Source organism: Bos indicus, chromosome 26 (assembly GCF_029378745.1).
Source record: "Bos indicus isolate NIAB-ARS_2022 breed Sahiwal x Tharparkar chromosome 26, NIAB-ARS_B.indTharparkar_mat_pri_1.0, whole genome shotgun sequence".
Lineage (NCBI taxonomy): Eukaryota > Metazoa > Chordata > Mammalia > Artiodactyla > Bovidae > Bos > Bos indicus.
The window spans coordinates 12,384,594-12,672,951 of record NC_091785.1 but is presented as its reverse complement, the minus strand read 5'-3'; the positions used below and the strand labels follow the sequence as shown (position 1 = coordinate 12,672,951).

Below are 288,358 nucleotides of genomic sequence, written 5' to 3'. Positions count from 1 at the left end.
AGCCAGGAGCACAGTGCACAAATAACTCTCCCCTTCACCTCTGCCCTGCCCCCCAGCTTGTGCAGCTCCAGATCTTTGAGGCAATAACCGAATGTTTTAAAGACGAACAGCAGAGCTCCTTTAATGTCCAATATATATTTAGGAAAACAGGACATCTAACAAGTAGCAGCAGCTTCCTTTCTGTGTCTCTGTGGGTCACTAGGAAGCCAGGATCGTCTAGCTAGACAACAACTCTGGTCCCAACAGTTTCTACTCCCAAGCGGATCCCTGGGGTCACACATTGAGGGAGAGCAGAGGAGAAACCTGCCAGGTCAATTACCTATCTGGTCCCTACATAGAACTAAAGGTTCCTAAAGACAAATCTTACTCCTTGATGGTCCTCCTTCCTCTCCCCTCATTAAAGTGACCAGATTTTGCCCAGAGGAAAATTTTCATAAATGATTACTAATATTTTTGGCAAAATCAAGTAAATTATAAACATTTCTTGAACAGAGGGTCCCAGCTTGGCACTGTGCCAACAGTGGTAGCCAAGCCAAGACAAAGTGTTGCAGGTGAGAAACACTGCCTCAAAAGAGTTAAAGAATGTAACACAAATGATACATCACAAGAAAGTGAACTGCTCAAGGCTTTATGAGAAAAACTTTGGTTAAGTATATTCCCAAGGGCATATAACTGGTCAGTGATGGAACCAGCATTGTAGCCTTCTCAAGACATCAAAGCATTTAGCACCAAAGGCATTCGGGAAGGAACTCTGTGCTATTCATCAAACTCCAGGCTCCAGGAAAAAGGTTTCTGAAAAATTAGTGTCAAAGCCTGGACTAGGATCTGGGCCTGTAACTTTTGGCTCAAATTATTGTAAGGTCTGGAAATTGTTTCCGAAAAGAAAGAAAGAAAAAAGGCCAAAGATGTCTGAGTAATAGGCACAGTTTCACTTTTTCTTACTGAAGGTCCTTTCTCAAATCTTAACATGGTTAACAGGTTCTGACCCTGTCATTATTTCTAGCCAACCCTTTTAAATGTCATCTTTAAGTCAACAGGTCAACTGTTGCCAGAATCATGGTCTAGGAACATGGGAGTCTTCATGCCTTATTTCTGTCTTTCAGGGACTTGACAGCTTTCCATCAATGCTCCCTGTCTTGTTATCCAGTGCTTTATCTTTTTTTTATTTTTATTATTGCTGGTGATCCTAAGGCACCTACAATTTAAGATTCTTAGGCTCCCCATGACAGCAAAGGCCATTAAAATCAGAAGCACAAGTAACTAAAACTCGACTAGTTTTATTAAGAAAAAGGCTCACTGAGCTCTGCAGTTTGCCACACACTTTTCCATTAGTTTGTCAACCCTGCCTACACCTTCTCCTCCTCAGTAACAGTACTGGCATATCACTATGTGCTCCACTTACTGCGTTCTTTACAAATTGAAGGTTTGTGACAGCACTGCATTGTCAGATGATGGCTAGCATTTTTATCAATAAAGTATTTTTAAATTACAGCACGTGCATTGTTTTTCTAGACAAAATCCTACTGCATACTTAATAGGCCACAGTGTGGTGTAAACATAATCTTTATATGCGCTGGAAAACCAAAAATTCATGTGACTCACTCTATTGCAATATTTGCTTTATTGCAGTGGTTTGGAACTGAACCCACACTCTCTCTGAAGTGTGCCTGTAGATATGCAGAAAGAAGCCAAGATAAAAGACCATGTAGCTGGATAGCTGGTGAGAAGTATTGCCCCAGCCCCTGGGACCCGCCCCCATGGGGTCTGCTACCCCATCTGCTCTTAGGTTCCAGGAGATCCCCATGTGCCCTTCCAACAAACCCACCTTGTAGTTTTAAGATCATTTTAATAGTCCTGGACAGACACCCGTGCTTACTGCTTATCCATTTGTCACTGGACTCCTTTAAGAGATTCTGTGTGTTTCAGTTGACATCTTTGCCATGCCACTCTAGTTTTATGAATTTGCTGATAAGTTTGAAGTCCAAGTTACTTGATTTTTGCTTTTATTTAATCAGGACAACATCTATTTGGCTTAAATTACAAATGGATATAACAATAAGCCAGAGAGTAAATTGGGGACATTTGAGATAGGAGAATATTATCTTGGGTTATAAATCTGAATTCTATCTCTAGTCACAAATTCTGAAGGGGATTTCCAGATAGCTAAAAATAAAGTGACTTGTTTCTTTTATTTATACAACATCAGCACATTCCGTCATCTTAACTCTTAAAAACAGGAGCTGGGAAAACCAGGCAGATGAATTCAAGGCTAATTTTAGAGATCAGGAAACTGAGTCTTAGAAAAGTTAAATGTCCCATTGGGCTGATTGGCCCATAAAAAGTGATTTTAGACCAGAATCTCCACCCCTTGCCTTGGGAAATGGGTGTTTCCACATCTCTCCTGTTGGAAGGCATTTCCCTCATTGCCTTGGGCAGGGGCCACTCTTTCTGATGTGTGTTCTTAGGGACAGACAGGGCTCTCTGTTGCTTCATGGCAACAACTCATCCTGTACATTATGGGATGTTTTGAAGTATTAAGGTTTTTTTTTTTCCCTCTGCTCCTGACTTTGCTTTATGGAGCAAAGATAACTCTAGTGAGATGTTAACAAGTTCTCAGAACTCCAGTTCAAACAAAGTCCCACTCTGGCTCTAGGACTACCCCTGCTGCCACCCTCCACCATCACCTGTGCAATTCAGGGGGCCCTGGGGAGAAGAGATCTAAGAGGGCACTGCAGTCTGGAAGGAGCCGCCTTTAAGAAAACATATCATTTTCAGAAAGATGCTGCCCTCTCTCAGGGAGAAGGCCACCAACTGTCCCTCCCTCGAACTAGGGAAGCGAGGCCCATGAGAACTGCCTATAAACTCTGGTGGGGAGACTGCCATTTCAATCCCTAGATGAAAGTCTGTACTGCCTCTTGAGCTGCAGACTTGCTCCCACTGGTCTAAGCCCTGGGGAGAGAGCAGGGGCAGGTAGGGAGGCAAAGCATGATAAGGACACCACCCTTAAGTTCTCATTCCTCTAAAGGCACATAAAATGGCCTCTTCTTGTGCCCAAAGCCTCCAAAGGATAGATGAACGTGGGCACCGGAGGGAGGGCAGGGCTGCCAGGCATCAGCACAGTGAAGGGTACAGAGATGCTGGCCCCAGAGAAATGTGGGGAGTGGGGGCGGTGGCTGGTTGGAGCTGAATAACTGCCCATTGAAGGTCATTGCATCTGCCATGTGTCCAACTCACAGAGAAGGAGCCTGGATCCAGGGGAGGACCTTACCCAAGCAGCCACATTTGAAGACATCTTGTAGTGTCTTCCATCTCCCTGCTCCACTTGGCAGCAAAGCCCTCCCAATTACTCAGGGAAAACCCTTGGGGCCATCTCTAACTCCTCTTTTTCTCATACACCACCACTTTGCATCAGAAAAATTTGGTTGATTCCACCTTTAAAATGGGGTTCAATGCACAATACTGGATGCTTGGGGCTAGTGCACTGGGATGACCCAGAGGGATGGTATGGGGAGGGAGGAGGGCGGAGGGTTCAGGATGGGGAACACATGTATACCTGTGGCGGATTCATTTTGATATTTGGCAAAACTAATACAATTATGTAAAGTTTAAAAATAAAATTAAAAAAAAAGAAAAAAAAAAAAAATGGGCTTCCCAGGTGGCGCTAGTGGTAAAGAACTCACCTGCCAACGCTGGAGACGTAAGAGACGTGAGTTCCATCCCAGGTTTGGGAAGATCCCCTGGAGAAGGGCATGGCAACCTACTCCAGTATTCTTGCCTGGAGAATCCCATGCACAAGGGAGCCTGGCTGCTACAGTCCATGGGGTCGCAAAGAGTCAAACACGACTGAAGGGACTTAGCAACCTTAAAACACATCTGTGCTCTGATCACCCTTAATCACTTCTACCCTCATAAGCCAGAGTCAAATCTCACCTATCTTATTGCAATAGCCTTCTAACTGGTCTTGCTGCTTTGAACTTTGCAGTCTATTCTCTCCAGAGTGGCCAGAAGATCTCTTAAAACTTAACATCAACAGTTGTCACTCCCACTGTAAAGTTTTATCTCTATGAGGGCAGGGACTTAGTTTGGTTTACAGTTCCACCCCCAGAACATCACCTGTGTGCTAAATCCCTTCGGTCATGACTGACTCTTTGTGACCCCATGGATTGTATAGCCTCTAGGCTCCTCTGTCCATGGGATTCTCCATGCAAGAATATTGGAGTGAGTTGCCATTTCCTTCTCCTGGGGATCTTCCCGACCCTGGGATTGAACTCATATCTCTTTCTTATGTCTCCTGCACTGGCAGATGAGTTCTTTACCACTAGCATTACCTGGGTACGCTGTTAATATTCAACATGTGAAGGTTAGATAACTTCAGATGTTATTACATATTATGACCTTTAGGTAACAAGGCATCACTATCCTTCTCATGTGTAGAGGACAATTTGCCTGAAGCAGCCCAGGATGAGAACTCGGGTCTTTACCTCTTAATTCTGTGATTTCTCTAATACGTTCTGGGAACTCGGCTGCTGTGGTTGAGGCAGGAGCTCCAAGTGGGGAAATTCAGACTCAGCTTTTCCCAGATCTCACAGGTTCCAGCTTTCATTGTTAAAGGCCGGAAGAAATACTTCTGTTTCTGTGGTTACCTACAACTGCATCTCCTGCACAGGAAGTCAGTTAACCATGGCAGTACTCAGAAAACAAGCTGATGCAAGATATTTCTTCCCAGGTTTGTCTCAGAGCAATTCAGTTACCACTGATGAGGACGCCAAAGGAAAGAATAAACTGTTTTCAGGCATTTTCGTCCAAATCATAGGCTACCAGTCTGTTGGCATGAAATCCTGAAAATCAGAGATAAGGATGAAATCCAGTGTGAACAGAGGGCATTTAACACAGATTGGTGGAGAGTTTCGGTTCTGTTAATTGTTTGCTGTCTACACTGTTAGTTAAATGTAATTACCTGAAAAATCTCAACTGTGCATATGGGGAAAAAAAAAGAGAGAGAGAAGTTTGGTTCAGATCGTCAGTGAGAGGGATATGGATTCTCATTCTGTGGCCTGAAAGATGAACTTGTGTGGAGTGTATCCAGTGCTGGGTGGGGTTTTCAGACACTGTTAACCATTGTCGTCATATCGCCGCATTCCCTAGATTACGAGATGTCACCAGTATGCTCACTCCTCAGTTGACCAGAATACCCCAGTTCTCAAGCACTCAGGCCAAGAGGGCGCTGTCAGTATTCTCTCGTTTCCCATAATAGCATTACAGAGTTGGGTTTAGTAAAGAATGTGGGCTTAGGAACCAGGAGATCTGATTTCAGACTCTGGCTCTGCAGCTTGCTAGCTGGGGCAATGTAGTCTAGTTACCTAATCTCTGTTGGCGTCAGAGTCCCCATCTATAAAATGAGGACAACTAGAAGTGCTCACACTGCACTCAGCATGTGGTTCCCCATTTTAGTCTTTAATATTATTCATCTAAAGCATATTATTGGGCTTCCCTGGTGGTTCAGATGGTCAAAAATCTGCTTGCAAGGCAGGAGACCTGGTTCGATCCCTGGGTTGGTAAGATCCTCTGGAGAAGGGGATGGCAACCCACTCCGGTATTCTTGCCTGGAGAATCCAATGGGTAGAGCAGCCTGGCAAGCTACAGTCCATGGGGTTGCAAAGAGTCGGATGTGACTGAGTGACTAACACACACACACACACACACACACACAAACAAAGCATATTATTAATTGGAGGGTGTCAGTTCAGTTCAGCTCAGTCGCTCAGTTGTGTCCTACTCTTTGCAACCCCATGAATCGCAGCACGCCAGGCCTCCCTGTCCATCACCAGCTCCCGGAGTTCACTCAAACTCATGTCCATCGAGTCGGTGATGCCATCCATCCATCTCATCCTCTGTCATCCCCTTCTCCTCCTGCCCCCAGTCCCTCCCAGCATCAGAGTCTTTTCCATTGAGTCAACTCTTCGCATGAGGTGGCCAAAGTACTGGAGTTTCAGCTTTAGCATCATTCCTTCCAAAGAAATCCCAGGGCTGATCTCCTTCAGAATGGACTGGTTGGATCTCCTTGAGGGTGTAGTTAAGTGTTAAAGCAATGAAGCCGTGGAGGACAGGGCATTGTATAGTGACAGTCACTGGTGTTGAACACTTGATCACACAGTTTACCATCCAGAACATTTTTATTCTGAAAATTGTTAGCATACTTTGTTCCTATAATCAGTCAATGAATCCAGTTCCCCTTTCTGCTTTGGCTGCCAAGAAGATCAGAACCAAGTCAGTGGCTTAACCCTGCTATCAGTGCAGGACTGGGAGGCCTGTGGACCTTTGCTGGGACTTTCCTTTCTCATTGATTATCATTCTATTCTGTTTACATTTTTTCCTATCATAGATTTTATTTTCCATTGTATTAAATGGCATTTAATAAATGACTTAAGCCTTTTGTGGGATAAGGTCAGGCATGTAACTAGGTTACTGAAGAGTTTAAACTTCTTGGAGTATAAACATGAAATATTTTGATTTATTTCAATGGCTATTCCCAAGTCCCTATTATACTCCATCAAATCATTCTTTAGGCTGTAACAGAATTTAGATATATTCCATAACTTTCCCTTCACTTTCAGCTGTTAAAATTTTGCCTGACACGGTATAAAACTTCAATGTTTTATGTGGTTCAAAGCTCTATACCTTTCCTCTCCAGTTGTCAGGGCTCTAAATATATACAGAGGGAGCTATACTCAATATTTTGCAATAACCTATAAGGGAAAAGCCATGAAATTAATAGACGCTTACTCCTTGGAAGAAAAGTTATGACCAACCTAGACAGCATATTAAAAAGCAGAGACATTACTTTGCCAACAAAGGTCCATCTAGTTAAGGCTATGGTTTTTCCAGTGGTCATGTATGGATGTGAGAGTTGGACTATAAAGAAAGCTGAGTGCCGAAGAATTGATGCTTTTGAACTGCGGTGTTGGAGAAGACTCTTGAGAGTCCTTTGGACTGCAGTCAGTCCTAAAGGAAATCAGTCCTGAATATTCACTGGAAGGACTGATGCTGAAGCTGAAACTCCAATACTTTGGCCACCTGATGTGAAGAACTGACTCATTTGCCAAGACCCTGATGCTGGGAAAGATTGAGGGCAGGAGGAGAAGGGGACGACAGAGGATGAGATGGTTGGATGGCATCACCAACTCGATTGACGTGAATTTGGGTGAACTCCGGGAGTTGGTGATGGACAGGGAAGCCTGGTGTGCTGCGGTTCATGGGGTTGCAAAGAGTTGGACACGACTAAGTGACTGAACTGAACTGATAAGGGAAAATAATCTGAAAAAATAGGTATATATGTACGCATACCTGAATCACTTTGCTACCTGAAGCTAACACAGCATTGTAAATCAACTTTACTTCAATAAGTTAAAAAAAGAAAAAGAAATAAATGCATACAGAAAGAGATTTATTGTAAGAATTGGCTCAGATGATTTTGGAGGCTGGCAAGTCCCAAGATCCACAGTTGGCAAGCTAAAGACACAGGGGAATGATGGTGTAATTCTAGTCCAAGTCTGAGGGCAGGTGAAGATGAACTGATATCCCAGCTCAGAAACAGACAAAGATCCACTTCTCTCTTGCTCAGTCTTTTACTCTATTCAGACCTTCAACAGGTTAGATGAGGTTCATCTACCTTGGGAGGGCCGTCTGCTTTACTGAGTCCTTGGATTCAAATGTTAATCTCATCTAGAAGAACCTTCATAGACACACACAGAATAATGTTTAACTAAATATCTGGGCACCCTGGGGCCCATCAAGTTGACACATAAAATTAACCGTTGCAAGTGGGAAAGAGGGAAGAAGAAAGGGAAAACTTGTTTTCACTCAGCTAGTGAAGCGCCTCCCTTGCGTTGCTAACTATCCAGGTCATAGTGCTCAGTGTCCATGCCGCCCATGTGACAGACATACATGCAGCAGTTCTTCGGACACTCCTGAGGAATCCCTCCTCCTCCCTAACAAAAGCAGTTAGCTCCAGCTCCATGCCCTCTACTCCACACTGGACGGACAACCCTCTTAGGTGGGATGACAGCAAGATGGCTCAACCTCAGCTCCCTGCAATGTCGTGTTTCCAGCTGTCCCATGGGAAGTTCAAGCTCATGGCCAGGCCCAGTGGTGGGCATGCAGCTCTGAGTGGTGGAGAAGCTTTCTGTACCTCCCACATCGCTCCAATCCTCTTCGATGCAGAGATGGAAGAGCTGGTCTGCTGTGAATATCCAACCAGGGGAAGGAGGTGCCCATCTCCTTTACATGCTTCTTTAACCTCTATACTCAATTCTCTTGGCAGTCCCCCTTACCATGGAACATCTTATTATAGGTATAAATTAATTAATAATACTTAATATTATTCATTTATTGGTGATTTCTGGCTATTGGGCATGTTGGATAGTGAGCTGCTCTGTATTTTCCTTCTCACAAATTCTAGCTCTCTTCCTGTTTTATTTCTTACTACAATAGTTCAATAGTTCTTACTACAAAGGTCTCCATAATCTTTCCATATCCACTGAGGCTTGGAGCCAATTTTCTCCCTGTAGCTGAACTCTCAGGTGTCGAGTCTAGCCATGGGACAGGTATTTAAAAATACAGACTGTAAGGTCAGCAGACCTGGGTTTGAATCCCATATTTCTTCCTTCTTAGCTGTATGAACAAATTGCTTTAACCCATGAGGCTCAGTTTCTTCCTTGTAAAATAGAGAATAGTAATCTTATCTGTGTGCTTCCCTGGTGGCTCAGATGGTAAAAATTCTGAGGTGGTAAAGAATCTGAAAAAGTAAAGAATCCTGCAGTGCAGGAGATCTGTGTTTGATAGCTGTTGGGAAGATCTCCTGGAGGGGAGCATGGCAACCCACTCCAGTATTCTTGCCTGGAGAATCCCCATGGACAGAGAAGCCTCATGGGCTACAGTCCATGGGGTCACAAAGAGTCGGACACGACTGAGTGACTACGCACAGCACAAGCACAATCTTATCTGTATTGATACAAAACTAATTAAACATTTATCCCAGAATGTGGCATATAGTGAGTATTCAATAAATGGTAATAGATAGGCTGGGTTGAGGGGAAGGTCCCATTACAGTTTAGAATTTGTCCTGCATGTGTGCCAAGTTGCTTCAGTCATGTCCAGCTCTTTGTGACCCTATGGACTGTAGCCCTCCAGGCTCCTCTGTCCATGGGACTCTGTAGGCAAGAATACCAGAGTGGGTTGCCATTTCATCCTCCAGGGGATCTTCCTGACCCAGGGATCGAACCCAAGTCTCTTATGCCTCCTGCGTTGGCAGGTGGGTTGTTTACAGCTAGAGCCACCTGGGGGAAAGTTTCCTAGGTGGAAAGTTCCACACCCTACATAGCCTTTCCATAAGACTTAAAAAAAAATCCAACAAAACTTTCTAACAAATTTCATCAGTCATGAATTTAAGCGATAGGCTCCCCTGCCTTTCTGATTTGGATTCCTCTTTTAAAAAAAAAAAAAAATCACAAAAGGGAAATACAGAAAAATGAAGCTGCACCCTTGACACACTGCACTGTAGCCTGTCTCCTTTAACCCTCACTGCAACTGTTTTCTGTAGCTGAAGTTGGTGCTGTCCATTTTGAAGTTTTTTTGCAGGTTCTGGAGGATTCAGTAAAAATGAAATCCCTAAAATGTCATAGATGTATGCTTGATTAAGCAAAGCCCTTTAATAAAAAAAGTTATTTCCCCATAGGTTGGTTGAACATTTTTCAGTCTTTTGCTCAAGGAGGACCTCGAAAAAATACTTCTCAGGTAGGTTAAAGCACAGGGAAACAAAATTATCCTTTATCCTTCACTCTAAAGAACAAGCAATTGCAGTGTTCTAGAATGTTCCTGGCATTAGCTACCACAAGAAATGAGAGGAATTCTTGACATTTCAGAACTCTGATGTGGCAATTTCTTTGAATGTTCTTTTAAAAGAAGAGTGAATTAAAAAAAAAAAACAAACATTTTTCAATAGTTTCATTGTTGTACCTGAGCTTTCCTTTATCCAGTGGATTTACTCTAATTATCTAAATGATTCTAAGGAAGACAGTTTCCCCTCCAGTAAGGGCAGAGCAAAGTAATCCTCACAAAGACATGAATGTAAATTGCTTTGGGATGGAAAATTGACTGAATTATGACAAAGAGCCTCTGATGCCTTTTATAAACCAGGGACTGGCTATATCTCTCTCTCTCCTCCTGATCTCAGGAGCCTGGATATGAGGTGTGAGGTGTCTGTGAGCGTCCTGAGTTTCCTGAGCACTGTGCAGGGTTTAAGCATTGCCTGGCTACCATGACCTCAACTCTGATTGAAACCTGTTACCATATTTGTTCATCCTGAATGCTCACACCATTCGTAGAGAGTGCATCCCAGCAGCAGGGCAAAAGGCAAAAGTAAGAAAGAGGAGGGAGGCAGAGAGAGCAAGAGAGAAGGGCAAACAGCCTGTGACTGAGAGCGGTACACTGAGCTCCATGGAGACACGTGCAGAGAAAAGACATACGTACTGACCGCCACACAGGGAGTGCACACCGAGGCAGAGAGTTAGATCAGACAGGGGAGGAGACAGAGAAAAGACCACGCGAGGAATGGAGAGGGAGAGACAGAAATTAAAATCTACCCACCTGCAGTTACACACACGTATAGACATACACACATGCAATTACACGTGTGTGTGTGTGTGTGTGTGTGTTCAACCCATTCAGACCAAAAAGTCATGTTGGTCAATGACCTAGTAGGGTCTCCATTCTACATCCGCACAGAGTTTGGAAGGATTTATGGGGTTTGAACATAGAACACAAAAGACTCGTGATCTCAACTACATTAATTTTCCTTCAAGTGCTTCCAACTTATTCACTGTCTAATTTAGGCTTACCAGACTAAATAGTATAGATTTGTACTTACTAGCTTTCAGTTTCCTTTAGTATCGATTCAAATCATGTGCCCCTCAGAAGACATCATTGGAACCTAGGTGCTTACTCCACAATCTTCCCCCTTACAAGGGGTCAGTGGGCTCCTTTCCTCCACTGACCCAAGCCCTGCTGACAAGATGAGGTTTGTTCAAGAACTGAACACTTTAGTTCCTGTCTTTTCCTTACTTTCTTCTCACCTTTGAGAAGCTCTCAGCTGCACCCTCACTCTCCTGACTAAAGCGCGGTAGATGTGAGTTGAAGTAACTGGGTTTCTGTCTTTATTTCCATTTCTGGCAGGAAGGGGTTCAATTTTCTGGCATAAATTCCTTCCCTGGATTCATGCCTACGGTCCTGGAAGAGTTTATTTAGCCATCAATCCTTTAAAGTTTGATTGATTTGTCATTTTCTGATGCTGGAATGAGTTTGTTAGGGGAAATTTATGAACACATTACCCTAACTGGCAAGGGCTTTGAGTGCTTGAGGATTTCCTGAAGAGACACTCCAAGAACCTTCTGTGGCTTTTTGTTTTTCCTTAGGATGTGGTGCGATTTTCACGGTCTATTTGTTATAATGCTTCCCTGACGTAAAATACTCATACAGGGTAAATAAACTCTCCCTGAAATACTTCGAGTCTTTCCAATCTAGAAATCTGAGCTTAAGCTCCTTGCTTTAAATACACTGCATACAAATTACATACTGGAAGAGATAGCAAGTTCCTATCGGATCCAGACAATACTTTTTACTGAGTGTACCCATTCTTAGCAGGCCTGAGTACACAGATTCGGTCTTTAGAAATTTTGCTGCTATATTGTTGACTGTATAAAAATTAATTATTGGTAGAAATTCTCGCTGGATGGTGTTTTTCATCCTTTTTAGTCTCATTTAGTGCTTTTTTGCTTTGAATTTATTCTGTCTTATACTAACATTGCCCCTTCTGCATATTTTGGTTGCATTTACATGGTATCCCCTTGTCCACCTCTTTATTTTCATCCTCTCAGTGTCATCCTGGTATAAATGTGTCTCTTAGAAAACAGCTGATGTGTACATCCATGCTCAGTCGCGTCCAACTCTGTGCGATCCTGTGGACTGTATCCCGCCACACTCCTCTGTCCATGGGAACTTCCTGGCAAGAATACTGGAGTGGGTGACAATTTCCTCCTCCAGAGGATCTTCCCAACCCAGGGATCGAACCTATATCTCCTGTGTCTCCTGCATTGCAGGTAGATGCTTTACCACTGAGCCATCAGGGAAGCCCTCGCAAAACAGCTTGGTTCATATTGTTTTACCCCATATAAGAGCAACTGTCTTTTAAAAGAGGCATTTAACTCCTTCATATTTATTGATTTGGGCATATTTCTGCCACTTCATTTCATGTTTACACCTATTCATTTACTAATGTGGTTAGCAAATATTTTCTCTGCTTCTTGTTTCTCAGATATGGGGCCTTTGTAAATTGCATTTAAGTTGTGGCTGGAACCATGGTGATGTTGATGAATAATGAAAGTGCCACTTTTGCTAGCATGCCTTGAAGAAAGAAAACTTGTCTTAAAGTTAATGATGTCCGAACTTGGTAAATCTCCTTGAAAGTGATTGCCATTGGGGTCATGCTTAGTTGTGATAGGATTTAACTACAATAAAAGTGGTTTGGACTTAGAGTCAGGCTTGGGTTTGAATTTGCCCCTCACTCCCAACACACACACACACACACACACACACACATACATGTCTGTTATGTGACTGTGGATATTTAATTAACCTCTGTATCCGCTAATTTCTTCATCTGTAAAAATCCTGGGATGTGGAGATTAACCGAAGCAACACAAGAGAGTGTTTTCCACAATTCTAGGCTTACTGCAGAGTCTTAACAATGTCTATATAAAAATAAAACTGCCATCTCTCTTGGTTTGTGGTGTGTTTCCTTTTCGGAGCTGGGGTCTGGTTGGTATGCAAGAAAAGGAGAAGGCATGTGAGCTATGTTATCTGCTTGTCATCACAAGAGGAGCCAAGTGGCAGACCATGGATTGAAGCGCATCCGGAGCACTGGGGTGGGCCTGGGAATTCCACAGCGAAGACTCTGAGATAAGCAAGCGCCAAGGGTGGGGCCTGCTGAATGGTTTGGGCTTCTACAGGGCCAGGGTCTTATAGGAAGAGAGATGACGAGGGAATCTGACTTCCAGAGCTGCCAAATAAGGAAGAATGTCATCTCTCTCTCCATTTCATCCAAGTAGAAATGTCAGCAACCAGAGCAACTCACCCTATGCCATCTTGGGACCCCCAAACGTGGTTTTGAAAGGACCTAGGATAGCTTTGAGCTAAATGGTACATTAGGAAACATTTCTTTTATTTTTCAATATGCTTTCACACCACTCAAGCTTTTTTTTTTTTTTCTCTTCCTTCTTTTGCAAAACATAATTTATCAAGAGGACAGCTGTCCTTTGAAGGCAGGAGTTGCTTTAAACATCACAAAGCTCCTGTGATCCCAGCCCCCTCCTCGCCCAGCCTGATGAGCTTTGTCCAGCTTGGGGGTTCTGCTCTCTTACTCACCCAGACTGCCTCCCCAGGGAGCCACTGGGTTGAGCCTCCAGAGGTCATTTCCTTGCCAAACATTCCTTTTCAGTGAGAGGACGTTTTCATCCCCTGGTAAACAATTCCAGCCCACACAAAGCAGACAGGGGTGCCTGTCCCTCTTCTTGCTCTCCACTTGGTTCTGAGCCCATTCCAACCCCAGAGGCGTCAGTCTGCTCTATAAATTCCTTTGTGAAACCTGAGCTCCTGGGCTCCAAAGGAGAGCAAAGATCTTGGAGGGGTTGCAGTTTCCCTTCTCTCTAAAGATCTGCTTGTGTTGGCAGCAGAAGGGTACGTTCTTCCAAAACATGCGCTTCCCTTTCTTACATGAATTCAGTTCAGAAAGCACTGCCAGGCTCCTCCTAAGCAAGAGAGGTAAGGTCGCCTCCCTTGCAGGTCTACACAGGAAAGAGATGACAGGCCTGGGGAGGGGGTGGGGGATTTTCTGAGGTAAAGGGTCTGAAACTCTGTCTCCAACTGTCACTATTGGGAGGGAAATGGCTCTGTTCATGGGAGGTGGGGTGAGGGGGTGGCGGCTGGGTCAGCCTTGAGCTTCAGGTGATTTCTTTTTGAGAGAAAAAGAAAGGAAGGGAAGAAAGAAAGGAGACAGCGAAAGAGGATAGAAGAAAGAAGGAAAAAAAGAAAGAGGAGGATAGAGACATGTTTACTGGCGGGCGTTTCACTGAGCAATTGTGTCACACACCCGAGTCCCTCATCACCAACTCCTCCAATTACTTCCAGGGCACTTTTAAAATTCATATTGTATCATTTCTTAATATACGTGTTTCCTTAATCCTAGAATTTGGAAATGAAGTAGTAAGTCATTAACTGATAGAATCTTAGGGAACTCATCTTTGAAAAGCGATGCATTGTTTTGGTGGCATTACGGGAGATAAAAAGAAGAGAAGAAGCCAGTTGTGGCCTTACTGTAAGACTTTCGATTTTCCCATTGTATGGGTCTGTTGGAGTTTGCGGTCCAGCTGGTTTTCTCCTGAGTCCATGGGGAGACTCTGAACCCCTATGTGTCAACGGGTGCCTACATCTTAATACTCTCATCAGAAACGTCCCCTTCCTTGCTGTTTCCAGTTGGATCGGCACAAATGGTGAGAAAGCAGGTCATGGGAAAGCCATTCTGGCTGAGTGACTTTTCTTTCCCCCAACCTTCTGCCCAGCTGGCAGCACCAGGCTGGTGCTGGAGCCTCCCCAGGGAGCTCAGAAGCGTGCTGACAGGCAGGGCACTGCTGGGCAGCCACGCCTGCCCCCTGGCCTCCATCCAGCCCTCTGAGCCCAAGCTGGGGCCACCTTTCCTGTTTGTTTTTCATTAAATAATGTTTACTGAATGCCTACTATGTGCCAGGGGCTGCTCTAAGGGCTTTTGGTACCCCAGTGAGAGAAACAGACAAACATACATCCCTTGCTTCATGGAGTTTATGTCCTAAGGTTCCTATTTTATTAAGAGGATTGGTTTATTTATTTTTAATTTTTTAAAGGGACATAAACATGGAAATAGTACAATGAGTACTTGTATACTCTTCACGTAGATTCAACTGCTAAGCTTTTAAAGCTATGCTCTTTCTTTTTCTTTCCACTTTTCTCTCTCAACACACAAACACACACACTGTTTTTTAGCTGAACCATTTGAGAGCAGGTATAATGACACCTCACTCCTAAATAATTCAGAATGTATCTCCTAAGAATAAAGACATTCTCCTACATTATTTCAAAGTCATTATTACACACAAGAAAACTATCATTAAATCAAATATCATGTCTAAAATACAGCCCAAATTTAGATTTCTTTAATTGGCTCTAAAATGTATTTTATGGCTTTTGTTCTTTAAATTACAGGATCCAGCCACAGTTTATGCATTTTGTCTGACTGTTCTCTTTTATGTCTTTTCATCTAGAACAACCTCTCACTTTTTGTTTGGTTTTTCAAGTCATTGACCTTTGAAGAGCCCAAGGTAGTTAGTCTTTTTGACCGCCCAACACTCTAGATTTGTCAGACTGTTGCCTCAGAATCGGATTCAGGTCAAACATTCTTAGTAAGAATATTACATAAGTGATACTACTCATTGCACTTCAGGAAATGCATAACATCTGGTTGTCCCATGGGATAGACCAGATAAACAAACATTTCTTGAATGAAGGACTTATATATATGATGTATGTATTTTCCCCCATAGTCTTAGTAAAGGCAGAGTCTTTAACAATCAAACTTCTGATACCATGATAAGGTATCACACACACACAGTTTAGTCACCAAGTTGTATCTGACTCTTTTGCGACCCCATGAACTGTAGCCAGCCAGGCTCCTCTGTCCATGGGATTTCTCAGACAGGAATGCTGAAGTGGGTTGCCATTTCCTTCTCCAGGAGGTCTTCCCAACTCAGGAATGGAATCTGTATCTCTGGTGTTGGCAGGTGAATTCTTTACTGCTGAGCCACTAGGGAAGCTCTCTCTCTCTCTCTCTCCCTCCCTCTCTCTCTCTCTCTCTCTCTCTCTCTCTCTATATATATATATACACACATACATATTTGTGTAAATCTAAATAAACCCTGGGCTGGTATTCCCGATTCTAGATAGAAATTAGAATCAGCTGGAAAGTTTTAAAAAATGCAATATCTGGTCCTGAGCAATTCTCTTGATAAACCAGGTCACTGATGAAGGGGTGCCTGCCAGATTTCTCCACTGTAAAGATGCTTTTTGCTCCTTCGTATTGAATATGTAATCCCTGTGTGATTTTTATTTTTTAAATTAATTAATTTATTTTAATTGGAGGCTAATTACTTTATAATATTGTAGTGGTTTTTGCCATACATTGACATAAATCAGCCATGGGTGTACATATGTTCCCCATCCTGAAACCCTCCTCCCACCTCCCTCCCCATCCCATCCCTCAGGGTCATCCCAGTGCACCAGCCCTGAGCACCCTGTCTCATGCATCGAACCTGGACTGGCGATCTATTTCACATATGATAACATACATGTTTCAATGCTATTTTCTCAAATCATCCCACCCTTGCCTTTTCCCACAGAGTCCAAAAATGTGTTCTTTATATCTGTGTCTCTTTTGCTGTCTCGTATATAGGGTCATCATTACCATCTTTTAAAATTCCATATATATGCATTAATATACTATATTGATGCTTTTCTTTCTGACTTACTTCACTCTGTTTAATAGGCTCCAGTTTCATCCACCTCCTTAGAATTGATTCAAATGCATTCTTTTTAATAGCTGAGTAATATTCCATCGTGTATATGTACCACAGCTTTCTTATCCATTCATCTGCTGATGGACATCTAGGTTGCTTCCATGTCCTGGCTATTATAAACAGTGCTGCGATGAACATTGGGGTACACATGTCTCTTTCAATTCTGGTTTCCTCAGTGTGTATGCCCAGCAGTGGGATTGCTGGGTTGTATGGCAGTTCTATTTCCAGTTTTTTAAGGAATCTCCACTCTGTGTGATCTTTTAGTGCTATGAGAATATCCTGATGCCCAACAATCTTTTATGGTCTTCGTGTTCATAGATGATCTTTCCTTGAATCAATTATTTCATTGGGGGTTATAAAGCCATTAACTTTCTAATTGTACCCTTCTCTCCATATCGATTAGCTGGCATTCTTCTGTTAAGAAGAGACTTTCCCTTTCCTTTCCTTTCTATATTTATTTACTTGTTTATATATTCATATTAGCTTTTTGAGTACCGTTATGGACAGACACGACTGAGCGACTTCACTTTCACTTTTCACTTTCATGCATTGGAGAAGGAAATGGCAACCCAATCCAGTGTTCTTGCCTGGAGAATCCCAGGGATGGGGGATCCTGGGTGGCTGCCGTCTATGGGGTCACACAGAGTTGGACATGACTGAAGTGACTTAGCAGTAGCAGCAGCATGGACTCAAAAGATTGTCTTATTCAGAAGTTAACATCGTGATTCTTTCTGACATTTGACATGTCCCAAATCTGGAGAGCAGGAGCCCTTACAGTTGCATCTTTGGGCAAGTTCCCCATGGTCTGTGAGTATCATGGTCTGTGCTTCCTGGCACAGGGTAGTCTAAGCTCATATTGAACCTCCCCTGTTCCATATATATATGAACTATAAGCACGGTATAGGAGGAGACAAAATATGAAATGATACATGTGTGGGCATTTACTCTGAAGGGAATACAGCACTAAATGTCAGCCAGGGTATCTTTGTGAAGAAAAATAACCAAGACACTTTTAAGCTAGAGATGGAGTACTGGTCTGGAAGCAGGGAGACCTGGATTGGAATCCCAACTCTGTGTGACTTGGGTTGAACCACTTAATCTCTTCTGGTGTCACTTGCTCCATTGTATTTAATTAGGGAACTGGGCTAGAGGTACTGAAACCCTTTGTATGTTCCAAAATTCAATGTTCTGAAGAGATTAACAAAACCTATTTATGAGAAGGGTTTTGAGCTGAAAGTGGGGATTGTTCCTGTAAGATTTTAGGGGCAAAAACCTTACCTTTTACTTTTTCTCCTCTTCATCTAATAAAACTCATTGTAAAGAGTGCTCAGTCAATGTTTTTGGTGGTGATGATCTTTTCTGAAGCTAGAACGAAACAGACTGAACTGCCAAGATTTAGGTAAACCATAAAAAAAAAAAAAAAAAAAAAAAAAAAAAACTATGGTAAAAGGAGAGTTTAAGCACTGGGATGTTTACAAAGGGAGGCCTCAGTCTTTAAAGTAGGAGGATCCTACCTGCTTGAACCTGGCCCTTCCTGATGGTCAGAGAATGAACTCAATGACTGCTTGGTGTTTTTTCCTGGTCCTCAAGTTGTCTTTTCCTAAAGAATCCAAACTTAAGATGTCTTGTAGCATTTTCTCCTTTATTAGGAAACTCCAAACTACACCAAGAAAAATTTTCTTCCAACACTCCTTACTTGAAGTCAGAAATTGCATTTTAAAAGTAATTCTCTTCTGCTTTAATAAATTGGCTAAAAAGGTTAAATGGATTTTCTTTCTATGTTTGCAGTGAGAGAAGCACTTATCTCTCACCCCAAGTGAATGTCCTATGTAATTGGATGTGAATTAATTCCAAAGTTGCATCAAAATCTTTTCAGAGTGTTACTATGACAATCAGACTTCTTTTTCAAAAACCACTTCAGTGCAAACTCTTCATCATCCCACTGTCCATTCAGTACAATTTAATCTCATGAAGTCAGTTTAGCTTTTCAAGAAGTTTAGGGGTAGAAGGGGAAAACATTATGCATTCACAATAGCTGATTCTCCCACACACCCATTCTCCTCTGAGTGGTAACAGGCAATCCACTCATCCTTATCACCATCTCACAATGCTGATTATTACAGGCTCTGCCTTACATATCAGAAGAGGTAGATATAGTGGCTCAGACGGTAAAGAATCTACCTGCAATGCAGGAGACCCAGGCTCGATCTCTGGGTCAGGAAGATCCCCTGGAGAAGGGAAAGGCTACCTACTCCAGTATTCTGGCCTTGAGAATTTCTATAGTTCATCGGGTCACAATTTGTATAGTCCATCGGACACGACTGAGCAACTTTCACTTTATGGGCTTCCCTTGTTGCTCAGTTGGTAAAGAATCTGCCTGCAACTGAACCAGGAAGAAAGAGAAATTATGAACAACCCAATTACAAGCACTGAAATTTAAGCTGTGATCAAAAATCTCCCAAAAATCAAAAGCCCAGGACCAGATGGCTTCACAGGAGAATTCTATCAAACATTTAGAGAAGAGCTAATGCCTATCCTTCTAAAACTCTTTCAAAAAATTGCAGAGGAAAGAATACTTCCAAACTCATTCTATGAGGCCACCATCACCCTGATACCAAAACCAGACAAAGACAACACACAAAAAAAGAAAACTACAGGCCAATATCACTATGATGTTCATCACTATGATGAACATAGATGAAAAAATCCTCAATAAAATTTTAGCTAACAGAATTCAGCAACACATTACAAAGCTCATACACCATGATCAAGTTGAATTTAATCCAGGAATGCAAGCATTCTTCAATATATGAAAATCAATCATGTGTTACACCATATTAGCAATTTGAAAGATAAAAACCATATGATAATCTCAATAGATGCATAAAAAGCCTTTGACAAAATTCAGTACCCATTTATGATTAAAACTCTTCAGAAAATGGGTATAGAAAGAACCAACCTCAACATAGTAGAGGCCATATATGATAAGCCTACAGCAAACATTATTCTCAATGGTGAAAAACTGAAAGCATTCCCCCTAAGATCAGGAATAAGACAAGGGTGTCCACTTTCACCACTATTATTCAACATAGTTCTGGAAGTCCTACCTACAGCAATCAGAGAAGAAAAAGAAATAAAAGGAATCTGGGTTGGAAAAGAAGAAGTAAAGCTCTCACTATTGGCAAATGACATGATACTGTACAGAGTAAACCCTAAAGATAGTATCAGAAAATTACTAGAGCTAATCAGTGAATTTAGCAAAGTTGCAGTTTACAAAATCAATACACAGAAATCACTTGCATTTCTATATACTAACAATGAAAAATCAGAAAGAGAAATTAAGGAATAAATCCCATTCATCATTGAAATAAAAAGAATTAACTATATAGGAATAAATTTACCCAAGGAGAAAAAAGAACTATACACAGAAAATTATAAGACACTGATGAAAGAAATGAAAGATGGCATAAACAGATGGAGAGCTATTTCATGTTCCTGGGTAGGAAGAATCAATATTGTGAAAATGACTATACTAGCAAATGCAGTCTACAGATTCAATGTGATCCCTATCAAATTACCAATGACATTTTTCACAGAATTAGAACAAAAAATTTCACAATTGAAATTGAATGAAATTCAAGCAAAATGAATTTCACAATTCATATGGAAATACCCCAAAATAGCCAAAACACTCTTGAGAAAGAAGAATGGAGCTGAAGGAATCAACCTTCCTGACTTCAGATTATACTACAAAGCTACAGTCATTAAGACAGTATGGCACTGGCACAAAAAAACAGAAATATAGACCAATGGAACAAGATAGAAAGCCCAGAAATAAACCCATGCACCTACAGGCACCTTATTTTTGACAAAGGAGGCAAGAATATACAATGGGGTAAGGACAGCCTCTTCAATAAATGGTGCTTGGAACACTGGACAGCTATATGTAAAAGAATGAAATTAAAACACTTCCTAGGAGCTATCCCACGTTGAAGGTCAGGAAGGGTAGCGGTGAGGAGATACCCCTCATCCAAGGTAAGGAGCAATGGCTGTGCTTTGCTGGAGCAGCTGTGAAGAGATACCCCACGCCCAAGGTAAGAGAAACACAAGTAAGATGGTAGGTGTTGCAAGAGGGCATCAGAGGGCAAACACACTGAAACCATACTCACAGAAAACCAGTCAATCTAATCACACTAGGACCACAGCCTTGTTTAACTCAATGAAACTAAGCAATGTCCGTGGGGCAACCCAAGATGGGCGGGTCATGGTGGAGAGATCTGACAGAATGTGGTCCACTGGAGAAGGGAATGGAAAACCACTTCAGTATTCTTGCCTTGAGAACCCCATGAACAGTATGAAAAGGCAAAATGATAGGATACTGAAAGAGGAACTCCCCAGGTCAGTAGGTGCCCAATATGCTACTGGAGATCAGTGGAGAAATAACTCCAGAAAGAATGAAGGGATGGAGCCAAAGCAAAAAGAATACCCAGCTGTGGATGTGACTGGTGATAGAAGCAAGGTCCGATGCTGTAAAGAGCAATATTGCATAGGAACCTGGAATGTTAGGTCCATGAATCAAGGCAAATTGGAAGTGGTCAAACAGGAGATGGCAAGAGTGAATGTCGACATTCTAGGAATCAGCGAACTGAAATGGACTGGAATGGGTGAATTTAACTCAGATGACCATTATATCTACTACTGTGGGCAGGAATCCCTCAGAAGAAATGGAGTAGCCATCATGGTCAACAAAAGAGTCCGAAATGCAGTACTTGGATACAATCTCAAAAACGACAGAATGATCTCTGTTCATTTCCAAGGCAAACCATTCAATATCACAGTAATCCAAGTCTATGCCCCAACCAGTAACACTGAAGAAGCTGAAGTTGAACAGTTCTATGAAGACCTACAAGACCTTTTATAACTAACACCCGAAAAAGATGTCCTTTTCATTATAGGGGACTGGAATGGAAAAGTAGGAAGTCAAGAAACACCTGGAGTAACAGGCAAATTTGGCCTTGGAATACGGAATGAAGCAGGGCACAGACTAATAGAGTTTTGCCAAGAAAATGCACTGGTCATAACAAACACCCTCTTCCAACAACACAAGAGAAGACTCTACACATGGACATCACCAGATGGTCAACACCGAAGTCAGACTGATTATATTCTTTGCAGCCAAAGATGGAGAAGCTCTATACAGTCAGCAAAAACAAGACCAGGAGCTGACTGTGGCTCAGACCATGAACTCCTTATTGCCAAATTCAGACTTAAATTGAAGAAAGTAGGGAAAACCACTAGACCATTTAGGTATGACCTAAATCAAATCCCTTATGACTATACAGTGGAAGTGAGAAATAGACTTAAGGGCCTAGATCTGATAGATAGAGTGCCTGATGAACTATGGAATGAGGTTCATGACATTGTACAGGAGACAGGGATCAAGACCATCCCCATGGAAAAGAAATGCAAAAAAGCAAAATGGCTGTCTGGGGAGGCCTTACAAATAGCTGTGAGAAGAAGAGAGGTGAAAAGCAAAGGAGAAAAGGAAAGATATAAGCATCTGAATGCAGAGTTCCAAAGAATAGCAAGAAGAGATAAGAAAGCCTTCTTCAGCAATCAATGCAAAGAAATAGAGGAAAACAACAGAATGGGAAAGACTAGAGATCTCTTCAAGAAAATCAGAGATACCAAAGGAACATTTCATGCAAAGATGGGCTCAATAAAGGACAGAAATGGTATGGACCTAACAGAAGCAGAAGATATTAAGAAGAGATGGTAAGAATACACAGAAGAACTGTACAAAAAAGATCTTCACGACCCAGATAATCACGATGATGTGATCACTGACCTAGAGCCAGACATCCTGGAATGTGAAGTCAAGTGGGCCTTAGAAAGCATCACTATGAACAAAGCTAGTGGAGGTGATGGAATTCCAGTTGAGCTATTCCAAATCCTGAAAAATGATGCTGTGAAAGTGCTGCACTCAACATGCCAGCAAATTTGGAAAACTCAGCAGTGGCCACAGGACTGGAAGAGGTCAGTTTTCATTCCAATCCCAAAGAAAGGCAATGCCAAAGAATGCTCGAACTACCGCACAACCGCACTCATCTCACACACTAGTAAAGTAATGCTCAAAATTCTCCAAGTCAGGCTTCAGCAATACGTGAACCGTGAACTTCCAGATGTTCAAGCTGGTTTTAGAAAAGGCAAAGGAACCAGAGATCAAATTGCAACATCTGCTGGATCATGGAAAAAGCAAGAGAGTTCCAGAAAAAGATCTATTTCTGCTTTATTGACTATGCCAAAGCCTTTGACTGTGTGGATCACAATACACTGTGGAAAATTCTGAAAGAGATGTGAATACCAGACCACCTGATCTTCCTCTTGAGAAACCTGATTGCAGGTCAGGAAGCAACAGTTAGAACTGGACATGGAACAACAGACTGGTTCCAAATAGGAAAAGGAGTACGTCAAAGCTGTATATTGTCACCCTGCTTATTTAACTTCTATGCAGAGTACATCACGAGAAACACTGGGCTGGAAGAAGCACAAGCTGGAATCAAGATTGCTGGGAGAAATATCAATAACATCAGATATGCAGATGACACCACCCTTATGGCAGAAAGTGAAGAGGAACTAAAAAGCCTCTTGATGAAAGTGAAAGAAGAGAGTAAAAAAGTTGGCTTAAAGCTCAACATTCAGAAAACAAAGATCATGGCATCCGGTCCCACCACTTCATTGGAAATAGATGGGGAAACAGTGGAAACAGTATCAGACTTTATTTTTTGGGGCTCCAAAATCACTGCAGATGGTGACTGCAGCCATGAAATTAAAAGACGCTTACTCCTTGGAAGGAAAGTTATGACCAACCTAGATAGCATATTCAAAAGCAGAGACATTACTTTGCCAACAAAGGTTCGTCTAGTCAAGGCTATGGTTTTTCCTGTGGTCATGTATGGATGTGAGAGTTGGACTGTGAAGGCTGAGTGCTGAAGAATTGATGCTTTTGAACTGTGGTGTTGGAGAAGACTCTTGAAGGTCCCTTGGACTGCAAGGAGATCCAACCAGTCCATTCTGAAGGAGATCAGCCCTGGGATTTCTTTGGAAGGAATGATGCTAAAGCTGAAACTCCAGTACTTTGGCCACCTCATGCAAAGAGTTGACTCACTGGAAAAGACTCTGATGCTGGGAGGGATTGGGGGCAAGAGGAGAAGGGGACGACAGAGGATGAGATGGCTGGATGGCATCACTGACTCGATGGACGTGAGTCTCAGTGAAATCTGGGAGTTGGTGATGGACAGGGAGGCCTGTCGTGCTGCGATTCATGGGGTCGCAAAGAGTCGGACACGACTGAGCAACTGATCTAATCTGATCTGATCTGAACACCATACACAAAGATAAACTGAAAATGGATAAAGATTTAAGTGTAAGACCAAAAACTATAAAACTCTTAGAGGAAAACAGAGGCAGAACACTCAATGACATAAATCAAAGCAAGATCCTCTATGACCCACCTCCTAGAGTAAAGGAAATATAAACAAAAGTAAGCAAGTGGGAACTGATTAAACTTAAAAGCTTCTGCACAGCAAAGGAAACTATAAGCAAGGTGAAAAGAACCCTCAGAATGGGAGAAAATAATGGCAAATGAAACAACTGACAAAGGATTAATTTCCAAAATATGCAAGCAGCTCATACAACTCAATGCCAAAAAAACAAACAACCCAATCAAAAAGTGGGAAAAAGACCTAAACAGACATTTCTCCAAAGAAGACATACAGATGGCTAACAAACATATGAAAAGATACTCAACATCACTCATTATTAGAGAAATACAAATCAAAACCACAATGAGATATCACCTCACACTGGTCAGAATCACCATCATCAAAAAAATCTACAAACAATAAATGCTGGAGAAGGTGTGGGAAAAGGGAACGCTCTTGCACTGTTGGTGGGAATGTAAATTGATACAGCCACTATGGAAGACGGTATGGAGGTTCCTTGAAAAACAAGGAATAAAACCACCATATGACCCAGCATTCTCACTCCTAGACACATACCCTGAGGAAACCAAAATTGAAAAAGACACATGTATCCCATTGTTCGTTGCAGCACTATTTACAATAGCTAGAACATGGAAGCAACCTAGATGCCCATTGACAGATGAATGGATAAAGAAATCGTGGTACATATATACAATGGAAAATTACTCAGCCATAAAAAGGAACACATTTGAGTCAGTTCTGATGAGGTGGCTGAATCTAGAACCTATTATACAGAGGGAAGTGAGTCAGAAAGAAAAAGATAAATATCGTATTCTAACACATATATACAGAATCTAGAAGAATGGTACTGAAGAATTTATTTACAGGGCAGCAATGGAGAAACAGACATAGAGAATAGATTTATGGACATGGGGAGAGGGGAGGAGAGGGTGAGATGTATGGAAAGAGTAACATAGAAACTTACATTACCATATGTAAAATAGAAAGTCAATAGGAATTTGCTGTGGGGCTCAAGAAACTCAAAGAGGGGCTCTGTATCAACCTAGATGAGTGGGCTGGGGAAGGAGATGGGAGGAAGTTCAAAAGGGAGGTGATATATGTATACCTATGGCTGATTCATGTTGAGGTTTGACAGAAAACAACAAAATTCTGTAAAGCAGTTATTCTTCAATGGAAACAAAACAACAAAACAAAACAAAAAAGAAGAATCTGCCTGCAATGCAGGAGACCTGGGTTCAATTCTCAGGTCGGGAAAATCCCCTGGAGAAGGAAATGTCAACCCACTCCAGTATCCTTGCCTGGAGAATCCCATGGAGAGAGGAGCCTGGTGGGTTACAGTCTAAGGGGTCACAAGAGTTGGACATGACTGAATGACTAAGCTCAGCACAGCACCTGTGTTAGAGGCTTTGGAGAATCCACTCTGTGGTCCGCGTGTGGTGCTGCAGTCACGAGGGCTGTTTATTTCTATCTATTAATTCAGTGATTTTGAGATCTCAATAAAACTTTAGGGGCTCAGAAATCATTTTGTTCAAAGCTCTCCTTTGGTAATTTGAGGAGTTGAGGGGATTTGCTCAACTAGTCCCAGGGCAGAGCCCGGATTAAAAGCCAGGTTCCCTAATTCCTCACCCCACATCCTTCATCTTTCACAACTTTATACATTTATATATACAAAGGCTGCCCTCCTTGGTTTTGTGGCAGAAGCAGCATGCTATGTTGCCTGCGGTTTTCCTTAAAAAAAAACTCAGTAAAACTGAAAACTCCCTGAGGGCAGGAGAGTTTGACTCTTGAAAGCATTGGTATATCTCTAGCTCTAAAAAATGCCTGACACATAGTAGGGCCAAATAAATATTGATGGTAAGTTTGATGTGTGTTTCCCACAGTCTTAGTAAAGGTGATTTCACAATCAGAATTCTGACACTGGGATAAAGATGACTTTACTGCCTCTATCTTCAAGGATATACACGTATATATTTATGTATGTATTCATTTAAATCTGTACCCTGGAGTGGTAATCTCAATGCTGGGGGGAAATTAGAATCAACTGGAAAGGTTTTGTTTGTTGGTTTTTTTCCTTTTTCAAGACAATACCTGGATATTAAAGTTTATATTCAGATTTCATTCACCTGGGTTGAGATGATTCTAAGATGCACCCAGCCTTGGAACCACCACCCAAGGAAAGGGCACTTGTGATATGCCCTAACTGGGAAATTATACTTGTCATGGTTGGTCAGCATTTGAAAAATGCTAATAAGATGCTCACACTCCAGAGGATATTACCTAAGCACTTTATCTTTATCCCTAATTAGTATTAGAAGATTATTTGTTATTTAGCATTAAAATGTTCCTAATTATTTGTCATTGAAAGGAGATTTGAGATATGTGATTTGGCTAGGAAAGACTATAAAACTCCTACCAGATGTTAGCTAAATACTTAGCCTCACTATGTGTCAGGCACTTTGCTATGTATGCTCTGTGGAGTCCTAGACCTATATATTCAGTACTAGCAATTGGTCAGATCTTGTCTTGGGTCATACATGGAAGGTTCTGTCATCTGATTGGGCTAGCAAATTAGCTAAAGTCTACTGCTAGAATGACTTCATTTTCCAGGCACTGTCTTAGAGTGTAATGGGTAGGGGCCACTTTCAGAAAGTTTACAGAACAGTCGTGTGGCTGTGTATACCTGTTAGCTGACACAATCCATAAGCGGGGCAGAATTTGGCTACAGACATAATTTATAGCAAGGCACCTGCTGCTGTAAGGTATGGGGAAGAGACCTACTGCTGCTGCTAAGTTGCTTCAGTCGTGTCCGACTCTGTGTGACCCCACAGACCACAGCCCACCAGGCTCCCCCATCCCTGGAATTCTCCAGGCAAGAATACTGGAGTGGGTTGCCATTTCCTTCTCCAATGCATGAAAGTGAAAAGTGAAAGTGAAGTCACTCAGTCGTGTCTGACTCTTCGTGACCCCATGGGCTGCAGCCCACCAGGCTCCCCCACCCAAGGGATTTTCCAGGCAAGAGTATTGGAGTGGGGTGCCATTGCCTTCTCCTACAGCCTTCACCCATCTCTACCAAAGGAAACTGCTGATATTTGCAAAAAGGCAGCTTGAAACTGGGTTGCTTACAACCCAGTGTGTATGCAATTTTTATTCAGAGCTCTGGATACAGGAGGACCTTGGTCTTGAGTCTATCCTTTGAGAGGAGAGGAAGGCAGATGCCTTCTGCTCAAAATGTTCCCAGTACTGCTCAAAATGTTCCCAGCATGTGTAGCTTTTCAAATACAGGTGATTTCATCCTTGGTTGGCAGGGAAGGGAAGGAACCTTGAACCTTGTTTGCTTCAATTCTATGACCTCCCTCTGGTATTTTTGAGTGTGTAACTGAACCTAGGCTTGGCTGGAGGGATACTTGGATTCCTAGTAGGGCCAAGTCAGCCATTTCTCAGAGCCAAGAGAGGTGAGGAGCAGCTGGGACTGGGAAGGCAATTAGGAGGGATGGGAAAATGAGCAGTTACAAGTGCAACAGCAGAACAAGGTGGCTTCCAGTCAGAGTCTGGCGACAGTCCTCAGAGTCCTTCCTGTTTGTATCAAGGTGGGTGTTCCGAGGGCAAGAAGTGTTAATAACCATACCATTTTGTGTGCTATAAAATACCTTGGATTGTAGCAAATAAGAGACCATTTTGGAAAACAGCCTAAATGTCTATAAATAGGAGACTGGTTAAATAAGCAAGGGTATGTCCACACACAGAAATCCACGTGGTGGTTGAAGATAATGAGACAGACTCATCCGTGCTGGTAGAAGATAATCTTTAAGACACATGATCAAGAGAAACACATCAAGTACCAAATCAGCACTCAGCAAGATTACAATTAAGCAACCTTCTTCTCTCTGCATTGTTTTAATTTTAACAACATATTTGTATGTTACTTACATAGTCAAGAAAACAGTAAAAATAAAAAGTCTGAGTAAAATGTAAAAATAAGTGTAAAATGTCCTAAAATTTGGCAAGACAAAATTGTCCTTGGAGCTGAGCTATACGGCACATGAACCCTGGTGGTGCTGGGGCACGTCTCTCAAACCCTGGGTGACAATAATAAACGCTTTAGACTCCACTTCTCTGCCCCTCAGTTTCCTTACCTGTAAATAGGATTATAATCCTGGTCGCATTGAAATGCACAAATCCTGAGAGGAAGGAGAAAAAGCTCTTAAGATGACTCTGGCCAGTCTCAGGGACCATTTCCTTGCTCATTCTATTTGACACTGGGTTGCTAAATCATTCTAGAACCAATTTGTCTTAATTCGTCTTGATAAGGAAAGGTTATGCTTAGTTTGAGGTTGTGATCAAGTCAAATGTACAAATTTCAGAACTTACTCCACTATGGGAACTTTCATGGAAAGGAAGCTCCTTAAAAGCAAGTCACAGAAAACTCTCCTCCAGTTGCGAAGTTTGGTTCTCAATTTTGATGAATAGGAATGATTTGAAAATACAGTTTCATCTGATCTGTTGTTAGGGAGCTATGTGTATCTAGAAGCTCTTTTGAAAAGCAAAATCTTCTCATGTTTTACAATGACCAATGGGATCAATACTGGAAGCGGCGAGTGGAGAGGCAGGTAGAATTTACTCACCTGATGATACCCAGGGATCTGGCCAGCAGGCTCCTTTCTCTAAGTTCTGCCCATCCCATCAAGCCTTCCTCAAGCGTCATCCTCTGCAGTTTTCTGTAGACCTATTGGACTCTCCTGCGTAAAACCAGCCAGGTTTGAGGGGATAATTAAATGACCAGAGGAAGAAATAGGCTTGGTGTACCATCCCACCCACTTTGACTTGCTTTTTTTTTTTTTTTTTTGAGGTGTCCTGAACATGGAAGGACCTTTTAATAGGTCTTGGTTGGGCCCTGAGTGGGTCTAGGTTTGAACTACTCTGAAAATGTGCTCTGACCTCAATGATTCTCTGCTTCTGATGGACGGAATCCAAACTCTTCAACCTAGCATCCAGCAACCAGCTGTGCGTCTGCAGCCAGTGACTTGTCACGTTTCTGCGCCTCCGTGCCCTCTCTGTAGAATGAAAGCACTGGCCTTGCTTGAACTTTGAGGGCATTACCAGCTCTGGGATTCAATATCCAAGACGCTTCAACAACCGGTGACCCTTCCCTCAAGGAGATCTGCTAAGGCTCCCCGCAGTTTGGGTCAGGCCTGGAACAAAGAGACTAAGATAAGAAACGGTAGGAAAAGTTTAATGGCTACTTCTTATTTAAAGAAACCAGTGAAAATGGTCATCGCTGTCTCCACCTCAAAGAAAACACCAGGAAATTTCATTTTCGTAAAACCCCTTTTAGGATAGAACATTAGGAGACTAGAACAGATACCCGGGTAATTGGGAGGATCCCTCTTTGTCAGCACTTTGGTCGGGGGGCAGGTGGGGGGTGTCAGTGTGTCATTCTGAAAATTTCAGCAAAACCACCCCCAGGCTGATCAGGGGAAAGAAGAGATTGGCAGCCATGTGTGCTGAGTGGGGTGCATTTGAGGGAGTGATGGACACAGAAGGTCAACAGAACATCTAATGAACACACTTCTCCATTCACACTCTCTTTCTCTCACTCTCCCCTCCTTTCTTTTACTGAAAAAAAAAAAAAAAAACATTTTAAAATGGCTTTGGAGATAGTAATTCTAGTTTCTCCTTGGACTGTAAAGAGACAGTAAACATTTTTACATAATTTAACACTTCAGAGATGAGAAACCAGGATCAGAGGTCTTTTTTCACTCCAACCCAAACAAAGCTCTTTGTTCCTCTGGCAACCTGTCTCAAACCTTCATCAGAATTACTCGAGTGCTTTGAAAAACACAGACTCCTAGGACTCAGCCATAAATTGACACAGAACGCCCCAGAGTGGGGCCCAGGGACCTGCAGTTTTCACCAGCTCCGGCAGGTGTCTTTTCTCCACAGCAACTGAGAACTGTGGCTCAATGACCTGATCAAGGTCATACTGTTAACTAACAATCGGCCTCATATAATCTATCTCAGGACATTTTGAAACTTTTTTGAATAAAAAGTGTTCCAGTAAGTATGCTGTTTTAGAAGACAGTAAGCATGTCATGTGCTAATTATGGCCTGTGACACCGTGAAATAAAACTGTATTACTGAATGCTTTCAATTTCTTATAATGATGGTAAGGTGGCCTGTCATGGGGCCTTTTTAGCCCTCGACATCACTCCAGAGGATTCCAAACAGATATAGACAAGGGCCATTAGGACCTGAGTCCTTTCCTCTCGGGCTGTTTACCCACGGGAATAGGATGTCCTAAAGCAACACTTCCCCCAAGTGACGTGTTGATAAGTCTGGTTATCAGAAAGATATTACTGGCGGTGTGATACGCAGGGCATTTACATTTTCTTGATAGGGTTAGTCATATGAAAGCTGACAAAGAAGGAAAAGGAGCAGCGGTGTGGCGCAATGTCAACAGACAGCTGTCCTCTGGCTCCCCGATAAATAGGATGACTTGCATTGCTGAGCGGTGTGGTCACTGCCAAAGGAATGGCCCTCTCACATTTCTTCCTGATTCACATATTCAGTGGGGTTACTTATCATCCCCTCCCTCCCCTGCTTCCCAGACACTGAGTCTGAAATGAAAAATTCACCTGCCTCTGAGTTGGCCCCAAGAGGGAGGGGGGGCAGGGGTGTTACTTGGGTTCCCAGGTTGGAAGATTATCTCACCCAGCTCTAGCTATATAAGCTCACTGGAGCAGATGGGCTCCCCAGGGCAACTCAAGGGTTCATTCCTCAGGAGGAAAACAGACTGACGAACTTCGGGTCAACATGATGGTTCTGAAGGTAGAAGAGCTGGTATGTAAAGCACATTATTTTTATGCAGTGAAAAATGGTGCAGCCTTGACTTTTATTTGAAAATTGAAATGCTCTTTTCTTTCAGGCATAATGCACAGGTATTCTGAAAAATGTCATATGTGGAAAATGGTTGATTTATGTGATGGAATAAGTAAAATTAGAAAAAAAGGAGCTGGCAGTAACGAATTCTCTACATATTCCCTATTTATTATCTTCTCCTTTGGTTTTATCACTAAAGTGTGGAATCATGTACAGTAATCAAAATGCCTTAGGGGAGAAGTTCTATTGCAACAATATATATCTGGAAACCACAGGAAGGCAAGGGATCATCAAAAGTACTGAAAAATGAAAGAATTTTAAAATCATCAGTGGGGATGGGGGGAAGAGGTTGGGATTTTCTTAGGAGAAATGTGATTAAGTGGATTAAAAGCAGATTTAAACACATCAACCTAACCTAAACCTTGATTTAACCAATAGAAGAGAACAAGTATCTAAAGGTATTCCTGGAACACTGGGGCAGCGCATCACAGCCTGAGCTCTGAGAGTGCATTGCTCTGAAGCCACTGTCAGCAGGGAGGAAGGGCCCAGGGACCTCCTGCAGCATCCTTTATGGAGAAGGACCCCAGGACGGACTCTGTTATTCTGACCCGGCCACCTTCTTCCCTTGTAGGTTACAGGGAAGAAGAAAGGCAATGGGGATGCTGGGGAGTTCCTTCCTGAGGACTTCAGAGATGGAGAATATGAAGCTGCTGTCACTTTAGAGAAGCAAGAAGACCTGAAAACACTTCCGGTCCACTTTGTCAGCCTGGGGGAGCAACAGTGGAAAACTGAGAAACAGCGAGAGGCAGAGGTAAGGGCCTTCTGGGAGGTTCACTAGTGGGAGGTTGGGGAGGGCGTAGAGGACACAGGTGCCAGATAGCAAGGAGAAAAGAGAGAAACCAAATAAATGCAACCATCCCAAAGGTATTTCTTTATCAATTTCTAACTTACAAAGAAGCAACTTCTATGGAACAGGTTGTAGAAAATAATTCTTTGGCAAGACTATGACCTCTGGATTCCAAATCAATCACCGAATGGTTTTTGACTGTTTTGACTGAAAGACTTGGAAAGAGAAAAGTGTCCAGTGAATTTCTGATGTCTTATATAGTCTAATTAATCCCAAGGAAGGGAGCCTTTTTTTCCCTCAGTAATGTGGTTTGTGGTTCATGGATCATTGTTTGACTGTGGCAACTTTTCGTGTTGAGAAAATGTGTTGCTGGGTGAATTTTCATTACTTACTAACCACAGATGTAGTCCCCAGACAGTCTGTTTCATGAGCGCTGCTCAGTGAGCTACCTAAAAGACACTGGCATAGAAATTTTAAGAGTTTGAAACTTATTAGTAAAGTCTTTTCAATTAAAAAAATTCATGAGCATGATAAAAAAATTCTACAGAAATCTGGGGTCTGTTTATGGAAATAATTACAAAATCATCACTTAGAAACTAGATTCTATCTTCAGGAAGAAGCTGGTAATACAAGCAAGGGAAGTGAAGATAAAGGCAATTAGCTGAAAAATTTGACCCCTAAATACTTGAATAAGAAATCACTAAATCCAAGTCAAAGATTTATTATAAATATTTTTTTTTATCTTTTTGCTCAAACTGTTCACATACTGAGCTCAGACCTTGCAGATTTTGTTTTGACACAACCAGAATGCTTGTCAGTAGAACTCACCATATTTTGAAACATGCATTTCTTTTTTAGCTCAAGAAGAAAAAACTAGAACAAAGATCAAAACTGGAAAATTTAGAAGATCTTGAAATAATCATTCAACTGAAGAAAAGGAAAAAATACAAGAAAACAAAAGTTCCAGTTGTGAAGGAACCTGAACCTGAAATTGTGGTAAGCACTGCTGGGTTTCCTTATGTTGTGGGGGTGGGAGTTGGTTGCTCAGTCATGTCTGACTCTGCAACCCCGTGGACTGTAGCCTGTCAGGCTCCTTTGCCCATGGAATTCTCTGGGCAAGAATACTGGAGTGGGTTGCCATTTCCTTCTTCAGGGGAATCTTCCCAACCCAGATATTGAACCTGGGTCTCTTGTATAGCATGCAGATTCTTTATTGTTTGAGCCACCAGGGAAAACCTCGGCATTAGGCTACAAGCAAATAACTATCTGTGGCGGGTTTGACTGAATGTCGGAAAGCCCATGGTAACTCTCACATTGTTTTCTTTTAAACTTTAGACAGAACCTGTGGATGTGCCTATGTTTCTGAAAGCTGCCCTGGAGAATAAACTGCCAGTAATAGAAAAATTCTTGTCAGACAAGAACAATCCAGATGTCTGTGATGAGGTAAGGTTTATACAAAGCACTGCAAAATCCAGCTTGTTAATTTTGTGTTTCTTATGCTTTACTGCAGCCTTGCTAGTTTGGTGCCAGAAATCAATCCACCTGAAACCGTCGCCCCAGCTGTTGCCACATATGCCAGTAGCATAACAGGGGAGTGCAGTGGGCCAGAAAAAGAAAATGCTGGATCAGTGCTATGGATTGCATTATTTTTTTGCACTCTCATTTTCTTCCCACTGCTTTTTCAGTTTGCCTTTAATTTTGAGATCTTTGGGATAGACTTTTAGTATGGCAGGACCAACCACTCATGACTGGAGAAATATATTGTTAGCATTAGCTTTGACTGGACCCAAATATATCAGCTCTACACAGGGAATCTCTAGCCCGGAGTTCAAGTGTCAGTTCTATCAGTACTCACTTATTTGATTCTTGGCAGCCAATCTGCATTTTCTGGACCTCAGTTTCCTTATCTAAAAAGAGAGGGCATTGGAGTGAAATAATGCCTAATAGTGTTCCAGCACAAATAGCCTATTAATCCATTTGCGTGTGAGCTCAGGAGTCTCCAACTCTGCGACTGCACAGACTGCAGTCTGCCAGGCTCCTCTGTTCATGGGATTTTTCAGGCAAGAATACTGGAGTGGGTTGCCATTTTCTTCTCCAGGGGACCTTCCTGACGCAGAGATGGTATCTGCTGCCTCATGTGTTTCCTACTTTGGCAGGCAGATTCTTTATCACTGAGCCACCTGAAGTGAAAGTGTTAGTTGCTCAGTTGTGTCTGACTCTTTGTGACCCCATGGACTGTAGCCCGCCAGTTCCTCTGTCCATGGCATTCTCCAGACAAGAATACTGGAGTGGGTTTCCATTCCCTTCTCCAGCGGATCTTCTCAGCCCAGAGATCAAGCCTGGGGTCTCTTGCATTGCAGGCGGATTCTTTACCCTCTGAGCCACCAGGGAAGCCACCTGGGAAGCCCATTAATCCATTACTTGAAGCCAATTTATCAGACATCACTAATCCTTTTTTGACTCCTTTCCCCTATGAACTGGAATGGGGAATCATTTCTGAAGCTGAAAGAAAAATGTCTTCCGTTATCTTAAAAATGAATACTTTTTGATATTCAACCTAACAGCAGTCCCAAAGGAAGGAAATGGCCTGAACTACATGGCAGATACTACAGAAATCATGAGGGCACAAAACACAAGAAAGGGAAGTGTCAGCACTTGGGTAGTTTTGAATCTTTAAGTCCATGCACCTCGATGAAGACCTCTAATCACTTAGAAACGTGTATTGTAGGAGACGCAAATCTCAGTTGCAGAATAATGGTTCCAGTCGATAATTTTAGTAAATTTGACATTTCTAACTCATAAAAAAGAACTCAAGTTTATATCAGCTAGGTCATCAGAATCCCTAGCTTCCTATTTCTTAGAAAGGATTTATACTCATTTTTATATGCATTGTTCTCTCTCACTCTTTTAAAAATCTCTGACAGTATAAACGGACAGCTCTTCACAGAGCATGCTTGGAAGGACATTTGGCAATCGTGGAGAAGTTAATAGAAGCTGGAGCCCAGATTGAATTCCGTGATATGGTAAATATATCTCTTTGTTTGGAAATGAGCCAAAGTAAGTAGACTATGTGAAGCTTGAGAAAACCTACCATGAAAAATGGGGCCAATTGTATTGAAGATTGATCTGAGAGAACTAGGCAGAAGCTTATTTCTCCATACAAAGGGAAGTTGGGAGATGGGACTAGGTCACGTGAAAAGTATTTTCCATATATACTGAAAAGGAGAGGAGTATTTCAGGGAAAAGAAGGAAGTGAGAGCTGTTGGACAGAATTCAATATCCTCATCAAAGACTCGGGTCGTTATCAAGTCAGTAGCCTTACTGAGAAGTAATACAGTCAACACTTGCCTTTCAGCATCCCCATCCTTCCATCATATGTGGCCACCTGCTCCTGACCTTTGGCTGCCAGCAACATCTCAGAATTCTCTGGCTGCACACCTTATTTGATAGATGCTGATTGCCGTCAGTGAGATTTGGGGCTAGACTGCACACAAAATGAATTGCATCTATGGGAAGTAGCTGCTATTCAGATTTCAGTAATTCAACCACTGTGATTTATATGCAGACCAGTATATAGCATATCCTATGAAATGAAGATTGAGCTGGGGGAAAAAAATGCTTTATTTATTTAAATACAGCTCAATTTGACTTTTTAAGCAGAGTGGAAAAGGGACTGGAAAAGTCCAAAGGATTTGGCTAAACCTGAACCCAGAAGATACACACGCAGAAAAACAAGTAAAGAAACAAAATATAAAGTTTGCGTGGAAAGACACAAAAATTCATGAGCATGATATTTGGAGGGCCAAGGATATACCAAATTTTCTAGTATGATTAAGTGCAGTAACTACAAATGAGGACGGTGGAGGCAGATGACTGTGCTAGCAGAGAACCAGGAAGAGACGAGGAAAAGACAACAGGGACACAGGAAGAGGCGTCAGATCCAGATGAATATCTTTTGGAAGGGACTACTTCTTTTCTGCCAGAATTTTAAAATCCGTACATTTGTCTAGAACTTTTGAGTTTACCTGGCAAAAGTGGTTTAACGTTCCAGGCACACTGTGGGTTGGAATAACTCTTCTGCCACTTACTAGCTGTGTTTCCTTGGGCAAAAAGTTTGAATAGTTTGGCACCTCCTTTTTCTCATTTGCAAAATGAGCACAGGAACGCCCACTTCACAATGTTGCTGGGAGCGTCCATGCGTCTGAAGTATGTGGCACCATGTGGGCACCACGAAATTCTCAGTACATTTTAGTTCTTATCCTCTCTTAAAAAGATTAGGTTTCTTGAGAACCTCCTAATGATGCAAACATGCACACAGATACATACACAGGAGAGCATACACGTTCCCACATTTTTGCCGAAACATTTGGCAAGAGATTTGAACTACAATAGTTAGAACTGGCAACCTAGACCAGGACAGCCCAGTGCCATCACAGATGCCCTAGCAAACCTGGTATTCCTAGGTCTTAGAAACCAAGAACTAATTCCTCTGACCAGGTTCTTCTTCCACTGAGTCATGTCCTTTCACCTCCCTCGTACAGCTTGAATCCACAGCAATCCACTGGGCAAGCCGCGGAGGAAGCCTGGATGTCTTAAAACTGTTGCTGAACAAAGGCGCCAAAATCAGTGCGCGGGATAAGGTATTTCTCCTACTCCCGTTCCCCTCCTCCCCTTCACACACGCGCTGGGGTCTGGGACAGCCTTTGTCCTCACGCCCAGGGACCCAACGGGCTCTTCCATTTCGTAGTTGCTCAGCACCCCGCTGCATGTCGCGGTGAGGACCGGCCACTACGAGTGCGCAGAGCATCTCATCGCCTGCGAGGCAGACCTCAATGCCAAAGACCGGGTGAGTAGGCCGGCAGAGTTTGGCCTCCTAAAACCTTCACTCATTTATTTGGGATCACTACCCCTGCTGGGCACCTTTTCGGGACCCACTTCCTGGCCTCAGGCCCACCTTTAGCCTATTCACTCTGTTCTCTAGGAAGGAGATACTCCCTTGCATGATGCCGTGAGGCTGAATCGGTACAAGATGATCCGACTCCTGATCACGTATGGTGCCGACCTCAACGTTAAGAACTGTGTAAGTACTCAGGCAAGGGGCCTTGTTTGCCGGCTTTCTAATGAACAGAAGTATGGCTCACATACTTGAAAATAGCCTTACAAAGGTAGCATTTCGGGGGTCTTTTGATGATTTAAATGCCCTGTTCCTTCCCATAAGGATATTGCTGACCTTGGCAAGGACTCAGGTCATCTAGTCAGAGATGGGGAAGCCATAGTGCCTCCTTTGCCCTCAATGCCTAACACAGCATTTAGGAATTCTTTTAGAATTTGGTATTGAAAATAAAAGATGGTCAAACCACCCACCTTCACAGACACAAGCAGTGTCTGCCTTGGCCTGGCTGAGTTAGGCCGGAATAGTCAGGAATAAAGACACCCACCATTCCTGAAGCTCTTGAAAATTCCACAGTGGTCAGTGCAGCCAAGGGTCAAGGAATTCAAATGATTCAACACTGAATCCGAGTAATTGTGAATAGTCCTTCCCCTCTTAAAATGGCATGAATGCCACCACTTTCTTACAGAGGTAGCCATGCATTTATTTGCCTTTATTTTTGAGCTAATTTCTATTCATTCTCCTCTTTGGTTTAGCTGCACATCCCTCAAAATAGTTTCTTATATTTAGGCCCAGAAAATGCTTGTATAAATCCCTTTTACAAGTACATGTTAATTTAGCTTCATCTGTAAGCCAGGGAATGGAACCAGATTTTCCTCATGGTCCCAATTCCTAGTCAAGCATCATCTAATACAAGCTTTAAAAATACCACTGGGAGGAATGAGTGTAAAGTACTGAAGAAGTAATTTGAAAGAGGCTTTTGGAGAATCACTTTACAAAGAAAGGGGAAAAAAAAAAAAAAACCCAGTCATCTTTTACTGTGAATCATTTCCTCCTCTTACTGTGTTACTATAAGACTGAGAGGAATACTTCATCATTCCAAAAAGGAAAATAAAACTGTCTTGGTGACAGGAACAAACTAAATGCAGATAGAGACTGCTTGGGTTGGGAAAGTGTTAACAGTAGGGTCCCCTCATCCTTGATATGGGATTGATCTTATCAAATAATTTAAACCATCAGAAAGAGTAGATTCAACAAAACCCCTAAAGCTGCAGAAAATATAATTTTTTTTCAGGCAGAGATCAAAAGCATATAGATTTGGAGAGACTGTGTAAGTCGCCAGGGAATCACGAGATAAATTTCAATACAAAGGAGTTTAAGGAATTCATGGAAAAATAGCCCTAAATATACAAATAGGCCTTAGAGCTCTGTATTTTCAGTAAGACCCCAGCATAAAGGTTCTAGAACTATAAATGTCATTGACCCAATGGATGGATATTTCCAAAAAAGGATGTTACTGGACCCCATCTTGAAGGGAGTTGTAAACAATACATTACTGTATCATTATTGTATCATTGTCCCAAACTGTCTTCACATCTGCTGCTAAGTGTTCCCCAGGGCACATGCTACAGGGTGAGAAGGTCCAAAATTAAGGTTGCAGGGACGTTAACTCAAATCCGCCTAGGGCCCAGGCAGATCACATAAATGACTTTATGGTGGCTGCAGGCTCTGTGCACATAAGGTAGTGGTCCTTCCCTAATCCAGTCCCTTCTTGCTTCATGAAACCATGGATATCGTGCTGCCAAGCCTTCCAGTTTTTTTCAGAGAGATCACAGATTCAATTGGGAAATCTCTTAATTTCCAACTGTTGCCAATTAATTCCAGTTTTTTAAAACTCTAAGCTGTTTGGGCCAACACAGGTCTCTAGACTTCTTTGCATCTCAAAGCTGCCAGTTTGCAATCTCTGGGATAAAGAGAGACTTCTGAATAGAGATGGAAAATTTTAGGACTTCTCAAATTGAGAGGCAAGAATTGAGAGGTGACATAATTTTAATTTGTGTAAATATCTTGAGACATAAAGTAAAAAAAAAACTTGGTCTCAAAAATCATTGATATTATCTCCAAGAAAAATAAATTTCCTGGGAGAGCCCAGCGTAACTTCTGAGCAGCTGTGAAAAATCTACTCCCTGGAGTGGTACCTGTGTAATTAAGCCAAGGTGTTGCAGCAGCTCATATCCCACCAGTTTTTATCAGTCAGGAATCATTTTCCAAACTGATAGGAACTGGTTTTTGACCAGGTGGATACTGCTGCCTCTCCATGCCCATTCTGCAGTATACTGTATAAGTACAGAGGCATCTTTTGAATTTCAGTGAGTTGGCTTAGGCTTGCTATTTAGTGTCAAGGGACTCGGGATTTTTACCAACACCTGGGATAGTCCCACAGCGGGGCAAATAAACCAAACACTGCTGATCTGCTAATTTGAAATGCCAGAAGCATTCCTGTGAGAAACAGTAAAGGCCTGGTTTGAAAATAAACTGCAGATCATAGTGGGAAACATAAAACACCTCAGTAACATACACCTATCCATTACCTCATCAAATACACACACAGAGGAGAAGAACTTATAGATGCCTTCAACCTGGAAGTCAAATTCCCTCCTCTGTTTCGATTAGGCTGGGAAGACTCCGATGGATCTGGTGCTACACTGGCAGAACGGAACCAAAGCAATATTTGACAGCCTCAAAGAGAACTCCTACAAAGCGTCTCGCATAGCAGCATTCTGAGAAAAGCGATGACAAACGATTCCATTGGCTGCTCTGTACCAGCACATGGAAGGCGTTGCCCCAAAGAGCGACTCGTAGAGAAATCCAGCTTCTGTTTATCAGCCTGTTGTAAAGTGGCACCTAATGAGGTTTGGAGCACAGGGACGTAGGCATTGACGTTTTCCTTAGTGAAACTCACTCTATTTATTTGTATTTATTCCAGTTAACTTATTTATTTATTTACTGCGATACCACCGATACTCAGATCCTTTGTGATCATTCATTTGGTGAACAAGCTTAGTTTGTATGTGACACATCAGAGCCTCCCTGTAGGTAGTTCTTAGACTATGTTAACCAGCAATGCCTATGATGTATCACCTCGCTCAGGTGAGATGTTTCAAGGTGATTTTGAAAGACGAAGGGGATTACTGCAGCCCTCTTTTCTCCTGCATTTTTAATGCTGAAGTTTGAGGCCATGGAAAGCCTGTAGCAGCAGAAGGGGAAACAGAATGAACGTGATTCTGGGAAGACAGTGAAGCTGGCCATTTGACGCCTGGGCCTGGTATTTCTTCCCAAGTATGTACCAAGGTGAAGAGAATGTCTTGAGTGTAAGTGGAAGGAACATGGGCCACTGTGCCGTGCAGAACCAAACGTGCTCAAAAAAGTGAAACTAACTGCAAATTGTAAATGTGTAAATGTGTATTATGTTGTATGTATATTTTATATTCATAATAAAAGCAGATTCTAAACCTCTTTCCTTCTTTAAGTCTGGTGGAAAGGCCATTTAGATGGGGTTATGTCTTCCAAGCTTTTCAGATTATGAATGTTCTGTAGAACTGTACGTACTTCTCAGTATTTCATGTCTACAAAGATCACCTGAGAATCTTGTTAAAATGCAGATTCTGACTCCTCCAGTGGCCGTGGGTGGGGCGTGAGATTCTGCATTACCGACAAGCCCCTGGGCGATGCAGAGGTGATGGTATATCACAGTCTTCAATGAGCAGCATGGCTGTGAAAACTGGATACACAGGAGTTCAAGCTCTTTGGCCCCAGTGATGGGGAGAAAGGGACCTCTGGTGGGCAAAATGATTACTACAATTTAATGAGTCCTTAAAACGTTCCAACTGGGGTTTAACTAATCTGAGGTTTAACAATTATTGTGGACACCAGCTACTAGTGTCAAAGCTGCCCAAGAAAAAATGCACCTGGCCAATGATTGTTGACCTCCAAGGACAGTGATTTTGTCACATGCTTGGCCAGGTGCTATGACCTGTGATGAGCAAACCAGATTGTCCCTGTCCTGCCTTCCTGGGATTATTGTTGGTCGCTAAGTCGTGTGCGACTCTTTGTGACCCCATGGACTGTAACCTGCCAGGATCCTCTGTCATGGGATTTCCCAGGCAAGAATACTGGAGTGGGTTACATTTCCTTCTCTAGGGGATCTTCCTGACCCAGGGATCGAACCTTCATCTCCTGGGTTAGCAAGTGGATTTTTACCACCGAGCCACCTGGGAAGCCCCCTATTCTTAGGACTTCCTAGGAATATTAAAGAAGTGATCACAGAAATAAATACATGGTAACAATCTGCAATAAGTACAAAGAAGTAACAAGCACAGCATGCTGAGAGTCTAAGCTGAGGAGGCTCATCATTCCATGGGGAGGCGCGGGAGGGAGTTTCTACAAAGACTTCTTTGAGGTACGGACCTTCCTGGAGGAGTCTGAGGATAAACTGGAGTTATAGGCAGCAGAGAGAATGTAGAAAAGGGCAAGGTTATGGGGGAAGTTTGTCACTTGCAGAAATGTTTGAAGGCCAGGGTGAAACATCTGTGCTGGTAGCCCTACCAAAAGCCACTTTGCTGCTGCTGCTGCTAAGTCGCTTCAGTCGTGTCCAACTCTGTGGGACCCCAGAGACGACAGCCCACCAGGCTCCCCCGTCCCTGGGATTCTCCAGGCAAGAACACTGGAGTGGGTTGCCATTTCCTTCTCCAATGCGTGAAAGTGAAGTCGCTCAGTCGTATCCGACTCTCAGCGACCCCATGGACTGCAGCCCACCAGGCTCCTCTGTCCATGGGATTTTCCAGGCAAGAGTACTGGAGTGGGGTGCCATTGCCTTCTCCGAAAAACCACTTTAGATAGTGTAATACTCATGACCTCTCAGCTATGTCGCCAACACTTTGAGGGTGTGCAGGCACAATCCATAACCAGAAGATCCTTCAGTTAGCCGATCATGGAGTTGTAAGGATGGTGTGAAATATTTCTGTGCCTTTTCTATCCGGTCTCTGAACAATTTGTAGCATCCACCTCTTGGGGCCTCAGGAGCTTCATTCTGTTATATCCCTCCCTCTCAATACCCTTCTGCCATCCCCTAACCTCCCTAGAGGATCCTGCTGGCTCTAACCCATCAGATCCTTATGGTTCAGGACCCTTTTTTTTTCCTAAGCAAAGCAGCTACTACACAGGCAGCATCTCCCTTGCTACACTGACGTCTCCCACAGCACAACTTGGGTGTGTTATTATGTGGCCAAGTTTTCTATGTCTTCCTCAAGTTCCCTTCCCCACAAGAATTGGAAGGTAAAGGAGAGAAGGAAGTAAGGGCTTAAAACACTTTTGTGTTCCTGCATATAAAGATCTGCACTAGTACAGAAGTAGGGGGCATAAGAATCAACAGAGTAAGTTTCATTATAGCAAGGGCAACTCAGTGACCTTTGCTACTTGAGAAGATAAACACTTGAGGCAACAGCCTTCGTTTCCATCACACAGGCGGTCAACATTTATAAGCTGTCTTCCAACCCGAGCCAGCTCCTGGCCCGCAGTCTGTCACTTGTCACTTGTGTTCTTTTATCCGTGAAGGGAATGTCCCACTGGCCAGTGGGGAGTCTTGGAAGTTGTTGTAGTCTTGCTCTTGGCCTCATCCCTCTTTCAAATGACCACAGGACTGCTTACCAAGAATACTACCCAAGGGGCTCTGTTATCTGTCCACTTCCTCTCGTCCTAGGGGCCACTCCTAGTTCAGACTACCTGTCATCTCCCTGGTTACGCAATGCCTCAGCTTAACTTTCCTCCAGTGTGTTCTTCAAGTTGCAGCCAGGGTGATTTTTCTAAAATGCAAATCTGGTCATTCTTCTCTACAGAAATTTTCAGTGACTGCCCATTGCCCTCAGGATGAAATAAAAATGCCTTAATGTTTTCGAAAACTCTTTTGAAATCTGGCTGCTGTTAACTCTTCATTCTCATCCATTTCTCGTTACTTTCCTAGCTAAACAGTAAATTTCAACTCAACTGAATTTCCAGTTTCTAAAAAAAACTCTAGGTACCAGCTTTTGTTCTCATATACTGTGCCAACTCCCTGGAAGGCTCTTCTTCCCACCCCACTGCATAATTTCTCCTCATTTCCCCCTTTTGGGGTAGCTGTTCATCCCCCAGGAAGCCATCCTTGATCCTTACTTTGACTTTTTAGTCTCGTGTGTTCTTGCTGTACTTCTTTTTCTTCGTGTCCTAACGTCTATCATGCTACCTTTACCGCCTAAATGAAAAATGTCTTCTCCCCTTGAACAAGCAATGCATGCTCATTAATAAGCTGATTATGGAAATGACTAATGAAAACAAACATTCCCTATAACCCTAATTTCATGGCACTGATTATTTCTGTGCACATTACGTATGGGCACCATACACTTAGCTTTATAACTTTATTGCCAATTGAACAACTTATTCTAGACATTTTAATAAATGATAGTCTTGTTTCAATGAACAATGGATCATTTAACTAGTCCTGTCATTATTGGGCATTGAGGTTGTTTCCATTTCCCCATGTTAGACATTGTTGCAATGGCTATCCTTATCCATCCTTTACACCTAACCATTTCTGAAGAAATGTGTTTATAGAAGTATCTATAAGGTTGGTATCAAATTATCCCTTAGCCTTTGCCCACAATCAAGAAAATACTCATTTTATAATCTTTTATTTTTTCAAACCAATCAGCAATGGAAAGATGTATTTTTGATGATTTTCCCAATTACTAACAAAACATTCAGCATCTTCAGGTTTGTTAAGCATTTTTCTGGGTCAGTCTTCTTTGCTCAATTTTCTATTAAGTCAGGTTCCCTGGAAGTGGCACTTGAAATGAGGATTCTTGTGTGATTTCTTGAGAGTGCTCTATAAGGGACTGAGGGAAACAGGATAGGGCAGGAGAAGAGGCATGGAGGTGGTTTCAGAAGTCTCCCCTAAACCTCATTCCATGGGGAGCTCAGAAGCATAAACTGCACCACAGAGACCAGAAGGCCAGGCTGCAATGCCCTGCATCAGGCATCCAGCAGGCGCCAACATCCAGGGGTGGGGATAAACCTTCCCAAGCATTTCTGGGACAACCAGCCCTGGACCCTCTCTGGGGGAGGGTGAGGATAAACAATTAATACCTAACATCTGCAGCAGCTGTGGGGGAGGGGTACCATCTGGTAAAAAGAACCTGGATGGACACTAGCAGTATTTGTCACGATGCATATTTGTTTTTTAAAAGCAATCTCTTTAAAAAAGCCAAGAATGCTAAACCTCGCTGGAACATGCATTGCAAATGTACCTTCCTAGTTGTTTGTACTTTTCTAACACTACATTTTCATGGAGACAAACTGATTAAGCTTTTCTATTTTCTGGCTTTGGTGACTGTGTTTAGGTCTTTTGCAATCTAATCTTATTTTTTAAAAATAACTCTTTAATCCACTTGAATTTATGATGTGTCCTGGGTATGAGATAGGGAGTGGACTTTTTCCCCTAAATGACAGAAATATAGCTCATACTTAGTAGGAATATTCTATGACAGGTTCTGCTCTGCGGCTGCTAAGTCACTTCAGTCGTGTCCAACTCCGTGCGACCCCATAGATGGCAGCCCACCAGGCTCCCCCATCCCTGGGATTCTCCAGGCAAGAACACTGGAGTGGGTTGCCATTTCCTTCTCCAAGGCATGAAAGTGAAAAGTGAAAGTGAAGTTGCTCAGTAGTGTCCGACTCCTAGCGACCCCATGGACTGCAGCCTACCAGGCTCCTCTGTCCATGGGATTTTCCAGGCAAGAGTACTGGAGTGGGGTGCCATTGCCTTCTCCAATTCTGCTCTGAGCCTTCTACAAATTTCAATCTACTTAACCCTTGCAATACCACCTCTGGGAGAAGAGAAGTGATGCAGAATGGTTACATCATTTGCCCAGGGTCACAGGCAGTAAGTACTAGCAGTTTGGGTAGCATGTCTTCAGTCTTTGCACTTTACTGTACTATGCTGTCCTGCCTCTCCTGCTAAGTGACCAGTTGTTCCAACACCACTAACTGAACAATCTGGTCACTTCTCATAACTGGACTGTTCTGGACTCCCAGCTCTTTTATTCATCTACATGGATTTCTGTACCAATTATACTGTTTTAGTTACTAGATTTCTGTTGTACTCTGTAATAATCACCATCCCAAGTCCCTCCCAGTGTTTCTCTACAAAATTCCCTAGCTGGTCTCAATTTTTTTCTTTCAAAATATGAAGCCTAAAAGCAAAAAGTAAACACAAACAATAATATATACATTGTTTTGGATTTTGTTAAATTCATAAACTGGGGAAGAATTTGACCACATCTCCCTTGACGTATTCCAGGCTTTAATTTCCCACATCCTCTAAGAGTTTCCTTCATGAGTTCCATCGTTTCTGGGAAACATGTCTGTGATTAGGACCATCTTTTAAAATAGTATTTTATAAAAAGTTACTATTATATTAATTAAAATTATTGGCTTTCATATTTATAACTGACCACCTTGCTGAAATAAAGGTACTGTCATCCTGTTACAATTAAACCAGTTCACGTTCTAACAAAGGCAAACTTTAAAAAGCCCTGCCTGCTGCTCTTCACTGGTGACCAGCCATCATGCCCTACTTTGAACAGGATACGTGCATATTCATAAACAAAAAGCAGGTACAACTGCAAATAGATAACAGATGTATGTAAACTAAGAAGCACCTGCATTTCTCATCTTTATCCAGTTGCTTTTCTTGAAATGTTTCAAACAAGACTCACATTTTGCTGTAACTTTACTTCCTTTCCAATATAACAATGAAAGTCCTCGATATTATATCTGGCAGAGATGGGGCTAATATATAGTCGGTTGAAAACATAGATTATGGAGGTGCACCAAAAATAAGTTGAACACACATCCCCTTAAAAATTCCAAGTTAAAATACATAAATGTACACTCATGTGCAGTCTTGTGTACACTCACAGGCTTCCCTGGTGGCTCAGCTGGTAAAGAATCCGCCTGCAATGTGGGAGACCAGGATTCAGTCCCTGGGTTGGGAAGATCCCCTGGAGAAGGGAAAGGCTACCCACTCCAGTATTCTGGCCTAGAGAATTCCATGGACTGTATAGTGCATGGGTTCGAAAAGAGTCGGACACAACTGAGCGACTTTCACATCACATCACATCAAAGCCTATTCTTTGAAGTATGGTTCCACTGACAGGATTTGATTTAGGTCATACCTGAATGGTCTAGTGGTTTTCCCTACTTTCTTCAATTTAAGTCTGAATTTGGCAATAAGGAGTTCATGGTCTGAGCCACAGTCAGCTCCTGGTCTTGTTTTTGCTGACTGTATAGAGCTTCTCCATCTTTGGCTGCAAAGAATATAATCAATCTGATTTCAGTGTTGACCATCTGGTGATGTCCATGTATAGAGTCTTCTCTTGTGTTGTTGGAAGAGGGTGTTTGCTATGACCAGTGCATTTTCTTGGCAAAACTCTATTAGTCTTTGCCCTGCTTCATTCCGTATTCCAAGGCCAAATTTGCCTGTCACTCAAGGTGTTTCTTGACTTCCTACTTTTGCATTCCAGTCACCTATAATGAAAACGACATCTTTTTTGGGTGTTAGTTCTAAAAGGTCTTGTAGGTCTTCATAGAACCATTCACCTTCAGCTCCTTCAGCATTACTGGTTGGGGCATAGACTTGAATTACTGTGATATTGAATGGTTTGCCTTGGAAACGAACAGAGATCATTCTGTCACTTTTGAGATTGCATCCAAGTACTGCATTTCAGACTCTTTTGTTGACCATGATGGCTACTCCATTTCTTTTGAGGGATTCCTGCCTGATGAGCTACGGAATGAGGTTCATGACATTGTACAGGAGATAGGGATCAAGACCATCCCCATGGAAAAGAAATGCAAAAAAAGCAAAATGGCTGTCTGGGGAGGTCTTACAAATAGCTGCGAAAAGAAGAGACACGAAAAGCAAAGGAGAAAAGGAAAGATATAAACATCTGAATGCAGAGTTCCAAAGAATAGCAAGAAGAGATAAGAAAGCCTCCTTCAGCGATCAATGCAAAGAAATAGAGGAAAACAACAGAATGGGAAAGACTAGAGACCTCTTCAAGAAAATCAGAGATACCAAAGGAGCATTTCATGCAAAGATGGGCTCAATAAAGGACAAAAATGGTATGGACTTAACAGAAGCAGAAGATATTAAGAAGAGATGGCAAGAATACACAGAAGAACTGTACAAAAAAGATCTTCACGACCCAGATAATCACGATGATGTGATCACTGACCTAGACCCAGACATCCTGGAATGTGAAGTCAAGTGGGCCTTAGAAAGCATCACTACGAACAAAGATAGTGGAGGTGATGGAATTCCAGTTGAGCTATTCCAAATCCTGAAAGATGATGCTGTGAAAGTGCTGCACTCAACACGCCAGCAAATTTGGAAAACTCAGCAGTGGCCACAGGACTGGAAAAGGTCAGTTTCCATTCCAATCCCAAAGAAAGGCAATGCCAAAGAATGCTCAAACTACCACACAATCGCACTCATCTCACACGCTAGTAAAGTAATGCTCAAAATTCTCCAAGCCAGGCTTCAGCAATATGTGAACCATGAACTTCCTGATGTTCAAGCTGATTTTAGAAAAGGCAGAGGAACCAGAGATCAAATTGCCAACATCCGCTGGATCATGGAAAAAGCAAGAGAGTTCCAGAAAAACATCTATTTCTGCTTTATTGACTATGCCAAAGCCTTTGACTGTGTGGATCACAATATACTGTGGAAAATTCTGAAAGAGATGGGAATACCAGACCACCTGACCTGCCTCTTGAGGAATCTGTATGCAGGTCAGGAAGCAACAGTTAGAACTGGACATGGAACAACAGACTGGTTCCAAATGGGAAAAGGAGTACATCAAGCCTGTATATTGCCACCCTGCTTATTTAACTTATAAGCAGAGTACATCATGAGAAATGCTGGACTGGAAGAAACACAAGCTGGAATCAAGATTGCCGGGAGAAATATCAATAACCTCAGATATGCAGATGACACCACCCTTATGGCAGAAAGTGAAGAGGAACTCAAAAGCCTCTTGATGAAAGTGAAAGAGGGGAGTGAAAAAGTTGGCTTAAAGCTCAACATTCAGAAAACGAAGATTATGGCATCTGGTCCCAGCACTTCATGGGAAATAGGTGGGAAAACCGTGGAAACAGTGTCAGACTTTATTTTGGGGGGCTCCAAAATCACTGCAGATGGTGACTGCAGCCGTGAAATTAAAAGACTCTTCTTGGAAGGAAAGTTATGACCAACCTAGACAGCATATTCAAACGCAGAGACATTACTTTGCCAACAAAGGTCCGTCTAGGCAAGGCTATGGTTTTTCCTGTGGTCATGTATGGATGTGAGAGTTGGACTGTGAAGAAGGCTGAGCGCCGAAGAATTGATGCCTTTGAACTGTGGTGTTGGAGAAGACTCTTGAGAGCCCCTTGGACTGCAAGGAGATCCAACCAGTCCATTCTGAAGGAGATCAGCCCTGGGATTTCTTTGGAAGGAATGCTGGCTGAAGCTGAAACTCCAGTACTTTGTCCACCTCATGCGAAGAGTTGACTCATTGGAAAAGACTCTGATGATGGGAGGGATTGGGGGCAGGAGGAGAAGGGGACGACAGAGGATGAGATGGCTGGATGGCATCTCTGACTCGATGGACATGAGTCTGAGTGAACTCTGGGAGTTGGTGATGGACAGGGAGGCCTGGCGTGCTGTGATTCATGGGGTTGCAGAGTCGGACACGACTGAGCCACTGATCTGATCTGATCCATTGATGAGAGATCTTCGTTTTTGAGTTCCGTTCTCTTTAAAGAAGAAAAGTGGTATCTCATTTAGCTTTGAATAGAATAAGTGATATTGAACATCTCTCCATGTGTCAATTATTGGCCATCTGTACATCTCTGGAAAAATGTCTATATTCAGATCCTCTGCCCATTTTTCAATTGGGTTATTTAGTGTTTTGTTGATGAGTGATATGAATTTTTAAAAATATTTTGGCTATTAACCCCTCATCTGATACATTATTTTAGTATCTTCCCACTCAAAAGTTGTTTCTTTTTACAAACTTTCTTTTACACACACACACACACACAATACTTTTTCAGATTCTTCTCCTTTATAGTTTATTACAAAATATTTATTATTGTTCCCTGTACTATGCAGTAGGTCCTTGTTGGCTGTCTTTGTTCATTTTGCTGGTGGGTAACTTTTGCTGTGCAGCCTTTTACTTTTTCGTGTTTCCCTTGCCTGAGGAGACAACATGCAGAAAGATAATGCTAATACCTATGTCATGCCTGACTGCCATTTGGAAATTTGGCTATTATCAAAAAGGCAAGAAATACCAAAATGTTATAGAGAGGATGTGGAGAAAAGGGACCCCTCATACACTATTGGTGGAAATGCAAATAAGGAAAACACTATGGAGATTCCTCAAGAAATTAAGAAGAGAACTACCATGACTCAGCTATTACACTTCTGGGAATTTATCCAAAGAATATGAAAGCACATATTTGTAAAGATATATGCACTACTATGTTCATTACAGCACTATTTACACAGCCAAGGTATGGAAACAACTTAAACGTCCATCAACAAATGAACGAATAAAGATGTGGGGTGTGTGTATATAAAATAGACTACTAAGCCATAAAAGAAGAAGAAATCTTGCCATTTGTGACAACACAGATGAGGATATGATGCTAAAGGAATTAAGTCAGACTGAGAAAGACAAATACTAAGTGATTTCCTTCTTATGTGGAATTATTGGTAAGGGGTCAACTGTATGGTGATGGGTAGAAACTTTCGGTAGCACATATAGTATACATCGGAGAAGGCAATGGCACCCCACTCCCGTACTCTTGCTTGGAAAATCCCATGGATGAAGGAGCCTGGTGGGCTGCAGTCCATGGGGTCGCTAAGAGTCGGACACGACTGAGCAACTTCACTTTCACTTTTCACTTTCATGCCTTGGAGAAGGAAATGGCAACCCACTCCAGTGTTCTAGCCCGGGGAATCCCAGGGACGGCGGAGCCTGGTGGGCTGTCGTCTATGGGGTTGCACAGAGTTGGAAACGACTGAAGCGACTTAGCAGCAGCAGCAACATAGTATACATAAATTGAATTATAATGTTATACACATAAAACTTGACAATGTTACATCAATTTAAAAAAGAAGAAGAAAAAAAATAAAAGACTCTGGTAAATGTCCACTGGATCCCTTCCAAATCTAGTTGTCTTGCTCACACCTATTTTGACAGTTCTTTTAAATGATTTATCTTTTAAAAATTTTTCAAAAGCATCATTTTTCCTGGGAATCCTTTTTTCTTTGCTCCTCCTAGTTCATCAGTTTGCATTTTAAATTAACTTACATAATTTTATAATGCTAAATAAATGCAATGACATAAACAGACTTGTGAATAAACATACACCTAACCCTTGGTGCGGAGAAGGCAATGGCACCCCACTCCAGTACTCTTGCCTGGAAAATCCCATGGATGAAGGAGACTGGTAGGCTGCAGTCCATGGGGTCGCTAAGAGTCGGACACGACTGAGTGACTTCACTTTCACTTTTCCCTTTCATGTATTGGAGAAGGCAATGGCAACCCACTCCAGTGTTCTTGCCTGGAGAATCCCAGGGACGGGGGAGCCTGGGTGGGCTGCCGTCTATGGGGTCGCACAGAGTCGGCCACAACTGAAGCGATTTAGTAGCAGCAGCAGCAGCAGCAGCCCTTGGTGAATGCAGGAGGGTGAAGGCAGAAGCAAGCTGGCACTCAGGGAAGTGGCAGCTCTGGGGCTCAGCAGCAGTGGCCATCTGTTCTAGGGGGTGCAGCAGGCCAAACCATCATATTGCGTTCAGATGGGAGTAAAAAATGCTTTATTTTAGAATCACGATGCTTAATACAATATATAAATAGAAACAAAGGTGTATATGTGTGAAGTATTCCTATACTTGTATTTTATTAAGGGCTTTTATTATTTTTTAAATTAGGAGTACATTTTATATTTTATTTAATGTCTTACTTGCATCTATTAAGATGATTCTCATTTATCTAATTTGACCTATTAATATGATAAAGTATAGTACACTGAAAAGAACTTAAACATACTTACATTTCTAGAATAAATCTCACCTGGTTATGGGATACATGGTTTTGCCAATATTTTATGTAAGCATCTAAATTCACAGGTGAATACACAAAAATAAACTCAAAATGGATTAAAGATCGAAACGTAAGACCAGAAACTATAAAACTTCTAGAGGAGAACATAAGCAAAACACTCTCTGACATAAATCACAGCAGGAACCTCTATGACCCACCTCCCAGAATATTGGAAATAAAAGCAAAAATAAACAAATGGGACCTAATTAAAATTAAAAGCTTCTGCACAACAAAGGAAACTCTAAGCAAGGTGAAAAGATAGCCTTCAGAATGGGAGAAAATAATAGCAAATGAAGCAACTGACAAAGAATTAATCTCAAAAATATACAAGCAACTCCTGCAGTTCAATTCCAGAAAAATAAACGACCCAATCAAAAAACTGGGCCAAAAAACTAAACAGACATTTCTCCAAAGAAGACATACAGATGGCTAACGAACACATGAAAAGATGCTCAACATCACTTGTTATCAGAGAAATGCAAATCAAAACCACAATGAGGTACCATTTCACGCCAGTCAGAATGACTGCTATCCAAAAGTCTACAAGCAATAAATGCTGGAGAGGGTGTGGAGAAAAGGGAACCCTCTTACACTGTTGGTGGGAATGCAAACTAGTACAGCCACTATGGAGAAGAGTGTGGAGATTCCTTAAAAAACTGGAAATAGAACTGCCATATGACCCAGCAATCCCATTGCTGGACATACACAGTGAGGAAACCAGAACTGAGACACGTGTACCCCAATGTTCATCACAGCAGTGTTTATAATAGCCAGGATGTGGAAGCAACCTAGATGTCCATCAGCAGATGAATGGATAAGAAACTGTGGTACCTATACACAATGGAGTATTACTCAGCCATTAAAAAGAATACATTTCAATCAGTTCTGAGGTGGATGAAACTGGAGCCTATTATACAGAGTGAAGTAAGCCAGAAAGAAAAATACCAATACAGTATAATGCATATATATGGAATTTAGAAAGATGGTAATGATAACCCTGTACGCGAGACAGCAAAAGAGACACAGATGTATAGAACAGTCTTTTGGACTCTGTGGGAGAGGGAGAGGGTGGGATGATTTGGGAGAATGGCATTGAAACACGTATAATATCATATGTGAAACGAATCACCAGTCCAGGTTTGATGCATGACACAGGATGCTTGGGGCTGGTGTCCTGGGATGACCCAGAGGGATGGTACGGGGAGGGAGGTGGGAGGGGGGTTCAGGATGGGGAACACATGTACACCCGTGGTGGATGCATGTCGATGTATGGCAAAACCAATACCAATACTGTAAAGTAATTAGCCTCCAATTAAAATAAATAAATTTATAATAAAAAATTTAAAAAAAGAAAATAATACAATAGATATTTCAGCATGAATATCTGAATATCAGTGGGATTGCTGGGTCATATGGCAGTTCTATTTCCAGTTAAATTCCACAAATTAAAAGTATTATTGCCCTGTGTACCCCAGAGTTAAAGAATATGAGTCCTTAACAAACTAGAGAATATAACATAAAAGAAGTAGACTCACAGATAAAGAAAAGAAACTGAGGGTTACCAGTGCAGGGGGCAAGGGAGAGGGGGCAACACCGGAGGGGGGCAGCAGGAGGCACAAACTAGAGGTGGTGGCAGACGGGCTCAGGGTGCACTGTAACCACAGGGGCATGGCCAGTATTCTTTTAACAACTGTAAATGCAAAGTAACCTTTAAAACCTGTACAAAATTTAAAAATGTTTACGAATAAATAAAACATTTTTAAAAGCAAAAAAAAAACCCCAAAATAAATTCACAGGTTGAGTTTGGTGTAAAGCTTTCTCCAATTTTCTTAGTATCAATATAGCATAAATGCACATACTTGTAAAAAAAAAAGGCTACTTCTATTTAACATAATGATCCCACTATTAAAAAAAATTATTTACAAATTTGGTTGAGTCTAGTACTTTGAGATTTTCACTATAGTTTTATAAAAATCAGTATTAGGTTTTCAGGGGCTTCCAACTCAGAGGAATCCTATTTTAAGGACATCATGGAGGTAAGAAGCAGCAAAGGAAGAGGCCAAGTGTGATTTTATGTGCACTTTCCCTCTCCTCCACAAATTTTATAGCAATTGCCCTTAGAAAGGACTTGGACTTCATGAACATAATGAGAGAGGCTTAAAAGAAAAGATCAACTAAAAAGTCAATCCTTTAGCAAAGTTTTAATAGTCCTCAAAATAATCACTTTTTGAGCAGTAAAACTAAAAAATAGTAAGTCATATATACCAAGTGAAGCTGAAAAGCATGAACTTCAAAATGAACAAGAAAGATTTTTAAAGAGTCTCTTGTATTGAAAGATCTTACATATACCTGCCATTTATCACTTAATGCAAAGGATAAACAAACTTGTCTTTGTTTTTCTCCTAAAATATATTTAAATTAATGTACGGGGACAGTCTTTTTTTTCTAATGTTTTACTAGGTTTTGTTATTTTAATGGCTTGAATATAAGATTGCTTTTATAGACTAGTGACATCTGGCTCCAAGTGAAAACAGTGAATCATACGGGGGTTCCGTTTCTGTTCAGAGTGGCTGATGGACTCTGAAAGGGGAGTGTTGACTGAGATGGACGGTTCTTTTCAGCTCTCACACTTGGCTTTTTTGCAGGCTGGAAGAGAATCATCATCTGCTTCTGATGTCCGAGGTTTCTTCACCGTGGAAATAATTCCAAAAGCAGTTTTTCTAGTTTCTATAAATCAAACAGGGAAACCAAAGTGCTTAAAGTTAAGATATGATTTAAAGAGGTGGTATAACAAGCATCCCCATGTTCAGTTCAGTTCAGTCACTCAGTCGTGTCCGACTCTTTGCGACCCCATGAACTGCAGCACGCCAGGCCTCCCTGCCCATCACCAACTCCTGGAATTTACCCAAATTCATGTCCGTCAAGTCGGTGATGTCATCCAGCCATCTCATCCTCTGTCGTCCCCTTCTCCTCCTGCCCCATCCCTCCCAGCATCAGAGTCTTTTCCAATGAGTCAACTCTTCCTATGAGGTGGCCAAAGTACTGGAGTTTCAGCTTTAGCATCTTTCCTTCCAAAGAAATCCCCATGTCACTTACAGCATGAGTAAATGATAAACCTGTATGAACTGCTGTGAGTGCTGATGCCATTTACTGCGATCACCTTTACCTGCCCCTAGCTTATACAAATATCAGTATATTATTAACATCTAGTTCATTCCAAAGGGACTACCCTCAAGGGTAAAATTACAGGGCAAGTTATCTCCAACGGTCTGTCTCTAATGGCATCTCATGTAGCCAGAAACCAAGTTTCAGAGGTTGGGGCAGCACATGCGTAAAGTGTGGTAGAGATGGATGAGCCAGGACAGCAAGTGCAACAGTCAGCCGTCCTGATCCATGGTGGTGTGTGTGCTCACTTCATTTTATGGTACAGACCATTCACTATCTGTGTCCCTCACTAGATCATGAGTGTCTGTCTGAAGAATCCATCATATTATATGGCCAACATACAGCAATGCCTGGTTATTTAACAAATGTTTAAGAAATACTTGTTGAGTGAATAAAGAATAATACACATGGTTATTGATCTCTTTTGTGTTGTTGACAATGGACAAAGAAGAATGGAAATTATTAGATGTTTAGGTCAGGCTGGCAGCAGAGTTCAACTTCAGTCTAGCTAACTTCTGCTAAAAATGTACTAAGGGGCCAGGCACTGTGTTATCTACAGAGGATTCTGAGAAGGCTAAACAGTGCTTCTTTCTACCCATACTGACAGCACATCAGGGGCAAATATAATAGTATAGTAGGAATGGAGACCCCACAAGAAGTAACCCTGCCTGGAGGAATCAGGACGGTATCACAAAAGAAATAACACTATCATAAAAGAAGGAAAAGAAAAAGGAAAGTTTTCCTTTGCAAAGATATGGAGAGAGAGATAAGAAAATAATACGTAGGAGACAAGATGACTGGTGTAAAGGAGGAGTGTGAAAAAATCAGGGGAAACAAGGCTGGAGGGGTCGTTTGTGAAAGGTCACAGTGCCACGAAGAGATTTAAACTTAGTCCTTAGGAAATGGGGAAGGATGAGGGAGGAAGCAAGACCTTTTGGTGACAAGAGATAAAATCAAAGGGACTTGATAAACACAAATTTAATTAAGACATTTCATGTAATAGAAAGTAAAGTCATTTCTAAAAAGTTAAATATTACCTTCTCACTTATCAAGATTAATTTATGAAGTCTACTAAATTTCTGTCAGTTATTTAAAAGCATTTTAATTTATAACAGGGACAAAACTTCTCTCAAGGTCATTACAACACCAACATAATGAGAGAACCTCAAAACAAACAGAAATTGCCTTAAATTTGCATTTCACCAAGAAAAATGTTACAGATGTCTATTTTATCACTATGATTATGAGTAATAGTCTAAAAATCAGCAGAATAAATATAAAAATTAAATTGTGAAAAGCAATTAGCAAATATGTTTGTAACAAAAAGGATTAGTTTCAAAATTATTTTAGTTCTATGTCAGAAATATTTTTTTTAATCACATGAACATTTACTTCTTAATCTAAGCCAACAAGATTATAAATCACTGAAAAACAAGATTTTTATATAGTTACTAAAGTAACTCTTTTAGACCCTAAACCTCTTTTCTCTGTCTTGACCTTAAAATTGCTATTCACTGGCTGCTAGAAGCCCACAGGACTCATCTAACTTTGATTCTTTATAGCAAGCCTTCCAATGTGGAGAAGGCTTTCAACTCTTCTGTTTTCTAGGTATCTACTCCTGCACTGTTTTCAACAATTGCTCTCATGATAGGGTTTTCACACCCTCCAAGAATTAACCATCTTTTGGTAGTGCTTCTGTGCAGTGGCGCCCTTAAATGTGGCACTCAGGATGACACAGGTGCCAGTTGGGTCTTACCAGTACAGAGGATGACAGTGAGGCTTTGAATCCTCGTGCCTTAGAATAGAGTAATTCTTTTCATGTAAACTTAGGCTCTCACTGTTTCCACTGTTTCCCACATCTATTTGCCATGAAGTGATGGGACCAGGTTCCATGATCTTAGTTTTTTGAATGTTAAGTTTAAACCAGCTTTTTCACTCTCTTCTTTCACTTTCATCAGGAAACAATGGAAGCAGTCAGAGACTATTTTCTTGGGCTCCAAAATCACTGCAGATGGTGACTGCAGCCATGAAATTAAAAAGACGCTTGGAAGAAAAGCTATGACAAACCTAGACAGCATATTAAAAAGCAGAGACATTACTCTGCCAACAAAGGTCTGTCTAGTCAAAGCTATGGTTTTCCAGTAGTCATGTATGGATGTCAGAGTTGGACCATAAGGAGTGCTGAATACTGGAGAATTGATGCTTTTGAACTGTGGTGTTGGAGAGGACTCTTGAGAGTCCCTTGGACAGCAAGGATATCAAACCAGTCAATCCTAAAGGAAATTAGTCCTCAATACTCATTGGAAGGACTGATGCTGAAGCTGAAGCTCTAATACTCTGGCCACCTGATGCGAAGAACTGACTCATTTGAAAAGATCCTGATGCCGGGAAAGATTGAAGGCAGGAGGAGAAGGGGATGACAGAGGATGAGATGGCTGGATGGCATCACTGACTCAATGACATGAGTTTGAGTAAACTCCGGGAGTTGGTGACGGACAGGGAAGCCTGGCATGCTGCCGTCCGTGGGGTCACAGAGAGTTGGACACAACTGAGTGACTGAACTGAACTGAACCTTAGGTTGAATTAATAATCCTAGTATCCCACCACACGACTGTCTCATTGATCCCAATGTCAACTAAAACCACGGGAACTACAATTTATCCTATAGATGTGCTATTAATTCTACAGGGACAGACAGCATAAACTAGGACTGTCAGGGGCACAACTAGAATGACTGGGCATGCTGTTAGAGTCCACGAGACTTCTTTTAGTTTAGCTTCCATAAAAACCTAGCTTTAGATATAGCTTATGTTGAATAGCTGAGGTTCTTGAAGTCAAGAGTAGATCTTCATATTTTTCCCTATTAAATTTTTAAAATTAGTTTCCCTTCTTTGTCTTAGTCTGTTTTAGACCACTAATTGTTACCCAAAATCTTGATGATACTTAAACGTTCCCTTAAGATAGACAAAAATAATGGCAGAACCACCAGTTTGAACTATTTCCTAATTTCAGAAAATCTTGATAAAAGTTCTAATGTGGTCATTCCCAGAGCTTATATGATGGGACTAGGTTATATATATAATAAAAGAATCTCAAACTAAAAATGTTGAAAACAAAAGCAAAATCCTCTAATTCGTGGTAAGTCAATACAGCAACCAGTTCTGCCAAGCAGAAATCAGATCATTAAAATCCAGACATAGTATACAAGCCCTCAATAACTTAACTACTCTTTTAACCTAGTCTTAACTACTCTTAAATAACCTAGTCTTTATGTATCAACCAATTCTGAAGCTTAACACGCATGTGGATAGTATCAAGTAGACTGCTTCCTGACCATTACCACTACTACTAAAATTTACAAAGAGAATGCAGATAAAAACAGCAGATCAAAAGTACACATTTTTTTCCTTTTAAAAAGCCTCTTTTTCATTCTCCAAAGTCCTGGCATATCAAACACTTCTAGTTCAACTTTTATCATCTGATGAATAAGAAATTCAGTGCCTTCAAGTAGCAGAATTAGGGTAAGGAGGTAGATATATGTAAATGAAATGTGAGTTAAAAAAAAAACAAACGTGAAGTCTATGCATACTTGAACATGGAAACAAAAAATGAGAAAAGAACCACAAGATGTAATAAATGTGCAACGTTGTGATCTGAGTTTGCTGGCTAGATCTTTAAAAATGTATTCGGTGCTTTTGTGTTCCTCATCAATGGCTTAACATGTATTTTTCACTTTTCACTTCTCTCAATCAGTGATTTTCAGCAGGGAAAGCATGTCCCTCTGGAGAAGAAAGGGCAATTAGAGGCCTATCAAAATGTAGGCAGGCATACATACGTAGAGCTTGAAAGAACGCATTCAACACTCAAGGCAAAGTGTATTCATTCCACACACTACAGAACATAAAGCCTGAAGTGAAGGGCAAGAAAAGCAATGATGCACATGGCTAGTGGGTTCAGAAAAGATGATTTTAAAGGAACTCTGAGGGGCAGGATAATAAAAGTTGATATGGCTCAACTGTTTGACAGAAATGACTGGCTCTTAACATGACCACTCTGATTCTGTTGGAAAAACGTGCTCACCTCCATGCAGAAGCACTGCCCGGCAGTTGGTGGACACTGCGGCCTTCGCATCACTTTCAGACAGCCCAAACAGCAACCCTCTGGGGGTCGTTAAAGATTTCAGCCCAGAGTCAGCCGAGGACACCAGACCAACAGAAACATAACCAACAATGCCAGCTGCCCTGGCACTGAGAGAGACACTTTAATTTTACAGTTCTTAGCCTAAATGGAAAAAGCATTTGAGAAAAGACTCATTTAACTCTAAACTTTTACTCTTCCCCCCTTTTCTATTTCACCCTTCATCCAGAAAACAAAAGGATAAAGCACTTTAAGCCTGATGTAATTTGTTTTTGAAATTCTTAGTTGATAGACTTATAGTTTTAAAACTCTTGTTAAAGTTTAATATACTAAATTCAAATTTCCTAAAAGAAAATTGCAATGACTTCTTATTCAGAAAAGGATACAAGTTTGCCACATCGTATGGGCCTCTTATTTCTAAAGGCTAAAATAAAATGAACAAAAAATAGATATGAGAAAAGTTATTCATAACATTTCAATGACTTCATCTGCAGTAAATAGGATGCTTAAGTATCTAAAAATAAGGAAGTCAACTGCATAAATTTAAGTCGTTATAATTTTGATGGGTTTCTTACATTTTTGAAAATATAAAAGATCCTTGAAAAGCATTTTACAACAATATGAAGGAAAGACTATTTATATAAACAAAATTTGAAGCCCCAAAAGAATGGGGATAAATAGGGATAAAATTGCTCTTCAGCAATTACAATGAGCAAATGAAGTTAAAAATGAAAACACAACCTTTTATTACATTACTATTTTAATTTCTACCCTAGAAACCTTTTAGTTTTAAACCTTGAAAAGTGAAAACAAAGTACTTAATGCCAGACTTACCCTTTCTGCAGCACTAGATATAATTACATTCTACAAAACAGAAAGTAATCAACATTAATCTTAGATAAATGTGGGAAAAAACTGAAGAGTCTTACAATACAAATAACCAGCAATCAAATTTTTAACATAAACACCAACTTCTTCTTAAGATAAGGTACATAATTAAAGTGACGGATGAAAGACCTCATGTCAAACTAAAAGCAGCCTAAAATAAGAAACAGAACAGGCCTTCCCAACAGATCTTAGGAAAGATGAATCAGTTTAAAAAACTAGTTGAAAAGGGCATGTAACCTTAATTCAACTCAATGATGACAAATAATTGCTCTCCAGACTATTCTTTCACAGGAGGTAAATGGCCAATTCTTTACTGAAAGATAAAGACTTTCAACACATCTTCCCCACTTCGTGTTATTTTTCCCTAGAGCATTTTTCTTTCTCTTAAGACCTGCAGAGCCTGTTGAAATGGTAGAATTTGTTCTTGGGCCTTGAGAACTTTTTGCTCTAAGGATCAGCTGGATAACCCCAGTATATTAATAATAAACAATCAGATTTGAAAACCATCCTAAAATTATGGAACCATACCTTTCCTTTGCAGACCTGCATCAAATTGAGGGCGTTGGAAATTGTGTACCTTCTCATCGTAGAGTCTTTGATAGCAGGGCTATAGAGAAGTTCAAAGCCCACTCCTCGGTCAATTGCCTTCATGGGAAACGAAGAAGAGAAAACTGTTAAGGCTAACACACACTGTCTTACTTTATTTTCACTGAACTTCCCTCTCACCTCCTTCCTCACCCTGTCCCTCCTCGCCTAACTCCTGCATGTCCAGGTATAGCTTTGAAAAAAGGCATATTTGTGCCCGGATGGCACCATCCATGGGAGAAAAAAAGACCTTTGGCTCTATTTGGTCAACAGAGTTTATCTGAGCTGTGGGGAAGCTGACTTGATATAAAGAGCCGAGGAGAGCAACGTCCCAGTGGTGTGGCAGAAGGGCTACTACTCCATGAACGATCAAAAGGAAATCGGAGACGTGTTCCCTACATGCAGGGTAGACTGTCTGCAAATGCAGTAAACCAACCAAGTTGATCCAAGAATGAAGAACTCAAAAACATCCTAAGAACAGGAGTAGAAGGCCTCTAGGGTAAGTGATTTAGTGTGAATATGCTGAAGGAAGAAACACAAACAGCCAAGAAGTGCTATGTGCCAGGCACTGTGCTGAGAGAGTCTTATGTATTTATTCAACACCCACAATGCCTAGAAAGCACTATGGCAGAGACAGCTAACTGTCCCGCTCTGATCTCCCCATTTTCTTTATTAATGGAGTCAGTATCTTAAGCGGGGCTCATGAATGCCCAGCAAAAACAAGGAAAGCAGCCTGCATCCCTGACAATATTGCCCAGCTTGCAAGCTTGGCCTTCTACATGAGAAAAAGAAACTTTCTTGTTTAAGGTGTTCTTAATAGGGTGGAATCCACAGGTATCCACAGGTAACACCTTATTTAAAAATTTTAGATAGATGAAATACAGACTCATTACCTGAGCTCCTGCTTATAAGACGATTTTAATGCGAACTGCCTTAAGCTCATCAACTGATTGTTCAGCCTGGAAGAGGTGGCAATGGGACTAAATCCACCACTACACTATTCTGCTTCCCTGAAGAGTGATTTGCATCTTCATCCATTTACAAGAGAGGGGTTTCAAGCCAGCTGTGCAAGGGAATGGTGAGCAAAAGCTTACATGGTTCTTCTCTTCTAAAAACTTCCAGGTTAGTGGGGGAGACCATCAAATAATTACACAAAAATTAAAAACTTCCACTGTGCTAAGTGGAGAAGCAATGGCACCCCACTCCAGTACTCTTGCCTGGAAAATCCCATGGATGGAGGAGCCTGGTAGGCTGCGGTCCATGGGGTCGCTAAGAGTTGGACACGACTGAGCGACTTCACTTTCACTTTTCACTTTCATGCCTTGGAGAAGGAAATGGCAACCCACTTTAGTGTTCTTGCCTGGAGCACCCCAGGGATGGGGAGCCTGGTGGGCTGCCGTCTCTGGGGTCGCACAGAGTTGGACACGACTGAAGTGACTTAGCAGCAGCAGCACTGTGCTAAGTAAAGTCAAGGAGAAGTCTAGGTGTAGGTGAGGAAGGACTTAAGTCAGTTAAACAGCAGAAGAGTGAAGCACTTGCGCAAGGCAGGCTGCGGGGAGGGGTATATGAAGAGGCTCTAGGGTTGGAGGGAGTGGTGGAGCATGTGGAGAAGGTCAAAGGCTGGGGAGGAGAGAATGAGGAGAGACCTGTGGTGGGAGTGGAGGCTAGAAGAGGATGGGAAGGGCCAGCAATGCCGCTCTTTAGAACAGAGACAGAATTAATCTTAGTAGCCACACAGAGCATCTACGGATTTTCTCATGGAGGTGATGACTGGAGTCACAATGGCTGCAGTGGTCTTTTGAAGGAACAAAGTAAGTAAAGCAGGCAAAGACCAGGAGGTAGATGGGCTGAGACCTGTCCAGCTAGGACGGCTGGAGGTCTATTCCTGAGTGTAAAAAGTAATGCAAAAAATCTGTCTTCTGAATACAGACTTCTTTTCTTCCATCCCCTAATCTTCCCTTTCCTCTTCTTGCTGCCTTGAGGTGCCCAGATTTTATTTTAGCTTCCCTATATACCTGATCCTAGTTTAATTAGCATTTACACCCTGTCTTCCACACTGCAACCTCCCCCTCTCTCTTTTTCAGACAGCTTCTTCCTGCCCCCAATTCTTTGTCTTGTGTTGATTATATCTGGGAATGATGTCTGTTATGATATTCTTTGTGGCACAAAGATATACCACATTCTCCCTATCTAGCTTGGACATTTGGAAGCTGGCATCATGATACTTCTCAGTAACACAGAGCTGTTCTTTTATATAAAAAGCATTTAATACATTAATATTCTGAGGGAATAAATAGTAGCTTATGGAAAAGAGGTCATATGATAATGCTGTTCACTATGGATTATCCACCATAAAAGAAACCAGGGTTAACTTGGCAAATTGAAATTCACAGACAAACCAAATCATGTCTTTCAACCATATTCTCAACTATCCCCCTGGCTGTTTCTCTAACCAAAACTACTAATTAGCCAAAGAGGCTTACTTACATGTACTTCTTTTCCTCATCCCTCTAGCTGCTGAACTACAGTACAGGTCAGTAAGAGGAGAAATAGAAGATGCAGGTGACACACAGAACTAGGTGACCAGGTCCCAAAGTATTCTTGCTTCTCCCCCACCTCCCGCCCCCCTGGGGACCAGAGCAAAATAAAAACAACTTTTTTGGGCGTGGAGAGGGTTAATGGACATAATTATCCACTTAATTATTTTTTAAGGAAAAAGTTCTGATTCTGATCTTAGTACATTAATCAAATTCACTTTTAAAATGGAAAGAAAACTCAGAAACTGAAGATAATGTGCTACTGAAGGCTGTGAACACTTCTTTCACAACACTTTATTTAAAAATTTTAGATAGATGAAATACAGACTCATTACCTGTGCTCCAGCTTCCAAGCCCATTTTAATGTAAATTGCCTTAAGCTCATCAACTGATTGTTCATAACAGCCTTGTCATAAGAAATGCCAGCGCGTGCTTGATTAGCTTTTGTTTGCATCTCTGACCAAAGGTTCTGGAATAAGCAGATATTTCTCTACTAATGAGAAGTAAGTCATAACGATGCTACAAACCAAGAGCAGGTGTGTGACATGTGAAGAGAGGTAGTGGTGGCACAATCCCAAGAACTAAAGCAAAGCTTAAGAGAAAGAAGAGAGAAAGAAAATAGGGGGCTGATTACTGGGACAATATACAGATTCCCTGTTTATTTCCTAAAAATTAGTTCCTTACTGAATTGCAAAGGAGGACACTCTTGGTGTATCATTCTTGAGACAGGTAACTCGTTCATACGATTCACTATCAAGTAACACAAGAAAGCAACAAAGAGTCTTAATTGTCTCTCTGCCCCTGTTTGCCCCACCCCCGTCTCCCATAATCACACTTATTCATTTCTTACGTCTTTTCCCAGAGTTTCTTCATACAAATATAAGCAAGTATGAACAACATCTGTTTTCCTTTTTTACCCCAAAGATAGCATACTACATTGCGGTTCTGACGTGAAGGGCTCTCCATGTCAGCTCCTACCTTCAGCACTGCTTTAGAGCTGCAGTACTCCACGGCAGAGGTAAGGCATGCTTAACCAAGCCTCTCATAGCTTTGAGTTGTTCCAGTATATCTGTAGAATAAATGCTAAGGTGGGATTGCTGGGTATTACAGGTTGAACTGTGTCTCTTATGAAGGTTATGTAGAGGTCCTAATACTCAGTATTTAGGATGTAACCTTATTTGGAAACAGGGTCACTACAAATGTAAATTAAAATGAAGTTTTACTGGAATAGGGCGGACTCCTATTCCAGTATGACTGGTGTCCTTACAAGATGATGACCACAGGAAGACATAGAGACACGCGGTAAAGACAGGCAGAAATCAGAGCTATGCAGCTGCAGGCCAACGACCACCAAAGACTGCCAGCAAATCACAGAAAGCTAGGAAGAGACAAAGTAGGATCCCCCTACTGGTCTCAGAGGGAGCATAACCCCATGTCTTGATTTCAGACTTCCAGTCTCCAGAACTGTGAGTTGACGCATTTCTGTTAGTTTAAGCCACCCCATTTGTGGTACTTTGTTATGATAACCCCAAGCAACTAATACACTAGGTCAGAGGGTAAAGCATGCATAATTTTCATAGCTGTTGCCAAATTATCCCCTCCCTCATATGGACTGCTCCACTTACACAGTTAAAATCAAAGTATGAGAACCCTTGCTTTCCCACAGCCTTACAACCATGTATCATCAAACTTCTGGGTTTGTGCCAATCAGATAGGTGATTTTTGATGTGAATTTCTCTTAGCATGATGAATTTAAGCATCTTTTCATATGTTAACAACCTATTTGTACTTCCTTTCCTGAGAAATGTCCTTTTCATATTCTTAATCCATTTTTTTGGATTGAACATCTCTCTTTTTTAAGCTTATCAACTTCTGCATGCATGCTTAGTGGCTCAGTCATGTCTGACTCTTTGTGACCCCATGGACTGTTGTCTGTCAGGCTCCTCTGTTCATGGGGATTTTCCAGGCAAGAATACTGGAGTGGGTTGCCATGCCCTTCTCCAGGGGATCTTTCCAACCCAGGGATCAAACCCAGGTCTCCCGCATTGAAGGTGGATTTTTTTACCATCTGAGCCACCAGGGAAGCCCTATCAACTTCTAGGAGCTCTTTATATATTAAAGAGACTAGCCATTTGTCTATGACATAAGTGAAACTATTTCCACCAGTCTGTCATTAGTCTTTCCACTCTGTTTCTGATGGGTGGTGGTGTTTTTTTTTTTTGCCACACAGACATTTTTTGATACTGCCAAGTTTGCTGGCACTGCTCCAAGCATTAGATCCATAAAGTACTTAACACATTTAGGTTCACAGTATGTGTGATGAAAAATAAAGTTTATAGAGCAGTTACACCCAACTCAAGGATATATGGAAAGATTCCTGGAACAACCTCATTGCTTCAGATACTATTTACTGGATTTCTTTCAGTGGGGACTAATTGGACCAAGAAGACAAATGGATTAGAGTTAGAGAAAATGCTGAAGGGAAAACTTCACAAAGAGAGCATGAAAATAGCTCAAAAAACTTTTAGTTGTTGTTCAATGGCAAAACACTGTTTAAAAAAAAATCAAAATGAAGGTGAAGATAGGTGTTGCTTAAAGAAAATTCTTCTCAAAACCTGAATTCATAAAGATATTGTAAAATATGAAATTACTCTGTGCTTAACAAAGAGCTCTGCTGTAATTTTAAATAACATTTCTCAAGAGGAAAATGACAGCAGATTTAGAATCAAAGCTTGAGTACAAATCCCAAGTTAACCTTTGAGAGAGATGTGTACCTGTTGTGAGATGCAAGCTACCTGAGTCTCAATTACATCACCTGCATAATGGAGAGAATTCACATCTACCCCACCTTAAAGCTGTGGGCTGAGAGCAAGTGTGAGAGAGCTTAAACCTTAAAATGCTATTAGAGGTCATTTGGTTATCCAAGAAAAGGAGCTGAATTCAACTTTCTTGAAACCCAACTATAATACGATAAAATGATTCTATTACAAGTTACTTAGACTTTAGAGGAGGTTTGTAGGAGATTCTAGAGGGAATTAACATAACTGAAATTATGGTGCCGTAAGCATGTGGTGAAGATACCAAGAGGGATGAAAGCTGCTAAAAATTATATATAAGGAATGCTTTGGTATGTCTTAGCTCCTGGGCCCTGCTTCATAATTGCAACCTTCTTTTACTTCTTAAAGCTGTATTGAGGGATGATTGAAAAATATGATGTATATATTTAAAGTATATAATGTGGTCATTTGATATACAAATACTCTACATCAGGGGTGCCCAGGCCACGGACCAGCAGCAGTACATGGCCTCTTAGGACCCAGGTCACACAGCAGGAGATGAGCGGCAGGCCAAAGTGAAAACATCTATCCCCTCCCCAAGCCCCGAGTCCACGGAAAAATTGTCTTCCAAGAAAACAGTTCTTGGTGCCAAAAAGGCTGGGGACCATTGCTCTACAATGTAGAATGATTACCAAGATCAAGATAATTAACACAACCATCACCTGATATAGTTAACATTTTTTTCTCCTGTGGTGAGACTGCTTAGGATCTTCTCTCAACTACTTTTAAGTTACAATACTGACTATTACCTACGGTCGCCCATGCTGTATATTAGAGCCTCGGAACTAGTTCTTTTTCTAAGTGAAAATCTGTACCCTTTGACCTAAAATCCCAACTTTCTGAGCTGATAATTCTCACATGCCTTACAGCCAGGAGGTCAAGACTAATGAATTAAGTATCTTACTGCTTTTTTTTTCACCACTCCATCCAAACTAAGATCTGTACCCAATACTGTGATCCTTATAAACCAAGCCAACAACTTATCATGGTCAAAGACAAATTCATTCTAAGGGCCAAAAGAGCATGCAAGGACCAAGACTTCAGACTAAATTGTTCCCCACGTTCACTACATCTTCTATATTTTCATGGGGAATGTATTTCCATACTTTAAGGATACAGTTCCAAATCCATAATAGGTATAATTATCAGGTATAAATAATATACACACATCTATACAACTACTCTTTACCCTGTACAACAAACTCAGTAACTTTTATTGTATCAATATGCTTCTAGCTTTTAAATTTAGTTAATTTAACTTTTAATTCCAGTTTCTCTTAAATGAAAAAGAGGTGAATGAAATTAACAGGGACTCTTCTGCTTCCTGACCAATTCACACCGCAGCCTACTTATACACTAGACAAAGACTAAAAATAAGGCTGCACAGCCTTCCCTCCACTCCATCATCTAGTTTTTATTAAACAACATATGTAAAATGTTCACACCAGATTTTAAAAAAAGCAGACAGTGTGTTAAATACTGCATATCCGTCTCACTTGTCAAATTTTTACTTTTCAGAATTCTTACATTGAAAAATGTGGGAATGTGGCCAAAAATACCCATCAAAAAATAGTACCTTCCTGACCTTACAGATGGAACTGGAAGGTGGGCTGTCCTGGGGCGTCTCCTCCTCATGCCCCAGTGCCCGACTCCTCTCACTGTGGAGGCTGCCTGCTGAGCCCTGACAACAGCTAAGGGTTAATGGCTTGCAGGATTTGCTTGTGTTCCCTAAGTTGCACCTTGACAATATGAAATTAGATGTATACTCATTCAACTGAAAATTTTAGGGAGGACTCATTAAAGAGAAGGTATTGGGGTAATTAAGAAAAGACCATGACACGGTTGGTGCTTCCTAGAAGCTTACAATCTGGGTTGAACAGTAGGGCAGGTTCATAAGAAACCAATAGACATCCCCCAAACTGCCACTGGGTAGCTTAGCATTGTTGTGGGATGAGAGGAATTAAGTGCTGTGAACTGCTGTCCATTCCACGGACTTGGCCTTAGCATCACATGTCACTGTCTCCTCCCAACCAAGAACACAGTATTGTATGTGGGTTTACTCAGGCAAAGTCATCTAAAAAATGGCCTTCCTTGTTCATCAGGGTAAAGAGAACAGTAAAGAAGTTGAAAGTTTAAGAGCAACTTATGGGAAATGCCATTTACATGTAAACTGGAATGGCAAACTGGAGCTGGTAAGAAGCCTTGGCAAACTTCTGGAGACAAAGCCTGCTCCGCAGGGGAGGACCAACACGTGAGGCCAGTAAGACTGTCACCACCTCAGGTACTCTGTTAGTCTGAGCTTTCAACATGGTAGCTAGGGCACATCGGAGGTCTCACCCAATGGAAATCAACCTGGTCTGTCCCAACCCTGGGTCTGAAGAGCTGTACAGCTTCTCCTTGCCTTCATTTGACCATGTTTGACAAGTGAGCTGTTAAAACAACATAGATTTCCAATTCTAAAATGTGATGATTTAGGGCCTTTTTTTAAAAGTGTTTACTCATTTATCTATAAGTACTGGCAAGAACGTGGGGAAACAATGATTTGAGCGTGTTGTTATACGTATGTTCAGTATATTCTCATTATTAATCAGCAAAGAGCTGTTTAATAGCTTTTCCTTTAAATATATAACTCTAAAATTTTGAATACTTTTCAAAATATTACTCTTGAATGCTTTACAGTAGCATACATTCAGGGGTAGAACATAAGCCATCTTCAACTTTTTCCACACAGGATTCAATTTTTCCATACCATACAGATCAATTTTCTCCTCTTTACCGTCTCTGCCTATTCTCAGCATCAAGCCAGCTCCTTAGCAGCAGAGAGGGAAACAAAAGATTCTCCAGAGACAAATGAATAGGGGAGTTACCTATCCTGAAAAAAACCCATAAATTTTTAATTTTCCAATTCTGACAGGGTTGGGTATGTAATCTAGACTGTTAAACCTTTTTTTTCTCCTTCAACAGCACTTTTTGAGAATGGGAAACAGCTTCAGAAGACTCTGTTCTAAAATAGCATCCTGACTCTTCCCAGGATCCGGTTGCCAATGCAAATAGTTGACAGCTGTGCCAACCTTATAGCTCCCAATGTGAAGCAATCTCACTTTCATGATAGAATAAGACTTATAAAAAGGTGTGACAGATGGAAGATAACGAGTAGAAGAAAATGAGAAAGTATGTAGAAAGGTAACGAGAAAGATTCTATAGAAGGAGACAACGCGGGGTCACCTTCTTTGGTCATTACAAAGCAACGCTGGCTCTTTGTGTGAGCCGGCACACCTCGGTGCAGATTTTAACTGGGCACAGACTACGCCTGTTGTGCTTTCCATTCCCTGCCACCCCACTCCCCTTTCCAGTTTGCTGCTGCCATGAGAACCCTATTTTTTCCCTCCTCCTTTCTTGGCTTCTCTGTCTCCTTAATATGCAACATGCAGACTGTAAGTGTCCATTATTATTAGCTATCCGCTTAGGAAATTTCCTGAGGCCTTTCAAACACACCTTGGTAATTTACTAGTTATTTTTTATATTAAGCTTTCTTTCAGCCTTTAGTCAGCTTGCACAATAAAATCCTTTAAATTGTCTATTTATTACCAGCCTTTGATTTTTCCCCTCTAAAAACACGGTTTCCTCTGCCCCTTTCCCAGCATGGTAACGCACATCTAGAGATTCACATAGAGAACAAAGTGTGACACTTACCACATTAATAGGGGGTCTTTTGAAGTAAAATGGTAGCTTCTCTGTCACAGTTATGCAGACTAAATCCACATCTAAATGTGTACAAGCAACCTGTCAAGGAGAAAACACACGTAAAACCAAAAGCAAAACTGGCACATGTTAAGAGTGTGGTAGGGTCAAACATGCCATAAAGAAATGCCAATAGATACGGCTCACTCAATGGACACCGTAGGGTTCTGTGGTCAATGCATCCGTCCGCTTGCAAAACCAATGGTTAGCCATTCACATTTGGTTTGAATGGTTTAGCTGCAATCCAGCTGAAGTAGGGTGGTATGTCTACAGAACATCTCAACAGACATGGTCCAGAGACCCTCTAATCCACGGTCAGCTACACAAGGAGAGGTTGCTAAGAGAGGCTCAATTTCTGGAAGGTTACTTCAGATTGTTCCAGAAAAAGGAAACGGTTCTGATATCCAAAAAAAAAGCAAAGCTAAAAGGAACGTATGCATGGTCCACTTTCTCCAGAAATTCTTTATTTTTGTGCCAGCAATTGTCCCACATCTATGGGTCCGATCAGTCTACTGAGTGGTCAAAGAAACACGTGGCACTACCAACAGCATTTTGTTCAAATGTTGATAGAAACGAAGCATCTCCACAAATGGTCAAAGGAGAACTGTTGTAAATCAAATGATTCTGAATGCATTTTTTTAAACTGTTAATTTCTCTTTCTTCTCATTTTTGCTATTACTTGTTGACACTCTGCATTTACTTCCAAAAGAGATCTGAAACTGCTTATAAAAAAATACATGCAAGACAAAAATAAACGGATAAGGAAACGAGGATAAAAGGAAGAACAGGGAAGGAAAATAAAGCTGAGGAGTGGTTACTAGCTTAAAAGTGCAGGCTAGAAGCTGCACATCCGGCTCTCATTTTGCTATTATTTGATTTAGAGAGAGAAAAGAATTGGCTCTTCCCCACCATGACAAAAAATAAGCCTCACTATCAATGCCGGTATAGTCAGGCTTGATGAACAAATTCCAGCTGCCAGGGTGGCTGTGCTGGCAATCTAACATCAGTGGCAATGACCAAGAGAAACGGGTCGAGAGGGTGACAATGCCCTGCATGGTAGGCTTGACCTTTAGCGATGACAGGACAGGCACATCTTATACTTTTTCTTCAGAATCCCTGCTCCTCTCATTGCTACCCCCACCTCAGGGTTCCAGGAAGCAGGAAGTGATCCGAGGCTGCCTGGCTTTAAGATAGTCTCAGTAACTTAGTAAGCCTGGGAAGTAATGCTGCTCTGGCAGACACTCGGCTCATAAAGGACCTGTCCCATCCCAACTGCTACAGCTGTCTAACTTTTTTTTTCAATGACTTTTATAGTCATTGAAAATTTGCTAAGAATGGATGAGAAAAGCTCTGAATAGCAGGTAAAACTAAAACAAATTCAGCTTCTGTTTGCCATTTTTACACTATCAGACTGGCAAAGATCATAAAGTTTAGTAATATACTGGTGACACAAGAACAAACAAACGGACTCACAGGGTTTTCAGAATCAGTCTCGAAAAGCATTTCGGCAACAGGTATCAAGATTTTACATGCACACATCAGCGTATTTCACCTATAGGAAGGTATCCTACAGAGACCAGAAGTACCTATAGGAATGTATCCTATAGAGACCGGAAGTCTGTTCTATAGCTTTATACCCTATAAATGCTTCAGGATATTAGTGAAAGAACATTTGCTGCAGTACCAATCACAAAAGGTTAGACACGAGTAAACATTCCTCAATTTTACTTAAACAAACAGGGTTGCTTTACACAATAGAACACGCTGACTCCTTCTATGCAGCGAGGCACCTCTCAAATGGATATTATGGAACTACTGGCAGGTGAACAAAGCAAGGCGTCAGGAAGGCAGGCAGGAAAGGGAGAGGGGAATGAAGAAGGACTGGGTGAAAATACTCCTGAAAAGGAACCCAAGACCTTCTGACTGTGGTTGCCTCTGAAGAAAAGGGACAAGGCGTTTTAAGTAGGAGGATGGTGTACTTTTCAGCGTACACCTCTTTGCACTCTTTGAATTTATTATTACAAGCACAAATTATTTTTCATTTCAAAAAGCTGATTCATTTCTTAAAAGCCTGTAAAACATTCTTCTCCAGCGTAAAGCTAAATTAGGTTACTTGATTATGTATTGCTCTTTTTCCCCAGGGTTAATTTAAAGAAAATCCCCTGTGTTGGTTTAAATACATGCATTATAATAAATCTTCAGTTACAAAGGACAGCTCTACTTGGCACCTTAGACTTAAAATGTCTCAAACCGAGTTCTTTTGTTATTTAGCTATTAATCCAAATGTTCAACTGATACACTTAGGTAACTATAAAATAAGAGCTAATGTTTAATGTTCACATTATAATGAAATACTTTCTAAATCATTAAAAATGATTACATTATGTCCAAATACTTGTGATTAAGAATTTGATTATAGTGGTTTTGGCAGGTTGTATATGAATTCGTATCAACTGTTCTTAATCTTCCTCTGGGCAAAGACTCTTATGAGGATTTAAGGAAGGTATTCCCCAAATGGTACATACACACATACACTTATCTTTGATTTTATGGAACAAGGAGAGTAAGAGGGAGAAGGTTCAGTCTCCCCCAAATCCTTCATGGATGTCAGATTGGTACATCCTGGTGTTTTATGCAAGAAAGAGCCAGGCTTGCCAGTGAAAAGAGATGTCCATAAATGGATCCTCCCAACCTTTAAACCCATGTTTAAAAAAAAAAAAAAAATCCTCCCCTGAAGAATTTGCTTAAAATGGAGATTACCAGGCCCTACTCCCAGCAATCAATTCAATAAGGAGGGTCTAATCACCTGCATTTCAACAAATTTTCATGGCAAATCTGAGCCAGTGCAGCCAGACCACACCTTAAAAGGAGCCTGGAAAGATCCGCCCTTTCGGTAGCCCCAGGTGTTAGTACAAAAATGCTCTGCAAAGGGTAAGGGATGGATTTTGGGAGCAGGAAGAAAAGAGAACTTCAATTTTCACTTATTTTTAATTCCTTCTCTTAAAATATTTTGTTCAGTGTGTGTATATTATTTCATAAAGCACACTGATATAATGGAGCATGCAAATAATTTAAAAGAAAATAAATATACCCATCAAATAATTTAAAAGAAAATAAACACATATATTGGGGATGTAGAACCAGTATTTTTTCAAACTGATATAGTACACACTCAAAGTAGATCGGAGGCCGCTGGACTAAACAGGTTGAATTCTCCTCACCCTGTCCAGTCCTAAATGGGAAAAATAATGGGAAAGAATATGAAGAAAAATATGTGTAATTGAATCATTATGCCTCACAGCAGAAATTAACAATCAACTATACTTCAATAAAATTTTTTAAAAATTCCTAAATGGCAATAACTACCTCAGAAGCTCCTGAAACTTCTATATAACTCTGCCACATTCCACAGCCACCCCCATCCCAAGAAGCCCTGGCCAATGGACTCAGCTTACAACCTTTCATCTTTGCCTTATCCCCTGGGGTAACTATAGAGAAAAAGGGTTTATCTATGAGATATCTTTCAGATACTCTGAGTGGAAACTAGTATGTTAATTCCCATGGAAACAACGCTATTTAAGGTGGTTAGATTTCATACTACTAATTGCTAACATGTGTTTAGGAATACTTTTACGATTCATTTTTGAGACCTTAGTTTTAGAATATCCTATCTACAGAGACACTTGCCTACATTCTAAATAATCAACTTATCAAACAAAATCACTTAATAGAACATAACCTGTTAAGCAACAAATTGCTTGCATTTGATCCAATTTCAAGCTTTACAATTATAAGAAAAATCTTTTTAAATGGATTTTCTATAGAAAACAAGGAGTGCCAACTTCAACTGAATCCTAAAGAATGGGTAAGATATGGAAAAATGTTCTGATTTTAAAAACTTTTTTCTACAGTCAATCCCAAACAAATACTCTGCCAATTATTTATAGCTTTTATCCATCTTCCAGAATATTTCTGACTCTTCCACCCACTATCATGAATTATGTGTTCATATTTCTGACCTAAAATTTGAGAATAATCTGAGGAAAACAGTAAGATAAATTCACTGTATCAAATTATAATGCATTCTAACACCATAGTCCTAGTTCTATGACACGTTACCTGAGGTTTAGAGCAAATCATTTAGCCTGAGCTTCAATTTTCTCTTCTACAAAATGGCAATAATAATAAGCATTCATCCCAATTACCCCTGGGCTGTTTTCTCTAATCAAATAAATGGCTATGGAAATGTAGGATGTATGCTCTTCAAAATCAATTCAAAACACAAGAGTACAATAAAAAATTAGGTATACTATCAACTTTTAATCTACATTATAACTGAGTTGTTAATATTTAATAAAAAACTAAGTTGCTGCTTAACAAATCTGGACATATTCATGTTTCTCTTAAGGGTTTCCATACTGAATCAGAATCCCATGTGGAACTTAAAAAAAACAGATACCCAAGCTCAACCCCAAAACCTGCCTAATCAGAATCTCCCATGGTGGAGATCTGAGCCTGCCTGATTTTAAAAGGTTCCACAGGGGTCTCTGATGTCTAAGATGCACTCGATCCTACTTTCCTTTTCTCTGAAATGAAATTCTAGAGAATTACTATAACTGAGCATTTCAGAAAAGAAGTCAGCAAAAAAGGGGAATTCATTGCTAACTTGTGCTGTTTCCCTGCATTAATATAAACAATGAAAATTGTGAGTGTACCTCAAAAACTAAATTTATCACACAGAAGTCTCCTTAGTCAACAGCTCCATCTACTGGAATAAACTTAGGGAAAATCTTCTTATAATTTTAGAACAGACTACTTAAAAATCGATTATGTTGTAAAATTAAAACATTAAAGACCAGCTCCGTAACACCCCTTTGGTGGATACACTTTTTGGTAGATGGCTATTTTCTTGAACTGAGACAAAGTCAACATTCCTTAATTTCTAAAAGCAGCTATATCTCACTTTACACGGTAAAACATATTCCTGAAAAACTATTATTACAGTTGATTTCTTTTCTCCTGTGATCACTAACAACTCCCAATGTGTTCTGTCTCAAGCTGACAAAATGTATTGAACATATACATTAAACTCTGCCTCCTAAAAAGTCACAGAAATGGCCATTTGAAAAGGACAAAAGAAATTCATAAAGGTTCTCTTAAACAAAAAGGAACACCAGCAGACAGTTGATTCTGAAGGATATCTAGAAGACCATGATCATGCTAGCATACGGACCACGCCTCTGAGCACACAAAGGAGAAGCGAAGCAGAGAAGGACCTTTTATGCCACAGTAGAATCTCGTGCCTTTCTTCTGTAATACGCAGCAGCAAATAGCAAGGACAGAAACTGAAGTGGTAAAGAATCCACTTGCTAATGCAGGAGACACAGGTTTGATCCCTGACGTGGGAAGATCCCACGTGCCACGGGGCAACTAAACCTGAGAGCCACAACTTCCGAAGCTGACTTGCCCTAGAGCTCCACAACAGGAGGAGCCACCTACAAGAGAAGCCCATGCAATACTAGGAAAAGCAGCCCCGCGCCCACAGGTAGAGAAAAGTCTGCACAGCAAAGACCCAGCACAGCCAGAAGTAGAAAAATAAACAAAATTATTTTTTTTTAAAAAGAGGAAAACTTGATGGACTCTCTTAGTATCAGCCCATCAAATATCTAGCAGAACAAACAAAACAAAATATGCCACCCAAATACACTCTCAGGCAGTTCCAGGACTCCACATATAAACGAAAAATCCTCAATGTTTCCAGATGAGATCAAACAGGTCATCTACAAAGGTACAACATCAGACTTCTTATGTAAAATAATGAGTACTATTTTCTTTTACTGTTACTTACATGAAAAAGTTTTTCTGTCTTTGGAAAAACTGCAACAATATCATACAGCCGGACTCTTGAAGAAGTTGCTCTCTAGTAAAATGAAAAGAATGTTACCGTACAGGAACAACACAACAACAAATGCTTATGGGATTCTGACTAGTGTCCTGGCTGCACTCACATTTCAATCTTGTAATACCTATAATCTGCCACTGACATTTTTGCCTTGCTTTGTATGTTGACAGAAAAGACTTTCTCAGCACATAAGACTCCAGTTATCAACACCCATCTCATCAATCATCTCTCCTTCCTTCCCACATTATCATGCTTTACCTGTATATCAAACATTTTGTTTGAGACACAAAAATCAAATTAGACAGCTCCTGCTCTTATAAGCTAGCAGAGGAGCTTGACAGAAATTGACTGAGCACCTGCTATATGTAGGGCACTAGGGATACAAAATCATTTAAGGCATGTGTCTGCTTTCAGTGGAGCTTATCATTTTTTGGTGAGACGAGAATTATACATGACTAAGTATGACGTGATTAGGTTCACGATGAGAATACTGTTAAATACAAATTAAACTGCTAGATGTGTAAGAAAATAACCAAGAGCCCTCCGACAGAAGGAGAGAGATTTATCAGTTAAAGATTATTTATAAAAGAAAGTCTCAAACTGATACTGTATGTGTATGCATGTGAAAAAGCTGAAAAAATACATATTCAAGTTTACAATCACTGAATGATGAGATAATATGTGCTATTTCTTCTTTCCCTTTGGCACCTTTTAAATATTTTACCTCTTATTCTGTAAAAAGAAAAAGCAAGATAAAAATTAAAGGAGGAAACAGAACGGGTGAAGAGATGCAGCAGGTACTGGGCTTGAGCAGCTAAGCAAACCCACTGGGCAGATGCATGCCAAGACAGGGCAGGTTCTAGGTCTCAGAAAAAGTCAGGATCCAGTACTCTTTTCCTCGGCTTGACACTCCCACTTGGGATAGGGACTGAAAGGGGCCACCAGGATGTTCATGGTAACGAGAAAAATCAAAGTCTGTGACCATAAAAAGTCACTTCTATGTCTCCCCAGGCTTAGAGAACTGGAATGTAACCTGCAGCTATAAAAAAACCCCAAATTTGATTTTTCATAATTTCTTTAGCAATGCTAATTGTTAGAAAGGAGACCAGCCCTTCCTTGATTACTCCTTTTCTATGAGAGAGGAGGCCATTCCAGCTAATGATGAAACAGCTTATGTTCTCAGAGATCTCACTCTCTCCCTCCCTCACTGATTCATCACATCAGCACCAGCTATTTGCAAGTCTCCATTTAACAAACAAAATCTAGACAGCAGGTTCTCACCAGCATCCCAAGCCTCCTGTTCCTCCATGGAGTGAAGTTGGTTAAGCAAAGTTAGCAGCAGACACTGGCTGTATTTTCTCATAGCCCAATCATTCCCATGGAAATGGCTTTTCGTAAGGCAACCAATGACCACCATGTCATTAGGGAACTTGCCTGTCCAAGACACATTTTAGCCCTTCTCCTCAGGTACGCTGACGTTGCTCACCCTTCTCATGTTCCTCATTGTCCACCTACTCCTCAGATGGCCCGTCTCAGTCTCCCATCCTAGCTCACCCTCTACTCCACCACTGAATACAGATGTTCCTTAGGATTCTGTCCCAGACCTTCTCCTCCCATATTATACTTTGACCAGGGAGTCTCATCCATTCTCATGAGTACAATTACTCTCTACAAGGTGACCACTTCCAAATGAGTATCTTGAATTGCGGTTCCTCTTCTGAGGGCCACGTCCTTTTTTTCCAACTACTCATTTGACAAGCTCCACTTGAACTCTTGCGGCTTCTCTGGTGGCTCAGTTGGTAAAGAGTCTACCTGCAATGCAGGAGACCGGGGTTTGATCCCTGGGTTGGAAAGATCCCCTGGAAAAGGAAATAGCAATCCACTCCAGTATTCTTGAGTGGAGAATTCCAAGGACAGAGGAACCTGGTGGGCTACAGTCCATGGGGTTACAAAGAGTTGGACATGATTGTGACTGTCTTTTCACTGGAACTCTTACAAGAACTTACTGTGTCTCAAACATGATGATCTGACACTTATTTCTCTTTGTATGTTTCATCTCAGGAAATGGTACCATCTACCTATCTGGCTGCTCAGGCCAAAGCAGGGAATCACCACCTTGGATCCAATCAACATCAAATCCTGTCAATCCTCCCCTCCCCCACCTTCCCTTATCCTATCCTTTATCAAATCCCTTCCTTTATCCCCTTTGATCCATTCTCTATAATGCAAATCTCATAACTGTACTCCCTTAGTTAAAACCTTCAAAGGCTTCTTCTAATTGCTCACCCAGACCTACGTTTCTAACATCATCCTAGGTTAGACAGCTCATCAGGCTCAACTCAACTGGCATTTCATTTCCCACCATGCACCATGTTTTTCTGGGATTTAGAATCTTGCATAATTTATCCTGTCTGGGGGAATATCCTCTCCCTATCTGGCACCAATAACATTCACTGATTTGTATGGCCACAGTTTGAACATCAGCTTGGCCTCCTGTTACACACTCCCAGAACATTCCTTATTTACTATCTCCCACTTTTTAAACATTTTTCCCATTTTCCAAAGGATTATGTCTGTATTACTCATAGCAACATCACCAGTACTCTATGTCTGGGTTGTGTAAATTCAATGAATACCAGTCACTGGAAGACTCTTTAAATCTTTAAAAGCTTTAATCCTTATACATGTGTCATGAATAGAAGAGACTCTATTATACCATGTGAATTCTGAGCTAAGGAGAGCAGTCAAGTGTCATACACTGGGGGTTAGGGAAGATGTAAGAATGAGGTGAGTTGAAAAGCAAGTGTTAAGACCAAGAGAGAAGAAAAATAACTTACCAACACATTACAGTGAGACGGATCCGAAACGATAATTGTTAGTCTAGTTAAAATTTTAATTGGTTTTGATTTTCCCTGTAATAAAAAAAGCACAAAATACAGATGACTGATTTTCCTCCTTACCAGTGGAAAGTACTCATTAAAAGGTACTAACAATACAGAATAGTGAAGATCAGTAAAACCTAGCCCTAACTCTCAAGGAATTTATAATAGAGGTATACTTTGTTTTATTGTGTTTTGCTTTGTTCTGCTTCACTGATATTGCTTTTGTTTTTTTTTTTACAAACTGAAGATCGGTGGCAATCTTGTATTGAGCAAGTCTATTATGATGCGTCATTTTCCAACAGCATTTGCTCACTCGCGTCTCTGTGTCACATTTTCATTTTTCTCCCAATATTTCACATTTTTTCATTATTATCATATTTGTTACAGGGATCTGTGATTACTGATTTTGCCTAAGTCCTAATCACTAGACTGCCAGGGAATTCCCTGATCTCTGATGATACTATTGTAATTGTTTGCAGTGTCAAAGACCACACACATGTCAGACATTGAACTTAATCTATTGTTGAAATAACAACAAAGGATTGAGAATATTACATAAACTTTTAGTTAATAAAGCAGTGGCAGGGTATGAGAGGACTCACTCCAATTTTGAAAGAAGATTCACTGTGGGTAAAATACTATCAAACAGCGTTGCATGCTACAGAGAAACTGTACTGAGAGGTTTCATGCAGCAAATTCATTGTTGTCTTATTTTAAGAAATGGCCACAGCCACCCCAGCCTTAGCAACCACCACCCTGATCAGTCAGCAGGCTTCAGCATCAATGTAAGACCCTCCCCTGGCAAAAAGATTATAACTTACTGAAGACTTAGACAATGGTGAGCACATTTTTAAGCAGTAAAATACTTTTTAAAATTAAGATAAACATTGTGTTTTTTTAAGATATAATGCTGCTGCACACTTAACAATGTAAGCATAAACTTAACATGAATCAGGAAACCAAAACATTCGTGACTTGCTTTAATGTGGTAGTCTGGAACCAGACCCACAGCATCTCTGAGGTATACCTGTATAGCTAGAGAAAAAGAGATGTACATAATGTTTCATGGAAAAACTAAGTCTTCATGGAAAGGTAAGACTGGTAGACAAAGGAAGGGGCAGTGCAGGTTAGAGAACCAAACGTATGACTGGGAATGTCTGAACTGGATGAGTACATATTATGTTTCTTAAACAAAGCACTTACCTGTACAATTGGCAAAGTTGTAAAAAGTTCAGAAACAGCTACCGGTTTTTCAATTTCCTATGACAAATAAAGAATAAGTTTTCAGAAAGCTAATTTCTAGCATGCAGAAACCCTAAATAAGCTGTGTGTATGTGCATGCATGTGTTTTTTAATGAAGAAATTTGAAGCCGAGTAGGACAGGAGAACATCAATGGAAAGGGAGGATGAACAACAATTTTTTAGAATGAAACAATCTGTAAGGAACAGTTGTTGGTCTAAGGAGAGATACACATATTTACTAGTATGTTCGGAAGGGCAATCATTCAGTAATGAGTCCATGACAGTAAAATAAAAAAGATTAAATATTGTGATTACAGTTTAAACAACAACAATGCACTTTTAAAGTTACTTAACACCAAACCAACTTTAAGAATCTTTACACCATACCCCAGCACTTCACAAAAAAGTTATCATTTGCACAGATATGTATCAGCTCAACTGTTAACATATAAAATAATGCACAAAGAGTGCTCATTTGTAGCTTCCACATTACCAATACACACAAAATAATTATAAATGCTGGTTATTATTGTCAGAAATCTATTTTACCTGTTTCTTTTCCTTAAATTCAACAACATGATTGATGGCAACAACTGAATAGCCCACTGAAAAGAAAAATTGAACATTCTTGTCAAATACAACAACCTCTTTTACACATAAGCTCATACCAATTCATGTCAAGACTACAAGGTAGAAGAATGGTTATGAGTATGGACTCTGGAGTCAGATTTGCCTGTTCTCAAACCTGAACATTTCCACTTAAAAGTTACTTAACCTTAAGTTTCAGGTTCTTCATCTGCCAAATGGTGATAATATCAGGATTCATCTCATACAACTGTCATGAGAATTAAGATAACACACGCTGGATGTTTTAGAACAGTGCCTGGCACAGACACAGGGCTTTGTTTGACTTTGGTGATGTATTATCAGCATGACAACAAAGACCCTTATCTTTGCCTATCTTCTTTCAACCATTATTCTTTTTCGTGTCCCTATGTTCATTTTCATCTCATCAAATTTATACTTTTTTCACTATCAACTTCATTCTTACGTTGTTGTCATTTTTTTCTGTTGTTTACCCTTTCTACTTCTTCAGAGACCCTTTTGCTAAGGAGAAACAGGATGACCACTAATTCACACCAATGTCCACGTTCTCCTTTGAGCTACCCACCAAGAGACTGAAAACTCTCTAAAGCCAGGGCCTGGCTTTATCAGCCTCAACACAGCACTGCTCCGGACATGTGGACTTCAAAAATATGTTTAAATCATGACTCCAATCTTTAAGCTATTTAAACACCAACGGTGACTACAGGATATTAATATTAAAAGATAACGCATATTAAGGCCAAAATAGTGGTCTCCTCCCTCATCAGTTTGTCCAAGGTCCTTTTCTTCCTCTCTCAAATATTTACTGAGCATCCATTACTTAACAGACCCTGAAGAAACCTTTTCTTTTGAAACCCTTCTATCCCCACTTAGCAGTTGCGATTCACTTCAATAATTTAGATGAGGTCTTACCTCTCACGGCTTTTGTTTCCCCTGGATTCAAACAGGAGTAACATTCTAGCCATTCTGCTCTCCTCCCACCTTCCTAGTAAGTCCTCCGCCTCCACTTACTCTCCGTGTAAATAACATTCCAACACTCTGAACCACATTCCCCCCTCCCCATTCTCAGGGCCCCCACAGTACTTCTGCATCAGTTTCCAGCATTTGACAGCATCAGGACAATGTCAAGAGACGCAGGAAGGGGCGATATAAAAAGCACTCGTGTAGGTGTACACTTGGGAGCCCTGTTTTCTTCTATCCATCAGCTGTGAGGCCCATGCAGATCCCCCGCCATGTCAGGGCCTCAGTTTCCTCAATTCCCAAGACAGAAGGAGCTGGACTGGGTAACGTCTCCCCAGTGCTTTCGAGTTTCCCGCGGGTCAGAGCAACACCGCAGGGGCATCAGTTTCCAAGGACACGCCGGAGGCCCCAGGACACCAGAACTAGGCCCGCCGGGTCTCTCCAGAGCATGGCTCGACAGCCTAGGGACAGCGAGACAGCGCAGGCACGGGGGCCCGCGAAGCCCGGGAGACTCACGGTGAGCAGCGTTCTCCACGAGCCCACGCAGCGCCTTCAGGTCGGAACCCGCCCGCAGGTCCAAATCGGCAAACACCGCCATGCTGAAGTCACGTGAACCCTGGCGCCGGCGCAGCCTCTGGGCCCCGCCTCCTCGGGCATGCCGGGAACTGCAGTTCACCGGCTCGGTCAGCCCCGCCCTCCAGTAGTCTGCGGCTCTCAGGCTCCAGCAGAAGTTAGCATGTGGAGATTAGCAGCCTCGCTTCAGTCCTTCTTCGTCTTCTTCCAAATGAGAATGTCTGGTTTCTCCTAGGGTTGCGGGGTGGGAGTTCACATCTCCCACCCTTCATCCTTGGAAATAATGTAGAAAGTAATTCTTTTAAAATGGACATGAAAGTGAAAGTGAAGTCCAACTCTTTGCGGCCCTGTGGGCTGTAGCCCACCAGACTTCTCAGTCCATGGGATTCTCCAGGTAAGAGTATCCAGGGGATCTTCCTGACCCAGGGATCGAACCCAGGTCTCCTGCATTGCGGGCAGACGGTTTAACCTCTGAGCCACCAGAGAAGCTGGACAAATACACCATTAACTGAGCGCTTACTTGAACCAAATCCTTTTGCTAAGGGCTGGAAATGCTTTAAAAGTAGTAGGGAACTTGTTCTTTTTTTCCCCGTTAAAGGCCATTCCGTTGTTTAAAATGGACTTAACGGAAAATGGGGAAACTGACCTAAAAGCGGATTGCCAGGGGGAAAGGTCTTTTTCCTCTGTCTGAACTGGGGGTTCACAGCGCGCTACTTCCTTACACTCAACATCCTCAGCCACCAGATGGCAGGGTTCTCTCTAGGATGAGAGGTTAGCTCCATCAGGGGTTTAGCCAAGAACTGGGTAGAAAAGAGAGGGGCGTAATTGAAATAAAAAGAAATGTACAATCAAATTCAACACAATTGATATTTCCACATTTTTGAACTTCGTGTAAGTGAACTCTTCTTAAATATTGATCAATGATCCAAGAACATAAAACTGTGAAACTACAGTTGACATCAGATGACATCATGTGGTTGGATGGCATCAGCGACTCAATGGGCATGAATTTGAGCAAACGCTGGAGGACAGAGAAGCCTGGCGTGCTGTAGTCCATGGGGTCACAAAGAGTTGGACATGGCTTAACAACTCAACAACAACATTAACATCAGTGCTTTTTCAAACGATCTGTGATGAAGGGCCTGGTTACTGCCCTCCCCACCCACCCACCCAATTGTTCTAGGACCCATTCCTGTTTCCTCCTGCATGACCAGTAGACAAATCTGGCCTCAAAAGTTTGATCAAACATCTGAATTCCTGTGTACTCGACTGAATAAGAAGAGTCCAATAACTAGGGACTTGGGTATCCAGATAAGGCCTAATGGGTGTGAAAGTTTCTAAACAGTTCCAATTTCTGTGCTAACTTATCACAGAGAGTACACAGACAATCTCTAGCCTGAGGCCACATCTTGACTTGTATTCCTCTCATGATTTTCCCCTTGGTCTCAGAAGGGAATTTTAAGAGGGATCTGCCCCACGTTATTATTGTTCAGTCACTAAGTCATGTCCGATTCTTTGCCGCACCACGGACTGCAGCACACCAGGATCCCCTGTCCTTCACTGTCTCTTGAAAGTGAAAGTGTATATTGCTCAATCCTGTCTGACTCTTTGTGACCCCATGGACTGTAGCCCACCAGGCTCCTCTGTCCATGGCATTCTCCAGGCAAGAATACTGGAGTGGGTTGCCATTTCCTCCTCCAGGGGATCTTCCTGACTCAAGGATGGAACCCAAGTCTCCTGCACTGCAGGCAGACTCAAATTCATGTTCATTGAGTGACTGATGCCATCTAACCATCTCATCCTCTGCTGCCCTCTTCTCCTTTTGCCTTTAATCCTGTCCCTAGAATTGCATGTAGTAGCAAGCAATTCTCCTTTCGGCTAAGTTTAGTGAAGAAGAAATCTTTTGCTTTCCCAACACTTGATATATCCTAAGTAAGAATAAAAATTTACTTCTGCAAAGAGAATGAAGTCATATAAAGCAAACCCTTTGCTTTTCATCAGAATATCTGGTGTTAATTTCACAGGATCTTCACCAGTTGTTATGGAAACTCCAGTCCCTGTGCCTGATACACAGTGAGGCTAAACAATACCAAAATGTTGGAGTTTAGAACAGAGAAGGGTTTATCAAGGGCCATCCGAGGAGATGGGTGGCTCATGCTTAAAAACCACCAGCAACCCAAAAGTTTTCAGCAAAGCCCTTTTCTAGGAAAGGTGAGGGAGGGGTGTAGTTAGCTGTTGCAAACTTCTTGGGGTCAGATCCTTTGTTCTTGAGGTCAGGTCATGGTGAGGTAATGGTGTTCCTGTAAACTTCCATGAGATGAATATTATTCTCTGTCCTGACAAGAAAGGACAAGATCCCAACCCACAACGTTCACCCTCTGAGGTTCAGGTCCTGGCTAAGAGGAAGCAGAGCTCAGCTGGAGGCGTCTTCAGAGCCAGGTTCCCAGACGCTGTCCAGCTGTCGTCATTGAGGGAGCCAGGTGCCCAGGGCCCACCTGACCCTCAGGCTCCTCAGGCCACCCACACGGCAGGGGCCAGGTCCCCCAGACTGCATCTTATGCAGACTGCTGCTATTAGGTCACAGAGATGGGGGTGGGGAGAGGTTCACTGCCACCTTAAGGCCTGGGTCTGGCCTGTGGGTGGCCTTGGGACAGGCTCTGGATCCCTCCAGGACACTGCCCCATGCCTGTTTCCTGGGCCTCTCCAGTTCACCGGGCCTCAGGCCAGGAAGCGAGTTTGAGGGCCCTGGGAAAAAGGCTGGGATCCACCTCTTACTTTTCTCTCTGCCTGACAGCCACCACTCTGCCTGACTGGAGTTGGCTGAAGGGGCTCACTAAGGGTCACTCTGACAGTTGGTTGCTTGTGGGCGGGGCCCACTGCAGTGCTGACCAATGGCTGAGCAGGACCCCTAATAGTTCTGTGGTAACCTTTACCTGGTAACAGGGTAGGAGGTTAATGGCACACAGCAAGGGCCGGGTGCTAAGGGCTGCACTCAGTCATACTCTATCACACTATTGTAATAGAGTGCAGCCGAGTGCAGCCCTTGGCACACCGCCATTGCTGTGTGGCATTATCCCTGCACCCTGTTACCAGGGAAAGGTTACCACAGGACCATGAGGGGTCCTGCTCAGCCATTGGTCAGCACTGCAGTGGGCCCCGCCCACAAGCAAACAACTGTCAAGGAGTGGCCGTTAGTGGGCTCATTCAGCCAACTCCAGTCAGGCAGAGTGGTGGTTGTCAGGTGGAAAATCAGGTAAAAGGTGGATTCCCTGCCTTCTCCTCAGGCTCCTCCAGCTCACCTGGTCCCGGGCCACGGGGTAAGCTGGGGAGCCCAGCAAACAGACTGGGGGTTCTGTCCTGTAGGACTCCAGAACCCTTATCATGGCCACCTACTGGCCTTGGCCCAGGCTGTAAGGCAGCAGTGAACCTCTCACCCAAGCGCATCTCAGCGACCTGATAGCAATTACTGACCATCTGCCTGGACTGCAGTCTGTGTGACCTTATCTTCCCTCCCATTTAGGGAACCTGAGGGCCAGCTGGGTCCTGGGCATCTTGCTCCCTCAGCAGTGACAGCTGGGCAGGGAGCTGGCTCTGAGGGAGCTGCCAGCTGAGCTCTACCTCCTCTTAGCCAGGTCCTTGACCTCAGAGGGAAAAAGCTGTGCCTTGAGACCTTGCCCTTTCTTGTCAGAACAGAGAATAACATTCCTTTGGTAGAGAGTTACAGAAACATCGTTACCTGGCCATGACCTGACCTCAAAAACAAAGGATCTGACCCAAGAAGTTTGCAATGACTAACTACACCTCGCCTTCACCTTTCCTAGAAAAGGGCTTTGCTGAAAGATTTCAGGGAATTTGGGGTTTTTAAGGCTTGAGCTGCCCATCTGCTTGCATGGCCCTGTAATAAAATTTCTGTTTCAAACTGTGACATTTTGATATTGTTTGGCCTCACTGTGTGCCAGGCACATGAACTTGCCTTTTGGTAATACTATGACCACAAAATCTAGATTGGTCAGAAATATGACCAATGTGTGGTGAAGGTGAATAAGATGACTCATTATTTAATGCCAGCATTAGACAACAGAGAGCTTCTCTCTTTGAAAGTCATGGCGCTGTTGCTGTGAACCGTACCCTTTAGAATTCATTCTTCATCTTCATCCTGGGCTTAGATAACAAGGGCAAAAAAAAGGGCAAGAAGGAAAATGAGCAGATGACAGTCATTGATCACTTTACTGAGGGCAAGCCTATTTGTTAAGTAATTACCTATATATCTTATTTAATTTTAAAAACAGCTATGAGTTAAGTCCTGCTTTTTAGTAACATCTGCATTTTGTGTCTGAGTCATCTAAAACTTGATCATGGTAGACCTGCATGTGGATCCAAGCATCTTCATCCTGGGCTTTGGTGTACTATCTCCCGGGCAAAGCTTGGTGTACTGTCTCCTGGGCAAAGCAAGCAGAGGGAGAGTTGGAGGAAGGGAAGGGAGGGGGAGAGAAGAAGAGGGAAAGGGAGAGTGGAGGGCTGGAGAGAGAGGAAAGAAGTATGGAAGGAGAGGGTAGGGGAGGAAGGAGGTGGAAGAGGGGAGGAGGAATGGGAAGAAGAAAAAGAGAAGATGGCACTGGGAGGGGAGCAGAGAAGAGGGGTCAGAATTTGGCCTAGGGGTGAGATGGGTTGGTGTAGCTACAGCAAAAAGGATAGAAGACCTTGGAAACTTCTGACTGGAAAATCATAGTACTATATAATTACTCTACATATTTCCTATCTACAGTCTGATTTAATCCATGCAACCAGCCAATGAGATATTGTTATTCCTATTATATCAAGGAGGAATCCTGAACTCAAAAAGGATGACTTTTCAGTTATTTCCTCTTCCTTAGACAGCTATGAAAGAGAAAATGGGCTTTAGCATCCAAAGCAGAGAAGGTGATGGCACCCCACTCCAGTACTCCTGCCTGGAAAATCCCATGGATGGAGGAGCCTGGTGGGCTGCAGTCCATGGGGTCGCACAGAGTCGGACACGACTGAGCGACTTCACTTTCACTTTTTACTTTCATGAATTGGAGAAGGAAATGGCAACCCACTCCAGTGTTCTTGCCTGGAGAATCCCAGGGACGGGGGAGCCTGGTGGGCTGCCGTCTATGGGGTCGCACAGAGTCGGACACGACTGAAGTGATTTAGCAGCAGCAGCAGCAGCAGCAGCATCCAAAGCAACCTTCCAGCCCATCTGGCTCTCCCTGCAGACCTCTCTTTCTTGGGCTGGCCCCTCAGTGTCAGTACATGCTCTGTTGGTCTCTGCCCTTCTACTCTTCTCAGTTGGCTCACCCTTCCTGAGTGAGCTCAGAAACACTCCGCCCACCCCGCCCACTCACCCCCCACCCCCTGGTCCTCTGTCAGCTTAAGGCGAGGTTGGGCAAGGCGAGAAAGCAGTACTATAACATGACTTGCACAGGTGTGTCCAGAACATCTGGCAGAGTCTTCTCTTCCAGACTGAGGGGGAGGTTTGAGAGATTTGGGGAGGACATACAGTTTACTAGAGGAGGTGATGCTTGAATTAAATTTTGGCCCATGAAATTGAGGAACAAGACACAGAGGTCTGAGGTGTATCCAGAACTGGCATAAAGTAGGTGGTACTGAGTCAAAAGTTGCCAATTTAATAAAGCAACCCATGGCTTTGTGTTTATCTTCATACCCACATCAACCCAATTGTAGCACTGATGAAGATGAAAGTCACTCAGTCGTGTCCAACTCTTCGAGACCCCATGGACTGTATAGTCCATGGAATTCTCCAGGCCAGAATACTGGAGTGGGTAGCCTTTCCCTTCTCCAGGGGATCTTCCCAACCCAGGGATTGAACCCAGGTCTCCTGCACTGCAGGCAGATTCTTTACCAGTTGAGCCACAAGGGAAGCCCAAGAATACTGGAGTGGGTAGCCTATCCCTTCACCAGTGGATCTTTCTGACCCAGGAATCGAACCAGGGTCTCCTGCATTCCAGGTGGATTCTACACCAACTGAGCTATCAGGGAAGCCCTGTAGCACTACTGGGTCTATTCAATTACTTAAACAGCACTTTGGGTAACTGAAGCACTGCTGTATATATTCAGTTACATAAATACAGAAATTAACTGAACTATGCAATGGCACCCCACTCCAGCACTCTTGCCTGGAAAATCCCATGGCCGGAGGAGCATGGGATCACTAAAAGTTGGACACGACTGAGCGACTTCACTTTCACTTTTCACTTTGATGCATTGGAGAAGGAAATGGCAACCCACTCCAGTGTTCTTGCCTGGAGAACCCCAGGGACAGGGAGCCTGGTAGGCTGCCATCTATGGGGTCACACAGAGTCGGACACAACTGAAGCGACTTAGCAGCAGCATGCATGTGGTAGACTGGTAGGGTACACTAGTAACTCAAATAGAACCCCCTCTCTTGTTCCCAATGATGGAGTACTTGCTGGTGCTCCTGTGCAGATCAGAAAAAGATGCCCTTCCTCCAGGCAGATTCACATTTGCCCCTATTCACCACATGGGTGGTAAGTTTGTTCAGTGAACCACCTGCCCAACTTTTCCTAGGGACCCTGGTAGAGCATACTGTGTGTGTGTTCATTCTCTCCAGTCGTGTCCAACTCTTTGTGACTCCTTAGACTATACCCCACCATCCTCTTCTGCCCATGACTATACCCCACCAGCCTCTTCTGCCCATGAGGTATTCCCAGCAAGAATACTGGAGTGGGTTGCCATTCCCTTTGCCTGAAGATCTTACCAATCCAGGGATTGAACCTGTGTCTCCTGTGTCTCCTGCATTGCAGGTGGATTCTTTACCACTGATCTACCAGGGAAGCCCTTAGAAGTGTCAGTCCTATTGTTCAATTCAGGTCTTCAACAAACTGGAATGAATCCCACCTACATTAGGGAGGTTAATCTGTTGTACTCAATCTACTGATTCAAGTGCTAATCTCATTCAGAAAAAACTCAAACACACAGCCAGAATGTTTGACACTGATCTGGGCACCCAGGGGCCCAGTCAAGTTGATAGAATCATTGTAGGAATGATGCCTTGAAATCATCCCATAAGTGAAGAAAAACTGCTCAGGCAACTAAATTTTTTTTTTGAACTGAAGACTAGTTTGTGAAGAATATTTATTGAAGGCACAAGAAAGAGCAGGTCCTAAACAGAAACTAGTATTCACAGACAAATACAACTAAAAGTCTATTTTCAGTATGTTGGAAATATAGCTTAGAACTTTCAGGGTAAATTGCACAAAAAAGCTAGGTTATTTCTGGCATATTCTATTACAGCTGATAAGTAAGTAGATATATAAAAGCTATTGGTGTGGTTGAGAATTTTGATATGACCAAATGTCTTTTGAAAATGCTGCCCAAACGAGGCACATCATTAGGAAGTGGCTTATTTTTGTGTATGGAGAGAAATTTTGACCATTTTAAAGTAGATGTGTCAGAATTGGTAACCATGACTACAGATGGGACTCCTGCAGGGGTCAGTGTTAACATCAGACTCATGAAACCTAAGCACAATATGACAAGATTTTGTCAAGGCAGAATTTTAGCCAATTTATTGTCCTGTAGATCAGAACCACTTTGAGCTCTAAACTTAAAAACTATACAAGTAACAGCCATGGTAATTAACCATAACCCACACAGTCTGTGTTCCACAAAGCTGCAGTGCGTATAGTGGATGCTGAGGGGATTGTGAACTGCTGAAAGAAATTTACTTCACTGATGCTGTCAAGGAAAAAAGTCTCCATCTTGGCTGACCAGTGGAGGCTGGGCCAGATGTGGTTCTTTTGGTCCATGCTATCACCCCTTTAAATACTCTTTCTCCCCACCTTTTGAAAAATCATATAATCTGATTTGTTTATGAATAGCAAAATTTTGTTTTGGGGAAACTCATCTGACTAGGAATAATTAAGCTCATTTTTGGCCTAGAAATTGGTTTCCAAATATGAAAATTATGGTCTAATCTCATAGTGCAGCAGTAAATTGTGGAGCTGAAGACTGATCCAAAAAGTGTGCTCTGATTTAAACCTTGAAACTTTGTGCTAATACTTCTTAATTTTCCCTCTTCAACTAATGTCACTAATGTAATTTTAAACTACAAAAGGAAGTTTTGCTATTTAAACAGCCTCAATTCTGCATCTTGGCCCAGAAAACCCCAAATATTTACTATCTGATATAAATTATGGAAAATGTTTGCTGAGCCCTTTGTTATTTTTTCACATCACTTTATTCAAGTATGGTTGATTTACAACATTGTGTTAATTTCTGCTGTGTAGCAAAGTGATTCAGTTTTACACACATACATTCCTCTTCATATTCTTTTCACACGATATTGAATGTAGTTTCCTGCTCTGTACAGGAGGACCTTGTTTTCATCTGATGAACACTTTTTAAATCAATGATCCACAACAGTGTTCATACGTTCTATTCTACCTCTCAGTTAACGTTGCCAGGGTGGGGAGGGATTTGAAAATTTGTGTAATTTTTTTGCTCGTCATAGTAATTTGTTGTTGTAAGCTTATCATTGTCACTATACTCGAGAAGTGAGGTGGTTGACACTAGCTTAGAGTAGGAAGAGGCCAGAGATGTTAACTATCCTGCAGTGAATGAGAGTATCATATAATGAACACTTGTTCCTCATCTTGCATGATTTTTGAATATCCTGCCAGACATTCACATGGGGTAAAGCTTGCTTATCACTACCTAAGCCTAGACCCTAAATAGGTTTTACATATAAAAGCACAGCAATTTTTATATGCACAGAATTTTCCAGGAATATAATTATTGTGTAAATAAAGGGAAGACTGTATTTTGCTTTGCTTGGACCTATAAGAGTTGGTTGGAACTATATATGAGAGAACCAGAAGAGTTGTTCCCCGTTTCAAAAACTTATGTCATTGCAGCTATGCTACTTTTATTATTTGAGTTGACAAACTGTATCAGTCTTCATTTATAGTTACATTCATGGTGATTCTTTTATGTAAATATTACCAGACATACCCACATGTACATCCATCCATCGTCTTATATACTATCTAATATACGTATTTAACCCTTACTTCAAAATGTTGGGCTTCCCTGGTGGCTCAGACGGTAAAGCGTCTGCCTGCAATGTGGGAGACCTGGGTTCGATTCCTGGGTCAGGAATATCCCCTGGAGAAGGAAATGGCAACCCACTCCAGCACTCTTGCCTGGAAAATCCCATGGACGGAGGAGCCTGATAGGCTACAGTCCATGGGGTCGCAAAGAGTCGGACACGACTAAGCGACTTCACTTTCAAAATGTTACATGTAAGTTGGGACTACTGACAATATTCAGTTGATCTCAAATCTACATTTAAACATATTAAAATGAAAACATATTTGTTAGAAGTAGATAAAGGCATCTACTATATTTTTGATCCAGTGGTGACTAAGCATGCATACACTTATGTATCTATTTATTCTCTCCTCTATCATTGCAAAATATTTGTTTAAAAGGCAGGTACTACGAACTGAATGTTTGCATACGTGCAAATTCATAGGCTGAAATTCTAACCCCAAATATGATGTATTTACATCACATTTAGAGATGGAACCTTTGGGAGATGGTTAGGTCATGAGAGTGGAGCCCTCATGATGGGATTAGGGCCCTTACAAGAAGAAACATGACTCTCTCTGATCTCTGCCATATGAGCACACAGCAACGTTCATACCTTCTTTGCATGACACACAATTCTATTTTGGGGGGAGGTGGTAGCACCATATCTTTTTTCTTCAAATGTTTTACTTTGTGTTGGGGTATAGGTGATGAACAGACAATGTTGTGACAGTTTCAGGTGAACAGCAAAGGGACTCAGCCATGCTTATACATGTATCCATTCTGCCCCAAACTCCCTTCCCATCCAGGCTGCCACCTAACATTGACCAAAGTTCCATGTGCTATACAGCAGGTCCTCATTATTTATTCATTTAAAATATAGTAGTGTGTACAGATCAGAGAAGGCAATGGCACCCCACTCCAGTACTCTTGCCTGGAAAATCCATGGACGGAGGAGCCTGGTGGGCTGCAGTCCATGGGGTCGCTGAGAGTCGGGAATGACAGAGCGACTTCACTTTCACTTTTCACTTTCATGCATTGGAGAAGGAAATGGCAACCCACTCCAGTGTTCTTGCCTGGAGAATCCCAGGGACGGGGAAGCCTGGTGGGCTGCTGTCTTTGGGGTTGCACAGAGTCGGACACGACTGAAGCGACTTAGCAGCAGCAGCAGCAGCAGCAGTGCATACAGGTCCACCCCAAACTCCCTAACTATCCCATCCCCACTATCCTTTCTCTTGGCAACCATAAGTTTGTTCTCTAAGCCTGTGAGTCTCTTTCTGTTTTGTAAGTAAGTTCAATTGTATCCTTTCTTTTTAGATTTCACATATAAGGGACATCATATGATATTTCTCCTTCTCTGACTTACTTCACTCAGTATGACACTGCCTAGGTCCATCCATGTTGATGCAAAGGGCATTACTTCATCCTGTCTAATGGCTAAGTAATAGTCCATTGTGTATGTGTACTGCATCTTCTTTATCCATTACTCTGCTGATGGACATTTAGGTTGCTTCCACATCTTGGTTATTGTGAACAGTGCTGCAATGAAGCCTGGGGTGCATATATCCTTTCAGATCATGTTTGTCTCTGGATATATGCCCAGGAGTGGGACTGTAGGGTCATGTGGTATCTCTTTTTTTAGCTTTTTAAGGAACCTCCATACTGTTCTCCATAGTGGCTGTACCAATTTACCTTTGCACCAACAGCGTAGGAAGGTTCCATTCTTCCACACCTTCTCCAGCGTCGAGTGTTTGGACACACGTGATTCTTTATGATTGCCTCCCAACAAGTCTACCCTGGCTGTTTACAACGCATTTGACATGACATATTATGGCAAGTCTTCCATAGAGTTATGAACACCTGTCAGCACTGCACCCCCCTGTCCTTCAGTCTATTGATGAGACTTCTGCTGGCACTGAAATGTTAGCTCTGTGAATTCTTTGGTCCCCCCAAGAACAGCCAATGCCCTTTTCCTCTGGGCTCCATCTTTGTTTCTTCCCTATGAGGCTTTTCATTCTGCACCGTATCTAGTCGGTCTCTTTCCCCAGGTAGTGAACATCTGCAGAATGGAGAATTTGTCTTAATTATTCATCCTCAGCACTGAACACAATGTATAGTTGGTACATGTTTATTGAATGACTGAAAGAATGGATCAAGGATAATTTTGCCTGGAAATGGGGACATGAACATGATGGGAATTTTCATTTCACATATTATTTTGAAGACTATAGAAGGATTGCTAAAATTATACAGAAGATTAGAAAATGTGGAATAAGGTGCATCCTATCAATTTTTAAAAGAAGGACTTTCCTATTTTTCTTTTCTGATTATCTTTAAATATCACATGTCCCTCTAGCTTCTGCCCAATTCCCGGTTACTCTTTTGAATGAAACTGCTACAAAAGTTGTCTGCCCTCCCAGTTGCCATTTTCTCTCTTCTCCTGATCTCTAGAACCCATTCTGCTGCTGCTGCTGCTAAGTCACTTCAGTTGTGTCCGACTCTGTGCGACCCCATAGATGGCAGCCCACCAGGCCCCCCGTCCCTGGGACTCTCCAGGCAAGAACACTGGAGTGGGTTGCCATTTCCTTCTCCAATGCATGAAAGTGAAAAGTGAAAATGAAGTCTCTCAGCCGTCCCTGACTCTTAGCGACACCAAGGACTGCAGCCTACCAGGCTCCTCCGTCCATGGGACTTTCCAGGCAAGAGTACTAGAGTGGGGTGCCGTTGCCTTCTCCCGAGCCCATTCTAGTCTACTTTTATTCCAGCTATTCCACTGGAATAGCTCTTTCCTTACTTGGCCTTCTATCCAGTTCATCAATTTATTTTCCTTGACACATCTTCTTCCCCTGACTTGGAGCATCCAATCTCTTGTGGTTCACCTCCTAACTCAAGGGTCTCTCCTCGGTTTTTGTTGGTCTTTCATCTTCTCCCTGACCTCAGGATGTTGGAGCATCCATCCTAGGGTAAATTCCTCAGGCTTCTTCTCTATCTACTCTTCTTCTTGAGAAATTGTCTCCTGAACTTATATCTTACTATCTGATATCTCCACTTGGATGTCCAACAGGATCTCCAGCTTGCTGTGTCCTTTTTAAAAAAGAACTCCTAAAACAGTATCTGGGATGTATTAGTCAATAAATGTTGACTCAATTAATGAGGGAATATTCATATTATCTGTTTTTCTTTAAGTTAAGGAACTTAATTTTTCTTTTAATTAATCCTTCCGGTTTGGACCATGGAAGCTGACGCTTTCCGCTGAAGCTCTGTGTGGAATTTGTATGAGGAATGAATTCACCACTAGAGGGTGTGCATGTACCACTTATATTTCAAGATGGTCCTGGTAAGAAAAAGTTGAGTAATTAGGAAAATAAATGAGCGTTTTTGGATTTATCTGTTCTCTGATTTTCTCTTCATATTTTTTGTTGTTGTTTTTGAGGAAAAATTTTAAAGGTTACATTTGCTTTGTAAAGAGAATGAAAATTTTCTAAACAAAATGAACCAATGGAAAAAAATTACATTTTTTTCTAGTCAGAATTAAGTGAAAGTGCAAATGAAAGTATCACAATTAAAAGACATACATCTGAATCAAAACAAAACTCACCATTCACTTTTAAGCTGAGGAGTGATTTTAAATCATGAACGACTCTTGGTTATAAGGCATTTTTCTACACTCAATTTATTTGACAGCCATTTATTGACTGAGCGACTTCACTTTCACTTTTCACTTTCATGCCTTGGAGAAGGAAATGGCAACCCACTCCAGTGTTCTTGCCTGGAGAGTCCCAGGGATGGGGGAGCCTGGTGGGCTGCCGTCTATGGGGTCGCACAGTCGGGGACACGACTGAAGCGACTTAGCAGCAGCAGCAGTATGTGGAGGGAATAAGGAAATATCTTTATCTTTGGGGTGTTCTCACTTGGACAGAAAATCCAGCCACCTAAACATAAAAGCATAATGCAGCAGTAAGTACTATAATAAAGATGTGGAAAAAAGTGCCATGAGAGTCTTCAGCACCGGTAAAGGATGAGGCTAGTCACGGTGCGGGGGCCTGTCTCAGAGAAGGGGACGTTCTTATGTTCCAGACTAACTGCTTTTATTCCAACTGGGCCTCCCAATTGCTAGCAAATTCCAACTGGGCCTAGCAAATTGACAGTTGCTAGGATGTATGTTCTTTCTCTGTGCTACTGCTCTACAGCCTGACAGGGTAGGATTTGATTATTTATATATACTAATCTTAGCACAATACCTATCTAAGCATTGTTCTCCTAGCCTTTTCCGGTCTAATTCTGGGGACAACACCCAGACAATTAGTTCAGTTGAATGAGCCAATTGGATGTTCAAGTAAGCAGTTGAGAAGCTTTGGGGATGTGCAAGAGTAACCCTGCAGGAAGACAGCTGCACGGGGCATTGGAAATTACTGGAGCCTCAGTCACGATGACGTCAGTATGCTTAACAACTAGTGTGTTGCCAATGAATCCTATGGCATAGAAAGCCTTATTTTTACTTGTGTTTCTTAAAGTAAATCTAGACTATCAGAGTATGCTGGTTTATGGGAAAATAAACTCTCCTAAGCTTATGTTCTCCAGATGGATATGTGTGGGTCTGCAGAGATGTGATTAAGCACATGCATTTAGATGAGCCAGATGAGTACCTACAGGAAGAAGAGCTTATAAAAAGATGATAATTCCTATTGTAGGATGCGGCTGCTCTTCTGTCCTCCCCCAGAGCAGTTTTGAGAGCAGGAGATTGCCAGTTGGAAGCCTCAGAAAGCTGTCGTTTCAGGTGCCCTCATTGACAATTTTAGGAAAATGCTGTTATAGGAGATGAGAGTCTAGACAAGGACTGGTACTTTTTAGAGTTAGCAGAGTCAAATTTTTTTAATGAAAGAAATACAAGGGATAAAAACTAAAGACATGATTTGATTTAAATGCCAACACTTCTCTTATTGTCTCTAAAATAACAGCCAGAGTAGGTTGGCAGGAGAAAAGGAAAGACAACAACACCCTGATATGGATTTTAAAACCCCAGGAAACCAAGGGCAAAACAACCCATTTAGGTGAATGTTAGGTATTTTAATGAACATTTTGTGAAGCTGTATCTTTAGCATTTTTTTGTGAGAAAATTATGGAAAAGAATAAATGAGATTTTAGCATTTTTATTAAGATATGATTATTTGTTAGTCAAGGTTAGAGGCAAACTGCAAGAATTCCAGGTTGCTCTGTCTGGATTTTGGAATGATACAATGATAGATGAAATTTGAACTCAACATAAGCAATGCTGCAGAGGCTGAGATTTTCGATAACTGTGTTTATGCATTGTGACAGCTTACAAATTAAAACCTAGCAACTCTTAGGAAATACAGTCAGCCATCACCAGGGATAATATAATAGAGGTGACTTCTCTATAAAAAGGGGAGTTTGGAACTAATGCTATATTGAAAGTGGAAGAGGAAGTAAATTTGAAAGTACTATTTTACCGATTATTTGGTGCATTTATATGTTTACAATGAAAAAAACAAAAGCAAAAAACGTCAGAAGCTGCTATGAAACCTAAGTGGGCTGGGTAAGGGCTGGCCAGAGTATAAGTGGCAAATTATACTGACTGTAGATTCAAATATAGAATATTGCTTTTCAGATTCTTTGTATAATTAATTAATGTAGAATATTACTTAAAAGAGCCAAGACAGAAAGTAAGGTGGCCCTGCTTAGAGTTCTCAAGAAGGAAAAAGTAAGAAAAGCCAAAATGAGTTAAAAAGTCAAAATGAGAAAAGCTGAGAACATCCTGTGAAATTTACTACATTAAGGAATTTTTATGAGGCCTTGAGACAATTCTAAACCACAAAACCAAAAACCTGATCCGTTTCATTGTAGTCATGAATGATCTTGGACAAGTCACTTGTGGCAGCCTTTACTTCCCTCTCTGCATTGAAGAGAACGGTTTTGCAGGTGCCTTCCAACTGCAAACTACTTTTCTTCTGTCTGAAATTACGTTTAATACTAATTTACGTAAGGTTGAAGACACTTCTTCACCCATCCTCTTAACTATGAAACAGTACCTTTCACTCTTCCTCTGAATGTACTGATCCACCTACCCCAAACAGAGGAGAGCTCCTGACAGGTTCACAGTAGCGAAAGAGCTGTCAATATTGGCCCAAGATTTAGGGATTTATTTTTTTCCACTTAAAAAAAAATTGGGGGAGTGTTTAGAGGGAAGAATATGAACATAGTAATCAGAATAACCTGGGTTGGAAACCTATTACCAGCTGACTGAAATAGCAACTATGTTTCCTTATCTGGAAAAACAGGATAAATGAAAAACCTTGAAGAATGGAAGAGTGTTACCCAACCCAGCACTCACATCAGTACATTTTGAGGTTTCTGTTCCCTTTCTTCTTATTTATGATACACTAGGGCCTAACTCGGAGAAGGCAATTGCACCCCACTCCAGTACTCTTGCCTGGAAAATCCCATGAACAGAGGAGCCTGGTAGACTGCAGTCCATGGGGTCGCTAAGAGTCGGACACGACTGAGCGACTTCACTTTCACCTTTCACTTTCATGCATTGGAGAAGGAAATGGCAACCCATTCCAGTGTTCTTGCCTGGAGAATCCCAGGGATGGGGGAGCCTGGTGGGCTGCCGTCTATGGGGTCGCACAGTCGGGGACACGACTGAAGCGACTTAGCAGCGGCAGCAGCAGGGCCTAACTAGAAAACAGATTTGCTTATTTTTAAGGGTCTTTAAAGAAATCACTGCTAGCTTCCGGTAAAATATTTGAACAAAATGGAATGAAATAAGTCTCAAATAAAAAAACCAGCTCCACCCTGACTGGGTTTCAATACCAAGGGGATTTTAAGCAATAGGGATTAAATCAACATACGTCTCCAGGATTCTTCTGGAGAACGTTAAAAGCGGTCGTTTCTTATGTGCAAGATTTCCAGAACGCCATGGAGAATTAGCCCTCATTTCAATATATTAGGCTGTGAATACTTCAATATATTAGGCTCTAAAGTCTGAACATAGGCTCTGAAGTCTGAATATAGCCAAGGTCTACATTCAGAGGGGAAAGGCCGGTTTCTATACGCCTGGGGGATTTGTCACAATGGGTTTTTTAAGCTCTCTGAAGGCCCTTCTCCAGAGCCAGTAGTTCCTCCTAGGTGCCAGGACCCTAAGACGTCCCTCGCTGTCCCTTATCTCCATCTGAGCTCACCCCCGCCCCCCACATTCAGCTGCTTCTCTTTTTTCATCTTCGCTTTCTCCCATCAGTGATCAAAATAACTGGAAATTATCTGTTGCTTGGTAGAGTGCTCAGAAAGTTTTTTTTTTTTTTTTTGTCTTTTTCAAAATTAAGATTAAAAACATTTTTTTCCTCCCCAGGTTCTTCATTTTGCAGTGAGTCCGGACATCCACTGGCTCCCTAGTCCTCCCCCACCAAACTATCTTTACTACTGTAAGGGGGTTCGGGTCTGTCCGAGGGTGTGTGAGCCTCCCGCGGAAAGAAAGATCCCCCGAGCGAGGCGGCTCGGGATCCCGGGAGGCGCGAGGAGCGCCTCCCCCCGCTCAGTGGGTTGGGGGAAGCGCGGTAGAGGCGGCGGCCCCTGCCCAGCCGGGGAAGCCCGTCCGGGATCCCGGGGCGCGCGGTCAGCGGCCGGACGCGGCGGCGGCGACGGGAACGCGGCGTGGCTGCCGCAGGGGAGCGGCGGCGGCGGCGGGCGCGAGGGGCGGGGCGCACTCCGCAACTTCTGCCGCTGCCTCCCGGGCGCTCTCGGCCGAGCGGCGCGGCGGCTGCGGGCTGCGGACTGCGGTGCGGCCAGCCGAGCCCGGCCCGCCGGCTAGCGAACCCGCGCGTCCCGGGCATCCGTCGGGTGCTGGAGACGCCTCCTGCAAGTAGTCCCCGGGGCGGCCGCGCTCCCGTGTTGTCCGCTGCGGCTGCGGGACCCGGACGTGCGGAGCCGTGAGGCCGAGCCGGGGCGCCCCCCTGCGGTCAGCGTGGGCCTCATGGCTGGGCCGAGCGGAGCGGAACCGGCGAGGTGAAGCCCCCGGGCCGGCAGCCGCAGCGCGTGGCGGGGGCGCCGGCTCCATGGGCAGCGGCGCACAGCGGCACGATGATGGACGTTAATAGCAGCGGCCGCCCGGACCTCTACGGGCACCTCCGCTCTTTCTTCCTGCCGGAGGCGGGGCGCGGGCTGCCCGACCTGAGCCCCGACGGCGCCGGCCTGGTCGCGGGCTCCTGGGCGCCTCACCTGCTGCACGGGGTCGTGGAGGTGACGGCTAGCCCCGGGCCCACCCGGGACACGCCGCGGGACAATACCTCCGGCTGCTGGGAGCAGATCAACTACGGCAGAGCCGAGAAAGTTGTGATCGGCTCCATCCTGACGCTCATCACGCTGCTGACGATCGCCGGCAACTGCCTGGTGGTGATTTCGGTGTGCTTCGTCAAAAAGCTCCGGCAGCCCTCCAACTACCTGATCGTGTCCCTGGCGCTGGCCGACCTTTCGGTGGCCGTGGCGGTCATGCCCTTCGTCAGCGTCACCGACCTCATTGGGGGCAAGTGGATCTTTGGCCATTTCTTCTGTAACGTCTTTATCGCCATGGACGTCATGTGCTGCACGGCCTCGATCATGACCCTGTGCGTGATCAGCATCGACAGGTAAGGGCCGGGCAGCCCTGTGACGGGGTCCGGCAGTGGGTGTGCTGGCAGCTTAGCCCCGCGCGCTCGCCTTTCCTTGTCAGATAAACCAGACTTCACGGCGGGATGAAGGGCTGCGCTTAAACCATCAACCCCCACACGTCAACCCTACACCAACCAAGCTACTTCAGTTACAGCTTAGCCTGTATATACCTTTAAAAGAAGAGCTTGAAATGCCCTGGTTTATTGTAGTGAGAATTTTAAGACCAAAGTTAGGAGTATTTTAAGCATTAGCAATTCCACCAGGGGGGTCCCCTGGCTTGGTTTTCAGAAGGAAGAAATTTGATCCTCTCTGAGGCTAGCTAACAAACCCTTGCTGTGAGCCTGAAAGAATCAGTTCTTTAAGAAACCAGCAGGAGAAAAGCCACCTTGCTTCCCAGATTGTAGAGGCTTCTTCCCAGGCCAATAAAAAGACCTAGGGTGGTCCCAGGATTGGGGGGTCTCCATGTCTTAACGTTGCTGATTCTGAATCACTTTCTTTTGGAAGTCTGGTTTTAGTGTCTGGCAACGCTGTCTGTATCTACAGGCTTACTGGAGCTGTACTCCCTGTCTGAATGGTTGATTCTAGCGTTTCATCATATCCCTTGGGAATCTTCTTTTGAGAACTCCCCCACTGGAGTAATTGAAACAGAGATTGACCATCTGTCAGGGATGCTGAGGAAAAAATTCCTGTCTTGGGTGTCAGATTGGAATAGGAGACCTGCAAGGTTTCTTCAGACTCGAGCATTACAAGATTCTGCAATGGAGCTGGCCTTCAGTGCTAAAGATACTGTGCAATTGACAATTTGGAGTACGGTTCTAATGCTCTTTGTAGACAAAACAACTCTTTACTTCTCTCGAAACTGAAATGTTAAATCTTAATATTCACAGTTAGAATTTTGTTAGTGTTTTAAAATCGGCACAGGACTGGTATCCTGTTGTGTTTAATGATACAGAGAAACAGTTGCTTATTTTCTTAGTGGACCTACGGAACCTTTAAATGTGTAGACCTTCCAGCAAAGGAGAAATAATTGGTGCCTCCACACTTAAAAAAATGTCTCAAAGGATAGTTAGCACAAAACTGAGATTTTCCTTCTTTTCCTCCCTGTAAACACGGCTGTTTTCTCTGTGTGTGTTTTGTATATATTTAATATGTTCTGCTGTTTTACTGCTTCACCAGGGTTTACAGTTACTGAAGGAAGGGGATATTTTCAGGGAAAAAAGTACATTTAGTTAAAGATATAGATTATTTTAAAAAATTGATCCTGATATTTTGTGTATTATATTAGGAGCTTCCGATAGCAAACAAGGAATTATTTTTAAGAGTAGAACATGAACTGCCTACGTGAGAATATTAGCTCCAAACTTGACAGTTGAAGTTCTGAATTACTGTAGTTAAGCATGACCGCAAATACGCATTTATAGTCTGACTGTGGCAACAGGAACTAGGACAGTGCACTCAATATACGTAGTAAGTAGATGCTTGAATTATAAGTGTAAAAATCTGACTGTTCATCCAGCCCAAACTGTGCTTCTTGTATGAATGGAGCCCTTTTCAATGGAGCTTAGTGTAATAAAAATAATTTTGACTGCAAGTAATGCATTTATAATCTTTGTTTTCAATTTCACAATTGATAAATGATAAACAAACGGCACAGTGTGCTTATTGTTTGCTGGGGTCACCCTGAGATTACTGTACACAAGCTAAAGGCTTTCTTTACTCATGATGCATGTGCGACTTAGCAGCAGCAGGAACATCTCCAATACAGAGACAGGTTAATCCTTCTTGGCAAGAGCGTCTAATTTCTTCTTCAACTATATATATCCTTATGATTGGCACAAGTTGTGTTAATATAGGGATGCAGAGTTTATCTCTTAGGTTTTTTTTTTTTTTTTAATGAAAATTGCCCCATTGGTGAATTCTGCTGAACAGTTGTTTTAGAGGATGAACACGTCATTTTTTGATAAAATGAAGAATTTGTAACATTGGAAGACACAGATTGTTTTTCTTCCAAGAACAAACAGAACTAAAACTGAGGAACAGGAAAATGTGTTTGATAGCGATTGATTGCTAAGGTACATTATTTCTGTTTTTTCTTCACTTACATCATAGAATATGGCCAACAATATAAAAAGGTGCTAAGAAAATATGAAAAGATTGAATTTTCATTAATTCATTCTTTCATGTACCTAATATTTGTTATCCTGTGCTTCATGAAGCATAGGCAAAGATGAATAATACTGTTCCTGTTTTTGATCTGGATACCTGTTGGACACTTAGCCTTGCAAAATAGAACCTTAGGTTTTTTCTTAATCTTTCCCCACCATGTTGGGATGCTTTCCCAGCCTTTTCCAATGGAATTTCATGCCCCTTTTCATAAGCTTCAACACTCCAGTCTCCACCCTATATCAGTAATGACCCATGATCATTGAAGACGTAGCAGCCATTGAATGGAAACTCCTTTGTCTTTCAATCACCAAACAATTTTTCCTGCATCTGTACCTTTACTTCCTTCTAGTTAAAAGCAAGAAGGCATTGTGTCCCAGCAGAGACCAGACCATCCCATCCCCTCTCACCTTCTGGAGGACCCAACCCTTAACCCCTCATCTCTCCTTTGTCTTCTGTGTTGCCTCTCAATAGGGTCAGGCTTAATCTTCTGTTTTTGAGAACTTCTCTTTGGACTCATCCCTCCCTCCAGTCACTGCTTCACTTCACAGTGGGAAGTGGAGGGATTATTGCTCAATTGTCTCTGACTCATTGTGACCCGATGGACTGTAGCCCACCAGACTCCTCCTCCTCCAGGGGATTCTTCAGACAAGAATATTGGAGTGGGCTGCCATTCGCTCGCCAGGGGACCTGCCCTATCCAAGGATTGAATCCGGATCTCCTGCCTTGCAGACAGGGTCTTTACTGTCTGAACCGCCTGGGAAGCCCTCCACTTCACGGTTAAGCTGTTCAAAGAACTATGACCACAACCTGACTTTAGTTCCTTACTTCTCAGACAGATGAGTTTGGCCCTCACCAGGTCTACTGTAATATTTTAACTGGCCTTCCTGATTTCACTTCTCATCCATTGCCTATGAAAATGCTAGAATGATTTGTTTTTTAAAAAGTGGTTTTAAGTGAGGTAACATTTACCTGTAGTGAAATGCACAGATACTAAATGTACATTTTGATGTGCTTTGACAAATGTTTTTACACATTTAACCAACACTCCAAATAATATATAGATTATTTTGTCATACTAGGAAGTTTCCTTGTGCTATTTTTAGAATGATCTTTTAAAAACAGAAATCAAATGATCTTTTATATAAAGTTTAAAAACATGCAAAACAATTCTATATATTTAGGTGAACTTATATATAAGCAGTCAAAATATAAGATAGTGCAGAAGAATGGTGAGCACCAAATTTATGAGAGTAGTTATCTCTAGTAGGGTGGGGGTGGGGATAATTAGGGAGTAACGTGTATTGATGATACTGGTCAAGCTATATTTTAGTGGTTGATACAGTCTTGTTATCCTGTGTGTAACTTTCTGTTTTTTTTGGAAATACATATAGAGAAATGAACAATCCTAAATGTGAAGCTTGATCCCTTTCCATGAAGTGAACCCATGAATGTAACTGGATCAAGAAGTGGAACATTACTAACCAGCCAGAGGTCCCTTCTTAATCGTTCCCAGTTTATATTCTTCCCAAAGATAACAGTTATCCCGATTGTTAGCATCATAAACTAGTTTCTCTTGGTCAAAACCTCACAAAATGGAATAGTATACTGTGTACTTGTAAACCTGGCATCTTTTGCTCACTCTAAACCTGTAAATGTGATTCGTCAGGAGTTTTCAGTCTGTCCCTATTTTGTTCCTTTTTTTCCTTTAATCCATTTAATTTGATTATCAGTTCGCCTGCAGATGCACATTTGAATTGTTTTCAGTTTGTACCTGTCACTAACCATGGATATAGGAATTGGGTAAGTGTGTGTGTGCTCAGCTGTGTCTGAATTTTTATGGCCCCATGGACTGTAATCTTTAAGGCCCCTGTAGCCTTTCAGGCTCCTCTGTCCATGGAATTTTCCAGGCAAGATTACCAGAGTGGGTTGCCATTTCCTACTCCAGGGATCATTCCCAACCCACAGATTGAACCCATGTCTCTTGCATCTCCTGCATTGGCAAGTGGATTATTTAGCTCTAGCGCCACCTGGGAAGCCTTTTACTAACAGTTCTTCTATAAATATATAATGTATAAATCATTTTGTGTACATATTTTCGTTTCTTTCAGGTAAATGTAATGCTGGATAATAAGATACCTTATTGCATTTTAATTTTATATACCCTCTCACATCTTTCATTTTATAGATGCATTTTAATCTACAATACACATTTTAAAAATGTATTAGAGTTTTTATTGTTACTTTAAACAATCAATATTCATTCTTACATGTTTACCTTTTCCATTGTTCTTTATTTTTTTCCTACATTACCATGCCTTCATCTGGGATCATTTTCTTATGCCCATTATACTTTTATTAGCATTTTTTCAAAGTGAGGGTTTACTGCTGACAGATCCTCTCAGTTTCTACTTATCTGAAAATATCTTAATTTTACTGTCATTTTGAATGATATTTTCTCTAAGTATGTCATTCTATTAATATATTGAAGGTTTTTTCCCAGCACTTTAAAAATCTTATTCCATTGTCTTCAGGCTTCCATCCTTTCTGTTGAAAAGTCAGTCATTAACCAACATTATTAATACTTTTATGAAGATACTGTGTTTTTTTTTAACCTCTGGTCACTTTTAGGATTTTCTTGCCTTTAGTTTTTATCCATATTTTTATGATGTCCCTAGGTTTGGCATTATTGATTATTTTCTGTTGTAGATTTGCTGTCAACCCTGATGAAGTTCTTAGTAACTTTTGTGTTTGTGCATTGCTATCTCTAACTTGGTTGTATCTCTTTAAATACTTTTGTTGCCCCTTCTTTCTCTCTTTTTCTATGTCTTCATTTACATAATTTAGGTCTTTTTCCTTTATCACACGTGTATCTTACATTCTTCTTTCTTTTCCATTTTAGCTTTTCTTTGTGCTTCAGCTTTGAAGAATTTTGACCTACCTTCTTATTTATTAATCATCTCTTCTGCTATGTCTAATATGTTGCTCAGTAGTTTTAATTTTACAGTACTAGAAATTATTTTTGATCCTAGTTTTTGCATTTGATTCTTTTTATTGATTCTAACTCTATGATGAAATTCTTTGCCTTTTATGAATTTTTCCACTTTCTTCTTATATTTCTAAATATATTAATCGTCAGATCAGATCAGTCGCTCAGTTGTGTCCCACTCTTTGCGACCCCATGAATCGCAGCACACCAGGCCTCCCTGTCCATCACCAACTCCTGGATTTCACTCAGACTCACATCCATCGAGTCAGTGATGCCATCCAGCCATCTCATCCACTGTCGTCCCCTTCTCCTCCTGCCCCCAATCCCTCCCAGCATCAGAGTCTTTTCCAATGAGTCAACACTTCGCATGAGGTGGCCAAAAGACTGGAGTTTCAGCTTTAGCATCATTCCTTCCAAAGAAATCCCAGGGCTGATCTCCTTCAGAATGGACTGGTTGGATCTCCTTGCAGTCCAAGGGACTCTCAAGAGTCTTCTCCAACACCACAGTTCAAAAGCATCAATTCTACAGTGCTCAGCCTTCTTCACAGTCCAACTCTCACATCCATACATGACCACAGGAAAAACCATAGCCTTGACTAGATGAACCTTTGTTGGCAAAGTAATGTCTCTGCTTTTGAATATGCTATCTAGGTTGGTCATAACTTTCCTTCCAAGGAGTAAGCGTCTTTTAATTTCATGGCTGCAGTCACCATCTGTAGTAATATATTAATCATAGTTATATATTAATCATAGTTAGACTCTTTTCCTACTAACTCTAATACCTGAATCACTTGTGGTTTCTTTGTCTGTGATCTGTTTTTTTTTCCCCTCTGGGTTTGTGCTTTGTGTCTTGACATGTTTAATTAACTTTGATTGTATACTCAACATTTTGTATGAAAAATTGTGAATGTTGTCTGTGATTTTATCTCCAGAGAAAAAACTTCCAGGCATGCACATTGGGGGACTGATTATTATAATCCAGCTAGTGACTTAGCTGACCATAGGCATTGTTTTAGTTTTGATAAAGCTGTGTGTGCCACTTGCCGATGCCTCTTTCTAGGTTGTAGCCTTCTTGGAACTGCAGCTAAGAGCGTAGGGTGTTCTCAGTGACTTCTCCCCTGGCTAGTCCACACGTCTTTTCTCTCCTCAGCAGCGTGAGACTATCAAAATTCTCGCTGAAAGTGTTTTTGGGAGCCTTCTCCTTGGCTTCTTAGCCTCCTGCCCTGCACAGCTTTAGAACTGAGCAGATGTCTAGAGGGGAATACCAGCCAAGTGCTGGGCTTAGTTTTCTGCTTCTTTTTTATTTGGATCTTGGCATCTCAGAGCTCTTAAGTTTTGTCTTTCTTTCCTCAAGAGACTGCTGAAATATCTTCTGGTATTTTTGCCTCTTAATAGCAACTGTGTTGAGGCTGTTTGCCTGGATCCTCAGCCCCTTACCCCTCCCCTACTTTAGGCAAATGTCCCAAGGGAAAGAATGACTGCAGAATTTTGGCTCATCTCTTTGTGGTTCTCTTATCCTAGGGTTTGTCCCCTCAATTACTGGTTGTCTCAAAAACTCTGTTATGCCTTTAAGCAGGTGTATGTATGTATTTGTGCTTTATCCAACTATTCTAGTTGTTTTTAGCAGAAGCATAGTCTGAAGCATTAAGCAACTCCATTATAGGGAGAATTGGGTGTGTGCCTGAAAGATTTTAAATATACAGATGTAGAAATATAGCCATGTAAATTTCCTGCTTAAAAACCTTCATTGGCTTTTGGTTTCACTAGGAATATAATTCAAAGTCTTCAGCATGCTTACAGGGTCCCTGATTTGTTCCTCTCTTACCTCCAACAGCATTTTGTACTGTATTTCACCTTCCTTTTCGTAGTATAATCATATTGGCCTTTTTCAGTTTCTCTATCATGCCAGATTCTTTCTATGTCAGGCTTATTCCATGCAGATCCACCAACTAATATAGTTGCAATACTATGATTCCATGTCTGGAGTTCTATTCCCTAATACATGTTTTTTGATCCCAACTTGGAAAGCTTAAACTTGCTTAACCCTATAAAATGGCAGCAGTGAAAATATCTGAAAAATACCAAATATTGGCAAGTATGTAGAGCAGAGGGAACCTTTGTACATTACTAGTGGGACCGTGAATTGGTGAACCACTTTGAAAATAGTTGGCATTATTAGGTAATATTAATATGTATACCCTACGATTCTGTTATTGTAGCAGTAGGTATATGTCAGGGAGACTCTTGTCACCAAAAGTCTTGTACAAACTATTTATAATATTCACAAATTTGAAACCCCCAAATTTGAAATATATTAATATATAAATATATCAATAGTAGAATGGATAAGCTGTGGAGCATTTACATAATAGAATACTATTCAGTAGTGATTATCAAACTTGAGTGTCATCAGAACTATCTGGAGGGTTTATTAACACACAGATTACTGGGCCTCATTCCAAGAGCTTCTGATTCAGTAAGTCTAGGGTGGAACCCAGTGATTTGCATTTCAAACAAATTCCCAAATGATTCTGATGCTCTTGATTTTGAGACCTTACTTAGAAAACTGTTGCTATACAGCACTGAAAATTGCTGTAGTAAAAGGAATCTCACAAAGTAATTTAAGCAAATTTTTATTATAAAAATTTTGAAACTTAAAATGTAAGAGCTAAGAGTCTAGTATAAAGAGCCTAATCTATCCATCACAAAGTATTTAATGTTTACTTTGCAACTCCTTCCTCACAGTATTTTAACTCAAATTTTAGACATTGTGGCCTTTCACCCATGAATATAATGCTTTGAAGCCACAAACATGATGCTGAGCAGAAGAAACAGAGTAAAAAGAACACATATAATGTAATTCTATTCATGTGAAAATAGAAACAAGCAACATTATTTGGAGATACATAGAAATGGAAATATAAAGAAAAGGAAGGAATTATACACCATGAGAACAAGGGTAGTGATTAATTACTTCTAGGTGGGAAGAAACATGATGATCAGAGAGGCATGCTTTTGAGGTGGCGTAATGTTTTCTCTCTTGCCTGTAGAGGTGGATGCAGGCAAGGTGTCTTGAGGGTTCTCTAAAAGTTACTATGAAAATATCCATGTATATTTTAGGCTACTTCCTACATCTATATTTTAAAGGGACAGAAGTATTTATTTGATGACACCTTGTGAGGTGTTCAGGATTTACATCGAATGTATGGTTAATCAGGGCAGATGCAGTTACTGTTTTAATGCAGTCAGCATCTGGTGGTTTTCAGCCTCATGTGTGAGGGCAGGGCTCGTCTTTGGATTGTCCACAGTTACAGGAACTCCTCTGGCTAATTTGCAAGAGCCACAATCTTTAATTCTGACTGGTGTCTGGCTGAAGCCCTGCTTCCTCGCCAGGCGCCATGACTCATTCGCCTCAGTGATCTGAGTTCTGCTCTTGGCTTTAATTCTGCTGCAGTCAGCAGTGCAGGGTGCCGTCTGGCTTCTCTGGATCCCCTTTCTCTTTGAAGGAAGTCATCCTTGATCATCTCTAAAATTAATTTTCAGCATGTGTATATTCTTTAAGAGTTGATAGAATCCTTTTTTGTTTTTTTTTTCCCTCCATCTTGTCAACTGGATAGTGAGTACAGTGGCTAGAGGGACAACCAGGGCCATGCTGGAGGAGGAGGAGAACTGTACGGGGAGGGTTGCGGGGACCCTGAAGGGTTATGGACTCTACCGGATTGCATGTCCCTGACTTCTTACTAGTGGTTGAACAGATATTGTTACGTCGTGTGTCACAACTTCTAAATCTTAGTGCCCGTTTCTTATGTGTGTATCCTTCACACTAATGTTCTATATATTTCCTGAAGCATCATTGTGAGGTGTCACTGTGCCATTCTCCTTTGGGAATAATGATTACTGTTTTTAAACATTCTTTTCCATTCTGTTTTATTTTAGAATATTGAATATAGTTCCCTGTGCTGGGCAACAGCCCCTTTTGTTGCTTATCCATTCTATATGTAATAGTTTGCATCTGCTTATCCCAGACTCCCGCTCCATCCCTCTGCAACTCTCCCTCCCCCTCGGCAACCCCAAGTCTGTTGTGAGTCTGTTTCTGTTCATAGATAAGTTAATTGGTGTCTTATTTTAGATTCCACATATATGTAATATCTTATGGTGTATGTCTTTCTCTTTCTGACTTGGTACGGTAATCTCCAGACCCATCCATGTTGCTCCAGATGGAATTATTTATTTTATTCTATTTATGGCCAGGTGGTAGCTCAGCTGGTAAAGAATCTGCCTGCAATGAAGGAGACCCCTATTTGATTCCTGGGTCAGGCAGTTCCCCTGGAGAAGGGATAGGCTACCCACTCCAGTATTCTTGGGTCTCCCTGGTGGCTCAGATGAATGCGCCTGCAATGCTGGAGACCTGGGTTCGATCCCTGGGTTGGGAACATCCCCTGGAAGAGGGCATGGCAACACACTCCAGTATTCTTGCCTGGAGAATCCCCATGGACAGAGGAGCCGGCGGGCTACAGTCCATGGGGTCGAAAACAGTTGAATATGACTGAATCGACTAAGCACAACACAGCACAGTACTGTATTGTATGTGTGTACAATATCTTCTTTATCCATTCATCTTAGAATGGACATTTAGGGATAAGGGCCTTCTGTGCTACATAAATTCATAGAGACTTTACACATAATATCTCATTTAATCTTCATAACACCTTTGTAAGGGTGTTTACTGGGGCCTCTGCTGTCATTGAGGTCTGCTGGCCAAAGGTATAGGAGACAGAGTATGAACATTTCCAATCCCATTTTGTAGATGAGGAAGCTGAGGAAACATATACACTGTATAGAGCAGAAACACCAACTGAATCAAAAGCCCTTATGGGTTCCTTTACTACATTGTAGCCATTGCTTGCTGAAGGAGGAGGATATTGTGAGTATAGCATTCAAGGCCTTTTGTAATTTGACCCCAGCCTCCTTTATAGCCTCAATCTGACTTAACTCCATCATAGGTATCCTCTCTTTCAACAAGATGTCAGAATAATGGAACTAATGTTCTTACCCCCTAAACTTGTTCCTCTTACAAGGTTCCCATCCCAGTAAATGGCATTAGGCTACACCCATTTCTTTTGCTAGACTTTTAGGTATCACCTTTGAAATTTCCCACCCAACTGCTCACTGTCACCAGCCCATCACCAGATCCTACTGACTGTCCCTTCACTTTTCTTCTCCCCACTCCCAGGACCAGAAACTCAACCCAAGTCTCTGTCATTTTTCACTTGGACCCCTTGAAGTAGCCACCCAGGACTCTCCCTGTATCTACTCTTGCCACACATTGATAACAAAGTGTGTAACCCTGGCTATATGTTAGAATCATCTGGACAATTAAATATAGCAGGGCTCGGAGTCCGTCTCTACAGATCCTGGTGTGGAGTGGGCCTGGGCATCAGTGTGTTTGAAAATATCCCTCAGGTGATTCTAATGTGTATCCATCCAGAGGGAGAAGCCCTGAGTTAGGGTGATCTTATAAAAATGTAGATGTGATTTTATCCATGGTTCCCAAAGTTACCTGCACATCAGAATCACCTTGGAATCTTCCAAAAATTCCAAAACCCATACCGAGGCCATGCACAAACCCAGCTGATGTACAACACTGCGGGCAAAACTTATGCATTATATTTTGGAAGCTTCCTAGGTTAGTCCAGTGTGCAGCCAGGTTTGGGCACTACTGAATTATGCTGTTCTCCTCTTCAAACTCTTTAGTGGGTTAATGAGTTCCCCTGCTTTGGGGATAAGATGCTAAATTTTTAATATAATTTAAAAGATTTTGTAATGTGATTTCTGTGTATCTTACTAGATCAGGGGTTGGCATTTTTTTTTTTTTTTTTTCAGTAAAGGGCTAGATAGTAAATATTTTGGGTTTGTGTACCATATGGTCTCTGTTGCAACTCCCCAGCTCTGCTTCTGTAGCATGAAGGCAGCTGTAGACTGTATGTAAATGAACAGGCATGGCTGTGTTCCAATAAAACTTTATTTATGGCTCCTGCAATTAGAATTTCATATGATTTTCACAATGTTATTAAATGTTATTCTTTTTATTTTTTTCAACTATTAAAACATATGAAAGCATTCTTAGCTGATGGGGGCTGGTATACAAAAACAGGCAGGGACCAGATTTAACGCTGCTGGAGTTTGCCGACTTCTACCAAGATTTGGTTTGATTCAATTCAATTCTCTATCTTATAGATCATCTCTCTCCCTCCCCCTGTCTCTCTTCCCCCCATATTTTGGCAACTCTGAGCTTCTTTGACTTCCTTCACATTTTGCTGTTCAGGGACTTCACAAGTCTTTTTATTGCCTGTTCCCCACCCCACACCCTGACACTCGTATGTGCCTCTTGGGCGAGTTAATTCTTATCACTCTTCAGACAGGTCCTTGACTAGATGTTATTGCCTCATGGAAGCATTCTGAGAATCCCCAGACTATCTTAGTCTTGTAACTCCCTGCAGTTTTTCTTCCTTGCACTCACCTCGGTCTGTAATTACCGGTTTTAAATTAACTGTAGTGGATTCATGATTTGCGGGATTGTCCATACAGCAGACATGGCAGGACCAAGGTCTCTCTTGTTGGAGACTGTGCGCCCCGCCCCCAGCATAATAGTTGGTACATAGTAGGTGTTCAGTTAATCCATATGGATTGACTGACGGAGGAAGGAAGGAGGAGAGGGAAGGTGGGTACCTCTGATTTCCAAGTATCTGGCCTTGCCTTCTTATTCTCTAGCTTCTTATGAAATATTCCTCTTGGGGAAGTTTTTTTGGAAACCAAATTAGGGTTGGGAGATTGTGTGATGAAACAGAAGCAGTGTGGACAGTCCTGAGGGGTCATCCCATTAAGCATTGTAAACTGGTGAGTCACTTTCTGCTCTCCACGCATGTGCAGAACACTGACATAAACAAAGCCCTAGTGATGCAAAAAATTTAGCAGCTTAGAGCCCAGGAGTCAGCTTTTTATTATCACCATTGCTGTGCCATGAAGCAGTGTGAAAAGGCAGGCACAATGAAACAAAAATCCCAGACTCTTTCTATTTCAATGAATAAAACATATTTTGACTGAGCTAATGCAACCCAGAAGGAAAGCCATAGGTGTCAGGCATGATGGTGGTACCCAAGGTGGGGAGCACAGTAACTGACGGTTACAGCATCATTTACTGAGTGCATACGACGTGCCAGGCCCAGTGCCAAGAGCTTAATGTGGTACAACTCACTTCATTCCCATGACCACTCTGTGGGCACTCTCATGCCCACTGCTCCTGCTGGATGAGGAAAGGGAAGCTGAGAGAGGTGCAGTAGCTTGCCCAAGAGCATATAGGAGGAAAGCTGTGAATCCCATTTGTCGGGGGGTGAGTCCCCCTCTTTTGAGGCCCAGAGGGGTATTGGCTTTCTGAATATCATTTCTGAACGTGCCAAGTGATAGAAGGTATTTTCTCCTGCTGCTCAGACAGGGACAGTGACCAGACGTGTTCTGGCACATTTTCCTCTAGCATTGATCCAGGGCATTCCCTCACTCCAGTGCATCCATTAACTCTTGGGTTACAGTTAAGGTGAGGTCACTGAAATTTTATGGAATATTAAGATCCATTTTGTGGCTCAGATGGTAAAGAATCTGCCTGCAATGCAGGAGAGCTGGGTTTTATCCCTAAATCAGGACGATCCCCTGGAGAAGGGAATGGCAGCCCACTCCAATATTCTTTCCTGGAGAATCCCATGGACAGAAGAGCCTGGTGGACTACAGTCACTGGGGTCACAAAGAGTCAGACACTACTGAAGCGACTAGCACTTCCCTTCAAAGATTTAAGTTGGAATCTGAGCAAGAGGGCCTAACAAAGAGGCCAAGTATGTATGTGTGTGTGTGTAAAGGCGGAGGGTAAAAAGAGGGGTAGGTAAGTGGGAGTTGATATGGATGGAGAGAGAGAAGAAGAAAGGGAGGGGAGGTAACAGGTAGAGGGTACATGGGCAAGCAGGTTAGAGGAGATGGTGAAGGTGATGTTTATTTACTAAGCAAACCCTTGTTGTTTGCCTACTGGGTATTTAAGTACTGTCGGATACAAAGGTGTATAAAGACACAGCCTCGTCCTCAAGAGGTTATCTAGTTGAGCATAAATTATTTTTTTCACATACCAGAACATTTGTACCTTTAAAAAGTTAGGTTGTACATATTGCTTTTCAGTCAATCCCTGTGTGGTATGACCTTTCTTGAAGGGATTCGTGAATCACATAGCTTCAGGTTGCAAACAATTGGGTGGTTTGAGCACTTCCATCGATAAAACCCCCAGTACTCTATGGTCTGTTTTTGAGCATCCTCTCTGTGCCTGAAGAATTCTTGTTAAGACTGCTGCAAAACGAGGGCTGCGAGGTCAGACCTACGTGCTCATGCTTCTGATGTTGCCTGTTGAAGAACAGGATGCCAGCCCCCGGGGGCTGAGCAGCTGTGGGCCTTCGGGGGAGCATCTCCAGTGCATCTATTTGGGGAGCTTTATTTTTGCCTGTTTAGCCAGTTTGTATTCTCACTTTCATCCTGGCCTCTGTTCTGATTCAAATTCTGTATTTCTGGGCATTCTGATAATATTTCCCACTCTGTCAAAGGGAGGCAGCTGGATAGCTTTCTTCCTTCCAAATGGTTCTTTTATCTGGAACATCAGGCAGAACCATCCACCTCACGGGGGCTATCAATATTTATAGTCAGGCATGTGGAGACTTAAATGGCATGCTTTAAGCCATCTATCATCAATCCAGCCCAGCTGCCTGAATATTTCAGAATTTTATTTTGGGGAAATGTATATTCTATACATTTGGTTTGAAGACGTCTCTGATATTCTCAAGAGAAGTCTTTGCAGAATCTCCTGTTTTGAGAAATAGATTGCCTCACAGTTTCATAGTTGACAGTTTTCTGAAGACTGCAGGCTTCTACCACTCTGTTCCTTTCAGGGTAACAAAGGTGATAATCTTCTGATAGCAATTTCTTAACATAGAAAAATTGCCCTTTTTTAAGTTAAGGGAATCCTAGGGGATTCATCTATTCACATCTTCAGTATTTATTGATTACTTAGTCTTCATTGGTTACTCTTGTTTATCCTAAATAAAGCACATAAGGCCTTTGCTGTCTTGAATTTTGTATTTGAGTAATAATAAATAGGTAAGGAACAGATATACTAAAAAAAGCCTCATTCACACATGCACACTGATTCATTAGTGATAAGTGCCAGATGAAAAATTAGAACAGGATGATGTGTTACAGTGGGTGATCCTGAGGAGGTGACATATACATTGAGGTGTAAAGTAATGTGATGGATCTGGCTGTGAGAAGATCAGGAGGAAGAACATTTTAGGCAAAGGCAGCAGCTGGTGCAAAGGCCCTGGACCAGTGTGACGGGAGTAGAGAGTTCAAGGGGAAGCCCAGAAGGAGATGACAGTAGAGCAGTGGTCACAGTCGTATTGAGGTTTGGGACAGTTAAAGAGAGTGGATTTTATTCGAAATAAAGTGGAGCCCTTGAAGAGTGTGAAGTCTTGGGTGACATGATCTGGTTTATAGTCTTAATAGTTCCTTGTGGTTACTTTGTGGAGAATAAAATGGAGAGGAGTGAGAGTGAAAGTTGGGAGACCAATGGGAAGGCTTCTGTAATTGTTAAGATAAAAGAAGATTAAAAGAGTGAAGTTGGAGAAAAGTGGAAGGATTTGAGGTACATCTGGGCTGTACATTGACAGGACTAACTGAGGGCTCACTTTGCCAACAAAGGTCCTTGTAGTCAAAGCTATGGTTTTTCCAGTAGTCATGTATAGATGTGAGAGTTTGACCATAAAGAAGGCTGAGTGCCAAAGAATCCATGCTTTTGAATGGTGGTGCTGGAGAAGACTCTTGAGAGTTCCTTGGACAGCAAAGAGATCATACCAGTCAATCCTAAAGGAAATCAATCCTGAATATTCATTGGAAGGACTGATGCTGAAGCTGAAGCTATAATACTTTGGCCACCTGATGCAAAGAGATGGCTCATTGGAAGAGACCTTGATGCTGGGAAAGATTGAGAGCAGGAAGAGAAGAGGGCAACAGAGGATGAGATAGTTGGATGGCAGTAACGGATATGGGTTTGAGCAAACTCCAGGAAATAGTGAAGGACAGGGAAGCCTGGCGTGCTGAGTCCATGGGGTTGCCAAGAGTTGGACATGAATAACCCAACAGACTGAGGGATTAGACGACAGAGAAGGATAAAAGATGACCTTGTGCTTTGGGCTCAAGCAGCTCAATTGATGGTTATGCTAAGTCATGCTAAGTCACTTCAGTCGTTTCCGACTCTGTGCAACCCCATAGACGGCAGCCCACCAGGCTCCCCCGTCCCTGGGAGTCTCCAGGCAAGAACACTGGAGTGGGATCAATGGTTATGCTGTTGACCAAATAAAGAGTTGCAGAACTGGTGGTAAAAATAAAAAATTCTATTAATTTTTGAAAATAAATTTATTTATTTTAATTGGAGGCTAATTACTTTACAATATTGTATTGGTTTGCCATACATCAACATGAATTCGCCACGGGTATACACGTGTTCCCCATCCTGAACCCCCCTCCCACCTCCCTCCTCGTACAATCCCTCTGGGTCATCCCAGTGCACCAGCCCCAAGCATCCTGCATCGAACTTGGACTGGCGATTCGTTTCATATATGATATTATACATGTTTCAATGCCATTCTCCCAAATCATCCCACCCTCACCCTCTCCCACAGAGTCCAAAAGATTGTTCTATACATCTGTGTGTCTTTTGCTGTCTCACGTACAGGGTTATCGTTACCATCTTTCTAAATTCCATATATATGCCTTAGTATACTGTATTGGTGTTTTTCTTTCTGGCTTACTTCACTCTGTATAATAGGCTCCAGTTTCATCTACCTCATTAGAACTGATTCAAATGTATTCTTTTTAATGGCTGAGTAATACTCCATTGTTTATAGGTACCACAGCTTTCTTATCCATTCGTCTGCTGATGGACATCTAGGTTGCTTCCATGTCCTGGCTATTATAAACAGTGCTGCGATGAACATTGGGGTACACGTGTCTCTTTCCCTTCTGGTTTCCTCAGTGTGTATGCCCAGCAGTGGGATTGCTGGATCATAAGGCAGTTCTATTTCCAGTTTTTTAAGGAATCTCCACACTGTTCTCTATAGTGGCTGTACTAGTTTGCATTCCCACCAACAGTGTAAGAGGGTTCCCTTTTCTCCACACCCTCTCCAGCATTTATTGCTTGTAGACTTTTGGATCGCAGCCATTCTGATTGGTGTGAAATGATACCTCATTGTGGTTTTGATTTGCATTTCTCTGATAATAAGTGATGTTGAGCATCTTTTCATGTGTTTATTAGCCATCTGTATGTCTTCTTTGGAGAAGTGTCTGTTTAGTTCTTTGGCCCATTTTTTGATCAGGTCATTTATTTTTCTGAAATTGAGCTGTAGGAGTTGCTTGTATATTTTTGAGATTAGTTGTTTGTCAGTTGTTTCATTTGCTATTATTTTCTCCCATTCTGAAGGCTGTCTTTTCACCTTGCTTAGAGTTTCCTTTGTTGTGCAGAAGCTTTTAAGTTTAATTAGGTCCCATTTGTTTATTTTTGCTTTTATTTCCAATATTCTGGGAGGTGGGTCATAGAGGATCCTGCTGTGATGTATGTCAGAGAGTGTTTTGCCTATGTTCTCCTCTAGGAGTTTTATAGTTTCTGGTCTTACATTTAGATCTTTAATCCATTTTGAGTTTATTTTTGTGTATGGTATTAGAAAGTGTTCTATTTTCATTCTTTTACGCGTGGTTGACCAGTTTTCCCAATGCCACTTGTTAAAGAGATTGTCTTTAACCCATTGTATATTCTTGCCTCCTTTGTCAAAGATAAGGTGTCTATAGGTGTGTATAATTTCACAATTTGTATGGAAATACAAAAAACCTCGAATAGCCAAAGCAGTCTTGAGAAAGAAGAATGGAACTGGAGGAATCAATCTGCCTGACTTCAGGCTCTACTACAAAGCCACAGTCATCAAGACAGTATGATACTGGCACAAAGACAGAAATATAGATCAGTGGAACAAAATAACAATTCTATTATTTATTTGTTTGTTTCATTTTATATAGTTGTGATTCATTTTATTAATGTATAGTTGATTTATAGTGTATTAATTTTTGCTGTACAGTAAAGTGATTTGGTTACACACACACGCTTTTTTATATTCTTTTCCATTATGGTTTATCACAGGATGTTGAATATAGTTCCCCTTGCTATACACTAGGACCTTGTTGTTTATCCATATACTAGTTTGTATCTGCTAATTTGCTTCAGTCGTGTCCAACTCTGTGTGACCCCATAGACGTCAGCCCACCAGGCTCCTCCATCCATGGGATTTTCCAGGCAAGAGTACTGGAGTGGGCTGCCATCGTATCTAGCCAACCCTAAACCCCTAGTCCTTCTCTCCTACACCTGGCAACCATAGGTCTCTTCTTCATGTCTGTTTCATAGGTAAGTTCATATGTGCCATGTTTTAGATCCCTCAGGTACATAATGTCACTTGGTATTGTCTTTCTCTTTCTGACTTCACTTAGTATGATAATCTCTAGGTCCATCCATGTTGCTGTGGATGGCATTATTTCATTCTTTTTTATGGCTGAGTACCATTGCATTGTCTGTATGTACCACATCTTCTTTATCCATTCATCTGCTGGTGGACATTCAGGTTGTTTCCATGTCTTGGCTATTGTGAACAGTACTATATGCTGTGTGTACAGTATTGTTTTTGTATTATGATTTTGCCCAGATAATGTACCCTGGAGTGGGATTACTGGATCATATGGCAACTTTATTTTTAGTTTTTTTGAGGAATCTCTGTATGTTATCCATAGTAGCTGTGCCAATTTACATTCCAAACCAACAGTGAAGAGGGTTCGCTTTTCTCCACACCCTTTCCAGCATTTGTTATTTGTAGACTTTTTAATGATGGCCATTCTGACAGGTGTGAAGTGATATGTCACTGTAGTTTTGATTTGCATTTCCAAGAGTTCTGTTTTGAATGGCAAGTTTGATATCAATAGACATTTGGATATAAGAGTCTAGGATTCCAGAGAGAAGTAGAACTGGAGATACAAATTTGAGCATCATTGGAAATGATGTATAAAGCCATAGGGTGGGGTCCAGCTACTAGTTCTTAGGGAAGTAAAACATTTAGAGGTAAAGAGAAGAGAAAGAGCCAGCACAGTTTAAAACATGGACGCGAAATAGGTACATCTGGAGGTGCCATCATGGAAATTAAGGGAAACATGTTTTGACAAGATAGAATATCAATTGTGTCAAAAACAGTTGTAAGATAAGGCTAGCAAAATGGCCAGTCAATTGGGTGACCTTGAAGTCACTGGTGATCCTAAGAAGAGTGGTTTCAGTGAAAAAGTGGTATGGAAGCCCACATGAAGCGAAGTGGAGAGAGATTGAGAAGGAAGTAGAGGCAATGACTGGAATCAGCTCTTTGAAGGTTAGCTTTCAGAGTCAGGAAACCTACATTTCAACTTTGTATCTGCTGCAGTGACCCTTATGATAATTATTTATGTGCATGTCTTAAATTCTGTTTTTCTTAGTGCTTACAGAGTTTCTGGCACACAGTGGGTGCTTAATCATATTAATTGAATGAATGGGTCAATGGACTTAATGAATATCCTACTAGAGTAGAAACACTTTAGGCTCAAGACTGTGTCTGATTCATCTTCTGTAGGCTCATGTATACTAGTGGGAATGCAGAAATATCCTTGAATGAATACATGAGTCTGCTAAACTTGGGAGTAGAGTAGGGGAGCTTGGGTTAGGAAAGGTCAGAGATGCTGGTTGTTTAGACCAGGATTTCCATAGAACTGGGGAAGGGCCAGAGTCAGAAGCCAGATTCCATTTCTATAACTCCTAACTGTGACCTTGCGAACAGAGGTCTTAACTGTGACCTGACTGTAACCTTGCCAACAAAGATCCATCTAGTCAAAGCTCTGGTTTTTCCAGTCATCATGTATGGGTGTGAGAGTTGGACTATAAAGAAAGCTGAGCACTGAAGAATTGATGCTTTTGAACTGTGGTGTTGGAGAAGACTCTTGAGATTCCCTGACAGCAAGGAGATCCAACCAGTTCATCCTAAAGGAAATCAGTCCTGAATATTCATTGGAAGGACTGATGCAGAAGCTAAAACTCCAATTCTTTGGCCACCTGATGCAAAGAAGTGACTTGTTGGAAAAGACCCTGATGCTGGGAAAGATTGAGGGCAGGAGGAGAAGGGGACGACAGAGGATGAGATGGTTTTACATGGCAACACCAACTCGATGGCCATGAGTTAGAGCAAGCTTTAGAGTTGGTGCTGGACAGGGAAGCCTGATGTGCTGCAGTCCATGGGGTCGCAAAGAGTCGGACACGACTGAACAACTGAAGTGAACTGAACTGTGAGTTACTAGACCTTATTTCTAAATCTCATTTCTCATGTATGATAGAAATATCTCCATGGAGTTAATGTGAGGTATAAATGAGATTATATACATGAAGGTTTAGCCAAGAGCCTGACTTACATAAAATACCCACTGATTGAAAGCAGTTATTATTATTAATGTTAGTAATGTTAATATTAATAATATTAATGTGCTAGAGAATTGAATTCTACCAGCCACCCAGGGCAGCTCTCTGGGATTGGAGAGTTGTTTGAATGGGAAGGTTCACTGCTGACTTTTCTGACTCTCCTCTTTCATCCTAAAAGGAAAAAGTAAACCAACTTTGCTTCAGGAAGAGTCTATATGGGATCTTGATGAGGCTTCAGGGAGTGCCAGCCTGCTGACGCACCTGTCCAAGGATGCCAGAAATACGGGCCAAAGTCAGTTCCATGATTTAGTTCAGATGCTGCTTGAGGCAAGTCAGGGGCTTGAATTCAGTCATGCTGAGTTGTGCTCAGTGGATCAGTCAAGAAGGATCAATAATTGGTACCTTATATAATGTTTTAGATAATGGGGAGGGGAGCATTTGTGATGCACCATCACTCCCCAGATAACATCCTAGCTGTTTGAGGCTTTTGTCCTTTCTCTGTGTACCTCCTGTGTATTACAGGAAGTATTGGGGCTGCTTCCATTTTCTCCATGTCTTCCTGTGTTTTCATGTCTCAGTACATCCTATTTCCTCTGCCTGGAATGCCCTCCTCTTTTCTGCTTATTTCCCATGTGTTCTTCGTGACGAAGCTAACATGGCCTGGTTTCTAGGAGGCTGTCCCTGACACCTTGGTCTGGCTTAGATGTACCTCCCAGACTCTCCCTTAGCACTCTGAGCTTCCTTCTCTATGATCGTCAGGCTGAAATGTAGTTGATTGTATTTCTGTGTCCACCACACCCCAAATGCTACATTCTTGAAGACAGAGGCATTTTTTTTTTTAAATCTCTGTCTGCTCCCAGCTTCTGTTGATATGTGAAAGGTCTTAATAAATATTTTCTGGATAAGTGAATCAATAAATGAATGAAGCTGGGGAAAATTGAATATTTGTGTCATATGAGACACACACATTAAGACTATTTGTGACTATTTAAGACATTAAGTATGAAACAGGGAGGGAAAATGAAAGAGGGACATAGAAGCCACAAGATTTATGACTCAGTTCTGCTTTGGTGGGTCTTGTTTTCTTACTCCCTTGAGTGGGGACCTCATTATACCTACCAGGCGCATTTTTTCTATGTCTTTGAAGGCACAGTTCTGCTTCTCATGACTTACAAAGCTGCTTGTGGATTTCATTTCCAGGTTGTTTTTTTCTTTAAGGTCTCCCTGTAAGGATGGTCAGGTAATGAGGTTTTTGCCTGCAGAATATATTGTATAAACATTCCCAGCAGCCTTAGTGGGTTAACTACCAAGCCCCAGGGACAAGACTAGACACTGGAGACAGTATGATGGGATCCACTACAGCCATGAATATTTCAAATAAATTTCCTCAAAAAAGAAATCAAGTGATGAAGTCTAACCTTGCCTCCAGAACCTCTCTTAATCCATTTTTGATGGGTCTGTGGTGCATTTTTCCATTTCCATGCTGGTTCCTGTTTTGATTTTCTTCCAGGGAATAGCTCCTCCCCTGGTGAATTCCTTGGAGACTGTTACATTCCCCTCAAATGTTGCTTGTGGGTAGCCTTGTGATAGATGATAAAAATGGCTCCCAGTTCTTCCCAATGCTATGTGCCTTTCAAGTGTGTCTGTATAGCCCTTCCCACACTGACTCTTGGCTTGATCTTCTTTCTTGCTTTGGCTGATGGGACTTCAGCAAACATGATGTATACAGACACTTAGAATTTGCCTTCTTTTGCTGCTTTAGGGAACCTATGTGAAGGAGCCCCGTCTGGATGATGAGAGACCCATGGCTTAGGCCTCCGAGTTCCCTGGCTGCCAGTTACCAGTCAGGTGAATGAAGTCATGCAAAACTATTCAGGCACTGCAGACCTGTCACCTGAACACAGACATAAGATAATCCGCTTGAGACGAACCGATCTTGCTTGACCCAGGACAGGCCCATTGACCCACCAGATATTTAGCTGGACGAATGGCTAGTGTTTAAACCATAGGGTTTTAGATTAGTTTGTTACATACCCAAAGCTAACGTATAGAAAGCCATCAGTACTTAGACTCTCCTTCCCCCTGGATTTATGTTCCCATATTGATTTGTGTTATGGCACCATGTCCATCATGTTCTCTGGATGGTTGTTTATGAGTCTATCTCCCCAGTAGACCTTGGATACTCCAAAAACAGAAGCAGTATCTGGAAGACTAATAGGATTTTCTCACCCTCAGCCTCTTCCAGTGCCCAGGACTAAGAACACAGTTTGGAAGTGTGGATGGGCCAGATGAGCATGTACAGCTCAACTGTGAAGTCTTTGAATCTTGGCTTCTGTGTCAGGAATATTCTCTTTAGTTATTTCTTGTCTACACCCCAGCTAGATATCTAAAACCTGATGTTTGCTGTACTTGTGATGTTTTGTATGGTCACATTCTGTTGTACAGTGATCTTTTATCCATCCTTATGTTATTTTTGTGTTTCTATAGATAATTGCCCAAGTTCCCCAAGGTGTTAAAAAATAGGATTATATAGTCATTAAAGGCACTGGACAAAATTAATCCCTTTGATAGAATCCAAGTTTCCTTTTTCTAAATTATATTTTTCAATGGTATTATGTGATGATTGATTTATATCTTCTTTGGGTTTGATTTTGTTTTCAATGTGTAAGATTTATGATTTCAAAATGAACAATTTTTCCTCTGAAAGCTATTCATTTTGTCTTGTCTGAGGTGATAACTCTTCAAACAAATTCGTTTAATGTGTAGCCTCAGTAAAAATCTGTGATTGATTGTTGGCATTTTGGGAACCCTAGAAAGTCATTTGAAGGAGTCCTTCAGAGTCAGAATGAAGGAGGAGGAAAATAACTCAGGTAATAGTCATTAACAACTCCCCAAGAAACGTTATTAGATAAATACCCAGTGAAGGACTAAAGGTTGCCTTGTATCACTCAGGCCCTGTGCTACATGCTGACTGTCTCTGAATCTTCCCAGTCACATGGTAGGTTCTGTTATCCCCATTTTACAAACAAGGAGAAGCTTAGCGAGTTTAATCGAGTTACCCAGAATCAGAACCTGGAATCAAACTTGGGTTTGATTTGATGTGATTTCAGCATTGGTATCTTAACTCTTATGCTTCACAAAGAAGTAGATGGAAAATATGGTCTATTCCTTTTAGATTATGTATTCTCTCCTAAAGATGAAAATCAAATAACATGTCTGACCTTCAGGGTTCACCTAGGAGCATGATATCAGGACCCGGAAATATTCTGTACAGGGATAGGATAGGGGCTGACCTTGCTGGGAATGTTGCTCTGTACCCATTCCCGACTGCCCAGAAGGTCCAGGTTTGGCATGTCAGTGGTCAGACGAGGTCAAGTTGTCCCCTCAAAGTGCCAGACAAACAGAATCAGCGAGTGTTAAAACTTCAAAGAGCTGTGCTGATTCCCGTCTCCAGGTCTTACTCTCTATCCTTCTCCAGTCTCTTCCTTCCCTGGAAAATGGATGTGCTCTTTGGCTCCTGGTTGGGTTCAGCCAACCACAAGTCCAGTGGAGGACATGAAAGGGAGATCCAGCCCTTTCTGCGGGGTGGTCACCTGGCACTGACTGTACCCTGTGATGGGGAGTCGCTGCTCCTCTCATGGTGGCCCTTGCTACACGACTCCTTCCTTCTGTCCTGTAACTGCCTCCTTCTTCCTGCCTTTTCCCAAGATGGCAATTCTCCTGTGGCTTCTCAGTCCTTTGTACTTTCCCTACCTCCTGCCCATCCCTCTGTAAATAGTCTCCTTGAATTATCCTAATTTGAGTGTACAGTCTGTATCTCGCTGATTGCTGATTGACAGAGGATTCTAGAGATCATGTAGTTAAACCATTACATTCTATAAAGAGAAGACTGAAGCACGGAGAAAGTGTTGAAGAAACTGACCAAGTGGCAGAACCAGAACTTGGAAGGCACACTGGGCTGACTTCTTGTCTAGTAACTCCAGTGACAAAAGACAGTGACTGGCAGAACATAAGTTGAGGAAGTTATTTTTTTATTTCCTTTGTTAATAGGGCGATTTTGCTGGCTCACATCCTCCTGTGATGACTTTGACCTGCGTCATTGCTCAGCTGTACTTGGGCAACTTCTCAGCTATGACTTTTGTCTTACCTTGGGTGGTCTAGAGTGAAAAAAGTCATGAATGGGCTTCTGTGTTTATCTGGTTACAAATTTAAAAGCAGTGTAGGCAGATGGTTTGTGTCCAGTGTAATTAATGTCTTTCAGGGTAGATACTGTTTGTTCTTTTAAGAAAGGCATCAGCTTATGACATCCACAAACCAATATGGCAGTGAATCAGGTTCTTACCATCAAGGGAAGTGAAGTGAAAGTTGCTCCGTCGTGCCTGACTCTTTGTGGCCCTATGAACTGTACAGCCCATGGAATTCTCCAGGCCAGAATACTGGAGTGGTTAGCCATTCTCTTCTCCAGGGGATCTTCCCAACCCAGGGATCACACCCAGGTCTCCCACATTGCAGGCGGATTTTTTACCAGCTGAGACACCAGGGAAGAGAGGAAGACAGTATGGTCCATGGGGTCGCAAAGAGTCAGACACAACTGAGCAACTTTCACTTCACCATCAAGGGAAGAATATCATTATAGCGTTTATTGATAACAATTATTGAACATTGTTCAAGTTATAATTACTGAAACTTCGCTTTTGTCAGTGCACTGGCATAAGATAAAAAGTAAGTATTTAATTATTAAATTAATGAATATTCATATTGTTGAGTGGGAAGTGGTTTAAAGTTAGCAGTAGCATCTAATCTGTCTTGAGCAGTGCTTCGTTCTTTGACCTCTCAGATGTTCTGTATTGGCTACTGAAATCTGATAAAATTAATTAGAATTTTATTGATGCCTTTTATTTTCTTACTCCTTTTCCATACCTGTGTTGATGTAGAAAGAGCACTGCTTTTGGAATGCAAAGGCTTTTCTTTTAGTTCTCATTCTGTGGCTTCCTTATTAGCTATAAGTATCATTTCATTCTCTTTGAGCCTCAATTTCCCCGTTATAGAGTTGAGTTGGTAATACCTTTCTCATAGGATATTTTGGTGGTGAAAATAAAAATGTTTATGCAAGAGTGCTTTTTTGTAAGTTGTGGAAATTGTTGCTTTCACTACAGTGTTAGGATGTTACAACTGTCCTTTGAAACACCAACTTGGCAGGACTGTGGGGCCTATGTTGACTTTTGATCCCTGTATCTCCTGGTTTAGATGCTTGGGATCTTCGCCCAGAATCTGTAAAATCACTTGTAGTTCTTATGATTCTAAAGAAATAACTCAAGAAAATGGTCGGGAACTGCATTTCCTACAGTGGATATCTCCCTTTTGTTGGTCGAGTTGTTCTATCAGCCTCCAGGTTCTTGCTCCAAAAAAGAGTGGCCTGATTCAAGTTCATTTCCTCTTCTTATCAACTTTTTTTCCTCCAATCTCTTTCCATGTGTTGGGAGTCTTTCCTTCCCTATTTGCCCACACCCCTAACAACAAAAACAAAATTGAAAGCCATTACTCTCTTAAGCTACCTAGGAACAGCTTAAAATAGCTGTATTATTTTATTATGTAGAGCAATTTGTTTTTCTTTAGCCTCTCTCTCATCAGTTTAGCCTAGAGCCTTCCCTTTCATGACCTAGGGGCTGTGTCATTCTAAGCAAAACAATGACATTTTCCCCCAGAAATGAATTCTTCCCTTTCTCAGAATGCAGAAGTAGCTGGAGTACTTCCCTATTTTTTGAAATAGCAAATTTTCCTTCCTGATTAATGTAGATGTAGTTATGATTAATAAAATGCAAATTTACTTAAGAGCATTTAAGCTATCATACCTTTGTGTCATTCTGAATTTTTTCAGTCAACTGATACTAGAAGTACAATGACTACTAAACGTGGGTTTGAAAAATGTTTTGACATTTATATAAAAGGGGTCCTCATTTTTGAAGGAGGATGGGATTTCCTGGAATATTCCTTTTAGCTTGTGAGATACTGCCTGAACTCTGCTCCTCCCCAGAAGTAGTGGGAAACTAGCTGGTGCTGGTCTCAAGGAGGTTCTTTGCCCAGGATCTGGGATGGAGTGGAGGGTTCTTGTTTCACGTGTATGCTTTGAGGAATAAGGCTAAACCAAAGCTACCGTCCAGGACAAAAGTGAGCATGGGAACCAAGAGGACAATTCAAAGTGGGTGGACCACAGAAGTAAAGGTTAAGCCTTAATGGTGCTATTTAGGGTTGTGATTCAAAATTATCAACAAATCACTGGCTATTTGGGAGAGTTTATGGGGGAACGGGGTATGCTATTCAAAGACAAGGTCCCAAACCCAGCAGATCCCTATTGACTTGGGTCCGCAGCCCTAGGCATGTCTGATTGCCATAGTGGAGAGAGAAGCAGCATTAATGAAAAGGGAGTGGGAGAGATCTTCTGGGAGGGAATGGAAGGAACATGTATTTCCGTGATGGTTTTTATTTCGTCTTGTCATTGTTATTGTTTAACAGCTTTAGCGAAGGACTTTACACGCTGTAAAATTTACCCAATGTAAGTACACAGATCAGTGATTTTGAGTGAATTTATGGAGTTGTGAATATATCCCCTCAATCCAGTTCTGGAAAATTTTCAGTACATCTCCAAATTCCATATGCCCTTATTTCCCGTTTACCACTCCTAGACAACTAGTCTTCTGCTTTCAGTATCTATAGATTTGCCTTTTTTTTTTTTTTTGAAATTTCATGTAAATAGAATCATACAATATGTGGTCTTTTGTACCTTGCTTCTTTCACTTGGCATAATATATTTTTGAGGTTCATTTATACTATAGTATGTAGCTGTAGGTCATTCCTTTTACACACACACACACACACACACACACACACACACACATATTTGCAGAACAGTATTCTATTTTATGTATATACTGTGTTTTGTTTATTCACTTAACAATGAAGGACATCTGGAATATTCCCACTTTTTTTTTTTGCTACTATAAATAGTGGTAAGTCCTTATGTGGACATTGATTTTATTTTTCTTGGGTAAGATAACTATGAGTGGAATTACAGTCAGAGTTAAACATATTTAACTTTCTAAGAAATGATTGAACTATTTTCCAAGATGTTTGCTGTACACTCCCAGAAGCAATGAATGGGAGTTCAGTTTCTTTATGTTCATCCCAGTTGTTTTATTGCGACTGTAGTAGGTTTATAGTGGAATTTTGTTGTCATTAAATTCGTGTTTTCCTACCCAGTCCTGAGTTTGAGCATTTTATTAGCCAGTTGTGTATTTTCTTTGGTGAGATGTCTATTCAAAACTTTTCCCCACTTTTTAGTTGTTTGCGGTTTTATTATCAATTGTAGGAGCTCTTTATATATTCTAGATACAAGCCCTCTCTTTATCATATATATACTTTGCAGATATTTTCTCTCATTCATATATTTTCTAAGTAGTATGTAATTCATTTTTTTCACATATTGTTGGCAAATCCTGATTAGCACTTAATATGGAATGGATTCTGTTCACTGCATTGGGAATAGAGAATGAACAGACCAGGCCAAATCTTTGTTCTCAAAGAACCTTGGATCTAGTGGAGGGACTCATATAACACATAGACTAAGAAGTGTAGTAGTAAATAATTCGTGCTTTGCAGCAAATTGAAACACGGTGAAGCAAGGCAAAATGCCTTTTTAGTGAGTAGTCTGGGTTCCATTTGTTTCCAGTATGAAGACATTTGACCAAAGATTTGAATAAAATTAGGAGGCAAATTTTATGGCTGCCTATGCAAAGGGTCCAATCCAAGGTCTGGCCAGTGAACAGTGGGCTTTTAGGGGTCCTGATCTCACACAGACAGGCATGGAGGCTTAGCAGAACTCAAGGCTTTTCTCTGGAGCATTAACTCACAACCTGGGCTCCTGTGAAAATCATCTGGAGACTTCTTAAAAGGAACTTCTACCTGGGCCCCAACCCAGGCCAATCCAGTCAGAATATCTGCAGGTAACGTGTAAGCAGCGCTCCTTTTCCAAGCCCCCAGGTGATTCTAATGGGATCTACATTGAGAAGCCCTGTGAAGAACCCATTTTGCTTTGAGCAGGATTGTACTCAGGTCCTGAAGCTGCTGCAGAAAATGAAGATGTCCATTAGCAAATATTCCTTCTTGTGCTGCTTAAGGAAAAGTGGGGAGACACAGCAAGAACACGTCCCATTTTTTGAGCACTCATTAAAGCATGTGACTTAAACTTTATTTCCTTTATGTGTGTGTGTGCTCAGATGCTCAGTCTTGTCTAACTCCTTGTGATCCCATTGACTGAAGCCCGTCCAGCTCCTCTGTCCATGGGATTTTCTTGGCAAGAATACTAGAGTGGGTTGCTATTTCCTCTTCTGTGTTCCCTTTATACACGTGAACAAACCAAGGCTTAGAATAATTACTCAAGTCCACACAGTTCATAAGGGGAAGAAGTCCTCCTTTTCAGAGGATGAGCATTCATCATTTGACAGTCCTGGAAACCTTCAGTTTCATATTGTAAACAGATTCACCAAACCTGAAGAATAGAAAGGAGGCCTCCATGTTCCCACAATATATGGCCCAAGAGAACAATGGTAAAAGTCAGACTTTGTGTTCTTAGAATATTTTTTTCCATTTCAATTATGGCTATTTTTGGTATCATTCTAATAGGGTTGCTTATCTGGCCTCCCAGTTGTCAGAGGCAGAAAGATCGGAAAAGGGAGAGGTGTCAATCACAGCAGGAGCATTAAAATGTCACCAAGTTGGAGATAGAACTTTAGAGTGAAGGAGGGAACAGTTTCCTCTTGTGAGATGAGTGGGTTAAACTGGTTAATCTCTGAGTTCCCTTCCAGCTCTAAAATTCAAGTATTTAAGATAAAAGCTATAAAAAGCTGCTGGAAACACATACAAGAAGGAGAAAAACCTAGAAATCTGGACCCAGTATGGAGGAAATAATCCTAGAGAACCCAGTAGCTTCTGAGGGCATAGCTGTGTCACAGGCAGCGTAATACTTGATTCTTTTCATGGTGACATTGAGTCATCAGGAAAACATTAGATTTTGTTCTGCAGATTCGGGATGCAAAAAAAGCATACACATTATTTTTGAAAGATTTCATTCAAAAATACTTATCAAAATGTTAGCTGCCTGAACATGCACTGTTGGGACAGTTTGCTTAGGGGCACATCTTTCTTGATACATTCTCCATGGTTCTATGGGGCTTTTGTTCCTCAGTGGAATAATTCAGATAGTTAAGGCGGAATCTCGCGTCTATTGATTTATACTAATTCCAAGCATTTTTCCATCCTAGCTTCCAGTTGGTACTTTGATAAGATTTCTAGTTCTTTTTACAGTTTATCCTTCGTGTGCAGCATTTGTCCAGTTCTTCTCCTCTGCCTTTATGGTGAACTGCCTGTAAGTAAGAACTGACTGAAGAACCGGCTGCTTGAGGGCAAGAACAATCTTCTTCATTTTGGTGTCCTTTGAATCTTGACAAATATGTATGAGAACAGTGAATCAGAAAATGAATCAACTGCAAAAAAGATAAAGCTCCTCAGTGGGCCTAGCCCTAATCCTGTGTTTTGTCTTTCACACAGCATGTCTCTTGCTTAACCTTTCTTTCATGCTCATCACTTCTCCCTTGTTTTTTTTTTCCACTGTACTCCAAAACAACCACTGAAAAATAACTCCCCCCATACTGTTTGTAGAAAGTTTAGAAAATACATAAATGAATACATATGAACAAGAAGAAAATCCACCAGGAGTTCTGCCATCCAGAAATAACCATCATGGACAGTTAGGAGCTATCCTTCCCGTCTTTTTTCTTAGACATTTCTTATATAACCCAGATGTCAGCTGCCACTCAGCCTCTTCTCTGAGCTTTCCTAGAAGAATCCACTTGCACAAAGTATTTAGAAGCCATTTATAACATATTGTAAATTCTCTTCAGTAATGGAGTTTTCAGTTCAGTTCAGTCACTCAGTCATGTCCGACTCTTTGTGACCCCACGGACTGCAGCATGACAGGTCTCCTTGTCCATCACCAACTCCTGAAGCTTACTCAAACTCACGTTCATTGAGTCAGTGATGCCATCTAACCATCTCATCCTGTGTCGCCCCCTTGTCCTCCCGCCTTCAGTCTTTCCCAGCATCAGGGTCTGGTCCAGTGAGTCAGTTCTTTGCATCAGGCAGCCAAAGTATTGGAGCTTCAGCATCAGTCCCTTCAATGAATACTCAGGACTGATTTCCTTTAGGATTGAGTGGTTTGATCTCCTTGCAAGGGGCACTCAGGAATTTTCTCCAACACCACAGTTCAAAAGCGTCAATTCTTTGGCGCTCAGCCTTCTTTATGGTCCAGCTCTCACATCTGTACATGACTACTGGAAAAACCATAGCTTTGACTATACTGGTCTTTGTTGGCAAAGGATGTTTTTGCTTTTTAATACGCTATTTAGGTTTGCCATAACTTTCCTTCCAAGGAGCAAGCGTCTTTTAATTTCATGGCTGCAGTCACTATCTGCAGTGATTTTGGACCCCAAGAAAATAAAATCTGTCACTGTTTCCACTTTTTCCCTTTCTATTTGCCATGAATTTATGGGACCAGATGCCATGATCTTAGTTTTTTAGAATGTTGAATTTTAAGCCAACATTTTAACTCTCCTCTTTCACCTTCATCAAGAGGCTCTTTAGTTCCTCTTCACTTTCTGCCATTAAGTGGTATCATCTGCATATCTGAGGTTGTTGATATTTCTCCCAGCAATCTTGATTTCAGCTTGTGATTCATGCAGCCCAGCATTTTGCCTGATGTACTCTGCATATAAGTTAAATAAGGTGACCGTATACAGCCTTGTTGTACTCCTTTCCCAATTTTGAACCAGTCAATTTTTCCATGTAAGGTTCTAACAGTTGCTTCTTGACCCACATACAGGTTTCTCAGGCGACAGGAAACAGGGTCTGGCATTCCCATTTCTTTAAAAATTTTCCACAGTTTGTTGTGATCTACATAGATCAAAGGCTTTTTGCATAGTCAGTGAAGCAGAAGTAGGTTTTTTTTTGTTTTTCTTTTTTAAATTCCTTGCTTTCTCTATGATCCAGTGAATGTTGACAATTCGATCTCTGGTTCCTTTGCCTTTTCTAAACCCAGCTTGTACCTCTGTAAGTTGTCAGTTCATGTACTGTGGAAGCCTAGCTTGAAGGATTTTGAGCATAACCTTACTAGCATGCAAAATGAATGCAGTTGTCTGGTAGTATGAACATTCTTCAGCACTGCCTGTCTTTGGTATTGGAATGAAAACTTTTCCAGTCCTGTGACCACTGCTGAATATTCCAAATTTGCTGACATATTGAGTGCAGCTCTTTAACAGTATCATCTTTGAAGATTTGAAATAGCTCAGCTGGAATTCCGTCACCTCCGCTAGCTTTGTTTGTGGTAATGCTTCCTGAGGCCCACTTGACTTCATGTGCCAGGATGTCTTGCTCTAGATAAGTGACAACACCATCGTGGTTATCCCAGTCACTAAAACCTATTGAACAGTTTTTCTGTATTTTTGCCACCTCTTCTTAATATCTTCTGTCTCTGTCAAGTCCTTGCCTTTTCTGTCCTTTATCATGCCCATCCTTACAAGAAATGTTCCCTTGATATCTCCAATTTTCTGAAGAGATCTCTAGTCTTTCCCATTCTGTTGTTTACCTCTCCTTCACTGCATTGTTCATTTAAGAAAGTCTTCTCTCTCCTGCTGTTCTCTGGAACTCTGCATTCAGTTGGGTATATCTTTTCCTTTCTCTCTTGCTTTTTGCTTCATTTCCTAAACTTCTTATATCTTATGGAGGATATTATTTTATTAGTAATATTTATTGCTCAGATAACTTTTAATCTTTTTGTTTATACCATCAGTCTCCTTAGAAAACAGTGGTAGTAGAGATGGTCAAGGGAGGTGATAATTTCTTTTTCTCTTCCATATCAATGTTTTTCAAAAGTGGGTTCAGGCTTAGTTTTTTCCCCCATTTAAAAATTTGTAGTACAGTGCACATAACATAAAATTTAGTTCAGTTCAGTCACTCAGTTGTGTCTGACTCTTTGCGACCCCATGAATCGCAGCACGCCAGGCCTCCCTGTCCATCACCAACTCCCGGAGTTCACTCAGAATCACGTCCATCGAGTCAGTGATGCCATCCAGCCATCTCATCCTCTGTCGTCCCCTTCTCCTCCTGCCCCCAATCCCTCCCAGCATCAGAGTCTTTTCCAATGAGTCAACTCTTTGCATGAGGTGGCCAAAGTACTGGAGTTTCAGCTTTAGCATCACTCCTTCTGAAGAACACCCAGGGCTGATCTCCTTCAGAATGGAGTGGTTGGATCTCCTTGCAGTCCAAAGGGACTCTCAAGAGTCTTCTCCAACACCACAGTTCAAAAGCATCAATTCTTTGGTGCTCAGCTTTCTTCACAGTCCAACTCTCATATCCATATATGACCACTGGAAAAACCATAGCCTTGACTAGACGGACCTTTGTTGGCAAAGTAATGTCTCTGCTTTTCAATATGCTATCTAGTTTGGTCATAACTTTCCTTCCAAGGAGGAAGAGTCTTTTAATTTCATGGCTGCAGTCACCATCTGCAGTGATTTTGGAGCCCCCCAAAATAAAGTCTGACACTGTTTCCACTGTTTCCCCATCTATTTCCTATGTAGTGATGGGACCAGATGCCATGATCTTCGTTTTCTTAATGTTGAGCTTTAAGCCAACTTTTTCACTCTCCTCTTTCACTTTCATCAAGAGGCTTTTTAGTTCCTCTTCACTTTCTGCCATAAGGGTGGTGTCATCTGCATGTCTGAGGTTATTGAAATTTAGTATTAATCATTACTAAACTGTACAGTTCTTTTCATCTTGCAAAAGTGAAATTCTGTACCCAGTAAATAGCTCTCTATTCCTCTCTCTGCTCATCCCCTGGTAACCACCATTCTGTCTTCTGTCTCTATGAATGTAACTACTCTCGTTACCACATATTAATGGAAATCAGATAGCGTTTGTCTTTTTGTGACTGTCTTATCTTGCTCAGCATTATATCCTTAAGGTTCTTCCATATTGTAGCTTGTGTCAGAATATCCTTCTTTAAGGCTGAATAGTATTCTGTTGTATAGATATATCATATCTTGCTGATCCATTCGTCTGTTGGGTAGCTTTCACCTTTCAGCTACTGTGAATAATGCTGCTTTGAACATGAATGTACACGTGTCTCTTCAAGACCCTGCTTTCTGTTTTTTGGGGGTGTATATCCAGAAGTGAAATTTATGGGTTATATGCTAATTCTGTTTTTAATTTCTTTTTTTTTCAGTGTCTCTTTTTTTTATTTATTATTTTCAAAATAAATTTATTTATTTTATTTTATTTTCCCCCCTAAATTTATTTATTTATTTATTTTTTAAAATATAAATTTATTTATTTTAATTGGAGGCTAATTACTTTACAATGTTTTATTGGTTTTCTCATACATTGACATGAATCCGCCACAGGTGTACACATGTTCCCCATCCTGATCCCCTCTCCCCCTTCCCTCCTCATACTATCCCTCTGGGTCATCCCAGTGCACCAGCCCCGCGCATCCTGTATCATGCATCGAACCTGGGTTGGCGATCCATTTCACATATGATAATATACATGTTTCAATGCCATTCTCCCAAATCATCCCACCCTCGCCCTCTCCCAGAGTCCAAAAGACTGTTCTATACATCTGTGTCTCTTTTGCTGTCTCACATACAGGGTTATCATTACTATCATTCTAAATTTCATCTATATGCATTAGTATACTGTATTGGTGTTTTTCTTTCTGGCTTACTTCACTCTGTATAATAGGCTCCAGTTTCATCCACCTCATTAGAATTGATTCAAATGTATTCTTTTTAATGGCCATATAATACTCCATTGTGTATATGTACCACAGCTTTCTTATCCATTCGTCTGCTAATTCCTTTTTTTTTTTTTTACAAACTACCTACTATTTTCCATAGTGACTGTACCATTTTAAATTCTCCCTGTAGATAGAATTTTATGTGTTGTTGTTTTCTTTTAACATTGTTTTGAGTGCAGTTACCCCACAATTAAGTCATTTTTAAAAACTGTATCTTTTAGAGACTGCATAATTGTTTACCATAATTTATTTTGTTTTATATATATATATATATATATATATATATGTTGATATATTTCAGGTTATTTGTCATTTTTGACCATTATTAAAGAGTGTGATGAAAATACCAGTTTGCCACTCTGACTATTTTCTCAGGCTAATTTTCTGTAAGTAGAAAGTATGAGTTTGTATATTTTTAGTATTTATGGCATATATTGCCACATTCTTCAGAAAGATTATACCAGTCCTGTTTTCACCACTAAGAGTATGTGAAGTACGTGTTTCATTGCATTCTTGCCAACATTTGGTAGTATCATTTTTAAAAAAACTTAAAAAAAGTTTGACATTTTAAGAAACAAACATAGCATCTCGTTTTGCATTTTTGATTAGTAATGTCCAATTTTATTGCATCTTAACTGGCCTTCTGTTGTTCTTTTGTGAATTGTCTTTGCCTGTGTGTTCTTCATTTTATTGATTTAGAAATAACTTGTTTCTAATTATTTCTGATTATAAAATTGTTCATTGTAGAAAATTTGGCATATACAAAAAATTACAAAGGAAATAAAATTCTTACTTTTGCAATTTAGAGATATGTATTAAGATGGTGAATATTCAAAGAATCTTTTTTCTTTGTATCTCAATATCTATACTAATTAAAATTTAACTCATAGGAGCTTTCTACATTTGGAGGATAGTCCCTTTTTTTGTCATACGTGTTGCAGATATATTTTTCTGAGTTATCATTTGCTTTTCATTTTTGGTGATATTTTTAGTACAGTTAAATCTGTCTTCTTTTATTTCTTAGGTTTCACTTTTGCTTAAGATGTCTTTATATATCCTTTGATAATTTAAATATTTGTGATTTATTTTAGCTATTTTGTGGATTTTTTTTTTAACATTCCATTCTTTCATTGTTTTCATTGTTATAGAAAGCTTTAATACATATTGAGGTCTGTTTCTGGGCATTTTTATATCTGATTGATTATCAGTTCTTATGCCAGTATCTTGCTGTTTTAATTTTTTATTATTTGATGAGACCACTTATTTCCTTGGCTAATATCATCTAAGTATTTTATTCTTCTAGATGAGCTTAGAATTACTTAACTCATTTTGAGAAAACAAATCTCCCGTTACGTTTCTAAGATATAATTTCTATACAGACTTTTACTTTTTATTGACTAATATCTTGTGTGATCATTTTGGGATTATTAATTATGTTTTTAAAAATTATACCTCTTTTCAAGTCTCTCCCTATTTGTTCTAATAATTCCTCCTCTGTTAGGTTTTGTTGAGTTTGGTGCTTCACTTTGCTGATTTTGGTTCTCCCCTAAAATATTTTGTGGTTCTTGGTTGTGGGCTCATCCTGCTTATCTGCCGATGGTGTCTCTTTCACCGCAGTGCCCTAGTAATGATGAGGGGGAGGATGCGTTTCCAGGTGGGCTGTCCTCCTAGTTAGCGCTTGGGGCACAGGGGTGAGTGGAGAGTGACAAATCTGCCTGTCTGTTTATACTGTGATAACTGTCCCCACTCAAATCACACCATCAGTTGCCTTGGATCCCCCTCCTATATCCGTCCTGCCTCCTAGCTTAGAGCAGTCCCAGAAGCTCCCCTTTGTTTTTCAGCAGTCATTTTTCTCAGTGCATTTTGAACTGTGGTTCCTTTTTAAATCTGATCCAGTCTACTTGGCTCAGTGTTAAGAATCAGCCTGCCAATACAGGAGCCTCAGGAGACGCAGGTTTGATCCCTGAGTTGGGAAGATTCCCTGGAGGAGGAAATGGCAAACCACTCGAGTATTCTTGCCTGGGAAACCCCATAGACAGAGGAGCCTGGTGGGCTGCAGTCCATGGGGTTGCAGAGAGTTGGAAATGACTTAGTATGCATGCATGTACTTTTTGTCTTTAAGGGATTCCATGTGAGTTTTGGTTCACTGAAGGTACCCTCTTCTTGCTTTCAAGCTCTGTTTTTAAAAAACACTCTTTATACATCAAGGAATCGATGAATACATGTAGAAGCTATAGTATACACTGATCTGTAATTATGAGCTGATACTATTTTTTGTTTTTAAAAATTTCTTTTTAATGTGAATTTCTTGTATATATGCTAATATATATTAGATATATTAGATATGTTGATACACAATGATATAAATACATTTCTGAACATTATACCTGCATTCCTGGTAATAACCTCCAGCCATTATGAGTGGCTCTTTTAGTTTATTTCAAAATGTTTGTCAGTATTTTTTGTAATTTTTATGTCTCTTATGTCTATCCCATAACACTAATAACTACTTGTTTACTGGCTAGACTATAAGTACTAGGAATATAGAGACTGTATTTTTTTCTTGTGCTTTAGCATAGTGCCTATTATATAACAGACTCTATGTAACACCTATTAAAATTAAAGACATGAAACTGGTCTGTAGTTAATATCAACAATTTGTTCTTAAATGGAGCTAGTTTTTTTTTTAGATATTAGAATTATATTAGATTTATAAATTGAATTAGATAGGTTTACATCTTTTTGTCCATATTAGAACATCTGGTTCTGGAGCCTCTTTTTCCCCTTTAATTTCCTTCACTACTAACTAGTCTATTTAGTAGGTTACTAACTAGTCTATTTAGTAGACTGTTAACTAGTCTACTTCTTCGAGGGGTTAATCTGTGAAATTTATATTTTCCTGTAGACATTTCAGGCCAGCTGAATTGTATACTTCATCTGAAATTAATATGGCCATCTGCTTTTTTTAAAATTAGTATTTGCCTCTGTTTATCCTTTAACTCTGGAGAAGGCAATGGCACTCCACTCCAGTACTCTTGCCTGGAAAATCCCATGGATGGAGGAGCCTGGAAGGCTGCAGTCCATGGGGTCGCTGAGGGTTGGACACGACTAAGCAACTTCACTTTCACTTTTCACTTGCATGCACTGGAGAAGGAAACGGCAACCCACTCCAGTGTTCTTGCCTGCAGAATCCCAGGGACGGGGGAGCCTGGTGGGCTGCCATCTGTGGGGTCGCACGGAGTCAGACATGACTGAAGTGACTTAGAAGCAGCATCCTTTAACTCTCTGTGCTTTTAAATAGATGTGTTTATTTTAAGCTATGTCTTGTTGAATATTTTAAAAGATAGTCTGAGGGTTCTTGTTAATAGTTTTATTATTCACATAAGTAATTTTATAAGTCGTATCTATTTTTCACGAGGAGTGGGTATTTTTATGGGAAGCAGAGAGTGGCTGCTATTGGAATGTTGGCCAGTGATCATTTACTGTGAGATTTCCTTGCACAACTCTGAACTTTCTGACTTTGGTTTCCTTCCCTTCAGTCTATTTTGCTTTTATTTATCCTGCCAACTTTCCCCAAACACTACTTTGATCATTCATTTTCCCTTTGAAAATCTCCCCACTGTCTTCAGGATAAGCTTAAGACCCCTTAGGTGGCATTTAGAGCTCTCTACCCATAGATGCATTTTCTCTTAAGTCCTCCCACAAATTATTATTTCAGCTGCAGAGGTCTTTGTATACCCCCTACTCCCTCCTAGTTCTAGTTTTTTTGTGTATCTGCACTTTGTTCAAGATTTTATTTTCCATCTATCCAAATGCTACTGATCATCCTTGATTCAAGTCTGACCATGAAGTCTTCCCTTGGAAGGCAGAGAAAGAAACAGGCAGATGTCCATGGATAGATATGATAGTCTCCATCATGGTTCTTGGGATGGATGGTGTATTCATGGTGTTGCCTGTGTTTTTAAAGATAAAAAAAATAAATGAAAAAGAGAGTCATACATGGAGCAATGTTGATAATGTATTGTAAATCAAGAATTATAATTATTTCCATCTGGTATGGCTGTAGCCAATTTGATCCAGAGATCAAATTGCCAACATCCATTGGATCATAGAAAAAGCAAGAGAATTCCAGAAAAACATCTACTTCTTCTTTATTGACTACACTAAATCCTTTGACTGTGTGGATAACAACAAACTAGAAAATTCTTAAAGAGATGGGAATACCAGACCACCTTACCTGCCCTGGGCTTCCCTGGTGGCTCAGCTGGTAAAGAATCTGCCTACAGTGTGGGAGACCTGGGTTCGATCCCTGGGTTGGGAAGATCCCCTGGAGAAGGGAAAGGCTACCCACTCTGGTATCCTGGCCTAGAGAATTCCACGGACTGTATAGTCCATGAGGTCGCAAAGAGTTGGACACTCCTGAGTGACTTTCACTTCACTTCACTTTAACTGCCTCCTGAGAAATCTGTATGCAGGTCAAGAAGCAGCAGTTAGAACCAGACATGGAATAACAGACCAGTTCCTAATTGGGAAGGGAGTTCATCAAGACTGTATATTGTCACCCTGCTTGTTTAACTTATATGCAGAGTACATCATGAGAAATGCTGGGCTGGATGAAACACAAGCTGGAATCAAGATTGCTGGGAGAAATATCAATAACCTCAGATATGCAGATGACACTACCCTTATGGCAGAAAGCAAAGTGGAACTAAAGAGCCTCTTGATGAAAGTGAAAAAGGAGGGTGAAAAAACTGGCTTAAAACGCAGCATTCAGAAAACTAAGATCATGGCATCTGGTCTCATCACTTCATGGCAAATAGATGGGGAAACAATGGAAACAGTGATAGACTTTATTTTCTTGGGGTCCAAAATCACTGCAGATGGTGACTGCAGCCATGAAATTAAAAGACACCTACTCTTTGGAAGAAAAGTTATGACCAACCTAGACAGCATATTCAAAAGCAGAGACATTCCTTTGCCAACAAAGTCCATCTAGTCAAAGCTGTGGTTTTTCCAGTAGTCATGTATGGATGTGAGAGTTGGACCATAAAGAATTGATGCTTTTGAACTATGGTGTTGGAGAAGACTCTTGAGAGTCTCTTGGACTGCAAGGAGATCCAAGCAGTCCATCCTAAAAGAAATCAGTCCTGAATATTCATTTTAAGGACTGATGCTGAAGCTGAAACTCCAATATTTTGGCCATGTGTTGCTAAGGGCTGACTCATTGGAAAAGACCTTGATACTGGGAATGATTGAAGGCAGAAGGAAAAGGGGACAACAGAGGATGAGATGGTTGGATGGCATTACTGACTCAGTGGACGTGAGTTTGAGCAAGTTCCTGGAGTTGGTGATGGGCAGGGAGGCCTGGTGTGCTGCAGTGCGTGGCATTGCAAAGAGTCGGACATGACCAAGCGACTGAACTGAGCTGAGAGCTTATGTGGTTAACTTGTGTGACACTTAAAAAAATATTTTTTAGTGGTTTTTGTGTTAAAAAAAATTGTTCCACCTTCTGTTTCATTTCATTATTTCAACAGCATCATCTAACTTTTATGGGTTATAGATGCCTTTGAAAATAAGAAACTTGAGTTACTTGATCTTATGGTTCCTTCTTTTTTCAAAGTTCTTTAATTTCATGATGTATTTTTTAGACTATACCACAGATAGCCTTGGAGATTTCTCAGGTAACTACCAAAGAACTATATGGAGCAGCTATAACCAGATACTTAAAATTTGAAGAAATAAAACTCTTGTCAAAAACTGGAATAATTTTTATGTGAGAAATCGTTAGGAAAGATCAAGAAACAGGAGGATTTTCAAGCTTTAACTTACTGGAAATTATAATGGTATCTTGGCTGAAAGAAAAAACTGGAAGGCAATATCAACAGTTCAGTTTAAACATTTTCTCTTTTGGCTCATTAGATGTATGTTAAATACCAAACGTACATCTTTATTCTAGGTACAGTTTCAGGGGCTGTGACATATTTTAATTTAAGCTCACCTTGTCTCAGAATGTTCTGTCTCCTCCCCTCCTCCCTTCAGTGGACGTGAACAAAAATGTATATATACACACTGGATCATGCATTTTTTCTTAAGCATTCTTCCTTTGAATCTTTCCATTTAATCTTTGTGTTCAATTCTAATCAGTATTCAATGCGCAACTTAAAAACTCATTAAATACTAATTCCTTTAACTTTCCAGTTGAAATTGATCATCCTCCAATCTGCCTCCTCACTCCTCCAGGTATTGTATATAATTGCACACTTACTTTGTTGGCATGTCCCACATACTACCTTATTGTAAATGTCAATATGTCTGTCTCTTCTAGATTCAAACCTTGTGGACAGGTACTCAGTAACATTTTTCTTTGTGTCTCACCTAGGAACATAATAGTTACTGGCCTATGGTAATGGCTCACTAAAGAGAATAGCTTGGAACAGTTTTCTGAACCTCTCTTTTAAAAGAAATATCATCTAGGGTTCAAATATGTAGAAGAGATTAAAGGAGAATTTTGTTAGTATAAGCTGTTAGTTTGAATTTGTGACATTTGATTATTATAAAGTCATCCAAAAGATCAATGAGGCTGATTTATCAATAATAAACTTCCAATGAAATTTGTTTGTAGAAAACAGTTCTAGTCACATAAATATAAGCATCCAATTTAATCTTCCCTCTCTTTTCATTCTGTGTCTCTCTCTGTATCTCAGGTACATGCACACTCTCTTCCTCTTTGCGTGGTATTAAGCAAATCGGGGCTCATACAGATGAATAATTGCAAACGGTAGTATTTTTTAATAGCTTGCTCTTCAGTTTAACTATTACAGTAACTCAAAAGAGTGGGAAGTACTTGTTTCAAGTTAATATCATAGTAGGTAACAAGCCCATGCAAGTAATTGTTAAGTTTCAGTTTAGAGTCAATTAATGGGTTCCTTGGTTATTTTAATTTGTCATCATTTGGCAAAAAATACCTATGAATATATCCTGTCGTTTAATTGAATGGAACACACATATGTTGTGGTGTATTGGCTTGTATGGTTTTCTGTGAGTAGACATGGGTAGGTCTGAATTTTAGCGAAACAAAACAAGAAAAGATCTTCTTAATCAGCATCACATTCCCATAAAGTTCAAATATATCCACGAGGAAACTTTATCATGAAGGCTCCAGAAAAAAGCAGAGATAACAAGGCAACACAAATTAAGTCACTTGGGATCTGCTTTGTGTCAAAGTTTAATCAGAACGCAAGGATGGGTGGTGCTTTATAGCGTAGCTCCCAAAAGTGATTGATACATTTTCATCAGTGATATTTTCACAGTGAAATTCAAGTCAGATATTTGTAGAACCCTGGAAGCCATGTTTTATTACTCACATGACTAGAATGAAAGATACGGGCATCAAAAAGTTTCATAGTATAAAATCTTTTCATTTTTCCAGATAGGAATTGCCATGATGTATGAATGTCTCCAGCACAGTATTTAGTGTTAGCACTAAATGTTTATTTTCTTGAACTAATGAATAAATAAATGAGATAAGATAAAGGATGATAACTTTTTAATATTTATTGAATGTTTATTGTATGTCAGACACTCTGCAAAGTGCTCATAACAAACCCAGGATTGTATTTTACTCTTCCCATTTCACAGATATGAGGCATAATGGCGGAGCATGGATTTAAATTCTGGTTTTGTGATCTCTCCAAATCCAAACATTTAACTATCACAGTATATGAGTGAGATGCGTTTAGCAAGCACACTGCTTTCCCCAGTGGCTTATTTTTGTTTAATTGTAGCTGATTTTATGTAACCATGCAAGGCTGATCTTTCTGTTTTATTTATCATTTTCATGGAACTAGAGAGATTCTTAATTGTCTGTTAACCTTCAGTAGTACATTTGCCAAGAACATTTAAAGAGACAGATCATGTCTGGGCACTTGGATTTATGAAGTGGATTTGATGTTCCTAGTGAGCCTTTCCACATTCTTTGCAGTTCAGGCAGATGCACTGATGTGTGTGGGGTGTCCTTCCTGACACAGTTTTATCGTGGGCAGAACAGACAAAAATAGCATTGAAAACCAAAGTCCTTGGTTATTTCTTCTATTTTACATTTTCAGTGATGATTTTGTCAGCAGGATTAGTTTTGAAAACCACATAAGGGAAAAAACCCACAAACAGAGAGTCAGGGTAGAGGCCTTGAGAATTGCTGTGTCTTTATGCTATTTTCAAGAGCTTTTTTGTTGTGTAATAATACAAAGAATAGCTTAGGAAGAAAGAAATAATATTTGTTTCAAATGATCATTATTTACTTCTGGTTTCAGTAGTTATTGAGCTGGTGGATGTGCGGAGAAACTTCATGAGGAAGGTAGGAGAAGGATGTCAGGGCATAGTTATAATATGATGTGATATGAATCATATGATAGTGTTATTTCTCAGGTACTAGAGGGTCTTAGTCAGAGAAGGCAATGGCACCCCACTCCAGTACTCTTGCCTGGAAAATCCCATGGATGGAGGAGCCTGGTGGGCTGCAGTCCACAGGGTCCCAGCAGAGGATCTTAGTAATGAGGGTGTGCAGCTGTAGCTGGGACACAGAAGGGAAGAACGTCACAGTGGATGTGACACTTGCACGAGGTCCTTAAGGACGAATAGGAGTTTTCCTGGTTAGGAAGTGGGGCTTAAAAGTTTACAGACTCTTTCTGACTTTTGCATTTTGGCCTATAACAATGTTTGCCTGCAGTTTTCATTGACTTCTTTTGTTCTTTTTTTTATTTTAACTTTTTGTCAAAGGAGAAAAGCAAATGAAGAAGATTAAAATAAAATATTCTTACTTTTTCTATTGTTTTTGATAAGAGGTCTTAAGAAGTAAATGCAATTTGTTTGGTTTATATAGAGGCTTCATTCTTATTTTATACTAATAAATTGATAGCACAATTAGCTAATATTTAGTAAAAGAATATACAATGGGTTCCTGAGGAGTAGAGATCAGAAACAGTCATATTCTTTTTGGGCTTTATGTTGCTGCTGCTTAGTCACTCAGTCATGTTCAATTCTTGGTAACCCCATGGACTGTAGGCTACCAGGCTCCTCTCTCCATCGGATTTCCCAGGCAAGAATACTGAAGTGGGTTGTCATTTCCTTCTCCAGGGGATCTTCCTGAATCAGGGATCTAACCTGTGTCTCCTGCATAGACAGGCAGATTCTTTACCACCAAGCCACCTGGGAAGCCCTTTTGGGCTTTATATCTGGACCCAATTGAATTTTTGGTCTCCAAATGATTGGTGTCATATACTTTTCACAATATTAGTACCGTATATTGTAGATACATGTTTGTAGGTCTTTTCTATAAGAATTTGAGATCTTCCCTATCATGCTGTGTCCATGATCATGGGTTTTTCAGAAGAATTCTGCTTAAAATGTTCTGCTTTGTTGATCCTTTAAAAATGCTGCGGCTTGATCTGATTTGGGTTTGGAATGTTAATTTTATATACTGGGCAACTAGCATTAGGTTATCAGATCAAGTGCCAGCGGTCTGTAGGATGATGGCAAGGCACCTACATGAAGACATTTTCCTGTGTCATCCGGATAATTGCTATAACCTTTGGCTACCTTTGACTATTTGGTGTGAACCACTCCGTAATATAGTAGTCTTTCCTGTGCCAGGCCTCTTTCCACTAGATGGCGCTAATATTTGCTCTTGTAGCTCCAGGATAATTTAGTAGTAACAGAAGATTTGTTTATTCAGTAAGTATTTATTGAGTATCCATAAGGTTTCCCAGGTGGCACTGTGTGCTGTGTGTAGTCACTCAGTTGTGTCCAACTCTTTGCGACCCCATGGACTGTGGCCCACCAGGCTCCTCTGTCCATGGATTCTCCAGGCAAGAACACTGGGGTGGCGCCAGTGGTAAAGAATCACCCTACCAATGCAGGAGACACAAGAGACGCAGGTTTGACCTCTGGGTCAGGAAGATCCCCTGGACTATTCTTGCCTGGAGAATTCTGTGGACAGAGGAGCCTGCCAGGCTACAGTCCTTGGGGTCGGAAAGAGTCGGACGCGACTGAAATGACTTAGGACGCATGCAACCCAAACTATACATGGGTTGTGAGGGGTGGGTTCCCAAGATAACTAGGGTGTGGACCCTGTCCTTGGGAGGGTTCACACTTTATTATAGACAAACAGCAAGTGGAGGAGGCCTTTGGTGTTGTTTAGTCCCTAAGTTGTGTCCGACTCTTTTGTGGCCCCATGGATTGTAGTCTACCAGGCTCCTCTGTCCAGGATTCTCCAGGCAAGAATATTGGAGTGAGTTGCCATTTCCTTCTCCAGGGGATCTTCCTGACCCGGGGATCAAACCTGTATCTCCTGCATTGGCAAGTGGATTCTTTACCACTGAGTCACCTGGGAAGCCCAGACAGGGCTATAGAGAAAGGTAATCTAATGAAGTGGATAAGCATGCTGATTCTTGGTCCAGGGTGCAGGGGTTCACATCCCAGCAAGTTCACTAGATAAATACCTTCTCTGTGCCTCAGTTTCCTGGGGATTGGGTGGTCTCATATGTAAAACACTTAGCACTGCAGCTGATGAAGTGTTGGTTCTTCATCCCCCACCCCCTCTCAGTGAGCTTGGTCTGTGCTATTTGCTGATGGATCCTAAGTGTTCCAGGCCCATTATAGGTATTCCTCCTAAAGAAATATGTTGACTACTAAGGGAAGGAAAGTTATGACCAACCTAGACAGCATATTCAAAAGCAGAGACATTACTTTGCCAACAAAGGTCCGTCTAGTCAAGGCTATGGTTTTTCCAGTGGTCATGTATGGATGTGAGAGTTGGACTATAAAGAAAGCTGAGTGCTGAAGAATTGATGCTTTTGAACTGTGGTGTTGGAGAAGACTCCTGAGAGTCCCTTGGACTGTGAGGAGATCCAACCAGTCCATCCTAAAGGAGATCAGTCCTGGGTGTTCTTTGGAGTACTGATGTTGAAACTGAAACTCCCATACTTTGGCCACCTCATGCGAAGAGCTGACTCATTGGAAAAGACTCTGATGCTGGAAGGGATTGGGGGCAGGAGGAGAAGGGGACGACAGAGGATGAGATGGCTGGATGGCATCACTGACTCGATGGACGTGAGTCTGAGTGAACTCCGGGAGTTGGTGATGGACAGGGAGGCCTGGCGTGCTGCGATTCATGGGTTCGCAAAGAGTCTGACACGACTGAAGAACTGAACTGAACTGAAGGGAAGGTTTGAGAATGGGCTTTGTGAGTCTAGCTGAGTGAACAAAGTGTGGAGTTAGGGATCCAACAGGGACTCATAAGTTTTCCAGTTTACTTAGTTTCTAGATTTCTGTCCTACTCATTCTGAAGACGGATTGTTATCATGAAAGAATGCTGTTTTTAGGAGAAGGTTTTCTTGACAAAGTGTGACAATGCAGAAGACAGCTTTTCCCTTGCTCTCTGCTGTGGGGGAAGGAGGGTCCCAGGGAGGCCTTTCACCCGCTGAGGGCATCTCATGGAGGCTGGCCTCCTGGGGGGTTGTTGTGGCCATTCCTCTCATCTGCTGCTTGCTTGCTCTTTCTCTCTACATCGAACAAACATCTTGAAGGTAAATGTCAAGACTAGGAATAAGAGGAGCTTAATTTGTCACATCGAGTACAGCTGTGTGTGGAACTGCAATTTGCATTTTAATGTCCTGGTTATTCCAGAAAAGTGGCATTTTACAGATTTCCTGTATTATTCATGAATTTCAAGGCTTTGTGGTTTAAAAATAAAAGTTCAGATAATAATCAACAATAAGGGAAGTTAGACCCTGTCAGAATTTCTCAGTCTTCCCCATCTCATTGCTTTTCCATCTTTTCAATCATGTCTTAGCTTGTTCCTGTGTCATGGCGTCAGGGACAGAAACACATGGGAATGTTAATCCAGCTGCCACAGCTGGCCTCCTCGTTAGCTTCAGAGTTCCCAAGAGGAATGTATATGGGAAGAAAAAGATCACTGACCTGCGTAGAGAAATATGAACAGGTATCTAGCAGCAGGCAAGTTTCACCAGTCTTTTCCTATGTTTGAAGCAGATCAGTCTTCCTTAGCCAAGGCAGGGCAATAATCCTTGGCCATTTGGCATTGACAGAGTGTGCAGGCCCCCACGGCAGTTATCCTGCTTATTGGGTATGTGGGTAGATGCCAAGCAAAGATCAGATGGTCCCTCCAGGTGCTCTTCTGAATTATGTATTCTTAATGAAAACACAGGTTGTTCAGATCAGAGATAAACCTGTGCAGAAAGTGCTGAGGAATTTTCTCCCCAGAAAGACCGAGAATGAGCAGTAGTTTAGCTGGAAGCCAGGTGGTGGTAACATTCAATATCACGGTAATCCAAGGCTATGCCACGACCAGTAATGCTGAAGAAGCTGAACGGTTCTATGAGACCTACAAGACCTCCTAGAACTAACACCCAAAAAGGATGTCCTTTTCATTTTAGGGGACTGGAATGCAAAAGTGGGAAGTCAAGAAACACCTGGAGTAACAGGCAAATTTGGCCTTGGAGTACAGAATGAAGCAGGGCAAAGGCTAATAGAATTCTGCCAAGTGAACGCACTGGTCATAGCAAACACCCTCTTTCAACAACACAAGAGAAGACTCTACACATGGACATCACCAGATGGTCAACACCGAAATCAGATTGATTATATTCTTTGCAGCCAAAGATGGAGAAGCTTTACACAGTCAACAAAAGCAAGACCGGGAGCTGACTGTGGCTCAGATCATTAACTCCTTATTGCCAAATTCAGGCTGAAATTGAAGAAAGTAGGGAAAACCACTAGACCATTCAGGTATGACCTAAATCAAATCCCTTATGACTATACAGTGGAAGTGAGAAATAGATTTAAGGGACTAGATCTAATAGAGTGCCTGATGAACTATGGACGGAGTTTCATGATATTGTACAGGAGACAGGAATCGAGACCATCCCCAAGAAAAATAAATGCAAAAAAGCAAAATGACTGTCTGAGGAGGCCTTACAAATAGCTGTGAAAAGAAGAGAAGTGAAAAGCAAAGGAGAAAAGGAAAGATATAAACATCTGAATGCAGAGTTCCAAAGAATAACAATGAGAGAAGAGAAAGCCTTCCTCAGTGATCAATGCAAAAAAATAGAGGAAAACAACAGAATGGGAAAGACTAGAGATCTCTTCAAGAAAATCAGAGATACCAAAGGAACATTTCATGCAAAGATGGGATCAATAAAGGACAGAAATGGTAGGAATCTAACAGAAGCAGAAGATATGAAGAAGAGATGGCAAGAATACACAGAGGAACTGTACAAAAAAGATCTTCACGACCCAGATAATCACGATGGTGTGATCACTGACCTAGAGCCAGACATCCTGGAATGTGAAGTCAAGTGGGCCTTAGGAAGTATCACTACAAACAAAGCTAGTGGAGGTGATGCAATTCCAGTTGAGCTATTCCAAATCCTGAAAGATGATGCTGTAAAAGTGCTGCACTCAATATGTCAGCAAATCTGGAAAACTCAGCAATGGCCACAGGGCTGGAAAAGGTCAGTTTTTATTCCAACTCCAAAGAAAGGCAATGCCAAAAAATGCTCAAACTACCACACAATTGTACTCATCTCGCATGTTAGTAAAGTAATGCTCAAAATTCTCAAGCCAGGCTTCAGCAATACGTGAACCTTGAACTTTCAGATGTTCAAGCTGGTTCTAGAAAAGGCAGAGGAACCAGAGATAAAATTGCCAACATCTGCTGGATCATCGAAAAAGCAAGAGAGTTCCAGAAAAACATCTATTTTTGCTTTATTGACTATGCCATAGCCTTTGTGTGAATCACAATAAACTGTGGAAAATTCTGAAAGTGATGAGAATACCAGACCACCTGACTTGTCTCTTGAGAAACCTGTATGCAGGTCAGGAAGCAACAGTTAGAACTGGACATGGAACAACAGACTGGTTCCAAATAGGAAAAGGAGTACGTCAAGGCTGTACATTGTCACCCTGCTTATTTAACTTCTGTGCAGAGTACATCATGTGAAATGCTGGGCTGGAGGAAGCACAAGCTGGAATGAAGATTGCCAGGAGAATATCAATAACCTCAGATACGCAGGCAACACCACCCTTATGACAAAAAGTGAAGAACTAAAGAGCCTCTTGATGAAAGTGAAAGAGGAGAGTGAAAAAGTTGGCTTAAAGCTCAACATTAAGAAAGCTAAGATCATGGCATCTGGTCCCATCACTTCATGGCAGATAGATGGGGAAACAGTGGAAACAGTGGCTGACTTTATTTTTCTGGGCTCCAAAATCACTGCAGATGGTGATTGCAGCCATGAAATTAAAAGACACTTACTCCTTGGAAGGAAAGTTATGACCAACCTAGACAGCATATTAAAAATCAGAGACATTACTTTGCCAACAAATGTCCATCTAGTCAAGGCTATGGTTTTTCCAGTGGTCATGTATGGATGTGAGAGTTGGAGTATAAAGAAAGCTGAACACCAAAGAATTGATGCTTTTGAACTGGGTGTTGGAGAAGACTCCTGAGAGTCCTTGGACTGCAAGGAGATCCAACCAGTCCATCCTAAAGGAGATCAGTCCTGGGTGTTCTTTGGAAGGACTGATGATGTTGAAACTGAAACTCCCATACTTTGGCCACCTCATGCGAAAAGCTGACTCATTTGAAAAGACCCTGATGCTGGGAAAGATTGAGGGCAGGAGGAGAAGGGGACAGCAGAGGATGAGATGGTTGGATGGCATCACCGACTCAATGGACATGGGTTTGGGTGGACTCTTGGAGCTGCTGATGGACAGGGAGGCCTGGTGTGCTCTGGTTGATGGGGTCACAAAGAGTCAGACACGACTGAGTGACTGAACTGAACTGAGGTGGTGTTTAAGCTCTTCACAGAAACGCTGCATCAGTGGTCACATGAATCTCAGTGCGGAAGCCCACGCCCAGTGGGAATGTAACATTCCCATGTTGGGTGCTTAGCAGGCTGCCCAGCAACTGTTTCCTGGAGGAGTTTGTGTGGCTTTGTATTCAGAGCTCAGTCCTTACCATCAAGCATTACAGTGTACTTTGACAGTAGTAGGAAATGTTAGGGGGAAAAAAAAACCTGATTTTAAGACTGAGTAAAGAATCAGTAGGCCTTCCCAGGTGATGTTAGTGGTAAAGAACCTGCCTGCCAGTGCAGGGGATGTAAGAGTCACGGGTTCGATCCCTGGGTCAAGATCATCCCCCAGAGAAGGGCATGATATCCTTGCTGGGAGAATCCCATGGACAGAGGAGCCTGGTGGCTATGGTCCATATAAAAAAGTCACAAGTAATAAATGCTAAAGAGGGTGTGGAGAAAAGGGGACCTGCCTACACTGTTGGTGGGAATTTAAATTGGTGCAGCTTCTTTGGAGAGTTATCTGTTCTATAAATAATAGTTTGCATCTGCTAATCCCAAACTTTCAGTCCATCCCTCCCCACAACCTTGGCAACCACAAGTCTGTTCTTTATATCTGTGAGTCTGTTTCTGTTTCATAAATAAGTTCACTTGTGAAAACAGTATGTCAGTTCCCACAAAAATGAAAAATCAAATTGCCATATACCCCAGAAACCCCTCTGGTATATATCCAGAAAAATCTGTAACTCAAAAAGGTATATGCACCTATATGTTCATAGCAGCACTATTTATAATAGCCAAGACATGGAAACAACCTAATTGCCCACTGACAGGTGAATGGATAAAGAAGAGGTAGGTACACACACATACATATTTATGTATGTTGTTGTTTAGTTGCTAAGTCATGTCCGACTCTTTTGCAATCCCATGGACTGAAGCCCACCAGGCTCCTCTGTTCATGGGGTTTCCCAGGCAAGAATACTGGAGTGGGTTGCCATTTCCTTCTCCAGGGGATGTTCCTGATCCAGGGATCAAACCTGCATCTCCTGCATTGGCAGACGGGTTCTTTACCATTGAGCCACCAGGAAAGCACATATTTGTGTGTGTGCTTGTGTATATATGTGTGTGTGTGTGTATAAAAAAGTGTTAGTAGCTTAGTCATGTCCAACTCTTTGCAACCCATGGACTGTAGCCTGCCAGGCTCCTCCATCGTGGGATTCTCCAGGCAAGAATACTGGAGTGAGTAGCCATTCCCTTCTCCAAGGGATCATCCTGACCCAGGGATCTGATCATGGCATCCGGCCCCATCACTTCATGGCAAATAGATGGGGAAACAGTGGCTGACTTTATTTTTCTGGGCTCCAAAATCACTGCAGATGGTGATTGAAGCCATGAAATTAAAAGATGCTTACTCCTTAGAAGGAAAGTTATGACCAACCTAGACAGCATATTAAAAAGCAGAGGCATTACTTTGTCAACAAAGGTCTGTCTAGTCAAGGCTGTGATTTTTCCAGTGGTCATGTATGGATGTGAGAGTTGGACTATAAAGAAAGCTGAGTGCTGAAGAATTGATGCTTTTGAACTGTGGTGTTGGAGAAGACTCCTGAGAGTCCCTTGGACTGTGAGGAGATCCAACCAGTCCATCCTAAAGGAGATCAGTCCTGGGTGTTCTTTGGAGTACTGATGTTGAAACTGAAACTCCCATACTTTGGCCACCTCATGCGAAGAGCTGACTCATTTGAAAAGACCCTGATGCTGGGAAAGATTGAGGGCAGGAGGAGAAGGGGACGACAGAGGATGAGACGGTTGGATGGCATCACCAACTCAATGGACATGAGTTTGGGTGGACTCTGGGAGTTGGTGATGGACAGGGAGGCCTGGCGTGCTGCGGTTCATGGGGTCGCAGAGAGTCAGACACGACTGAGCAACTGAACTCAACTGATACGTGGAATCTAAAACATGACAAATGAACTTATCTGTGAAACAGAAACAGAATCTCAGAGATAGAAAACAAACTCATGGTTACCAAAGAGGAAAGTTAGGAGTTTGGGATTAGCAGATACAAACTGCTATATATAAAATAGATGAACAACGGAGTCCGACTGTATAACACAGGGAAGTATATTCAGTTCCTTGTAATAACCTATATGGAAAAAAATGTGTCACTGAATCACTTTCTTGTACACCAGAAACTAACACAACATTGTGAGTCAACTGTATTTCAATAAAAACAAAAAATTAAAAAGCCCTCATCCCACAATTAATGAAAAGAAAAACACCTGTCTACATACTAGTAAAATATTAGTGATCACCTGATATACATTTGCTTATTGATTGATTTTATCTTTTGTCCGCACTGCATGGCATGTGGAACTTCCTGACCCAGGGATCAAATCATGCCCCCTGCAGTGGAAGTGTGGAGTTTTAACCACTGGACCATCATATTATTTTTTAAAGCTCCTAAATGAAATTAATAGAATACCGTATATATTCACTGAAAAAAAAGAAAGATCAACTATAGTATTATTTAAAGTACATCCCCAAAATGAAGGCTGGAGGTGGATTGCTGAAAGTTAACGATTTAACCATAGGCAGTGTTGAGGTTGATGAGTTAAAAATGCAAGGGTGCTATTCAGTTATTTGGATAATGTTTATTTAGTGACTGGGTACCACATAGTGCCTCAGTGATAAAGAATGTGCCCGCCAATGCAGGAGATGCAGATTCAATCCCTGGGTGGGGAAGATTCCCTGGTGAAGTATTCTTGCCTTAAGGCTCTACTTGGCTTTCACCAAGAAGATAGTGTTTTAAGTGTATGTCTGTGCCAGTTCTTCAGTTTGATTACCTATGTTAGATATTTAGGTCTAATGATCACTGCTTGAGTGAGCAAACACCTTTGATATTTCTAATACCTCTAAATGATGTCTGTAGAAAAAAGAAGTCTTTAGTATAGTTTGTCAAGTTTCATTCATTCATTCATCCTACCAGTATTTAACGCCTGTCAGCCATTCTACTAGTGTTTGGATTTAGTTCTGATCAAGGAAAAACATGATTCCTATCCTAATATATCTTACCTTACCGAGGATCCAAAAACATGAGCATTTAATCATAGTCCAGTGTAGTTGATGTTGTGATGAGGAAATGCTCTAGGAATTTTGAGCAGGGCACTTAGTAACTCTGGAGAATCTGGAGGAAGTGGCATCCAACCTGGTATCTAGAGAATAAGTAGGACTTAGCCCAAGGAATGGCATATTCTTGCCCACTAGCCCACTCCAGTATTCTTGCCTGGAGAATCCCAGGGATGGGGGAGCCTGGTGGGCTGCTGTCTATGGGGTCGCACAGAGTCAGACACAACTGAAGCAACTTAGCAGCACCCAAGGAAGACCACAGAGTATTCCAGGCAGAGGAGCAGCCTGTACAGTGGCTGGGAGCTTGTGTCTTCCCCAGAGTGGACAAGAGCACAAACAGCTGATAAATGAACCGGGCAATAGTATAGATTGATACCAAGTCAATGATACCAGGTCAAACAACCAGCTATTACAGATCCTGGATTTCGGCTTTCTCATGACTGACCATCTTGGAGAGTGGGTTGGCTCCACAGAGTAACAAGTAGAAGAGTGATCAGGCCAGCACACATTCACCTCCAGTCCTTAAACAAATCTCTTGGCTTCCTTACACTTGACTGATGTTGGTCCAGTTGTGCTTACTACTCCATTTATAAGAATGCTGGGTATTTTTTAAAAACTAGGTAGTAATAGAATTCATTCTTTTAGCTGTTTTTTTTTATTGAAGGCAACCCATGTACCAGGACCTGTACCAAGGCTTTTATAAATGCTCTTATTTAAACCCTGATATGGTTCTAGAAAGGAGGAGCTGTTATTTCTGTTGTGTAAGTGAGGACTGGAGGCTCATAGAGATGAAGCGACCTGCTGTTGGCTCTCACCTCTAAGGATCAGAGTAAGGACTCAGACCCAGGCTGTTTATCTCAGAGGCTAGGCTTGAAATCCCAATACTTGAGCTTCAGAGAAAGGACAATATGGGGGTATTTAGTATGTTTTGCAGGGGCTATTAGTGAATCTTTTCAGAGTCTTTCATGATTAATTTTAAGATAATGAAGGCATTATAGGATGTAGACAGTTATATCCCTGAGGTGGTTGGAAACATAATTAGATAGTTTTGTGTGTGGTGTATTTTATGACAGATAATGTATAAAGTGCCATATTATTCCATATCATCTCTTAAGAGTGGACTTATCTTAACGAGAATGTAATTAATCCCCATCTTTCTTTGTGTAATTTTATGGTACCTGTCAAGAACTAAATTTCCTAGAAATCTTGCTTGAAGTCACAGAATAAAATAATAATTATGCAGTAACCTTTCTCCTGTGGGCAGACCTGGTTGGGAAAATTCGTGGTGAAGAGCCAGAGCTTAATGGAAAATGAGAGGAGGTAATAAGAGACAACTCAGACAGGTGAGTTCATGGGGGCTTCACAGTATAGCAGGAACACCATGATTATTGAAGCAGATGACAAGGAGAGGCAGACAAGTCATTCTAATCCCTGGAAACAAAATACTGAGTAAATTTTAACATCAGATTAAAATCCAGGCTATTCCTGGTTGTATCATGGATGGACTAGCTATTTTGTAAAACTTATCTAATGTAAAACCCTAGAAATGCTGGATAAAATGTGAAAAATATTTGTCATTTAAATCACAAGGCTGGTCTGGCTAAAAAGTGAGAGAAATGCTTATAATCCTGAAATGTAGAGAAAGCAGAGAGGAAAACCAGCATGGAAGCTGGTGGCTTCCTGTGGGATAGTTGCTGATTTTTGGTGACCTAGAACCTGGTCTATAAAGACTGCATTCTGGAGGCAAGAAAGAAACCCAGGGCTTTTACAGAATGGGGGAGTGAGCTTGAAGCTACCATTGGAATTTAGGACCTTAAAAGAGTGACCTGTGGGGGTGCGGGCTTGCAAGGGATTTAGCAGGGAAATTTGCCTTTCTTAATCCTGGCACTGTGTGGTGTAAAGTCTCTCTTAAGAATTTGTAACCAGAAGCAGGCACTTCTGGGGACTACTCCTGAGGTGTAAGGAAAAAAACAAACCAAAAACCCAAACTAGAATTTGATGTAAAGGGATCCTGGATTGACAATGCTGCCTGGCCTGGCAGAAATGGATGCAGATGGCCCCTGGAGAAACACATCTTCATTACAGGCTTCACAGAATCCCCACAAAGTCCCAGGAAACCCAGGCTCACAGTCAACACATCATCAAATCCTTAGGAAGCCAGGCACTACTAACAGACACGACACACAGCCCGATTTGGCCTGTAGACTTTCGATGTAGTTATCAAATACTGAACCTCAGATACCCAAGTTTACTGTGTTTAAAGATGTTAAATATGGAATCGAAAGTATGAGCAAGGAACAAAAGTAATACAAGATGACTGGGCAGGTTTGTGGGAAGAGGAAAAATGGCTCCAGGATGAGTGTTAGAAAATTGTACAAGCCTCAGATGAACTCTTGGAAGCCTCAAGAACATGGAAAGTGACAAGGCTTTACCTTGTAGTTTTGGAGGATTCTGGGTAAGTGTAGCTGGCCATTTCAGGGCACTGCCATAGCTTTATCAGAGTACCTTTCTCTGGAAGGATCCAGGCATCTCACTCCTTGATATCTAGGAAAGTTAATGGGGCATGATTCTAGGGAGTTAATTAGTTGTGGTGGTTCAGTTGCTAAGTCATGCCCCACCCTCTGAGACGCCATGACACCAGGCTTCCCTGTCCCTCGCTTTCTCTCGGAGTTTTCTCAAACTCACGTCTATTGAGCTGGTGATGCCATCTAACCATCTTACCTTCTGTCACCCCTCTTCTCCTCCTGCCTTCAATCTTTCCCAGCATCAGGGTCTTTTCCAACAAGTCGGCTCTTTGTATCTGGCCAAAGTATTGGAGCTTCAGCTTCAGCATCAGTCCTTCCAATGAGTATTCTGGGTTGATTTTCTTTAGGATTGACTAGTTTCATCTCCTTGAAGTTCAAGGGATTCTCAAGAGTCTTCTCCAGCACCACAATTCAAAAGCATCAGTTCTTTGGCACTCATCCTTCTTTATGGTCCAACTCTCACATCTGTACATGGCTACTGGAAAAACCATAGCTTTGACTATATGGACCTTTGTCAGCAAAGTGATGTCTCTGTTTTTTTAATGTGCTGTCTAGGTTTGTTATAGGTAAGTCACAGTCCGAGGGCTTCCCTGTAGCTTAGACGGTAAAGCATCTGCCTTGCAATGTGGGAGACCTGGGTTCGATCCCTGGGTCAGGAAGATCCCCTGGAGGAGGAAATGGCAACCCACTCCAGTACTCTTGCCTGGAAAATTCCATGGATGGAGGAGTCTGGTGGGCTACAGTCCATGGTGTCGCAAATAGTTGGACACGACTGAGCAACTTCACTTTCATTTTCAGTCACAGTCCGAAGTGATTTTGGAGCCCAAGAAAATTAAGTCAGTCACTGTTTCCACCTTTTCCCCATCTGTTTGCCATGAAGTGAGGGAACTGGGTGCCATGATCTTAGTTTTTTGAATGTTGAGTTTTAAGCAGCTTTTTCACAGCATTTTCACTCTCCTCTTTTACCTTCATCAAAAGGCTCTTTAGTTCCTCTTTGCTTTCTACCATTGGAGTGGTATCTCATCTGCATATCTGAGGTTGTTAATATTTCTGCCAGCAACCTTGATTCCAGCTTGTGCTTCATTCAGCCTGGCATTTTGCATGTTGTACTCTGCATATAAGTCAAATAAGCAGAGTGACAATATACCGCCTTGATGTATTCCTTTCCCAGTTTTAAACTAGTCCATTGTTCCATGTCTGGTTCTAACTGTTGCTTCTTGAACTACATTTAAGTTTCTTAGGAGACAGATAAGGTGGTCTGGTATTCCCATATCTTTAAGAATTTTCCAGGTTGTTGTGATCCACGCAGTCAAAGGCTTTAGTGTAGTCAGTGAAGCAGAATTAGATGTTTTTCTGGAACTCTTTTGCTTTTTCTTTGGTCCAGTGGATGTTGACAATTTGATCTCTGGTTCATCTGCCTTTTCTAAACCCAGCTTGAACATCTGGAGGTTCTTGGTTCACATACTGTTGAGGCTCAGCTCGAAGGATTTTGAACATTACCTTGCTAGCATGTGAAGTGAGTGCAATTATCTGGTAGTTTGAACCTTATTTGGCACTGCCCTTCTTGGGATTGAAATGAAAACTGACCTTCCAGTCCTGTGGCCATTGCTGAGTTTTCCAAATTTGCTGGCATTTTGAGTGCAGCACTTTAACAGCATCATCTTTTAGGATTTGAAATAGCTCAGCTGGAATTCCATCACCTCCACTAGCTTTGTTTGTAGTGATGGCCCACCTGACTTTACATTCCAGGATGTCTGGCTCTAGGTGAGTGCCCACACCATTGTGGTTATCTGGGTCATAAGACCTTCTTTGTATAGTTCTGTATATTCTTGCCATCTCTTAATCTCTTCTTATTCTGTTAGATCCTTGCTGTTTCTATCCTTTATTGTGCCCATCTTTGCATGAAGTGTTCCCTTGGTAGCTCTAATTTTCTTGAAGAGATCTGTAGTCTTTCTCATTCTTTGTTTTCCTCTATTTCTTTGCACTGTTGATTTAAGAAGGCTTTTTTTTTTTTTTAATCTCTTTTTGCTCTTCGTGTTAATTATTTAGGAAGCCAGTAGTTCTAAAGTCTTCTGGCGAGGTCTAGCATCATCATTGTCATCATTGTTTTCATCATTATCATTATCATCATCACCATCACCATTGTTATTGTCATTTCCACTAATACTTATTAAGCATATACTAAGCTTCATGCATTGTGGTGAGCACAGTAATAGTGTTATTACCTAACAACTTTATTAAGCACAATAAATAATAAGGGTTATTTAATCTTTTTAAATAAGATTTTATTTAACCATATTATGAAAGTGCTGTCATTAACCCAATGTTATCAGTGAGTTAATGAAGTCTTGGGTTAAATGGCCCACTCTAGGGACCTTCCTCATGGTCTGGTGGTTAAGATTTGCACTCCCAACATAGGGGGTCAGAGTTTGATCCCTGGTCAGGGAACTAGATCCCGCATACCACAACTAAGAACCAGTGCAGCCAAATAAATAAATAAATAATTTAAAAAATGGCTCACTCTAGCTTACGAATTAGAAGTTGGGTGTGACCCCAGTCAGCCTGACCTTTGCCCTCACATTCCTGACTTGGCTTCTCTGGAAGCTGTTCCGTGTCCTCGTGGAGAAGCAGAGCAGCCAGTGTGGTACCCAAGGAGGTGGGGCATGGGTGCATTGTCTCCTGCTCATGAGTATGGAGTTGGAGGTGCCGTGGATCTGCTAGTGCCAGTATCCAGGAGCCTTTCCAGGTTGTGGGAGGAAGCCATCCTTGCTGTATCTGTGATGCCTCGTGAATGGCAGGAATCAACGTCCCAAGGGGAAACCAGAGCAGAGCCAGAGGTCAGTGCTTGGTCCTGGAATGCAGTCTGATCCAACCCAGACAGAAGAGGGAGAGGGCTGAGGTCTGGCACCAAAGAAGAACATGCCCAAAGCAGGGAGCTGGCCTGGGGGAACAGTCCTTGAATGAGGTGCAGGCTGCAGCTTGACTGCTGTCTGTGTTCCCTATGGCTACAGGCAGTGTTCTGCCAGGAACCTTACAGTGGGCAAAGAACTGCTGAGAGAGTTTTCCCAGCAAAAGACTGATTTGAAATGTGAAGTTTGATGCATGAATATTGCTTTTAAGCGATGGGGAAAGTGAAAGTGAAGTCGCTCAGTCGTGTCCAACTCTTTGCGACCCCATGGACTGTAGCCTACCAGGATACTCCGTCCATGGGGTTTTCCAGGCAAGAGTACTGGAGTGGGGTGCCATTTCCTTCTCCAGGGGATCCTCCCAACCCAGGAATCGAACCTGGGTTTCCCACATTGTAGACAGATGCTTTGCCCTCTGAGCCACCACCAGGGAAATGATGGGGAGGGACTTTCATTCTGATTCTCTGCTTATGAGAAAATAAAAGAAGAGGCCTTGTAACCAAATTGTGTTTGAAATAAGGACATTTGAAATCATTCTTTTTTTTCCCCCCGGTAGAATCACACCCACTTTTCAGGGAAAGTAAAATACTTACTTTCTCAGATTCTTAGTTTCAGTTAAAAGGTGAATGGTTGCATTGTATTGACCATATATTACCTTTCTGAGGTCTTTTGATTTTTCTGTAGAATATGAGCTCAGTTTTCTCATTGTTTCTGCAAGAGAAGGTCTTAAACACTTTTTCTCTTTGAAAGATATATTTAAAAGTGAAATTCCAGAAAGTTTTGGCTCATTGATTTGGCTTAAATTCCTTATTCTCACTATTCAGCTTTAAAATGAAGGAAGTATATTTATATTTACTGACAGAGACATGTCCAGTGTATGTGTTGAAGGGGAAAAAGCAAGTTGTAAAATATGTAGAGTACAATCTCATTTTTATGCAAAGATTACATATAAACATGTATGAATATAGTATGCATGGATAATTTTAAGAAGAATATATTGTTACAGAAATTTCTTTGGAGAGTAGTATTAGAAATTAAGGTTACAAATGGACAAGGAGACTTTTACTTTTGAATTCATACCTTTTCATATTATTTCAATGCTGTGGGTCTCATATTTCCAATATGAAAAATGAAAATAAAATTTTATAAAATAAAAATTTAAAAATTTAAAATTTGAAGTCTCATATGTCATAGATGTAAATATTTATTCCTTTCAAGCGAGTTTTGATTATCCTTGTTTTTTCCCTCAAACCAATGGTACTCTTAGGAGAGAGAGGAAAGTGAGACATATGGAAGCCTATAATGCTCTGGGCTCTGGGCTATGCCTGTTTCTTGCTGGGACAAACAACCACAATACCACCTAAGAAACAAACCAAAAATCGGGTAACTTCCCATAATCTCATTAGATTTTGCTTCTTAGATTTACACATGCAGGGAACTTGAGTTTGTCATTCCTGGTGGTGGTTGATCTTCACAACGAATGGGAGTCTGTTCCATTTCCCAAGGCAGTGTGCCTCCCGCTGCTCCTGGTGCCTTCTGAGCTGCTCTGTATATATTCACTTAGTCCTTTATCTCACACTGATCATCCCCTTCTATGTGCCACTTCTGTACCATGTACTGAATACCATACTCGAATTTTTAAAAGACTAGGAATGCACTTTTGGAAGCATGCAGTTTTGTGCTGTGTGAGGATATTAACATAGTTCTCACATAAACTTAAAAGAAAGAAAAAGTAGATCAGATTTACATCTTTTCTAAGGTTAATAAAATTTGTCCAATTAATTAAAGGATGGATGGCATCATCAACTCAATGCACATAAGTTGAACAAACTCCAGGGGATAGTGAAGGACAGGGAAGCCTGGCGTTCTGCAGTCTATGGAGTCACAAAGAGTCAGACACAACTGAGCAGCTGAACAAAACAGAACAGAAAGGATATAAAGGTTGTCAGTATTCATTCTGCCTTTTTCAGGTAAATATCGTGAACTATTACTAGCCTGCAGTCAATTGTATAAGTGTGTTTTTGAATTAAAATATTTGAAAATAAAAAGTTAATCTAAAGAGACAATAGAATGAGACAAGATCCACCCAACATATCTGACTGATACAGGGTATTAAAGTTAGCTAGCTAAGCTAGCTAAGTCACTTCAGTAGTGTCCGACTCTGTGCTACCCCATAGATGGCAGCCCACCAGGCTCCCCCGTCCCTGGGATTCTCCAGGCAAGAACACTGGAGTGGGTTGCCATTTCCTTCTCCAATGCATGAAAGTGAAAAGTGAAAGTGAAGTTGCTCAGTCGTGTCTGACCCTCAGCGACCCCATGGACTGCAGCCTTCCAGACTCCTCCGTCCATGGGATTTTCCAGGCAAGAGTACTGGAGTGGGGTGCCATTGCCTTCTCCAAAAGTTAGCTAGACCTTTTAAAATTTAAATATTCATGAAATTAAGCCCACAGATATTAAAGGTATGATATAGCATAAGGGATACATTAAAAGGAATATAGAACAAGTAGAGACTGTTGTCCCAAACTTCCACGTCCAATATGGTGAGCAGTGACCACACATGGTTAGTGAGAATTGTGCTGTGCTGTCTGCATAAAATATAATTAGATTTCAAAGACTTTATACAAGGAAAAGCTTGTGAAATATTTCATTAAAATTTTTGTATTAGTTGATTGTGGAAACTTTATTTAGGAAATATGGGTTAAGTAAAATATTAAATTCAAGCTCATCTGTTTCTTTTTACTTCATTTTTTTTTTTTACTACAAACTTTAAATCTGTGGCTCTCATCATATATTTCTGTTGGCCAGGTATGGTCTAAAACAGAAAATTGAAAGAGACTGTCAGAGATACAAGAGAAAGCTAGAGCGTTGTTCTTGTAAACCAGGGGAAAAAAAGACATTAAAAAGCTGCAGAAATTCTTGAAAAAGTCTACTTCCTAGAATTTTGTGTCCATAGTCTCTTCTACAAAGAGCAGCCTGAGAAAACATCACAAAATGTAAGTCAGTCCACATGTCCCCGACTCAGCTCTCCAAGGCTTTCTCATCTCACCAAGAATAAAACCAAAGGCCTCATAAGGACCTTTCAGGCCCCGTAAGGACTCATTCCTGACCAGAGGTATCACTTACATCTCCCCTACTCACTCACCTGATGATGGGGCACTCTGGTCCTTTGGCTGGCTTTCGGACATGGCGAGCGCTCATGGACAGAGGTCTCAGAACCTCTGCATCTAGGCTTCACCTTCTTTGGATCCTCATGTGACTCACTCTCACCTCTCTCAGAACTCCACTCAGATAGTCCTGCCCTCACCTTACCATCTCTCTTTGCCCACTGCACCCTCCTCGCGCTTTATCCCTTTTGAATTAAGCTACCTGGCACCTAACACTGTCTGAGAAGCTGTATCCAACTGTTTCCTTGCCTCTATCACCACCATATCTCCAATGCCTAGAACACAGGTGGGAAGTAGTAGATTTTCAATAAATATTTGTCAAGCAAATGAATGAATGAAAACCTTTTAAGAGAAGCAACAAAAATAGAAAAAAGTCTGGAAGCAGATACGCCACAATGTTAATCAGATCTGTTTCTGGGGTGATGAGAGTATGATTGATTTTAACTTTTTTCTGCTACCTCTCAGAGCTCATCCCCTCTTCTTCCTTGTTAAAAGAACCTTATTTTGTTCCGGCACCCCCTCTTCTACATGTGGTCATGTTTCACTCAACCACTTGTGGTTGTCTCATATTTCTGTATGTGATTGGTTTAGGGATAAATACGTGATATAGTTCACAGCTGGCAAGCCATGAGCAGAAGGCTGTGGAGAAGGCCATCTGGGAAGGCTTTATTTCTTAAAAAGAGATGCTCATGAAGAAACGGTTTGTCAAAGTCCTACTGATTTTGGTTTGTGGGTGATGCTTGGGTTGGCAGTTGCCATACCCTGTCCATTGGAGCTGCTGAGTCGAACACTGAGGATGGCAGAGTGAAAGGATGGAAGGAAACCCAGTCCCCACTGATGTCATCAGGCTGGCAAATTAAGTATCTCAGAGTCAGCCAACTTCATGACTTCTTGTTTGGGGAAATAATAAATCATTCTCATTGTTTTGGCCATTTTGAGATGATTTTTCTGAAAAAAAATTTCTCCGCAGCCAAATATATCTAACTGGTCTTATGTTATAATAAAATTCAAGTGAACGGCCTCCAAATTATAAACCTGTCAGATGAAGGTACAGAAGTCATAATAAGTGACAATACGTAGAATCTCTCTAAGGAGTAGGCTAGAGGCACAGTTAGCACAAAATGAGTACTCGGGACTTGGGAAAAATACCTTCAATTACCATTGTATAAGTTTGAATTATAAATACAGCACAGAAATGTGAAACAATGATTCCACTTTTCATGTAATCCATGCTAGTTCATGCACATGTGAAGTCCTGAGTTCGTTTCTGTAGTCATGTTATAACTGACATATTCTACCTAAAACAAGCATGATGCCTGGAACAGCTATTATTTTTGTCCAGGAAGCTATCCCTACCCTTATTCTTATTCCATGTTTTTTGGGTGGAGTGGATGCCCCAGTCTGCGGAGTGGGGTGTTTTTCCTGGCCTGCATGATTTGTCTGGGGTGGACGTGTGAACTGATCTGGGCCAGAAAAACACAACCAGATATTTTCTGGGTGTGCTGGGGGGGAGCACATACTTTTGAATCAGATTGATCCTTGCAAAATATAACCCTGGTGCTGCTGGAATGCCATATTGCCATAACTGAACTTGAGAATGAAGCCATATTGATGGATACAGAGATGAGAGTTGAAGAGAGCCCAGATTCTGGTGACATCATTTGAGCCTCTGGATTGAGGCATGCCTGAAGCATAACCTCAACACGAGCCTTCTTGCTTACTCTTGATTTTTGCTTGGGGTTCTGTCATTTCCAAAGGAAAGGACCTAACTAAATGAAAGATGTGAAAAGATCACAAATGGCTATACTTATTTGAATAGGTGTCATATGGAAAAGGAGAAGGCAATGGCAACCCACTCCAGTACTCTTGCCGGGAAAATCCATGGACGGAGGAGCCTGGTAGGCTGCAGTCCATGGGGTCTCGAAGAGTCAGACATGACTGAGCGACTTCACTTTTACTTTTCACTTTCATGCACTGGAGAAGGAAATGGCAACCCACTCCAGTGTTCTTGCCTGGAGAATCCCAGGGACGACAGAGCCTGGTGGGCTGCCATCTATGGGGCAGCACAGAGTCAGACACGACTAAGTGACTTAGCAGTAGCATATGGAAAAGATTAAGAATTAGTCTTAGTTGCTTTAAAAGAATGACACCCATGGAGGGGAGGGAAATCCATTAAAAATGTACGTTTGTCCTGGACTTAATAGAACTTTTTAAACACTTGTGACCATCCAGCAGTGTAGATGTTTGCTTCAAGCAGCTATGACTTCTCTGTCAGTATATTAGTGTAACTAAAAGCTAGAGATGCTCAAAGTGGGAATTCCTATACTGAGTCAGAGTCAGGTCTTCTAAATTCTTTCCAACAAGACTTCCGTTGATTCTCCAGTATAAACAGGAAACAGGGATTATACTAGACCAGGTATAGGATGTGGTTTGTAAGTGACTCAGTAGAAAAGTATTTATTGGTTAAGAGGAGGATCTGGAGAAAAATCCATGTTTGAAACCCAGTTTTGAACTTATTAAATAATTATGTGACACTGGGAGAGTAAGTTAACCTCTTTGAGCCTCAATTTCCTCATTTGTAAAATGGGGATAATACCTACCATTTAGGGCTGTAAGAACTGAATCCAATACTCTGTTTAAGCACTTATCACAGAGCCTGGCGTGCTGTATGCTCAGTAAATATCAACCAGTTTTATTCAAATGCTGTGAAAACATGAGGCAGAATTATTTTTGCTCTTCTTATTCCTTCAGCATAATCATTCTGGGGAGAAAAGAAAAAATATGCCGTATTTCATTAACCTTACATAATGCAGAGTGGGTTTCTGGGTAGACACATGTATAAAATAAACATAATTCTTTCCCCACACAAGTAGGAAGTAAGTTTGTCAGTTATAATATTTAATTGGGAAGGTTTTTGCTTTAGTGTAAAGAGACATGTTGAGGAGGGCAGGACAGTCCACTCCAGTATTCTTGCCTGGAGAATCCCATGGACAGAGGAGCCTGGTGGGCTACAGTCTCAGAGTCAGACATGACTGAAGTGACTTTAGCACACATGCATGCATGCACAGAGACTTGTCATATAAAATGGGACTAAAGGGAAGAAGAGAAGAATAAAAATAGCCTCTGGACTAAAGTTGTGGTGGATTTTTAGTGGTTAATGTGCTAAAGGAGAAAGGAAGAGGAGGGGAAACGTCTCTTTTACTGCTGTATATTGTGTATCCTAGGACAAGACAACAGCTAACAGACTCTGTGATGGCTCATATAGATTATAGCACTGAATGTCATTTCAAACTATTGAATAATGCCATTTTAAGAGAAACTATTTAAAAAATATGAGAATAAAGGATTAAGAGAATAAGCAGCCAAACACCTGATGCCTATTTGCTATTTTATAGTATTTAAGTAGATATGAATAAAATTGTGCTGTTATGATGTGAGAGTTTTGTTTTTAGGAATTTGTTTTAATATTCGCTGAATTTAGGAGGTTGTTGAATTTTTTTATAGTAATTTTACCATCAGTTTTCAATTGAGATTTCTTCTAAATACTGTTTTTAAAGATATAATGATTTATGGTTCTTACCAAGGGGCTTTTCTTCATTTTTTGTTTTCTGTTTTAATTTACTTAGAAAATTATTGCGCTTTCCATATAATATTTTCTCTCTTTTCATTTCTTTCCTACTTCACAGTCTACAAAGGGGATTTTCAGTTTTATTCATTTTGTTCAAAGCACTGGTGCATTTGGTCTTTTGCTAGCTGGTTCTGATATTACTGTTTTATTTCTGCTTTGGATTTTAGACTTTAATTTTTAAAATTACTTTATAAGTTGGAATATATTATATCATTGATTTTATAATTCTAAAACATCTTTTGTTCGTTGTTCTTATAATTATTTTAAGGTACAGATTTGGTTATAGTTAGTTCTAACGTATGAAGCTGATTATGTTTAAAACTTTAAACTAGAAAATGCATTTTGGTACATGCTGATTTATATTCTACTCTATTTCAGTGGAAATATATGAACATTTGTGATAAGCCTAGATCAGATAAGCAATTTAGTTCAGAAAGAAAACACACTGAAATTATGCATTCATATGCATACATAATGTGCTTTTGAAGATTAAATATACTTGCTAGCTGATTGCTTTGGGGGAAGATTAATGGAAATGGGCAAATTAATTAACAATTATCAACAATAATGAATAGAAAAGTGAGTGTAGAATAAATTGAATTTGTAACTTTCCATACAATTCACTTAAGGGGAAATGGTGTTTTCAAAGTATTGAATAGAGAGACATATGTCTTCCCCAAAGCTGTAGGTGCCATATTTTTATATGCTTTTTAAAAACTTGAATATTGATGGATTTAGGTTGCTATGTGTGATATTCTTAACATAGGAGTAAAGCGATGTTCATATTCAAATAGTGCAGCAACTTGGAGTACATTAAGGAAACTTGTTTTCTTTTCTTTTCTACAAGGATGCGTCAGGGACACATACCCTCAGCCTTTGCAGGGTTTTTGTGAAGTGGGCCCTAGGCTCCAGATAACGGGGCTGTTCTTGGCTAGTAGGAAGGAATGTCAGTTCTATGCCATGTGAGTGAGTGAACACCAGCCTTTGTCATCAGCATCCTTTCTTTTCTTCAAAGGTGAACTGAAGGACTGGTAGCCACTAAATTTTAGGGTTTGAATCACCAAGATGTTATAATTGTTTTATCCTTTATATACCTGGGTGTTCACCTCTGAAGTGTGGATATCAGGTAGAAAGTGGGTAATGTTGTTGATACCATCAGAATTTGTTCATCCTATTGTTTATTGATTTGTGCTCAGTTGCTCAGTCGTGTCTGACTCTTTGCAACCCCATGGTCCATAGCTCACCAGGCTCCTCTGTCCATGGAATTTCCCAGGCAAGAATACTGGAGTGGGCTGCCATTTCCTTCTCCAGGGGATCTTCCCAACCCAGGAATCAAACCTGTATCTCCTGCATTGGCAGGTGAATTCTTTACCACTGAGCCACCAGGGAAGCCCTTTATTTATTGATTACTGGATAAGTAAGCTATGACAGAGCCGTACAATGGAATGCTATGCAGCTCTGAAAAAACATGAGGGAGCTCACAATGCACCCATGTGAAAATATCCCCAGGAGATATTTTAAAGTGAAAAATGCAAAATATTGTATCCAGTATGCTGTCTTACATGTAAGAACACATATTTCTGTTTGTTTGCATTTGTACAAAGAAAAGCTAGAGGAGTGCACAGGATTCTAATAAAAGTAGTACCTATATGAGACGAGGGTAAGGAGGATGGAAATAGGATTTGAAGTAAGACTTCTTAATATACACCTAATTTAAAATGTTGAGGTATGTGAAGATGTTACTTAATCAATGAAATAAATTAACATTAAAAATTTTAAAAAGAAAAGATTGCCCTGGATGCATGAAGAGAATGGATTAGGAAGGAGAAGAGATGTGGAGGGCAAATTTAGAGGTCGTTGCAGTAATCAGTGGAGAGAGAGTGATTCAAGAGTGGGGGCAGTGGAGACAGACAGAAGTGGATAGGTTTTAGAGGTACTGAGGAGGTAAAATAGGGCAGGGTGTGTTCATAACTGGGAGCAGGATGATGAAAGAGGAGTCAAGGATCATTCCCAGGTTTCTGGACTACATACACCCTTAGGTGGATTCATGAAGTTGAGGAAACAGAAGGAGGCTCAGTTTGTGGAGATGCTAATGCGTTTGGACCTGTCTAGATGGGGCCAGACCCATACAGAGTATTTAATAACAGTCTGTTGAACGAAGAAGGGAGTATGATATTTTAGAGATAGTAAAATAGAGACCTGAAGGAGGCAGTTGCATTTGTGGGTTTGGAGCTCCATGGGAAGTCTGGGCTGGGGATTTGAATTTGGGGATCATCAGCCAGTAGAGATTTTTGAAGAACTGGTAATTGTTGAAGACAACTAGGAAATTAGAATTAGAAGAAAAGTAGAGTTGGGACCCAGCCTTGTGGAATTTCAGAACATAAAGGTGTGCAAGGGGAGGACGGGGAGGTAAAGAGGAGTGGGCAAGAGGGTGCAGAAGACTGGGAAAACTGGGAGAGGGTGGTAATACTGAACCAAGGAAAAAGTTTCAAGAAGGAGGCAGTGAGTGCACACTGAGGGCTGCAGAGATGTTGGGGATGATGAGGATGGAGAAATGTCCTTGGAATCCAGAGAGCATCAGTGATCCCAGCAAGATCCATCTCAGAGGCTTCTTGGGTGGATTACAGTGGATTGAGATCTGCTTACCTCACATACTGGCTAACCATTTTGCTTGTTATCTTAGCAGGAAAATCAGTGAGCTTCTTTAGTTCCTCCTTTATCTTTATCCCTGGATAATCCCATGGACAGAGAGAGGAGCCTAGCAGGCTGTAGTCAGTCCATGGGGTCACAAAGAGTCATAAACACTGAGCACACACAGCATCCCACACCCTTACTAAACCATTTTCAAGTTCTAGTTACTCTGTTTCAACATTCTCTCTTGCTTCTGTCTTCTTCTCACCGCTAATAGCACCATTTCACCAATTCCGATCCGGCCGCCACTCACACCAATGAATTCCTCATATACCTGCTCTGTGCTTGTATGCTCTGTTGTATGTAGAAATAACCACCTTCTAGTCTTACTTCCTTTCATAGATCTTTGTATTGTAATCCTCTTAATTCTCTTACTGGATCACCTTATTTGCCCATTCCTTTCTTTAAAAGGGCATTTGGAGGAAAGGAAGTCAGCTATATATTATGAATGTCTGTTAGAAAGTGGGGTGAAAGCTTTAATTACATGCCTGTTCTCATGTAATTGTCATAGTGAATCACAGGATAGATACTCTTTTCCTCTTCCTTATGCATGAGGCATAGAAAGCTCAGGAAGGCTGAGTTGCTTTTTTGGAGTATTTTAGCTGATTAAAAGGACAGAGCCAAAATTCAAACCAGACCTCTCCAATGCAAGGTTTAGATTGGTTTCATTTTCTCTTTAGATTGAATATCATCTAGCCACTCTGTAGAGATGGTACCTGTCCATGCAGGCTAAGATAAAGAAGTGGGGAAGGCAATGCCACAGAAGTTGAGAGTGGAGAAAGACTGGGCAGTCTCCAATCACAGTTCAGGGAGGAAAGAAGTCAAGAGTTACTAGAAATGAGCAAAAAAACACAATTAGACTTGTCTAAAAGGGAGGTAACCTTTTAGAGTAAACTGTTTTTGATGCCGGAGAAGGCAATGGCACCCCACTCCAGTACTCTTGCCTGGAAAATCCCATGGATGGAGGAGCCTGGAAGGCTGCAGTCCATGGGGTCGCTGAGGGTCAGACACGACTGAGTGACTTCACTTTCACTTTTCACTTTCATGCATTGGACAAGGAAATGGCAACCCACTCCAGTGTTCTTGCCTGGAGAATCCCAGGGACGGGGGAGCCTGGTGGACTGCTGTCTATGGGGTCGCACAGAGTTGGACACGACTGAAGCGACTCAGCAGCAGCAGCCGCAGCTTTTGATGCAGCTGGAAACCAGATTATTGGGAGAATCAGAAGGAAGTGGGTGGGTAGAAAATAAAAGCAGCTTAGAAAGAGGTGTTCCATAGAATTGGGGTGAAAAGGAATGAGAACTATGGAGGATTAGATGGAATATAATATATACACAAGGGCTTCCCAGGTGGCACAGTGGTAAGAATTCACCTGCCAATGAAGGAGATACAACAGACAAAGGTTAGATTCCTGGGTTGGGAAGATCCCCTGGAGGAGGGCATGGCAACCCATTCCAGTGTTCTTGCTTGGAAAATCCCATGGACAGAGGAGCCTGGCAGGTTGCAGTCCATGGGGTCGCAATGAGTCAGGCATGACTGACTGACTCCACATACACATTATTAATGTATATACACAGTAGATGCACATGTACCCGCCCATACATTTATACCTGTAGGTGGAACAGAATAAACCTATAGTCTTGAAAAGTTAGAGGGAGAGAGAAATAATTTAAATGCCAGTCCTTAGAGGAGGGAAGAAAGCTTAGGCCCACAGTCCGTCTTCTTTAAGTACATCCTTGCACAGGGAGAGTTTAGATTCTCTTGAATAAAACTTGCATAGGAAACTCCTGCTTGAGATAATGGTGCTCTTCATCCTAAAGGGACACACCAATCTCATGTCTCAAGGAAAAGCTGAGGTCTAGACATCCACCCTGGGAGATAGAGGTGAAAGGGCTTCAGTGTTGTGATCACAATGCAAGTCCGTGTTGCAGCTCACCCGCAATCCCACCGTGTTCCCCTCCTCTGCTTCATTTTTCTCCATTGCATTCATAATTATCTGACTCTGTATGTTTTTACTTATTTATTTCGGAGTTGTCTCCTCACCCCCTTGCTAGATTGTCAGCTTCATATTTAACAGATTTTTGTCTCTTTCATTCACTACTGTATCCCTAGTCTTTAAAACGGTACCTGGTGTACTGCAGACACTTAGGATACAGTTTTTGAATGAATAAATGAATCAGTCAAGATGGAGTCAAAGTTTCCAAAGTAAGCATGGAATGAATTTTAGAGTTGCTTCAAATACTGGTGTTTGTAGCTCACTTTAGGGTCTGCAGATGTCAAGACAAAGTGGTTGGATAGACTCATTCTTAGTAATGAGATGAAGTGCTTGCCAGCCAATCCAATTTCTAAGGTCACGTGTTAGATGAATATGGCTTTGTTATGTTGTCTCAATTATCTGTGCTGAGTGCTAAGTTGCTTCAGTCATGCCCGACTCTTTGCAGCCCCATAGACTGTAGCCCACCAGGCTCCTCTGTCCATGGGGTTCTCTAGGCAAGAATATTGGAGTGGGTTGCCATGCCCTCCTCCAGGGGATCTTCCCAACCCAGGGATCAAACCCGTGCCTCTTATGTCTCCTGCACTGGTAGATGCAGTCTTTACCACTAGCACCACCTGGGGGGCATCTACTGTTGCCTTATAAACTACCCTGTAACTTTATTTTCATTTATTATTCTTCCTAACTTCCTGTTTCAGGAACGTGGGTAGTTATTGACTCCCAATGGCATCATGTGGGATTATGCACTTGGCTGCACTCAGCTGCTATCTAGCCTGGAAATAAAGGTCCAGGAAGGCTTTGCTTAGATGTCTGACTTCCCGGTGCTCCCCCACATGGCACTGATTTTCTTAACAGGGGTAGCTTTGGCCTCCTTGCAACATAGTGGACTCCCAAGATGGAGTTTTCCAAGCAGTGGAGGTGGAAGCTGCAGATCTCTTAAGGCTCAGCCTCAGAAGTTACACCTTATCACTTGCCCCACTCTGATGGTAAAGAGAAGTCACATGGAGAGCTCAGAATAAAGGAGAGGGGAAGAGTTTACCTCTCAAAGAGAGAGGGGCAAAGAATACGTAGCCGTCTGTAGTCCATCACGGCTCATTAGGAGATTATAGTGTTAGGATGCTTAGAACTGGCTTCCTCTTCGATTTACTTCACAGTCCAAGAAGTTAGTGAGAATTCAAAGAGAACAGATAATTTGCCAAAATTTCTCAGAAAGTGAATATGGTTAAATTAGCTGTTAATTCCAAACTTGCCAAGTTCCTGGAGGGATTCTTAAGAGACCAACCGGCGGGTGAATGAAACGACTGGTTAAAATCATTATTTTTTAAAAGGCTTTGGTATATTTTAGAGAAATAATTTTGTGAAAATTAAATGTGCTCATTATAAAATTTTCAAGCAGTTGTAAAACATACAAATGAAAAATGCAAATAAAGCAACAGATCATCTGAACTCTCCCTATGCAGAGGGGAAAAAAAAAAAAAAAAAAAAAAAAACCCGTGTTAACATTTGGTGAGGATCATTTTAGATCTCTCTCTTTTTTTTATTTTTAAATATTTATTTTTAATTGGAGGATGATTGCTTTAAAATATTGTGTTGATTTCTGCTATACATCAAAATGAATCAGCCATAGGTATACATTTGTCCCCTCCTCTTGAACCTTCCTCCCACCTCCACACCATTAGACACCTCCAGGTTGTCACAGAGCTCTGGATTTGAGCTCTCTGTGTCATACAGCAAATTTCAACTGGCTATCTCATTTTACATATAGCAATGTGTATGTTTCAATGCTACTGTATCAATTTGTCCCACCCTCTCATCTCCTACCCTCTCATCCCCCACGCCCATGTCCGCGAGTCTGTTCTTTATGTCTGCGTCTTTAGGTTGTCTATTCTTATATCCACTTAGAAAGATGGCTGGCTCTCTGATTGGCTGACTCCACAGGCAGCTAGATAGAAAGTTGGTAGATAAAAACTTTTAAGAATGAAATCATGTTATACATTTTTTTCACAAAATATTAAAACTGAGTTGACTTGAATTTAAAAGAAAAGAAATGAAGAAAAAAGACCTCTAAGACCTTTATTAATTTCAGACCTTTAAGACCTTTATTAATTTCAGAGCTAGTAGTTCCTAAAAGATTGTATGAAGAGTATGAGGAAAAATATGAAAACTGTCAATAAACTGGATTTATATAAACTCTATGTTAAAATTTTAGACAATGTTAGTTGTGCCCTACTGTGAGAGTGGACATTATTAGAACTCTAACACTCTATCATATGCCATTTCCCTCAGCTCCCGGTTCTTGTGATTTATATTATTTTTACCTTGTAAAATTTACAGTCTGTTTTTCTAATATAATTCCCGCGGTGTTCGTTTCTACATTTAAACAGGCTCAGTGATACCCATGGTTTAGAATCATGGTTCTAAATTCTCTAATTTGATTCATTTTTTGATTGGATGAATTTTGGTTTTCCTCCCCAAAAGGGAACTATTTCCACCCCACGCCCCCCACCATTGTTTTCATGTTTGAGAAAGTATCCTTGTTGATTTCGTAACCTTTAATAGCAGGTATATTATTGTACATTCATATCTTTCTGGATATCTTTGAATGTGTCCTGTTACGGGATGGTGCTGTTGAGAATCAGCTCGATTATTTTCCCCTTGCATATTTTTCAGTTTCTTTTTTCACTTCAGATGCCTGCATACATCTTCCTATGTTTCGAAGTTTAGTGACTTTACTTGGATAGGTCTTCTTGATAATAATTGTCATTTCTTCCAACTATTTTATGTGTCGCTTAGATCATAACATTCAGCTCTTGCATTAAGGAAAATATCCTGTATCTTTGTATACTTTGTACATATTGCATCTCTGTTTACATTTTGTTGTTCACATTTGTTGTGTTCTTTTCTTTGGGAGCATAAGTAATCTTTATGTTATATTCGCTTTGTATGTTAGTTATCGTCTCTTTAATTGCTTGAATAAAAATTTCCCCCTGTGTTTTATTATTATTATTACCTCAAGCCTTTATTTCATGCCATTGATTAGGTTTTCAAGCCTGCCTTTTCTATTCCCAGTTGCTTCTAATTTATCTATTAGATCTACAGTGGTGGCTTTTTTTTAAAAATATAAATATTTATTTTAATTGGAGGCTAATTACTTTACAATATTATATTAGTTTTGCCATACATCACCATGAATCCGCCACGGGTGTACACGTGTTCCCCATCTATCCTACTCTATCCCCAGTTGCTTCTAATTAACCTATTGGATCTACAGGGGTGGTGTTTTGACCTCAGTTTATTTCCTTACCTTATGGTCCCTTTTTGTGCTGTGTTCTGTTTTAAAATCTCATCTTTGAGCCTCTGCTTTAGTGATAACATATACTTGTTAAGGTCTTTCACAGTGAAAAGTATTTGTAGGAAAACGGCTTATATTCTGAGAGTTGTGTTTTCTTTTTGAACTTTGATTTTCAACAGTCTTGGGCCTATTCAGTTGCTTCTTCCACTGGGGTTATTTTTGTCACATGTTTATATAGTTTCTGTAGTGTTTTTTTTTTTTTTCCCCATCTTGCTCATTCATGGGTTACTTAAAACTTAATGTTTCTTCTGACACAATGTGGTTGAACTCTTCTTGATATTTGTTCCTATTTGATTTCAGTTAATTTTATCCTTTAGGCCACCATTTACTGTATCGACTTCTCTGTAGCCTGAAAAAGGTGTAGAGTTGGGGGAAGCGAAGGGAGTGGACCTCGCTGCAGTCACGTGTGGCCTTTAATAGAGGACTGTTCTTTATTCTGACTTCTCATCCATGTCCGGGACCTGAGCACTTTCCAGTTAGCTAAGGGTTACCCCTTCCAAACCTTGGTGTGTTCCAGTTCATCCCAGTGTCCTAAAAGAGAGCAAATTATGGTGCCCCTCTAATCTTTGCTGAAATTGTGTACAATTGGTACATGATAGTTTTTCATCACTTTTTCTTTTAACACTAGTTTCTTATCACCCCAATTTGCTTGTCTCCGAAGAGGAGGGTACTAGTCAGAATTTTGGGCTTTCCTGGTAGCTCAACTGGTAAAGAATCCACCTGCAATGCAAGGAGACTCCAGTTTGATTCCTAGGTCAGGAAGATCCTCTAGAGAAGGGATGGGCTACCCACTCCAATATTCTTGGGTTTCCCTGATGGCTCAGATGGTAAAGAATCTGCCTGCAGTACAGGAGACCTGGGTTCGATTCCTGGGTTGGGAAGATCCCCTGGACGAGGGCAAGGAAACCTACACCAACAGTCTTGCTTGGAGAATCCCCATGAACAGAGGAGCCTGGCAGGCTACGGTGCATGGGGTCGCAAAGAGTTGGACATGACTAAGTACAGCACAGTTAGAGTTTTGGGCTTCTCAGATGGCACTAGTGGTAAAGAACCCACCTGCCAATGCAGGAGACATAGAGACACTGGTTTGATCCCTGGGTTGGGAAGATCCCCTGGAGGAGGGCACAGCAACCCACTCCAGTACTCTTGCCTGAAGAATCCTGTGGACAGAGGAGTCTGGTGGGCTGCAGTCCTTGGGGTCACAGAGAGTTGGATACAACTGAAGCAACTTAGCATGCAGTATGCACAGACATAATTTTAAGGATTTTATTCACTTACCTTCTTTCTTCAGTACTGCTTCTTGGTGTGAGGTGCGATTAGAAGCCCCTTAAGACAGCATATTAAAAAGCAGAGACATTACTTTGTCAACAAAGGTTCGTCTAGTCAAGGCTATGGTTTTTCCAGTGGTCATGTATGGATGTGAGAGTTGGACTAGAAAGAAAGCTGAGCTCTGAAGCATTGATGCTTTTGAACTGTGGTGTTGGAGAAGACTCTTGAGAGTCCCTTGGACTGCAAGGAGATCCAGCCAATCCATCCTAAAGGAGATCAGTCCTGAATGTTCATTGGAAGGACTGATGTTGAAGCTGAAACTCCAATACTTTGGCCACCTGATGCAAAGAGCTGACTCACTGGAAAAGACCTTGCTGCTGGGAAATATTGAGGGCGGGAGGAGAAGGGGACGACAGAGGATGAGATGGTTGGATGGCATCACCAACTCAATGGACATGAGTTCAGGTAAACTCCAGGAGTTGGTAATGGATAGGGAGGCCTGGCGTGCTGCAGTTCACGGGGTTGCAAAGAGTCGGACACGACTGAGTGACTGAACTGAACTGAATTGAGTACAGTCACATAACTCTCTCTCTATATATTTTTTTCCTTCCTGTAATCTTCATACTTCTTGGCTAAGGTTTTATGCCATCCTTTCCTTTATTGTTGTTAGTAAATTTGGGCTCCCTCTTTGCCTTGCCATTTCTATTTCTCTGAGTGGGAAAATTGTTTGGTGGGAAAATTCAGAGTCTATTATATAATATATAATAGATAAACTGTGGAAAATTCTGAAAGAGATGGGAATACCAGACCACCTGACCTGCCTCTTGAGAAACCTGTATGCAGGTCAGGGAGCAACAGTTAGAATTGGACATGGTTCCAAATAGGAAAAGGAGTACATCAAGGCTGTATATTGTCACCCTGCTTATTTAACTTCTATGCAGAGTACATCATGAGAAACGCTGGGCTGGAAGAAGCACAAGCTGGTATCAAGCTTGCGGGGAGAAATATCAATAACCGCAGATATGCAGATGATGCCACCCTTATGGCAGAAAGTGAAGAGGAACTAAAAAGCCTCTTGATGAAAGTGAAAGTGGAGAGTGAAAAAGTTGGCTTAAATCCCAACATTCAGAAAACTAAGATCATGGCATCTGGTCCCATCACTTCATGGGAAATAGATGGGGAAACAGTGGAAACAGTGTCAGACTTTATTTTTTGGGGGGCTCCAAAATCACTGCAGATGGAGACTGCAGCCATGAAATTAAGACACTTACTCCTTGGAAGGAAAGTTATGACCAACCTAGACAGCATATTCCAAAGCAGAGACATTACTTTGCCAACAAAGGTCCGTCTAGTCAAGGCTATGGTTTTTCCTGTGGTCATGTATGGATGTGAGAGTCGGACTGTGAAGAAAGCTGAGCGCTGAAGAATTGATGCTTTTGAACTGTGGTGTTGAAGACTCTTGAGAGTCCCCTGGACTGCAACGAGATCCAACCAGTCCAGTCCTGGGATTTCTTTGGAAGGAATGATGCTAAAGCTGAAACTCCAGTACTTTGGCCACCTCATGTGAAGAGCTGACTCATTGGAAAAGGCCCTGATGCTGGGAGGGATTGGGGACAGAAGGAGAAGGGGACAACAGAGGATGAGATAGCTGGATGGCATAATCGACTGGATGGACATGAGTTTGAGTGAACTTCGGGAGTTGGTGATGGACCGGGGGGCCTGGCGTGCTGCGATTCATGGGGTCGCAAAGAGTCAGACACGACTGAGCAACTGAACTGAACTGATTATATAATAAAGTTCAGATACAATTGTAGTGATTAGCAGCAGGCATAATGTAAGGATCACTATTGATCTCCCGTATTGTTCATTTTCATGACTTTCTGTAATTGTTTAAAAATTTCCTTTGATAGTTTTTAGTAGATGACATAGAGAGTTTTACATAACAGATGGCTAAATAAATGAGTTGACAATAAGATAATTTATATGTTTGCACTGAATGACAGAAAAATTCAGTAGAAAAGCACTGCCTTATGATAGACTACAGACAAAATTAGTCTCACTGGAAGGCTTGTCTCAACTTGAGTAGGTAGGAAATAGGTCTTTGTTGAACTCCTGTGGTAGTATATTTTCTGTATCTTTAGCTTCTGTTATGACGAAGTATTTGTGTAGGCAGAGTTCTAAGATGGTCCCAGTGTGCATGCCCTGTTTATTCCTTCCCCTTGAATGTTAGGGGCCTGATCTAATCAGGTGAACCCTTTTCAAAGTGGGTCTAAAGATCAAACAGGTTGAGACCTGCAGCCAGTGCTGTCCTGCTATGCTTGAAGGTGGCAACCTCTGTGAGTTCTACAGCTACTGGGAAATGAATTCTACCAACAGCCACATGTGTTTGAAAGAGTACTCTGAGCTGCATATGACACCTCAGCCCCAGGTAACATCTTGACTTCAGCCTGATGAAACCATGAGTAAACAACCCAGTTGAACTGTGTCCAGACTTTTGACGTACAGAACTGTGAGAACTGCAGAATTGGTGTTAAATTACTGAATTGTGGTAATTAATTATGTAGCAACAATATATGAATATTTTAAAAGTACTTTTAAGTGATTTGCTTTAATTGTCTGATTCTCTCCTTAAAGGGAAACTTGTATCTTGTTTTATAATTTACTTTTTCAAAGAAGAAAAAGCTTTTGTTACGGTTTCCAAATTTTTTGAATTTTGTCGCTTTTTTGTCCCTGCTTGTCCGCTCACTTTTTTCTTCAATGCTAAGGTCAGAATGGGGAATTTAGATTGTTTACTGGTTTTAACTATAATTACAGCTTGGACACACTGATGAAAATGGTTTAAAAGTATAGTAGAACCCCGTTTTAAAGATAGTTTTATCCTTCTTGATCATGGTATATGATCCTTTTAATGTATTGTTGGATCTGGTTTGCTAGTATTTTTTTAAAAAATGTTTATTGATTTTTGGCTGTGCTGAGTTTTCTTGGCAGTGCGTGTGCTCTTCACGGACTTTCTCTAGCTGTGATGAGTGGGGGCTACTCTCTAGCTGTGGTGCACGGTCTTCTCATTGCAGCGGCTTCTCTTGTTGGGAACTGTGGGCTCTAGGGCTGTCTGGCTCAGTAGTTATGGCACATGGGCTTAGTTGCCCCAAAACATGTAGGATCTTGGGGCTTCCCTGGTGGCTCAGTGGTAACTGCCTGCCAATGCAAGAGATGTGGATTCAGTCACTGGATCAGCAAGACCTCTGAAGAAGTAAATGGCACCAGTGTTCTTGGTGGTGCCAAAAAAAAAAAACAAAAAACACTCCAATATTCTTGCCTGGGAAATCCCATGGACAGAGAAGCCTGGCAGGCTGTAGTCCATTGGGTTGCAAAAGAGTCAGACACAATTTAGTGGCTAAGCAACTGCAACAACATGTGGGATCTTAGTTCCTGGACCAGGGATGGAACCTGTGTCCCCTGCGTTGGCAGATGGATTCTTCACCACCAGGAAGTATCTAGTTTGCTAGTGTTTTGTTGAGGAATTTTGTCCCCATGTTTGTAAGTGATATTGGCCTGTAATTTTCTTTTTCTGTGATGTCTTTATCTGGTTTTGGTATCAGGGTGATAAAATAGATAACTTGGACCTACCATATAGCATGGGGAACTCTACTCAATATTCTGTAATGACCCATATGGGAAAAGAATGTAAAAAAGAGTGGCTAAAAATGAACGGATCTATGCACACATACAGATAAAATATACTACCAAGCTACAGTCATCAAGATATTATGGTACTGGCGCAAAAACAGAAATATAGACCAATGGAATAAGAGAGAGAGCCCAGAAATAAACCCATGTACCCATGGATACCCTATTTTTGACAAAGGAGGCAAGAATATACAGTGGGGCAAAGATAGCCTCTTCAATAAGTGGTGCTGGGAAAAATGAACAGCTACATGTAAAAGAATGAAGTTAGAACACTTCCTAACACCATACACAAAGATAAACTCAAAATGGATTAAAGACCTAAATGTAAGGCCAGAAATTATAAAATTCGTAGAGGAAAACACAGGCAGAACATTTGATGACATGAATCAAAGCAAGATCCTCTCTGACCCACCTCCTAGAGTTATGGAAATAAAAGCAAAAATAAATAAGTGGGACCTAATTAAACTTAAAAGCTCTTGCAAAGGAAAGCAAAGGAAACTATAGACAAGGTGAAAAGACAACCTTCAGAGTGGGAGAAAGTAATAGCAAATGAAACAACTGACAAAAGATTAATTTCCAAAATATACAAGTAACTCATACAAATCAATACCAGAGAAACAAACAACCCAATCAAAAAGTGGGGAAAAGACCTAAACAGACACTTCTGCAAAGAAGACATCCAGATGGCTAACAAACACATGAAAAGATGCTCAACATCGCTCATTATTAGGGAAATGCAAATCAAAACTACAATGAGATATCACTTCACACAGGTCAGAATGGCCATCATCAAAAAGTCTGCAGACAATAAATGCTGGAGAGGATGTGGAGAAAAGGAAACCCTCTTGCACTGCTGGTAGGAATGTAAAGAAACAGAACATCTCCAGAGCATGTCCTCTCCCCTCAAGGCAGTGACACTTCTGGCTCCTGTCACCGTAGATTCGTCTTGGCTATTTTTGAACCTTGTGTTCTCTTTCGAGTTTGGCTTCTTTAGTTCAGTTACGTTTGTGAGAATCATCCATGTTGATACAGCAGTTGGTTCATTCTTGTTGTTTTATAGAATTCACTGTGTAAATGTACCACAGTTTATGTACCCCTTCTCCTGTTGTAGAACTGTACTTTTTTATTCATGCAGAATGGGTTGGTTTTATTTGGGCTTATTACCATTACTACTGCTTTGAACATTCTTATATGCATATTTTGATGCGTGTTCATTGTATACTTAGAAGAATGCTGGTCATAGAGAAAGAAATGTATATATATATATATATATATATGTATATATATATATATACATATATTTATTTCAGCTTTAGAAGATGTTAAGAAATGGTTTCCCGAAGTAACTACATCTGTTTACATTCCCACCAGCAATGCATGACAATCAGAGTTGTTCTTTATCTTCACAAAACACTTGGCATCATAATTTATTATTCTTATTGTCATCATCATCATTATTTTTAATTCTAACTGTTCTGATACATGCTGGTGTATCTCAGTGTGCTTGTACTTTGCATTTCCCTCACGACTCATAATATTTAACACCTTTCCATATGTTTATTGGAGGTCAGTAATTTGCAAACTTCTGGAGAAGGGAATGGCAATCCACTCCAGTATTCTTGCCCGGAAAATTCCATGGACAGAGGAGCCTGGCAGGCTATATAGTTCATGGAGTTGCAAAAGAGTCGGACATGACTGAGCAACTAACACAATTTTCAAACCTTGGGACATGCTTCATTATTGGGTCTTGAAATCAATTTAGTACATTAAGACCAGATATAAAAAATCTGAAGTTGGATAGCATACAGTAGAAGAGAGTGATTTGCAAGTTGTAATGGTAAGTATGGTTTAGTAAAACTTTTGTTTGAATTTCATATATGTAAATATATGCATCTGTATCTATATACCTTCATAGATGTACATACATGTGCATGCATCAGTTTTAAATTTGCATAAATAAATATTGGGTTGGCCCAAAAGTTCTTTCATGTTTTTTCAAAAATCTTAAGAAAAAAATTCAAATGAACTTTTTGGCCAACTCAGTATATATATTTGTACTGAGTGATGGTGGAAAATGTATTTCTTATTGTAAAAAAATAGTTATTTTTAATTCATGTCAGAAAGATTTTACAAAACTCTGCTGTGTATTACACATTAAAAAAAATCTACAACTTTATCAAGACATAAAAACCATGCTTATCTTATTTTCATTTAGCACAGTTCTGAAAGATAGAACTAATGGCTGAGACACTGGAAATGTGATTCATGATGGTTTTGTTAGACCTGACTGGAAGCACACAATTAAGATGAGATATATAAAGTAACAATAAAGCCCTTCATACCGTACATGTAAAGTCTTTGTGACTGAATGAGGGACAATGACTCTAAAAGTACATGGGATAAAGAACTAGAAATATCAGTCCCAAATAAAGTGCCCAGGGTCTCCAGACCTTGAAAGGGAGTCTTTGGGTGGTAGCCTGGGAGTCTGTGTTTCAACAGCTTCTTGGTGATTCTGATAATCTGATAATTTGGGGAACCACTGATGTAGGCTGGAGATTGCCATGAATTTCACTTACTGTAAGGAAGGAGGTCTCACAGAAGAGGTCTTCTAAATGTACAGACCTTTTTAAAGCCTAACATTCCAAAAAAAAAAAAACCAATGTATTTCAGAGTAATTCTACCCAGTTTCCTTACCCCATAAATGATTATTCTATATTAACAAAACTCAGGAGAAGCCATTTAATTAAAGAGCCATTATCTATAATTTCTATACAGTTTGAATGGAAGATAGGCAGCAGAGTTAATTTGCATTCTAATCCCTCTCCATGTATATAATAATTCTCTAATCCTCTTTTTCTCTAAACCCCATTTTAACGGAATCCCTAATGTGAATTGCATACATTTCTCAATTATATAATACTTTGCTGCCTTTGTCTTTGAGATTTACTGTACTTTCACATTTGTATGCATTTAAAAATAAAATTCTGAAGGCTTTATAAGCACCCCGCTTTCTAATTAACAGTGAGCAGAAAATGTTAGTTTGACAAATGTTAGCCACGCATATAAGGGAATATTTAGAATCAATCTAGGCTGCCCCCCCCGCCCCCGCCACCGATGGTAAGATTTGTATTATACAAGATTGTGGAGGATCAGTTTATAATTTGGACAAACACTTTCCTGAATACCAGTATTACTTTATATAGTAATTATAGGATTTCAGATGCCAGTAAGTTCTGTGTTCTTTGTATGAACTTACGAATGTAATAAAACACTTTTGAAAGCGAATCAAATGAAACTATCTAAGATTTAATTGTCAGACTTTTAAACCAGATTATCTCTGCTGCCAAAATCACTTATGTGACTTAGGAATCACAGATTCCTCTTAGATCTTTTATTTTGTTCTTAGAATTAAAATGACTTAAAAAAAATTATGTAAAGTTAAAACTTAAGCATAAAAAACAAAGAGAAAAAATTTTTAAATCTCCAAAACTCAGTTAAAATTCTTGTTACTATCTTGGTAGATATTTTTCTAGACATCTCAGTACATACACATGCACACACACTCATGAAAACACCTAGATTTATATAAACAGGTTAATACAACATATGATATTCTACTACTTGTCTTTTAGAGCTAGTCATCATTTCCTATCCACTTCTTGTTGGGCTTTTTAATATCAATAAATAGATATGTATCTCATCATTTTTAATGGTAACATGATATATATACCTACACATTTTGTGTGTCTGTACCTACACACAAAAAAATATCTATCGATAGATGTTTAGATTGCATCTTTTTCCTCCTCTCTTTCTTATATGTTTAGTGAATATCCTTGCACAGTAACCATTTTGCACCTGTACAATTATATTTGTAAGTCAGATTCCTAGAAGTCTTGATTGAGGAGCTAAAAGACAAATGCTGATGTATATTAATTACCAAACTGCCCTCCCCAACTTTTATCTCAGTTGAAACTCCCACTGGCAAAAAGATAGCACATTTGTTTTTTACATTTTCCCAATATTGGGTTTTGTGTTTCTTAAAAGTTGACAAGTGATTCCAAATTCTAACATTATTTTAAAATTTGCATATCTTTAATTATTAATGAAGTCATACATATTTCCGAGTGCTTATAGAATATTATTTCTTTTGTGTTTTATTGCTTCACTATTTTTATCGGGATGGTTGTATTTTTCTTACTGACCTGTAAGAGATCTGTGAATATTGATATATTGTTCTTTGGACTGCAAGTCTCTCATTTGACTTTTAATTCTGTGCATAGTGATTTTTGAATTAAATGAAATGTTTCTTATTTATTTGTATTTTCATGTCAAATTTTTGTCAAAAATTTATCAATAGTTTCAAGCTTATATATCATTTTATAATATCAAGCTTTTGTATCCAAAGGTTAATAATGACCTCTGGCAGGATTGCAGAAATATCTGTATTTCCTTGTAGCAGTCTTAGGGTTTAATTTTTTTACATGATAATCTTTCATCCATCTGGGATTTATTTTTGAATAAGAAGAAAGATAATTCAGATTTATTTTTTACCTCAATTGCTAGCCAGTTGTCAGACTTCATGAATATCTAATCTTATACTCTGATTTAAAATTACTTACTTTCTGATATTAAATTCTCTTATACTTTTGAATATACTTCTGGGATCTATCTTGTTCTATTGGTCTATTTATTTCTGGATAGTTATTATTCAGTTTTTATGTCTGTGGATTTATGCTATTTTTTATAAATATGCCTTCATTTTTCATTGTTTTTGGATTTTGTCTACTTTTGTATATTTACTTGATGAACTTGAATCATTTGGTCAAGCTAACGAAAGAATTGCTAGGATTTTCAACTAGACTTCTATGATATTTTTACATTAATTGAAAGTGGCACTTTTATAGTACTGGATTTTTTTATAATTTTTTTTCTTATGGATTCAGGGATTCTCTTAGGTCTATCAGTAGCATTTAATGTTTTCTTTTATATAGGCCCTGATCATTTAAAAAGATTTATATAGATATTTTAATTTTTTGATTGTTGTGAATGAAATTATTTTCTTCCATGAAATTATCTGTTAATCCTTTTTTAGAAAGCTATTGACTTTTTATTTATTTTATTTCCAGACACTTTAATGAGCACTCATATTTTTTCCTAATCATCTTTTGGTTGGTTTTAGCTTTCAGAAGTCTTAGATGGTACCCAGGAGACTAAAGAAGAAAATATAATTCCCTTATTGTAGAACATTACTTGAGGTGATTATAGAATAGAGCCTAAAATAGGCAAGTTTATGGAATATAATTTGTATATCCAGGAAGGACTGAGTCCTCATCACTGAAATATAATATAAGTCAGACTAAATATATTAGAATGAGTAAGTATGCTGTTATTATAAGATTATTTAATATTCTGATGTGTCCTTTGATACTCAATTAATTAACCTCTCAGGATTAATCTTTGTGGATTTCATTTTACTTAACGTAAGAGAGAAGCTAAATTTAATTAAGCCTTAAGGTATAAGTTCCTTTTTAAGTAATGAAAATGTGAAGGATGGAAGGGAAAACTGAACCGACTTCCTCAAGAATTAGAGTTCACCAGGTTGTGAGTTCCAGGCTTGCTAATTTTTTATATGACCCCACAAATACAGTATAATTTCTCATCTTGTCATGAGTAATCCTCCTTCCTCCTTCCAGCACTTACTGCTCCAACTACCCACCATCCCAACCCCCAGTAAGATGGTCTGACAGTGCCATCTGGTGGCCATGTAAGAAACTGTATGAACTAATCTCTCTCATTGGACCTGCAGCCTGGGTTGATACAATAATCCTGGAAGCCAGTTCCAGGCTTGGTTGGCATTTTATGCCTGTGGCTACAGTCAGAGGGAGATGATCAAAGTCCAAGTCCTAGCAAAGGCTGCCTAGGGAATCTTGGAAAGAGCCCAGGCTCCATCCACAGGAGTTGGTAGAGGGCAAAAACTAGGTCCAAAAAGAGAGGTCTGCAAGAGAGTTTTAGCAGGAAAAACTTGGAGAGAGCCCCTGAACCAAAGCAAAGACAGAGAGAGGTTTTATTTTTTAGTGGAACCTCTGCATTCAGCCATAGGGCACAGATGAGCTTGATTTTAAGCTTCTCGTCAGTTCTAACATCTTGCTTCAGGGGTTTCCTTATGTACCTTCCCTGCCCGCCCCCCACCCCGCCCCGCCCCATAGCTTAAAACTCAGATAATTTCAGACATTTCCACATAAGGCCAAAGCTGCTGCTGCTGCTAAGTCGCTTCAGTCGTGTCCAACTCTGTGCGACCCCATAGACGGCAACCCACCAAGCTCCCCCATCCCTGGGATTCTCCAGGCAAGAACACTGGAGTGGGTTGCCATTTCCTTCTCCAATGCATGAAAGTGAAAAGTGAAAGGGAATTTGCTCAGTCGTGTCCGACTCTCAGTGACCCCGTGGACTGCAGCCCACCAGGCTCCTCCGTCCATGGGATTTTCCAGGCAAGAGTACTGGAGCGGGTTGCCAGTGCCTTCTCCAGGCCAAAGCTACTTCACACTAACCTTCTCTTGATCTTCCTCCTTTCCTCCTCCTTTCTCTTTTCCCTCCCTTTTCAGCTCTCACTGTTGAGTTCTCAGGAAAACCCCTTTCCTTCTCATCCTTAATTCTATCTGGGAGGCAAAACACAATCCTAGTTACAGCTGAAAACCCTAGAGATTGTGCTCATGGGCTAGCTTTATTGTGGACAAAGGAAGGCAGGAGTGAGGATGAAGAACTGGTCCCATTGACACCTGCATGCTTGGGGGGAGGGGTCAGGGGTCACTTTACCATGACCACAAGCTCAGTAGTCCCGTTCACCCCTGCAGGATTTCTCCATGTGCCTGCATTCAAGGTTTGTGTCTCTTTCATTGGTTTCATATTTCCAGCGTTTAAAATGGCACCTGGCATATAGAAGGAACTCTGTTGATATTTGTTAAAGGGATGAATGAATGAATATTGTCACTGAATAAGCAAATCTGGCTGCTGCTGCTTTTTTTTTTTGTTACTATAGTTCAATTTTACGTTATTGCAAGTGTTGCATTGATGCTAATTTTCATTATGAAAGTGACTTTTGTGAGATAATTCAAGCATAATGTGTGAGGGTATTTCTAGCACAAAAACGATTATTTTTTAAACTCCAACCCGTCAAGTGACAGACTTTCAAGAAATAACATGTTGGTAAGTTGGTCATTCTCTGTACCTTTCCTTTTGATGTTTCAAGAATATGTCATATATATATATATATATATATATATATATATATATATATGAAAAAACCAACAGAATGGCCAGGCTTTACCTATCTTGGCTTATCAAGTGCTCTTTGAATCCCTTCTCAAATAGAAGCTAAGACCATTAAATATAGAGAAGAAAACAGGTTTGGAAAGCTGAAAGCTACCAAGCATTTGGCAGAACATCTTGCTGACTATGTTTTCCCTGTTTGCTTAGTCTCTCTTGCATTATAAATCCTTGATAATAGACACACAGAAATATTTATTCTCTGTATAGAACTAAGCACAGAGGAAATGTTGGGTTTGTCTCATATTTTTCAGAATTACGCTTTTCCTTGTGATCCTCCTTAGAACTGGAAAGACAAGGCAGGCTGTTTTTATTTTCTAATGATTGCTCCTAGGACATTACTCTTGTGTGAGAATTTTTCTGGGGATAAAAAAAAAATGATCACTTGCTACTTTCCATTCCCAAACCCTAGGATTTCCTAAATATCTCACAGATCTCTGTGATCTTAGAGAAGTGCTTTCATTTCAGTGCAAAGGGGAAGTGAAAATGAATTCAGAGCTGGTCTGAATTCAGACAGTGGAGATCAGTGGGTGAATAATCTCTGAGTGTGGTAGACCTTGGCTAGCCTGTGAGAGTGTATCGCAACATCCCACCAGGCTTGACATTTTGTTCCTGACTGATTTCAGTGGCAGCAGTCATGGGGCGAAGGCAGATGTTGAGTCTTTGGTCCTTGACCACACAGACTGTGAGAGGCTGCAAGGTGTAAAAAGAGCATGGCCCAGCATTACAGGCAGAGGGCTCAGGCTGAGTGCTGGCAGTGCCTTTGGCTGGCTGTGTGACCTGGAATAAAATACACAGCCTCTCAGAGCCTTAGTTTACCTTTCTGTGAAATGGGAAGACAGATGCCTGCCTAGAAGGGACTGTAAGGAAGGGAGCTCCTGGGTTCATAGCCTAGTGGTGCTCCCCAGTCGATCAGCTGTGATCACGGCAGTCATGTGTTCTCTTCCCACTTCTCTCCCAGGTACCTTGGTATCACGAGGCCGCTGACGTACCCTGTGAGGCAGAACGGGAAGTGCATGGCCAAGATGATCCTCTCCGTCTGGCTTCTGTCCGCCTCCATCACTCTACCGCCGCTCTTTGGCTGGGCTCAGAACGTCAACGATGGCAAGGTGTGCTTGATCAGCCAGGACTTCGGCTACACGATTTACTCCACCGCGGTGGCGTTTTATATCCCCATGTCCGTCATGCTTTTCATGTACTACCAGATTTACAAAGCCGCCAGGAAGAGCGCCACCAAGCACAAGTTCCCTGGCTTCCCCCGGCCGGAGGAGCCCGACAGCGTCATCTCCCTCAATGGCATGGTGAAGCTCCAGAAGGAGGTCGAGGAGTGTGCAAACCTTTCGAGACTTCTCAAACACGAAAGGAAAAACATCTCCATCTTTAAGAGGGAGCAGAAAGCAGCCACCACGCTGGGCATCATCGTCGGGGCCTTCACCATGTGCTGGCTGCCGTTTTTCCTCCTCTCGACCGCCAGGCCCTTCATCTGCGGCATCGCCTGCAGCTGCATCCCGCTGTGGGTGGAGAGGACATGTCTGTGGCTGGGCTATGCAAACTCTCTCATTAACCCCTTTATATATGCCTTCTTCAACCGGGACCTGAGGACCACCTACCGCAGCCTGCTCCAATGCCAGTACCGGAATATCAACCGGAAACTCTCGGCCGCAGGCATGCATGAGGCCCTGAAGCTCGCTGAGAGGCCCGAGAGACCTGAGCTTGTGCTGTAAGGTCATTTATCACTGTTCCCTTCTATCCCCCCAACCCTTTCATGGACCTCCTTTCTGAAGCACATGGCAGAAAGCTTCCAGAACCAGTAGCAAGCTTATTTTCTCCCAAGTGTATCAGATTTGAGTCCAGAATACTGTAGTCTTCCACCCCATAGAGTTCCAAAAGCCAAAGATAGGTATTCAGTTGGATTGGAAGAAGAGACTGATTTGCTGATGAATTGCAATTGATGCCATGGCTGACAAGGAAGGTGATGTTTTTCCTCCTTTCTCTGAAAATAACATTCACCTTAGGTCCTTATAGCTCTAATTCTTGTAACAATATCATTTTAGTTGCTATTACTCTTACATCTGGTAAAGAGAAAAGAAGTAGTCTGAGGCAGTAGGGAGTGGTTAGTGTCGGGAAATGCCAGGGTGGGGCAAAGTCTTGATAGATAGAGTTTTCAGAAAGTGCGACCCAGCTTTAGGAGTTGGGAACTGATAGAGAGTTGTTGAGTTTGTCTAGGAAGCAATTAGTGACTTTTCAAGAAGCAATTACAATAGGATGTTGGAATCTGGAAAAGGACCACAAAGAGCCAATGGTGGTAAGGAAATATAACACACACGTGGATTAATTTGGTATTGTAAAGAAGGAAGGAGACAGCATAGCAAAGTCATCAGGTCCAATGAAGATCTTGTTTTAAATTTGAGGTAGAGGAGACATTTTCATATTTGAAAACTGAGGGGAAATAAAGTAGATTGAAGAAATAGAAGGTGCTGGTTAGAGAATAGATCAGTGTTGAATGTGAGACAAGAGGTGTCCCTCTTCACTGAACCTTGTTCTTTGGAATTGGCCAGAGAACCCTGGACCACTGTAGCTGAGAAGGACCCTCCCCGTCATTGTGGCCAGTCCCTTCCTTTGACAGAAGACATAACTGGGTCGTGGCGAGTGAGCTATCATGCAGTGATTAGTGGTACCTCTGGGTCTAGATCCCACATCATGTGAATCTTACCTCCAGATGCTGTCCATATACTAGACTGCTTTTATGTGTAATCGAGGTGGCCAAGGAGACCTCTGTGCTCTCAGCTATCTCAGGGGAATAGGGTCCCAAAGTACCCTCATGGGTTATGGTAGACTCCAGAGCTTCCAACTAGGATACACACCAGACGACTCTGAAAACCTCAAGGAACTCAGCTTGTTCTCTAACTCATCACCAGGATGAAGGAGGCAGAAACATCTCCCTAATATGGATAAGGGAAACCAGAGATCATCATTTCCTGTCCTAGGAACTCAAAGTTGTAAGACTACAGATATGCTAATTCTTGAGCTGTGAAATAGCTTCACAGGTATTTATTTTTACTTCTATTCTATACCCTGTTTTGTATATAAGAACTTGTTCATAATAAAAAATTAGATTTTCTTTTTTGAAAGAATACAAGGACTTCCCTGATGGTCCAGTGGTTAAGACTCTGAACTTCCGTTGGAGGGGACACAGGTTTGATTCCTGGTTGGGGAAATTCCCCATGTTGCATCAAAAAATAAATAAAATTTCATTATAAAAGAATACAGTCTTTTGGTTTCAGAATATATGCAATGAGCGACCTATATTCCCAAGGATCTTTCCAGGTTTATAAGATTCTTACTGAATCAACCTCTAGTGCTTATCCACCAGGACCAGGTTCTAAATTCCTTCAGGGAAAGAGCCACGTCTTAGCCAAATTTCTGTTTGTAGAATCTTGTGCCTGACACGTAATAGATAATCCAAGTAATAATTTTTAACAATTGTTGAGTACCTACCAGATGCTATCAGGGTGTTTATCATTCTACCTGTAAACTAGTTGCTTCTGGCACCCCCAGTTTTCAGAGGAATAACAGGCTTGGGACATAAACTAGCAGCCTAAGATTACATAGTCCGAGTGGTAGGTATGGTATGAATCAGCCCAACGCATGTGCTCTTAACACTTGGGTAGCACTACTTGTCAGATGACTTCAGTCTATAGTAGCAATGAGCTTGTGGATGTTTTGAGCTAGGGATTTTAACCATTAGTTCACTAAGAAGATGTTTAGAAAAACCCATTGATAGGAGTAAGTTAAGTTTATTAGACTTACTGCAGTTTAAGAGGACACCTCCTTGACGGAGTCTTGGTCATTTCTCTGATGAGGACATAACAAATGTTATTGATAGAGTTTGGGAGCTTGGGCTGGGTAGTGCTAGGGCAGAGAAGTGAGGACTGGGCAGAGTTTATGTGTGATAACTTTGGATTGGTGGGTACAGCTGAGTGAGGACCTTGAAACCACTTTTAATGAGCAAACTGTCAGTCTTGAGGAGTAAGCTAGTTCAGTTGGTGTGCAGTCTTATGTTTTAGAAGCAACTCTTTCCTGTAACAAGTACTGGGTTCTTTTGCCTGGCTCCAGAATTGTTCAGCTCAGGAGCTGGAAAGCGTGTTGGTTTCAGTTCCCAGGAGTAACATGCTGAAAGGTGTGTTTGAAGAAAGTCTCTCTGGCAGCAGTGGGAAGGGCAGATAAAATAAAAAGACTGATGGCAGGGGGTCCAGTTAAGCAGCCAGTGTAGAAACTAGGAAAGAACCGCTGAGGTGCTGAACTAGAAAACACCACTGTGTTAGTTTTCCTTCTACACAGTCAAAGAACTCGGGGATAATTTTATCGATTACTTTAGCTAATAATCCACACATAATTCAAAAAAATGCTAATTTTTCAAACATCATACAAATAGGTTTTTCAGTTTAAAATAATAGTTACCCACATTTATTGATGATTCACTCTCAGATATTCTTCTAAGCACTCCATGTGAGTTATGGCATTTAAATTCTTAAAGCCTTCTGGGAGGTTGGTTTCCTTTATCTTCATTCTGTTGGGGAGGTCAAATAATTTTTCAAAGTCTACATGGGGAGCTGCATTTGAGTGCAGGACATCTGTGTTCAAATGTATTTTTAACGTCCATGCTGCTATGACTTTTATAAAAGTATTTAAATCAGCTAACATAACATCAAAAGGTATTTGCCTTTGCATCTTTAGCTAGTGTGGAGTCTTAGGTATTAGTTTTCCTGTTAATCTAAGACAAGGATCAGCAAACTTTCACTTTGAAGGGCCAGATGGTGAATATTTTAAGTTTTTCTAGCCATATGGTCTCCACTGAAAATACTTATTTCTGTCTTTGTAGTGAGCAACAAGTCCTAGACACAAGTAACCAAATGAATATGGTGGTATACAAATAAAACTTTATTTGCAAAAACAGGTGGCAATCTGGGTTTGGCCTACAAGTCATAGTTTGCTCTCCCCTGGTCTCAGAAAATTATTGTGTCCTCATTATATCTCTTTCTGTTTAAATGTTTAATTATTGATTTTATTTAGAATTATGGAATGTTAAAATTATTTGGGATGATGGACCTAAGTATTCATTAACTCTAGGAGATTTCTAATTAGTTGGAATAGCTGCTACTTAAAAAATTCTATGGCAGGCAGTTTTCTTTTCCCTTCCAATGTGGGAGGACTCATTTTTAAATTCTTGTTTATAACTGTGTCAAGCATTGAGGAGGATACAGAAAACATACGATGTCTTTCTTGCCATAGCGCATGTATTTCTATCGTACAGACTATATGTAAACACACACACAAGCTCATTTACTCTTTTTGTGTTGAGAACACAAGGAAAGTTGGAGACAGGAAAAGCTATAAGATTCAAAGGAGAGGAAAATAACTCAGTGATTTCCTTACCTCTGACCAGGAAATACTTCCTAAAGGATATGGGCTCAAGTATGACTATCAGGGTCAAAGCATTTATGTCTACAGGAGACTAGAGATGACATTCCTCATGAAGGGGACATTTCTTATAGAGGTGTCAGTGTGAGACTTTATGCAAGGGACAGGCTGACTGAAACATTGTTGTAGGGGAGATGTAGAGATCATAATGGAAAGATCAAATAAATTAAATTATGAAGGATCTTCCATTCTAGCCCCAGAAATTTTAGGGATTTTTTTGTGTAGGCAAATGGTTCTCAACCAGGGTTAATTTGCACTCCAGGGACATTTGACAATGTCTGAAGATGTTTCTGGTTGTCTCAGATAGGGAAGGGGAAGACCTCCTAGCATCTGGTGGGTAGAGGCTGAGGATGCTGCTAAACATCCTATCTTACTCAGGCAGCCCCCACAGCAAATAATTACCCAGCCCAAAATGTCCATAATGCTAAGGTTCAGAAATCCTCCTGTGGGCAGAAGGAAGCCATTGGCCAAATCTCTGCAAGTAAGGAAAACGGAGTCACCAAAACCATGAGACTGATTTGGTGGTATCATGTGGAATGAATTAGAAGGTAGAGGTTGGAATTGAGGCATCTCTTCATTGGCTTGTTTTCTCCAGAAATATTTGAGAGCCTGTTGTGTACAAGGCATGGCACCAGGCATGGCAGTGATAGAAGGACAAATGAGCGGCAGTCCTTGCCTCTGGAAGCTCACAGAGCCAGTGGGTGGGGTGGCTGTAGACGTGGTGGGAGTGGTGGCTAGTAAATGACTAGTGACCAGAACTCTCCCTATGGTGCATGCTCTGCACAGCCACATTTAAGTAAACACCAGCTGGAGAACCCAAATCAACTCTAACTCTACTCGAGTCTCTGGAATAATGATCTGGCATCCAGTCCATAGCTCACAGCAAATCTTACAAGCCTTTGTTCCCCCTCCCTGTCTTTCTAGCACACGCATTTCTTGGCCAACCTAGAGACTCTGGGCTGCTCCTTCCAATCTCTCCAGCCCTCTTTCCACCACCCCCCCTCCCCTGGCTGCTTAGGTTCTAGTCTCTTTTACTTTTGCCCCAACTCCATCTTCTTGGCTTTCTTTTTTCCTCCTATATAATAGTTTTCCTCCTTTCCTGTATAAACAATCTACTCCATCTTCTTGGCTTTCTTTTTTCCTCCTATATAATAGTTTTCCTCCTTTCCTGTATAAACAATCTACTAGCCTGTGTATTGCTACTTCCAAATATTTCCCCATTTTTTTGATCTGCATAACGAGAGGCTCAGGAGTCTGGCAGGCACTCGGGAGTCTTCCTTGGCTAGGGAGTGAATAGAGGGAAAAGGCTATAAATACTTCACTGGTAATTATAATGTACTACCCTAAATTACGGTCTTTGTCACCTTTTCACAAGTATTCAAATACTGATAATATAAAACCAAATGTGATAATGTGATAGAAGCAGGGACTTTTTTTTTTTTTTTTAATTTGATGACTTTATTTATGGATTTGCTTTGAATTGCCAAAAAGTGAAATGGCTTTTAAGTGTCACATTTGGATGGCTTTTGTTCTTCAACACCATTACTGTGAACAATATTGAACAGCAATTTCTAAAATACTTCCGTGTAAAAAAATTTCATAATATTGTTTTCAAGTAGCTCTGCCTTCCCTTCTCCCTTCTTCCTAGCAAAGAGACTCTTACAGTCCCTAACCATTGCAGTTATAGCAGAGTCATCTTGAGTTCTTGTCCTGAATGCTGAATGGTGAGTACTGAAGCTTAGGAATTCAGAGTGAATCTGCCTTGTCTTTATGGGCAAGGAATCACTTAGGAGTGATTTGAATCACTTAGGAGTGATTATAAAAAAATAAGATGAAATGGGTCCTGTTGAAAATTGGGAAGATACATCACGGCTCTTGAAACCCTGGATGTCTGTGGTAGGATGTTATCTTAAAGACAAAGCCAAACAAAAAGTTGGTTGTTTCATTAATTTTCTTTCCCCTGAGTAGTATTTTCCTCATCATTGACTAGCTGGAATTCAGCTCTTTATTTTTATTAAATCATCAATTAGTACTAATAATAACTTGTTCACTTCCTGCTTTGTACTTGCCTACATTTTAACTTTGCAGCGTCTCTTTAAAGTAAGAAAGGCAGGCAATTGACCTCACTTGCTTCTTTCTAATATTTTTGTTTGTTTTCTTAGTAGACAGTAAATACACACAGCACGAGATAAAATCAAGTAGTATAAACATGTCTACAAGAAAAATAAGCCTCAGGGGGATGTCTTAGGAAGAAAGTATCCATGATGAAGGGAATATCATCATGAAGGAGATGATCTTTGGGGTGGGTCTTGAATAAAGAGTAGGATTAAGGGATGGCAGGGGTGGAGGTGGGTTGGGGGCTACTCCGAGAAGAGGGGACAGTATGGACAGAGGGACTTAGAAGTGGACAGAGACACAGTAAGACCCTTGGCTGTGTCTTTAGTAGGACCTGGAAGCTGGGTAGATTGGGGTCAACTTGGAGGGCATGTGGGCAACGTGGGCAGGGAGAGAAATGAAGGTTTTTGAGCCGGAGTGAGAAAAGATCTACTGGATAAATAGGAGTTCACAGTAGGAGAAGGGAAATGGGTAGGAGACCAACGTAAAAGTGATGAGGCCTGCCCGAGGAAGGTGGGCATTCAGACTACGAAAGAGACCAAGGATGTCTGGACATTTGGAAACTAACAGGTAGGTTGTGAGGAAAGCGGAGCTTCAGAGATGGTGCTGGAGCCTGGTGGCATTCAGTAAAGCTCATGAGCCGCTGTGAGCCTCAGGGGAACTGCAGTCTCCTCTGTGGGGAGGAGGCAGAGGCCCTGGGACAAGAGTAAGTGTGGAGCCCTGGAGGGGACACAGCCTCTTCTCAGTGCCTTTTCCTAGCTACCCAGCAGCCTGGAGCCGGGGGTCAAAGCCGGAGCATGGTGCTTCCCCTCAGGCACCATGGTGGGGGTGAGGAACAAATTGAGTTGATGTCTTATGGAGAAACTGATCCTGTCACCAGGGAGACTCACTCATCAAGTCTTGACAGCCATGTGAGGAGGCACTTTCAATGGGACAGGGAGGCAGAGGCCCCGAACCCTCTTAGACCCAGCTCTCAAGCACGGAGATGTAGTTTGGTAAGTTGAGACGTCCTGTGAAGGTACTGAGTTAGAGGCGTTTATCTAGAGGGATTTGGCTCTGCACTAAGGAGAAAGGGACTTTTCTTCAGCTGTTGGCCAAGACTTCTCCTGACTCACGCCATTTCTGTCAACCTGGGAGGGAGGAAGCTAGGAAGGAGGGGCTTCTCGGCCTCTGCACACAGGGTTTACTGTAATGCATCCTTCTAAGTTTGAAGGGGAGGACACTTCCCATTGCAGTTATCATTATTCTTTTCGGGTACAGCAAGTGCAGTAGTATTTTGAAAGGATTATTGAGAATAGAGCCATTTGGGGCTGTATTATAAAAGGGAACTCCTAAATGGGTTATCTGGAGCTGATTTGCAAATATATTAAGGCCTCTGCAACTTGTAGATGTTACGAAATGTACGACAAAAGTCATAGCACTTTTTCTTCCCCCTTAGATGCTCATATCCCCTTAGAAACCACAAATAATTCAAATTATCAAATGCTGTAAGAATTAAATCCACCCACCACAAAACAACTCACAATGACAGTTCTGCTAAATCATTTTCTTGCGTCCTCTTTCTCTCTCCCTCTCTCTCTCTCTGTAGACAAAACTCTGACTACTGTAGAAAAAAAAGTCATGATTCATGATCAAAAGCAGAATAATGGAGATGAAATAAACAAGGCAAGACAGAGGTGGAAACAGAACGCAATCATTTGCCGAGACTTCGGAATGGAATGCGGCGTCTGTCCTTTCTTGGGATGGCTAAGACATGACCAGCAAAGTATATCCACTGTTCAGAGTGTATCGTGAGAGGGATGGTGACCTCTCCTTGTTTTCTGTGGATCCGTGCTATTGTGTGCACGTGAAAATGGCCTGATCGGCTCAGCTGTAAGCGCACACACAGAACTGAGTTCCAGAAAGAACACAGTTTCTGGTGCTTTGCTTCTGTTCAAGTCTGTGCAAGTGAAGAAGTTCCCGTGCACACTTCTCATGCTGTTGAGCCTAGGCCTTGTGGTGAATATTCAGGAATCATTCATGAGACAGATGTATTTTGCTGTGGGACAGAGGGTGTTTTCCTCAGCCCACTGCGGTAAGCCTAGTGATGAATACGCTGCATGTCCACATTAGAAAACAGAACCCTGTCATCAGCCACTACAAATGATCTCCCAGAGCAGTGTCTGTTCAAAGCTTCTGTCAAACAGTTTGGCTTTTTTGCAGGGTCCCTGTGATGTCCCCACCAGCCTCCTTTCTTTGTTAACTCGCTTCTCGTTCTGGAGTAACTCAGGAACAGAGCTCAGGATGGAGAGAATCTTAAAACCTGAATAAAGCTTTTTTTTTTTTTTTTTTTAAATCACGCTCACTCTTCTTCTGGGGGCTCCTGAGAAGGGAGGGGCATTCCTCCTGTGAGGAGTTTTCCCTGGATGGAGAGCGAGAGCTGCCTCCCTGCCCTGGACATGAACATGATGGTTGGCACAGAGCTTGTGACTGTCCTTTACACCTCGGTGCTGTGGGCCTGCGGGCTGGCTCCTAACTCTGAGGTTTGGGGGAGAAAGGATGGTAACAGTGGGGTTTCCATGCAAGGCCGTGATGCTTTTGGAGATGGAGTGTCCTTGTGCTAATTCTCATTGAGCAGCGGTGTATGTGTGCCCCGGCGGTCACGTGGGGCAGTGCTGGGAAGCCTCTGTAGTACCATTCTGTTCCTTCTAGAGGGTTGGTATTTGTGTTCTCTGTATCTGAAATCACATGTGTGCCTGGTCAATTCTGTTCTCGTCCCCTGTCCTTCCCAAAGTGGTAGATATTCAGGGCAGGTCAGGACATGGAAAAGTTCCCTTTGTACCTGGGATTTTTTTTAATGGTTCTATGTAATATTATGAGTTAGGGAGACAGAAAGTAGATCAGAGAAGAGTACCTCTAAGGGGACGAAATGAATGCAAACCTTCATTTGACAAGAGAGAATGGAAAGAGAATATTATTTTCCTGCAATATGTGTAGCTGTTTTCTCACAGGATAATGTGGAATTCCAGCATGGATGGCAGATTTCTTCCAACTTTCACTGACTTCGCTTCTTATCACACACAAGGAAGGGTCTGCCTCTTTGAAAGGGGAGGTGGGCACTGTCCTTTCTGATAAAGCTTGTACCAATTCCTGAACCGCGGATTTGCTGAAGTAACTGTATATACTTATATCCATAATTTAACTGAGTCGTCCTGGTCAGGTAAATGTTGTTAAATTTGAAAATGTTTTATTACATTACATCAAATAAAGTTTATTTGTAGCTGTAATAAAGCAACTTAAATAATGACTTTTAATTGATGGTCTGATGTTACAAATGTCACTCTATGTAGAACTAACACAATGGCAGACTTTATGTATTTGCTGCAATCCTAACAGGTAGCTAAGGTAGTTCTGTACTTAATTGCATCCTTTTTGTAACTTTTAAAAAATAGTGACCGTTCATTCCTTGATTTGATTAATAAGCATTTGTTAGGCTCCTGCTGCATTCAGCAATGGGGACATTGAGGGAACCAGGATGGTAAAGCAAGTCCTTACTTTTGAGGAATTTACATCAGAAGGCAGACTTTTCTCAGCTTGTCACCATGTCGTATAGTAAGCACAATAGAGATTTTTAAGGAGCGACGTGTTTCTTTCCTGTAGTTTAAGTCAGGGCCTTATGGTTAACTGGATTGATTCAGGTTTTCATAGGTGTTTAGTTTTTTTTATTAGGACCTTAGTTATTAAAATTGGTTCTTTATCCTGCCTGACTTGCACTCTCTGCCTCATCCTAGTTACAGTGGCTTGTCACTGGATACTGTACTCTCCATGCCTAGCAGCCAAAGGAAAAGAAAAAGTAGAAGCTGGGAGAGAATGAGAAAAAATGTCAAACAATTTATACTATTTCACCTATGATGTAATTTGTACCAAAGGTACAGCTTTTAACTAAGAATTGGGAAAATCACTTAAAAATTTTATATGTATTTTTGGACGATTCAGCAACCATGACTATTATAACGAATCTCTCTTCTGACTCTAGGGTATCAGTTATTTTCTGGTAAGACCGAATATTGGGAAATGATAACTTAGGAAGTGGCCTACTTGTAAGAAGTAACTTAGTGACTGTTGCCTTAGTGTTTGATTTTATTTTGTAAATATTAAACAGGGGGCACTCATAGAACCTAGGTTTTCTGGAAACTGTTTCATAAATTCTTAAAGCATTTACTGTGGTGTCACGTGCCTGAGATGCCTGTAAATGCTTCTGATGATCATATTTTCATGTAATTTTATTAGATTCATCGATTATAGACATTACCTCAGCAAGACAAATAGAAAATTCAGGCAATTTTTCAAACAGTTTATGCATTGCGGTAATAATAGTTTTTCCTGGTGGCTCAGTGGTAAAGAGTCTGCCTACCAGTGTAACAGACGCACGTTCAGTCTCTGCGGGAGACCCAGGTTTGACCCCTGGTTGGGAACATCCTCTGGAAAAGGAAATGGCAACCCACGCTGGTATTCTTGCCTGAAGAACTTCATGGACAGCCAACTACAGAGAGCTACAGCGGGCTACAGACCATGGGGTCACAAGAGAGTCTGACGTGACTTAGTGACTAAACAACAATAACAACAAATATAATAATGTCTGAATGGCATCTGGGGATGATGAGAATTTTCCTTTTAACGTTTCAGTTGTCCTGGGAGTTCTCATTCAATGGATAGAAATGTTTACGAATCTATTGAATTTTTAAAAACAGTCCATGCTCCTCCCTATCTGAGTATCTTCACACATGTTTTCCTCCTCTGCCTGGAATTTTTTCTTTCTGTTCTCAATTATTGATTTTATGTATGTTTTCTCATTGTTTAGTAATTCTTCAAGGGCATGAACCACGTCTTTTTTTTTTTTTTAACCAATATTCCCAGCACCAAGCACCGTGCTTGGAATTTGTATAGAAGGCAAAAAATATTTCTTTTTTTAAATTGAAGTATAGTTGATTTATAATTTTATGTTAGTTTCACGTTTACAATAATGTGATTCAGTTATATATATATTTTCAACTTATTTCCATTATAACTTATTATATAAGATATTAAATATCATTCCTTATAATATACAGTAAATCGTTGTTGGTTATTTATCTTATATATAGTGGTGTTTATCTGTTTATCTCATACTCCTCTAATTTATTCATCTCCCCCATCCCTTTCCCTTTTGATAACCGTAGTTTCTTTTCTGTGTCTGAGTCTGTTTGTTTTAGAAATGGATTCATTTGTAATATTTCTTAGATTAACATGTAAGTGGTATCATATAAAATTTGTCTTTCTTTGATTTATTTCACTTGGTATGATACTCTCTCAGTTCACCCAGGTTACTGCAAATTCTTTTTATGGCTGAGTGATAATGTAGTGTGTGTATTAGGTTGGTACAGAAGTAATTGCAGTTTCAGACCATGAATTTTAAATCATTATAAGTAGGCTCAGGCACCTCTTTATTAATCAAAACAGGAACCACTACAATCAACATATTTTTGCTGACAAGCAAGAAGTTTGTTTATTCCTGTAATGTAAAAATCCATGCTTCGGGATTTCATGAACGCTTGGAAAGCATTTTCTGCCTCCTGCGGGTTGTGGACGCATTTTCCCTGCAAACAGTTGTGAGATGCTTGAAGGAGTTGTAGTTGGTGGGTGAGAGAGAGGTCAGGTGAGTATGGCAGATGAGGCAAAACTTTGTAGCCCAGTTCGTTCAGCTTTTGAAGCGTTGGCTGTGTGATGTGCAATCGGGCATTGTTGTGGAGAAGAATTGAGCCCTTTCTGTTGACCAATGCTGGCTGCAGGCTTTGCGGTTTTCAGTGCATCTCATCGATTTGCTGAGCATACTTCTCAGATGAAATGGTTTTGCTGGGATTCAGAAAGGTGTAGTGGATAAGACCAGCAGCAGACAACCAAACAGTGACCATGACTTATTTTTTGGTGCAAGTTTGACTTTGGGAAGCGCTTGGGAGCTTCTTCTCAGTCTTACCACTGAGCTGGTCACGGCTGGTTGTCATATAAAATCAACTTTTTGTTAAATGTCACAATCCCATTGAGAAATGGCTCATTGTTGTTGCATAGAATAAAAGAAGATGATATTTCAAAACAACAATTTTTTAAATTCCCTGTTGTCTCATGAGGCACCTGCTTAATCGAGCTTTGTCACCTTTCCAATTTGCTTCAAATGCTGAATGACCGTAGAATGGTCGATGTTGAGTTCTCTGGCAACTTCTTGTGTAGTTGTAGGAGGATCAGCTTTGATGATTGCTCTCAGTTGGTCTTTGTCAGCTTCTGATGGCTGACCACTGTGCTCCACATCTCCAAGGCTCTTGTCTCCTTTACAAAACTTCTGAAACTACCACTGCACTGTCGTTCATTAGCAATTCCTGGGCCAAATGCATTGTTGATGCTGCAAGTTGTCTCTGCTCTTTTACGACCCGTTTTGAACTGAAATTAAAAAATCACTCAAATTGGCTTTTTGTCTAATGTCATTTCTGTAGTGAAAGTGAAAGTGAAGTCTCTCAGTCGTGTCCAACTCTTTGCGACCCCGTGAACTGTAGCCTACCAGGCTCTTCCGTCCATGAGATTCTCCAGGCAAGAATACTGGAGTGGGTTGCCATTTCCTTCTCCAGGGGATCTTCCCGACCCAGGGATCGAACCTGGGTCTCCCACATTGGAGGCAGACACTTTAACCTCTGAGCCACCGTGTAAGATAAATATAAAATGAACAGCAAGTAATTACTCATTAGCAAAAAAACATAAAGTGAGAAATGCTCATGAAAATAATGTATAACATAATAACATTTATTTAAGAATGTATTGCAATATCAAACAGCAAAGTTCAACAATGTACAACCAGTTACTTTTGCACCAAGCTAATGTGTGTGTGTGTATGTGTGTGTGTTTGTGTGTCAAATCTTTATCCATTAATCTGTTGATGGATGCAAGTTCCATGCTTTGGCTATTATAAACAGCACTGCAATGAACACTGGGTTTGTGTATCCTTATTGCTGGGTCATATAATTGATCTTTTTTAAGTTCTTTAAGGAATCTCCATACTGTTCTCCACAGAGGCTGTACCAATTAACATTCCCACCAACAGTGTAGGAACTCCCTTTTCTCTATACTCTCTCTAGCATTTATTATTTGTACACTTTTTGATGATGGCCATTCTGACTGGTGTGAGATGATACCTCATTGTGGTTTTGATTTGCATTTCTCTAATAATTAGCAATGTTTTGCATCTTCTCTGGGTTTTCCTGGTGGCTCAGGTGGTGAAGAATCTGTCTGCAATGCAAGAGACTTGGGTTCAATCCCTAGGTTGGAAAGATCCCTTGGAGAAGGGAATAGCTACCCATTCCAGTATTCTTGCCTGGGAAATTCCATTGACAGAGGCACCTGGAGGGCTACAGTTGATGGGGTTGCAAAGAGCCAGACATAACTGAGCGACTAACATACACACACACAGCATCTTCTCATGTGCTTTTATGTCATGGTCATCTGCATATCTTTTTTGGTGAAATATGTTTAGGTTTGCTGCCTATTTTTTGATTGGGTTGTTTCTTTGTTTTAAATTAAATTGTTTAAGTTGTTAGTATGTTTTGGAAATTAACCCCTTGTCAGTTTGCATCATTTGCAAATATTTTCTCCCACTCTGTAGGTTGTTTTTTTCTTTTCGTTGATGGTTTCCTTTGCTTTACAAAAGCTTTCAAGTGTGATTAGGCCCTATTTGTTTACTTTTGTTTTTATTTATTTTGCCTTGAGAGACTAAGAAAATATTGCATTGATTTATATACAAGAATGTTTTCCCTATGTTCTCTTTTAGGAATTTTATGGTGTCATGTATTATTTTGTGTATGGTGTGAGGGTGTGTTCTAACTTCATTGATTTACATGCAGCTGTCCAGCTTTCCCAAACTACTTGCTGAAAAGACAATCTTTTCTCCATTGTATATTCTTGTCTCTAAGATTAATTGGCCATGGGTATATGGATTTCTTTGTGAGTGTATGCTCAGTCATTCAGTCATGTCTGACTGTGGTCCCATGGACTGTAGCCAGCCAGGCTCCTCTGTCTATGGAATTTTCCAGGCAAGAAAATTCCACTGGAGGGGGTTGTGATTCCTCCTCTGGGGGATCTTCCTGACCCAGGGATCCAACCGGCGTCTTGCATTTCCTGCATTGGCAGGCGGATTCTTTACCATAGCACCACCTACAAACCCCATGGGTTTGTTTATGGGCTCTCTGTTCTGTTCCATTGATCTCTATGTTTTAGTGCCAGTACCACACTTTTTTTTTTTTTGGCTGTGCAGGGTCTTCATTGCCATGTGGGCTTTTCTCTAGTTTCCGTGAATGGGGGCTTCTCTCTAGTTGTACACGGGCTTCTTATTGCGATGGCTTCGTTTGTTCTGAAGCACAGGCTGTGGGACACATGGCTTCAGTACTTTCGGCACATGGACTCAGTAGTTGCCACTCGCAGATTCTAGAGCACAGGCTCAATAGCTGTGGCACATGGGCTTAGTCGCTCTGTGGCACGTGGGATCCTCGCAGATCAGAGACCGAACCTGAGTTTTATGCATTGGCAGGCAGAGTCTTTACCACTGAGCCACCAGGGAAGCCCCAATACCACCATGTTTTGATTACTATAATTTTGTAGAATTGTCTGACGTCTAGGAGGGTTATGCCGCTAGCTTCCCTCCATCCTCCCACAGAATGCTTTGGCAATTCTGAGTCTTTGTGATTCTGAATAAATTTTAGGATTATTTGTTCTAGTTTTGTGAAAAGTGTCTTGGGTGACTTGATAGGGATCACATTAGAGTGACGGATTGCTTTGCATAGTATGGTCATTTTAACAATATTACTTTTTCCAATCCAAGAGAATGGGATATCTTTCCATTTGTTTGAATCATCTTCAATTTCCTTTATTAGTGTTTCCTTTTCAATGGAAGAACTTACACTTAATCCTTCTCAAACTATCTCAAAAGATTGGAGTGGAGGAAACACTTCCAAAGTCATTCTAAAAGCCACCGTCACCCTGATACCAAAACCATACAGACAATACAAAAAAGAAAATTACAGGCCAATAGGTTTGGTGAATATAGATGTAAAAATCCTCAACAAAATTTTGGCAAATTGAATCCAACAATACAGAGAAAGGATCGTACACCATAATCAAGTTGGATTCATTCCAGGGGTTGCAAAAATGGTTCGGCCTACACAAATAAATCAGTGTGATACATCCCATCAACAAAAGACAAGATGGAAGCACATGATCATCTCAGTAGGCATGCAAAAAACATTTGATAAAATTTAACATCTATTCCGGAGAATGCAACGGCACCCCACTCCAGTACTCTTGCCTGGAAAATCCCATGGACAGAGGAGCCTGGTGGGCTGCAGTCCATGGGGTCACGAAGAGTCAGACACGACTGAGTGACTTCACTTTCACTTTTCACTTTCATGCCTTGGAGAAGGAAATGGCAACCCACTCCAGTGTTCTTGCCTGGAGAATCCCAGGGACGGGGGAGCCTGGTGGGCTGCCGTCTATGGGGTCGCACAGAGTCGGACACGACTGAAGCGACTTAGCAGCAGCAGCAGCAACATCTATTCATGACAAAAACTCTCACCAATGTGGATATAGAGGGAACACGTCTCAACATAACAAAAGCTATTAATGATAAACTCACAAGCAATGTAATACTCAACAGTGAAAAGCTGAAAGCCTTCCTGCTAAAACCTGGAACAAGACAAGGATGCCCATTCTCACCACTTCTATTCACCGAAGTATTGGAAGTCCTAGTGACAGTAATCAGACAAGAAAAAGAAAAGGTATCCAAATTGGAAGGGAAGAGGTAAAATTGTCATTGTGTGCAGATGATAAGATAATCTATACAGAAAACACTAAAGACTCCAGACAAAAACCATGAGAAATAAATGAATTCAGCAAGGTGGTGGGATAGAAGAATAATATAGAGAAATCTGTTGTTCTTTTATATAGTAATAATGAAGGCGATGGCACCACACTCCAGTACTCTGGAAAATCCCATAGACGGAGGAGCCTGGTAGGCTGCAGTCCATGGGGTGGCGAAGAGTTGGACATAACTGAGCGACTTCACTTTCACTTTTCACTTTCATGCATTGGAGAAGGAAATGGCAACCCACTCCAGTGTTCTCGCCTGGAGAATCCCAGGGACGGGAGAGCCTAATGGGCTGCCATCTATGGGGTCGCACAGAGTCAGACAGGACAGAAGCAACTTAGCAGCAGCAGCAGCAGCAATGAAATATCAGAGAAATTAAAAAAAAATCCTGTTTAAAATCACTTCAGAAACTAGGAAGAAATCTAAAGAAGGAGATTAAAGACCTTTTTGCTGAGAACTTTAAATAAAATACTAATAAATATTCCTTCATAGGGAGGAAGAAATAAAAAAAGAGAAAGGGAAGGACCTAAGGGAAGGGAAGGAGTAAAGACAGTGTTGACTTGGTACTCTTTTACTTTCAGGTGAGGAATTCCAGGAGACTTGTGATCAAGTGCCACGTGCAGTGAGTGGGCAGAAAGGACCCGGAATTAAGGTCTCCTGTGTGTAACTTGGGCAGGCCCTCCGCTACATGGTGCTGCTTCTTTAGCATGAGTTTGTCATATCAAGAGAGTGACCTTTTGTTAATTTTCTGCACTAGTGAAGCAGTGCTGTGTATGTGTTAGGGCCCATATGTTGAAACTTGTTTATCTCCAGCTAGCCAGATGGTCCCTAACAGCGTACAAAGAAGCCATTTGGAAACTTTCAGCATCTCAGTGCATTTTGAAAGCACTGAGAGTAATGCATATCGTGATGTCATTCCTTACTTACTCTAAGCAGTGTAAATCCAGAAAAGCAGGCCTTGTTAGTATTATGTGTGAGGCATGCAGACCTTGGGATTTTGTGTCCAGAGACAGAAGTTTATTTAATTGGGTCTCTCTTTCAAGTTGCTTTGTCTACACTTTCTCTGGAGAAGAAAAATAATTTCTTAAACGCTTTGCTATTTAAACTCCTGCTGGCTAAATACATTAAAAAAAAAAAATTCCCAAACCGTGCTTATGCAGTGCAAGCAACAGAGATGTGATATGATCATCGATAAAAACGTGAAAGCAAAATTCATGATGGGTAATCCAAAAAAAATGAGAGAGGCTGATAATTTACCAGAAATATATGTAACATGACACGTTGGGCATTTGGCACTTTATGAAAAGCTGAGAAAGAACTGAGACATCTTGTAATTATGGTTCCCTCAACAGACATATGATATCTTAGATTCTATTCCAACTATATAATTTGTGCTCAGAGATTATGGATCAAAAGGAAGGTAATGGACCAGAAATACTCAGAAGACTATAAAAAAATGAAAGACCAATCCATGTTTCTTCTTCTAAGAAATTCATTCATCCATCCACTCATCAATCAAATAGATATTTATTAATATGTCCAAAGTCTATCTAAACACTAGAACCCAGGGATAAGACAGAAATGAATCCCATTCTTGTGAAGGTAGATGTTTAGCAAGGAAGCTGAATGGTACACAAAGATTATAATAATAAAATGTGATGTCTATTATAATAAGGCACATACAGGAAAGTTCAAAAGAAATGCATACTTCAGTATATTGATATAAATATTTAAATTTCAGTGGGGAAGAGAAGTGGTAATTCAAAATAGGAGACAGCAAGAATTATCTAGAATTTATCTTTGATCTGTAGTATGTGATATTTTTGGTGCCAATTACCTTTCTTAATTACATTTTGATTGGGCTATTATTAAAGTGTTCTTTATTCTCTCGACCCACACAGTCTCACAGTGGGAGAGATGGGGAAGAGCTCTGAGGAGAGGCAGCAAAAAGTCAGTTAGATGTAAAAGTTTGTCGTGGATAATTGACAAAATAAATAATCTACCTGTAGGAAAATGAAATGTAACCGTATTCACAGAGAATTATAGACCTAGAGAATCATTTGTATACCATTGTGTACCAATGGTACATTTGTGTACAATTCAGCTTCCTTGCTAAACAGTTACCTTCACAAGAATGGAATTCATTTCTGTCTTACCCCTGGGTTCTAGTGTTTAGATAGACTTTGGACCTATTAATAAATATCTATTTGATTGATGAGTGGATGGATGAATGAATTTCTTAGAAGAATCATGGCTGTCTGTGCTTAGTTGCTCAGTTGTGTCCAGTTCTTTGGGACCCTTTGAATTGTAGCCTTAGGCTCCTTTCCAGGGGATCTTCTTGAGGCAGGGATCGAACTTGGGTCTCCTGTGTCTCCTGCATTACAGGCAAATTCTTTACTCGCTGAGCCATCAGGGAAGCCCTCAGATGAAAGCAAAAGAGTCAGGAAGATCCCACAGAGATACAAACCCCTCCCAGTTAGCAAGTGAGAACATGGTAAATTAGAACTGTGTTTTGTCTAAAGTTGTTGACAAGATGTGATACGGGGTAGTGTCTTGCAAACTATCTTAGGTGAAGGAGTGTTTTTTAAATATGTTACACAGCTATGTATTTGAAAAAGTAATAAAAATGATTATTATAAGAAAAGTGAAGTGAAAAAAATACAAAATGTTAAGTTCCGTTTTTTCCTTTAAGTTCAATAAAGGTAAAACTGCATTTCAGTAAATATGGTCAGAGCAAACATCACAGAGAAAAAGAATCACAAAAATTGACTGTTGTCCACTGAAAGTGTGCAGTTACTCAATGAAGGAAATCCTAGCATTTCCCCAACTGAGAGGTGACAAGTGCAGGACACCAGGTGTGCAAGACACGTGTGCAAGGCAGTACAGAGCATGGGTATATTGGGAGGGTATACTGTGGGGAAGGTGACTGCTGCTGCCGCTGCTAAGTCGCTTCAGTCATGTCCGACTCTGTGCGACCCCATAGACGGCAGCCCACCAGGCTCTTCTGTCCCTGGGATTTTCCAGGGAAGAACACTGGAGTGGGTTGCCATTTCCTTCTCCAATGCATGAGAGTGAAAAGTGAAAGTGAAGTCACTCGGTCGTGTCTGACTCTTCGAGATCCCATGGACTGCAGCCCACCAGGCTCCTCTGTCCATGGGATTTTCCAGGCAAGAGTACTGGAGTGGGGTGCTATTGCCTTCTCCGGTGGGTAAGGTGAGGAACAGCTCATGTCTGAGAACTACCCCTGAGATAGCAGAAACATGCAGAGAAGTTACCTGTGGTCACAAATCAGAGCCTTTACACAACTGAACGTTCCCTCTCTGTGTTTCTGCTCTTCAATTATCTACAGCTAAATTGAATCCAGAATGCTGACCTGAAGCCACAGAAAAGAGTTTAATTTTTTGAATGATGCTATTAACTAAATTTTTCTTATGTAAGGCAAAGAAAGGGACTGGATTTTGATAGCATGTCAACCACAGAGTTTGAAAGTGAAAAGTTGTGATATGAGAATGTTAACTCTAACATTAGCCATACCACCTTATATCTTATACCCAGTGTTTTTCTAAATTTCAGTCTGAACAAGAGTTATCTAGGGAGTTTGTTAAACATAAAGATTCCTGGGCTCCATTTACAGAAACTCTGATTCATTGTGTCCTGGGATGCCCTGGAGGGTGCCTACCAGGTAAGATTGGGCTCCAGATCATATCTGGGTTCCAGATGTTGAGAATTGCTCTTCCCAAAGATGCTGGAAAACCAATTCATCTGACTGAATCTGTGTGAAGTTAGTATGAAAAGCATGATTAATGTGAAATAATATCTAAACCATTTGTATATGGTTATAGAATCTTGTCAGAGGAATCCACAAGATGCTCACAAACCCTTTCTTCAGTGCCCTGTAGGACTCCATGCTACTATTGGTACCAAAAATCCAGCAAGCTTGTGGAAGGAAATAACCCATAGGTCCCTGTAGACAGTTTTCAGTTATATTTAGACATATGAGTTTTAAGTACAGACCGGGCTAATTCCTACATTATTGAGTAACTACTGGCTTAACTAATATTGGCACTTTGCACAAAGCTGGCTAAGAATCATTGCATCAGATTTCTGTCCCCATGGCCAAGTAGCTGATCAGAATGTTTGTCAACAAAACAAAGAGTTGATCTTTGTCAAATATGTTATCGCACTCATTGAGCGTGAGATGCTGACCTTGGCCAAGGTCCACACTTTGGCCATTGTGTGTGTGTGTGTTTGTGTGTGTGATTATAGCAGCTATTAATACAGCTCACATTCATTGATTATTTATTATTCACTAGTCATTCTGCTAATCCTCAAAGCAAATCTAAAAGTCTATTAAATCCATTTTTTGGGGAAAATGGACTGAGGTTTGTGGAGCTCCAGGACATTGTGTGTTGCTCAGTCATGGCCAACTGTTTGCAGCCGCATGGACTGTAGCCTGCCAGGCTCGTCTGTCCATGGGATTTTCCAGGCAAGAATTCTGGAGCGGTTGCCACTTCCTACTCCAGGGGATCTTCCTTACCCAGAGATGGAACCTGTGTCTCCTGCATCTCTTGCATTGGCAGATGGATTCTTCACCACTAGCGCCATCTGGGAAGGCCCTCCAGGACATTAACTTGTAAGTAAAACATGTTAGCTCACCAGCTGATGTGTGCTTTCCCTGACATTCTCCCTTTCACAGAATGCGTTTCACTGGTTACTGACTGTTTTTGTGGGCTTGAAAATATGCATCTGTACTCAGAGGGGACTCACTCTTATGTCTTACCTCCTCTTACACTGAATACCCCAAAGTGGTTGCTCAAGGTTAAATCCCAGATCACTGTGAAGGGAACAAAGGATGTGATTCCTGCTTCCTAATCTTTTTCTTGGATTCCTGCATTTCCAGGTACCCAGTATCTCAGTTGCTTTTTCCCGGTTATCCCTTTCTATTGCAGCCTGCCTATGATGGTTACTTTTATGTATCAATTTGAGTGGATCACAGGGTGTTCATATATTTTGGCTAAACATTTTTTTCTGGTTGTGTCTGTACAGATGTTTCTGAATGGGATTTGAAGCTATAGATTGAGTAAAGCAGATTGCCCTCCCTAATGTAGGTGGGTTTCATCCAATCTATCGAGGGCCTTGAATAGAACAAAAAGATGGCAGGTGGAGAATTCACTCTCCATCCAACTCTTTGAGCTGAGACATCAGTCTTCTCCCATGCTTGGACTGGAACCATCAGCCCTTTGTTTTCAGGCCTTTGGACTCAAACTGAACTGCATCACCAGCTCTTCTGGGTCTTCAGCTTGCAGATGGCAGATCATGAGGCTTCTCAACTGCCATAATCATGTGAGCAATTCCTTATAATAATTATTTTTATATGCATGTGTATGTGCTTAGTCACTTCAGTTGTGTCTGACTTTTTGTGACCCCATGGACCATAGCCCACCAGGCTCCTCTGTCTATGGAATTTTCCTGGCAAGAATACTGGAGTGGGTTGCCATGCCCTCCTCCAGGGAATCTTCCTGACTCAGGGGTTGAATCCATGTCTCCTGTATCTCCTGCATTGCAGGCAGATTCTTTACTGCTGAGCCACCAGGGAAGCCCTCTTGTATATATATCTAAGTATATACAACTCTCTGTCTCTGTATATGTGTACATTTATGTATACACACATATATATCTGAGTAGAATATTGGTTGATGTGTGTGTAAAGATATATCTATATCCATATATATATATATATATGATGTAGGTACAGGGTTCTCTAGCAGCTCAGATGGTAAAGAATCTGGCTGCAATACAGGAGACCCAGGTTCCATCCCTAAGTGGAGAAGATCCCTTGAAGTAGGAAATGATTTCCCACTCCAGTATTCTTGCCTGGAAAATTCCGTGGACAGAGGAGCCTAGTGGCCTATAGTCCAGGGGGTTGCAAAGAGTCAGACATGACTGAGTGACTATCACTTTCACTTTCATGCTGTATGTGTATTAATAACCTATGTATAATATATATAAAATAATACTGGCTCTGTTTCTCTGAAGACCCTGCTAATCTTGATCTTGCCTTTCGTGCGTGCCTTTCTTTTTTTTTTTTTTTTTAACATTTTCATTTTATCAGTTCAGCCATGTTCTGGGAAGTCACAGTTTATTCATTTTCATTGCCGTATATACCAATACATGTTTTTTCTGAAAGGTTTGCTTACTTACTTATTTAGCCATGGTCCGAGGGATTTAGCCATTAGGCCTGAGGGATCCTAGTTCCCTGACCAGGGATGGAGCCTGCTCCCCTTGCAATGCAAGTGCAGAATCTTAACCACTGGACCACCAGGGAAGCCCCAGTGTGTGCCTTTCTGTAGTCTCTTCATTAAAACTTGCCTGTCCTGTGTCTCATTCTCTCATCTTTTTCTCTCTCTTGACTGTCAGCCAGTTCAAATACCCTAATCAAATACCTTAGTCCATGTTTCAGAGGCAACGACCCTTTTTCACAAGGTACATAGTTGCATTGAGGCAGACAGTTCCTTGGATCAGTGTCTGAACCTGAGGGAATATTGAGAGAAATTTCAGACCATGTGACAAGTTGGTGTTGGTGACAGCAGCTCAAACCAAACCGGGTTCAGTTCCTTGCAGACCCCCAGGGTCCTCTGCATCTGAAACACGCTGTTAACCAAACCCATCTACACCATGGGCCAGGTCTCTCTCCTGCTGCGTTGGAGCTGGGAACTGAGGGAATTCCCTAGCTTTTTAAAGCAAAGATGAATGAGGGTAATTAGGTAACAGCTGAGGTTTGTCAGGAAGATTTGGCCAGTTGCCCTGGACCCTGGTCTTTGGGAGATCTGCTCCTGTGAGACAGCTTTCGCTGCTTTTCTGGCTCAAGACAGCAATTCCTGTGAGGGGTGTTGCCTGTCACCCCCGTTACTCCGTCACCTTCCTCATCAGTGGCTCTCTCTGCAATGCTAGAATATATTTTAGACATGGAGATGAAATTAACACCTGAAACTATTTCCGGGTGCATTGTCAAATTCTAGTCTTTATACTTGTTTGCTTGGCTCTTAGCAATTTAATTGTAGCACGCTTTTCAATATTGGCTTTTAACTTATCTGCAAAAATAAAAGATTTAGTAAATTAAATCAATTAAGGGAGAATTTGGCCTAATTCCCAATCATCCATTTGGATCATGCAAAGCATAGAGTTTGGGATGTAAACCATCTCTTCAATATTATAACATGAATTGCAGTGCGGTGGGAGATGCAGTTTTACAGCAACACTAACATACACTGAGGTAAAATGATTTCATTTCTGTTTCACCACAGTGAATATTAGAAAAGGGCACCAACTTAATTAATTTATCTACCATTGGTGAGGACAGCTGAGAAAAAGGCATATTTTCTTGAAATCATAACCAGAGTTTTAGAATGATTTTATTAGACACGATTGATCTTCTGAAAGATGTTAGTTTGAATTGAGTTTCTGACATGAACAACTAGGATAATCCTACCTTATAGAGAACCTCACTGAAAGAACATTGTAAAACCTTTCTCAGTCTATTTCTGGGGTCTCAAAGTTCAGATTTGTGAAACTGAACATTTTTGTCTCACCAACCACATTGTATTACATTTTTTATTTCTGTACCTATTAATTATGTTGAAATGTATGCTTCAAATATTACATATGTTGATAATTAGAATTCCTGAGACTATTTCCCCAGAGTTATTGTTGCAGGTGGGCTTCCCAAGTGGCTCAGCAGTAAAGAACCCACTTGTGATGCAGGAGACTCGGGTTCAATCCCTGGGTTGGGAAGATCCCCTGGAGGAGGAAATGGCAACCCACTCCAGTATTCTTGCCTCCACTCCAGTATTCTTGCCTGGGAAATTCCATGGACAGAGGAGCCTGGCAGGGTTGGTCCATGGGGTCACAAAAGAGGTGGACATGATTTAGTGACTAAAGAACAACTGTAATAGATAGGCGGGATTTTCTAGACCTGAATAATTTAAAGACAAATATATATTTTTTAACTTTCATAACTATGGTTATTAATCCATTCACAAATGAAAGTAGACAACCCTCAGTATGGGATTATTTTTCAGATAATTCTCATTTCCAATATATTTTTAAAAATTCTGAAACATTAAAGAATTATCAGCCTGGAGAAGTTCATCTCAAGGGAGGTGGGCACCTTTGGCAAAATGGAACATCACAGCTCTGTAAATACCCAGAAGGAAAAAAAAGCCAAGTAACAACTGCTGCAATTGTGGAAGCAGAGATCTTTGCATATAGAGGATTCTTATAATTTGGGAAAGAGACAAGTTAGTAGAGAGGGAGGGAGTTGAAAGAGCTCTTCCAGTGTAAACAGTGCCAAAGCTCTGGCTCTCCTAATGGTCCTTGTTAATCTCTTTTTGGTAATATAACATATTTTTTGACAGATTGCAGTAATTAGAATTATTGAAAAGAGAGTGTGCATTTTTGTTGAAATAACTTGACAGTCACCTTTGAAATAATGTTTTAGTCAAAAGTGTTAGCTGAATTTTTATAAAGCAGGTTCCCACAACCAATTAGAGTCTGCATGCTCTCTTTTGGTAAGTTTCAGAAGAATCAGTAATACATCAAATGAAAGCAAGAGCATGACCCTTTACTCACTTTCTACTTGAAAGGAATGTGCCTTGTTTTCAGTGCAGTGTATCACTGGTGTATCTGGCAGAATTGAAATGGCTAAAATTGTTAAACAGATTTCAAGATGATTTGGAAGTTCTGGCTTGCTTCCCATACAGAGATATGACTAAGAGTGGGCTCATGTCCAAAAATGTTCAAGAAATAGGCTCACCTAAATAGGTTTGAGGACTTCCCTGTTAGTTCAGTTGGTAAAGAATCCGCCTGCAATGCAGGAGACCCTGGTTTGATTCCTGGGTCAGGAAGATCTGGAGCAGGGATAGGCTACCCACTCCAGTATTCTTGGGCTTCCCTTGTGGCTCAGCTGGTAAAGAATCTGCCTGCAATGTGGGAGACCTGGGTTCAATCTGTGGGTTGGGAAGATCTCCTGGAGAAGGGAAAGGCTACCCACTCCAGTATTCTGGCCTGGAGAATTCCATGGAGTATTAGTCCATGGGGTTGCAAAGAGTTGGACGTGTCTGAGCAACTTTCACAATTAGATTTAAAACTGTATGAAAACCAGGCATCTCCAGCTTTGGGGAGCTTCCCTCTCTTTTGAGACCCTGAGTCACATACAGCAGCAGAGCTTCCCCAGGTATCTGGGATCCCACAGGGAAATCATCCATGTCCTCCTTCATTCTGACTCTTACCCATCCCCTCAGTCATCTGTTTGTATATGAGCATTCTTCATCCTTCTTAGGTCATTTCTTGCTTGGGCAACAAGTCTCTCCTTCCTACTGATTTTCTATTTCTTCTACACAACAAGGGGAGGTTTGGGCCTTGCTTATGTCATAGATAAGATCAGGCTGTAACATCAAGCAAACATACCTGAAGGGGTACTTGTAGTACAAGAGAATTACAACATAGAAAATATTACAGTGGGTCATGCCCTTAGAGCCCAGTGGCCATGCCTGTCTGCAAGAGGGAATTGGCCCAGTGTCTCTCCCCTTAGCTCTCTGCTTCACCAGCCCACCTGTCCTCAGTAGAAACGCTTTGTCCAGGCCAGTCTCTGTTCATTCTGTTAACATGTAAAGTGAAGTGAAGTCAGTTCTGCAGTTGTATTTATTCTAAGATGCCATTAGCTGTAAGGTGCAGCATTATTTTACACACCTCTTGACCAGTCAAGAATTTATTTACAAAGGCACTAGTTACCGAGGTGTAGGAGAACCACCACGAAAAGTGTAGAAACCTAGGGCTAACATCTGAGGAACTGTCACCACCTTCACATAAAAGAATGAGGGGTGGGGGATATTACTGGAAGGGGAGAGAATTGTAGAGTGACCACCAGACTCAGGTGAGCTCATGGGCAGAGAACTGTGTGAATGTATACTCTGCTCTTCCCCTCCTTCCCTCCCTTCCTCCCTTTTGTCTCCTGGTCTCCTGCCAGGCTGCTCCAAGTGGCCCAGCCCAACCTGAAGCCAGTGGGCACAGGAGCACATCCACAGAGGGCAAACTTCAGCTTCATGAGAAGTGTGGAAAGTGGATGAATGGAAGACATCTCTGCAACAGACCCCAAGGAAGAATAAATTCTGCCAATTAAACTATGAGACACTGTTCCCTTGTCACTTGAAATTTCTGTGTTACACCTACTGAAAGAGCTGTTAGACATATAAAAGGAATTTGTTTTTGTCATGTAGTACTTTTCTGGATTTAAGATAACTTCACATTTCAATACTGAACAAAAGTACAATTTTTTGGAAAACATTTTGTGGCAAATATTTTTTCCCCAAAGGTGATCACGATAACAGCTCTTGCCCAACATGTGCTTCTGGCACCTCACGACTGCCACACTGAGAGGGGAAGTCTAGTTTCTCCTCGCTCGAATCTAGGCTCTTTTGTGACTTGCTTGTAACCGATGGACAGCATCTGACACGGTGCCTCATGACTTCTGAAGCCAGCTCTGAAAATGATAGTGTAAATTCCACCTTGTTTGCTTGAATAGTTGCTCTGGAGCCCAGAGCTTCCATGTTAACAGTCTGACTGGTCTCTGGCCACCATGTTCGGAGGAACCCAAACTAATAAAACTCAGAAGGATTCCAGGGAGAAGTCTCAGGACTAGTGAAGAGAGATCGATGCTTTGCCAGTTTCCAGCTTCTCCTGCTCCCTGCCTCAGTTGTTCTGGTTCCAGCCAATCTGGGACTGCAGTCTCATGAGAGATGTTTTAACCAGAAGCATCCAGTCAAGATTTCCTGAATTCCTGCCCCACAGAAAGTGTGAGATGATAAAATGATTGCTGTTGTTTTAAGCCATTGAGTTTTGAAGTGATTAGCTACGTAACAAGAGTAACCAAAGCAATTTTGAATGCCAGTTATACTCAACAGATGTAGTGCCAGTGATGTCTGTAATTAACTGAAGTGATGACAGTAAGAATAACTGTAACCAAGTTTGCACAGGTGGTGATAACTATGTCATCTTGGCCAGTATCCTGGCCAAAAACATTTGTGAAGTGCCATACATTTTAAGATGCTTCCTAGTGAGAAAGAAAATGCAGTTTAGTATTGACAAAATGTGGTAGTATTGGTGTTGAGAGAGGGACAAAACTAAGTAGGGTTGGGAACTGGTTGGTAAAGTGATTTTGAAAAAGCTTAATATTTAATAGTTAAGATGATACATACTCATTTACTCAATAAATAAATATCAAATGAGAACAACCTATTTAGGTCATGAAACCACCAAATGTAACCATCCAGAGATCAACATTCAGATTTCTAAAGGCACATGGATGCATTTATAGATATGTGGACATATACTTTATAATTGAATTCATCCTTTACTGCAGCCTACTATTTCACCAGTCAAAAATGTGCTAACTTCATGTTTCTACCTCAAAAGATGTAAAACTACATTCTTTTATTTTAATGATAGCAGAGTCTCTCATTTACTTTACCAATCACCCAGTGATGGACATTTTGTTTTGTCTCATTTCAGGGTTGCTTTATCATTATTAAAACAACGGGCATGTTGATGCCCTCCCCCCACCCCCCACCATTTTGTAGCTGTCTTTTTGTGGAGTTTTCTACATATGAGATCTTTGGGTTGAATCAGATGTGCCATTATAATTTGGTATGGATTGACGAAAGTGCCTTCCAGAAAGGCTGTATCCATTCTTACTTATATAAAAAGTTTTGGAAAATGCCAGTTTTCTTTCTCCTTTGCCGATGAAGGAGTTCAGAGTGTGTCACCCCCATAATACATGATTTATTGATTATTTTGCATTAAAGTCACTTGAGAGATGGTGGATGCAAGATGGGCGTTCAGACCCTCCTTTTTATTCCTGAAGGCAAGAGATAAAACTCCCTTGTGAAAGGTGCCCTTTCTGTACCAGGAGAAAGGAAGATGTTCTTATCACCAAAGACACAGAACTGAGGCAGAAAGAAATCTGTACACACAGACCTTGTTCAAATAATTCTTATCTTCCTTTAGCCTCTCTATATTGTTTAGTTACTTTTCTCATGGAGAAGGAGATGGCAATCCACTCCAATATTCTTGCCTGGAGAATCCCGTGGACAGAGGAGCCTGGAGGACTACAGTCCATGGGGTGGCAAAGAGTCAGACACAACTGAGCCACTGAACCACTTTTCACAATTGCTTCCTTTTTTTGGGGGGCTAATATAAAAGCATGTAGGTTCTGCTATTTCTTTTACTCTGCATTCCTTATGAAGGCTCCCATGTCATGTAAATTTTAAAATGAGTGTGTATACTTTTCTCCCTTAGTCTATCTTATGTCAGATTAATTCTCAGGCCATGCTGAAAAATCCTAAGAGGGTGGGAGTAAAAATCTGCCTCCTCCATACCAACATTTGTTTTTTGTCATTCATCTGATCCTAGTCCTATGGTTTAAAAAGATTTCTTTTTTGTTGTTCTTGTGTGTGTTTTGGAAAATAATGAAACTGAACATCTTTTCCTACTTTTTGTCCATTTTAATTTCTCCTTTTGTGAATTTATTATTCATAGTCTTTGACCATTTTTTATAGTTGATTTGTAAGGGCTCTTTGTCCATCCTGTGTGTTACTAAATAGTTTTTTCTAAGTCTTTCACACCTCTATAACTGTGTTATTTTGTTTTTGTTTTTGCTGCCAGGAAGTATTTAATTTCTCTGTAAATTCATTTTCTCCTATGGTTTCTGGCTTTGGTGTCAAGTTAGGAAATGCTTGTTCTACTCTATTGTTTTTTAAAGTGTTTACTTAGACTTTTGTTTCACTTTTGACATTTATTAAAATTTTTAATCTAACTGGAATTGAATTTATGACATTTAATTTTTCCCTTAAGGTTCCACTTGTCCCCAAATTATGTGTGAATAGCAACTGTTCCCCCTGTGATTTGAAATGCCACATTTATCATACATTTTCTGGAGGAGGTCACAGAGAGAACGTGACAATTGACCTGCAAGCTCAATCCGGACAATCAGAGGCTCCCCACCTCCTCCTCTATCCTTAAAATGCATGTACCACCTGCCCTCCCCACCTGGAAGCCCTCAAAGGACACAGCTTTGAGAGAGTTCTGTGTTGAGACCATCTGGAGTGTGTACATGACTGAATTCAGTTCAGACCTCTATATAAACCTTTAGGATTCTGGGGGGCAGGTGCAGAGAGCCCCTCATTTGGCAGCCACCCACAACAAGCCTTGTGAGGTCCCTTCCTTATTAAACTTGCCACCCACCAATAGGGAGTGGCTTGCCTTTACATGGGGGGCGGCAGTGGGCAATTTCACATTGCACCCAGGAAGTTCCTGAGTTTGCAAACCAACAATACTCTCATGATACTTGAGTCTGCTTCTGGAATTTTCTGCCCTGCGCCTCGGCAGTCTGTCTTTTCCTACATCATTGCTGCTGTTGTTACCACTATTGCTAAATACAAGATGTTACTACCTAATAGGGAAAGCATGTGTCCTCTTCCTTCCATTCCTTTCTCCTTTTTGTTATGGTCTTTGCAGATGAACTTGAAAGTAATTTTCGTTATGTTGTAAAATAATCCTGTTGGATTTTGATTGGAATTGCATACAGTTGGTAGTCTATTTTAAAGAGAATTGACATCTTACAACACCAAGTCTTTCCACCCAGAAACAAGGTATGTCTTGAAATTTATTTTTATTGAAGTATAGTTGAGAAAATATTGTATTAGTTTCACGTGTACAACAGAATAATTCAATATTTGTATACATTGTGAAATGATCACCAGAGTAATCACATTTGTCACCTTGCATAGTAAGACAGTTTCTTTTATTGTGACGAGAACTTGTAAGATCTACTCTCTTAGCAGCTTTCAGATGTGCAATACAGTATTATTAAATAGTCACCATGTTGTACATTACATCCCATGACTTATTTTTTAACTGGAAATTTGTACCTTTCAATCCCCTTTACCCATCCACCCGTACCCACCTCTCACCTCTAACAACCATCAAACTGCTCTCTGTATCTATGAGACAGTCTTTTTTGTTTTGCTTTTTTTTTTTTAGATTTCTCATGTAAGTGAGATCATATGATATTTGTGTTTCCCTGTCTGACTTACTTCACTAAGCATAATGCCCTTGAATGCTATCCATGTTGTCACAATGGTCAGCTTTCCTTCTTTCTAATGCCTAGAATATTAACATTGTATGCATATATATTACATATATCACATATTTTAATATATTCATTTATGGATGGACACTTATGTTGCTTCTGTATCTTGGCAATTGAAAATAATGCTGCAATGAACATAGGGAGCATATATCTTTTTGAACTAGTGTTTTGTCTTCTTTAGATAAACACCCAGAAGTGGAATTGCTGGATCATATGGTAGCACATATCATATGTAACCTTCATACTATTTTCCTTAGTGGCTGTACCAATTTCCATTCCACCAATAATATACAAAGTTTCTTTTTCTCCACATCTTCACACGTTGTCCTTTGGATAACAGGCATGCTAACAGGTATGAGTGATATCTCTTTGTGATTTTGATTAGCATTTCCCTGATGATTAGCGATATTGAGCATCTTTTTATGTACCTGTTGAACATGTGTGCATCTTGTTTGCAAAAATGTCTATTCATATCCTCTGTGCATTGAAAATTGGATTGTTTGGTTTTTTGTTATTGAGTTGTGTGAGTTCTTTATATATTTTGGATATTAAATCCTTACCAGATATATGATTTGCAAATATTTTTTCCCATGCTCAGGTTGCCTTTTTATTTTATTAATAAATCTCTTTGTTATGCAGAAGCTTTGTAATTTGATGTAGTCCCAGTTGATTATTTTTGTTTTTGTTATTCTTGTTTTTAGTATCATATTGAAAAATCATTACCAAGACCTATGTATTTCAAGGAGCTTACTGCCTTTGTTTTATTCTAGAAAGTTTACAGTTTCAGGTCTTATGTTCAAGTCTTCAATACATTAATTTTGAGTTAATTTTTGTGTATTGGTAGAGCTTTATAATTTGTATTACTGTATATTTCTTTTTACTTTTCTATTTCATTTTCTTTGTTGTTATTGTAAATGTGGTAGTTTTATCACTAGTTATCATTGGTAAATAAAAAGGCTGATTGAATTTTTGTATATTTATTTTAAAACTAGCTACCTTACTGATACTCCTAATAGTTCCACAAGTTTTACAGTTTGTTCTCCTGTCATTTAGAGGTATAAAATTATATTAACTAAAAATTCTGACAATTTTGCATCCTCCCCTCAAGTATGTATACCTCTTATTTCATTTTATTGATTAATTACATTGTCTTGAATGTTCAGAACAATATTAAATAATTATGATGATCTAAGATATCCTTATTTCTGACTTCAATGGAAACATTTTCATTGTTTATCCACTAAACATAATACTGACCTTAATTTTCAATATGTATTTATTTTATTTATTCAAGCAGTAATCGTTCCATCCTACCTTACAATTAAAAAAAAAATCAGGAATACATTTGGAATTAACCAAATGTTTTTGGCAGGTAAGAGAGTACATATTATGTGAACATTTACTTATATTATGTTATCCTTGCAGTCTAGAATGAATTACACTTATTTATGATCCACTACTATCCTTTCAGTGTCTTATTTGATTCTTCTAGTAACATTTTGTTTAGGATATTTTTTTGGTTGATATTCACATGTGAGATTGGTCAGTAGCTTTCTTTTAGTTTAGTAAGATTTAGCAATAGTGTCAGGATGTTTATATCACATATTTGGAATATTTGGAATATTTCCTTTTTCTTTACACTGTTCTAGGCTCAGTAGCAAACTTTATTCTATATATATGTATTTAAATATTTGCTAACAAAATGATTCTACTAGGTATTTTTGATAAGTAGCTCTTAAAAGCTTTTTCATGTTCTTCTGGTTTTGGTTTTAGGTTAAGAAAGACTTGTTTTAGTCTAATTTTATTAAAAGTGATTATTTATACTTTCGTATTACTCTGTTAAAATTTTCTATTAGTGAATTTTGTGCTTGTTTTCTTTATATATGTGTTGTATTTAAATATATTATATTTCTTTAAATATATACGATATATTTTGGGTTAAATACTAATCATTTTATGCTGACATTTTGATAAAGAATGTATTTTTCAAGCAGCACAAGTTGGACAGCAATAACAAAATACTTGGCTGAGTTGCCCACACCTGAGCTAAATTTTACACAACAGAAGCCCTTCCAGTTTCACAGTAGTATATTATTGTATAAGAATAGCTCAAGATACGCAGCTTTTCCTCTTTTTGGAAATTAAAAAGACAGATTGTCCTTATCTTCTTTGGGGGGTACATGAATGTCTATATGTCAATTTCCCCCACTTTCTTTCCTAAACCAAGAAGACAAACAACCTTGTGAAAGAATCTGTCTTCATGCAACAGTGAAGCCTCACAGGCAATTTCATAAAGACCTATCTGACTTATGTGGGCGTAACCTGGTGCCTGGTGGCCTTGTGCTTCCTGGAGATGAAGAGACATCCCAGTATAGAGGAAAAGAAGCATGAATAAAGACAGGGGAAAAAGAATGGCTTCCACTGAAACCGGGAGCTGAACTGACCACAACCCAAACCCAATACATGACTGAAGGCTCACTAATGCGACAGTCACACTTCTCTTGCCATCCATCCTATTGCAACAGAGGGCACAGCTTTCTGGAAAACTCACACTGTATCTGAAGTTTCTGGAAGGATTTCCTCACTTATGATTAGATTCACTAACTTTAATACTAGTCTGTGTGGTGAGTGCTGTTTGTTTGTTTGTTTTTTACTATTACTTACAGAGATGAAAACACAATTTCTGAAGCTGAAATGAAATGTGTATCATAGGAAAAGATTTTGTATCAATCTTTAAAAGACTAAAATACATAATTAGGGTTAAAATGCTTTTTAAAGCATATTTGGTCTAGATATTTGGCTTAGGGAGATAATCAGAAATAAGGTAAAGATTTATGTACAGATCAATTTATCTAAACATTACTTCTGTAACATTTATAAGGCCATCACCCAAAAGTGGTGATATGAGTGAAGAAATGCAGATTAGTACTAATAACAAATGAACATAATTCCAAAATAGTTCAAATTCTGTATTAGTTATAAACAACAAAAATAACTGTGGCTAACAGACAGCAAAGTAATTTGTTGTAAAGATGTGGGTAGATTATGGATATGAAGGAAAAGTTGAATATCTAGTTCTTGTAAAAGATGATTCCAAAGTGTATGCCCAGTATGGGATTGCTGGGTCATATGGTAGATTTATCCCTAGTGTTTTAAAGGAGAAATCCACAATTCTAAAAGACATGTACCTCAGTGTTAAATGTAGCACTATTTACAATAGCCAGGACATGGAAGCAACCTAGGTGTCCATCTACAGATGAATGATAAAAAAGATGTGGTACATATATACAATGGAATATTACTCGGTCATAAAAAAGAATGAATTTGAGTCAGTTTTAGTGAGGTGGATGAACTTAGAACCCATTATATACAAAGTGAAGTAGGTCAGAAAAAGAAAAAAGCAAATATAATATATTAATGCATATATATGGAATCTAGAAAAATGGTTTTGATGAACCTGTGTGCAGGGAAGGAATGGAGATGCAGGTGTACAGAATGGACTTGTGGACACAGTGGGGAAAGGAATGCGTGGGACAAGTGCAGAAAGTAGCATCAGTTTATATACACTGTCTCGTGTAAAATAGATGGCTGGGGAGACGTTGCTATAACACAGGAAGCCCAGATTGGGGCTCTGTGATCACCTAGAGGGGTGGGATGGGAGAAGGGGAACGAGGCTTAAGATGAAGGGGATATATGTATAATTATGGCTGATTATCACTGTTTATGGAAGAAACCAACACAACATTGTAAAGCAATGTTCCTCCAATTAAAAAAAAAAAAAAGATGGTTCCAAGACTATACTGGGTGGGGGGGTCCCCCTTGCAGAAACAAATGAAGAGTTATTACAGGGCATTGCCATCAGAATGAATAACCCCCAAATGTTTTCCTCCTGACTGAAGATTCAAATAATTAGGAAGGAAAGAGATTCTGAATAGACTTACCTGACTGGGCCCCCGTGTATCATTTGGCCAAGAGGACACAGATGCCCTGAGGAACAGTTTTATCAAGACTTTAGAGAATAGGAAGTGATAACAAAGAGTAGTCACCTCTGGGACACAGATCAGATCAGATCAGATCAGTCGCTCAGTCGTGTCCAACTCTTTGCAAGCCCATGAATTGCAGCACGCCAGGCCTCCCTGTCCATCACCAACTCCCGGAGTTCACTCAGACTCACGTCCATCGAGTCAGTGATGCCATCCAGCCATCTCCTCCTCTGTCGTCCCCTTCTCCTCCTGCCCCTAATCCCTCCCAGCATCAGAGTCTTTTCCAATGAGTCAACTCTTCGCATGAGGTGGCCAAAGTACTAGAGTTTCAGCTTTAGCATCATTCCTTCCAAAGATATCCCAGGGCTGATCTCCTTCAGAATGGCCTGGTTGGATCTCCTTGCAGTCCAAGGGACTCTCAAGAGTCCTCTCCAACACCACAGTTCAAAAGCATCAATTCTTTGGCGCTCAGCTTTCTTCACAGTCCAACTCTCACATCCATAAATGACCACAGGAAAAACCATAGCCTTGACTAGATGAACCTTTGTTGGCAAAGTAATGTCTCTGCTTTTGAATATGCTGTCTAGGTTGGTCATAACTTTCCTTCCAAGGAGTAAGCGTCTTTTAATTTCATGGCTGCAGTCACCATCTGCAGTGATTTCGGAGCCCAGAAATGTAAAGTCTGACACTGTTTCCACTGTTTCCTCATCTATTTCCCATGAAGTGATGGGACCAGATGCCGTGATCTTCGTTTTCTGAATGTTGAGCTTTAAGCCAACTTTTTCACTCTCCTCTTTCACTTTCATCAAGAGGCTTTTTAGTTCCTCTTCACTTTCTGCCATAAGGGTGGTGTCATCTGCATATCTGAGGTTATCGATATTTCTTCCGGCAATCTTGATTCCAGCTTATGTTTCTTCCAGCCCAACGTTTCTCATGATGTACTCTGCATATAAGTTAAATACACAGGGTGACAAGATACAGCCTTGACGTACTCCTTTTCCTATTTGGAACCAGTCTGTTGTTCCATGTCCAGTTCTAACTGTTGCTTCCTGACCTGCATACAAATTTATCAAGAGGCAGGACAGGTGGTCTGGTATGCCCATCTCTTTCAGAATTTTCCACAGTTTATTGTGATCCACACAGTCAAAGGCTTTGGCATAGTCAATAAAGCAGAAGTAGATGCTTTTCTGGAACTCTCTTGCTTTTTCCATGATCCAGCGGATGTTGGCAATTTGATCTCTGGTTCCTCTGCCTTTTCTAAAACCAGCTTGAACATTAATCAGGAAGTTCACGGTTCACATATTGCTGAAGCCTGGCTTGGAGAATTTTGAGCATTACTTTACTAGCGTGTGAGGTGAGTGCAATTGTGCGGTAGTTTGAGCATTCTTTGGCATTGCCTTTCTTAGGGATTGGAATGAAAACTGACCTTTTCCAGTCCTGTGGCCACTGCTGAGTTTTCCAAATTTGCTGGCATATTGAGTGCAGCACTTTCACAGCATCATCTTTCAGGATTTGGAATAGCTCAACTGGAATTCCATCACCTCCACTAGCTTTGTTCGTAGTGATGCTTTCTAAGGCCCACTTGACTTCACATTCCAGGATGTCTGGCTCTAGGTCAGTGATCACACCATCGTGATTATCTGGGTCGTGAAGATCTTTTTTGTACAGTTCTTCTGTGTATTCTTGCCATCTCTTCTTAATATCTTCTGCTTTTGTTAGGTCCATACCATTTCTGTCCTTTATCAAGCTCATCTTTGCATGAAATGTTCCTTTGGTATCTCTGATTTTCTTGAAGAGATCTCTAGTCTTTCCATTCTGTTGTTTTCCTCTATTTCTTTGCATTGATCCCTGAAGAAGGCTTTCTTATCTCTTCTTGCTATTCTTTGGAACTCTGCATTCAGATGTTTATATCTTTCCTTTCCTTCTTTGCTTTTCACTTCTCTTCTCTTCTTTTCACAGCTATTTGTAAGGCCTCCCCAGACAGGCATTTTGCTTGTTTGCATTTCTTTTCCATGGGGATGGTCTTGATCCCTGTCTCCTGTACAATGTCATGAACCTCATTCCATAGTTCATCAGGCACTCCATCTATCAGATCTAGGCCCTTAAATCTATTTCTCATTTCCATTGTATAATCATAAGGGATTTGATTTAGGTCATACCTGAATGGTCTAGTGGTTTTCCCTACTTTCTTCAATTTAAGTCTGAATTTGGCAATAAGGAGTTCATGATCTGAGCCACAGTCAGCTCCTGGTCTTGTTTTTGCTGACTGTATAGAGCTTCTCCATCTTTGGCTGCAAAGAATATAATCAATCTGATTTTGGTGTTGACCATCTGGTGATGTCCATGTATAGAGTCTTCTCTTGTGTTGTTGGAAGAGGGTGTTTGTTATGACCAGTGCATTTTCTTGGCAAAACTCTATTAGTCTTTGTCCTGCTTCATTCCGTATTCCAAGGCCAAATTTGCCTGTTACTCCAGGTGTTTCTTGACTTCCTACTTTTGCATTCCAGTCCCCTATAATGAAAAGGACATCTTTTCCGTGGCTGCGACCAGAGCGTGAAAGTTTAGGCGGCTGCACCCGGCGCGCTAAAGCATGGCTGAGAGGAGCCACCCCACGTCCGAGGTCAGGGGCAGAAGCCAAGAGGACCCCATGCACGAAGGGTGGCAGCCAAGAGGAGCTACCCCACGTCCGAGGTCAGGGGCAGCAGCAGAGAGTACCAGACTGCGACGGCGCAGGAACTGCCAAGAGGAGCTACCCCACGTCCAAGGTCGGGGTGGGGGGCGGGGGGCGGGGCGGCCGAGAGGATACCCAGCGTCTGAGGTCAGGGGCGGCAATGAGAGGAGTTACCTGGCTTCCGAGGTCAGGGGCGGCGGGCAGGAGGAGCTACCCCACGCCCCCACGCCCGAGGCCAGGGGCGGTGACCAGGAGAACCAACCTCACGTCCAAGTAGCCGTGGCTGCACGGGCACAGGAGGGCCTAGAGGAGCTATCCCACGTTGAAGGTCAGGAAGGGCGGCGGTGAGGAGATACCCCTTGTCCAAGGTAAGGAGCAATGGCTGTGCTTTGCTGGAGCAGCCGTGAAGAGATACCCCACACCCAAGGTAAGAGAAACCCAAGTAAGATGGTAGGTGTTGCAAGAGGGCAGCAGAGGGCAGACACACTGAAACCATACTCACAGAAAACTAGTCAATCTAATCACACTAGGACCACAGCCTTTTCTAACTCAATGAAACTAAGCCATGCCTGTGGGGCAACCCAAAATGGGCGGGTCATGGTGGAGAGATCTGACAGAATGTCATCCACTGGAAAAGGGAATGGCAAACCACTTCAGTATTCTTGCCTTGAGAACCCCATGAACAGTATGAAAAGGCAAAATGATAGGATACTGAAAGAGAAACTCCCCAGGTCAGTAGGTGCCCAATATGCTACTGGAGATCAGTGGAGAAATAACTCCAGAGAGAATGAAGGGATGGAGCCAAAGCAAAAAGAATACCCAGCTGTGGATGTGACTGGTGATAGAAGCAAGGTCTGATGCTGTAAAGAGCAATACTGCATAGGAACCTGGAATGTCAGGTCCATGAATCAAGGCATATTGGAAGTGGTCAAATAAGAGATGGCAAGAGTGAATGTTGACATTCTAGGAATCAGCAAACTAAAATGGACTGGAATGGGTGAATTTAACTCAGATGACCATTGTATCTACTACTGCGGGTAGGAATCCCTCAGAAGAAATGGAGTAGCCATCGTGGTCAACAAAAGAGTCTGAAATGCAGTACTTGGATGCAGTCTCAAAAACGACAGAATGATCTCTGTTCGTTTCCAAGGCAAACCATTCTGTATCACAGTAATCCAAGTCTATGCCCCAACCAGTAATGCTGAAGAAGCTGAAGTTGAACAGTTCTATGAAGACCTACAAGACCTTTTCTGGGACACAAGAAGCTACATTTCAATTTCCCTTGAAGCTAGATGGGGTTTACCTGACTGAATTCTATAAAATGCAGTGAAGCAAAGGTGATGTTCTCCACCTCTAGGTCTGGCCCATTAAACCTCCTGCAGAGTCCGTGGTGCTCTCTCTGCTTCCTCATGTCCAGGCAGGATGTATAAGGCCCAGTGCCAAGCTCAAGAGACCCTGGGGTATGTCAGATCCACCACAAGAAGAAGTGGAGTTCCTATGTCACCACCTGAAAGTCACCCACTGAAAGTCACCCACTGAACACCCTAATGGACCATGACATGAGTGAGTCCTAAACTTTAATGATGTTAAACCACTGAGATTTGGGGGTTGTTTCAGAAGTTCATTTCAGTTGCTCAGTCATATCCAACTCTGCAACCCCATGAGCCGCAGCACAGTAGGCTTCCCTGTCCGTCACCAACTCCTGAAGCTTGCTCAAATGCATATCCATTGAGTCAGTGATGCCATTCAACCATCTCATCCTCTGTCGTCCCCTTCTCCTCCTGCCTTAAGTCTTTCCCAGCATCAGGGTCTTTTCCAGTGAGTCAGTTCCTCACATCAGGTGGCCAAAGTATTGGAGTTTCAGCTTCAGTATCAGTCCTTCCAGTGAATATTCAGGACTGATTTCCTTTAGGATGGACTGGTTTGATCTCCTTGCAGTCCAAGGGACTCTCAAGAGTCTTCTCCAACACCACAGTTTCAAAAGTTAGGACACCCTACTTGTGAAGGATGAATGTTCAGCAGCCAAAATTGCACCCCCCCTACCTGATTCACTTCAATTTTTGTACTTACATTTTAAGAACGCAGTGAAGAGTTTACACAGACCACTGCCAATACTTACCTCCCATCTAATTCTCTCACATACCTATTCCCCCATCTTGTCCTCCAAAATTCTCAGAAAATTTCTCTCCTATGCCTAGTGCCCACACAACCTCTTGTTCTTCAACTTCAGCTTTGGAAAGTTTCACCTTCCTTTTAAAATCTGCATAACAAAAGCCCGGAGTCTCTATAGGCAAAATAGAGCTCTCCTCTGAGGATGGGAGAGAGAGACAAAATAGCTGTTAGATAAAGGGGAAAGACTGGGGAAATCCATGCATTAATAATATTGTAACATTTATGAGGGTGAAAATTTGTAAACCACCTAAATATCAGACAATTAGAAAATGGTTAAATAAATTATGGCATATTTGTTACGGTTATATGAACAAGACAGTTTTAATTTAGTCCCTGTGTTCATGGAGCTTATCATCTAACAGCCATTAATGATAAACAGATTTTGGAAATACAGTTAATAATAGGCTGAGCTGTACCCCCACAGGCCTATGAGGCCTACACTTGCTTGGCTTTAAGACCGAAGAGCTTGGAGTCAGCAACACAGACACCAGTGGTTTAAAGGATGGGAGAGCTTTTCTGAAGCAAGGTCCTGGAGCAACATCCCGCTGTGTGCAGTAGAAGGCAGGAAGGACTTAGCAGCAGTCTTTGCTCCAGGGGAGGAAGAGGAACTTGCCAGTTATAGGGCAATTGACATCAGGTGGTCCATTAGTTACCAGGGAAACCAGCAGAGGGGCATGCCCCTCACCACCTCTTTGATAAGAACAAGCACCAGCTGGCGCCTGTGTGTAGGACAATACCTAGGAAGTGCTGGGGCAAGTACACAGGAAGGTCAGCCCTGTGTGTAAAGTGTAGGTGAAACAGGCATTGGTTGGGCAGGGGATGCCCAGAGAGCAAGAGAACAGCTGTCTTGAGTGGCCTGACCATATATAATACAAAAAGAAAATTAATGGTACAACTTCAAGTGAAAACCTCCAGGTAAGAAGTTGCATTTTCATATATAGTAGTAAAATCTCAATTGAAGGAAAGCTTATATATGTAAGTCCTTGTGTATGTGTCTGTACAAACTGTTTAAGTGGTTGTCTCTTAATATTGACATTGTAAGTGATTTTTATTTCCTTTTTTATACTTTTCTATATGTTTAAAATGGTAATAAGTATATTTCTAATAATAAATGGGATTTATGGGGCTTCCCTGGCGGCTCAGCAGGAAAGGATCTGCTTGCAGTGCAGGAGATGCAGGAGGTGGGTTTGATCCCTGGGTGGGGAAGATGCCCTGGAGAAGGGCATGGAAACCCACTCCAGTACTCTTGCCTGGAGAATCTCATGGACAGAGGAGCCTGGTGGGCTGCAGTCCATGGGGTCTCAAAGAGTTGGACACAACTGAAACGACTAAACACAATAGCACAGCAGCCTATTATTTTAACTTTCTTCATAATTTTCTGCATTTTCCAAGTGTTGATAGAATGTGTAATTGGAAAAAAGCACCAATCAATATACAGTATTGATATCACTGTGTACTGAGACTGCCGAATTAGCTTCCTGATTTAATAGACTTTTGCCTTCCATAGCTCTATAGATCTAAATGTGTGTGTGTGTGTGTATTTATATTATAAATGGATTTTTAAAACAAAGTGGATTATTCCCAAAGCTCAGTTTGTATATGCTTTTCTGTACTGTTAGCATGGACTCTAATGAGATTGAGTTCACCTGCCCTTCAATATATAGACACTACAATTTTATCAGATGGCTTTTAAGCAAGCAAATTCATGTCCTTAAAATACAGAGATGTAATGATTAATAACCCTGGGTCATTCAGTTCAAATGTATTTAGTAAATTTGCTGTGCTTTCCTCTTGTCAATAGGGAAATCTATAGAGATATTAAAATGCAATATATATATTGTGCTTAAAGAAAATAACTTTTGCTCGATACAACACAAAGCCACTGAATGCTAACCTCCTGACATGTGCCCCTCCCTGAACTATCCAATGCCATTGAGAGAAGTGAGTGAATTATCGGGGGTGATTTTAATTTAGATTACTAAAACATTTCCATAGACATAGAAGTCTGAGTTGATTAAACTTTAAACTTATCTGATTATAGCACTTATTATATTATGGTTGAAGTTACAGGAAAGTACTTCAATTGATTGGATAATTATGAATAAATAGGAAAGGATATGACTTAGAGAATTTGTTTCAATTATTTAAGTGATTGCTATATGAAGGAAATAAAGAAACTGAAGTTGTCTTAACATTGTATCAAATTGTCAGGCAAAGCTTTGAAGATGAATGGCTTCATGGTGCCTGCGATGCCTAATTATCTTCCAGACATTGTTTACTTAGTTTAAGAGAGAAAAAGATAAGGATAAAAAACATGTAAATTCAACTAATAGAAAGGCTGACCTATTGACTATTACATGTCTCTAACTTATTTCCTCCGGAGAAGGCAATGGCACCCGACTCCAGAACTCTTGCCTGGAAAATCCCATGGACGGAGGAACGTGGTGGGCTGCAGTCCATGAGGTCACTAAGAGTCGGACACGACTGAGTGACTTCACTTTCATTTTTCACTTTCATGCATTGGAGAAGGAAATGGCAACCCACTCCAGTGTTCTTGCCTGGAGAATCCCAGGGACGGGGGAGCCTGGTGGGCTGCTGTCTATGGGGTCGCACAGAGTCGGACACGACTGAAGCGCCTTAGCAGCAGCAGCAGCAGCAGCAGCAGCAGCAGCTTATTTCCTCAGCTGTTTTTAGAGAAGTGTCCCAGCAAATGTATCATTAGTCCTAATCAGGTCTCTCCCCCTGATAGCTTTACTTTGTTTGCAGCTGTTCTGTAGTTAGCCTTCCTGATTAATGAGCAGGATTAGTGGACAGTTACAATGGCTACTCAATCCAGTGTTCTTGGGGCTTCCTTGATAGCTCAGATAAGAATCTGTCAGCAATGTGGAAGACCTTGGTTCGATCCCTGGGTCAGGAAGATCCCCTGGAGAAGGGAATGGCAACCTACTCCAGTATAATTTCCTGGAGAATTCCATGGACAGAGGAACCTGGTGGGCTACAGCCTGTGAGGTTGCAAAGAATCGGACATGACTGAGTGACTAACACTTTCACACATTTAAAAGTGCTGACCTCCACGGAGGATGTTTAATAGTGATCACTGTTTTCAACTCAAACTCAATCTGGGAGTTATGGTTCTTGTTCAAAGGCTAAGAAACGAAAGCTTCCTTTGTACTGTGAAAGGAATTGGTACAGCAAAGCATGGACTAAACATTAGTGGAAGAACTAGAGAGAGAGCATCTCCTGGGGGGAAACCCATTTAAATGTTTTCTGCCTGTCCATGTACGTAAGTTAACTGTATTGTGACACTGTACATGGATCTTGTTACAGATTGGGATTAGTCATTATCATAAAATTGTTGGCATCTCCATAAAGGCATGTCTTAAAGAACTCGTCCATCATAACAGAATGATATCATAACAGAAAGATATCTGATCTGGATGCTCACCCACAAACTATAGACAGAGAAGACAGGTATAAAGATGTTTCTTTAATCTACAATCACTGCTTCTGTAGTCAGTCTCCCATCAGTGAAACAATGTTCAGCTCCCAATAACAGCCCAATATTGAGCAATTTGTAGGCTTAACATTCCTAATATCTCTGGCTGTTATCCCTTCAGGCTTCATCTTTTTTTTTTGTTAAGTTAGTCTTGACATCAATCGATAATGTCAAGCATGACTGTAAGTTGCTTTCACAGAGATTGTAGGACATAAAATTCTTAAATTACACAGGTGTGTGAGAGTTTAAGACTGGCAACTTATATTTTTAGGTCAGAAGTAGGTTTCCTTCCTTCCTTCTTTCCTTCCCGCCTCTCTCTCTCCTCTCCTCACTCTCTTCCTTTCTTCCTTTTTTCCCCTTCCTTCTTTCCTTCCATACCTTACCTTATTCCATGCAGGATTTGAGAAAACTTCTGTTCACTCATTCTAAGCCTTCCTAAATTGCAGGGCTAAAAAGAGAAGTGTGCTACCTCTGTCTATTTTGGTATTTTATTTTCTCCAGTACCTACGGGAGGTAGAGGATGGCTCATGTTCCTTCAGCACTGATGCACCTCTCTGTTGAGGGTCCATGGGTCAAAGTGAGGACAAAAAGAGAGTAGTTCTAAGTTATTGAGACTTTATTGTGGGATCTTAGACAAGTCACTTTTATTCCTTATCTGCTGCTGCTGCTGCTAATACGCTGCAGTTGTGTCTGACTCTGTGCGACCCCATAGACGGCAGCCCACCAGGCTCCCCCGTCCCTGGGATTCTCCAGGCAAGAACACTGGAGTGGGTTGCCATTTCCTCCTCCAATGCATGAAAGGGATAAGTGAAAGTGAAGTCACTCAGTTGTGTCTGACACTTATCGACCCCATGGACTGCAGCCCACCAGGCTCCTCCGTCCATAGGATTTTCCAGGCAAGAGTACTGAAGTGGGGTGCCATTGCCTTCTCTGATTCCTTATCTGCTGCTACTGCTGCTGCTGCTAAGTCGCTTCAGTCGCGTCCGACTCTGTGTGACCCCATAGACAGCAGCCCACCAGGCTCCCCGGTCCCTGGGATTCTCCAGACGAGATCACTGGAGTGGGTTGCCATTTCCTTCTCCAATGCATGAAAGTGAAAAGTGAAAGTGAAGTCGCTCAGTCGTGTCCGACTCTTAGCTACACCATGGACTACAGCCTACCAGGCTCCTCCGCCCATGGGATTTTCCAGGCAAGAGTACTGGAGTGTCTATTCCACTGATACTTGTGGCATAGAACTACAAGGAAGTGTCACTTACTGTTTCTTCAGGGAAAAGAATGCTGTATTTTCTTACTTGGATGTAGATATAAACACTTGAGCATTAGTAGGGCCTACTGCAAGGGGATCCAATCAGTCCATTCTAAAGGAGATCAGTCCTGGGTGTTCTTTGGGAGGAATGATGCTAAAGCTGAAACGCCAGTACTTTGGCCACCTCATGTGAAGAGTTGACTCATTGGAAAAGACTCTGATGCTGGGAGGGATTGGGGGCAGGAGGAGAAGGGGACGACAGAGGATGAGATGGCTGGATGGCATCACCGACTTGATGGATGTGAGTTTGGGTGAACTCCGGGAGTTGGTGATGGACAGGGAGGCCTGGCGTGCTGCAATTCATGGGGTCGCAAAGAGTCAGACATGACTGAAAGACTGAACTGAACTGAACTGAACCCAGATTTACGTTTGGCAAATCAACCAATTCTCCTTTGTTTTCTTAAATTGGTAATGTAAGGCAAATTTATAATAATAGTACATAGTATTTTTTGATTCCTTTATTATTTGCTCACTGTTTAAAATGAGTTATTTTATTTAAGCCCCCCCAAATAAGCTTATCATTAAGATTTTATTATCTCCATTTTTTTTTTCCTATGTTGAAACTGAGGCATTGAGAGATTAAGCCACTGGTCCAAGATCTCATGAGTAATGAAGGCAGTGTCTAAACTGACTTGAAACTCCATACTCTAAACCCCCAGACTTCCTCTGCACATATCAGTCAGTTCAGTTCAGTCGCGTCCGACTCTTTGCGACCCCATGAGCTGCAGCACGCCAGGCCTCCCTGTCCATCACCAACTCCCGGAGTCCAGCCAAACCCATGTCCATTGAGTTGGTGATGCCATCCATCCATTTCATCCTCTGTTGTCCCCTTCTCCTCCTGCCCTCAATCTTTCCCAGCATCAGGGTCTTTTCAAATGAGTCAGCTCTTCGCATCAGGTGGCCAAAGTACTGGAGTTTCAGCTTCAACATCAGTCCTTCCAATGAACACCCAGGACTGATCTCCTTTAGGATGGACTGGTTGGATCTCCTTGCAGCCCAAGGTACTCTTAAGAGTCTTCTCCAACACCACAGTTTAAAAGCATCAATTCTTCAGAGCTCAGCGTTCTTTATAGTCCAACTCTCACATTCATACATGACCACTGGAAAAACCATAGCCTTTACTAGATGGACCTTTGTTGACAAAGTAATGTCTCTGCTTTTTAATATGCAGTCTAGGTTGGTCATAACTTTCCTTCCATGGAGTAAGCGTCTTTTAATTTCATGGCTGCAATCACCATCTGCAGTGATTTTGGAGCCGCCCAAAATAAAGTCAGCTACCTTCTTCAGTGATCAATGCAAAGAAATAGAGGAAAACAACAGAATGGGAAAGACTAGGGATCTCTTCAAGAAAATCAGAAATACCAAAGGAACATTTCATGCAAAGATGAGCTTGATAAAGGACAGAAATGGTATGGACCTAACAGAAGCAGAAGATATTAAGAAGAGATGGCAAGAATACACAAAGAACTGTACAAAAAAGATCTTCACGACCCAGATAATCACGATGGTGTGATCACTGACCTAGAGCCAGACATCCTGGAATGTGAAGTCAAGTGGGCCTTAGAAAGCATCACTACGAACAAAGCTAGTGGAGGTGATGGAATTCCAGTTGAGCTATTCCAAATCCTGAAAGATGATGCTGTGAAAGTGCTGTACTCAATATGCCAGCAAATTTGGAAAACTCAGCAGTGGCCACAGGACTGGAAAAGGTCAGTTTTCATTCCAATCCCAAAGAAAGGCAATGCCAAAGAATGCTCAAACTACCACACAATTGCACTCATCTCACACGCTAGTAAAGTAATGCTCAAAATTCTCCAAGCCAGGCTTCAGCAATATGTGAACCGTGAACTTCCTGATGTTCAAGCTGATTTTAGAAAAGGCAGAGGAACCAGAGATCAAATTGCCAACATCCACTGGATCATGGAAAAAGGAAGAGAGCTCCAGAAAAACATCTATTTCTGCTTTATTGACTATGCCAAAGCCTTTGACTGTGTGGATCACAATAAACTGTGGAAAATTCTGAAAGAGATGGGCATACCAGACCACTTGACCTGCCTCTTGAGAAATTTGTGTGCAGGTCAGGAAGCAACAGTTAGAACTGGACATGGAACAACAGAGTGGTTCCAAATAGGAAAAGGAGTTCATCAAGGCTGTATATTGTCACCCTGTTTATTTAACTTATATGCAGAGTACATCATGAGAAATGCTGGGCTGGAAGAAGCACAAGCTGGAATCAAGATTGCCAGGAGAAATATTAATAACCTCAGATATGCAGATGACACCACCCTTATGGCAGAAAGTGAAGAGGAACTCAAAAGCCTCTTGATGAAAGTGAAAGTGAAGAGTGAAAAAGTTGGCTTAAAGCTCAACATTCAGAAAATGAAGATCATGGCATCCAGTCCCATCACTTCATGGGAAATAGATGGGGAAACAGTGGAAACAGTGACAGACTATTTGGGGGAGCTCCAAAATCACTATAGATGGTGACTGCAGCCCTGAAATTAAAAGACACTTACTCCTTGGAAGGAAAGTTATGACCAACCTAGATAGCATATTCAAAAGCAGAGACGTTACTTTGCCAACAAAGTTTCATCTAGTCAAGGCTATGGTTTTTCATGTGGTTACAGTTGGACTGTGAAGAAGGCTGAGGGCTGAAGAATTGATGCTTTTGAACTGTGGTGTTGGAGAAGACTCTTGAGAGTCCCTTGGACTGCAAGGAGATCCAACAAGTCCATTCTGAAGGAGATCAGCCCTGGGATTTCTTTGGAAGGAATGATGCTAAAGCTGAAACTCCAGTACTTTGGCCACCTCATGCGAAGAGTTGACTCATTGGAAAAGACTATGATGCTGGGAGGGATTGGGGGCAGGAGGAGAAGGGCACAACAGAGGAGGAGATGGCTGGATGGCATCACTGACTCGATGGGCGTGAGTCTGAGTGAACTCCAGGAGTTGGTGATGGACAGGGAGACCTGGCGTGCTGCGGTTCATGGGGTCGCAAAGAGCCGGACACGACTGAGTGACTGATCTGATCTGATCTCATCTGACTGTTTCCACTGTTTTCCCATCTATTTGCCATAAAGTGACGGGACCAGATGCCATGATTTTAGTTTTCTGAATGTTGAGCTTTAAGCCAACTTTTTCACTCTCCTCTTTCACACTCGTCAAGAGGCTCTTTAGTTCTTCTTCACTTTCTGCCATAAGGGTGGTGTCATCTGCATATCTGAGGTTATTGATATTTCTCCTGGCAGTCTTGATTCTAGCTTGTGCTTCCTCCAGCCCAGCGTTTCTCATGATATACTCTGCATATAAGTTAAATAAGCAGGATAACAATATACAGCCTTGATGTACTTCTTTCCCTATTTGGAACCAGTCTGTTGTTCCATGTCCAGTTCTAACTGTTGCTTCCTGACCTGCATACAGCCAAACTTAGGGAGTTTCTGGTTAAATATGTCCTTGTAAAGCATTTTTACTCCTCTTTGCTCCCTTAAAACTCATCTAAAGTAGCAAAAGGATGAAAAACAAGGGAAAACAACCCCCTCATATTCAATGAAAGAATAAAATGATCCCAGCTGCAACCTGTCCCCAAATGCCCCAGATTTCTCTCAAATGTCTCAAACCTAAAGACTCATCCTATAATTCTTTAGATTCACAGGATATCTTCTATGCTGTGGTGGTACACAGGTCACCAAATGAGGACTAGCTCATGGAGACCCAGGTTAGTAGTTCTCATTGGTAGGAATGGCATCTCTAACAGAAAAGAGACATCCCTTTTCTAAAAGAAAACTGACATCCCTTTGGGGGGAGGGTGGCGTTAATTTTCTTTGTTGTTGAGATATAGTTGCTTTACAATACAATATAAATTGCAGAGGTACAAGATGTGCATGTGTGCATGCTAAGTCACTGCAGTTGTGTCCAGCTCTTTGCAACCATATGGACTGTAGCCCACCAGGCTCCTCTGTTGGTGGGATTCTCTAGGCAAGAATACTGGAGTGGGTTGCCATGCCCTCCTCCAGGGGATCGTCCAGACCCAGGAATTGAACCCATGTCTCTTATGTCTTCTGCATTGGCAGACAGGTTCTTTACCACCAGCACCACTTGGGAAGCCCAATGTACAGGATAACGGTTCACAAATTTTAAAGATTATCCTCTATTTATAGTTACTATAAAATAGTGGCCGTATTTGCTGTCCACTGTATCTTGGTAGCTTATTTATTTTATGCATAGTAGATTGTACCTCTCACATATGAAGAAACCAAGGTTCAGAGAGGCTAAAGAGTCTAAGCTTACCCTGAGAGTAAGGAAGTAAAAGGTAGAGCTGGGATTAGAGTCTAAGACAGGCTGGACATCACGATTGTCTAAATCTGTCTAAACAGCAGCAGAATAAAGGGGAGCAGGGAAGCTCTGTTTTTCACCTACTCATATCCTAGAAAGGACTTGATTGACAGAAGCACTAATCCTCAGAGATGATGGGGGGACGTTTTCCCAGGGCAAAGCATTAAGTCTCCCACCTCTGGACTTGCCCTCTGGCCAATTTCAGCAATCACCTCCTCCCTCCCCACATTGACATTGTCCCCTCCCTCACCCCAACTATGGCTCCTGATCTCCCAGTCTGAGTCAGCTGGGGCTTCTGAATTGCTAGGAATGGCAAGAGGAGGCACTTGGGGAGGAGCAGAGCAATCAGGGCTGTGATTTGAATTGTTCATCTCTTGGTTTTTTTGTGTATAGGTACTAGAAATATGAGTCAGGAGAATAAATGTGGGTAATCAGAACTTCACTGGTTCTCTAACCAGTGGCACAGATCGGTTCTGAAGTTCCGCAGTCCTCAAGCTCTAAATCCCAGTATTAGAATTTCTTACACACTTACCTCTGCCTCCTGCATAATTCTGGATGTGAGTCATCCCCTTTCTCCTTCTCCCAAGCATTGCTTTCAGTTACATATCTTTTGGTTCTAACTCATTTTGACCCTGTTTATCCCTGGGTTTATTATTCACCAGCCGTCTTCATTACCATTTCAGTATTTCACTGCGGACTGAAAAATATTCCATTGTGATGCTGAAAGACACTGAGCAGAAGTGTTACCTCCATGAACTTTCTCTCCTAAGGGAGGCTGGACAGTGAGAGAGAGGGGGCTGTCTGTAGCTGAAAGTGAGGGGTCCATACTAGGGGCTGTATATATTCCAATCTCTTTTGTAATCTATATGTTTTACCAGCCAGGAATGTTGGCAGTGGGCACCCTTTTGAAGTGGATGAAGGTGTCCAGACAGCTGTTTCCTTTCATTCTGATGAAAACTGTTAGCTTAACATATGCACCAGAACTCCTAGCCCACCATATAAATTGTGATAGATTTACCTACCACCATGAACCTGAACTGACTTTGTGGACTGCTCAAGATTGCTCTCCCCTGTCCACATTATTCCTTAGCTAACAGTTGGCTTCATTTAAAGAAGACTCACTATTTTCATTTTAAAGGAAGCAGAAAAAAAAAAATCATAAAAGTTACCCCAAAACATAGGAAGAGTTTAGACAAATAGGTGTATATATTTTAAAGAAATTACACTGTGTTTTCTAAAGGACTGCTCAGAGGGTTCTGTGAAGACACTATAATAAATCAAGCAGAAAATGAATGGTGTGTCAGTAGAATTTAGGGAAGAACTGCAAGAAAACAAAATCATTACAGAGATGAAGCACACTTCAGAAATGATAAGAGAGGAAAAAGAAGCAGCACAATGCTGAAAAACGCAGCCAGAGGTAAAAGTGCTGAATAGGCTTGAGGAATCATAAAAGCAAAATGGAAAAGACAGAGGTATTGAAAAGGGTATATGGGAATCCCCGGGGGTCCCATGGCTAGGACTCAGTGCTGTCACTGCCTGGGGCCCAGGTTACATTCCTGGTGGGAGAACTAAGATCCTGCAGTGTAGGGGGAAAAAAAGGCGAGGGAGAAGGGGTATAAAAAAGTGGTCAGAGTGGAAGACAGAGAAAAGGCAATGAACAGAAGTATAATTTATTTTCTGAAGAAAAGAACAGAATAAATAGAACAGAAAAAGTATTCCAGCATATCATTTATGCATTCAAGGAATATTGATTGAGTACGTATGTAAATTATGTACTTATGTAGCAAGACTTTTTCTTGGGGATGGTCTTTTTTTTTTTTTTTTTTGTACATGTATTAGAATTTTTTTTTATTTTATTTTATTTTTAAACTTTACATAATTGTATTAATTTTGCCAAATATCAAAATGAATCCGCCACAGGTATACATGTGTTGGGGATGGTCTTGATCCCTGTCTCCTGTACAATGTCACGAACCTCCATCTACAGATCATCAGGCACTCTGTCTATTGGATCTAGTCCCTTAAATCTATTTCTCACTTCTACTGTATAGTCATAAGGGATTTGATTTAGGCCATACCTAAATGGTCTAGTGGTTTTCCCCACTTTCTTCAATTTCAGTCTGAATTTGGCAATAAGGAGTTCATGGTCTGAACCACAGTCAGCCCCTGGTCTTGTTTTTGCTGACTGTATAGAGCTTCTCCATCTTTGGCTGCAAAGAATATAATCAATCTGATTTTGGTCTTGACCATCTGGTGATGTCCATGTGTAGAGTCTTCTCCTGTGTTGTTGAAAGAGGGTGTTTTGCTATGACCACTGCATTCTCTTGGCAGAACTCTATTAACCTTTGCCCTGCTTCATTCTGTACTCCAAGGCCAAATTTGCCTGTTACTCCAGGTGTTTCTTGACTTCCTAGTTTTGCATTTCAGTCCCCTATAATGAAAAAGACATCTTTTTTGGGTGTTAGTTCTAGAAGGTCTTGTGGGTCTTCATAGAACCATTCAACTTCAGCTTCTTCAGCATTACTGGTTGGGGCATAGACTTGGATTATTGTGATATTGAATAGTTTGCCTTGGAAATGAACAGATCATTCTGTCGTTTTTGAGATTGCATCCAACTACTGCATTTCAGATTCTTTTGTTGATTATGATGGCTACTCCATTTCTTCTAAGGGATTCCTACCCACAATAGTAGATATAATGGTCATCTGAGTTAAATTCACCCATTCCAGTCCATCTTAGTTTGCTAATTCCTAGAATGTTGATGTTCATTCTTGCCATCTCCTGTTTGACCACTTCCAATTTGCCTTGATTCATGGACCTAGCATTCCAGGTTTCTATGCAATATTGTTCTTTACAGCATCAGACCTTGCTTCTATCACAAATGCCATCCACAACTGGGTGTTGTTTTTGCTTTGGTTCTGTCCCTTCATTCTTTCTGGAGTTATTTCTCTACTGATATCCAGTAGCATATTGGGCACATACTGACCTGGGGAGTTCATCTTTCAGTGTCCTGTCTTTTTGCCTTTTCATACTGTTCATGGGGTTCTCAAGGCAAGAATACTGAAGTGGTTTGCCATTTCCTTCTCCAAGGGACCACATTCTATTAGACCTCTCCACCATGACTCATCTTTCTTGGGTGGCCCCACAAGGCATGGCTTAGTTTCATCGAGTTAGACAAGCTGTGGTCCATGCGATCAGATTGGCTAGTTGTCTGTGATTGTGGTTTTAGTCTGTCTGCCTTCTGAAGCTCTCAGGCTTCAGTAATACATGAACCATGAACTTCCAGATGTTCAAGCTGGTTTTAGAAAAGACAGAGGAACCAGAGATCAAATTGCCAACATCCTCTGGATCATCAAAAAAGCAAGAGAGTTCCAGAAAAACATCTATTTCTGCTTTATTGACTATACCAAAGCCTTTGACTGTGTGGATCACAATAAACTGTGGAAAATTCTGAGAGATGGCTATACCAGACCACCTGACCTGCCTCTTGAGAAATTTGTATGCAGGTCAGGAAGCAACAGTTAGAACTGGACATGGAACAACAGACTGGTTCCAAATAGGAAAAGGAGTACATCAAGGCGGTATATTGTCACCCTGTTTATTTAACTTATATGCAGAGTACATCATGAGAAACACTGGGCTGGAGGAAGCACAAGCTGGAATGAAGATTGCCGGGAGAAATATCAATAACCTCAGATATGCAGATGACACCACCCTTATGGCAGAAAGTGAACAAGAACTAAAGAGCCTCCTGATGAAAGTGAAAGAGGAGAGTGAAAAAGTTGGCTTAAAGCTCAACATTTAGAAAACTAAGATCATGGCATCCAGTCCCACCACTTCATGGCAAATAGATGGGGAAACAGTGCCAACAGTGGCTGACTTTATTTTTGGGGGCTCAAAAATCACTGCAGATGGTGACTGCAGCCATGAAATTAAAAGATGCTTACTCCCTGGAAGGAAAGTTATGACCAGCCTAGAAAGCATATTCAAAAGCAGAGACATTACTTTGCCAACAAAGGTCCATCTACTCAAGGCTATGGTTTTTCCAGTAGTCATGTATGGCTGTGAGAGATGGACTATAAAGAAAGCTGAGTGCTGAAGAATTGGTGCTTTTGAACTGTGGTGTTGGAGAAGACTCTTGAGAGTCCCTTGGACTGCAAGGAGATCCAACCAGTCCATCCTAAAGGAGATCAGTCCTGGGTGTTCATTGGAAGGACTGATGTTGAAGCTGAAACTCCAATACTTTGGCCACCTGATGTGAAGGGCTGACTCGTTTGAAAAGACCCTAATGCTGGGAAAGATTGAGGGCAGGAGGAGAAGGGGATGACAGAGGATGAGATGGTTTGATGGCATCACCGACTCAATGGACATGAGTTTGGGTGGACTCTGGGAGTTGGTGTTGGACACGGAGGCCTGGCGTGCTGTGGTTCATGGAGTCACAAAGAGTCGGACATGACTGAACGACTGAACTGAACTTATGTAACTCTAATACATAAGGGGAAAAGTATCAAGTAAAAATATAACAGAAGACAATTTTCTTAAACTAAATAAAAACATGAATTTGCAGATTAAAAAGGCACAGTTTATCCTAGGAAGAAAAAATCTACAATCTTGATATAGAATAATTAAAATTAAGACACCTCTGGCTCAGATGGTAAAGCGTCTGTCTACAATATGAGAGACCTGGGTTCGATCCCTGGGTTGGGAAGATTCCCTGGAGAAGGAAATGGCAACCCACTCTAGTACTCTTGCCTTGAAAATCCCACGGATGGAGGAGCTTGGTGCAGGCTACTATCCATAGGGTTGCAAAGAGTCGGGCACGACTGAATGACTTCACTTTCACTTTCAGGGGAAATTACTGTTTTAGGAATAAAGGAAAATTTAGTGGTAAGAAAATTTAGATCTTAACAGGGGAAAAATATGTTTGGTGCCATGTTTCTTAATGGGATCAGTCACTGTCTGAAGGCAATGGAACAAGTATCTACCAATATCAAGTGGATTGGGTATACAAGTGGAAAGTTGTAAAACAGGCATTCTGAATTATATGGTCTCAGTGATCCAATCTTGAAAAATCTACGTGATGACAAAATGTAGCACATTAAGAGATAAATGACAATGTCATGATGTATGGAGTAGTGGTGAAACTCATGGAATTAGCAAATGATCTGCGTTCGATCTCTGGGTTGGGAAGATCCCCTGGAAGAGGGCATAGCAACCCACAGCAGTGTTCTTGCCTGGAGAATCCCCATGGACAGAGGAGCCTGGTGGGCTACAGTCCATGGGTTCAGAAAGAGTCAGACCCAAATGAGCAACCAAGTACAGCACAGCACAGTACGAGGACTATGATCACAATCAGACTGTCATGCTACCAACTTTTACAACATTGAAATAATTGTGTAATGAATAAAAAGTGGGAATTGAGGGAGGGATGGTGGGAGAAACTATGGTGTTCATTTTCATATCTTTCAAGAAGGGAATGAATAGGCATTCATTATACTTAAAATAAGTAATTAAAAAAGAATCTTGGCATAATTTAAGAAATAACTTTATGTCTTTTTATAAATGAAATCTCATAAATATTACTTGGAGATTTAGTAATTTTTCAGTTGCTCTTTGGTACCCTCTGGCAAATTTTGGGGACACTAAATTTATACTGAAAAATTATGTCTTGCTTAAGCAATAGATTTTAAGATGATCCCAGAATGTGAATATTACATGCAATCAACATTTTCTTTGAAAATCTCTTTAGAAAGTTTAATCTCCCACTTTGGAAGAAATTGGTATTTTCTCATTAGAGTACTAGATAAGGTAGTAAGTTGTGTATGTGGAGGCATACTGTGCAAACGGTATCTCCTTTTGCGTGCCAACTCTCCTATTCAGTTCAATGAGATGCTTGCATTACAGAGATACATTGTGATTGACCATGAGTGAGGAACAGATGGAAATCTCTCTTATGCTCCTTGAATGAAGGGGAAGGTAAGTTGAAGCGTCTGCACTATGTAAATTTTTCCTCTTCCTCTCTCTCTTTATCTAAGTGTGTGGCTGTATCTATGTAAGTTAAATAAATGCTTAGTGTCGACTTAGAAAAAGATAGCATAAGAGTTGTGAGTTTCAGTTTTATTTAGGCTCTTGCTGAGGACTAAAGCCTGAGAGATAGCCACTCAGTAGCTCTGAGGAGACTGCTTTAAAGAGGAGCCAAAGTATATATGGTTTTTGGCTGGGAAATTCATGCAGTCAAGTATGTTGCTGTTGAGTTGCTAAGTTATGTCTGACTCTTTTGTGACCCCATGGAATGTAGCCCACCAGGCTTCTCTGTCCATGGGATCTTCCAGGCAAAAGTACTGGAGTGGGTTGCCATTTCCTTCTCCAGGGGATCTTCCTGACCCAGGGATTGAACCCTGCGTTAGCAGGTGTTGGCCTGCATTGGTAGGTGGATTCTTTACCACCGAGCCACCTATATATATCTTAGTAAAAGATTACTGTTAATCACAAAGAATAGACATCTCAAATTAATTATTTTAGGGCTTTTCTGTGTATGGGGAGATGCAAGAATCTGGCTGAAGTATGCATCCAACTATGTAAAGGCTTGCTTTCCCAAGGCACAGAGTGCCTCATCTCTTTTCCATCCTGGATTCCTTTCTGGGTGCACTGTTGGGGTCAGCTGCAGTGGATTACAACTTAACCCTTGTAGAACTGAGTGGTGAGTAATGTTCTTTGTCTTAGTGATCTTAGTTTTTAATGTATCCACATTAGATAATGTGACTCTATGGAAATATTTTAATTAAAACAGCAGGTCGTGTAAGTTCATTTTGCAAAAGTTTTCATTACTCCTCTCTCTTCTCCTTCCTACCTTCCTTTTCATTCCTTCCTCCTTTCTTTCTTTCTCTATCTTTTATCTATTTGTTTTGTATCTTTCTGTGTACATCCTTCTATTCATCCAACCATGTATACAGTAATGTGTGTGACATATATGTGTATGTGTGTTTTTAGAGAAGTGTGTGTGCTTGTATATATATGTTTATGTATGTATGTACATACATATATATATATATATATGGGGCTTCCCAGGTGGTGCTAATGGTAAAGAACCAGCCTGCTAAGGCTGGAAATGTAAGAGACAGGTTTGATCCCTGGGTCAGGAAGATCCCCTGGAGAAGGGCATCTAGTATTCTTGCCCGGAGAATCCACGGACAGGAGCCTGGCAGGCTACCATCCATAGGGTCACAAAGAGTCAGACACGACTGAAGCAACTTAGCAAGAGCTTGATAGATATATTTATCTGACTTACCTGAAAAGGTGTCTACCATATGGTGACCATGCTAATCTCCAGTAGGTGGGATTTGGGTAGTATTGTATTGTCTTTTTTCCTTCTATTCAGTATTCCTAGAACTGTTTTACAAGAAAGTATAATTTTATAAAACTGTTAAGTCATTCTTTCCTATTCTCTATACATAAAGAATTATATAAAATTGACTCCTAACTGTTATACCATTATATCTGCAGGTAGAGCTGCACAAACACTGCATTTTGTACTTAGATCCGTAGGGAGCTGGAAAAAGCTGATTAGCCAAAGAAGCGAGGCTTGGTCTGTCTCCATGCTCCAGCTCCTCCCCTGTTAGCCTTCTCTGCTGGTTTCTCCTATAGAGCTCCCGTTCCCAAGCTTTACTGGTTGTGTTCTCTTTGGGCTGTCATCCTGGAGACAACCCACTCTCCCTGGGGACCATTCGCTGTCAGCTTGTCATTATCAGCTCTCTAATCATTTCTTCTCATGTTCTCTCACTTTCTTCTTTCATTTTGCTTTTATGCTGCTCTCTGCCTCACCTCCCTTCTTTCCCTGCACTTCTCCCTACTCTTTCTGTGGTACCATGCTTTCTTTATTTTCTTATTTATTTTTATTGAAGTGTAATTGATTTGCAACGTTGTTAATTCCTGTTATACAACAAGTGATTTGATTATAAGCATACATATATTCTTTTTCTAATATCCTTTTCCATTATGGTTTATCATAGGGTTTTTTTAAATTGGACGATAATTGCTTTACAATATTGTGTTGGTTTTTGTTGCACAACAATGTGAATCAGCTACGTGTGTACATATGTGCCCTCCCTCTTCAGTCTCCCTCTTACCCCCACCCCCATCCCACTCCTCTAGGTCACCACCGCTGAGCTCCCTGTGCTATACACCAAGTTCCACTAGGCATCTCTTTTGTGCATGGTAGTGAACATACACCAGTTCTACTCTCTCAGTTTCTCCTGCCTTCTCCTTCCTCTGTGTCCATGATGCCATGCTTTCTATACTATGACCTCAGTTTATTTCATCTGGACTTTCTTTTCTATTTTCTCACTCATAGGGTGAGGCTCTTCTTGGCATTCCTAAGGATAGTTTCTTATTTTGCCCAGGAAGGACTGATGTAGTGGACTCTGCCATCAGAATCTTATCTCTTTCCAAAAAAATCATTATCTTGGTTCTCAGGAATAACTGAAAGCATCTTTAGTAGAAGCTACAGGGCATGGGCTCAAGGAAGAAAGGCTATCGGAGCTGTCCAATGACCAGTGGCAAATGGAGTGGCCAGCAGGCATACCCCACAGGCGCCTTATCTCACATGTGCCCTCTCCATGCAGGTACAGTTGCAGAAGTGTTTCTGTACTTCACTGACTTATGCTCGCTGTCTTTATGCAGGATCTCAGTCTGTTGTTGACAGGGTCTTCCCATAATTTTTGAGAATTCCTAGAGGTATTCTTGAGAAATTTGTATGCAGGTCAGGAAGCAACAGTTAGAACTGGACATGGAACAACAGACTGGTTCCAAATAGGAAAAGGAGTACATCAAGGCTGTATTTTGTCACCCTGCTTATTTAACTTATATGCAGAGTACATCATGAGAAACGCTGGGCTGGAAGAGGCACAAGCTGGAATCAAGATTGCCGGGAGAAATATCAATAACCTCAGATATGCAGATGACACCACCCTTATGGCAGAAAGTGAAGAGGAACTCAAAAGCCTCTTGATGAAAATGAAAGTGGAGAGTGAAAAAGTTGGCTTAAAGCTCAACATTCAGAAAACGAAGATCATGGCATCTGGACACATCACTTCATAGGAAATAGATGGGGAAACAGTGGAAACAGTACCAGACTTTATTTTTCTGGGCTCCAAAATCACTGCAGATGGTGACTGCAGCCCTGAAATTAAAAGACGCTTACTCCTTGGAAGGAAAATTATGACCAACCTAGATAGCATATTCAAAAGCAGAGACATTACTTTGCCAACAAAGGTTCATCTAGTCAAGGCTATGGTTTTTCCTGTGGTCATGTATGGATGTGAGAGTTGGACTGTGAAGAAGGCTGAGCACTGAAGAATTGGTGCCTTTGAACTGTGGTGTTGGAGAAGACTCTTGAGAGTCCCTTGGACTGCAAGGAGATCCAACCAGTCCATTCTGAAGGAGATTAGCCCTGGGAGTTCTTTGGAAGGAATGATGCTAAAGCTGAAACTCCAGTACTTTGGCCACCTGATGCAAAGAGTTGACTCACTGGAAAAGACTCTGATGCTGGGAGGGATTGGGGGCAGGAGGAGAAGGGGACAACAGAGGATGAGATGGCTGGATGGCATCACTGACTCGATGGACGTGAGTCTGGGTGAACTCTGGGAGTTGGTGATGGACAGGGAGGCCTGGCAAGCTGCGATTCATGGGGTCGCAAAGAGTGAGCGATTGAACTGAACTGAACTGAGAGGTATTCTCATAGGCACTCATGTAAACTCCTCTGCTTCTTCTGTTCTGGACTGTAATCAGTGTTTGCTTCCCAAGAAGCCCCTTGAGAGAGGAGCTTATATGACTGCAGTTGCCAGTACCTTTGTCCAAATACTAAAGACAAATAGATTTCCTGGGATGCTGCAAAACATTCTGAACCCAGGTGCAGACATTGCTCAGGGAAGAGAACCAGACTTGAGACCAACATTACGCTGTTGTCCTATTTCCTTCATCTTTCTTCTTCAGCACTTACAGAAAGACCAACTTTCTCAATATCCTCCCAAAACTATCAATCAGACAAATTAGTCTTATGGAAATGAACTGAGGGCAGCTACCCACCAGTCCATTACATATGATCAGGCCTGCCTAAATCCTAGTTCAGACTTCCCTCCTGAATTTTTTCAATGCACAGTTGAGTCAAATGCCCTAGATAAATCCCAACCCTTTCAAAAATCAATAACAAATAAATATAATTTAAAACATACATAAATACATTAAATCAATAACAAGGTTTTGGGTTTGAATGATATGGAACAATTGCTAATTTACCTTTGTTTGAATATTTTATCCATAAAATGTTACAACCTTGGATGTACAGTTAGCCTAAACAACAAAAAGATGTTCAATGAAAGCATCAGTTTATTTTAGTTACTTTTCCTCTTGTCATTCTAAACATTTTAAATCTGTAAGTATAAAGTCATTGAAAATTCTCAGGTTTTGTCTGTCTAGAAATGTCTTGGTTTTATCCTCATTATTGAAAAATAATTTCTTAAGATATGACATTCTAGGCTGACAGCTCTATCTTTCAGCACTTTGAAGATATTATTCTGGGAAAATACTGGGAATTATACTGGGAAATAATCTGTTAATTTAATTTCAAATCATTTATAGACAGTTTAGCTTTTTTCTCTTACTAGTTTGAAGGTCTCACTGTCTTTGGAATTGCACTTGGTCTTAAGTTATGCTGAGGTGTGTCTAGCCTGCTATTTGCTAGGCTTCTTGAATCTGAGGTTGGTGTATTTCATCTTTCTTGGAAAATTCTTAAACATTGTATCTAACCTAAATGGGGAAATAATTTGAAAAAGAATATATATATATATATATATATATATATATATGACTGAATCATTTTGCTGTACATCTGAAACTAACACAACATTGTAAATCAACTATACTGAAGTGTAAAATAAAAATTAAAAACCAAAACATTGTATCTTAAACATATTGTTTCTCCTTTTTTTATCTCTGCTCTCTCTTCCATGAATTACCAACAGACATTTTTGGAACTCATGCTATTTTTATTGCCTCTTCACTTTTCCATGTTTTTACCTCTTTAATCTTCAGTTTAGTTCAGTTTAGTTCAGTTGCTCAGTCGTGTCCGACTCTTTGCGACCCCATAAACCGCAGCACGCCAGGCCTCCCTGTCCATCACCAACTCCCAGAGTCCATTCAAACCCATGTCCATTGAGTCGGTGATGCCATCCAGCCATCTCATCCTCTGTCATCCCCTTCTCCTCCTGCCCTTAATCTTTCCCAGCATCAGGGTCTTTTCAAATCAGTCAGCTCTTTGCATCAGGTGGCCAAAATATTGGAGTTTCAGCTTCAGCATCAGTCCTTCCAGTGAACACCCAGGACTGATCTCCTTTAGGATGGACTGGTTGGATCTCCTTGCAGTCCAAGGGACTCTCAAGAGTCTTCTCCAACACCACAGTTCAAAAGCATCAATTCTTCAGCACTCAGCTTTCTTTATAGTCCAGCTCTCACATCCATACATGACCACTGGAAAAATCATAGCCTTTACTAGATGGACCTTTGTTGACAAAGTACTGTCTCTGCTTTTTAATATGCTGTATAGGTTGGTCATAACTTTCTTCCAGGGAGTAAGTGTCTTTTATTTTATTTTATTTTTTTGTTTATTTATTTATTATTTTTTTATTTTTTAAATTAATTTTATTTATTTTCAAACTTTACATAATTGTATTAGTTTTGCCAAATATCAAAATGAATCTGCCACAGGTATACATGTGTATACACAATGGAGTATTACTCAGCCATTAAAAAGGAGTAAGTGTCTTTTAATTTCATGGCTGCAATCACCATCTACAGTGATTTTGGAGCCCAGAAAAATAAAGTCAGCCACTCTTTCCACTGTTTCCCTATCTATTTGCCATGAAGTGATGGGACCGGATGCTTTAAGTCAATGTTGCGCTTTAAGTCAACTTTTTCACTCTTCTCTTTCACTTTCATCAAGAGGCTTTTGAGTTCCTCTTCACTTTCTGCCATAAGGGTGGTGTCATCTGCATATCTGAGGTTATTGATATTTCTCCCGGCAATCTTGATTCCAGCTTGTGCTTCCTCCAGCCCAGTGTGTCTCATGATGTACTCTGCATATAAGCTAAATAAGCAGGGTGACGATATACAGCCTTGACGTACTCCTTTTCCTATCTGGAACCAGTCTGTTGTTCCATGTCCAGCTCTAACTGTTGCTTCCTGACCTGCATACAGGTTTCTTTCCTCTTATTGTGCTGTGTTTCGCGGGCTCAGCTGGGTACGCACCAGCACCCAGGTGACACTGCTGGGTGCATTCAGTTCCTTGCCCGCTGTTGGTTGGAGGACCTCAGTTTCTCTTTGACTTTGGCTGGAGGCTACCTTCAACTCCTTCTTGCTTGGCGCTTTCCATATGGCTTCTCACAATATGGCCGCTTTCTTCCTCAAAGAAAGCAACACAGAGAGAGACTTCTGGTCATATGGGCTACAGTTTTATATAGCATAATCAAATATACATGATTGCCTACATTCTGTTACCTTTGGTATATTCTGCTGACTAAAACAAGTCACAGGACCCTCCCACAGAAGGCATGGGAACCATGGGCTCACCCTAGATTCTGTCTGTCACAGTGCACACCTCTATAATTTAATGCAAAATGAAACCATGTAACCCCCAAAATAGAGTTAGTCTGTATCCTAAAAGTTCCCTTTGTCTCCCCTCCCAATCATTTCCCCCCTTCTCCCTAATGATAACCACCCTGATGAAGTTTATGATAAAACAGCCTCATTTTTTAAAAGAAACCATATTTGTTTATATTCCACCTAGGAATGCATTCCTAAATATTATGAATTAGTATGGGCTATTTTATTTATATTTTTATTTGACTTCTTATTTATTTTACACTTATAGAAAAAGAACTTAAAACTCATGTTTCCTCTGGTCCCCTACTGCCAAGCATAGCATCTTCCAGATACAACATGGAAATTCACTCATGCATAATAACTTTTTTCGCATTATGACCACTTTATCTTCCTGACCCCAGCGGCTCTATGTGGCACATGGCACTGCAGCATGAGTGGTATAATTTATTTCTTCCCCAAATTACACTGGGCTTCCCTGGTGGCTCAGATGGTAAAGAATCTGCCTGTAATGCAGGAGACCCAGGTTCAATCCCTGGGTCAGGAACCCCTGGAGAAGGGGACAGCAACTCACTCCTATATTCTTGTCTGGGAAATCCCACAGAGGAGCCTGGTAGGCTATGGTCCATAGGGTTAAAGAGTCGGACACGACTGAGCTACTAATACTTCCATGTCTTCATACACTCTCATCGGACAGTTTGCCTGTTAGTTTGCTTGGATGTTAAGCTTCTCTGTGGTTTGTTCCTTTATAGTGTTTACTAGAAAACTTTTTATAGGGTCACAACTCAATCTTTTTTTTTTTTCTTCTTTATTGAAGTATAGTTTATTTACAATGCTGTGTTAGTCAGGTGTACAGCAAAGTGATTCATTTATATATAAGTATAGTGGTTTTCGGAGAAGGCAATGGCACCCCACTCCAGTACTCTTGCCTGGAAAATCCCATGGACAGAGGAGCCTGGTAGGCTGCAGACCATGGGGTCGTGAAGAGTTGGACACGACTGAGCGACTTCACTTTCACTTTTCCCTTTCATGCATTGGAGAAGGAAATGGCAACCCACTCCAGTGTTCTTGCCTGGAGAATCCCAGGGACGGGGGAGCCTGGTGGGCTGCCATCTCTGGGGTCGCACAGAGTTGGACACGACTGAAGCGACTTAGCAGCAGCAGCAGCATAGTGGTTTTCAGATTCTTTTCCATTATAGGTTGAATATAATTCTCTGTGCTATACAGTAGGTCTTCGTTTATTTTATATATAGTAGTTTGTATGTGCTAATCCAAAACTCCTAATTTACCCCTTCCCCACCTTTTCCCCTTTCATACCTGTAAAATTGTTTTTTATGTCGTGAGTCTGTTTCTATTTTGTAAATAAATTCATTTGTATCATTTTTAAAGATTATACAAATAAGTGATATCATATATTTATCTTTCTCTGTCTAACTTGAAAGCTCAGTCGTGTCTGACTTTTACTGACCCCATGGACTGTAACCTGCCAGGCTCCTCTGTCCATGAAATTCTCCAGGCCAGAATACGAGAGTGGGTAGTTATTCCCTTCTCCAGGGGATCTTCCCTGTCCAGGGATCGAACCCAGGTCTCCCACATTACAGGCAGATTCTTTACCATCTGAGCCACCAAGGAAGCCTGAGAATACTGGAGTGGGTAGTTTATCCCTTCTCCAGGGCATCTTCCCAACCCAGGAATTGAACCAGGGTCTCCTGCTTTGCAGATGGATTCTTTACGAGCTGAGCTACCTCACTTAGTATATTAGTTAGTTAGTTAGTTCAGTCGCTCAGTTGTGTCTGACTCTTTGCGACCCCATGAATCGCAGCACACCAGGCCTCCCTGTCCATCACCAACTCCCAGAATTTACCCAAACTCATGTCCATCGAGTTGGTGATGCCATCCAGCCATCTCATCCTCTGTTGTCCCCTTCTCCTCCCGCCTCCAATCCCTCCCAGCATCAGGGTATTTTCCAGTGAGTCAACTCTTCACATGAGGTGGCCAAAGTATTGAGTTTCAGCTTTAGCACTTAGTATATTACCCAGCCATAAAAAAAGAATGAAACAATGCCATTTACAGTATTATGGATGGACCTAGAGTTTAGCATACCAACTATAGGCTATTTTAAATAGAACCATCTTGTGTAAATTCTTCCAGATTTGCTTTATTTAGCTAAACTTTAGGTTTGTGAGATTTACTTAGGTTCAGTGTGTAGCTTTATTTTGTTCTTTTTTTGTGTGTTATAATAGTCCATCCTAAAGGAGATCAGGGAGAAGGCAATGTCACACCACTACAGTACTCTTGCCTGGAAAATCCCATGGATGGAGGAGCCTGGAAGGCTGCAGTCCATGGGGTCGCTGAGGGTTGAACACAACTGAGTGACTTCACTTTCACTTTTCTCTTTCATGCATTAGAGAAGAAAATGGCAACCCACTCCAGTGTTCTTGCCTGGAGAAGCCCAGGGACAGGGAAGCCTGGTAGGCTGCCATCTATGGGGTTGCACAGAGTCAGACATGCCTGAAGTGCCTTAGCAGCAAAGGAGATCAGTCCTGGGTGTTCATTACAAGGACTGATGCTGAAACTGAAACTCCAGTACTTTGGCCACCTCATGTGAAGAGTTGACTCATTGGAAAAGACCCTGATCCTGGGAGGGATTGGGGACAGGAGGAGAAGGGGATGACAGAGGATGAGATGGCTGGATGGCCTCACTGACTCGATGGACATGAGTTTGGGTAAATTCTGGGAGTTGGTGCTGGACAGGGAGGCCTGGTGTGCTGCGATTCATGGAGTCGCAAAGAGTCGGACACGACTGAGTGACTGAACTGAACTGAACTGTGTAGTTCATTGTATGAACATATGATAGTTTATGAAGTTTACTTTTGAGGGACATTGGTTTATTCCAGTTTGAGGCTATTGTAAGTAATGGTGCAAGGAGCATTCTGACACAGTGTGTATGCTTATACTCATTTGTATGGGATATACATCTAGAAGTGGAATTTCTGGGTTATGGGGTATGCATGTTTTCAATTTAGTAATGCCACTGTTTTCTAGAGTGATTCTTCCATTTTACTCCCCACACTAGTAGTGGGTGAGAATGCCTTTTGGTTCCCGCCCTGAATAATGGCTTGTATTGTTTTTTTTCTTTCAAAAATTGTTTTTAGTTTTAGCCCTTCTAGTAAGTAAATAGTAGTACCTCATGTGACTTTAATTTTTATTTCTCTGATCATTGGTCAGGCTGCACATGTTTGTATATGCTTATCAGCATTTTGGATAGACTTTTCATATAGTACCTATTTGAATTTCTTGTTCATTTTTCTGTTGAGTCATCTGACATTTTCTCATTCATTTGCAGAGATAAATTTTTAAAAAATGTTCATCAGTTAAGAGCACTTTATCAGTTATAAATAATATAGATAACTTCTCCCTCTCCATGGGTATCTTCTTAAAGGTATCTTGATTTTAATTTATTCAAATTTGTCAAACTTTTCCTTGATAGTTACCATTTTGTATCAGGTTTAAGAAATCCTTCCTTTTCTTTAAACCATGAAAATATTCTCTTTCATTACCATCTAGCAGCTTTATTTTTGGCCTTTGCATTTAGATCTACAATTTACCTTGAAATTGTTTTTCTGTATCATGTGAATTAGGGGGTCATCTTTCTTTTATTATAATGGACGTACAATTGTTCTGGGACCATATATTGTAAACAATATTGTTTCCCCACTCCTCTGCTGTGTTATTTTTGTCATAAATCAAACTTCCAGAAATGTATGGGTGTGTTTCTGGGCTCTCTATACTTATATTTTTTGATATTTCTATCTTTTCATTATTACAACAGTCTAATTCTTTAAAATAAGCCCTCTTTTTTAGAGCCATTTGTGGCTCAGAAGGTAAGGAATCTACCTGCGATGCAGGAGACCTGGGTTCGATCCCTGGGTTGGGAAGATCCCCTGGAGAAGGGAAAGGCTACCCCCTCTAGTATTCTGGCTGGCCTGGAGAATTCCATGGATTATGCAGTCCATCGGAGAAGGCAATGCCACCCCACTCCAGTACTCTTGCCTGGAGAATCCCATGGACGGAGGAGCCTGGTGGGCTGCAGTCCATGGGGTCGCTAAGAGTCGGACACGACTGAGCAGCTTCCCTTTCACTTTTCACTTTCATGCATTGGAGAAGGAAATGGCAACCAACTCCAGTGTTCTTGCCTGGAGAATCCCAGGGATGGGGGAGCCTGGTGGGCTTCCGTCTAGGTTGCACAGAGTTGGACACGACTGAAGCAACTTAGCAGCAGCAGCAGCACACAGTCCATGGGATTGCACAGAGTCAGACATGACTGAGTGACTTTCACTTTCACTTTAGATTCTTAGCAAAACTGAGTGGGAAGAACAGAGATTTCCTATATTTCCCTTGTCCCCACATATGCATAACCTCCCCTACAATCAACATCTCCTACTAGGGTGGTACACTTGTTACCATTGATGAACCTACACTGGTACATTATTATTAACTAAAGTCCATAGTTTACGTTAAGGATCATTCTATTTGTTGTATAGTTCTATGGATTTTGACAAATGCATAATGTAATATATCCACCATCTAGTGTTGTACAGAATAGTTTTACTGCCCTAAAAATTCTCTGCATTCCACTTGTTCATCCTTTTTTCCCTTCCCACATCAAGTCCCAGGAAACTGCTGATCCTTTGGCTCTTTCTAAAGTTCTACTTTTTCCAGAATATCGTAATCATAGAATCATATGTGGAATGGAATCATACAGTATGTAGTCTTTTCAGACTGGCTTCTTTAACTTTGCAACATGCACTTAAGTGTCCACTGTGTTTTTTCATGGCGTGCTAGCTCATTCTTGTTTAGCACTGAATAATATTTGGTTGTCTGGATGGACCAGTTCACCTACTGAAGAACATATTGGTTGCTTTCAAGTTTTGGCAATTATGAATGAAGCTGTTGTAACCATCTCTGTGTAGGTTTTTGAGTGGACAAAAGTTTTCAACTCCTTTGGGCAAATACCAAGAAGAGCAGTTGCTGAGTCATATGGTTAGGGTATGTTTAGTTTTATAAGAAACTGCAAAACTGTCTTTCAGAATGGCTGTACCATTTTGCATTTCCACCAGTAATAAATGAGAATACCTGTTGCTGTATATCCTTGCTAGTATTTGGTGTTATCAGTATTCTGGATTTTGGCCATTCTAATAGGTGTGTGGAAGAAAAGTTATGACCAACCTAGATAGCACATTAAAAAGCAGAGACATTACTTTGCCAACAAAGGTCCGTCTAGTCAAGGCTATGGTTTTTCCAGTAGTCATGTATGGATATGAGAGTTGGACTGTAAAGAAAGCTGAGCACTGGGGAATTGATGCTTTTGAACTGTGGTGTTGGAGAAGACCCTTGAGAGTCCCTTGGACTGCAAGGAGATCCAACCAGTCCATCCTAAGGGAGATCAGTCCTGGGTGTTCATTGGAAGGACTGATGTTGAAGCTGAAACTCCAATGCTTTGGCCACCTGATGCAAAGAGCTGACTCATTGGAAAAGACCCTGATGCTGGGAAACATTGAGGGTGGGAGAAAGGGACGACAGAGAATGAGATGGTTGGATGGCATCACCGACCCAGTGGGCATGAGTTTGGGTAGACTCCGGGAGTTGGTGATGGACAGGGAGGCCTGGTGTGCTACAGTCCATGGGGTCGCAAGGAGTCAGACACGATTGAGCGACTAAACTGAAACTGAATAAGTGTGTAGTAGTTCCATTGTTTCAATTTGCATGTCCCTGATGACATATAATATGAAGCATCTTTTATAATGCTTTTTTACTATCTGTATATCTTCTTTGACAAGATGTCTGTTAGGTCTTTGGCCCAGTTTTTAACTGGCTCATTCATTTTCTTACTGTGCACAATCTAATTTTAATGTGGCTTTCTATCTTTATAAATAAAGTCTCCTATGTTTGTTCTTGTATAACCCTCCTGCACTGAACCCAACCTTTAAAATAAAGTTGCTAGGTTTCTTTGACTGATATTTTGTTTAGGATTTCTTGTGTTGTGTTCAAGACAGGTTCGGCCTGTAACTCCTTTTCTTGCAATGTTTTGTCAAATGTTGACAATAAAGGTATTCCAGAATTGCTGCTAAACACAAGTCCACATCCTGGCACATGATGAGGCCAAACAAACCAAAATATCAGAGTTTGGAGCAGAGAAAGGTTCATTGCCTGCCATGAAGGAAACAGGTGGCTGGTGCTCAGAAGACCTGAACTCCCCAGGGGGTTTCAGGGAAGAAGGTTTTATAGGCAAAATTTGGGAGGAAGGTTGCAGGGTGTGTAACCCTCCTTTAACTGGTTAGTGGTGATGTAGCAGGATGGTGTTCCAGGAATCTGAGTCATTAGTGTGGGTCCAGCTGGTTTGGGATCCCTGTGCAGTCTTCAGCCTATAGTTAACATTCTTCACCTGAGTGAGGGCCTTAGTTCCTATAGAAGAACTCAGAGGTGTGTATCAGATTGCTCTGCATGTCCCCAAGGAGGAACTAGGATCTTGCCGTATCCTTCGCTATCATTTCTTTCTTCATTCCCTTGCTCTTTTAATTACTAATTGTTTGAACCTACCATTTGGAACTCAGATCCTAGACCTCCAAAGGTCTAGGAGGATGAAACTTTTTCCCTGCAAAGAAGAAATGAAGGACTCAGAAAGCCCTTTGTACTTGGGAGGGCTCCCATAGTATCCTGCAAGGTTTCAGAATCACAAAATGATTTGGGTTGTGTTCATGCCTTGTGTCAGAGAAGGCAATGGCACCCCACTCCAGTACTCTTGCCTGGAAAATCCCATGGACGGAGGAGCCTGGTAGGCTGCAGTCCATGGGGTCGCTAGGATTCAGACACAACTGAGCGACTTCACTTTCACTTTTCACTTTCATGCATTGGAGAAGGAAATGGCAACCCACTCCAGTGTTCTTGCCTGGAGAATCCCAGGGATGGGGGAGCCTGGTGGGCTGCCGTCTATGGGGTCGCATAGTGTCAGACATGACTGAAGCGACTTAGCAGCAGCAGCAGCAGCACGCCTTGCGTATATGCTTTGGTAATATTTTCCTGTGAGTCAACTTTCTATGAGCCCCCAGGGGTTACAAGGTTTTTAATTATAGAATTAGACTTTTGAATTGTCAGTAGACGGCAAATTTACTGGATCTTCTTTATCAGTTTTTGTAAGTTTTATTTTTCTAAGAATTTATATACTTCATCTCTTTTTTATTGACTAATATCTCTTAAGAGTTGATAAGTTTGTGTCTTTTTAATGCACACACCTTTTGTCTTGGTTGATATTCTCTAGTTTTTTAATTTCATTACTTTTCATCTTCTGATTCTCCTAACTTGCTAGGTTTTTGTAATTTCTTGAGATGGATGTTAGGATGTGTAACTCATTGATTTTCAGTCTTCTTTTCTAACAAATACTTGAAAATTATAAATTTGTCTCTAGTTGCTTTTCACGTTTTGATATGTCATTAAAAAAACAATTACATACCTTCTAATTTCCATTTGAATGTTTTTCTTTGACTCAAAGTTTACTTAAAAGTGGTGTTTTCTGAAACTGCCAACACCTGAGGATTCTCTTATCTTTTTGTTATTGATTTCTATGTGGAAATAATTGTTTGTGAAAATAACGTTAGATGATAGTGTCTTCCTCCAGTGAAGATCTAAGCTTGTTTTTGCTAGGCATCCAGGGACAGAGGAATCCAAGATAAGCTTCAAAGGCTGATGTGATTCGAAACTGAGCTGCTGCCTCTGTGAAAATCCTATTGATTTCTAGGAAACTCCTACTCCTCGAGTGTTGCTCCTTAGGGCCCTCGAACAAAGCTAGAGGCGTTCTCACCAGTCTTCATCTTTGGCATGCCCTGGACTTACTATTTAGCTCTTTTGGATGATTTTGTTCCTGCCACTCAGTTTTCTCCTGGGATGTGCCAGCAGTCACAGCAGAACAGCATCCTCAAACACTCAGACCGCTGATTATCCCCGAACCTTTGTATCACGCTCCCTACTGTGCCGAGAGCTCGCCAGGGCCCCTAAGCAGATGCGTTTTAAATTCCACCCTGCTCTAATTTTCCCTGGTGGAAAGGTTTGTCTGTATTCCTTAGTCTGTAATTGTTGAAAGTAGAAGTTTTATTTAATTCTATTTCCCATCTGTCTGGACAATTTTGATAGTATTAATAACTTGTTTTCATCTTATACTTATACCTCTTTTATTTCTTTAAATATGTTAGACATACTTATTTTATATTCTACATGTGATAATTCCAGTACCTGAAATTTTATGGATTCGACTCTATAGGCTTTTTTCGCCAAGTATTGATTTTTTACTATGGTTTCTTCTTACATCGTAAGTTTAAGGAATTTTTTCATTGTATGCTCAGTTTCCTAGGAACCTTATCTTGAATTCTTTGGGTCCTGTGCCTAAAATATATTAATGCAGAAAGGATTTTCTTTCACTGCTGCCATGTTCCTGGGAGCATAACAAACCTAAAACCACTTTAAAATTTTAGTTTAGGTTTTCCTGGGTCACACAGATGATTTGAGTTTTGGCTCCAAATTTGCCTGGTTATGAACTGATGATTAGAAATTCAAAGGGATCTTTTCCCCAGCTCTTTTCACAGCCAAGGCCAAGAGAGTCAGGCATTTCTGTTGTCTCCTTCAAGGGTTAAAATCCCCGGTGTGGGGAGGGGTTCCAGGTTTAGAGTCTCTGATTGGCCTTTTTTTGTATTCTAATGGGTCTGTTTCAAGTCTCCTTAGGCCTGTTAAGTCCCAGCTCTAGACCTCCCAGGATTAATGGTAGATTGGTACTTTACCCACATTTCTTCTTTCCCCATAGCCTCAGCCATAAATTTAAAAGAGTTTTAAAAGATTTCATCCAGAATTTTAACTTTCAGGGCTGTTTCAGGAGCAGTTTCTATAAAAATCTGCTCAGCCATATCATTGAGAAGTCTCCTTGTAATTCTATACTCTGTGATTCTAAAATGATTTTTATTAGTGATTATTACATTATGGTTCCATTTGTTATACCCTACTCCTTCCCTGTCTGCGTTTGCCTGGGGTCTGTATTTGTTGAAATCATTTTGACCAAAACAAGGGGGGATCCAGCTTTTACTCTGGATGTTTAGTATATTACACAGGCCAAACATTTAGGTCATTGATTAGATTCTTCATCACTAAAATGTGCAGGACTATTTATATACATCAACAGTTTGCATGTCCTAATTTGCTGCTGTCATTTTAGATATGCAAATAATTCATTTATTTCAATTTTGGTTCATCTTGTCATCTCACTGCTGCTTTACTGGAGGCATTATTTTAGACCTAGATGTTGGTGAAGAATATGGCTAAGTAATTCTGATTATAATCAGTTCTTTTCTTGACGTATTCTCCTGAGGATGGGATTACATAGCAGAGGACATTAGCATCAGCCCTTACACTGGTGTATCTATTTTGGAGCATTAAGAAAAACGCAGAATCTGAAGACTAATGTGGGATTGTTAAGGAGTTTACTTATTGAGTGATTTAAAAAATATATTAATCCCATTTTATCCGCAAGGAATCTCATAATAGTAATCAAATTACTCTTATATTGAGAAGTTCCATAAGCTAGGAGAGAATAGAAGCAAGCATTAATTCTTATAGATAAACCAAGCTTCTTCCTAGACTTTTGTTCAGATAGTTTCTAGAGAATGAGATGTGCCAAGTTCACAGTAGCGAGGCCCATAGTATTTATGGCTCTGCTTGTTCTACAAGTTGAAGTACAATGGAAACGTATTCTGTAACTCCATCTGAGGTCAAGGAAGCACAATGAGCACTAGAACAAATTTGTTTTTGTTCTAAGCTCTCACTGGTTTCCACAAATATGGTTTCCACCTCCTTATATGAAAGTGAGAGACCATAGTAATTCACCTTAAGGCGGTGAGCAATCGGGGCTTGATATTCAGGAGTGAAGATAGATGTGGCCCCGACTACCCATCCTCTGCTGTTGGGGGCCAGAGTGAGGTACTCCGCCCATGGCAAAGGTCATGAGGAAGGAGGCTCGACATACGCAAAGGCGGGATCGAGCCTCAGGAGTCCCCCTGGAAATCCTCGAGCGTCTACCCCCATAACCAGAGCCTGCCTACTTTACTACTTTGTGCTCTTACCTACACCTCTGACTTTACGGGGGGCTGTCCCCCACCACCTCTTTCGGAGAAGGAGTTAACCTAGAGCTCCAGTCAATAAAAACTCTTGGGTGTGACAAGAGTGTTTTAACCTACAAACTCCTCTGAAGGTTCTCTAGCCTGCCTGACAGGCTCGTCCGGCCACATGTGATTGCTCACAGCCTCCCAACCGTGAGAGGCACGAGATGCTTTAAACCTTCTAAAAACAGGTTCCTTAGAAAAGTTAGAAAACTATTAGTATAAGTATAGTGGGCTGATTAGAAATTGTATTGGTGAAGGGTTTTTCATTTGTTGAGCCAATGTTTGTTGCTAAGTCTCCACATCCCCTGCCCTTACACACATTAATGAATATATAGAAGAAATAAGTATTAACCTTTGATATTAATCACGTTAGACCTTAGGCTAAGTAAATTCTTTCCTTAACTAAAACCCACTACACCCTCACCCTGTAGGAATGTAACTTTACTTGGGTGGCGTCTGTTTTGAGAATAATCAGCCCTGGAGAAATAAGTGTCCTGATTGACTGACCGCTGTCACAAGGAGAGGGTCGTAAATTGTCAGCAGGCCCCCCTGGCCAGAAGATGATGTAACACCCCTAAGACCTCTGTATACATTTGTGTGAAGCACCTGACTTTAATAAAAGTCAGGACTGCTGTCCCCACGTGACTTTTGTATAACATCTTAGTGTATAAAAACAGACTCTGGAAAATAAAGAATTGGGATCAGTTTCTCGAAATACTGGTCTCCCCATGTCGCTCTCTCTCTCACTCTGGCTGAGTCTCCATCTGGAGCGCGGAACGCACCATGCTTACTAATTATGCCTGGGCTTCTAAGATCCGACCGGGGAGGCCTCAGTGTCTCCTCTCCTTTGGGAGAACGGAAGGATGCCTGCGGCCTATGTAAGTGGTGCAAACTTCTTGTCTTGAAGTTTTATTGGTCTCCCGCGTAAACCAAGCTACTCAGCCTCTTTTCTCCACTGAATTTTCCTACTGAGCTATCCTCATCCTATTACTCTTTATATCTTTAATTAATATCTAATTGAAGCTATTGTATCCTGATCCTCGCCTACGCCGTCTCTCCTTCGAATACCCTGGATCAGCCGGGGCTGGTCCCCGGCACTCTGCCATTTGAACTTGGCCCACACTTCATCTGATGATGGTAATAAGAGGAGTAACAATTTTAAAAAATTATTATGGTAAAAGTCACATAATGTAAAACACTTTTAAAACCGTATTTAGTTGTACAGTTCAGTGGCACTAAGTACATTCACTTGCTGTGCAGCTCTCGCCATCATCCTTCTTCTGAAGTTTTTACCTTCTTAAACTGAAGCTCTGTCCCTTAAATACCAACTTCCCATTCCTCATCCCCATCTCCTCCCAACCCAGCATTTGCGAATGTACTTTCTGACGCTTATGAATTTGACTATTCTAGCTATCTTGTGTAAGTGGGATCAAATAGCGTTTGTCTGCAAGGAGGAGTAACAAACAGATATATGTTACTGTAGCATTTTGCAATTTACAAAGATGTTTTTATTTGCCTTCTCTTAATCTGATCCTCCCAAGAGTCCCCTGAAGTCGAGGAGGCAATTAAGAATTCCTCCTTTCATAAAGCAGGAAACCAAGGCTCAGATTCCATGACACAGCTGAGACTGAGCTCCAAACATCCTGATTCTCAGCAGAGTGTCCTGTGCCTCCACCAGTCTAGTGATTTGGCAGGAGTCTTGGTGCTGCAGGAGGAGAATCCTGTAAGCAAAGTGAAGGGGACATCTTGGCCACATGCACTTGACGTGGTCTGTGACACGATTCCCTAACACTCTCGTGAATTTCCTGGGGATTCTCATGTTATAACCTCTCTGTGCTTCACCAGTACCTTGAGCCTTTGTTATTTTGGAATAAAACAAACAGATCGAAAATGTTTACCAAAAAGTGTTTGGTGAGTGCAGTGAGTGGAAGGTTTGGAAAAGTGAGACGGAGGGATGTTTTGGAACACTTTTCTTTTATCTTTGGTTTCTTTGTTTCTATGAGTCCAGTTAATTGTTTCCTTGCTTCTCAATGATATGGCATTCTCTGGAATATTCCTCCTTTTCCTTGTCCCCCTCTTTTTAAAAATCCTGCTGTTGTTGACCGTGGATGGAAGTGGCTAATGCTGTGGAGAACAGTGAAGTGAACAAGTAACATTTCCTGAAGAAACCTGAACCAACTGATACAGAGGTTTGACAGCTTTCCCTTCTCTTGTGTGAGAATCTAAGCTCTCCTGTCATCAACTTTTCTAAGCCCTTTCCAGGTTTTGCCTTGCTGATCCATGTCCAGGAGGAGATTAGCATCTTGAAACATTACTTTAGAAATTGGCCATTACAGGGATTTAGAGTGGCAACAGAAGCCAGCACCCAGAGACTCGTCAGATTGGGCATGTTTGGACCAAACATTTCTAGTTTTCATAGAATTTTATTGATTTTGTGTTTCTTTTTTTTTTTCTTTTTAAATAATGGTTGCTTCTCTTTTTCAATTACGATGTCCAACCAGTCACAAGCCCTGTATGGGCTCTTGGACTCTACCATCTACTTGGAAACAGTAAGCAGAACAAGTGGAATAGCAGTGCCCATGACATCTTTGGGAGCAGAAGCAGATCACTTTCTAAGCCTTCGTGGTTGGGGCTATTTTTACCTTGCCTCTGGATTTCCTGGTGTTTTATCCACAAGTGCATCACAGAAGGGAGTGGCGTCATCACTTGCCACAGGATTTCTAACCTTATGTCAGAATTTCCCAATATTGTTGAAAATGGTTCTTCCTTTTTCTAACTAGAAGATTTTCTTTTAAAAAAAGAAGAGCAGGTGGGTTTTTCCTAAACATATGAAGCTTTCAGCTTAAGTAGAAAACTATTGAAAACATCTTGCCTATAGACCAGAGGGTGCAGTCTGTCTCTAGTAAGTACCATTTGTGGCATGTCCTTTTCCTTATAGGGTGGTTGGTTCTTTTTTTTTTTTTTTTAATTTTATTCTTCTTATTTTTTTTACTTTACAATACTGTATTGGTTTTGCCATACATCAACATGCATCTGCCACGGGTGTACACGTGTTCCCCATCCTGAACCCCCCTCCCACCTCCCTCCCCATACCATCCCTCTGGGTCATCCCAGTGCACCAGCCCCAAGCTTCCTGTATCCTGCATCGAACCTGGACTGGAGATTCGTTTCATATATGATATTATACATGTTTCAATGCCATTCTCCCAAATCATCCCACCCTCGCCCTCTCCCACAGAGTCCAAAAGACTGTTCTATACATCTGTGTCTCTTTTGCTGTCTCGCATACAGGGTTGTCGTTACCATCTTTCTAAATTCCATATATATGCGTTAGTATATTGTATTGATGTTTTTCTTTCTGGCTTACTTCACTCTGTATAATAGGCTCCAGTTTCATCTACCTCATTAGAACTGATTCACATTGAAGAGTGAATGAATATATCACTTCAAGCTGACGGTGACCTTACTGAAAATCTGATCCAACCTTTATATTTTAAAGCAAGGAAATGAAGGCCAAGCAGAAGATGATCAAATATGAGGGTATCAGATGCCTATGAATAGAGGGTGCCCTGAATAGGAAGAAAGGCATCATGTTTCAAAAGGCATTAGTGATTCTCTGATTCACCAACTTCACAGGCTGGCATCCATCAGAGCTACAGGTCCGAAGAACTGACACATCACTGAACAGGTTGGTTCTGAGATTCTTCAGGGTTTTGAAATCCAAGGGATCTCTTTATGGCTTTCTCAGCATTTTAATTTAATTTTATATTTGTTCATAAGCATGTGATATAGAGAAGCAGAGGGCCCATGATTCAGAAGGGCAGCAATTTGGGGCACATTTGTAGTTCAGTTCTTCTGAAGAGAGGAGTTTGGGCTTCCAGCAAATAGTAGGATCATTTATCTTTGACAGAGAAGGGAGCCTCACTTTAATTTACCCTGGGTGTCAGTGTTAGATATATGTATATATATTCACAAACACTATAGGTATGATATATATATCAGATCAAATCAGATCAGTCACTCAGTAGTGTCTGACTCTTTGCGACCCCATGAATCGCAGCACGCCAGGCCTCCCTGTCCATCACCAACTCCCGGAGTCCACTCAAACTCACGTCTATCGAGTCAGTGATGTCATCCAGCCATCTCATCCTCTGTCATCCCCTTCTCCTCCTGCCCCCAATCGCTCCCAGCATCAGAGTCTTTTCTAGTGAGTCAACTCTTCGCATGAGGTGGCCAAAGTACTGGAGTTTCAGCTTTAGCATCATTCCTTCCAAAGAAATCCCAGGAATGATCTCCTCTAGAATGGACTTGTTGAATCTCCTTGCAGTCCAAGGGACTCTCAAGAGTCTTCTCCAACACCACAGTTCAAAAGCATCAATTCTTCAGCACTCAGCTTTCTTCACAGTGCAACTCTCACATCCATACATGACTACTGGAAAAACCATAGCCTTGACTAGATGGACCTTTGTTGGCAAAATAATATCTCTGCTTTTGAATATGCTCTCTAGGTTGGTCATAACTTTCCTTCCAAGGAGTAAGCGGCTTTTAATTTCATGGCTGCAGTCACCATCTGCAGTGATTTTGGAGCCCCCAAAAATTAAGCCTGACACTATTTCCACTGTTTCCCCATCTATTTGCCATGAAATGATGGGACCAGATGCCATGACCTTAGTTTTCTGAATGTTGAGCTTTAAGCCAACTGTTTCACTGTCCTCTTTCACTTTCATCAAGAGGCTTTTGAGTTCCTCTTCACTTTCTGCCATAAGGGTGGTGTCATCTGCATATCTGAGGTTATTGATATTTCTCCTGGCAATCTTCATTCCAGCTTGTGCTTCTTCCAGCCCAGAGTTTCTCATGATGTACTCTGCATAGAAGTTAAATAAGCAGGGTGACAATATACAGCCTTGACGTACTCCTTTTCCTATTTGGAACCAGTCTGTTGTTCCATGTCCAGTTCTAACTGTTGCTTCCTGACTGCATATAGGTTTCTCAAGAGGCAGGTCAGATGGTCTGGTATTCCCATCTCTTTCAGAATTTTCCACAGTTTATTGTGATCCACACAGTCAAAGGCTTTGGCATAGTCAATAAAGCAGAAATAGATTATTTTTCTGGAGCTCTCTTGCTTTTTCCATGATCCAGCGGATGTTGGCAATTTGATCTCTGGTTCCTCTGCCTTTTCTAAAACCAGCTTGAGCATCTGGAATTTCACAGTTCACATATTGCTGAAGCCTGGCTTGGAGAATTTTGAGCATTACTTTACTATATATATGTGTATATGTATATATATATGTGTGTGTGTGTGTATATATATATATATATATATATATATACATACATACATATTAGCACATGCACACACACACACTCTGGGAGATGGAAAAGGACAGGCAAGTCTGGCGTGCTGTAGTCCATGGGGTCACAAAGAGTTGGACACAACTTAGCAACTGAACAACAACACACCCTAACAATGTCTGTCTATCTCCGAGGTTGTGGATATTGCCTGATTTTATGGTGTCAGTGTCTCTTGTCATCTCTTAAGGACTCCCCATTCTAGATTTCAATCCAGTGGAAACTGGACTCTTTCTCTGCCCCTCAGTGACTTTTTAAACAAGGACAGGGCTAAGGGAGGTAGACTAGACACCCATGGAGACTTAGATGAGCGTCTCATTAATTATGCTAAAAGGATCATTTTTCTATCGTCCCCTAAATTATAACATTTTAATCTCTTTATCAGAAGAACAGGAATTTCAATAACCTCAACCATACCTTTAAAAGAGATAGTAATAAAAAACAAAGCTTTCAATGGAAGCTAAATCCATAATAGCCTTTAATGCTTTCCCCCTTCCACCCCCCATTGCTTTTCTTCTGGTTTTAAAAATTGTCCAAGGGTCAAATTTCAGGGAAGAGACAGCTTGAGCTGACTTATCTGTGCAGTGTCAGGGCATTCCTGAGTTGTTCACCTCTATTATTCAATCACATTCCCTCAGCGATCTGTGGTTTGCTCCCATCTCTCCTTCAGGGCTCTGCTCAAATCTCCCCTTACAAAGCAAGGCCTTCCCAGACTGTTCTTCATAACACAAGGATCCCTACCCACCCCTTCTCAGCTCCCTAGCCTCCTTTCCTGCTGTCTTTTCTTATTGCCAACCACCCTGTTTGTTAGTCTGAAGGTTGTCAGCTGGCTCCACTAGACACTGAACTGCCTAAGGATAGAGGTTTTTATGTTTTGTTCACTGCTGTGTCTTTAGCACCAGGAAGACTCTCTGGTGCATAGCAGTTGCTCAATGAATGCTTATTGAATGAATGAAATGTAGGAGGGAATCAAATAGTTAAATAAAGTACTGCTAGAGCAAAGAATAAAAAGATAACCTTAAGCTGAGCATCTTCTCCGCCTCCTGCTTCCAGCACTCCTAGATGCCATCATATAGGACAGAAGAAGAGAAAGGCGTTCACCAGTGTGGGACCAGAGTCCGTGTTAGACGAATAGGTTAAAGACAAAAAGATGCAGATGCTCTACTGTCTCTTGTAGCTGGGAAACAGGAATGGGTCTGGGGATGCAAAACGGCTGAAGGACTGTGGGTCTCTCGCTCTTCAGCACTCTGCTCAGCTTCAGTAGTACGTCTTGACCTCATTCTTCTAGAGCCATCATGAGGCAGTGGACATGGCTGCTAGGAGCTTTGGGATAGTATCATTATAGCTCTCAATCAAGGGGAAAGAAGGAATTCTTTTTTTCACTGTCTGCACATGAAATTCTAAAAAATAATTCCAATTGGTCTAATTTGACCCATTCTTCCAAATAGGTTCTAAGCTCCAAGAAAGCAGGAACGTATTCATTTTCTGCTTACTGCTGAATTCCAAGATCCTAAAGTAGTCCATGGCACAAAATAGGTGCTCACTAAATAATTCTTGGAGGGAGACTGGGAACTGCGCTCTAATAGGTAAGGGGCAGGTGTTGTTACCCCGACACGCCACCAAAAACATTAAATTAGAGAAGAAAGGGATGCTGGGCAGCTAAAATTGTAGGTTCCCATCTTAGAGTATAAAGATTAAAAAAAATAATTTTTACTGGAGTCTAGTTGGTTTAGGACTTCCCAGTATCTCAGATGGTAAAGAATTTACCTGCATTATAGGAGACCTGGCTTCAATCCCTGGTTCAGGAAGATCCCCTGGAGAAAGGACAGGCAACCCACTCCAATATTCTTGCCTGGAGAATCCCCATGGACAGAGGAGCCTAATGGGCTATAGTCCACGGGGTCACAAAGAGTTGGACATGACTGAATGACTAACACACACACACACACACACACAGTTGTTTTATAATGTTGTGCTAGTTTCTTCTGTACAGCAAAATGATTCTGCCATATATATACATGTATCCCCTCTCTTTTGGTAGAGATGGGGAAACAGTGGAAACAGTGTCAGACTTTATTTTTTGGGGCTCCAAAATCACTCCAGATGGTGACTGCGGCCATGAAATTGAGACGCTTATTCCTTGGAAGGAAAGTTATGACCAACCTAAATAGCGTATTGAAAAGCAGAGACATTACTTTGCCAACAAAGGTCCATCTAGTCAAGGCTATGGTTTTTCCAGTGGTCATGTATGGATGTGAGAGTTGGACTGTGAAGAAAGCTGAGCTCTGAAGAATTGATGCTTTTGAACTGTGGTGTTAGAGAAGACTCACCTCATGAGAAGAGTTGACTCATTGGAAAAGACTCTGATGCTGGGAGGGATTGGGGACAGGAGGAAAAGGGGACAACAGAGGATGAGATGGCTGGATGGCATCACCGACTGGATGGACATGAGTTTGAGTGAACTCCGGGAGTTGGTCATGGACAGGGAGGCCTGGCGTGCTGTGATTCATGGAGTCGCAAAGAGTCGGACATGACTGAGCGACTGAACTGAACTGAACTGAACTGAATTGAAAGTCCTTCTGATTTTTGTTTTCAAACAGAAGGGGTGATTTTCCATTTTCATCTTAGAGTCCCTTCCTGGGAGAGCACAATATTTGTTTGAAGGAATTAAACATTAAGGAAGAAATGAACTGTGGGCCTCTTCCAGTTATAAGATTGATAGGACAAAATGTTACTTTTCTAGGTGCACACTTTTTACAGAAACAAAAGGATTACAATGTAAAGGGAATGAATACACAGGCAAATAGATTATGTTAGATGTTAGTTAACAATATCACACTTGATTTTTAAAAGTTTTAATGTGGGAAGGAATACATGCAGTACATTTTCATTGATTAAAAGAATGAAAAGTCCTTCATGAGAAACACGAGATCATTTACTAAAAATTCCTAAAGTTGTTTATATAATCTGAGCAGCAAAACTAGGAATTTTTCTAAATTTTCTAGATATGCAGAAATCTCTGCTAAGGAAATAATAAGAGATGTGCAAAAAATTTATGTAAGATTGTAATTACAGTTATTGATAATAGGAAAAAAAAACCCTCACAATTGATAAAAAAAAAAAAAACAACCAAGAATTAAATAATCTGTGGTATATTGTATACTTATATATTGAACAAGACAAAAATCATGTTTTAGGACACTAATAACATAGGAAATTGTTCACAGTATACTATTAATTGAAAAATGCATGATTTTAAATTATAATGTAGAGTATGATTCTATTTTTATAAAAAAACAGTCATATTAATAGTGTGGGTCTTTGGACAGGATTAAAGTATTATTGCTGGATTTTTTTCTTTGTACTTTTTTGTAAACTTTGAATTTTTACAGTAAACATGTATTTCTTTTGTAACATTAAATTTGGAAAACATTTCTCCAATCTTCTTTGTATATAGAATTGAAGTAGCTAACAAATCTTGTGAAGTGTTCCTACTTATATTTGAAATCCTGAAATTTACATGGAAATATTTAAAATGCATGTATCCTGTGGATCTTTTTTTATTCTTTTTTATGTTGTTGGAGGAATTCGATCCTGCAGCATTTATTTCTTAAATCACTGCCCATTTCTCCACTTTGAAAATGATGTGCAATGAAAGTTCATGCAAGAAAAATATGTATATAAGTTATTGCAGGGAGCCAAGGGTACACATCTCTGGATGTGAAACTTTAACTGTAACACAAGTGTTGATTTGCTTTCACTTATAAAATCTACCACCAAATGGGATGCTAGCAAGTACTGTGAACAACTCCACAGCAGGATCTATGGATAGAATTAGAACAATGTGGGAGGAAAGTAAAAGGTGATTCAAGAGGGCTGGTTAATTAAAGGAATAGCAGAATGGTGCTTTGCAGGTGGGGAATCAGCAACATTTCTGATTTGCATGCAAACAGGCTTGGGGAAAAGAGACAAAAACTAAACAGAAATAGAGCCAGTCTATTGGATTACTCAGGAAAATGTGTTCTTAAATCTGTCTTCAATGCACCAGAGTGATTGCACAGGTCCAGAATTTGTACTGTTTAATCCAACCCAGCCAAAATGCTTTAATGTCACTACTGATTCGTTTTTCGTTTAGTCCTTAAAGACTCCACAACTTTTATTTCAATTAGCATGTCTTATTGATGTTAATGGTTTTGTGTTTGTATAACAAAATGTTGACATAAAAAATATGTTGTCTACCTGGCAGAGTAACAAGTAGTCAGAAAAAGTTGTGGAGAAGGACTAGTCACTTAAGAATGGATGTAGATTTAAATTAGTGAAAATTGCAGCAAAAATCTTCATTTAGATTTTAATCATCTTAATTTTGCAAAGACTTCTCATAGTTTCAGCAAGAAAGCTCAAACTCAAAAGACGGATTACTCAAAATAGGTTTCCTAAAAACAAACAAACAAAACGGTTTCCTATCGGTAACTTAATGGAAACAACAATATTGAAGTAGTTTTTTGCTCCAAATAGTTGAAAAGTTGGAAAACTCTGTATGTTTAGCAATAGAGCAATATTTATATGGTACATATGATACAGAGAAGGCAATGGCACCCCACTCCAGTACTGTTGCCCGGAAAATCCCATGGATGGAGGAGCCTGGTGGGCTGCAGTCCATGGGGTCGCTAAGAGTCAGACACGACTGAGCGACTTCACTTTCACTTTTCACTTTCATGCATTGGAGAAGGAAATGGCGACCCACCCCAGTGTTCTTGCCTGGAGAATCCCAGGGACAGGGGAGCCTGGTGGGCTGCCGTCCATGGGGTCGCACAGAGTCGGACACGACTGAAGCGACTTAGTAGCAGCAGCAGCACATATGATACAGTCACTCACTGTACTGTGATACAAGTTTCAGAATGATGGTTAACAACACTCTGAGGTAGCATATGAACATTCACACCTTGAAAGTGAAAGTCGCTCAGTCGTGTCTGACTCTTTTTGACCCCATGGATTATACAGTCCATGGAATTATCCAGCCCAGAATACTGGAGTGGGTAGCCTATCCCTTCTCCAGGGGATCTTCCCAACCCAGGGATCGAACCCAGGTCTCCCACATTGTGGGTGGATTCTTTACCAGCCGAGCCACAAGGGAAGACCAAGAATACTGGAGTGGGTAGCCTATCCCTTCTCCAGTGGATCTTCCTGCAGGTAGATTCTTTACCAATTGAGCTATGAGGGAAGCCCTAATGTTGTCTAAAAATCAGAATATTAAATTATATATGTAGATAGACATACCTGTATATTTACCTATAGCATATAAGGAAAAATTAATGAAAGGAAACATTAGTATGTTTGTAGTCAGTAGTTCGGAGAAGGCAATGGCACCCCACTCTAGTACTTTTGCCTAGAAAATCCCAGGGACGGGGAAGCCTGGTGAGCTGCCGTCTATGGGGTCGCACAGAGTTGGACAGGACTGAAGCGTCTTAGCAGCAGTCAGTAGTTAGTATACTAATATACTAATATACTACTAATAAACATTAGTAGTTAGTATACACTAGTACTCTATTCCTGGAGAAGACAATGGCCACCCACTCCAGTACTCTTGCCTGGAAAATCCCACAGATGGAGGAGCCTGGTAGGCTGCAGTCCATGGGGTCGCAAAGAGTTGGACACGGCTGAGCGACTTCTTTCACTTTTCACTTTCATGCACTGGAGAAGGAAATGGCCACCCACTCCAGTGTTCTTGCCTGGAGAATCCCAGGGATGGCGGAGCCTGGTGGGCTACTGTCTATAGGGTCGTACAGAGTCGGACACGACTGAAGCGACTTAGCAGTACTCTATTCCACTAGTTTTTCTTATCCATGCTAATATCAGTTAGGATACTGGTGTTTCATTTTTCATTTTCCAAAATTTCCATACCATGATTATATGAGAACTAACTTTAAAAAATTCACTTATATTCATCTCTACAATTAAAGAAAAAATACTCTGAATCAACTCCTCTAAGAATTCTTCTAAGGTTAAGCTGACCTCCTGTTAACTCCCATTAATTTTCTTACCTTGTAAAACATAACAAAAGTATCAAGTTTATTATGTTTATAACACTGGCATGGAATATATTGTTTCCCAAAGAGTCTAAATTTATTTTAAGACATAGGCCTTTTTTTCTACTTAGGATTAGATGAAGTAATGCATTTGGAAATTATTTCAAAATACAATGAAAGCTAATCATCATAATCTCTACGATTCATGGTGTAAGGTTGTGCATATGATAGACACATGCTTATAAATGCTTATGCGATGGATGAATGAACTCAGGAGGGCAAAGGGCAATAGAGCCAAAAGATGGTTTTTCCTGGGTGCTTAAGGAGCAGGTAGCTTTAGGTGAGAATGGCATTAAAAAGTTGTCTGTAGGGTGACAGAAGGGTCTTCCCAAATCTGTAAATGGAATGAGTCCTCCAAAGGCCATCTAAGGGCAGCATAGAAGGGTGGGGGCTTTGATCTGCTAATCTACACAGAGAAGGGTAGTATTGAAAGGACCGTGTGGGCTTATATGAACTGCAAAGATAAAAATAACCGCAGGAATAAGGTTTTCTCTGAAGGCTCTAGAGTAAATCAGAAGCCTGAAGTTTAGCCATACGCATCTTCCTAATTCGGTTGTTCATGACACCAACTGTGGAATGAGAGCCCAGGCTGAGGATGGACGGCACCAGTCCCTGCCTGTCTTCTCTCTGGGGCTTCCCTGGTGGCTCAGACGGGAAAGAATCTGCCTGCCATACCAGAGACCCAGGTTTGATCCCTGGGTTGGGAAGATCCCCTGGGGAAGGGAATGGCTACCCACTGTACTCTGTGTACCCACTGTACTCTGTCCAGAGTACTGGACAGAGGAGCCTGCGGGGGCTACAGCCCATGGAGTCACAAAGAGTCCGACACGGCCGAGTAACTAACACTTATCACTGGCACTGCAGGTGAAGAGAGCATCAGGACTCCACACAGGCTCCTCTGTGATGATGGCTCTTCCTCCCATCTCTGCAACTCCTTGACACAGATGCTGACAGAGACACATTGTACTCTTACACATGTACTCGAGTGCACGCTGTTATACATTATAAATCAGCACTTAGGGAAGAAACATTTCTCTGCGGGCCAGGTAAACTGTAGAAACATTGATCTGTTCAAAACCTGCCCAACTTAGTGTCTAAACAGACCCCTTGGCTTCTTCAGGTGGAGCAGATTGCATTTGGGTCTGCATTTATGTCCTCCCCAGAGCCGTGGGTGGGCATTGCACAACCAAAAGACTCACTCGGGTGGCTTTTCACAGAACTGAAAAACAGGCATCAAAAACCCAAGCTGCCACCTCTGAAGAGGGAGTCTGCCTGCAACTTTTCCAGCTTGAGAATAAGGTACACTAAAGAAGACTTATAAGAAAAGATTAACCCTACCAACTATTAAAATGCATAATGAAGTTAGAGTAATTAAATCAGTTTATAATCAAGGTAGAAATAGAAAATCAATGAAACAGATTAGAGAGTCTAGAAATAGACCTGAATTTGTTTTCAGATTTGACATGCCGGATAGTATTTAGAATTATAAAGGCAAAATTAGATTTTGTAATAAATTATGTTTGGACAACTGGAAATTTGGAAACAGTGCATAGCTAGATCCTTACTTCATGTCTTACACCAAAATAAATCCCAAGTTATTAAAACATTTATACTTAAAGAATTAGGAATGACAGTACTGGAAGAAAATACCACTAATTAAAAAAAATAATTTTGGAGTGGGGGAACTCTTGGGGTCTGACATAAAACCCAGAAGTTCTAAAGCACAAAGTTGATAAATTGGATTGTTTCAGATCAGATCAGATCAGTCGCTCAGTCGTGTCCAACTCTTTGAGACCCCATGAATCGCAGCACGCCAGGCCTCCCTGTCCATCACCAACTTCCGGAGTTCACTCACACTCACGTCCATCGAGTCAGTGATGCCATCCAGTCATCTCATCCTCTGTCATCCCCTTCTCCTCCTGCCTGCAATCCCTCCCATCATCAGAGTCTTTTCCAATGAGTCAACTGTTCGCATGAGGCAGCCAAAGTACTGGAGTTTCAGCTTTAGCATCATTCCTTCCAAAGAAATCCCAGGGCTGATCTCCTTCAGAATGGACTGGTTGGATCTCCTGGCAGTCCAAGGGATTCTCAAGAGTCTTCTCCAACACCACAGTTCAAAAGCATCAATTCTTCGGTGCTCAGCCTTCTTCACAGTCCAACTCTCACATCCATACATGACCACAGGAAAAACCATAGCCTTGACTAGACGAACCTTTGTTGGCAAAGTGATGTCTCTGCTTTTGAATATGCCATCTAGGTTGGTCATAATTTTCCTTCCAAGGAGTAAGCGTCTTTTAATTTCAGGGCTCAGTCACCATCTGTAGTGATTTTGGAGCCCAGAAAAATAAAGTCTGACACTGTTACCACTGTTTCCCCATCTATTTCCCATGAAGTGGTGGGACCGGATGCCATGATCTTCATTTTCTGAATGTTGAGCTTTAAGCCAACTTTTTCACTCTCCTCTTTCACTTTCATCAAGAGGCTTTTGAGTTCCTCTTCACTTTCTGCCATAAGGGTGGTGTCATCTGCATATCTGAGGTTATTGATATTTCTCCTGGCAATCTTGATTCCAGCTTGTGCCTCTTCCAGTCCAGCATTTCTCATGATGTACTGTGCATATAAGTTAAATAAGCAGGGTGACAATATACAGCCTTGACGAACTCCTTTTCCTATTTGGAACCAGTCTGTTGTTCCATGTCCAGTTCTAACTGTTGCTTCCTGACCTGCATACAAATTTCTCAAGAGGCAGATCAGGTGGTCTGGTATGCCCATCTCTTTCAGAATTTTCCACACTTTATTGTGATCCACACAGTCAAAGGCTTTGGCATAGTCAATAAAGCAGAAATAGATGTTTTTCTGGAGCTCTCTTGCTTTTTCCATGATCCAGCAGATGTTGGCAATTTGATCTCTGGTTCCTCTGCCTTTTCTAAAACCAGCTTGAACATCAGGAAGTTCAAGGTTCACATATTGCTGAAGCCTGGCTTGGAGAATTTTGAGCATTACTTTACTAGCGTGTGAGATGAGTGCAATTGTGTGGTAGTTTGAGCATTCTTTGGCATTGCCTTTCTTTGGGGTTGGAATGAAAACTGACCTTTTCTGTCCTGTGGCCAGTCCTGTGGCCACTGCTGAGTTTTCCAAATTTGCTGGCATATTGAGTGCAGCACTTTCACAGCATCATCTTTCAGGATTTGGAATAGCTCAACTGGAATTCCATCACCTCCACTAGCTTTGTTCGTAGTGATGCTTTCTAAGGCCCACTTGACTTCACATTCCAGGATGTCTGGCTCTAGGTCAGTGATCACACCATCGTGATTATCTGGGTCGTGAAGATCTTTTTTGTACAGTTCTTCTGTGTATTCTTGCCATTTCTTCTTAAGATCTTCTGCTTCTGTTAGGTCCATACAATTTCTGTCCTTTATCGAGCTCATCTTTGCATGAAATGTTCCTTTGGTATCTCTGGTTTTCTTGAAGAGATCCCTACCTAGTCTTTCCCATTCTGTTGTTTTCCTCTATTTCTTTGCATTGATCGCTGAAGAAGGCTTTCTTATCTCTCCTTGCTATTCTTTGGAACTCTGCATTCAGATGTTTATGTCTTTCCTTTTCTCCTTTGCTTTTCGCTTCTCTTCTTTTCACAGCTATTTGTAAGCCCTCCCCAGACAGCCAGTTTGCTTTTTTGCATTTCTTTTCTATGGGAATGGTCTTGATCCCTGTCTCCTGTACAATGTCACGAACCTCATTCCATAGTTCATCAGGCACTCTGTCTATCAGATCTAGGCCCTTAAATCTATTTCTCACTTCCACTGTATAATCATAAGGGATTTGATTTAGGGTCATACCTGAATGATCTAGTGGTTTTCCCTACTTTCTTCAATTTAAGTCTGAATTTAGCAATAAGGAGTTCATGGTCTGAGCCACAGTCAGCTCCTGGTCTTGTTTTTGCTGACTGTATAGAGCTTCTCCATCTTTGGCTGCAAAGGATATAGTCAATCTGATTTCGGTGTTGACCATCTGGTGATGTCCATGTGTAGAGTCTTCTCTTGTGTTGTTGGAAGAGGGTGTTTGTTATGACCAGTGCATTTTCTTGGCAAAACTCTATTAGTCTTTGCCCTGCTTCATTCCGTATTCCAAGGCCAAATTTGCCTGTTACTTCAGGTGTTTCTTGACTTCCTACTTTTGCATTCCAGTCCCCTATAATGAAAAGGACATCTTTTTTGGGTGTTAGTTCTAAAAGGTCTTGTAGGTCTTCATAGAACCGTTCGACTTCAGCTTCTTCAGCATTACTGGTTGGGGCATAGACTTGGATTACTTTGATATTGAATGGTTTGCCTTGGAAATGAACAGAGATCATTCTGTCGTTTTTGAGATTGCATCCAAGTACTGCATTTCGGACTCTTTTGTTGACCATGATGGCCACTCCATTTCTTCTGAGGGATTCCTGCCTGCAGTAGTAGATATAATGGTCATCTGAGTTAAATTCACCCATTCCAGTCCATTCAGTTCGCTGATTCCTAGAATGTCGACATTCACTCTTGCCATCTCCTGTTTGACCACTTCTAATTTGCCTTGATTCATGGACCTGACCTTCCAGGTTCCTATGTAATATTGCTCTTTACAGCCTTGGACCGTGCTTCTATCACCAGTCACATCCACAGCTGGGAATTCTTTTTCTTTGGTTCCATCCCTTCATTCTTTCTGGAGTTATTTCTCCACTGATCTCCAGTAGCATAATGGGCACCTACTGACCTGGGGAGTTCCTCTTTCAGTATCCTATCATTCTGCCTTTTCATGTTGTTCATGGAGTTCTCAAGGCAAGAATACTGAAGTGGTTTGCCATTCCCTTCTCCAGTGGACCACATTCTGTCAGATCTCTCCACCATGACCCACCTGTCTTGGGTTGCCCCACAGCATGGCTTAATTTCATTGAGTTAGACAAGGCTGTGGTCCTAGTGTGATTAGATTGACTAGTTTTCTGTGAGTATGGTTTCAGTGTATCTGCCCTCTGATGCTCTCTTGCAACACCTACCATCTTACTTGGGTTTCTCTTACCTTGGGCATGGGGTATCTCTGCATGGCTGCTCCAGCAAAGCGCAGCCTTTGCTCCTTACCTTGGTTGAGGGGTATCTCCTCACCGCCACCCTTCCTGACCTTCAATGTGGGATAGCTCCTCTAGGCCCTCCTGCGCCCGCGCAGCCAGGGCTCCTTGGACGTGGAGTTGGTTCTCCCGGCTGCCGCCCCTGACCTCGGGCTTAGAGGAGTGGGGTTGCTCCTCCCGCCCACTGCCCCTGGCCTCCGGCTTGGGGTGTGGGTCATCTCCTCCTGGCCGCTGCCCCTGACCTAGGACGCGGGGTAACTCCTCTAGTCGCAGCCCCTGACCTTGGACGCGGGGTAGCTCCTCTTGTCGCCACCCCTGGCCTCGGACGCTGGGTATCTCCTCTGGGCCACCCGCCCTGACCTCGGACGCGGGGTAGCTCCTCTCGGCTGTTCCTGCGCTGTCGCAGTCTGGTACTCTCGGCCGCTGCCCCTGACCTCGGACGTGGGGTAGCTCCTCTTGGCCACCGCCCTTCGGGCATGGGGTCCTCCCGGGTTCTGCCCCTGACCTCGGACGTGGGGTGGCTCCTCTCGGCCGCGCTTTGGCGCGCCTGTCGCAGTGTTTAAAATATATATAAAACTTTAGAATGTTAACAATACTTGTAAACGAAAAATTCAAAGAACAAAATGGGAAAAATGAATGAGTATGATAAAGATATTATCATTTTGTATATATTTGTGGATATTCTTACAAATCAAGACGAGTAAATGGACAGTGAATCAAGGATATGAATAAGTAGTTCATGGAGGAAATGTGTTTCTGTGTGTGTACAAATAAGGCATTGTAAATGTGCACTGAAGATTTATAATGGAGATTAAAACATTAAATACCATTTTCATTTAGTAGTGAATACTGGCATTGGCCAGGTTGTAGAAAAGTGAACACTTTACCTTCTATTATTGTTGAGAGCAATCTGACTTCATCTATCAAAATTTACAATGTACGTATTTTTTTTAGCATAGGGTTCCACTTCTAAGATCTGCTTGCACAGATACACAAAGATACATGTTCAGACAATTTGACTGCAGCATGGCTTGTAATAATAAGCAATGGATAGTCATCCCATGGTCTCTTACAAGAGGGCTCATTAAATTACAGTCTGCCCAGACAATATTCAGTTCTTAAAAAGAGTGAATTAGATCTGAGTGTACTGATACGGAAAAATGTTCAAATACATGAAGTTAAAAAAAGCAAGTGATGGAACAGTGTGCTTTGTGTGATTCTTATTTGAATATTTTAAAAAGTACCATCTATAGAATCAGTTGCATGTTTGTAAATCATTTCTTAAAGGATATAAACTATGAAATGTGGTTACTCAAGTAGTAAGGGCACTTGGGGGACTCAGGTGATAAGGAGAGGAATTTTATATCACATACCATTCTGCATAATTGAGGATTTTCCTCTTGATATGTAATATTTTGGACACAACTGAGTGACTAAGTGACTAATCACATACACACATAATATTTTTACATGTAACAAATTTAATCATTGGGACCAGTCTTGGCCAGGGCAGCAGATTATATACTGGAGGTCTAGATATTTGTGTTTGCCTTTGCAGGTCGAGGAAACCAGATGGGGTAAGAAACACATGTGATTACTCTAGAAAGAATGACTTAGCACATGTCACCCTAAGGAATGCAGTGTCACCAAGAACCTTGGACCAGCACTGAGGTGAGATGGGACAGTCTAAGGCATAGAATTCATGTCTTTCCTTTTCTCTTCTGGTGTGGTGCAGAGGGTGGTCCCTGGCATGGCTCTCCCTCTCTGCATTCTCTGGGGAGCCAGCTCTGCGCTGGGGTTTTGCTACCTTGTCATCGTACCCTGGGTCTCACCTTCTGCTTGCAAAAAAAGATGGTGCAAGAGAACAGCCACTGTCACTGAAGAGACTCCTCAGCTTCCTCTACTAGGCTCTAGCATGACGATTTTGGAATGGTAAGAAGTCTCCCCTATCTAATTACTATAAATGTGTTTATGCATTAGAAAACATCAGAGTCACTTAATGACAACAGCTTGAGAATTACTCAGGGAGTGTTAGGAAAAATGAGAAATCTTCAACACAGCCTACATTCATTATCACTAGGGCAAGAAAGGACTTACAGAAGGTACTCTGGAATTTGATAGCTCTTGAATGTCTTTTGTCTTTTCCTCTTTCTCCTTTCTTCTCTGGGAAGACAGACATAATCTTTCAGTTGACTTTTCATAACTGCCTGAGGAGGTGGCAGTTGACTATTTTTTCAACTTTCTTTTCTTTTTCTTCTACACCCAAAGCAGTGTTTAGGCTCCAGTCAATGGTGTGGAAATGATAGGATTCTTGTGACAGGTTGGAAGGTTAAGAAACTGGAAAGCTTCACCAATGATAAGTCACAGCCCTCAGAGAAAGGCTGGAAGGGAGTTCAGTTTGACTTGGCTCATGAGGAGGGTGTCCCGAGTGCCACCGGGCAAGCACGTAGCTGCCTCTGGCCGGCGTGTTTTCTCAGACCAGGAGCGTGTCCTCAAGAAGTCAGTCTTCACAACTGAAGTAACTCAATCTGAGATGCCCAGCCCCTACTGGTTGGGAAAATTCTAGGGTGTGCAACCCAAATGCTGTGTGTGTATGTGTTAGAAGGTGTATATGTAGGCTGTGGACAGGAAAAACTGGGACCGATGGTATTCTCTTTTCTTTGGAACCTTCCAAGCAGGCTCCCTGATACAGGTGGCTTGTCTGGGAAGGAGTAAATTCTCAGTCCCTCTCAATGTGATGCAATGATGGTCATACTGCAGCATGTATATGTATGTGTGTGTGTGTGAGACAGGGAGAGACAGACAATAAGAGAAAGTTATAGAGCTGGATATACTCAGAAAAAGAGGCTTGAACTTCATGTTAACTAGTTCAGACAAAAGAATTTTGTCAGATGAATAGCTTCTATTTTATGCAAACTCTATATTAATTAGGGTATAAGCTAACTTCTGATAAAATACTTGTCTATATTTGTTTCTGTAATCAAAGTGTATTCTCCCAGACTCTTGTCGATATGGCATCATTGGTAAAACTAGAATGTCAGGGCCAAGGAAATGAGAGTTTTTACCTCTTACTTCAGCCCAACTCCTCTCCTCCCTGGATGGTTCTCTGGGAAGGTACATCCATGTGGAACATACAGGAAGTAAGTTGACAGAGCTACATGTTTGAAAGTGGGTTTGGGCTTGAGGTCTCAATTTGTAGAACTCTGGGAAAGCTAAAAGGACTGTATCAGCCTAATGTTTCACTTTCCCCCAGATGGTTATACCCAATCTATCATATCTACCAGCAGTAGGGGACTAGAACTACAGAGAGAGGAGGGGAGAGAGACTGCAAGGCGAAATGCAAGTGTTTTACAATCCAATGCCTAAAATAACCTAGGCTGCACACAGACTTGGGCTCTGCTGTGGATAGGCAAGAAGAGAGCACAGAGAAGTGCAGAAAACAGCCGTTGGGCCAGCTTTCCACTTTAGCTGCGTGGCTGAGAGCAGGGAAGGAGAGCTGCTGCCAGGTTCATCCCACTCCCAAGTGTGCTTTCACTGCTTGGAGCCCCTGCTCAGCAGGGAATGTGGCCCCGTCAATATCGTGGAGTCTGATCCTCAGACCAATCTGAGTAGTTACCCCCATTTCCAGCAGTGCTTGCAATGGGAAGGGAAGAAGTGATGTATGCGTGGGATGGGGAGTGGGGTGGGGTAGAAGAAGAAGCCTTAGAGCTTGAGGCTTCTGGAGGATCTTGGAAATCATTTTGTCCAACCCACACATTTTGGAGATGAGGAAATATATTGAAATGAAGTGAAGTCTACCAGCAGATCTGGGATTTGAGCTAACCTCTTTAGTGTGGACAGAGAAGGTAATGGCACCCCACTCCAGTACTCTTGCCTGGAAAATCCCATGGACGGAGGAGCCTGGTAGGCTGCAGTCCATGGGGTCACTAAGAGTCGGACACGACTGAGCGAGTTCACTTCCACTTTTCACTTTCATGCATTGGAGAAGGAAATGGCAACCCACTCCAGTGTTCTTGCCTGGAGAATCCCAGGGATGGCGGAGCCTGGTGGGCTGCTGTCTATGGGGTCACACAGAGTTGGACACGACTGAAATGACTTAGCAGCTTAGAAGCTTTGGTGTGGAAACCCTTCTAGTTGCCCTAAACCAGTTGCATCTGTGAAAGCCACTGAGGTGACTCTGCAAATCTCAGAATACAAAAGAGCCCTGGTGCAGAATCATATGTTGCATGAGTCCACCTCACAAGCTGGACTGCTTTTTAATGACTCATCATAAAGACAAATATCCCCCCAGTAGACAGATAGCCCCATAGTTTAATGATTGACATTGCTTTTATGGTGTGAATTTATATGTTTATAAGGATTTTTTTTGAGCATGTCATATAGTTCTGACACTGTAGAGAATTGTTATTAAAGTTGAGCTATCAATGGCTGCTTTTCTTTTAAGTTTGGGCTTTGAGGCCAGGCCCACTGAAACATGTAAGAAATCAATGATTGTATGAAAGGTGATGATTTTAAAAGCTCATGACTGCTTTTTCACAAACCGCTGTCTTCATTTAGCATACCCATGGAGATGGGTAAGGTAGAATCTTCCCAACTTAATGAGTGTTCTTCAGAATAATTTCATAAAAATAGACCTAGTGCAGCCCAATTATTTCCACTCTTGTCTGCAAAGCAAGCGAAAGGTCTGAAGCGGGTCTTCAGGAACTAGCCCTGGAGGGTGCAATCAGCATTGCCATGATTCTCTTTGTGTTTCTGATTATGAAACCTATTTATGAAAATACAGGCAGATCCCAGAAATACTGCAGGTTTGGTTTCAGTCTACCACAATAAAGCAAACATTGCAATAAAGCAAGTTACATGAATTTTTTGGTTTCCCAGTGCGTATAAAATTATGTTCACACTATACTGCAGTTTGCATGCATGCTAAGTCGCTTCAGTTGTGTCCGACTCTTTGCAACCCCATGGACTGTAGTCCACCAGGCTTCTCTGTCCATGGAATTCTCCAGGCAAGAATACTGGAGTGGGTTGCCATTTCCTCCCCCAGGGGATCTTCTCGACCCAGGGATTGAACCTGTGTCTCTTAAGACTCCTTCATTAGCAGAAGGGTTCTTTACCACTAGCTCCACCTGGGAAGCCATACTGTAGTCTATTACCTGTGAAATAGCATTGTGTCTAAAAAAAAAAATTATCTACCTTAATTAAAAATCCTTTATTGCCAAAAAATGCTACCTATTATCTGAGTCTTCAGTGAATCATCATCTTTTTGCTAGTGGATGTTTTGAAATATTATGAGAATTACCAAAATGTGAGCAGATGATGTTGGAAAAATGGAGCTGATGGACTTGCTCAATGCAGGACTGCTACAAACCTTCACTGTGTAAAAAATGCATTTTCTAGCATCTGAAAATGGCTAAAACACATGGCTAAGGCTGCTGCTGGTCCAGAAGAACATTTTGACACCCCATCCCCTTTTTTCCTTTTAAGAAATAGGGGATGTGGGTTTGTAAAAAGAAAAAGAATATATATATATATATGTATATGTAGAGAGAGAAATATCCCGTTGACCATTTTTAAAAGGCTCCAGATTGGGTATTGTGTTTTAACCAAATTTTAAAGATTACCAGGGGAATTGTGGGAGGGTCAAAGACTTGCTACAACTAGGCAGATTTTATAAATGTGCAATAAAAGTGTTTGTTTTACCTTAAAAAAAATGCAATATCTGTGAGGTGCAGCAAAGTGAAATGCAGTAAAATAAGGTGTGCCTGTTAACAGAAAAGGTTTTGGAGGAAAAGTCAAGGGTTGGGAGTAATTGGTGAGCGAGGAAAACTTACTATGTGTAAGCAGGTGATGTAAAACTGGACCATGATACAAACACAAAAAAATCATTATAAGTGGAGACTCCAGAAGTTTAGAGTTCTGTTGAAACCAGTTGATCTCTAGAGAGATTAAGATCTAGCTTTTTCCTTATCTGACAGACTATTTGGGATGCATCTTCATTTTGTGTTATAAATAGATCATGAAGTTATCCTCCTGTATGATAATGTCTGTTGCTGTATATTAGTCAGAAAATGAGATCCTACACCCCTACTTACTCAAGTTATAAGAGTAAAGATTTTACTATCTGCTGAATTCAATAGTAGGAAACACGAAATGGTAGCATGAGAAATCTTAGACTTCAAATCTAGATTTCAGGGTTTAAGTTCTGAAGTCACCACTTCTTCATTAAGGAACCTTGGACAAGTTAGCTTTACCCTGCAGTTTTCCAAGTTGGAAAATAGGATTTGTTTTTACCAACATCAAAGAATAGGTGTGATGATTAAATGAGAGACTATGGGCATAAATATGCTTCGCAGAGAGCTTGACACAGGGGAAACTCAGTGAGTGATGGTAGTTAAATATACTAGCTTCTGGTATATTATATGAGTTTTAAAACTTGAATCCAAGAGTCTGCTTCTTTTAGGATTGCTAGTGATAGCAATCATCATTGTATGCTTATTAAATGGTTTGATAGGAAAGACATGTTTTTTATATTTTATATCTTATGGCCCATATCATCAAATAAGCACAAATATTTTCTGTGCATAAGTCATATTCTCAGTACAGGAAATAAAATTCCTGATGAGGACCAGGGTAATCTAAGAGGCTGCTCCATATATTATCAAAACAACATGTTAGATTAGAATCTTCAGAATATGAGATAGTCAAAGGTTCTTTCTTTAAAGTTATTTGGGAAGGAGGTCTGAGAGTAACATCAAAGAGAACCCCAGCCTAGAAGCAAGCTAAGTATTTCTGGAAACTACATAAATCCTTTAATTTAGTGAAATATAGTCTCATTATGAGCATAACGCAACTGACCTCCCAATACTTTGGTGATGAGCCCTGCTCTGGCCAAGGTTCCCTTGGCGCATTGCTGGAAGATATCACAATTCTTCTGAGAGATTCAATGATATGCAAACTATTTGAAAGACAAATTGGCAGTTACCTAATCCTTGGGCTCTTGGTGATAAAAGTGAGGATTTTAAAAAGGTATTTGTTTGGTCAAAAATGTTTTCTAATTCTTACAACAACTCTGGTATGAATTGTTGTTGATGATATTCAGTTGCTCAACTCTTTGTGACCCCATGGACTGCAGCACACCAGGCTTCCCTGTCTTTCACGATCTCCTGGAGTTTGCTCAAATTCATGTCTTTTGGTTGGTGATGCCATCCAACCATCTCATCCTCTGTCATCCCCTTCTCCTCCTGTCTTCAATCTTTCCCAGCATCAGAGTCTTTTCTAATGAGTCAGTTCTTTGCATCAGGTGGCCAAAGTATTGGAGCTTCAGCATTAGTCCCTCCCATGAACATTCAGGATTGATTTCCTTTAGTATTGACTGGTTTGATCTCTTTTCAGTCCAAGGGACTCTCAAGAGTCTTTTCCAGAAACATAGTTCAAAGGCATCAATTCTTCAGCACTCAATCTTTTTTCTTGTCCAGCTCTCACGTCCATACATGACTACTGGAAAAACCATAACTTTTACTATACGTACCTTTGTAGGCAAAGTAATGTCTCTGTTTTTTAATACACTGTCTAGTTTTGTCACTGTTTTTCTTCCAAGATGTAAGCGTCTTATAATTTCACGGCTGCAGTCACTGTCCACAGTGATTTTGGAGCCCAAGGAAATAAAGTCTGTCACTGTTTCCATTATTTCCCCATCTCTTTGCCATGAAGTGATGGGACAAGATGCCAATGATCTTAGTTTTTTGAATGTTGAGTTTTAAGCCAACTTTTTCACTCTTTTCTTTCACCTTCATCAAGAAGCTCTTTAATTCCTCTTCTCTTTCTGCCATAGGGTGGTGTCATCTGCATATCTGAGGTGGTTGATATTTCTCCCGGCAATCTTGATTCCAGCTTGTGCTTCATCCAGCTGGCATTTCACATGATGTACTCTGCATATGAGTTAAATAAACAGGGTGATAATACACAGCCTTGAAATACTTCCTCAATTTTGAACTTCAGTTTATTGCTCCATGTTTGGTTCTAACTGTTGCTTCTTGACCTGCATACAGGTTTCTCAAAAGGCAGGTAAAGTGGTCTGCTATTCCCATCTCTTTAAGTATTTTCTACAGTTTTTTGTGATCTACACAGTGAAAGTCTGTGCATAGTGAAGCAGAAGTAGATGTTTTTCTGGAAATCTCCCCTTTTCTATGATCCAACAGATGTTGGCAATTTGATCTCTAATTCCTCTGCCTTTTCTAAATCCAGTTTGTACATCTGGAAGTTTTTGGTTCACATACTGTTGAAGCCTAGCTTGAAGGATTTTGAGCATTACTTTGCTAGCATGTGAAGTGAGTGCAATTGTGCAATATTTTAAGCATTCTTTGGCATTTCCCTTCTTTGGAGTTAGAATTAAAGCTGACCTTTTCCAGTCCTGTGGGCACTGTTGAGTTTTACAAATTGCTGGCATATTGAGTGAAGCACTTTCCCAGCATCATCTTTTATGATTTGAAATAGCTCAGCTGGAATTCCATCACCTCCACTAGCTTTGTTTGTAGTGGGCCTTTCCTAAGGTCCACTTGACTTCACACTCCAGGGCGTCTGGGTCTGGGTGAGTGATCACACCATTGTGTTTATCTGGGTCATTAAGGTCTTTTTTGTATAGTTCTACTGGTATGAATTATTATCCTGATTTTTAAAAATGAGAGAACAAGTTAAGAGAGTTTCAAAATTTAGCTCAAACAATGGTGTTTAGATTTGAATTTAAGCCTGATCCTCAAGACCAATTACACTAAATTACTTTGCAAGTAGGTTGCGGTAAATGTTGTGGGTGGCCAGAGGCCTTTACTTTTAGCCTCTGGTCAAATGCTGGTCTATAGTCAACAAGCCTTGTGGCTACTGAAATAGTCTTAGAGGTATATGTTTGAGCAAAGATTTTCCTTGCCTGCTATGTTTCAGGTTGCATATCCTGCTGCAGTTCTAGAATAAATTGGAATAGGAGTCTTACCTGGTTCTCTCAAAGCAGGAATGGAACCAGACTCACAGGGCTCTCTTGTCCCAACTCATTCATTCATCCGTGTTCAGTCAGTATATTCAGTGCCTACTATCTATCTGCTAGGCACCTGCAACCCTTTTGTGAGCAAGATAAATAGACACCAGCTCTCATTATACTCTGATTTATATTTTAGGCTCTGAAAGTTTCAGAATTGTGCTGGGTTTCCAAGGAGGAATGAAATTTACCTGCTTGAAACTTTGCAGTGGAGATGGTACTGCAATGATTTGATTGTTTTTGTAGATTACAGTGATATTTCTCCTCCATTCCTCCAGTCTAAGTAAATGTCAGGAATACTGAAAAGGTTGAAACTGACATGTTTCTATCAACAAATCCATATTGGTTGGATGTAGTGGGATAAAACAGGCTTAGAAATCACCCACCTTCCAGGTACACTGCTTTGCTTGTATCATTTGTGACTTGTGTTGATGCTTTTGGTATTCATTGAATTCTTAAAGTGTCAGAACTATAAGTGCAAATGCAGGCCCCAACTCTTATTTATTTCTACCCTGAAAAGTCAGATAAATGTGTCCAAAGGTTCTCTGCTAGACAAACATTATGCTAATTTTTATAAGGAGTCTTTTTTCAGTAACAGTAACAATGGTCCTCTCCCAAAACAAACCCAAACAAGAGCCCCCAGAACTGAGCTTTCTGAAATCTACTCTTCCCACAGCTCCCCAGGCAAGCAAGTAGCTGACTGTTTCTTGTCTCTGAGGCCTGGAAGAGGATGGCATTCAGCACAAAACTTCCACTCTGAGAGGAGGCTGAGATATAGTGGTTGTGCTAAGTTGCTTCAGTCGTGTCTGACTTTTTGCGACCCTGTAAAGAACAACCCACTAGGCTCCTCCATCCACGGGGTTCTCCAGGCGAGAATACTGGAGTGGGTTGCCATGCCCTCCTCAAGGGGATCTTCCCAAGCCAGGGATTGAACCTGCATCTTTTACATCTCCTGCATCTTTACCACTAGTGCTACTTGGGAAGCCAGAGCTGGAGTTCCTGGGTCCAGATGTTTGGCTCCCCGGCTAAGAAGCTACGTGACCTTGGCAAGTTACTTATCCTCTCCCTTCTTCAATGATCTTCTCTGTAAAATGTGAATGATAAGAAGAGTACTTATCTCATTCCCGGTGAAGACTAAATGTGTTAAAACATGTAAGGCATTTAGAAAGGTGCCTGGCATACAGTGAGTATCCAAAGCTAACTATTATTGATTATGAGGTTTATTGTGTTGTGAAACTTCTTAATGTGTCCTGCTAGACAAATACCTGTGGGTCTCTCCAACAAGTCATGTACTTAGGACTAGTCTGAGACTTCTCTGATCCTTTCACTTCCATAAACCACAGGACATCATCTGTGAGAGGCTTCCATCTCTAGGGTCAAGGGGCAGATGGGCATGGGGGAAGGGAAAGAAAGGGTGTGTTGCTTTGTTTCCAATTCTAAATGGGCCATTGTTTTAAAAACTTGGGTATCTAGAATGCTTCGTTGAACTCGCCTCAGTATTTGGGGAGGAAAGTGGGAACTAAAATACAAGCTAAAGTGCTCTAAATTTTCTTCGTTGTACATATTGGAATCTGAGGCCATTTGTTAGCTAGAATTTTAGCTAGGATTTTAAATGTGATCCGTATAACTGGTTTAGGTAAAAGACTCACTTAAAATTCATCAGACCTTTGCACCTAGTGAAGGAAGCAGTGTGTAACTGTATTTAAAGCTATTGCTCTTTCTAAATTGTGCTTTTAAATGTTCCAGAAGCAAGGTCCCAGTAAGGAACCATTTTTGTGGAGCACAGCTAAGCCAGAGAAGTCATGTGGTATAGCAGGCAACTCCTGGGCACTGGGAAGAGGACTGTTTGAATGAACCAGCAACTTGGTTCCTCAGTAAGTTTTTGGGTTGAGACACGGTATTGGCTAGAATAACTGTTTGGGGGAAACTCTTGGGGATTTCAAAAGTCTCAATTTTTCTGTTTCTTATGAAGAAAGAATATAGAACCACCACAGGTAGCACAACCCATAGGCAAAGATAGCCGTTTTCTTTACCCACAGCGTGACTATTCAGGGAGAACTAGCTTCAGCTGAGGGCTTCCCTGGTGGCTCAGATGGTAAAGAGTCAGCCTGCAATGCAAGAGACCCAGGTTCGCTCCCTGGGTCAGCAAGATCCCCTGGAGAAGGGAATGGCAACCCACTCCAGTATTCTTGCCTGGAGAATCCCGTGGACAGAAGAACCTGAGGGGCTATAGTCCATGGGGTCTCAAAGACACAACTGAACGACTTTCACTCACAGCCTCAGTTGAACTTTGCCAGCAGGCGGATGCAATCTGTCATAACACACAAACTGCAAATCAGAGGGAAGCCCTGGCCTCAGGTATGGACTTTTTTTCTTTTTTTTGAGAAAATTTTCCTAAGCCAAGGTTTAATTAGGTGCTGAAAGGAAGAAAATTTAGTGGCACGAGGTGCTATTCTTCACCTATCCTTGTTTCAATATTGTTTCAAAACACGGTCGGTCGTTCTTATCTGCAGAATGCCCTTATCCGCTGGTTCTGCAGATAAGGAGGGAGAATGGACTGTGCTTTGCCATCTTATGTCAGAAACTTGAGCATCTGTGGATCTGGGTATCCAGGAGGGCCCTGGAACTAATCCCTGATGGATACCGAGGGATGACTGTACCTACTTGACATGTGACCTTAGATAAGCTGCTTTGCCGCTCAGTGCCTTAGTATCCTAATATGTAAAGTGACATTAATAGTAGCTTCTGTGGCATGGAGTGGGGGTCTTGTGAGTGTTAAATAAATTGATACATAACAAATACTTAGAATAGTGCCTGCTCACCCATAGTCTCTGCTTTTATTGCTATTATAATATATATTATACATTATGTTTAATAAGTATTGTTTAGATGATCAAATACATTATTTTTCTAACAGTTCCTCTGAAGATAAAAATCATTAAGTAGTGTGGAAGCATACGTGATTTCATTTTCCCCCATTACCCATGCCAAATGGGGACCTACTTGGTCTGGTCCACATACCCACAGCAGACTAGGTTTTTGAGAGGAACAGAGCAATCTATGTAGGACTGTTCTTCTATTTTTAAACCTATTAAGCAATGGTAAACATCTCTGACACAGAAAGAAAACTCTAAACAAATGATTGTTTTATTTATCAGCATCATGTAGTGCCACAAGTATTTGGCATGGCATTAGAAGACCATTCTAGAGTGTTATTTATGTCTACTACTTGGGATTTTAAACAAGGATCTAAACGTTAGAAATTCAGTAACACCACTGGGGATACATGAAAAGCGTACCTCTCCTGTATCTATAATAATTCTCCACTTATTGTTCCTGGAGAGACACATAGGTTGCACTGTTCCTGTCACTTCTGTCTTAAAAGAATGGTTTAAAGACGAAAATGGTAAAATAGCAGAGAAAATAGCCAAGTTGTATTTTGATAAGCAAACTGCTGAGCCATTTTTTATTTAATGGAAGCAGAGGAAGTGGGCTCTTTTCTGCTTATTTCAAGGCTTCCTTGAAGTGATCAAGCATCCTTGTTCTCACCTTCTTGCCCCAGCTGCTTGGAGATTTGGGCTCCTACTGAGAGTAGCATAACATAGGGAGAGGGAGTTCTGTTTTTCTTAGGAGAATGATGAAAGGAAAATAAGATGGTGACTCAGCTGGCCAGCCGGCAGCCTTTGCCTGGGGAACACTCGGTACCACCCACTTTCTCCTCCACCCGGTGTTCTGGCTGAACCTGAATTAAGTCCGATGGCTGCATACAATGCGGCAGACTTGATAGAGGGGTTCTAGGCTCACCCCACCTCCCTCATTTTCTAAAATTCTTGACGTTGACTGTCCTCTGTGATTAACTCAGAAATATCAGAAACTGCATGAAGAACATGGCTACTCTAAGAAGGGACTGGAAGCATGGAATTCCTCCCCAAGGCCCCCTAATGATGCAGTAGAATGGTTGACAAAGCGGTCTTTGACTTAAGAGAGAAGAGATGTTACCTCATAGTGATCCATTAAAATGATGGAGTTGAATGTTCCTGCCGCCACTGCAGAATTAAAATAATCAGGGTTAAACAGGATGGAGGGAAATGTAGGGAAATAGCCAACAGTGAAGAGTAGTTATGCATAGTTGGTCAGTGTAATTGCACTTATACATTCTGGAAGCCTTGCCACCGAGCCACGGGGGAGGTTACCTCCATTCAGCCACCCTCAGCTGAACACAGAAAAGGAATTGAGTGATGATTTTCTCAGATTTCCTGAGGATAATAGAGAACACTCTAGGTGCATGAGAAAGACATTAATTTATGACATACAATGGATGCCATGGGTCAACAAAGCTTAATTTTCTCAGGTTGAGAAAGGTTCCCCACTATTCTTGGCATGGCATGTTTCAAAGATGGGGCTAGTGAAACAGACAGCCCATGGCTGGGGATGTCTCTGTGGTCAGGGTGTAGGATACTTTTATTCATATCCTTGACTCAGGTCAGGCTTTAGAGTATATGTAATTGTGAAATGCCATTCATTCATTCACTCAACAAACAACTGAATCTCTTGCCCTTTTCTAGGCCCTGTGCCAGAAGAAGGGGATGCCATGGTAAATAAGAAGCAGATGAACAAAAGTCAATGATAATCTGTGCTAGGTTTTGGAGAAACTCTAAGGGACCAGGAGAGAGAAAAACAATGGATTTGGGAATGTGCATGGTAAGTCAGGAGGCAGGCATGCTTCAAAGAGGGATATTCCTGAACACACATTCTCTCAGCTTGGCGGATTCACCTATCTGGCAGGTGGTGGTAGCCATTTAGGCAATGTTTATGCCTTTATGCAGAGAAAAAAAATGTTATCTCTCTGCTTCACAGTTCTTTTATAAACACAAGCAATTCCCTGCTACGACGCTGGGAATCTCTGTATTGCCAGCACATGAGGGAGGGCTTAGGACATAGCAGGTATGTGACAGTGTTCAGTAACAAAAATGGAAGGGGCTTTTAGAACAGTAGGATGTTGAATCTGTGGTGTCATAGAATAAATAAGTTCCACATTTTCTCTACTTATTGTTGAGTTTTTGGCAATAGTAAAGTACTTTGACTTTTTTCCTTGATCTTTCTGAAATCAAAGCAACCCCAGAGAATGTAAACTCCTGAAAAAATGTTGGATTTCTCTTTCATGTGAAAGGGGAAAAACCCCTCCAGTTTCTGGTGTAGTAGATATTATGTATATGTTGATTTTGCCTGTGTTGCTTCAGTTCATGTCAGGCACTTCTGTCGTGATATGGCATTCGATATCTGACCTTAGGATGCTTTCAAAAGCATCCTACAGATTTATTCCTGTATGTATAATGAAGAACCCTGCAATATTTTAGAGCTTTTTTAAATTAAACTACACTAAAGCTAACTTGTGACATAATTTTCTCATGTACTCCTAAAAGGACTATGAAACAATTGTTTTGACATTTCTTGAATTTATTTTAAAACAAGAAAAATTATATATTTATTAATCTGGTGAAATGATGTGTATATAATTAAATTCTAGAACGTCCACATTTTGAGACATCAGTAGGACTTGGTGATCATGAAATTTTATGTGTCAGCTTGGTTGGAGGATGGTGTCCAGTTGTTTGGTCAAATGCTATTTTGGATACTGTTGTGAAGGTACTTGGTGGATGTGATTAGCATCCACAATTCCAGTTGACTTTCAGTAAAAGATATTAACCTTTGTAATGTGATTTTTGATTCATCCAATCAGTTGAAGACCTTAAAAAGCAGAAACTGATATTTCAGGAAAAGAAGGAATTCTGCCTTAAGACTGGAACGTAGAAATCTTGCTGGAGTTTCCAGCCTACTTGCCTGCTGTATAGATTTGGAACTCAAGACTACAACATCACCTCTTGTCTGCATTTCTAGCTTGCTGGTTTGCCCTAGGGACTTTTTTTTTTTTTTTTTTAAACTGAAGCATGGTGGACTAATGGTATTATATTAGGGATTTTGTTTATTTATTTTATTTTTCAAAGATTTTTTTTTATGTAGACCATTTTTAAAGTCTTTATTGAATTTATTACTGTATTACTTCTGTTTTATGTTTTGGATTTTCATCTGTGAGGCCTGTGAGATCTGAACTCCCTGACCAGAAATGGAACCCATGCTCCATGCATTGGAAGGTGAAATCTTCACCATTGGTCACCAGGGAAGTCCCTATATTAGAGATTTTTTGACTTATCAGCTCACATAATTGAATAAGCCAGTTCCCCAAAATGCATCTTTTCATATATATATAATAGGGTATACCATCAGTTCAGTTCAGTTGCTCAGTCGTGTCTGATTCTTTGCGACCCCATGGACTGCAGCATTCCAGGCTTCCCTGTCCATCACCAACTCCTGGAGCTTGCTCACGATCATGTCCATCAAGTCAGTGATGCCATCCAACCATCTCATCCTCTGTCATCCCCTTCTCCTCCTGCCTTCAGTCTTTTCCAGCATCAGGGTCCTTTCCAATGAGTCAGTTCTTCGCATTAGGTAACCAGAGTATTGAAGTTTCAGCTCCAGCATCAGTCCTTCCAATGAATATTCAGGACTGATTTCCTTTAGGATGGACTGGTTGGATCTCCCTGTAGTCAGTGCAAGGGCATCTCAAGAGTCTTCTCCAACACCACAGTTCAAAAGCATCAATTCTTCGGCACTCGGTTTTCTTTATAGTCCAACTCTCACATCCATACATGACCACTAGAAAAACCATAGCTTTGACTAGGTGGACCTTTGTTGGCAAAGTAACGTCTCTGCTTTTTAATATGCTGCCTAGGTTGGTCGTAGCTTTTCTTCCAAGGAGCAAACATCTTTTAATTTCATGGCTGCAATCACCATCTGCAGTGATTTTGGAGCCCCCAAAAATAAAGTCTGACACAGTTTCCACTGTTTCCCAATCTATTTGCCATGAAGTGATGAGACCAGATGCCATGATCTTAGTTTTTTGAATGTTAAGTTTTAAGCCAACTTTTTCACATTCCTCTTTCACTTTCATCAAGAGGCTCTTTAGTTTTTCTTCACTTTCTGCCATAAGGGTGGTGTCCTCTGTGTATCTGAGGTTATTCATATTTTTCCCAGCATCTTGATTCCAGCTTTTGCTTCATCCAGCCTGGCATTTCACATGATGTACTCTACATTTAAGTTAAATAAGCAGAGTGACAATATACAGCCTTGATGTACT

At 41.1% G+C, this 288,358-nt stretch overlaps 3 protein-coding genes across 5 annotated transcripts; 2 read left to right on the top strand and 1 right to left on the bottom strand.

Annotated features, from left to right (window-relative positions):
- The first annotated feature begins 30,900 nt into the window (after positions 1-30,900).
- Positions 30,901-40,347, top strand: ANKRD1 (ankyrin repeat domain 1). The gene is made up of 9 exons (XM_019952899.2): positions 30,901-31,054; positions 31,725-31,904; positions 32,799-32,936; positions 33,276-33,383; positions 34,865-34,963; positions 36,482-36,580; positions 36,688-36,786; positions 36,922-37,020; positions 39,505-40,347. Exons 1-9 carry the CDS (start codon positions 31,028-31,030, stop codon positions 39,613-39,615), a joined length of 960 nt encoding a protein of 319 aa, XP_019808458.1. The 5' UTR covers positions 30,901-31,027; the 3' UTR covers positions 39,616-40,347.
- A 12,913-nt stretch (positions 40,348-53,260) lies between these two features.
- RPP30 (ribonuclease P/MRP subunit p30) lies at positions 53,261-81,226 on the bottom strand. Its single transcript, XM_019953035.2, has 11 exons — positions 81,073-81,226; positions 79,540-79,595; positions 78,952-79,008; positions 77,704-77,778; positions 74,813-74,884; positions 68,917-69,006; positions 59,793-59,909; positions 59,211-59,240; positions 58,763-58,800; positions 58,320-58,399; positions 53,261-53,801 (listed from the first exon to the last, which is right to left on the bottom strand). The coding sequence occupies exons 1-11, from the start codon at positions 81,152-81,154 to the stop codon at positions 53,692-53,694; spliced, it is 807 nt and encodes a 268-aa protein (XP_019808594.1). The 5' UTR covers positions 81,155-81,226; the 3' UTR covers positions 53,261-53,691.
- Positions 81,227-98,008: 16,782 nt separating this feature from the next.
- Positions 98,009-219,299, top strand: HTR7 (5-hydroxytryptamine receptor 7). Of its 3 annotated transcripts, none has more exons than XR_011564233.1 (3): positions 98,009-98,864; positions 184,048-185,058; positions 192,271-219,299. XR_011564233.1 is itself a non-coding variant. In XM_070780469.1 (3 exons), exons 1-3 carry the CDS (start codon positions 98,320-98,322, stop codon positions 192,311-192,313), a joined length of 1,347 nt encoding a protein of 448 aa, XP_070636570.1. In that variant the 5' UTR covers positions 98,009-98,319; the 3' UTR covers positions 192,314-219,299. The 3 variants fall into 3 exon arrangements, 2 of the variants coding, with proteins under 2 accessions (XP_070636570.1, XP_019808783.2); XM_070780469.1 differs by having other exon boundaries at positions 184,048-184,806; XM_019953224.2 differs by lacking the exon at positions 192,271-219,299 and having other exon boundaries at positions 184,048-186,351.
- Positions 219,300-288,358: the final 69,059 nt, after the last annotated feature.

Excerpts from the sequence above, each read along its gene's own strand:
- RPP30 (XM_019953035.2), bottom strand. The coding sequence starts at position 81,154 with ATGGCGGTGTTTGCCGATTTGGACCTGCGGGCGGGTTCCGACCTGAAG. Across the intron at positions 74,885-77,703 it reads CGTCTCACTGTAATGTGTTG|AGAGCAACTTCTTCAAGAGT; the intron begins GTAAGTTATTTT and ends TCATTTTACTAG. Across the intron at positions 59,910-68,916 it reads AAAGACCCCCTATTAATGTG|GCAATTGACCGAGGAGTGGG; the intron begins GTAAGTGTCACA and ends TTTCCCATGAAG.
- HTR7 (XM_070780469.1), top strand. The coding sequence starts at position 98,320 with ATGATGGACGTTAATAGCAGCGGCCGCCCGGACCTCTACGGGCACCTC. Across the intron at positions 98,865-184,047 it reads TGCGTGATCAGCATCGACAG|GTACCTTGGTATCACGAGGC; the intron begins GTAAGGGCCGGG and ends CTTCTCTCCCAG. Across the intron at positions 184,807-192,270 it reads GAGAGACCTGAGCTTGTGCT|ACAAAACTCTGACTACTGTA; the intron begins GTAAGGTCATTT and ends CTCTCTCTGTAG.
- ANKRD1 (XM_019952899.2), top strand. The coding sequence starts at position 31,028 with ATGATGGTTCTGAAGGTAGAAGAGCTG. Across the intron at positions 31,055-31,724 it reads TTCTGAAGGTAGAAGAGCTG|GTTACAGGGAAGAAGAAAGG; the intron begins GTATGTAAAGCA and ends CTTCCCTTGTAG. Across the intron at positions 32,937-33,275 it reads AACCTGAACCTGAAATTGTG|ACAGAACCTGTGGATGTGCC; the intron begins GTAAGCACTGCT and ends TTTAAACTTTAG.